We start from the raw sequence: 288,358 nt of genomic DNA, 5'->3' as shown, positions 1-288,358 counted from the left end.
GCAAACACTTTTCTGAAGATGACTCACCTAATGTGTTTTTTGATGAAGATGATTCATTTAATGTATTTTTGGATGTCACCGCAGACAGTTCAGAGTTATTTGAATCACCTACCGTTTCTGTCAATTGTGATTCTAACACACAAGAGTTGTTGAGGGGTTCAAGAAGTTGCAGGGCTCCGGCACGGTTCAGAGACTTTGTTCTTACTTAAAAAAAAAAGAAAAAAAGAAAAGGAGGGAGGTGTGTGGTATAATGTTATTGTTTGGAATGACGCGCGTGAATGCACGCGCGTCATCCACAAAGAATATGCGTGCTGGTATGGTTTAAATGTGTGTATGTCGCGTGTTGTGTTTCGCGTGCGATGTGTATGTAGATCTGCGTCTCATGTGTGTGTTGTCTTTTGAATGTGAGTGGTTTGTATAAATGGTATGACTGGCGGTTGACTGATATTCTTACTGGTGCGTTGCTGAACTTAACTTGCTAATAAAGCTCCGCTTACTTCATCTGTTGGATTCTGCCTATTTCTTCTTCTGGAAAGCTTTTCCTTGATTTTACAATGCCCATGATTAAGGAATATCTCCAAAACGTGTCAGGCGAACATGGTTGTGTAAGGTGCTCGCTGTTGTCTGATTGGCAAATTCTGACTCCGCTTGAGTGCACCCTCATTTGCTGGACAGCTTGTTTATGATGTTTTTCACGCTGGCTCTGTAAGTGGAGGGCTGCACCACCCTATAGATTTAAAAGGGGCCACGGGGCTCGAAATCATGTTGACGCCCTAATGTGAGGAGACAAGTCGTATGATGGCAGGCACAACAGACATCTCACTGCTTATTTGGAACTCATTGAACACAGTGAACTCAAGCCTATTGAGGTGAGATGCAGGCTACGGGACACTACATGTTCCAGCAGACACTGGGAATCTCATTGGAGTAGCCCATTGGAGGGCAATCATTTAAATAAAGGTGTCTATGGCAACGCAATACTTTGAGTCAAGCCTATGATTAAGGAATATCTCCGAAACGCGTCAGGTGAACACTGTTGTGTGAGGGGCTCGCTGTTGCCTGATTGACAAATTCTGCCTCCAGAGTGCACCCTCATTTGCTGAGCAGCTTGTTTTTGATATTTATATATATGTATATTCCGCGATTTGCATTTGACCCGGAAGGAGTTACGTGAGCTCAGCCCCCCGCATTGCAGCAATCAGGAAGTTTGTGGCCGCGCAGGAGAATGGAGAACCGTGAGTGGAAGCTGAGTGGTGTTCCAGGCGTCGGAGGACTCCGGGTGGGTCGATGTTCCTACTTGAGGTGAGTCGTTCTACATATGCGTGGGGAGCCGGAACGTTTGCTGAAAACGGCCGCAGGTGCGAAGATTTCAGGCATTGAAAGACCCGAACAGGACAACACTGTGTTTCACGTTTTAGGGTTTCCCGACATTTGAACTCTGCCATAATACGCTCCATATGAAACGCTATGGCGTCCGCAACAGACGTGCTAAGGAACCGCGAAGAAATAGCGGATGCTTTGTTTGATAATAAATCGGTGCCGGTGAGCACTGATAAGCAAAGTTCTGTCACTACCACCGAGAGTAAAGATGTTAAAAGTATGCTGAAACAACTAGTGAAATTACAGCGAAATGAGCTCACCAAGTGGTGGGAAAGGAAATCATTGGAAAAATACAAGGAGGGGGTAGAGTACCTAGGGGATTACGAGTACTCATAGCACCATCATTAGAGAACCCTAATCCCCTAATGTTACAAGAATGGGCCACCAACAATTTAGAGGCGGCGATGAACATGGTCTGCATTTTGATCAAATACACCAAAATTGATAGACATGATATCGTGACCCAGATTGATTTACTTAATCTAGAATTGGATGCCCTTGGGTTAAAAATCCTTGTGAATAAGGGAAGAGAGGACATTAAAAAACGCTTGGATAAACATGAGAATGTGATCATGAACCGCAAATTAACGAAGTTTGCACGCGATAAACGTGACTATGAAACAGGTCGCATATTTACTTTCGCAAAACACTTTGACAGAGTAAAGAAACAAGCTATGAATAGTAAAATCCAACAGGTGCAAGTAACCCCAAATCCAAGCACGATCGTGTCCACTGACTCGGATGTTAGCTCTATTGTCAGCAGTTTTGCATCAGATAACAGCGAGATGAAACAACAACAACACGTGCCACTGAACTATAGCCCTTCAGAGGATGTTGGGGTTTATCAGAGGACTGTCGGCAAACCTTAAGGCCGAGAATACCCCAAGCTCCAAATGTAGCAGGAGGAACCAACAGCGCAAACAGAGGCACAAAGCGCGGAGGCTACAACAAAAAGAAATGAGGAAGGGGGAATCAGAGTGTGGAGTAAACAGAATAGTGGCTCCGAACACTGTTATTAATATGACGAACTTGGAATTGACTGTTGCAGAACTATAACTGTTGTCATTGGGACTTTCATTCTGCCCAAGTCTGAGTTTAAATATTTTCAATCACGTGTTGATATTTTCAAGTTCATCAGAAAGCTAAAGCTTTTAAAATTCCACAAGCTTAAGAATGCAAACACAAGAGCACTGTCTATGAATTCTGATAATCAACCCAGTGTACAGTTTCAGGTATCTGATGTTCCTGTATTAAGAACTGTGAATGAGTTAGCAGATGTAAATGATATTGCACCTATTAATACACAAGAAGAACTTATGAGTTTGGGTATCAATTGTACTACTAAGGCAGCACTCACACATTTTCGCCCACAATCTACTTTCATCCCCGTGATGGCCAGGGATGCAATTGACATTTTTGGGGATTGTATTATTGAAGACAAAGGCAGTATGAAGAGCAGCGATATTCACGCCTGATGAAAAAAATTAGCAATGACAATAATATCATTGTAAATAAAGCAGACAAGGGCGGCAATATTGTCCTTTGGACACGACCAATGTACATGGAAGAGGATATGAAGCAGCTCAATGATGTATGTTGTTATAAAAAAGTAGCCTTCCCTGTACTTTTCGTGGTCAAAGACATGGTCTTTAAAGATCTGGCTCAGTGGAAACGTGATGGCCTAATTAGTAAAGAAGAACATCATTTTTTAAAGAATGACTTTCCAATAACACCAACTTTTTATTTACTTCCTAAAGTCCACAAAGAAATCACTCCAGTTCCTGGGTGTCCCATAATTTCTGCACAGGGGAGCTTATTGGAAAACATGTCCAAGTATGTGGACTTTTTTCTCCACGATTTTGTTGAAAATCTGCTCTCCTACATAAGAGATACTGGTCATTTTTTGGAAAAATTAAAAGAGATCAAGTGGGAGGATGGCTATTGCTTTTTAGTAATGGACATAAGCTCCCTCTATACCAGTAGCAACCATAAAGATGGTTTAAATGCTATCAGTCACTTTTTGTCGGAGAGGGATATTTGTTTTTACCAACACAACGGAACTCTGTGTTACTAATAAATGTTTCCCTTTTAATAAAGAGTTGTTTCAACAATTGAGGGGTGTGGCGATGGGGGCATGCTTCTTCCCCAGCTATGCATGCTTGCATGTAGGTTGGTGGAAGAAGCATGTCCTCATGCGCACCCATTTTGAAACTTTTTCTAAGCAGGTCAATAAATGGTGGAGATTTATTGACGATGTTTGTGTTGTTTGGAATGGTTCATGTGAATCCGCACTGACATTTGTGGCGGATATTAATGAGAATACCTTCAATCTTCAATTCACAGCAAAGGCCAGCAACTCAAAAGTGGAATTTCTAGATGTGGAAATCTATGTGGAGAATAACATCGTCCAAACCAGATTACATAGAAAGGCCACTGCTGGCAATTCTGTCTTACATGCCAGCAGTGCCCATCCTAGGCATCTAATCAAAAGTATCCCGTATGGGGAATTTTTACGTATAAAAAGGATTTGCAGCAAGAAAGAGGATTTGGACAAATGTTTGTCTGAATCCTTGGATAGATTCAAAGCTCGTGGCTACGATTTAGAGGACTTACAATCAGCATTGGTGAGAATACAGGAACATGGTGTTCAACTAAGTACCAGCATTACGATTGCTAACACCACTTATCAAGATGTAACTATAAAACCAGTGGTAAGGTTAATCCCCACATTCAGTAGCCAAGAAAAACGAGTGAGAAACATAGTCAACAAACATTGGCTAATTCTTAAAACTGATATGACATTGGCCCCAGAGTTTGAGTCACAACCAGTTATAACTTTTAGGAGAGCACCCTCAATGAGGGATGCTCTGGTAAGAACTAGCCCAGCAGAAAGCAACAAGGGCAATTGGCTGACAAACAGAAAAGGTTTTTTTAAATGCAGTTCGTGAAGATCCTGCAAGTTCGGGGTGAATAAACAAGAGTTTGAGGATGCCTTTTCCTCTGTGCCCTACAAAATACGAGGCCTTTATTCATGTAAAACAGACTTTGCAGTCTATGTACTTGAATGTACATGTCAACTGAAGTATGTTGGCAGTACTAAACTCCGTTTTTAACCGTATTTTACAGCACCTACGGGCGATTGTGAATTCAGACCCTGCATATCCACTTGCCCGTCATTTTAAATTGGTGCATCAGAAAAATCTTCAGGATCTTCGCTACTTTGTAATTGACGCTGTTCCCAAGTCCATCAGAGGAGGGAACAGAGAAAAGAAATTGCGTCAATTAGAAAGCAAGTATATTGTACGGTTAGATACCAAGATGCCAAATAAGCCTGAATAATAACACAGTATATTTGTGCTTCTAATATCAAATTTTTAATGCAAAATTGAGTGAGCCTTTGTTTTTCATGGATTAATCTTTAATGAAATATTCATCCTCTTTACTGCTGCTGCTATTAGGAAAAATTAATGAATTTATGGATATTTTAATTAACAATTAATTCTTTGATTGTTTTTTCTATAAGGATTTGATGTAATCTGTTTGAGTATTTATACATCTATTTATATATCTTTTTAGTGTGTATGGTTGGGTTATTCGTTCATTTTAACCACGCTTTTATTGTGATTTTTATTGGTTTAACTGGGTCCCTGGTTTTACTGGTTTTGGTCCGATGATGGTGTGGTTTAGTGTTTGTGAGGAATTTTTTACTTGCACACTATTTAAATGTATTTAACTCTGCTACTTTGCACATATTTTGCACTTTATGCTGGTTTTTCGCCATTTCTCAGATTTTTCTCAGTTGTCTGCAATTGAATAATACTTTTCGAATTTCTTAATAAGTCTATATTAAGAAAAATAATTGGAATCTGTTAGATTTATTGTCTTTTTGAATTATGTCGTATCTGCTAGGTTTTCTTTCCTAGGCAGGCATCTCATATTTGACACTGTTGGTGAAATGCTCCATTCTCCTCTGTTATCATGTAATGTTTGAATGTGTGATTGACTTTGATGATGAATAAGTCAGCACTTGCCCAGTTTATCCAAAATTTTTATAATTGTTTTAGATAATCATGAATGAATTTTACATTCATGTTCATCCTCTATATAGAGTTTAAAAGTTTTTTTCTGATATACAGTTTTTCAGAAAATAATTCTTCTTTTTTCTATGTTGGCTGCTATTGTGAACTGTTTTTCTTATATTATGAATTCCTTTGTACATGCATTAATCAAATTTGTGCCTTTGATATTTACATGTATTTGATGTAAGGCATTACGATGTATTTGAGCCAACTTGTATCCCTATAAGTCTTTCTTCACTCTCCATGAAACGTTATGGGAGGTAACATGGTGGAGTATGGGAGTATTTAAACTATGCGGGATTCCTGGCATGCCATGTGATCAAGACCGGGGTGACCCGGTCGAAACGCATCATGTTGGGAAAAAGGAGAAATAAAGCACTTTAATCTCACTTGATACCTGAGTGATGGTCCATTCCTGTCTTTACGTCTTGGCAAGTACTTCGAGGTGGACAGGATTTGGTGTTATATATATTCACTGAAAAAACCATAGGTTTCGCACCAGTTATAGTTAGCTGGAAAATTTACTGACATAAAACCATTGAAATTCCCACGTTATAGTTAGTTGGACTCACTATAACTTGCACGTGTAATGCACTGATGACACCATCCAGTGAATGTGTGTCTTTCAGATAAATAAATATGTTTTATATATGTATGTTAAGGTCGATGGAAGAATATTTGTTTAAATTATTGTCTTAATGGATGTTTTTTTTTTTTAAATGATTGGATATCTGCCTTATTAAGTGTATCTTAGTGAATACATATATTAGCGAGTGAAAGTAGGTCAGTCTCTCTGTCATCAGTGATGTCATGAGTTATGTCACTGACCATGTCATGAGTGATGTAATATGTGATGTCATCAGCAGTGCATTACACGTGCAAGTTATAGTGAGTCCAACTAACTATAACGTGGGAATTTCAATGGTTTTATGTCAGTAAAATTTCCAGCTAACTATAACTGGTGTGAAACCTATGGTTTTTTCAGTGAATTTGATAGGTTTTTTAAATGCTAATTCCTAACTATAACTGGTGTGAAGCCTATGGTTTTTTCAGTGAATTTCATAGGTTTTTTAAATGCTAATTCCTTTCTATATCGAGTTTCTAAACTTTTTTTTTTTACAATTTGCTGTTTTTTTGTAAGTATTCATTTTTTTTTATATAATTTTTTTCTTTTGCGCTCTGGGTGCGCGCTCCGGGAAGCTTTCAGCTAAGCTCTCCGGTAAGCTTTCCGGTGAGCTCACCTGAAAGCGCACCCAAAGCGCTACTGTCGTTCGTGAAAAAAAATATGAATGAAAAGTTAATAATAATGCAAAACATTTCGTACCATACAAATAAAATCAGTTTTTTTTAATAAGGAAAATGATTATGCATTTCTGTAAAAGTTTGATGACGTCACTTCGGCGCGCAACGTAAGTGCCCTCGGAAGCGCCTACGTTCGCGCCGCGTAAACGCACCCAGAAGCACCTACGATCGCGCCACGTTTGCGCCCCGGAAGCGCCTACGATCGCGCTGCGTAAACGCACCGGGAAGTGCTCCGGAGCGCGCAGCGTAAACGCGTCGGGTCATGTGACCCTAAAATAACACTTTTCATTGGTTGCTAACAGTTTTTTTTACAAAGAATGAAATCCCCACCCATTTCCTTCACTTCTTCTTTCACTTTTGTGACTGAATGACCTGTTTTTTGCTCCTGGATCTTTCTTGATTTACCATGGCTGCCAGAGAATCCAGCAGTGAGGATGAACCTGATTTCATCAATGAAGAGCCTCTTACCCCAAAGGTGAAGGAACATTTTATATGGAAATTTTTTAAGATTCCAGCTGACCAGAAGAAGGTGAATGCTCCAAAAGTGGAGTGCAGGATCTGCAAACAGGTCCTGTCACGGGGTGACCCCCCAAAAAAATACTCATTTGTGAACTTCACGATGATCCGGCATGTGGAGAGGAGGCACCCCCAGAATTATGCCCGGGAAAGTGTCAGGGCTCTGGCACAAGAGGTTCCCAGTGATAGGGCCTCTACATCAACCGGAGGAGCAACTTCTTCTGGGAGAGGGCAATCGCAGGAGCAGGTGCCAAACATTCAACCTGCTTTTAACCATGGTGTCCTCAGATGCAGATACTGCAATCAACTGCTTACCTTTGGAGAACAAAGTGTCCAGCTCATGGTTCGAGCATTAGAAAACCATCGCTGCCCTTTCCACCCCTAATTTTTTTTGTTCTTTTTGCTCGTGTTGAGCAGTTTCCATTCCCTGTTTTTGTTCCTGTTCAGTTATAAGAAGAAAACCAAAAGTTCTTTTCAGAACTACCTCCAATTCTCATCAAAGAGCTATATTCTTAAAAAAATGAAGAGTAAGTGAAATATAGTGCATTGATAATTGAAAGGAGAATGAGTAAGAAAGAACAGAAATGTATGAGAGGAAAAAAGAAGTGAAGTAGGAGGACTGAAAGAAGGTGAGTGTTAGAAAAGAAAGTTATGAGAAGAAGAGTGAATATGGGGAATGTTGATATTCAAAGAAAATGTTGAAAAGGAGGGGTGTGGAAGGGTAAGAAAAGATGCATTGCTGGAGTTGAAGGTAGAAGGCCTCATTTATGAAGCCATGCGTCACTTTAACGCCACCAAAGCATCACTTTTTGTGACACAACATTCCAATAAAAAATGCACCTTATTTATTCATATTTACAAAGTGGTGTTTCTTGGTAAATACATCACTTTGTAAACCCCTGTGCCACATTATTCCTACGTCAGGTGTAATGTATGCAAAAGGGACGTATTGACGCAAGAAAGGAGCGTAGAGGTGGCACAGTGAATAAACTGGAGGCCTCATTTCTGAAAAGTGACACATCGCTACGTGAAAACAGCGATGCGTCACTTTTCTGGACGCACTCCTTATGACATTCCAGATATGTCATATTTAATTTATGACTAATCAATTCGCAAGGAGTTACAGATATGTCAGTATTTCTGACGTATCTGTAAACACAAAAGTAACGCATTGCTGGAGTGCGTCACAAAAGTGACGCAACTCCAGTAATGTGTCCTTTCACATGGAAAAAGCACCATGTGAAAGGTCTGCTGTGAAGCAGGCGCAAGATTTTGACGCAACAGCATCCTAAAAGTGACGCAGTGAAATCTCAAAGATTTCACTGCGTCGCTATTACAAAGCTTTTTGCGGTAAATACGTCACTTTGTAAACCCCTGTGCCACATTATTCCTATGTCAGGTGTAATGTATGCAAAAGGGATGTATTGACGCAAGAAAGGGTCATAGAGGTGACACAGTGAATAAACTGGAGGCCTCATTTCTGAAAAGTGACGCATCGCTACGTGAAAACAGCGATGCATCACTTTTCTGGGCGCACTCCTTATGACATTCCAGATATGTCATATTTAATTTATGACTAATCAATTCACAAGGAGTTACAGATATGTCAGTATTTCTGACGTATCTGTAAACACAAAAGTAACGCATTGCTGGAGTGCGTCACAAAAGTGACGCAACTCCAGTAATGTGTCCTTTCACATGGAAAAAGCACCATGTGAAAGGTCTGCTGTGAAGCAGGCGCAAGATTTTGACGCAACAGCATCCTAAAAGTGACGCAGTAAAATCTCAAAGATTTCATTGCGTCGCTATTACAAAGCTTTTTGCGGGGGAACACCCCCTCTGCATGCATTATACCTGACGCAGATATAATGTGGCGCAGGATTTTAAAAAGTGACCCATCTACCTAGATGCGTCACTTTTTAAATATAGCGCAACGAGGCGCATTTTTTTACACCACTGGTGCGATGCGTCACTTTTCTGTGCGCACTCCTTATGACATTCCAGATATGTCATATTTAATGTATGAGGAATCATGTCGCAAGGAGTTACAGATATGTCAGTATTTCTGACGTATCTGTAAACACAAAACTAACGCATTGCTGGAGTGCGTCACAAAAGTGACACAACTCCAGTAATGTGTCCTTTCACATGGAAAAAGCACCATGTGAAAGGTCTTGCGTCAGTCTAACACCTGCTGTGAAGCAGGCGCAAGATTTTGACCCAACAGCATCCTAAAAGTGACGCAGTGAAATCTCATAGACGTAGATAATCTACCTAGATGCGTCACTTTTTAAATATAGCGCAATGAGGCGCATTTTTTTACACCGCTGGTGCGATGGTGCTTTCCCCTTGTGAAAGGACGCATTACTGGAGTTGCGTCACTTTTGTGACGCACTCCAGCAATGCGTCACTTTTATGTTTACTTTTAGTTAAAAAATACTGACGTATCTGTAACTCCTTGCGACATTATTCGTCTTACATTAAATATGTCACATCTAGAAGGTCGTAAGGAGTGCGCACAGAAAAGTGACGCATCGCACCAGCAGTGTAAAAAAATGCACCTTGTTGCGCTATTTTTAAAAAGTGACGCATCTAGGTACATGGGTCACTTTTTAAAACTCTGCGCCACATTATATCTGCGTCAGGTATAATGTATGCAGAGGGGGCATTCCCCCGCAAAAAGCTTGGTAATAACGACCTACTGAAATCTATGAGATTTCACTGCGTCACTTTTAGGATGCTGTTGCGTCAAAATCTTGCGCCTGCCTCGCATCACTTTTATGTTTACAGATATGTCAGAAATACTGACGTATCTGTAACTCCTTGCAACATGATTCATCATACATTAAATATGAGACATCTGGAATGTCATAAGGAGTGCGCACAGAAAAGTGACGCATCGCACCAGCAGTGTAAAAAAATGTGCCTCGTTGCGCTATATTTAAAAAGTGACGCATCTAGATAGATGCGTCACTTTTTAAATATAGCGTAACAAGGCACATTTTTTTACACCGCTGGTGCGTCACAAAAAGTGACGCACAGGCGGCGCAAAACTGGCAGCGCAAGGCCTTCATAAATATGGTCCTGGATTTTCCCTGTGCTTCGCTCCCCGGAGCGCGTACCAAGCGCTTCCCCCGCGCAAATCGAAAAAAAAAAAAAAAAAAAATGTAATGCCCCGCAGGACCATATTTTAGCCCCCACATCAAACCTAGGGGGTCAGAGGGGGTCTACTCTGCCCCCTTATGGTCATTTGCCCCTTTTTTTTTAAAACCCCTTGTGTCTCGATTTTACTGAGACACAAGATGGCGGCCGCTCCAGACTGTTTAGAATGTTTACAGACACCCAAGAGCCAATCAGCTTTCTGCGCGCAAGTCTCGTGTCACGCCTGGAGCGCTCTCCGGTGCGCGCAACGGAGAGCGCCTATAGATATATATATTTTTGGGAACCTAAATTACTCAAAATCCACTGGAGCACATATCTTGAGACATAGCAAAGGCACATCGGGCTACCAGTCCCTACAATGTTGCCAAGTTTGGTGTAAATCCATTCAGCCGTTCGGGCTAAAAGTGAAATCGACCGCCCTATGGAAATTAACATGGGGAAAACGCGTTTTGGGACCCCCATTTATCTCGGCCCCCACTTGACGTATCCCCCCTAAACTTTCAGGGAAGGACCGGAGCTCGACGAGGCCATTTTCGGGAAATTTTCAGGCAGATTCGTCAACCGGTGCCAAAGTTATTCCAAATAGAATTTTGAGATTTAACATTGAAAAAAATCCTAACTATAACTACCTACTGGCGACCGCCAGTAGGTAATATATATATATATATATATATATATATATATATATATATATATATATTCACAGAAGAAACCATAGGTTTCACACCAGTTATAGTTAGGAATTAGCATTTAAAAAACCTATTAAATTCACTAAAAAAACCATAGGTTTGACACCAGTTATAGTTAGCTGGAAATTTTACTGACATAAAACCATTGAAATTCCCACGTTATAGTTAGTTGGACTCACTATAACTTGCGCGCCTGCAATGCACTGCTATAAATAAAGTCTGCCTGAATTGTGTGGGTAAAATTGATACCTAGTCAATTTGAATAAGAATGTACTTATGTCTCGTCTATCATTTGGAAGAAATATCTAGTTATATGACAACAGGATACCGACATAACTTGAAGGAAATAAGAACGCCCTGAAGAAGTTCTGTTGTACAGAACGAAACGTTTAGGCTGGCTGTGGTACATAAACTTAAGGAAAATAAAAGCATTTGAATATACACCAAGATTCAGGACTCTAAGTGATATGATTTGATTGGACTTATTGTGCAAGTGGTGCTGTGCCAAACTTTGGAATATTCTCCACTACTCTCTACTACTTACTCTCTCCTACTCCACTACTCCCAAATACTCACTCTCTACTACTCATTCTCTACTACTCCACTACTCTCTCGACTACTCACTCCCTACTACTCACTATCTACTACTATCTACTACTCACTCTCTACTTCTCACTCTCTACTACTCTCTACTACTCACTCTCTACTACTCTCTCTCTACTACTCACTCTCTACTACTCACTCTACTACTCACTCTCTACTTACTCTCTACTACTCACTCTCTACTACTCTCTCTCTACTAGTCTCTACTACTCTCTCTACTACTCACTCGCTACTACTCTCTACTATTCTCTCTCTCTGCTACTCACTCTCTACTACCCACTCTCTACTACTCACTCTCTACTACTCTCTACTACTCACTCTTTACTACTCTCTACTACTCACTCTCTACTGCTCTCTACTACTCACTCTACTACTTACTCTCTACTACTCTCTACTACTGCTCTCTACTACTCACTCTACTACTTACTCTCTACTACTCTCTATTACTCACTCTCTACTCTCTACCTCTCTACCTCTCTCTACTTCTCTCTCTACTAGTCTCTACCTCTCTACTGCTACCTCTCTACCTCTACCTCTCTACCTCTACACCTCTACCTCTCTCTACACATATACATATGCATATATATGCATATGCATTTTTATATATGTATGTGTATGTATATATATATATATATATATATGTATATATATATATATATATATATATATATATATATATATATATATATATATATATACATACATATATAAACTTATATCATCTGTATATCTATATAAATACAAATATAAATGCATGCATACATATACATATATGCATACAGATGCATGTTATTTACATGAAAGTTTAAAAAACACTAATAAAAGCAAAGCTAAAAAGCCACCTCATTACAAACAGAATGGCTTTAACTTAAACGAGGGCGAGATCTATTGCATTTTCAATGCTTGTTTACTTTGGTTCCATCAAGAAGGCATTCAGATGTGTCACACATTTGCCATAAATTCTGAATGTTGGCACTCTAGTTGCTCATTAGATCACTTTAGTAAAGCTACTGCTCACCAGGGAAGTCTGCTACTGGTATTCAAAGTGCATGTTTCAGTCTGCATGTCAGAATTTTTTTAATGAAATAGAAGAGGATTTGAGAAGTCACTCAAAATGATCCCTAATTTTTCTTTCTGAAGCACTAATCATACTTTCTATGGCAACATGAACCCCCTCATTTTGTTCCTTTTTAAATTAAATGTTTTCAGACTTACCACTTCATTCCAATCAAGATGGCTTCTGGTGTGCCATACTTTTGTCATAAGTAAGACTGTTAGCGCTCTAGTTGTTCTTTAGAACACTCTGGGACATTCTGGGTGATATTTGGGCTACATTTAGGCTCTTTTGTCTCTGGTGGCCATCTTGGGAGACTGCATGTCAGAATGTTTTAATGAAATTGAAGAGGATTGAGAAGTCACTCAAAATGTGCCCTAATTTTTCTTTCTGCAGCACTAATCATACTTTCTATGGCAAAATATACCCCCTCATTTTGTTCCTTTTTAAATTAAATGTTTTAAGAGTTACCACTTTATTCCCATCACGATGGCTTCAGGTGTGTTATACCTTTGTAATAAGTAGGACTGTTAGCGCTCTAGTTGTTCTTTAGAACACTCTAGGAGGCTGCAGTAGAACACAAAGGAATCAACTGACAGTCTCTGTCCTTGTTGGATGTACATGTTTTATTGAGAATGTCAGACTTTATTCTCACATGACTGAGAAAGATAATGTGAATTTACAGAAAATATTCTTTCAGTTTAGCTTATAGATCCCCTTCCAAACCACTGTGGGAAAATCATGAGATATTAGTTTTCTTTCAAACATGATTCATGATATCACAGCAGAAGGCTTTTTCACATGGTAAAATCACCTTAGACCACACCACAATTCCTAAAATGAGTATGGTACCATCAACAAATGATTTATAATGTAACTAAAGTCCTAAAACCCTCTATTAACTACAATGCTTTTTAATGAGGTGCTATCATGTACATTGGTCCCAAGATGGCTGCCAACACTTCTTGGATGAAGTGCTGACAGCCAATCAGATCAGATGTGTGGTTAGACTCGGCCAGATATATATGTATTTGAACGTAAATTACTCAAAATCCACTGGAGCACATATCTTGAGACATAGCAAAGGCACATCGGGCTACCGGTCCCTACAATTTTGCCAAGTTTTGTGGAAATCCATTCAGCCGTTCGGGCTAAAAGTGAGTACAACCGCCCTATGGAAATTAGTGATGTAATATGTGACGTCATCAGCAGTGCATTGCAGGCGGGCAAGTTATAGTGAGTCCAACTAACTATAACGTGGGAATTTCAATGGTTTTATGTCAGTAAAATTTCCAGCTAACTATAACTGGTGTGAAACCTATTGTTTTTTCAGTGAATTTAATAGGTTTTTTAAATGTTAATTCCTAACCCTAACGGGTGTGAAACCTATAGTTTTTTCAGTGAATTTCATAGGTTTTTAAAATGCTAATTCCTAACTATAACTGGTGTGAAACCTATGGTTTTTTCAGTGAATTTCATAGGTTTTTTAAATGCTAATTCCTAACTATATATAAGGCCCCAAACCTATGTTTTTTTCAGTGAATTTCAAAGTTTTGTTAATAGCAAATGTCTATAGCTATGAAATGTAATATTTTTGAAAATGAATGAATCCTATATTATATTTGTATTTAAAACAATTTTTTGATGTATATATATATATAAGGGAAAGGGAAAGACCGGGGCCCACCACCAAGCCTGGAAGGATTTTGGGCGGAGTAGCAATCGGCTAGATTGCGCTGTGGGCGTGGAGGATCCCACTTTGCCCCCGTCTATTTGGTTTCCCGGATTTTGGAGGTGGCTGCGGACTGGGGAGCTGAGGAGGCAACTGATGTTCGGCAAAAACCCCCTGGGGGCACGAAAATTAGCTGAGACAAGACTTACCCCCGCAAGACACTGAGAAACGGACCAGGTATGGTGCATTCTGGGTCCTGTAGGCACCGCACTACATGCAGCCGGCAGGAAGTGTCACGCAATTGGTACTCACCTGAAGGGGAGGAGCCACGTGTCCAGCAGCAGGGAGAGGCAAAGACAATTTAAGTCGAACAGGAGCCTCAAACTGTGTTCATACCCATGGCGCTGAGGAAGGCGGACTTCAAGCCGAAATGCATTCGCCACTGTGGGTGTTGTGTCGAATAAAGAAACCTCCACTGTTTCCCCTTGTGTGGCCTCTCTTCTTCCTACGGAGGAGTTCTGGATGATATTTCAGCGCGTGTGCCAGATGTCGCGCTTCGAGAGGTCCCCGCAGCATTCAGTTGGCCCTGGCTACGCTGGTCTTCGCTTCTGCGAAATTCTGTTGTCCCTGGTAAGGGAAAGACCGGGGCCCACCACCAAGCCTGGAAGGATTTTGGGCGGAGTAGCAATCGGCTAGATTGCGCTGTGGGCGTGGAGGATCCCACTTTGCCCCCGTCTATTTGGTTTCCCGGATTTTGGAGGTGGCTGCGGACTGGGGAGCTGAGGAGGCAACTGATGTTCGGCAAAAACCCCCTGGGGGCACGAAAATTAGCTGAGACAAGACTTACCCCCGCAAGACACTGAGAAACGGACCAGGTATGGTGCATTCTGGGTCCTGTAGGCACCGCACTACATGCAGCCGGCAGGAAGTGTCACGCAATTGGTACTCACCTGAAGGGGAGGAGCCACGTGTCCAGCAGCAGGGAGAGGCAAAGACAATTTAAGTCGAACAGGAGCCTCAAACTGTGTTCATACCCATGGCGCTGAGGAAGGCGGACTTCAAGCCGAAATGCATTCGCCACTGTGGGTGTTGTGTCGAATAAAGAAACCTCCACTGTTTCCCCTTGTGTGGCCTCTCTTCTTCCTACGGAGGAGTTCTGGATGATATTTCAGCGCGTGTGCCAGATGTCGCGCTTCGAGAGGTCCCCGCAGCATTCAGTTGGCCCTGGCTACGCTGGTCTTCGCTTCTGCGAAATTCTGTTGTCCCTGGTAAGGGAAAGACCGGGGCCCACCACCAAGCCTGGAAGGATTTTGGGCGGAGTAGCAATCGGCTAGATTGCGCTGTGGGCGTGGAGGATCCCACTTTGCCCCCGTCTATTTGGTTTCCCGGATTTTGGAGGTGGCTGCGGACTGGGGAGCTGAGGAGGCAACTGATGTTCGGCAAAAACCCCCTGGGGGCACGAAAATTAGCTGAGACAAGACTTACCCCCGCAAGACACTGAGAAACGGACCAGGTATGGTGCATTCTGGGTCCTGTAGGCACCGCACTACATGCAGCCGGCAGGAAGTGTCACGCAATTGGTACTCACCTGAAGGGGAGGAGCCACGTGTCCAGCAGCAGGGAGAGGCAAAGACAATTTAAGTCGAACAGGAGCCTCAAACTGTGTTCATACCCATGGCGCTGAGGAAGGCGGACTTCAAGCCGAAATGCATTCGCCACTGTGGGTGTTGTGTCGAATAAAGAAACCTCCACTGTTTCCCCTTGTGTGGCCTCTCTTCTTCCTACGGAGGAGTTCTGGATGATATTTCAGCGCGTGTGCCAGATGTCGCGCTTCGAGAGGTCCCCGCAGCATTCAGTTGGCCCTGGCTACGCTGGTCTTCGCTTCTGCGAAATTCTGTTGTCCCTGGTAAGGGAAAGACCGGGGCCCACCACCAAGCCTGGAAGGATTTTGGGCGGAGTAGCAATCGGCTAGATTGCGCTGTGGGCGTGGAGGATCCCACTTTGCCCCCGTCTATTTGGTTTCCCGGATTTTGGAGGTGGCTGCGGACTGGGGAGCTGAGGAGGCAACTGATGTTCGGCAAAAACCCCCTGGGGGCACGAAAATTAGCTGAGACAAGACTTACCCCCGCAAGACACTGAGAAACGGACCAGGTATGGTGCATTCTGGGTCCTGTAGGCACCGCACTACATGCAGCCGGCAGGAAGTGTCACGCAATTGGTACTCACCTGAAGGGGAGGAGCCACGTGTCCAGCAGCAGGGAGAGGCAAAGACAATTTAAGTCGAACAGGAGCCTCAAACTGTTCATACCCATGGCGCTGAGGAAGGCGGACTTCAAGCCGAAATGCATTCGCCACTGTGGGTGTTGTGTCGAATAAAGAAACCTCCACTGTTTCCCCTTGTGTGGCCTCTCTTCTTCCTACGGAGGAGTTCTGGATGATATTTCAGCGCGTGTGCCAGATGTCGCGCTTCGAGAGGTCCCCGCAGCATTCAGTTGGCCCTGGCTACGCTGGTCTTCGCTTCTGCGAAATTCTGTTGTCCCTGGTAAGGGAAAGACCGGGGCCCACCACCAAGCCTGGAAGGATTTTGGGCGGAGTAGCAATCGGCTAGATTGCGCTGTGGGCGTGGAGGATCCCACTTTGCCTCCGTCTATTTGGTTTCCCGGATTTTGGAGGTGGCTGCGGACTGGGGAGCTGAGGAGGCAACTGATGTTCGGCAAAAACCCCCCGGGGGCACGAAAATTAGCTGAGACAAGACTTACCCCCGCAAGACACTGAGAAACGGACCAGGTATGGTGCATTCTGGGTCCTGTAGGCACCGCACTACATGCAGCCGGCAGGAAGTGTCACGCAATTGGTACTCACCTGAAGGGGAGGAGCCACGTGTCCAGCAGCAGGGAGAGGCAAAGACAATTTAAGTCGAACAGGAGCCTCAAACTGTGTTCATACCCATGGCGCTGAGGAAGGCGGACTTCAAGCCGAAATGCATTCGCCACTGTGGGTGTTGTGTCGAATAAAGAAACCTCCACTGTTTCCCCTTGTGTGGCCTCTCTTCTTCCTACGGAGGAGTTCTGGATGATATTTCAGCGCGTGTGCCAGATGTCGCGCTTCGAGAGGTCCCCGCAGCATTCAGTTGGCCCTGGCTACGCTGGTCTTCGCTTCTGCGAAATTCTGTTGTCCCTGGTAAGGGAAAGACCGGGGCCCACCACCAAGCCTGGAAGGATTTTGGGCGGAGTAGCAATCGGCTAGATTGCGCTGTGGGCGTGGAGGATCCCACTTTGCCCCCGTCTATTTGGTTTCCCGGATTTTGGAGGTGGCTGCGGACTGGGGAGCTGAGGAGGCAACTGATGTTCGGCAAAAAACCCCTGGGGGCACGAAAATTAGCTGAGACAAGACTTACCCCCGCAAGACACTGAGAAACGGACCAGGTATGGTGCATTCTGGGTCCTGTAGGCACCGCACTACATGCAACCGGCAGGAAGTGTCACGCAATTGGTACTCACCTGAAGGGGAGGAGCCACGTGTCCAGCAGCAGGGAGAGGCAAAGACAATTTAAGTCGAACAGGAGCCTCAAACTGTGTTCATACCCATGGCGCTGAGGAAGGCGGACTTCAAGCCGAAATGCATTCGCCACTGTGGGTGTTGTGTCAAATAAAGAAACCTCCACTGTTTCCCCTTGTGTGGCCTCTCTTCTTCCTACGGAGGAGTTCTGGATGATATATATATATATATATATATATATTTTGCCCTGGAGCGCTCCCGGGGCGCGCCCTGGTGAGCGCCCCAGAAAGCGTAGTCTTTTGAAGCGCCCCGGGTCGCGCACCGGGGAGCGTCCCGTTAGCGCCAATGCCGCGGCTGAAAACATCATTGTGACGTACCGCGTAGCCGCGTCCACGTGATACGCACGGCGTAAACGCACCCGGAAGCACTCGAGCGCATACGATCGCGCAACATAAGCATCCGACGCGCTTACGCGACGCACCCCCGGGCGCGCCCGGGGGCGCGTCGCGGAAGCGCGTCGGGTCATGTGACCTGAAAATAACACTTTTAATTGGTGCAGAACAGTTTTGGTTTCATAATGATGAAACCCCTGGTCTTGTGACCTGAAAATAACACTTCTCATTGGTTCAGGAATTTTTTTTTTCCAAATGATGAAAGCCCCCACCTTTTTTTTCTTATTCTGACTTTGTCCTTTGACTGAGGAAGACCTGTTTTGAAATCTTTGAGGTATATTTTGTACTTTGAAATGGCTACAGTAGCAGCATCAGCTGGAGCATCTCAACCACCACCACGAAGAGGAGGAGGAGGAAGAGGAGGAGGGGAGGAGGAGGTGGTGGCTGGAAGAACACAATACCCCATACCAACCCAAGCCACACATTGTATGGGAGTATTTTTCCATCCCTGAGGGAAAAAAGAAAGTGAATGCGGCATAGGTGACTTGCCTTATCTGTGACATGGAACTTTCAAGGGGTAACCCAAATAAAAAATATTCATTTGGGAATAATACCATGATTAGGCACATGCAGCGCAAGCATCCGAACAACTTTGCTGCCGCAGAGATGAGAGAACTGGCCAGCAAACCTCCCCAATCTACACCCAGCACCTCCAAACGAAAACAGCCCACTCCATTGGGACCAGAGACAAGGGAGACAATCCCTTGCATACAGCCACGGTTTGGAGAATTTAGGGTCACATGTATTTTTTGTGGTAAGACCATCTCCTATGGTGAGCGGAGCCTAAAGCTCATCCTCCTTGCTGGTGACAACCACAATTGCCCCAAAAAACCCTAATTTTTTCCTAATTTTTTTTTACTCCAGTTGAGCCGTTTTCAATTCCCTGTTTTTTGTTTCTTCCCATAAAAATAACAAAAAAATACAAAATAGTTCATAAAAGCCAAAAAAGTACAAAATGTTCAAAAAACATAAAAAAATATAAAACAACAAAAAGAAGAAAAAAACAGTTCTTTTTAGAACTACCTCCAAATTATAAAAAAAGGCAAAACATTTTTAAAACTCTATCATTCTTTTTTCCCCATGGAACGCTCCCTGCACCGCGGGGCTCTTTTATAGCCCTCACATCAAACCTAGGGGGTCAGGGGGGTCTACTCTGCCCCCTTATGGTCATTTCCCCCTTTGTTTTTGCCACCTCTTGTGTCTCGATCCTACCGAGACACAAGATGGCGGCCGCTCCGGACTGTTTCGAATGTTTACAGACACCCGAGAGCCAATCAGCATTCCGTGCGCACCTCGCGTGGCGCGCCCGGAGCGCGCCCCGGTGTGCGTACAGGGGCGCGGCTATAGATATATATATTTTTTTAACCTAAATTACTTAAAAACCACTGGAGCACATTTCTTGAGACATAGCAAAGGCACATCGGGCTACTAGTCCCTACAATTTTGCCAAGTTTGGTGGAAATCCATTCAGCCGTTCGGGCTAAAAGTGAGGTCGACCGCCCTATCGAAATTAACATGGGGAAAACACGTTTTGGGACCCCCCTTTTATCTCGGCCCCCGCTTGATGAATCCCCCCCAAACTTTCAAGGAAGGACTGGAGCTTTGCGAGGCAAATTTGAGGAAGTTTTCAGGCAGATTCGTCAACCGGCGCCAAAGTTATTCACAATAACATTTTGAGATTTTGCATTGAAAAAATCCTAACTATAACTACTTACTGGCGATCGCCAGTATCTATATATATATATATATATATATATATATATATATATATATATATATATATATATATATATATATATATATATATATACATATATTACCTACTGGCGGTCGCCAGTAGGTAGTTATAGTTAGGATTTTTTTCAATGTTAAATCTCAAAATTCTATTTGGAATAACTTTGGCACAGGTTGACGAATCTGCTTGAAAATTTCCTCAAAATGGCCTCGTCAAGCTCCGGTCCTTCCCTGAAAGTTTGGGGGGGATTCGTCAAGCGGGGGCCGAGATAAAAGGGGGGTCCCAAAACGCGTTTTCCCCATGTTAATTTTCATAGGGCGGTCGATTTCACTTTTAACCCGAACGGCTGAATGGATTTGCACGAAACTTGGCAAAATTGTAGGGACTGGTAGCCCGATGTGCCTTTGCTATGTCTCAAGATATGTGCTCCAGTGGATTTTGAGTAATTTAGGTTCAAAAAAATATATATATCTATAGCCGCGCCCCGGTACGCGCGCAGGGGAGCGCTCAAAGCGCGCCACGCGACTTGCGTACGGAAAGCTGATTGGCTCTCGGGTGTCTGTAAACATTCGAAACAGTCCGCAGCGGCCGCCATCTTGTACCTCGGTAGGATTGAGGTGGTAAAAATCAAAGGGGGAAATGAGCAAAAGGGGGCAGGGTACACCCCCCCTGACCCCCTAGGTTTGATGTGGGGGTCATAAAAAAGCCGTACGGGGCCCCCCAAAATTTTTTTTTTTAATTTGCGCCGAGGGAGCGCCTGGTACGCGCACCGGTGAGCGTACGATTGAGAAAAAGAATGACACTTTTTTTAAAAAAAAAAATAGCATTTTTTTATAAATTGGAGGTAGTTCTTAAAAGAACTTTTTTTTTGTTTTTGTTGTTTTATATTTTTTTTATACTTTTTGAAACGATTTTATATTTTTTTGGGTTTTTTTTCAGGGGAAAAACAAAAACAGGGATTCAGAAAATGCTCAACAGGAGCAAAAAAATGAGAAAATTTAGGGACGGGGAGAGCATTGGTGTTCCTGTTTCTTTATTGCAATGAGTTCAACGCTCTGCTCCCCGTAACAGAGTAGTTCGTCACAGTCCTTGCATAAAAATTTTATTCCTGCAAATACCGGCTGGATGTTAGGGACCATTCTTGCACGTGTTGAACCTGAAGGTGTTGCTCCACCAGTGGAGGTGCTGCTGCCATCTCTTCGTGCCTTCTCTGCCAGCTCCCTGACACTCTCCCTGGAGTAATTGTTGGGGTGTCTTCTTTTGACATGCCTAATTAAATTGGCATTTCCAAAGCTGTATTTTTTTAGAGGATTGCCTCTGGATAAAATACTTCCACATATTTTACAAGTTACTTTACTTGCATTAACTTTTTTTTGTCCTTCAGGGATGTCATAAAATTTCCAGATGAAGTGGTTCTTTGTTTTCTGGTGAGGAGGGTCCTCTTGCACAAATCCATCTGAATCACTGCTGGAGGACTCCCTTGCAGTCATTGTTGTAGATCAGGAAAGTATGAGTTCAAAATTCACAAAACACCTCTTGCTTTCTCCAAGTGCAAATCAATAGTGAGAGAAATGGGTGGGTTTCTCTAAATTTAGAAAAAAATAATTATTGAACCAATGAAAAGTGTTATTTACAGGTCACATGACCATGGGCTTCATCATTATGAAACCAAAACTGTTATGAACCAATGAAAAGTGTTATTTTCTGGTCACATGACCCGACGCGCTTACGCGACGCGCCGCGGGGCGCGGCCAGAGGCGCGCCGCGTAAGCGTGTCAGACGCCTACGTTGCACGATCGTATTCGCGCGAGTACTTCCGGGTGCGCTTACGCCGTGCGTATCACGCGGTCGCGGCTACGCGATACGTCACGATCATGTTTTCGTTTGCGATATTGGCGCTCACGGGACGCTCCCCGGAGCGCGCCAGGGGGCGCTTTTCAGAAATACGCTTTTCGGGGCGCACTCCGGGGCGCGCCCTGGGAGCGCTCCCCCCAAAAAAATTTGTTTTAAAAATGGGATAATTGTAGGGACAGGTAGCCCTATTCTGAAGTGGTTTGTAAAAAAATTAACTTTATAAAAATATGTATTGTGCTACATTGGGCTTAATATATGTTAGAGCCAAAATGTAGCCCAAATGTAGCCCAAAGTAGCCCAATGTAGCCCAAAGATGGCCACCAGAGACCAAAAATTGTAAATGTAGCCCAAATTTCAACTAGATGTAGCCCAACTGTAGCCCAATGACAGAATGTACCAGAGTGTTAAAAAGAACAACTAGAGTGCTAACAGTCTTATTTATAAAGTGAACAAAACAAGTGATGGACAGAATGTGGATCAATGTCAGGGTCAGAGCTGATTTGCATATCGCCATTGCCTAACCCAGGGTGGTGTGGAGTGCAAAAAAACGATGGATTTGGGCCCAGATCTTTTGACTGGGGGAGTGTGTGACATTGATCCACATTCAGTCCATCACTTGTTGTTTTTGCAATTATTTATAAAGTGAAACTTATAGTTAGGAATTAGCATTGACAAAACCTATGAAATTCACTGGAAAAAACCATAGGTTTCACACCAGTTATAGTTAGGAATTAGCATTTAAAAAACCTATGAAATTCACTGAAAAAACCATAGGTTTCACACCGGTTATAGTTAGGAATTAGCATTTAAAAAACCTATTAAATTCACTGAAAAAACCATAGGTTTCACACCAGTTATAGTTAGCTGGAAATTTTACTGATATAAAACCATTGAAATTCCCACGTTATAGTTAGTCGGACTCACTATAACTTGCGCGTGCAATGCACTGCTGATGACATCGCATATTACATCACTCATGACATGGTGAGTGACATCACTCATGACATCACTGATGACACCATCCAGTGAATATGTGTCTTTCTGAAAAATAAATATTAGTGAGTTATGTTTAAATATTTAAATACATATATTAGTGTTTCACTTTGTGTATAAGTGGCTACATGTGTTGATAAGTAGCTACATGCGTATGTATATGGGTTATTTGATATTTTTATTAGTATCAGTTTGAGTGTCTATATGGTTTGGTGGGGGTATTACTTAGCACATAGATGCATGAGTGACTGACTCTTTGTTTGTATGTGTTTTGAAGACAGCATATGTACAGGACTGTATGGGTGGATGAGTGTCTATATGTGTTTGTTAGTGAGTGAATGACTGTCTCACTAGTGTCTTTATCAGTAACTACATATGTTTTAATCTAGTATATATGAATATTGATGTATATAAGTGAGTATATGTGAGAGTAAGAGATTGTAAGAGTTCCTGTTTAAATAAGTATGTGTTTCTATAAGTGATTGTTTAAGAGAATAACTATGTGTAATTTTCAATAGAAGTAAGGTGGAAGTGTGTGTATAACTCTATATTCAAATAAATGGTTGTTCAATAGTTTATTTGCACGTGTGAATATGTGTGTGAGTAACTTTTGGATGAATGTCGGTGTGTAACAGGATGTATAGGTGTATCTCTTCATATGATGAGTGAGTATATGTATGAGTGACTATATAGAACTGTTGGTGAATGAGTGGATGTGTATATAGATAGTGGAAGTACAGAATTGCTTGTTGTAACTGATATAGGTATGTCCATTTTTTTAAAATTTCAGTTTCTATTTTTGAATATGTGTCTCAAGGGTTACTTTACACTGAGAGGAGGTCTGTCACTGTGTCACAAGGATGGTGTCATCAGTGATGTCATGAGTGATGTCACTCACCATGTCATGAGTGATGTAATATGTGATGTCATCAGCAGTGCATTGCACGCGCAAGTTATAGTGAGTCCGACTAACTATAACGTGGGAATTTCAATGGTTTTATATCAGTAAAATTTCCAGCTAACTATAACTGGTGTGAAACCTATGGTTTTTTCAGTGAATATATATATATATATATATATATATATATATATATATATATATATATATATATATATATATATATATATATATATATATATATATATATTCACTGAAAAAACCATATGTTTTAGGCCTTATATAGTTAGGAATTACCATATAAAAAACCATTGAAATTGCTCCTACATAGTAAGTTGGACTAACTATATTTGGCGCACCCGCAATCCACTGCTGATGATGTCACATATTCCATCATTCATGACATGGTCAGTGACATTACTGATGACATCACTGATGACATCTCAAATGACATCACTGATGACATCACTGATGACATCTCATTTGACATCACTGACAAAATCGTTCATAAAAGCCAAAAAAAGTACTAAATGTTCAAAAAACATAAAAAAATATAAAACAACAAAAAGAAGAAAAAACTGTTCTTTTTAGAACTACCTCCAAATTATAAAAAAAGGCAAAACATTTTTAAAACTCTATCATTCTTTTTTCCCCATGGAACGCTCCCTGCACCGCGGGGCTCTTTTATAGCCCTCACATCAAACCTAGGGGGTCAGGGGGGTCTACTCTGCCCCCTTATGGTCATTTCCCCCTTTGTTTTTGCCACCTCTTGTGTCTCGATCCTACCGAGACACAAGATGGCGGCCGCTCCGGACTGTTTCGAATGTTTACAGACACCCGAGAGCCAATCAGCTTTCCGTGCGCACCTCGCGTGGCGCGCCCGGAGCGCGCCCCGGTGTGCGTACCGGGGCGCGGCTATAGATATATATATTTTTTTAACCTAAATTACTTAAAAACCACTGGAGCACATTTCTTGAGACATAGCAAAGGCACATCGGGCTACTAGTCCCTACAATTTTGCCAAGTTTGGTGGAAATCCATTCAGCCGTTCGGGCTAAAAGTGAGGTCGACCGCCCTATCGAAATTAACATGGGGAAAACACGTTTTGGGACCCCCCTTTTATCTCGGCCCCCGCTTGACGAATCCCCCCCAAACTTTCAAGGAAGGACTGGAGCTTTGCGAGGCAAATTTGAGGAAGTTTTCAGGCAGATTCGTCAATCGGCGCCAAAGTTATTCACAATAAAATTTTGAGATTTTGCATTGAAAAAATCCTAACTATAACTACTTACTGGCGATCGCCAGTATATATATATATATATATATATATATATATATATATATATATATATATATATATATATATATATACATATATATATATATATATATATTCACTGAAAAAACCATAGGTTTTAGGCCTTATATAGTTAGGAATTACCATTTAAAAAACCTTGAAAATTCACTGAAAAAACCATAGGTTTCACGTCTTATATAGTTAGGAATTAACATATAAAAAACTATTGAAATTGCTCCTACATAGTAAGTTGGACTAACTATATTTGGCGCACCCGCAATCCACTGCTGATGATGTCACATATTCCATCATTCATGACATGGTCAGTGACATTACTGATGACATCACTGATGACATCTCAAATGACATCACTGATGACATCACTGATGACATCTCATTTGACATCACTGATGACATCTCATTTGACATCACTGATGACCTCATCCAGTGACTGTGTTTTTCTGTAAAGTTTAAATATGTTTTACACATTGAAGAATGAGTGGATGTATAAGTGTCTGGATGAAGGATTTAGTAGGTGCGTGACTGACTGTATGAGTGAGTGATTAAATGTGTCTTACTGAATGCATAGGTTAGTGACTAAACTGTTTGAATGTGCGCATTAGTATGTCTGTTGTTGTGTAAGCTGCTGCATGTGTTGATCAGTAGCTATATGAGTGGCTATATGGGTTATTGATTGGTTGCCCAAGTAATTGTATGGGAGACTGAGTGTGTGTGTGGCTGGCTGGGAGGTGTGTGACTCGGTGCAGATCAATGTGTACTTGTATCAGTGATTGTATAAGAGAGTAAGTATGTGTTAGTATATGTTTGAATAAGTAAGGTGTTGTGTGTATAACTATATAGATGAGGAAATGGAAGTGTGATTGATTCTTTACATGACTGACTAGGTGTGTGAGTAACTCCATGGATGAGTGGCAGTGTGTGAGTGTCTGCATAGGTGTATGAGTGCATATGATAGTGTTGCATTGATGAGTGACTGTATGTATGAGTGATTGTATGGGTGAATGAGTGGATGTGTGTGTAGACCTAGGAATCAGTAAGTGCCTATGTAGTAACTGCTATTGGTGTGTCAATGGTTTCAAGAATGGTAGTCTGTATTTAACACTGGGTGTATCAATGGTTATATTAGAGTGTGATTACATAAATGATGTAATCAGTGATGTCAAATGAGATGTCATCAGTGATGTCATCAGTGATGTCATTTGAGATGTCATCAGTGATGTCATCAGTGATGTCACTGACCATGTCATGAATGATGTAATATGTGACATCATCAGCAGTGGATTGCGGGTGCGTCAAATATAGTTAGTCCAACTAACTATATAGGAGCAATTTCAATGGTTTTTTATATGTTAATTCCTAACTATATAAGGCGTGAAACTTATGGTTTTTTCAGTGAATTTTGAAGGTCTTTTAATGCTAATTCCTAACTACATAAGGCCTAAAACCTATGGTTTTTTCAGTGAATTTCAAAGGTTTTTTAAATGCTAATTCCTAACTATATAAGGCCTGAAACCTATATTTTTTCAGTGAATTTGCAAGGTTTTTTAAAATGCTAATTCTATTAGCGGATAACGTTTAAATATGTTAATATCCTTGTGGGACCACCTGAGCAGCCCTAGGGATCCGATTTTTGGACCGGAGCAAGATGCTCTCTGATTGTGCCGTATTTCTTGCCTTCTGCCCCCCTGTTTGTGCCGTATTTCTTGCTTCTGCCCCCCTGATTGTGCCATATTTCTTGGCTTCTGCCCCCCTGATTGTGCCACTGTGGAGGGTGAAAGCCAAATGTGGATGACACTGAAACAAAAGTGATGAGTCAGAAGAGCTCTGACAGAAAGCCAATATGTGTTACATATATGTACGCATTTTTGTTAAGATTTTCTTCTGGAAAGCATGAGGTTGGTGAGGCAACTAAAGTTGTGTCTAAGCCAGACCTAATAATACTTGTACTACACACACTCGTACTGGACAAGTACGTGATTTCGTAGAATTTTCTACATAATAATGGATTTTTCACATTTGCCGAATAACCAATCATCAGCTGCATAATCTGCAGATTTTACCCAAAAATGTTTTATCTAGCTCTAAGGGGTCAAACGTTACTAAAATCACAGCAACCTGTGTTGCCGTGCAGTGGAAAGCCCTATGCACAGATTGACTAGTCATCTTTCAGTTGCTTATTACTTGTATTTGGATGTTAAACTGGTACTAATGAGGCGCAACCTTTGCACACACAATGTTAACATGTATAAAGTTGACAAAATATTAATATCCCACAATGTACCGCACTAGTGCCCATAATGTGTCTGTTCATGCTGCATAATTTAGTCAACAGTGCTGCATAATTTGGTCCTCCCCTGCCGCATAATTCCAGTGGCCCTTAATATCAAGGAAGCTTGTGCTGCTGCAGCTGGCCAGTACCTATTTGTGTTAGGAAAGTTTGCACTTCTCCTGTCCGTGGTGTACCTGTATTGTGGGGCATTAAAGCTTGGAAAAGCAATTTTCAAACAAGAGCCAAAACGATTGGCAATGCCAGTGCTTGTTTGTTTTCAGATTACAGGCATGTTTGGATGGTAATGTGCGGAAGGATGGTTGTGTAAACATGGTAGGTGAAGAAGCGAAAAACATGATGAAAACTAGCTCTTAAAGTCACTTTAAGACAAATCTTGAGTTGAACAAAAGTCTCAAAATAAATAATGTGCACATTTTTTAAACCAAGTATGTGACTCTATAATAGCCTATATATGATATTTTATTGTTTCCAAGAAACGAAACTGTATATGAATCAAAAAGTTTGAATTTCAGATAAGCATCATGATGTAGACTTCATCATATGCACAGTTGAACTTAGTCACAAAACGTTTAATAACATCTATTTACAGATGACTGTTTAGGATGTTGAATTCTAATAACTCCTTGGGGGCTTTAAAACGTTTGACCCTACGTTTACACAATAAATTGGCCTCAGTTATAGAAATGATCAACTTCGGTTGTTGTACATAGATATCTCAGCGCTTCAGTTCAGCAGCTATGGCCTTCTCTCTAAATGTTCTGTGTCATACTGCTCCATAGAAATAAACAAGCGCATGATGCTCGTCTTCTGCTCTGATTTTACATTGTACTTAAACGATTTGAAATGACCCCACATATACACACAGCCAGCCAATGGGAGAACTTTTAAAGGAGGGGGGACGGGTAGAATTATATCCTAATTTTGCTGGAATCAATACTTGACACATACTCTATTGTTTTCTATCAAAAGGATACAGTGAGCATTGGTAAAGGCATGAGAAAAAATTCTCCTTGTTGCCCAGCGAAGGGTCATTAATTCAACTTCTTCAACAAAGAACATTTGTTTTTTTTACCACGGGGGCCCCGCTGCCTCTCCGCCGGCAGCTGCGGGGCTCTCCCAACACCTCGGGGGCCCGCTGCGGGACGGGCGGCGTCTCCTGTTTTCCCGGGACTTCCTCAGTACACGGGAGCCCCGCACCAGCCCACACTTCTCCCTCGGGCTGGCAGCATCACCCGGTCTCCCCCTCGGCACGGGAGACCGGACGGGCACATCAAAGGCTTCCCCCAGGCAGGGGGAAGTGGAAATCACGTCCTCCCGGCCCCGCCCACAACCAGGCGGTGGCCATCTTGAGGCGGCTCAGGCCGCGGCGGTGATCTCGGGGGGCAAAACGAGGGGTGGGCACCCTTGATATTAAAATAAAGACATTAAAATAAAAGAGAGAAGCCCCCCAAGGTCCCCCCCCCCCAATGTTTTTTTCTGAAAAATCACGGGGTGCACGCACGGTGCGCGCTTACAGATATATAATTGTTTTCTCCTTTAATTTTCTCAGGAACTACTGGAGGGATTTATACTATTTAACCAAAAGCGTGATCTGCGTACCAGACTCTACCATTTTGACAAGTTTGGTGTAATTCCGTTCAGCGGTCCAAGCTGTAGCCGTGTCTAAAGGTCCTATGGAAATTAACATGGGGAAAACATGTTTTGGGACCCCCCTTTTTTCTCAGCCCCCACTTGACTAATCCCCCCAAAACTTTCAGGGAAGGAGAGGAGCGGAGCGGGCCATCTTCTTTGAGAAATTTGCGAAGATTCATCAACCAGCGCCAAAGTTATTCCCAATATAATGTTGCGGATTTCCTATGGAAACTAGGTCCTAACTATATATACCTACTGGCGACCGCCAGTAGGATATATATATATATATATATATATATATATATATATATATATATATATATATATATATATATATTACCTACTGGCGATAGCCAGTAGGTATATATAGTTAGGATTTTTTCTCTATGGAACTTTTGAAAATTCTATGCCTAATAACTTTGGCGTTTGTGGACGGAATTGGCTGAAATTTTCAGGAAAATGGCACATTTTGTTTCTGAGCAGCTCCTGGAAATTTGGGGGGGGTTCGTCAAGGGGGGGCCGAGAAAAAAGGGGGGTCCCAAAACGCGTTTTTCCAATGTTAATTTCCATAGGGCGGTTGGCCTCACTTTTAGCCCGAACGGCTGAATGGATTTCCACGAAACTTGGCAAAATTGTAGGGACTGTTAGCCCGATGTGCCTTTGCTAGGTCTCAATATATGTGCTTCAGTGGATTTTGAGAAATTAACGTTTAAAACAAGATATATATCTGTAACAGCGCTCCGGGTAGCGCTCCGGTTAGCGAACTTTTCGCGTATCGGAACTTTGCGAAGCGAAGCTGATTGGCTCTCCGGTGTCTGTCAACATTCTAAACAGTCCGGAGCGGCCGCCATCTTGTCTCTCGGTAGGATCGAGAGACAAGAGGAGGCCAAAACAAAGGGGGAAATGAAGGAAAGGGGGCAAGGTAGACCCCTTCTGACCCCCTAGGATTGATGAGGGGGATATTATAGAGCAACGCGGGGCCCCAAAAAAAAAAAAATCCGATTTTTTCGCCGTAGAGACGCGTCTTGGTACGCGAACCGGGCAGCTAACCGGGAAGCTAACTGGCAGTGTAACGGGAGTCTGAGGAGTAGCTGATTGGCTGTCAACATTGTAAACAGTCCGGAGCGGCCCCCATCTTGTCTCTCGGTAGGATCGAGAGACAAGAGGAGACCAAAACAAAGGGGGAAATGAAGGAAAGAGGGCAAGGTAGACCCCTTCTGACCCCATAGGATTGATGAGGGGGATATTATAAAGCCACGCGGGGCCAAAAAAAAAAAAAAAAAATCCGATTTTTTTGCCGTAGAGACGCGTCTTGGTACGCGAACCGGGCAGCTAACCGGGAAGCTAACCGGCAGTGTAACGGGAGTCTGAGGAGTAGCTGATTGGCTGTCAACATTGTAAACAGTCCGGAGCGACCGCCATCTTGTCTCTCGGTAGGATCGAGAGACAAGAGGTGGAAAAAAAAAGGTGTAAATGAATGAAAGGGGTAAGGCAGACCCCTCCTGAACCCCTAGGATTGATGAGGGGGCTATTAAAGTTCCCTGCGGGGCAAAAGAAAAAATAAATTGCGATTTTTCGCGGTAAAGGTGCTTCCTGGTACGTTAACCGGGCAGCTAACCGGCAGCGTAACGGGAGTCCGACATATTGTGTTTTTTGAACGTTTGTGATATGTGCACGTGTGGATTTTGTCTAATTAAGGTTAAAAAATATATATATATCTTTAAGCGTGTTCTGGCGCGCTTACGTTTTGGGTTTGGTTTGCGCTGCAGAGACGATACGTCACGGTTATGCGATGCATCATGAGGCGTCTCACGGGCTACGTGATACGTCACTTAATAAGAGCCCTTTCTGATTCTAAGGAGGACAAGCAGCTCACTTACTGTACCGAGCCAGAGGGCCTGAGTGGACACAGCGCCAACAGCGCCAGCAGCGCCAGAGGAAAGGACGCCAAACACCGCCACCAGCCGCGCCGCCGCCTCGGGACTCCAAATCCCAATAGGCTCAGCGGCGGCGCGTTCCCCGAAGCGTCATACGCGCCGGGAGGGGCTGCATAAAGCAGGTAGCCCTCGGTGGAGCGGGGGGAGCCCTTTCTGATTCTAAGGAGGACAAGCAGCTCACTTACTGTACCGAGCCAGAGGGCCTGAGTGGACACAGCGCCAACAGCGCCAGCAGCGCCAGAGGAAAGGACGCCAAACACCGCCACCAGCCGCGCCGCCGCCTCGGGACTCCAAATCCCGATAGGCTCAGCGGCGGCGCGTTCCCCGACGCGTCATACGCGCCGGGAGGGGCTGCATAAAGCAGGTAGCCCTCGGTGGAGCGGGGGGAGCCCTTTCTGATTCTAAGGAGGACAAGCAGCTCACTTACTGTACCGAGCCAGAGGGCCTGAGTGGACACAGCGCCAACAGCGCCAGCAGCGCCAGAGGAAAGGACGCCAAACACCGCCACCAGCCGCGCCGCCGCCTCGGGACTCCAAATCCCGATAGGCTCAGCGGCGGCGCGTTCCCCGACGCGTCATACGCGCCGGGAGGGGCTGCATAAAGCAGGTAGCCCTCGGTGGAGCGGGGGGAGCCCTTTCTGATTCTAAGGAGGACAAGCAGCTCACTTACTGTACCGAGCCAGAGGGCCTGAGTGGACACAGCGCCAACAGCGCCAGCAGCGCCAGAGGAAAGGACGCCAAACACCGCCACCAGCCGCGCCGCCGCCTCGGGACTCCAAATCCCGATAGGCTCAGCGGCGGCGCGTTCCCCGACGCGTCATACGCGCCGGGAGGGGCTGCATAAAGCAGGTAGCCCTCGGTGGAGCGGGGGGAGCCCTTTCTGATTCTAAGGAGGACAAGCAGCTCACTTACTGTACCGAGCCAGAGGGCCTGAGTGGACACAGCGCCAACAGCGCCAGCAGCGCCAGAGGAAAGGACGCCAAACACCGCCACCAGCCGCGCCGCCGCCTCGGGACTCCAAATCCCGATAGGCTCAGCGGCGGCGCGTTCCCCGACGCGTCATACGCGCCGGGAGGGGCTGCATAAAGCAGGTAGCCCTCGGTGGAGCGGGGGGAGCCCTTTCTGATTCTAAGGAGGACAAGCAGCTCACTTACTGTACCGAGCCAGAGGGCCTGAGTGGACACAGCGCCAACAGCGCCAGCAGCGCCAGAGGAAAGGACGCCAAACACCGCCACCAGCCGCGCCGCCGCCTCGGGACTCCAAATCCCGATAGGCTCAGCGGCGGCGCGTTCCCCGACGCGTCATACGCGCCGGGAGGGGCTGCATAAAGCAGGTAGCCCTCGGTGGAGCGGGGGGAGCCCTTTCTGATTCTAAGGAGGACAAGCAGCTCACTTACTGTACCGAGCCAGAGGGCCTGAGTGGACACAGCGCCAACAGCGCCAGCAGCGCCAGAGGAAAGGACGCCAAACACCGCCACCAGCCGCGCCGCCGCCTCGGGACTCCAAATCCCGATAGGCTCAGCGGCGGCGCGTTCCCCGACGCGTCATACGCGCCGGGAGGGGCTGCATAAAGCAGGTAGCCCTCAGCGTCGCGGGACGCGAGCGGGACGGCCTGGGCTAAGCCCGGGCAAAGGGCGGGCCCTCTACGGCCCTCCAAGGCCTGAATAGGCCGGGCCGGGACACCCCCCATAACCTTGTGTCCTATTCCTAAGACTTGTAACTATGGCCAATTCAGGATTCGAAGCTCCATGCATGGGAGAAGAGAGCTCAATTTCCGGCCCTTTGGATAAATATTTCACCAAAGTAAAACGCGACATTGATAGAGACCTCGCCTTGGCAGAGAGGCGCATGTTAAGACGCCAATCTATTGAGCTACTTAAAAACAATGTGCTCATACCACTTCCGACACCTATTCCCGAGCTCAGCCCACTTAATTCTACCATAAAAAACACGCTAGAGGATTTAATGAATACAGATAATGTGCCCTCGCTCTTCCAATCCTATTTCCCCCCAAACAATGGATCTCCGCCTCCATCCCCTCTAAAAACAGATAATTTTACTACTAAGGAGTCTGCTGACTTAATAGATTTGGTCACGCCAAACCTCCCAAAAACAGCGGAGTTTGTGGGGCCTGATATAATAGACATTCCTTCCTCCCAGGCTACTCCAAAGATCTCTATGTTTCACCCTTCCCCAGTGGTAGTAAAGTCTGCTAAAGTCTCTAAAGGGAAACATAAACCTAAGAAGAACCAGGTTATCATACGATCCCCACCAAATAAACGACGGAAAAAAATGCTAACAAAAAATAACACCAAGTCTCAACCCTTGGCTAAGGACACACTCACAAAAGAACTACTACAAATTGTAGAAGGATTACCAAAACCACCACGGGAAAAATTAACATCGTGCGTCCCTCCCACAATTAAAGACTTTGTGGATGCCATGGAACATCTTGTAAAAGCATTATTAACACCAATACTCGAGAGAGTGAAAAGAATAGCTACGGAATTGCACACTCTCTCTGAGACTCTGACCCAACCCCAAGAAATAAAGTCTAACCCTATGTTAAAAACTGGGGAAACATCTAAGCAAGAAGCAAAAACTAAAAAGAATACAGTAAATCACAATACCACCAAAACTGGGGGTGGGAAACCCACTGGTGAAAAATCAATCAAAGATCAGACCCCAAAGAAGCCAACTCCGGCACTAAATCAAAATAATGCCCAAATGTCAGGTCCCACAAAGAAGTCACTAACAATTCAAGGAACAGCCCCTTCTTCTAAAGCGCCTCCTCACACGCAGCCAAATGTGACACAAATTAATTCTCTTATTGCCTCAGCAAAAATGGGTAACACCACTCCTACTCGGGGAAAAACCCATTCTTTTGTGTCACAGGATAAATGGCCAGGTAAAAGACATGTCGATCTTCCTCCGGCTGCATCGCAAAATGTTATCATACTAACGGGGGTCGCACCACTATCAAGTACAGGAGGATATGAAAATCACCATAGCCTAAAAAATAAGGTGATTTTCTGGCTCAGGGAAAATAGGCCCCTACCCCCTCATATAAATGGGGATATAATCATGGTGAGAAGAACCAACTGGGTTGGCATCCGCCCGAAAGATATAGATGGGGATGTGGTCATTATCACCTTTAAAGATTCTAGGGTCATTCCCCATATTACAGATTGGTTCTCGGGTCTCCATAAGGGACCGATTTTGCCAAAATCCTTAGCTTACTTCTACCCAGAACCTTTAATGGCTTCGAGGACACACAAATCCTACAACTCTAAACACTCATTTGCACAGCATGGAAAAAACTACCCTATCCAGCAAGCAAGAAACCAGATATTTTTCCCCTCAAACGATCCTTTTTTACACCCTACTCCACAGTTCTTCCCACAGGGAAATGTCAATCGTCCCTCTTTTCTCCATTCAAATTGGAATTTACCCTGTTATAACTTCTTTGAGCCACTTTGTGGTATGGAGGATGTAGAATGACTCGCTCAAGAGAAGCAAGCAAAGGACGGCTGTAAGAGACCTGAGAGTATTATCGTTGACCCCAATCATACGCAGGTTAATTACCAAAGGGCTCTAAATAAAAATTCCCCTCCAAATTGGGTAATAAGTGGTTCTCAACCCACTGAAAGGGGCAAAAAGAAAAGTCCAACTTCTAGTCCCATCAGTATCAATCTCAATTCATATTTGAACAATAATGCAGACAGGAAAAAAACCTCTAACTTACAGTTCCTTTCTTGGAACCTAGCAGGACTCCATTCTAAAACTAGTTTACCGGATTGGATAAAGCTAGTAAATGAATTTTCAATCCTTTGTTTTCAGGAAACTTGGGCGACCTCTCCCATCCACCTTCAAGGGTTTAAGACTTTCCACTCACCGGCCGCACCGACCAAACAGGGCAGACACAAGGGGGGTTTATGTACCTATATTAGTACAGCAACCGGCCACAGGGTTAGAAAAATACTATTGAGAGATTCCTTCCAAATAATAGTACTGAACATCGCTCCGTCATTGTCATTGATAATTATCAATTTTTATAATAACCTGCCTGTAGATCAACTGGAGAAAGTTATGCAAAATTTACATCACGCTTTGCTTAGGTTCAAAGAAAACATGGGTGGAGAGTCTGCAATTCTTTTTGCGGGCGATCTAAACTGCCATATCTGCCCAAACACAGAAAGAGATGCCTGTGATATTTATGATACCGATGCATCAGACCCAGGACCTTCTACCTTTAGCCATTTCATGCATACAAAATCAGGAGATCTTATCAATACTTTCTTGACCTCTTTTAATCTACACCTGGTAAATGAGCTCCTCCAGACCCCATGCCTCCCTAAACCAACTTTTCATGGGAGAGGCAGGAACACAATCATAGACTTTTTATTCTTCTCAAAAGCACATGCGTTGCTAATACGAGATTGGAAAACACTTGACCATCTATATAGCGACCACTACCCCTTGACCATGATTATGGACCTATTGGGATCACCGGTGAGTCCCAACTCATACAAAGATACCTACGAACAACCAATCATGCTGGGAGCCAAAAACGGTTACTGTGTTAAATGGGATAAAATCAACCCAAAAAACCTCCTCAAGAATCTAGTCAACAAAAGGAGGGAGGAGATTGACACCTGTCTCTCAATTAAGGAGAATTCCGAAAAAGTCTGTAAAGCTTTTATCACAATTCAGGGCACCCTCAAAGAACTTTTAACAAGACAGTACAAAACAACTACTTTCGTTCAAAATGGGTGGTTTGATTCAAAGTGTACAAAGGCGTTGAATTCCTTAAAGAACTTGCTGCGTCTCCATCCCAAACCACTTCTAGAAGTACGCCAGGCAAGAAAACAATATCACCTAGCCATTAAACAAAGAAAAAGGGAATTGAGACAGGAAGCATGGCATAAATTGGTGGAAACATCAAAGTTAGGGGATATGTCAGCTTTTTGGAGATTCATTAATTCCCCTTTGCCATGGGTAAAAATGCCAGAAAGGAATCTGGACATGGCAATAGATGGAGAGATGTGGGCAGATCATTTTCAGAACCTTTACACTAAACCTGCATTTTTAAATAACTCTAACCTTGATCCATTTCCTATAATTTTAACTCAGGACATTCCGTCCCAAATCTGTTTCTCACTAGAGGAGGTGGAATCAGCTATTAAGGAAAGTCCCCCAGGGAAGGCTCCTGGACCAGATGCAATCCCTGCGGATGTGTATAGGGCAGAGTTGGAGTTCTGGGCCCCCCTGTTGACCACCGTACTTAACTCTATAAATACCACAAAGCTCCTGCCAACCTGGAGAGAGGCCATAGTAATACCTATCTTTAAGAAAGGAGATAGGAACCTGCCATCGTGCTATAGGCCTATATCCCTTCTCGACACCTTAATGAAAATTGTTGGTCGCATAATCCTCAAAAGATTAACAACCTGGATAGAGGACCAAGACGTACTTTCGAAACTACAATACGGCTTCCGGTCAGGCAGAGGTACAATTGAACAGGTCCTCAATTTACATCTAATCAAGACAAAATATATTGACATTAAAAGGAATAGTCTGTATATAACATATATAGATCTTACCTCTGCATTTGACTGTGTCATGCACGACCAACTATGGGACACTTTAACCCAGCTTGGGATGGATCCATCAATCCTTTTTTTCATTAAGGCCTTGTACCAGGAGGCAGGAGCTAGAGTGAGATACGGACTGAGGGGAGAGTGCTCGCCACGTTTCAATATTAATAGAGGGGTTAGACAGGGGTGCATTTTGGCCCCTCTGCTTTTTTCCCTCTATATAAACGCAATTGGCGAGCATCTCAAAACCTTTGAGTGCGACTTCCCCAAAATAGGGGGCCAACCAATTCCAATTCTGCTCTATGCAGATGATGCTGCAATTCTATCACAGACCAGAATGGGCCTACAAAAGGCAGTAACAGCCTTCACGACTTTTATGAAAGACAGGGGCCTTAGAGTGAACATAGCAAAATCGTACACTATGCTATGCAATAAAAGACAAAAAGCCCAATGCCCCATTTATATTGAGGACCAAAAACTGGGGACAGTAGAGGCTTTTACATATTTGGGAATCTGTCTACATAGAAAGTTAGCGTGGAAGGCTGCAAAAGAGAAGAGAAAACTGGCCTTTGTAAGAGCGACTGGAGCCCTCCGGGATTTTGCTGCCAAGATAGGGGGCAGACCTGTTAAACAACTACTAATCATATACAGAGCGAAATGTGTATCCACTGCTGTCTACGGGGCTGGCCTGTGGGGCGTGGATAAAAACATCTCATCAATACAAACTTTGGAAAACCAATTTCTAAGGTATCTCCTTGCTGCCTCAAAAGGAACCTCTGTATATAAAATGCACATCGAGCTAGATCTTCCGTATATAACAGACATCATCAAAACGGAACCCCTCCTTCTCTGGCACAAAATTTGGACTACTCATGAAACTGCCTTTAATAGAGAGGTGTTACAAGACATTTTTAAATTGGAAGGGGCTAAACATTTTAAACAAACTAATTGGCTGAACTATGTGAGAAACTTCTTTTTTGAAATCGGACGCCAAGAGTGGTTCATAAATCCACCTTTACTAGAAAACATCTCGCGAAAACATCTGAGAAAGATTTTAATGGACCACTTGGAAACAGTCAGATGGAACAAACAAAAAATTTCTGACATGATCCTGGCATACCAACGGGTGACACCTATCAAGGGGCTTCAATTATACCTATCATCAGACATTCCATGCTATTCAAGGATGTTACTCACGAGATTTAGAATGGGCTCCTTTTTTCGTTACGTAACATTCCCAAAATCTAATGATTGGTCACGGATCACTTGTCTTTGCCCCTGCGACCTTAGTTCACAACAGTCAAATATTCATACCATCCTGTTTTGCAAGTACTATGGAGCTTTGAGAAAAGCCCTTTTATTACCCTTACTAAAGAGATGGAATATTCGCACATGTAAAACTGCTTTTGAGCGTTTAAAGGAACTTGAGGATAAGGAGGTGATAGCCAAAATGGAACAGTTTTTAAAATTAGTGATAAAATTTAGGAAAACTTTGGATTGAGACTGGTGACATTGACCAACGCCTTCCTGCCTTTTAACTGTCTTGTCCAACGTACATGTTTTTTAATTCTCCCGGAAGTTTTCAATGGAATTTTAAACTGAAAGATTTTTAACTAATTCTTATATAAATGTACTCTTATTTTTTAATTATGTATATGAGGCATGCTTATATGATATTTTGTTTAAATATCGAATAAAGCTTATTTTGAACCTTTGAACCACTTAATAAAGAATATATTTTACAGCTATAGATATTAGCTTTTAAAAAACCAATGAAATTCACAGAAAAAACCATAGGTTATAGACCATATATAGTTAGGAATTTGCATTTACAAAACCTTGAAAATTCACTGAAAAAACCATAGGTTATAGACCATATATAGTTAGGGATTAGCATTTAAAAAACGTTATTTTATTTGCACAAAACCATTGAAATTCCATATATAGTTAGTTGCACTAACTATATATCGCGGACCCGCAATCCACTGCTAATGATGTCACATATTACATCATTCATGACATGGTCAGTGACATCACTGATGACATCACTGATGACATCTCAAATGACATCACTGATGACATCACTGATGACATCTCAAATGACATCACTGATGACATCACTGACATCTCATTTGACATTACTGATTACATCACTGATGATATCATTTATGTGATAATACATCTTCAGACTCTAATATAACCTTAGATACACTCAGTGTAAACAGGCACTCACAGACTGTCACACATCCATGGAGTTACTCACACACCTAGTCAGTCATGCAAAGAATCAATCACATCTCCATTTCCTCAACTATACAGTTATACACACCTTACTTATTCAAACATATAGTAACACATATTTACTCTCTTATACAATCCTTGATACAAGTTCACAATGATTCATACAGCCACTCACACATTCACTGGCTCTTATGTTCAGTTATTTATATATGTCAACTCTCACATGGAGTGTGTTTTACATATGTACTTACTTTGACATGTAGCACTGAGATATCCATTCACTCACCAATATACTCATGCACACAGTCAACTGTCCATACAGCTGTTTCTACATGCACTTTTGAACCCATACACCTAGGGAATCAACTGCTCACACATCTATGCACAGAGTTATACACCTCCCAGCCACCCACACACATACTCAGTCTCCCATACAAATACTTGGGCAACCATTCAATAACCCATATAGTTACTGATATAGCTACTGATTTAAACATGCAGCAGTTTACAGAACAACATAAATAATGATTGCCAAATTAAGACACTTTAATCACTAACCCATACACATCTATGCACAGAATCACACACCTCCCAGCCACCCACACACACACTTAGTCTCCCATTCAAATACTTGGGCAACCAATCAAAACCCATATAGCCACTCATATAGCTACTGATCAACACATGCAGCAGCTTACACAACAACAGACATACTGATGCACACATTCAGACAGTTTAGTCACTAACCCATGCATTTAGTAAGACACATTTAATCACTCACTCATACAGTCAGTCATGCACCTACTAAATCCTTCATCCAGACACTTATACATCCACTCATTCTTCAATATGTAAGACATATTTTAACTTTACAGAAACATACAGTCACTGGGTGTTGCCATCAGTGATGTCATCAGTGATGTCATCAGTGATGTCATTTGAGATGTCATCAGTGATGTCATCAGTGATGTCACTGACCATGTCATGAATGATGTAATATGTGACATCATTAGCAGTGGATTGCGGGTCCGCGATATATAGTTAGTGCAACTAACTATATATGGAATTTCAATGGTTTTGTGCAAATAAAATAACGTTTTTTAAATGCTAATCCCTAACTATATATGGTCTATAACCTATGGTTTTTTCAGTGAATATATATATATATATATATATATATATATATATATATATATATATATATATATATATATATATATATATATATATATACACACACACACACAGGTTCTCACGAACAGCGCCGTAGTCTCAGTATCACCGCAGCGCCGCCAAAGAACAGGAGACTCAGTATTTCTGTGAGTAAATAATTAATTTATTCTGCAACAAACAGACAGCATAACGTTTCGGTCTCCCAGAGGCCTTGGTCACATATATATATATATATATGTGTGATCAAGCCTCGTTTGGGAGGTGAAACGTGTTATGGCGGATGGCTGGTGTGATTGGAAAATAAATCACCGATGAACTTTGCACATATTCTGGGCTCACTCTCGTTATTCTTGAAGAACTGGTGAATGAATAGCGTTTTCGTAATATATATATATATATACCACGAATCTTCACTACCTCCGACCTTCGGCGAAATGAAGACACGGACCCCAGGCTGTCGGTAAGGTAGATTTTATTAACCTCTCCGGCGACGCGTTTCGAGCAACTAGTGCTCTTGTTCACACACCATACACCTGGTCAGCTGACTATTTAAATACATTTTTTTAGTAGTGATGCTCCACCTCTCTGATGAGTCACGTGTTGCCATAAACACAAACAAAATACTATTTGATACAATTCATGAATGCGGAGTGGGGTCAATAGGAGCACAAAAACAATATTACTGCATGAATTCATAATCTCATTATATCACAAACACAATGGAATAAAATGACCAGGAAATGAAAATTCATAATTGTAACCAATCTATAAATCAGATTGATCAAAACAATGTATATACAAATAAATATAGACCTATTTACACTAATTACATACAATATACCTATATACACAAGGCCAAGGACTTAATATTGAGCCTTAATGTGTATTAAACTATACCAGGTCAAAAATTAGAACATTCTATAAGTAGTTCTAATCCGTGTATATGATATATGCAGCCTAATTGCTGTCATTCATAATGTACTTTGTGTGCCCTAGTTACCCGCACAATAGTGATTTCCCTAGCCAATCAGTGCTCAAAATTCTGAAATAAGAAAAAATGTGAATGTACCTTCAAACAATCAAAGAAAAGAGAAGAAAAAACTTTGGAATAAATATAAACAATATTTACAAAATTATGTCTGGTTGCACAACAATAGCGGGTAAAGTGATTCAGCTGAAAGGTTCATAATAGTTGATTTCTCAAAACAACTTGTTCACCCGTGGTGTACCAGGGGCCAATCAGACTTCGAAATTCTTAATGAGATTCAGTTCTGGAAATCTCTAAATGATGAAAACATAAATTCATGCTTAACCAACCGATAGCAAAATACTGAAAACACATACATGAATGTACAAATGAAATAACTACAGAAAATGATGTAAATCTTCTGTGGTGTTAAGTCCATTCGGGTATTTGCTGTCTAGCTTCAACTATGTATTCAGTCTCCTTTTTTCTCAGTAATTTTTCTCTGTCTCCCCCTTGTTTGAGAGGTGCCACTACGTCAATGACAAAATATGTCAAATTGCTTAGATCATTTTTGTGAGTTGATCTAAAGTGGCGAGCTACGGGGTATGCACTATCATTGTTAACTATTGCACGAAGATGTAAAATCCTGACCTGCACCTGCAGCTTGGTACTACCTATGTACCGTAGGCCACAGGTGCACGTCAGAACATATACTGCAAAGTCACTGTGGCAGTTGTAATTCCCTCGGATAGCTCTACTGACTTGACTGAAAGGCGTGTTATAATGCGTAGTATTGATATCAAATTTACACGCCCTACAAGTTGAGCATTTGTAAAAACCATCTTTCTGTTTCAGCCAGGTGCTGCCACCACCTAGCTCTGGACTTGATTTCACCAAGCTGTTGTGCATGCTTCTGGATTTTTTATAGGTTATTGTTGGTGTAGCTGACAATGTGTCATTAAAGAACCCATCGGTCATAAGAATTGGCCAATGTCTCTTTACAATAGACCTGATTTGCCTTTCCTGTTTGCTAAAAGATAAAATCAAGCGAGGAGTATTACTATTATTGTCTATCTCTTGTGCTTCAGATTTCAGCAGAGACTCCCTAGATCTTTCTCGGCTACGTCTCAATGCACTTTCCAAAATCTTATCATCATATCCTCTAGCTTTAAGTCTGGTAATAGTGTTTTTGCCTCATTTTCAAAAACCTCTGGAGTGCTGCTAATTCTTTTTATGCGTAGCAACTCTCCGTAAGGAATATTGGCAATTACATGTTTAGGATGTGTACTACTAGCATGCAATATGCTATTTCCAGCCGTTGGTTTCCGGAAAAGCGATGTCGTCACCCTGTTAGTATCAATGGTGATGTGTACGTCTAAAAAATCTGCTTTTACTTTGCTTATATTGGAGGTGAAAAAGAGATTTTCCTGATTGTGGTTCAAAGCATCAACAAAATCTAAAGCACTTTGTTCATCACCTTTCCATATGCAGAACACGTCGTCTATAAATCGCATCCAGTGTTTAACATGATTAAATCTAGGTGTGTCGATGAGACCATGCCCCTCCCACCAGCCCACGTGTAAACATGCGTAGCTGGTGGAGAAGCATGATCCCATCGCCACACCCCTGATTTGTTTCCAAACTTCCTTAGCAAACATGAACAAATTATTGAGCAAGCACCAATGTATCAATTCACACAGCATCTTATTGTGACTGTAGTATTCACATGATCTTAAACCCAAGTACTGATGAATTGCTTCAATTCCCTTAGCATGGTCTATGGAGGTATATAAAGACTCGATGTCAAGAGTCACCAAACACCAATTGTCCTGCCATTGGATCGAGTCCAATTTATTTAAGAAATCACCTGTGTCTTTGAGGTAACTCGGTAAGCTTTTAACAATGTCTTGAAGAAAGAAATCAATGTAACGGGAGATGTTTTCCCCAATGCTATTGATGGCCGATATAATTGGTCGACCCGGTGTTGGAACTTTCTGTTTATGCACTTTAGGAATCAAGTACAGAATGGGCAATACAGGATGTTCCACGTGCAAAAAGTCAAATTCTGTTTGTGAGATGAAATTGTTTCTTTTGTATGTTAACAGCATCTTTTTGAGTTCATCTTTTGCTTTTTTATATGCCATTCCATTAGATCTCACATAACAATTGGCTTCATTCAATTGTCTCATCGCTTCAGTAATATAGTCTTTTCTCTGCCATAAAACAATATTTCCGCCTTTGTCGGATTTGTTCACCACTACTTTGTGATTTTGACTTAATTTGTTCATTAGCATTTTATATTGATTAAATACAACATTGTGCTTATGGTTTTGGGCCTGTGACGTGCTGTGTAGCTTTTTTAAGTCTTCAATAACACATTCATGATAGATATCTACAGCATCTTTAGGCATAACAGGCAAAACGTGCTTACCGGTTTAAATGGACTGTCACCGGCTCCCTTCTGACGAATATCCACATTGTAAAGTTCACGCTGTGTGCTCAAGGTTTCAGTATTTGTAGCATTAGTAGATGGGGTTCCAGAATCTCCTAAATCACAAAGACTTAATAACAGCCTGGCATCACAAGCTGCTGGTGTTGTGGGATTACAGATAGATCTTGCTGCTGGGTTAATGCTGCCTTCATTGTTTTTGGGCGTTGGTTTAGAAGAGAAAAACTTCTTTAATTTAAGATTAGGAATAAAACGGAAAACATCCGCTCTAGTTTTGGCATAGTTGAAGGGGCTCTCGGGACAATAATTTAAACCTAGAGCTAGCAATTGTTTCTCAGCTGCAGTCAGTACAACATCCGATAGGTTGGTTATAGTGCAATCTTTCATATATATATATATATATATATATATATATATATATATATATATATATATATATATATATAGATATAGATATAGATATATCTATACTACTATTATAAAGAGAGAACTGTGTCCTCTGAGCCAGGTAAACTCGAAAAGTACACCACCAATCAAAACACCCAAGACATCTTTGAAAACCTCAGGGCAAGCAGAAGGACATAGGCTATTAAAAGTAAAAAAATATACGTTGTTTAAAAAATTTAGAAATAAAAATAAAGTAGTCCCTGGCAAGTAGCGCCGGCCGCGACGTCTGCGTGATGACATCATTTGCGCTCCCAACACTTCCTGAACACTTCCTGAAATGGCGGTGAAGATCGCGACCTGCTGGGAGGACTGCTGCGGCCCTGCTTGCTGCTGGGCGAAGTGGTGGCCTGTGCCGGCGCGGCGCCTGGATCGGGACCAGCGGCTGAAGTAAGAATCAGGCTCTCCGGGACACGGGCAGGAGGGGGCCGGGCCGGGTGCAGGAGGGGGCCGGGCGGGGGCCGGGCCGGGAGTGCACACAAGCCTCAAATGCTGCCTTGCTGTCCCAGGCAACGCTGGGGCGGGCTGCTAATATATATATATATATATATAATATATATATATATATATATATATATATATATATATATATATATATATATATATATATATATATATATATATATTTATATTGGAAGGGGTTGGCAAAACTCTCACCACACAGGGTTCCTGATCGCCTACCAAGAAAAATCTCACCACGTGTGGGTTGGCCTATGATGGTAATTATAATCACCCAAATGTGAATCTGTGTGAAGTCCGTTATAGTGTCAGTGTGATGATTGCATATTGCCAATTTTGGCCCATTCATGCTCATGCAGTAGGGCCAACCCTCACTTAGGCTACCTTTCGTACTGGTAGACCTATGGGGATATTGAATAGTAGGACTGCTGCCATTTGCTTGAAGCTCTGGAGTTTTCTATCATGGTTTGGGGTGGGAAAATTGCAAAACATTTTACCAAAGTCATGTTTAACATTTTCTGCTGGCAAGGAAGTCGGGCTAAAGAAGGTCCGATTTAAAACCAATTACTTAGATTGTTCAGAATTAGAAAATGTACTTTTTGTTTTCTTTCTTTACATATAGTCCAGGGTTTGATATGTCCTATTATGAATAGTGCACTATAAACAGTGATCCTACTATGACTTTGTGATCTACACTACTATTGCATAATTGATTGTGCAGACTGCCTTGCTTGTGTGTAATCCCACATGTATTTGTTAGTGCCGGATTTCAAAATTTTTGGACACCATCTAAAAATCTGAAAATATCTTCACATGTTTAATTCTATTGTAAGGATGCACTGAAAAATGGATGCAGGGTTTGCATCAGTACATAACCCTGGATGTACCCAAAAAGTATAGTTGTATTGGTGCACAAATGTACCAAAGTCACGTGTTCTTGAACCACTCTGACATACAGGGGCACGGCTGGGGCACAAATACCCTGGCCCTAAATGGATTAAAGGGACTGATGGCCGTTACATCAATAAAATCAGAAAATCCTAAAATTGTAGTGAGCAACCTATTTCTCAAACTTCTATTAACCTCTGTGTACACAGTGAACTGGAAGAAGATTGGTCGATCCGTTGGCTAATGTAAATATTCATTATATCAAAACGAATTCTAGGACAGAGAAAAGTATAGCCTTAAACGCACTTCCTGGCATTGCACCAAGAAAATCAATTAAACCTTAAACTCCTGTGTGTTAAACAATTTTAATTCAACTTCTTCAACAAAGAACATTCTATAACATTTGTTTTTTTTACCACGGGGGCCCCGCTGCCTCTCCGCCGGCAGCTGCGGGGCTCTCCCAACACCACGGGGGCCCCGCTGCGGGACGGGAGGCGTCTCCTGTTTTCCCGGGGCTCCCTTAGTACATGGGAGCCCCGCATCAGCCCACACTTCTCACTCGGGCCAGCAGCATCACCCGGTCTCCCCCTCGGCACGGGAGACCGGACAGGCGCATCAAAGGCTTCCCCCAGGCAGGGGGAAGCAGAAACCACGTCCTCCCGGCCCCGCCCACAACCAGGCGGCGGCCATCTTGAGGCGGCTCGGGCCGCGGCGGTGATCTCGGGGGGCAAAACGAGGGGTGGGCACCCTCGATATTAAAATAAAGACATTAAAATAAAAGAGAGAAGCCCCCCAAGGGCCCCCCCCCCAATTTTTTTTTCTTAAAAATTGCGGGGTGCGTGCACGGTACGCACTTACAGTTATATCATTTTTTTCTCTTTTTTAATTTTCTCAGGAACTACTGGAGGGATTTACACTATTTAACCAAAAGCGTGATCTGCGTACCTGACTCTACCATTTTGACAAGTTTGGTGTAATTCCGTTCAGCGGTTCAAGCTGTAGCCGTGTCTAAAGGTCCTAAGGAAATTAACATGGGGAAAACACATTTTGGGACCCCCCTTTTTTCTCAGCCCCCACTTGACTAATCCCCCCAAAACTTTCAGGGAAGGAGAGGAGCGGAGCGGGCCATCTTCTTTGAGAAATTTGCGAAGATTCATCAACCAGCGCCAAAGTTATTCCCAATAGAATGTTGCGGATTTCCTATGGAAACTAGGTCCTAACTATATATACCTACTGGCGACCGCCAGTAGGTAATATATATATATATATATATATATATATCTATATGTATATATATATATATATATATATATATATATATATATATATATATAACTGCACACAGCTTGTGTACCAGCCACAACAAACTCCTGAACAGAGGGTGTGTCGTCGTTATGCTGGACCACCCAAGCTGGGTCCGCAATTATGTCCACTACTACTCCTCTTCAAAAAAGGACTGACAACCGCCATGTTGTGACAAATAATAGGTTTTATTTGTCGGAAGATTGAATATATATATATATATATACATATATATATTCAGTGAATATATATATATATATCTATATATATATATATATATATATATATATATATATATATATATATATATATATATATGTATATGTATATATATATATATATATATATATATATATATATATATATATAGATATAGATATAGATAGATAGATAGATAGATAGATAGATAGATAGATAGATAGATATATTCACTGAAAAAACCATGGGTTTGACACCAGTTATAGGTAGCTGGAAATTTTACTGACATAAAACCATTGAAATTCCCACGTTATAGTTAGTTGAACTCACTATAACTTGCGCGTGTAATGCACTGCTGATGACATCACATATTACATCACTCATGACATGGTCAGTGACATCACTCATGACATCACTGATGACACCATCCAGTGAATGTGTGTCTTTCTGAAAATCAATATGTTTTATATATGTATTTGTAAAGGTCAATGGACGAATAAATGTTTAAATAAGCGTGTTAATGGATGTTTTATTAAAAAAAAATTGATTGGTTAACTGGCTTATTAAGTGTATCTTAGTGAATACATATATTAGCGAATATTGTTTAAATATTTAAATGTTTGTATCAGTGTTTCACTTTGTGTATAAGTGGCTGCATGGGTTGGTGAGTAGCTACATGTGTATATATATGGGTTATTAGATGTTATTTTTAGTATCAGTATGAGTGTCGGTATGGTTTAGTGGGGGTATTACTTAGTACATAGATGCATCAATGACTGACTCACTGTCTGTATGTGTTTGGAAGACGGCATATGTGCAGGACTGTATGGATGGATGAGTGTGTATATGTGTGTGTTAGTGAGTGAATGACTGTCTCACTAGTGTCTTTATCAGTAACTACATATGTTTTAATCTAGTATATGTGAGTATTGATGTATATAAGTGAGTATATGTGAGAGTGAGAGATTGAAAGAGTTCCTGTTTAAATAAGTATGTGTTTCTATAAGTGATTGTTTAAGAGAGTAAGTATGTGTAAGTTTCCTTAGAAGTAAGGTGGTAGTGTGTGTATAGCTGTATATGCAAATAAATGGATGTTCAATAGTTTATTTGCATGTGTGAGTATGTGTGTGAGCAACTTTTGGAAGACTGTCGGTGTGTTACAGGATGTATAGGTGTATCACTACATATGATGAGAGAGTATATGTATCAGTGACTATATAGAACTGTTGGTGAATGAGTGGATGTGTATATAAATGGTGGAATTACTGAATTGGTTGTTGTAACTGGTATGGGTATCTCCACTTTTTTGAAAATGTTAGTTTCTATTTTTGAATATGTGTTTCAAGGGTTACTTTACAGTGAAAGGAGGTCTGTCACTCTGTCACAAGGATGGTGTCATCAGTGATGTCATGAGTGATGTCACTGACCATGTCATGAGTGATGTAATATGTGATGTCATCAGCAGTGCATTACACGCGCAAGTTATAGTGAGTCCAACTAACTATAACGTGGGAATGTCAATGGTTTTATGTCAGTAAAATTTCCAGCTAACTATAACTGGTGTCAAACCCATGTTTTTTCAGTGAATTTAATAGGTTTTTTAAATGCTAATTCCTAACTATAACTGGTGTGAAACCTATGGTTTTTTCAGTGAATTTCAATGGTTTTTTAATAGCATTTCTCTATAGGTATAAAAAGTAAAAATGTTTATAACAAATTTTATATTGTATAATTATGTAATATTTTTTAATTTTTTTTAATTTTTTGCCCCGGAGCGCTCCCTGGGCGCGCACCAGTAAACGCACGGGTAAGCGGCCCGTGGCGCGTACCAGTGAGCGTCCCGTTAGCGCTATTCTCGCGTACGAAAACAACATCGTGACCTTTCGCGTAACCGCGTGATGCATCATATGTCGCACTGCCTAAGCGCACCTGAGAGCACGCGAGCGCATACCATCGCGCAACGTCCTGACGCGCTTACGCTACGCGCCCCCGGGCGCGCTCCAGGGCGCGACTACGGGCCACCCCCGGAGCGCGGCCCGGGGCGCGTAGTGTAAGCGCGTCGGGTCATGTGACCTGAAAATAAAACTTTTTATTGGTTCATTTCACTTTTGGTTTCCTAATGATGTAAGGCCAGGTCATGTGACCTAAAAATAACACTTTTCATTGGTTCAGAACAGTTTTCTTTTCCAAATGATGAAAGACCCCACCTTTTTTTCTCATTCTACCTTTGTGCTTTGAGAGAGATAAACCTGCAGTTATTTCAGTACAAAATGGCTACATTAGCTGCAGCTGCTGGATCTTCTGGACCACCACCACCACCGCCACAAGGACCACCACAACTTCACAGTGGTGGAGATCAAGAAGAGGAGGTGGATGAGGAGGAGGAGGAGAGGAGATTCGTCCCAGAGGACAATATCACCTACAAACCTAAAGAGCACATCATCTAGCAATTTTTTTCAATCCCCAACGACAAAAAAAAGTAAATGCGCCTAAGGCAACCTGCTTAATATGTCATCAGGAGCTGTCAATGGGGAATCCCAAAAAAAAATACTCCTTTGGCAACCACACCATGATCAGGCATATGCAACGGAAGCATTCAAATAACTATGCTAGGGCAGAGGTCAGGGAACTGGCCAGAAACCCTGTCCAATCTTCTGCCAGCACCTCCCAAACTCATGTTTCCACCCCATCAGGACCGGAAGTTAGGGAGATGTGCTCCACCATACAAACAAAGTTTGCCAATTTTAAAATGGTTTGTATTTTTTGTGGACAAACAATATGCTATGGAGAGAAATGCATCACACTTATTAACCGTGCTTGGGATAACCACAAGTGCCCAAGGAAACATTAATTTTTTCCGCTTTTTTTTTTTTGCTCCTGTTGAGCCCTTTAGAATTCCCTGTTTTTTGTTTCTCCCCTTAAAAAATACAAAAAAAAAAATGTTCAGAAAACTCAAAAAAAGTAAACAAATTTCAAAAAAACAATAAAAAAATATAAAATAACAAAAAGAATAAAAACAACAGTTCTTTTTAGAACTACCTCTAATGTATAAAAAAGAGCAACTTTTTTGGAAAACTCTGTCATGCTTTTTTCTCCATGGTACGCTCCCCGGTACACGTACCGGGGCACGTACCGGTCGCTCCCCCCGCAAAAATCGTTTTTTTTTTTGTTTTCAGCGCCGGGGCCCTTTTATGTCCCCCACATCAAACCTAGTGGGTCAGGGGGGGTCGACCCTGCCCCCTTATGGTCAATTCCCCCTTTTTTTTGCCACCTCTTGTGTCTCTATCCTACCGAGACACAAGATGGCGGCCGCTCCGGACTGTTTCGAATGTTTACAGACACCCGAGAGCCAATCAGCTTTTCGTGCGCAAGTCCCGCGGCGCGCCCGGTGCGCTCCCCGGTGAGCGTACCGGGGCGCTGCCATAGATATATATATTTTTTTAACCTAAATTACTCAAAAACCACTGGAGCACATATCTTGAGACATAGCAAAGGCACATCGGGCTACCAGTCCCTAAAATCTTGCCAAGTTTGGTGGAAATCCATTCAGCCGTTCGGGCTAAAAGTGAGTTTGACCGCCCTATGGAAATTAACATGGGGGAAAACACGTTTTGGGACCCCCTTTTATCTCGGCCCCTGCTTGACGAATCCCCCCCACATTTTCAGGGAAGGAGCGGAGCGGAGCGGGCCACGAAGTTTGAGAAATTCGTGAAGATTCGTCAACCAGCGCCAAAGGTATTCCCAGTAGAACGTTGCGGATTTCCTATGGAAAGTAGATCCTAACTAGAACTACCTACTGGCGACCGCCAGTAGGTAATATATATATATATATATATATATATATATATATATATATATATATATATATATATATATAGTCAAGGTACAATTCTCTGTAGTATAGAACAGTACAGCTACACTTATATTGTCTTACCTTCATGATATTGTGGTGGTCGATATTTATGTTTTGATATTTAGGTAGAAAAACTCTAATGAGCATCTGTAAATGTCTATTCATGCTAGACAAATGCATGCAAGCTTTTAGGCTCCTTTGCACATGTATTGTACACTACTAAGAAATGTGTTAGTGTTAAGTAAATGGAAATGTCGGTGATATTTAGAAAAATAGAGTTTATTTACAAAGATAATATACAGGCACATCAAAGTTTACTATGTTTCACCCACCAGTTAATGAAGCCAACTACAAAAATTTCAGAAGCTTAAAAATACAGCAAACCATTCAGTGATAATCACTAGTAATCAAAATTTTCATACTGACAAGTATAGGCAAGCACAAAGAAACATTACGACCACCTGTTATTCACCCTATCTTCGTATTATCATTCCCTTTTGCTGTGGCTAGATGTTGTGAAAACCTTAAGTTTTCTTCCCTTTTTAGTAATGCATATCTTTCACAACTTTAATTGGACTCTCCCTGTTCACGCGTAACTTTAATAAAATAAGTCCTGATTGGTTTTGGGCAATTATTCTGTTTTGCCAAGTACTCTTGAAAGCTTGTAAAATAGGACCTCCTTATGTTGCTCACTTCACTGACTACAAACAGAGCGCGTGCTTATGACAGCGACGAATAGTGTAGTTAGAGTTAAGCATAACCAGCAATTAAGCTATTAACATTTCATGAATAATTTCTACACCTGAGTAAGGCTTATTAGAAGCTATCTTTATGTAATCAATAGAACAAATCTCAAACCTCCCGGTGGTTTCAGCACGTTTCTGGGTCCCCATCATTGTAAGGGGGATACTCTGTCTTCATACTATCACTGGTGCTTACATTATTATAAACTGCTGAAGAGTAGGAATTTTGCCTATCGTTAGTTACGTTGGACATATATTATATATTGCCCGTAAGGGTTTCTTGGCAGCATTGAGACTGCTGCAGAAAAGAGAAGAATGAAAAAGAAAGGGATTATATAGTAAAATATCTACACTTTCAGCAACTTCCTAAAATGAAGATGGTCAGAGATGGTTCTCAACTTGAGGGTGGAGGGGGGTTAGTTGAGTGGAGGGATTTGGATATTCCAGAGGGAATGGCCATGCACCAGAAAGGCTAAATCATTTTCTCTAAGGTAAACTAATGCACCATTATCAACAAGTGTAAACAAGTCATTGATAAAAAGTTCCTCACACTCTAACAGCGAAGCAAAACATCTTTTAAATAGCAATTTAAGATCTCTGATATCAGAAAGGCAGGCTTTGTGTACTACTTGTAGTCTGAATCTTCCAACATTTTTATTGAATGTTCCCTAACTTTAAAATGTTTCCATGATGATTTGTTGCTGTGAAAAACAATATTCCACTTTTGTTTAACTACATATATTTATTTATTTCCGTTCAAACACGATAGGCATTGTACTCAACACAGTGCTGACCAAGTAAAAAAAATATGATAAAAAAGAACTGAATATGTGAACATCTTGACAGGAACGGTAAATGTAATTGTCCAAAGCTGCAGGTTAAAACGTACGCTGCACTAGAAAGGCGGCAGGTTATTAAAAATATTGACATACAAAAATGTCAGGTAGGAGTATTCTGTGATGTCCTATCGTTAAGTTTATGTTTCTTTGTATAAAAAAAATACAAGGTGTGTCCAGCAGTAACAAAAAGGATAGAAATTATAACCAGCAATCCAAACTGTTGTGGCTGTGGGGCCATGATAACCATAATGAAATGAACAAGATCCATCAGGTAATTCAAAGAGCTCTGGACTCCGTTGACCACACCACGTTCAGATTCTGGAATGTTCTCCTGAAGAAGCTGTGTGACAGTCAAGTCAAAGGACCAGAGGCCTACGAGTAAATAGAAATTAGAAAAATATAAGTATGTTTTTCATTGTTTATATTGTCACCCTTTTCCATAGTTCGGAAATTAGTTTATGTAATCATTTACGCATTAGGGCAAAAATTCTGTTCCAAAGAGAAAGGCCAAAAACAAAGGCAAGTTAATTATGCTGTTCTTAAAGTTTGCTTTTAAACGAACACTACTATGAAGATAATGGAGGTGTCCGTCTTCATAGGAATCACATAAATGAGCATCTGATGTAGAAAACTAGACACTCTAGTCAGTGAATGAGTCTAACAACTTAGGAAGCATCCAATGTTGGGTAAAACACTTGTTGCCACTAGTCATCAGCTGCTCGAAGGCATTGATGTTTGCAAGTTTCTAAAACACGGAAAAACCTTTTTGCATCTTGCATCAAAGAGGCAAAGAATTCAATTGTTGTGCTCTGCAAGGAACTAATCATCATTGACCCAAATTCTACGAAAGACTGAAATAATATTCAGCATTTGAGGAGTCATCATTACATCTTTATTGCCAAACTTCTAGTCATCGAAATCATCATATTCCATTCTTAAAAATGCATTTAAGCCTTAATTTGATATAAATGTATTTGCACAAATTACCTATGGCGGAATAGGACCTAACTCAAAATGGTATAATATCTTTTGCCTTAATGGTAATCTAAACCTATTTCGCTATTGCTTACATGCACAGAGGAACGATGGATCAGTATATATCCGTAAATAAATCAAATCTATTTTTATAGATCTGACTTTACTTTGTTTGCACAGGCTCCCTACGTGTTTTCTATGTTTGCCAGATGAACATGAATGTCAGTGATAGCTGAGCAAGTTGCCATCATCGATTATCAACTTGACATGACCTAGAGCAACAAAGAGTCAATTGCAAGATGACATCACTGGAATAGAGTGACGTAGCATGTATAGTTACCAAAATGTACATTGCCATGCCATTAAATATACTTCACATCAATTTATCATTTTGCTTGACCAACTGATTAAGTATTATTATTAAAGCCTAGTATATTTCCCGGAGCTTGGAAATGGATAGGGTGCAGCTAGATCCCACTAACTCAAAACATCCAAGTGTTCAACTGTTTCCGAAAAGTATTCAGTGATGTACAACTTCTCAAGGTTTGCGGAAGGTCGTTCCAGAGCTTAAGGCCATGGTAGGATCATTGGATAGTTGGATAATTGAAGCTAATATGAAATTAAGCACACCACCTGGTGTCTCTCTGGGGAGGAGGCAACCTCTAACTCCAAACCTGGGGCTTTGTCTAACATTCTTATCGATTTCATATAGCCTTATAGCCCGCCGCTATACCGGCTATTAAAGGCCCGCTGAATCATTAAAGGCCCGAGCCGAAGGCGAAGGACTTTAACAAGACAGCGGGACTTTAACAACCGGTATAGCCCTGCTACGAAGGGCTATAAGGTTATTAGAACATTCTGCCACTAGAGGGCAGAATGTTCTAACAAATTAAACAAAGGGTTCTTGAAGCTCGAGGGGATATAAATCTCCTCGAGCTTCGAGAAGCCTTTGTAGAACTTTGGAATGTTGCTCTGCGGGCCTTTACCGGCCCGTAGAAGCAGGAGCACTCCATTGTCTGCAATGGACTTCCCAACATTCCAATGTTCTAATAAGTGTTATGTGTACAACAGAGGGGGACGAATGGGGGACGATATTTAGAGGGGTCCAGTGTACCTGTCCTAACAACATGTAACAAAAGAGTTGTACAAAGTTCCCCTGGGGGTCATCTTATAGAAGGATCTCTCTCTCTAGACTGACTGGTATGATCAATATTCAGGGAGCCAGTCAGGTCCCTTGTCGGAACTAAGAAACCTCACACAACTAATGGGCTGGATGACTTGTTTCATTTAGCCTTTGTGGTGTTGTATCATCATCGGCTTTCTGCTCCTACGTCAAGCTGGCGCTGCAATGCCTGACGGGTAACAACAAGTGTTACATTTTTGTGGAGATCTTTTGTTCCTAGCCGTGATTTGCAAGTGTGTGAGGGACTTAGCACAAAAGGGGGGTGGAAAGTAGTGAGCGTGAGGTGAGTTTAAAAAGGGTTGGTTAGTCCACTAAGTAACCTTTATTCATGTGGTAAGCCACCCTATTAAAAAATGCAATGAGGGGTATGGAGAACCAAAATAGGGGTTAGTTTGGTTTCAGTTCAGCCCTCAAGTGTGGTCGACATGTTTCATGCCCTAAGGGCAATTCATCAGGACCAAGTAGTGCTCATATACTAATCAGGGGCCCGGGATTGGGCGTTAATGTATACAGTATACAACCTGGAAGGTCTATTACAGGGGCAAGCTGGTAGTCCTGCGGTCCCGTCAGACCAATGTAAACCTTCAATGGGGCCACGCGGCTCGTTCCTGTGGGGCCTGCGCTTTGCGGTGGTTAAAAGATTATATGGGTCATGGGTCCAGTGGAGCCTGGAAACTTGAGGCGCGAGGCCACTGCCCGTCAGAACCTACCCCCACACTTCGGCGTGTGCTGGCACGCGGAACAGCCGACATTGGTCTGACGGGACCGCAGGTCTACCAGCTTGCCCCTGTAATAGACCTTCCAGGTTGTATACTGTATACATTAACACCCAATCCCGGGCCCCTGATTAGTATATGAGCACTACTTGGTCCTGATGAATTGCCCTTAGGGCATGAAACATGTCGACCACACTTGAGGGCTGAACTGAGACCAAACTAACCCCTATTTTGGTTCTCCATACCCCTCATTGCATTTTTCAATAGGGTGGCTTACCACATGAATAAAGGTTACTTAGTGGACTAACCAACCCTTTTTAAACTCACCTCACGCTCACTACTTTCCACCCCCCTTTTGTGCTAAGTCCCTCACACACTTGCAAATCACGGCTAGGAACAAAAGATCTCCACAAAAGTGTAACACTTGTTGTTACCCGTCAGGCATTGCAGCGCCAGCTTGACGTAGGAGCAGGAAGCCGATGATGATACAACACCACAAGGGCTAAATGAAACAAGTCATCCAGCCCATTAGTTGTGTGAGGTTTCTTAGTTCCGACAGGGGCCCTGACTGGCTCCCTGAATATTGATCATAGCAGTCAGTCTAGAGAGAGAGATCCTTCTATAAGATGACCCCCAGGGGAACTTTGTACAACTCTTTTGTTACATCTAATAAGTGTTATACCATGTTTGCTTCTCTTAATGACCACTGTAATGTACTTCTAATATATAGTTTTTACGCTTCTGTCGTATGAAATTCTCTAGAATGAAATCACTCAGCCACATTCCTATAGACATTGTCTATCACCCAAAAAAATCTACATAGATTTAAAGTTGTGTTTGTCAATCAGGCAACAACTAGGCTTGAGGTCAAATGCCAGGTTATGTCTTCTGAGAGAATGATTGCTTATTCTTTCAACATGGACAATGGTGTTTACTTTTCTTTCCTTGACTTCACGGTGAGACCAGTTTTTAAAGTGAACTATGTGACAATCTTGCTGGGGTACACGGAGTGTGAAAGGAAAGGCTGGAGGAGATAATGTTTGTGTAAAACACAACAAAATGTGAATAAATGTTAATGAAGTGTGAACATACTTCAGAATGTATCAGTAGTTAGGTAAGTAAAATTGGAGCACTTTTTTCGTAATTCTAAAGTGTGATGGATGTAAAGATTTTAATAGGATCAAAACACTTTTTTTGGTGATGCTCAAATGATTAACATTCACTGAAACCTGATTTACACAAAGATCATTTGTGTGCTATATAGTTTTATCAGTAAACCTCTATGTGCAAATTCAGTGGTAATTTCAATGGAAAATAGTCAAGTCAAGTCAGTATATTTATATAGCGCGCTACATACCCAGAGGGTCTCAAGGCGCTTGAAGAAGGGTGGTGAATTACTTGTCAAATATCCACGTTTTAAGTTGCTTTCTGAATGCTAGGTGGTTCTGAGTAAGGCAAAGGTGAGTGGGAAGTGAGTTCCAGGTTTTAGCTGCCAGGTAGGAGAAGGATCTACCTCCCATGGTGGTTTTGTTGATGCGAGGTACAGTGGCAAGGTGTGAGAAGTTGGCCTGGTATATAATGCTCACTAATTCTAGTGATCACTTTGTACCATGCCAAGCAACCCTTATGATGATGGTTGTAATTCAACCTTGTAGACCAGTTATCCTAGTGGTAACGTGGACAAAGCAGTCTTAGGCTAAACTCTGAAAGGCATGTGAAGCCAGCTGTTATACCATACACAACCCCCTTGAATACCAAATGAAAGGGACACCACACAGATATATATTGAAAATATATATTGATTTATTAACTATAAAATCCCCTGGACTCTTTATGAGCACAGAAGCACAAGCGTTAAATCACAAGACAGTTTAAAATACACAAAAGTTGCACAATATGGATGAGCCCTAGGGGCCACCTAAACCATATACTAAGAAAGTGGTATAAGAGATACCAAGAGGAAAGTGAAGAGGCCTAGGGCCTTGGGAATCGCTGGAGCTATTCGAGACTGGCAATGACTAAGTCGGGAAAGGCCCACGGGACTCGGGTGCAGTGTTCAAAGTGCACGCACTTTTCAATACAAAGTCTATGGTGCGTAAAAAGCACAAAGTTAGTTTAAGGGCACTTCCGCTGAACTTAGAGGAACAAAACTTAAGACACAGACCCTAGAGGTGTGTACCAGTGTAGGGACACCGGCTTTGCAATGTTACCTCACCCACAGGAAGTGGGTGCACAGGGTCGAAGTGGCGTTGGGTTTTGACACGCAGGTTCTTGGCGCTTGAAGCTGAAGATGCTGCAGGCGATGTGAAGGAGAAGTGTCCGGTGGATCCAAGGGTGGATCTGAAGTGGTGAAGACCTGAAAGCAGAGGGGACAATGTTCAAAGTCACTGACCAGTGACCACCGTGGAACCAGATTGGAACCAGGCAAAGTCGGGTGCAAACAGGTGATGAGGTGTTGCTTCTCTCTGCAGCCACGTGGACACGAAGAGGTCAAGGACGGCCAGGAGTCGATCACGAGCTGTCCCTCGAAGGCTCTAGCTGATGGCCGTGTCGGCAACTCGATTGAAGCAAACAAGCCTTGGCTAACGCAAGCCACGGGGAAAGTGAAAAAGGCCTATTACTCGGACCAGCAAGGTCAGAGCGGGTACTCCTTTCTACAGGAGCGAGGGCAGGTCTGGAGCAACCAGACCCACAGTGTAAATTGTAGGTTTCGTCGCCAAGATGGCCGCTGATCACGTGACAAGCGGCCGGGATGGCGAGTCGAGTGGCACAAAGCAAAAGGGCCCCACGCAAATTGTGGAGATGCTGGAGGGCTGATCTTTGGTGCAAATGCTGCTCGGTTGTGGGGCTTCCTAAACCCTAAAGCACAGAGTCGAGGGTGCCTCGGGTGCTGCGCAGTCAGCGTCTCGGGGGTCTTTCAAGATGTCCGCTCCCACGTCTCTCGGTGCCTCCACGGGTCCCTTCTTTGCAGGGACTGTGGATCGAGCTGGGAGAAGTCTGGGAAGCTGGGTCTTGTCAGGCTCTGCACTCGGGCTCCGGCGGGAGGCGGCGGCAAAGTAGATGTCGAGGTGCTGGGTGATGCCTGTGTTCACAGGGTGGCCCCTCCTAGGCCACTAGGGAGATTCTCTTCAGTCTTCTGTGCAGCAGAATGTCGAAGTCCAGTCTTCTTCTTGTTTAAAGTTGATTTCAGGATGATCTGCTGTGCAATGGCACTGCTCCCTCTCTTATTCCCATCTGAGGGGTGGATCTCCTGCTAGGTCCCTCCCCTATGGGTGGGACCAGGAAAGGGGGTGGTTACACCCCCTCTCCTTTGTCCAGCTCCTCGCCAGGACTGGGGCTGGAAAGCCCCAGAACCGGTTTGGGCTGGCTTATGCACAGGGACACCTTGTGTGCCCCAGGCATGTCTCAATCTATTCAGCCCTGTCCTACCCAATACACAAAACCCTGTCTGGGGTGGTGCTCGCACCTCCCCAGGCAGGAAACCCTTTGTCCAGGCCCTCCTCACTGGAAGGACTCCCAGCAGCAGGAGGTCAGACATGTGTCTGTGGTGGCAGCATCCATTTTGTGATGCTGAGGCTCTGGTTAACTTTAACCGGGGTTAAGGCTACACACATGTCGTGTCCCTCTAGAAGGGTGGAATGCTATCCCCGTCGCCAGAATTGGCGAGGGGATAGTATTCCAATTCGTATGACACCTTACTCGACATGTTTTGATAAAGCCAAACCAAAGATAGCATTTAACCGCGAGGATTATAATGCACTTAAGAGTATATGGTATGGAAATATCCCGGAACAGCTTAGGGAGTGGTTCCCGACAGCTGCAGACAGGCTCAGCTCATGCTAGAGCACCATCTCACATATTTCCAAGCACTCTGCCTCCAGGATTGATGAGGCCTTCCATAGGAGTGGCTGATAGGAACATATGTGTCCAGTTTAGGGTTAGGCACAGACATACTGTACCTAAGTAAGAGGTGATTACACCAACTTACCCCAGCTGAGTGATCAGCCAGTTGTGTCAAATATGGAGGCCAGGCCAGGGGTGGCACAATACATGCTGCAGCCCCTGGCAGGCCTTGGCTACACCTATGCCCTGGGTACCTATGGTACACTGTTACAGGGGCCTATAAGGTGAACCAATTCCAATTGTGTTATGCACCTAAGGTACATGGAGTCCATTTTTTAGGAGAGAGCAATCAGCCTGGGGCCCTGAATAGCAGGATCCCAGGCCAACTAAGTCAAAAACCAGCTAAACACCAGGCAAAAAGTTTGGGGGTAACCATAGTCAGATATCCACCTTCCTACATAACCCCCCCCCCCCAAACGAAAGGAGATAAGGCTATCCTTGACCAGGTAAGCCTATATTGCCTAAGTGGCCATATAAGGAAGTACCAGCTCTGGCTTGGTAACCCCCTGTCTCATGGTCCACTAAGCAATCCCTCACCCTAAGGGTATCGGAGGGTCTCCACCATAGGGAATCTCTACCTGTGGTGTGTCTTTGCAAAGTCAAAGGCTGGTGTTGAGATGGAGTACTGAAGTGAGTTTCCTCTGTAGGGCTCAGCTTCCTCCAATCACTCTCCACCATGTGTGCCTTTCTTTCTCTGACTGAGTTGCACTGTGCTCTCAGGGTCAACCTCTGGCTACCTAAAGCTGGAGGCTGGGTCCCTCTGTTTGGCTTACTGGAGGGACAGGTCAGGTTTGGGCCCTTAGGGTCCCAGGTTTGGCTGTGCCCAACAATATCCATCTGGGGGAGGTCCCTAACTACTTTTAAGGGGGATCCCTCAGGAGTTTTTAAAGCTTGCACCTCACTAGGGCTACTAGTTTTGGTGCCCCTAATCTGCTGATGGGGGTGCTTTATTTGACAGGGGGCCCTTTGGGTCTCACTGTCCTTCTTGTCCTCTGCAGCCCTGGGCTGAGTAAGGCAAGGTAGAGAGGGGCAGGTTACCTGCTCCAGACTGGGTCCCTCCTGAGAAGGGTCCACTGCCATCAGAGGCTCTGTCAGGCCAGGCCTAACAACATGGGGCAGTTCCTTCATCAGAGGTAAGATCAATTCCCTGAGGAGGCTGATCCTTTCCTAAAGTCTGGTGGGAGGGAGATTTCTCTTCCTCCTCAATGCTCTCTGTTTGGGTGGAGTGATCCATCATTTCAGGCTTCACTACCCATGTATCAGTTTGAGTTTGGGTTGTGGCCATCACAGCCCCGCCAACCTTTTCAGGAGGAGACTCAGTTTGGGTATGGGCTGTTACTAGTACAGTCCTGCTACTCTTTTCAGGAGGGAGGTTATCTAAAGATGGGGCTGAGGTTTGCTCAGCCCTCCCAACCTTTTCAGGAAGGACATCTTGGATTGGGGCTGTAGCCATCACAGCCCCACTAACCTTTCCATGGAGATTTACCATTCTAGAATGGGTTTGCTGTTCAACCTCAGCCCAGGCTGAGATTTCCAAATCATTACCCAGTAGGCAATCTACAGGCAAGTTTGCTGACACTGCCACTCTCTTTGGGCCAGTGACACCTCCCCAGCTAAGATTGATTACTGCCATGGGATGATTGGTTTCTATGCCATCAATGTTTGTCACCTGATATCTGGCATCAGGTAAAAGTTGCCTTGAGGGGACTAGACATTCAGCCACCATGGTGATGCTAGCCCCTGTGTCTCTGAAGGCCTCAACTTTCAAGCCATTGATGAGGGGCTCCTGTCTATACTTGCTCAAAGTGTTTGGGCAAGCTGTGAAATTGGCAAACCCCATGCCAGTCTCATAGACAAGAGTATCCGAGTTAGGGGACCTGGATAGGCCAGAGTCCACCTGTCCTCCAAAAGTAAACCCACCCAAATTCTTGGGGGTGCTCCCACCACCTGGGGGACCACTGCTAACAGTGACAGGAGGTGTTGGAGCCTTACCTGGAGGTATGATCTCCTTATTGCCATTCTTGGGACAACAGCTATCTGTTTTGTAATGCCCCACCTGTTTACAGGTATGACAATACGGCTTTTTCTGGGATGTAGAAGTGTCTTGGGACCCACCCCCATTCTTGGAGTTTTGGGGCCCTGGGGAAGTCTTTTCCTTACTTTTATCCCCACCCTTCTCTTGAGGCTTGGTAGTCTCTTTCTTTTGGTCACCACCTTGGTTCTTAAACCTGATCCTGGTTCTGACCCATTTGTCTGCCCTCCTACCCAATTCTTGTGGGGAGGTCAGATCAGAGTCAACCAGGTGCTGATGTAGAAGCTGATTTTGACAATTACTTAAGATTTGCTCTCTCATAATTAAATTATACAATCCTGTATAGTCAGTAACCTTACTTCCCAGCAACCAGCCCTCCAGAGCCTTAGTGGCACATTCAACAAATTCAGACCAGTCCTGAGTCTGTGTCTTCTGGGTATCTCTGAACATTAACCTGTACTGTTCAGTGGTTAAGCCTAACCCATCAATCAGAGCACTCTTCAGGACCATGTAGTTTCTAGAATCCTCATCACTAACTGTGAGGAGTCTGTCTCTGCCTCTACCTTCAAAGGAGAGCCACAAGATTGCTGCCCACTGCTCCTGAGGGATCTGCTGTACTCTGCAGGCTCTCTCAAGTGCAGTCATCCATTTGTGGATATCATCCCCAGCTTTGTAGGGGGGCACAATCTTACTCAGGTTTCTTGTATCAAAGGACCTGTCTTTATCCTTCTGGATATTGCTGCCACCAGTGGATCCTAATCCACTCTCTCTAGGCTGTCTTGCTCTAGCAAGTTTCTCTTGGGCCAGGGCAACTTCTAATTCTTGTCTCTGGATCCTCAATTCAGCCTCTCTCATCTTGGCCTCATGTTCCCTTCTCTGAGGGCTAGTCATCTCCTTCCTGGAGTGACCATGAGAGCCTCTAGAGACATGGGAGGTATTGGATTCACCTGAGTGATTCCTCCTCCTCCTATGCCCCTGGTTAAGCCCACCTGGGGGTCTGAATGGGTTGTTACCAGATTCATTCCCAAGTTGGCTTAAGTTAGCCTGGTTCAGTCTACTGACCAGCACCTGACTATTTCTGTCATCATCTGACTCACTGCTTTCCACCTCCTCCTCTTCCTCTTCCTCTTCATCTACCTGAGGAGCTCCAGTGGTGGAGGCTTCCTCATCTACCAGGATGATGATAGGGGCAGGGGTGTCTACAGTGTCATCCTCTGAAGGATGGCCTCCTTCAGCATTCCCTGTGGGGTTTGCCTTAGAGGGCTTTAGAGTCTCAGACTGGTCTAAGAGCTCTCTTAGGTGGTCTGTCGTAGGGGAAGGCCCTGTCTTCAGACCCCTTAAGACACAAAGCTGTCTTAATTCCTTAAAGGAAAAAATAGCAAATTTGGATGGTGCCCTTGGAGGGTCACTCTCAACAGGAGTAAGTCCACTGGACCCCTCTGCTCCAGACATTGCTCTAGTGTGGGTGGATGTGTTGCAATCTACCTACACTGGTGTTTACCTACTAAACCTATCTAGTAGTTGTAGCTAGGGTGTGCTACTCCCTTTGCTCTACAACAACTAAGTTCAGTAGAACTTAAGTATACTAGTCTTGTTTTATATGTACCTAGCAGGTACCTGTATGATCTTTCAAATGATAATCTCAAAGATTGTAATGGTAAAACAACAGCAAGCTCAGATCCCAATCCGCTGCTCACCAATGTGAGAAGTTGGCCTGGTATATAATGCTCACTAATTCTAGTGATCACTTTGTACCATGCCAAGCAACCCTTATGATGATGGTTGTAATTCAACCTTGTAGACCAGTTATCCTAGTGGTAACGTGGACAAAGCAGTCTTAGGCTAAACTCTGAAAGGCATGTGAAGCCAGCTGTTATACCATACACAACCCCCTTGAATACCAAATGAAAGGGACACCACACAGATATATATTGAAAATATATATTGATTTATTAACTATAAAATCCCCTGGACTCTTTATGAGCACAGAAGCACAAGCGTTAAATCACAAGACAGTTTAAAATACACAAAAGTTGCACAATATGGATGAGCCCTAGGGGCCACCTAAACCATATACTAAGAAAGTGGTATAAGAGATACCAAGAGGAAAGTGAAGAGGCCTAGGGCCTTGGGAATCGCTGGAGCTATTCGAGACTGGCAATGACTAAGTCGGGAAAGGCCCACGGGACTCGGGTGCAGTGTTCAAAGTGCACGCACTTTTCAATACAAAGTCTATGGTGCGTAAAAAGCACAAAGTTAGTTTAAGGGCACTTCCGCTGAACTTAGAGGAACAAAACTTAAGACACAGACCCTAGAGGTGTGTACCAGTGTAGGGACACCGGCTTTGCAATGTTACCTCACCCACAGGAAGTGGGTGCACAGGGTCGAAGTGGCGTTGGGTTTTGACACGCAGGTTCTTGGCGCTTGAAGCTGAAGATGCTGCAGGCGATGTGAAGGAGAAGTGTCCGGTGGATCCAAGGGTGGATCTGAAGTGGTGAAGACCTGAAAGCAGAGGGGACAATGTTCAAAGTCACTGACCAGTGACCACCGTGGAACCAGATTGGAACCAGGCAAAGTCGGGTGCAAACAGGTGATGAGGTGTTGCTTCTCTCTGCAGCCACGTGGACACGAAGAGGTCAAGGACGGCCAGGAGTCGATCACGAGCTGTCCCTCGAAAGCTCTAGCTGATGGCGGTGTCGGCAACTCGATTAAAGCAAACAAGCCTTGGCTAACGCAAGCCACGGGGAAAGTGAAAAAGGCTTATTACTCGGACCAGCAAGGTCAGAGCGGGTACTCCTTTCTACAGGAGCGAGGGCAGGTCTGGAGCAACCAGACCCACAGTGTAAATTGTAGGTTTCGTCGCCAAGATGGCCGCTGATCACGTGACAAGCGGCCGGGATGGCGAGTCGAGTGGCACAAAGCAAAAGGGCCCCACGCAAATTGTGGAGATGCTGGAGGGCTGATCTTTGGTGCAAATGCTGCTCGGTTGTGGGGCTTCCTAAACCCCAAAGCACAGAGTCGAGGGTGCCTCGGGTGCTGCGCAGTCAGCGTCTCGGGGGTCTTTCAAGATGTCCGCTCCCACGTCTCTCGGTGCCTCCACGGGTCCCTTCTTTGCAGGGACTGTGGATCGGGCTGGGAGAAGTCTGGGAAGCTGGGTCTTGTCAGGCTCTGCACTCGGGCTCCGGCGGGAGGCGGCGGCAAAGTAGATGTCGAGGTGCTGGGTGATGCCTGTGTTCACAGGGTGGCCCCTCCTAGGCCACTAGGGAGATTCTCTTCAGTCTTCTGTGCAGCAGAATGTCGAAGTCCAGTCTTCTTCTTGTTTAAAGTTGATTTCAGGATGATCTGCTGTGCAATGGCACTGCGCCCTCTCTTATTCCCATCTGAGGGGTGGATCTCCTGCTAGGTCCCTCCCCTATGGGTGGGACCAGGAAAGGGGGTGGTTACACCCCCTCTCCTTTGTCCAGCTCCTCGCCAGGACTGGGGCTGGAAAGCCCCAGAACCGGTTTGGGCTGGCTTATGCACAGGGACACCTTGTGTGCCCCAGGCATGTCTCAATCTATTCAGCCCTGTCCTACCCAATACACAAAACCCTGTCTGGGGTGGTGCTCGCACCTCCCCAGGCAGGAAACCCTTTGTCCAGGCCCTCCTCACTGGAAGGACTCCCAGCAGCAGGAGGTCAGACATGTGTCTGTGGTGGCAGCATCCATTTTGTGATGCTGAGGCTCTGGTTAACTTTAACCGGGGTTAAGGCTACACACATGTCGTGTCCCTCTAGAAGGGTGGAATGCTATCCCCGTCGCCAGAATTGGCGAGGGGATAGTATTCCAATTCGTATGACACCTTACTCGACATGTTTTGATAAAGCCAAACCAAAGATAGCATTTAACCGCGAGGATTATAATGCACTTAAGAGTATATGGTATGGAAATATCCCGGAACAGCTTAGGGAGTGGTTCCCGACAGCTGCAGACAGGCTCAGCTCATGCTAGAGCACCATCTCACATATTTCCAAGCACTCTGCCTCCAGGATTGATGAGGCCTTCCATAGGAGTGGCTGATAGGAACATATGTGTCCAGTTTAGGGTTAGGCACAGACATACTGTACCTAAGTAAGAGGTGATTACACCAACTTACCCCAGCTGAGTGATCAGCCAGTTGTGTCAAATATGGAGGCCAGGCCAGGGGTGGCACAATACATGCTGCAGCCCCTGGCAGGCCTTGGCTACACCTATGCCCTGGGTACCTATGGTACACTGTTACAGGGGCCTATAAGGTGAACCAATTCCAATTGTGTTATGCACCTAAGGTACATGGAGTCCATTTTTTAGGAGAGAGCAATCAGCCTGGGGCCCTGAATAGCAGGATCCCAGGCCAACTAAGTCAAAAACCAGCTAAACACCAGGCAAAAAGTTTGGGGGTAACCATAGTCAGATATCCACCTTCCTACATAACCCCCCCCCCCAAACGAAAGGAGATAAGGCTATCCTTGACCAGGTAAGCCTATATTGCCTAAGTGGCCATATAAGGAAGTACCAGCTCTGGCTTGGTAACCCCCTGTCTCATGGTCCACTAAGCAATCCCTCACCCTAAGGGTATCGGAGGGTCTCCACCATAGGGAATCTCTACCTGTGGTGTGTCTTTGCAAAGTCAAAGGCTGGTGTTGAGATGGAGTACTGAAGTGAGTTTCCTCTGTAGGGCTCAGCTTCCTCCAATCACTCTCCACCATGTGTGCCTTTCTTTCTCTGACTGAGTTGCACTGTGCTCTCAGGGTCAACCTCTGGCTACCTAAAGCTGGAGGCTGGGTCCCTCTGTTTGGCTTACTGGAGGGACAGGTCAGGTTTGGGCCCTTAGGGTCCCAGGTTTGGCTGTGCCCAACAATATCCATCTGGGGGAGGTCCCTAACTACTTTTAAGGGGGATCCCTCAGGAGTTTTTAAAGCTTGCACCTCACTAGGGCTACTAGTTTTGGTGCCCCTAATCTGCTGATGGGGGTGCTTTATTTGACAGGGGGCCCTTTGGGTCTCACTGTCCTTCTTGTCCTCTGCAGCCCTGGGCTGAGTAAGGCAAGGTAGAGAGGGGCAGGTTACCTGCTCCAGACTGGGTCCCTCCTGAGAAGGGTCCACTGCCATCAGAGACTCTGTCAGGCCAGGCCTAACAACATGGGGCAGTTCCTTCATCAGAGGTAAGATCAATTCCCTGAGGAGGCTGATCCTTTCCTAAAGTCTGGTGGGAGGGAGATTTCTCTTCCTCCTCAATGCTCTCTGTTTGGGTGGAGTGATCCATCATTTCAGGCTTCACTACCCATGTATCAGTTTGAGTTTGGGTTGTGGCCATCACAGCCCCGCCAACCTTTTCAGGAGGAGACTCAGTTTGGGTATGGGCTGTTACTAGTACAGTCCTGCTACTCTTTTCAGGAGGGAGGTTATCTAAAGATGGGGCTGAGGTTTGCTCAGCCCTCCCAACCTTTTCAGGAAGGACATCTTGGATTGGGGCTGTAGCCATCACAGCCCCACTAACCTTTCCATGGAGATTTACCATTCTAGAATGGGTTTGCTGTTCAACCTCAGCCCAGGCTGAGATTTCCAAATCATTACCCAGTAGGCAATCTACAGGCAAGTTTGCTGACACTGCCACTCTCTTTGGGCCAGTGACACCTCCCCAGCTAAGATTGATTACTGCCATGGGATGATTGGTTTCTATGCCATCAATGTTTGTCACCTGATATCTGGCATCAGGTAAAAGTTGCCTTGAGGGGACTAGACATTCAGCCACCATGGTGATGCTAGCCCCTGTGTCTCTGAAGGCCTCAACTTTCAAGCCATTGATGAGGGGCTCCTGTCTATACTTGCTCAAAGTGTTTGGGCAAGCTGTGAAATTGGCAAACCCCATGCCAGTCTCATAGACAAGAGTATCCGAGTTAGGGGACCTGGATAGGCCAGAGTCCACCTGTCCTCCAAAAGTAAACCCACCCAAATTCTTGGGGGTGCTCCCACCACCTGGGGGACCACTGCTAACAGTGACAGGAGGTGTTGGAGCCTTACCTGGAGGTATGATCTCCTTATTGCCATTCTTGGGACAACAGCTATCTGTTTTGTAATGCCCCACCTGTTTACAGGTATGACAATACGGCTTTTTCTGGGATGTAGAAGTGTCTTGGGACCCACCCCCATTCTTGGAGTTTTGGGGCCCTGGGGAAGTCTTTTCCTTACTTTTATCCCCACCCTTCTCTTGAGGCTTGGTAGTCTCTTTCTTTTGGTCACCACCTTGGTTCTTAAACCTGATCCTGGTTCTGACCCATTTGTCTGCCCTCCTACCCAATTCTTGTGGGGAGGTCAGATCAGAGTCAACCAGGTGCTGATGTAGAAGCTGATTTTGACAATTACTTAAGATTTGCTCTCTCATAATTAAATTATACAATCCTGTATAGTCAGTAACCTTACTTCCCAGCAACCAGCCCTCCAGAGCCTTAGTGGCACATTCAACAAATTCAGACCAGTCCTGAGTCTGTGTCTTCTGGGTATCTCTGAACATTAACCTGTACTGTTCAGTGGTTAAGCCTAACCCATCAATCAGAGCACTCTTCAGGACCATGTAGTTTCTAGAATCCTCATCACTAACTGTGAGGAGTCTGTCTCTGCCTCTACCTTCAAAGGAGAGCCACAAGATTGCTGCCCACTGCTCCTGAGGGATCTGCTGTACTCTGCAGGCTCTCTCAAGTGCAGTCATCCATTTGTGGATATCATCCCCAGCTTTGTAGGGGGGCACAATCTTACTCAGGTTTCTTGTATCAAAGGACCTGTCTTTATCCTTCTGGATATTGCTGCCACCAGTGGATCCTAATCCACTCTCTCTAGGCTGTCTTGCTCTAGCAAGTTTCTCTTGGGCCAGGGCAACTTCTAATTCTTGTCTCTGGATCCTCAATTCAGCCTCTCTCATCTTGGCCTCATGTTCCCTTCTCTGAGGGCTAGTCATCTCCTTCCTGGAGTGACCATGAGAGCCTCTAGAGACATGGGAGGTATTGGATTCACCTGAGTGATTCCTCCTCCTCCTATGCCCCTGGTTAAGCCCACCTGGGGGTCTGAATGGGTTGTTACCAGATTCATTCCCAAGTTGGCTTAAGTTAGCCTGGTTCAGTCTACTGACCAGCACCTGACTATTTCTGTCATCATCTGACTCACTGCTTTCCACCTCCTCCTCTTCCTCTTCCTCTTCATCTACCTGAGGAGCTCCAGTGGTGGAGGCTTCCTCATCTACCAGGATGATGATAGGGGCAGGGGTGTCTACAGTGTCATCCTCTGAAGGATGGCCTCCTTCAGCATTCCCTGTGGGGTTTGCCTTAGAGGGCTTTAGAGTCTCAGACTGGTCTAAGAGCTCTCTTAGGTGGTCTGTCGTAGGGGAAGGCCCTGTCTTCAGACCCCTTAAGACACAAAGCTGTCTTAATTCCTTAAAGGAAAAAATAGCAAATTTGGATGGTGCCCTTGGAGGGTCACTCTCAACAGGAGTAAGTCCACTGGACCCCTCTGCTCCAGACATTGCTCTAGTGTGGGTGGATGTGTTGCAATCTACCTACACTGGTGTTTACCTACTAAACCTATCTAGTAGTTGTAGCTAGGGTGTGCTACTCCCTTTGCTCTACAACAACTAAGTTCAGTAGAACTTAAGTATACTAGTCTTGTTTTATATGTACCTAGCAGGTACCTGTATGATCTTTCAAATGATAATCTCAAAGATTGTAATGGTAAAACAACAGCAAGCTCAGATCCCAATCCGCTGCTCACCAATGTGAGAAGTTGGCCTGGTATATAATGCTCACTAATTCTAGTGATCACTTTGTACCATGCCAAGCAACCCTTATGATGATGGTTGTAATTCAACCTTGTAGACCAGTTATCTTAGTGGTAACGTGGACAAAGCAGTCTTAGGCTAAACTCTGAAAGGCATGTGAAGCCAGCTGTTATACCATACACAACCCCCTTGAATACCAAATGAAAGGGACACCACACAGATATATATTGAAAATATATATTGATTTATTAACTATAAAATCCCCTGGACTCTTTATGAGCACAGAAGCACAAGCGTTAAATCACAAGACAGTTTAAAATACACAAAAGTTGCACAATATGGATGAGCCCTAGGGGCCACCTAAACCATATACTAAGAAAGTGGTATAAGAGATACCAAGAGGAAAGTGAAGAGGCCTAGGGCCTTGGGAATCGCTGGAGCTATTCGAGACTGGCAATGACTAAGTCGGGAAAGGCCCACGGGACTCGGGTGCAGTGTTCAAAGTGCACGCACTTTTCAATACAAAGTCTATGGTGCGTAAAAAGCACAAAGTTAGTTTAAGGGCACTTCCGCTGAACTTAGAGGAACAAAACTTAAGACACAGACCCTAGAGGTGTGTACCAGTGTAGGGACACCGGCTTTGCAATGTTACCTCACCCACAGGAAGTGGGTGCACAGGGTCGAAGTGGCGTTGGGTTTTGACACGCAGGTTCTTGGCGCTTGAAGCTGAAGATGCTGCAGGCGATGTGAAGGAGAAGTGTCCGGTGGATCCAAGGGTGGATCTGAAGTGGTGAAGACCTGAAAGCAGAGGGGACAATGTTCAAAGTCACTGACCAGTGACCACCGTGGAACCAGATTGGAACCAGGCAAAGTCGGGTGCAAACAGGTGATGAGGTGTTGCTTCTCTCTGCAGCCACGTGGACACGAAGAGGTCAAGGACGGCCAGGAGTCGATCACGAGCTGTCCCTCGAAGGCTCTAGCTGATGGCGGTGTCGGCAACTCGATTAAAGCAAACAAGCCTTGGCTAACGCAAGCCACGGGGAAAGTGAAAAAGGCTTATTACTCGGACCAGCAAGGTCAGAGCGGGTACTCCTTTCTACAGGAGCGAGGGCAGGTCTGGAGCAACCAGACCCACAGTGTAAATTGTAGGTTTCGTCGCCAAGATGGCCGCTGATCACGTGACAAGCGGCCGGGATGGCGAGTCGAGTGGCACAAAGCAAAAGGGCCCCACGCAAATTGTAGAGATGCTGGAGGGCTGATCTTTGGTGCAAATGCTGCTCGGTTGTGGGGCTTCCTAAACCCCAAAGCACAGAGTCGAGGGTGCCTCGGGTGCTGCGCAGTCAGCGTCTCGGGGGTCTTTCAAGATGTCCGCTCCCACGTCTCTCGGTGCCTCCACGGGTCCCTTCTTTGCAGGGACTGTGGATCGGGCTGGGAGAAGTCTGGGAAGCTGGGTCTTGTCAGGCTCTGCACTCGGGCTCCGGCGGGAGGCGGCGGCAAAGTAGATGTCGAGGTGCTGGGTGATGCCTGTGTTCACAGGGTGGCCCCTCCTAGGCCACTAGGGAGATTCTCTTCAGTCTTCTGTGCAGCAGAATGTCGAAGTCCAGTCTTCTTCTTGTTTAAAGTTGATTTCAGGATGATCTGCTGTGCAATGGCACTGCTCCCTCTCTTATTCCCATATGAGGGGTGGATCTCCTGCTAGGTCCCTCCCCTATGGGTGGGACCAGGAAAGGGGGTGGTTACACCCCCTCTCCTTTGTCCAGCTCCTCGCCAGGACTGGGGCTGGAAAGCCCCAGAACCGGTTTGGGCTGGCTTATGCACAGGGACACCTTGTGTGCCCCAGGCATGTCTCAATCTATTCAGCCCTGTCCTACCCAATACACAAAACCCTGTCTGGGGTGGTGCTCGCACCTCCCCAGGCAGGAAACCCTTTGTCCAGGCCCTCCTCACTGGAAGGACTCCCAGCAGCAGGAGGTCAGACATGTGTCTGTGGTGGCAGCATCCATTTTGTGATGCTGAGGCTCTGGTTAACTTTAACCGGGGTTAAGGCTACACACATGTCGTGTCCCTCTAGAAGGGTGGAATGCTATCCCCGTCGCCAGAATTGGCGAGGGGATAGTATTCCAATTCGTATGACACCTTACTCGACATGTTTTGATAAAGCCAAACCAAAGATAGCATTTAACCGCGAGGATTATAATGCACTTAAGAGTATATGGTATGGAAATATCCCGGAACAGCTTAGGGAGTGGTTCCCGACAGCTGCAGACAGGCTCAGCTCATGCTAGAGCACCATCTCACATATTTCCAAGCACTCTGCCTCCAGGATTGATGAGGCCTTCCATAGGAGTGGCTGATAGGAACATATGTGTCCAGTTTAGGGTTAGGCACAGACATACTGTACCTAAGTAAGAGGTGATTACACCAACTTACCCCAGCTGAGTGATCAGCCAGTTGTGTCAAATATGGAGGCCAGGCCAGGGGTGGCACAATACATGCTGCAGCCCCTGGCAGGCCTTGGCTACACCTATGCCCTGGGTACCTATGGTACACTGTTACAGGGGCCTATAAGGTGAACCAATTCCAATTGTGTTATGCACCTAAGGTACATGGAGTCCATTTTTTAGGAGAGAGCAATCAGCCTGGGGCCCTGAATAGCAGGATCCCAGGCCAACTAAGTCAAAAACCAGCTAAACACCAGGCAAAAAGTTTGGGGGTAACCATAGTCAGATATCCACCTTCCTACATAACCCCCCCCCCCAAACGAAAGGAGATAAGGCTATCCTTGACCAGGTAAGCCTATATTGCCTAAGTGGCCATATAAGGAAGTACCAGCTCTGGCTTGGTAACCCCCTGTCTCATGGTCCACTAAGCAATCCCTCACCCTAAGGGTATCGGAGGGTCTCCACCATAGGGAATCTCTACCTGTGGTGTGTCTTTGCAAAGTCAAAGGCTGGTGTTGAGATGGAGTACTGAAGTGAGTTTCCTCTGTAGGGCTCAGCTTCCTCCAATCACTCTCCACCATGTGTGCCTTTCTTTCTCTGACTGAGTTGCACTGTGCTCTCAGGGTCAACCTCTGGCTACCTAAAGCTGGAGGCTGGGTCCCTCTGTTTGGCTTACTGGAGGGACAGGTCAGGTTTGGGCCCTTAGGGTCCCAGGTTTGGCTGTGCCCAACAATATCCATCTGGGGGAGGTCCCTAACTACTTTTAAGGGGGATCCCTCAGGAGTTTTTAAAGCTTGCACCTCACTAGGGCTACTAGTTTTGGTGCCCCTAATCTGCTGATGGGGGTGCTTTATTTGACAGGGGGCCCTTTGGGTCTCACTGTCCTTCTTGTCCTCTGCAGCCCTGGGCTGAGTAAGGCAAGGTAGAGAGGGGCAGGTTACCTGCTCCAGACTGGGTCCCTCCTGAGAAGGGTCCACTGCCATCAGAGACTCTGTCAGGCCAGGCCTAACAACATGGGGCAGTTCCTTCATCAGAGGTAAGATCAATTCCCTGAGGAGGCTGATCCTTTCCTAAAGTCTGGTGGGAGGGAGATTTCTCTTCCTCCTCAATGCTCTCTGTTTGGGTGGAGTGATCCATCATTTCAGGCTTCACTACCCATGTATCAGTTTGAGTTTGGGTTGTGGCCATCACAGCCCCGCCAACCTTTTCAGGAGGAGACTCAGTTTGGGTATGGGCTGTTACTAGTACAGTCCTGCTACTCTTTTCAGGAGGGAGGTTATCTAAAGATGGGGCTGAGGTTTGCTCAGCCCTCCCAACCTTTTCAGGAAGGACATCTTGGATTGGGGCTGTAGCCATCACAGCCCCACTAACCTTTCCATGGAGATTTACCATTCTAGAATGGGTTTGCTGTTCAACCTCAGCCCAGGCTGAGATTTCCAAATCATTACCCAGTAGGCAATCTACAGGCAAGTTTGCTGACACTGCCACTCTCTTTGGGCCAGTGACACCTCCCCAGCTAAGATTGATTACTGCCATGGGATGATTGGTTTCTATGCCATCAATGTTTGTCACCTGATATCTGGCATCAGGTAAAAGTTGCCTTGAGGGGACTAGACATTCAGCCACCATGGTGATGCTAGCCCCTGTGTCTCTGAAGGCCTCAACTTTCAAGCCATTGATGAGGGGCTCCTGTCTATACTTGCTCAAAGTGTTTGGGCAAGCTGTGAAATTGGCAAACCCCATGCCAGTCTCATAGACAAGAGTATCCGAGTTAGGGGACCTGGATAGGCCAGAGTCCACCTGTCCTCCAAAAGTAAACCCACCCAAATTCTTGGGGGTGCTCCCACCACCTGGGGGACCACTGCTAACAGTGACAGGAGGTGTTGGAGCCTTACCTGGAGGTATGATCTCCTTATTGCCATTCTTGGGACAACAGCTATCTGTTTTGTAATGCCCCACCTGTTTACAGGTATGACAATACGGCTTTTTCTGGGATGTAGAAGTGTCTTGGGACCCACCCCCATTCTTGGAGTTTTGGGGCCCTGGGGAAGTCTTTTCCTTACTTTTATCCCCACCCTTCTCTTGAGGCTTGGTAGTCTCTTTCTTTTGGTCACCACCTTGGTTCTTAAACCTGATCCTGGTTCTGACCCATTTGTCTGCCCTCCTACCCAATTCTTGTGGGGAGGTCAGATCAGAGTCAACCAGGTGCTGATGTAGAAGCTGATTTTGACAATTACTTAAGATTTGCTCTCTCATAATTAAATTATACAATCCTGTATAGTCAGTAACCTTACTTCCCAGCAACCAGCCCTCCAGAGCCTTAGTGGCACATTCAACAAATTCAGACCAGTCCTGAGTCTGTGTCTTCTGGGTATCTCTGAACATTAACCTGTACTGTTCAGTGGTTAAGCCTAACCCATCAATCAGAGCACTCTTCAGGACCATGTAGTTTCTAGAATCCTCATCACTAACTGTGAGGAGTCTGTCTCTGCCTCTACCTTCAAAGGAGAGCCACAAGATTGCTGCCCACTGCTCCTGAGGGATCTGCTGTACTCTGCAGGCTCTCTCAAGTGCAGTCATCCATTTGTGGATATCATCCCCAGCTTTGTAGGGGGGCACAATCTTACTCAGGTTTCTTGTATCAAAGGACCTGTCTTTATCCTTCTGGATATTGCTGCCACCAGTGGATCCTAATCCACTCTCTCTAGGCTGTCTTGCTCTAGCAAGTTTCTCTTGGGCCAGGGCAACTTCTAATTCTTGTCTCTGGATCCTCAATTCAGCCTCTCTCATCTTGGCCTCATGTTCCCTTCTCTGAGGGCTAGTCATCTCCTTCCTGGAGTGACCATGAGAGCCTCTAGAGACATGGGAGGTATTGGATTCACCTGAGTGATTCCTCCTCCTCCTATGCCCCTGGTTAAGCCCACCTGGGGGTCTGAATGGGTTGTTACCAGATTCATTCCCAAGTTGGCTTAAGTTAGCCTGGTTCAGTCTACTGACCAGCACCTGACTATTTCTGTCATCATCTGACTCACTGCTTTCCACCTCCTCCTCTTCCTCTTCCTCTTCATCTACCTGAGGAGCTCCAGTGGTGGAGGCTTCCTCATCTACCAGGATGATGATAGGGGCAGGGGTGTCTACAGTGTCATCCTCTGAAGGATGGCCTCCTTCAGCATTCCCTGTGGGGTTTGCCTTAGAGGGCTTTAGAGTCTCAGACTGGTCTAAGAGCTCTCTTAGGTGGTCTGTCGTAGGGGAAGGCCCTGTCTTCAGACCCCTTAAGACACAAAGCTGTCTTAATTCCTTAAAGGAAAAAATAGCAAATTTGGATGGTGCCCTTGGAGGGTCACTCTCAACAGGAGTAAGTCCACTGGACCCCTCTGCTCCAGACATTGCTCTAGTGTGGGTGGATGTGTTGCAATCTACCTACACTGGTGTTTACCTACTAAACCTATCTAGTAGTTGTAGCTAGGGTGTGCTACTCCCTTTGCTCTACAACAACTAAGTTCAGTAGAACTTAAGTATACTAGTCTTGTTTTATATGTACCTAGCAGGTACCTGTATGATCTTTCAAATGATAATCTCAAAGATTGTAATGGTAAAACAACAGCAAGCTCAGATCCCAATCCGCTGCTCACCAATGTGAGAAGTTGGCCTGGTATATAATGCTCACTAATTCTAGTGATCACTTTGTACCATGCCAAGCAACCCTTATGATGATGGTTGTAATTCAACCTTGTAGACCAGTTATCTTAGTGGTAACGTGGACAAAGCAGTCTTAGGCTAAACTCTGAAAGGCATGTGAAGCCAGCTGTTATACCATACACAACCCCCTTGAATACCAAATGAAAGGGACACCACACAGATATATATTGAAAATATATATTGATTTATTAACTATAAAATCCCCTGGACTCTTTATGAGCACAGAAGCACAAGCGTTAAATCACAAGACAGTTTAAAATACACAAAAGTTGCACAATATGGATGAGCCCTAGGGGCCACCTAAACCATATACTAAGAAAGTGGTATAAGAGATACCAAGAGGAAAGTGAAGAGGCCTAGGGCCTTGGGAATCGCTGGAGCTATTCGAGACTGGCAATGACTAAGTCGGGAAAGGCCCACGGGACTCGGGTGCAGTGTTCAAAGTGCACGCACTTTTCAATACAAAGTCTATGGTGCGTAAAAAGCACAAAGTTAGTTTAAGGGCACTTCCGCTGAACTTAGAGGAACAAAACTTAAGACACAGACCCTAGAGGTGTGTACCAGTGTAGGGACACCGGCTTTGCAATGTTACCTCACCCACAGGAAGTGGGTGCACAGGGTCGAAGTGGCGTTGGGTTTTGACACGCAGGTTCTTGGCGCTTGAAGCTGAAGATGCTGCAGGCGATGTGAAGGAGAAGTGTCCGGTGGATCCAAGGGTGGATCTGAAGTGGTGAAGACCTGAAAGCAGAGGGGACAATGTTCAAAGTCACTGACCAGTGACCACCGTGGAACCAGATTGGAACCAGGCAAAGTCGGGTGCAAACAGGTGATGAGGTGTTGCTTCTCTCTGCAGCCACGTGGACACGAAGAGGTCAAGGACGGCCAGGAGTCGATCACGAGCTGTCCCTCGAAGGCTCTAGCTGATGGCGGTGTCGGCAACTCGATTAAAGCAAACAAGCCTTGGCTAACGCAAGCCACGGGGAAAGTGAAAAAGGCTTATTACTCGGACCAGCAAGGTCAGAGCGGGTACTCCTTTCTACAGGAGCGAGGGCAGGTCTGGAGCAACCAGACCCACAGTGTAAATTGTAGGTTTCGTCGCCAAGATGGCCGCTGATCACGTGACAAGCGGCCGGGATGGCGAGTCGAGTGGCACAAAGCAAAAGGGCCCCACGCAAATTGTAGAGATGCTGGAGGGCTGATCTTTGGTGCAAATGCTGCTCGGTTGTGGGGCTTCCTAAACCCCAAAGCACAGAGTCGAGGGTGCCTCGGGTGCTGCGCAGTCAGCGTCTCGGGGGTCTTTCAAGATGTCCGCTCCCACGTCTCTCGGTGCCTCCACGGGTCCCTTCTTTGCAGGGACTGTGGATCGGGCTGGGAGAAGTCTGGGAAGCTGGGTCTTGTCAGGCTCTGCACTCGGGCTCCGGCGGGAGGCGGCGGCAAAGTAGATGTCGAGGTGCTGGGTGATGCCTGTGTTCACAGGGTGGCCCCTCCTAGGCCACTAGGGAGATTCTCTTCAGTCTTCTGTGCAGCAGAATGTCGAAGTCCAGTCTTCTTCTTGTTTAAAGTTGATTTCAGGATGATCTGCTGTGCAATGGCACTGCTCCCTCTCTTATTCCCATATGAGGGGTGGATCTCCTGCTAGGTCCCTCCCCTATGGGTGGGACCAGGAAAGGGGGTGGTTACACCCCCTCTCCTTTGTCCAGCTCCTCGCCAGGACTGGGGCTGGAAAGCCCCAGAACCGGTTTGGGCTGGCTTATGCACAGGGACACCTTGTGTGCCCCAGGCATGTCTCAATCTATTCAGCCCTGTCCTACCCAATACACAAAACCCTGTCTGGGGTGGTGCTCGCACCTCCCCAGGCAGGAAACCCTTTGTCCAGGCCCTCCTCACTGGAAGGACTCCCAGCAGCAGGAGGTCAGACATGTGTCTGTGGTGGCAGCATCCATTTTGTGATGCTGAGGCTCTGGTTAACTTTAACCGGGGTTAAGGCTACACACATGTCGTGTCCCTCTAGAAGGGTGGAATGCTATCCCCGTCGCCAGAATTGGCGAGGGGATAGTATTCCAATTCGTATGACACCTTACTCGACATGTTTTGATAAAGCCAAACCAAAGATAGCATTTAACCGCGAGGATTATAATGCACTTAAGAGTATATGGTATGGAAATATCCCGGAACAGCTTAGGGAGTGGTTCCCGACAGCTGCAGACAGGCTCAGCTCATGCTAGAGCACCATCTCACATATTTCCAAGCACTCTGCCTCCAGGATTGATGAGGCCTTCCATAGGAGTGGCTGATAGGAACATATGTGTCCAGTTTAGGGTTAGGCACAGACATACTGTACCTAAGTAAGAGGTGATTACACCAACTTACCCCAGCTGAGTGATCAGCCAGTTGTGTCAAATATGGAGGCCAGGCCAGGGGTGGCACAATACATGCTGCAGCCCCTGGCAGGCCTTGGCTACACCTATGCCCTGGGTACCTATGGTACACTGTTACAGGGGCCTATAAGGTGAACCAATTCCAATTGTGTTATGCACCTAAGGTACATGGAGTCCATTTTTTAGGAGAGAGCAATCAGCCTGGGGCCCTGAATAGCAGGATCCCAGGCCAACTAAGTCAAAAACCAGCTAAACACCAGGCAAAAAGTTTGGGGGTAACCATAGTCAGATATCCACCTTCCTACACAAGGGCTTGGTTGGAGGATCGTAGCTGGCGGGAGGGGGTGTAGAAGGACAGTCGTGTGTTGAGGCATTCGGGTCCGATTTCGTAGAGTGCTTTGTGTGCGTGGGTTAGGAGCCGGAAAGTAATCCTCTTATTGACGGGGAGCCAGTGGAGGTTTTTCAGGTGACCAGAGATGTGTTCTTTACGCGGGATGTCTAATATGAGCCTGGCTGAAGCGTTCTGGATGCGTTGGAGTTTTTTCTGGAGTTTTGCGGTGGTACCGGCGTAGAGGGTGTTTCCGTAGTCCAGTCGGCTCGTTACCAGAGAGTGGGTGACTGTTTTTCTAGTTTCGGTGGGGATCCAGCGAAATGTTTTTTTGAGCATGCGAAGAATGTTGAAGCAAGATGAAGAAACGGCATTGACTTGTCTGTTCATCGAGAGTGAGGAATCCAGGATGACGCCCAGGTTCTGTGCGTGGTCCGTCGGGATGGGTGCTTTTCCAAGGGCCTCTGGCCACCAAGAGTCATCCCAGGCGGAGGGGGAGGTGCCTAGGATGAGGACTTCTGTTTTGTCTGAGTTCAGTTTCAGACGGCTGTGCTTCATCCATTCGGCTACTTCTTTCATTCCTTCATGCAGGTTGGTTTTGGCAGTGTTAGGGTCTCTGGTGAGTAATAGGATCAGTTGAGTGTCGTCGGCGTAGGAGATGATGTTGAGGTTGTGTTGGCGTGCGATGGCCGCGAGGGGGCTCATGTATACTTTGAAGAGGGTGGGGCTGAGTGAGGATCCTTGTGGTATGCCGCAGATGACTTCAGTGGCCTCTGACTTGAATGGTGGAAGGCGGACTCTCTGGGTTCTTCCGGTGAGGAACGAGGTGATCCATTCCAGTGCTTTTCCTTGGATTCCGACGTTTCTGAGGCGTTGTAAAAGGGTGCTATGACAGACCGTGTCGAAGGCTGCGGAGAGGTCGAGGAGGATGAGGGCGACTGTGTCTCCATTGTCCAGTAGAGTTCGAATGTCGTCTGTTGCTGCGATGAGGGCGATTTCAGTGCTGTGCTTGGCTCGGAAGCCGGATTGTGAGGAGTCGAGGGATTTGTTGGTTTCGAGGAATGCAGCGAGCTGGTTGTTGACCGCTTTCTCGATGACTTTGGCTGGGAATGGAAGGAGTGAGATAGGGCGGTAGTTTTTGAGTTCGGTGGGGTCAGCTGTGGGTTTCTTCAGGAGGGCGCTGAGTTCGGCATGTTTCCAGCTTTCCGGGAAGGTTGCGGAGTTGAGGGAGCAGTTGATGACGTCTCGGAGGTGCGGTGCTATAATGGAGTCTGCTTTGTTAAAGATGTGGTGAGGGCATGGGTCTGTGGGGGATCCTGAGTGGATAGAGTTCATCAGACGGATGGTGTCCTCAGTGGAGATTGGCTTCCAGTCATTGAGGATGTTCAGGGGGGTTGGGGGTCCTGCAGGGGGTTGGGTGGGTTGGTCTTCGGGTCGGTTGTCGAAGCTGTTGTGGATGTCTGCAATTTTGTTGTGGAAGAATGAGGCTAGGGAGTTGCAGAGGGCTTGAGAGGGGGTGATGTCGTTGGAGTTGGCCGAGGGGTTGGTAAATTCCTTGACGATGTTGAATAATTCCTTGCTGTTGTGGGCATTGTTATCTAGTCGGTCCTTGAAAGCAGCTTTCTTGGCATTCCGGATCAGTTGGTGGTGTAAGCGGGTGGCGTTTTTGAAGGCATCCTTGGTGCTGGTGGTTGGGTCTTTTTTCCAGGCCTTCTCAAGGGAGCGACAGAGTTTCTTGGATTTCTTAAGATCATCGTTGAACCAGGAGGCCTTCTTGCTGCCTAGTTTGATTTGTCGTTTTTTCAGTGGTGCTAGGATGTCGGCGCTGTTGGATAATCATTGGGTGAGGTTGGTGGCCGCTTGGTCTGGGTTTGAGGAGTGGGCTGGGGGGTTTTGAAGAAGCGATGAGGAGATCTGGTCGATGGTGATTTTGTTCCAGTTTCTTTGCAGAATGGGTTGGGGGTGGTTGTTGGATGTGGGCTTGTTGTAGGTAAAGTGAACGCAGCTGTGGTCAGTCCAAAGGAGAGCTGTGGTGTGGCTGAAGGAGACATGTTTGCTGGAGGTGAAGATAGGGTCGAGTGTGTGACCTGCGATGTGGGTGGGGGTAGTGACAAGTTGTTTAAGTCGGAGGTTGTCCAAAAGGGTGGTGGTGTTGCGGTCGTTGTTCTTTTCAAGGTGAAAGTTGAGGTCTCCCAAAAGGATGTAATCCTCGGAGGGGAGCGCGTGTGGAGTGATGAAGTCCGTGATGTCTTCACTAAATTGTGCGCGGGGTCCTGGTGGCCTGTATAGGAGGGTGCCTCTGAGTGTGGTCTTGGGGTCGATGTGGATCTGGAAGTGAAGGTGTTCAGAGTTGGCGAGATTGATGTCTGAGCTGGTTGAGATGGGGATGGATTTCTTATGGACGATAGCGATGCCTCCTCCTGTGTGGCCGGTACGGTCCTTGCGAATGATCTTAAAGCCTTCCGGGATGGCAATGGTGATGTCTGGGGCTGATGTGGCGTTCATCCATGTTTCTGTTAGGAAGGCGACGTCCGGAGAGATGGTGTCCAGTAGATTCCAGAGGTCAATGGCGTGCCTGTGGACCGAGCGGGTGTTGAGCAGGATGCATTGTAGGTGGTTGGGGTAGGATAACTGTTGTGTGTTCGTAGATGAGGAGTTGTTCTTGGTGCCGTCGAACTTGCAGGAGTTGCAGGAAAAGGGTCCGTGGGTGTGTCCTGGAGCGGCTTGGACGCAGTTGGGAGAATGGCCGGGGTTAAGGGCTAGAAGGGTGGTGGCATCGTAAGTAATGTGAGAGGGGTGGACCTTACGAGGACCAGGGGCTCTGGCACTGGGCGCGGTCCAGGCGCGGACGGGCGTAGACGGGCTTACCTTTGGCGCACCTTCGGCGCGGCCGTAGCGCATGGACGCTGCGCGTGGGCGCATCTGACATTAAAACACTTTGAGGGGGGGAGGGTCGTGGGAGGGGCAGCAGGGAGGCGGGAGCGGTGCGAGGAGGAAGGGCTCAGGGAAACAACAACAAACAAAATGGAGGTAGAGAAAAGTCGAGTGAGGCTGGGGCACAGATAAAAGTTCACAAGCGCTTTAAACATGCAGATTAATGTAAACAGGTAGAGCGCAGCTCCGTTTCCGTCGCGCTGATTAAATTGCATAAATTATGCTGCGCTGCAGAATACCTGAAACGCTGTAGCGTTATAAAGTGCCACAAACTGAGCGGAATGAGAAATCAACCACAAGCGCTAAAACAGATGCACAACCAGAAGCGCTAATGCAGATGCACAATTGAATTACAAGTACACAGATGGTCGGAGGTAAGAGCAACGATACCGCCCGGAGCCAGGGAGCGTGGGAGCGACCGTGTCTGACGAAGTCAGGGCGGTCACAGCTGTGTTTACTACGGGGTCTACAGTAAGGGTCAGTGGGTGGGAGGGGCAGCAGGGAGGCGGGAGCGGTGCGAGGAGGAAGGGCTCAGGGAAACAACAACAAACAAAATGGAGGTAGAGAAAAGTCGAGTGAGGCTGGGGCACAGATAAAAGTTCACAAGCGCTTTAAACATGCGGATTAATGTAAACAGGTAGAGCGCAGCTCCGTTTCCGTCGCGCTGATTAAATTGCATAAATTATGCTGCGCTGCAGAATACCTGAAACGCTGTAGCGTTATAAAGTGCCACAAACTGAGCGGAATGAGAAATCAACCACAAGCGCTAAAACAGATGCACAACCAGAAGCGCTAATGCAGATGCACAATTGAATTACAAGTACACAGATGGTCGGAGGTAAGAGTAACGATACCGCCAGGAGCCAGGGAGCGTGGGAGCGACCGTGTCTGAGAATGACAGTGCGCTACTGTACGATGCTTTAGTAATACATTAGTGACAGTGTGCTCCAAAATCCACCACCAGCTACATACTTCACATGTACATCTCTGCTGCCGAATACATTTGCTATACTTTGTGTGAAGCTAGGATTTTTAACAAACCTTATTACTTCAGTTATGTAACATTAATGTCAGCAGCCCCATCTGAATATTGTTCCAGCACCGTTGGCGCAAAGGTGCTGAACTATGTTTTTAAGTCCAGTTTTAAAACTAATCCTTGTAAGTATTCCAAAGCATGACTCTGGGTAAACCTTCCAATATTTTATTGCTATTTTTCGTACTTCACAAAACCATTTCAAAAGAGAATTTGCTCATTATACCTGATCATACACAATCATCCCACTTGAGTATGACTTTCATACATACATTGAGAAATGTGGATGTGGCCTAATGGCCAAAGGCTGCCATCGTTGGATCTATCTAACTAGGTCCAAGTCCCAGCACTGGATCTGGACAAATCACTTAACCTCCTGGGCGTAAAATAAAATGAATCTGACTTTATATAATGAAAGCTGGCGCTCATGTAAAGTGCTCCAATACACTTGGACAGTGTTTGTTCTATAATAAAAAATTGCATACTTTTTAATCCTATCAGCACCATGATTTTTCATAAGCCTTGAGATTTTAGTGAAAAGATGCAACAGGTCAGCATCTATTTTTATGTTATTTATTTATAGAGAGCAAAGTAATACCCAAAGGTTTCCAGGCGCTAGATGAAAACCTAATGTGATAGCCAGGTCATAGTATCTCACTTTGAAATGTGTTCCTGACCCAGTGCAGTTCACCATCTGCCACTTTTATGGGCAGACAAATATGTTGGCCGCAGTCCGATAAAGTCATATTGGAGGACGTGGTCAAAGTTGTGACAGCAACAAACAAGTGCTGCAACAATAGTAAAGAGTGTTATTTTTGTAATTCACAGCATTTGAAAGCAAGTTTAATATTACATTAAAAAATTGCCCTCTCTCATGTCCTTTAAAGCTAGGTAAGTTGCAAAAGTTTTCGTTCTAAAATTGGGTAGTGTCACTAAAAGGTTTGGGAAGCACTGTTCTAGGCGATGCTTTCTTGTCTTTAGAAGTACAGTTTTGAGAGTCCACCCATATCAAGATCAGCAACTCCTTATTTCTAGGACTTATTTTGATAAGATTGATTAGAAGTTAAGAAGAGAGAGGGTTCATAAAGCTCAACAGGGAACGCCTCATACCCTTACACTGGTAACAGCTGGCCCCAGGACTATTCTGTACATTTAATAGTGTGAGCCTTCTCTATGCATCATACATGTTCAGTTAAACAGTTACCAATCTAGTAATAAAGAACAAAGAAACATGGATTTCTCATTAAGGTTCCCATCAGAAAATAGGTGGGAGCATAGGCAAACAATCAATCCATCAATCAATCAGTGGGCTTAAAGCGCGCTACTCACTTGTGAGGGTCTCAAGGCGCTAGGGGTAGTGGAGATTCGCTGCTCCGTGTCACTTGAAGAGCCAGGTCTTGAGGTCTTTCCTGAAGGTTTCCAGGTTAGGGGAGCGTCTGATGCTCACAGGGAGCGTGTTCCATGTCTTCGCCGCGATGAAAAAGAAAGCCCTCCCGCCTGTTCTGGTTCTGCGGATGCGAGGGACTTCCTCCAGGGTAATGTTGTTTGACCGAAGGTTTCTTTCGGGCACGTGGAAGGAGAGTCGTTCCTTGAGGTATGTTGGACCAGCATTGTTTAGGCTCTTGTATGCGTGGGTGAGGAGCTTGAAAGTAATCCTATCTTCCACGGGCAGCCAGTGGAGTGTGCAGAGGTGTGGGGTCATGTGTTTGCGACGGTGCGCACCCAGCACTAGTCTGGCGGCGGCGTTCTGGATGGTTTGTAGTTTGTGGATAAGGTTTTGTTAGTCCCGGAGTAAAGTACGTTGCCGTACTCCATTCTGCTGGTGAAAAGTGCGTGGGTGACGGTCTTCCTGCAGTCTGCGGGGATCCACTTGAAAGTCTTCCGGAGGGTGCAAAGACAGTTGAAGGTGGTGGAGGCCACGAAGTTAATTTGACGATGCATGGAGAGGGAGGAGCCGAGGATGATGTCTAGGTTTCGAGTGTGGTCGGTGGGGGTGGGCGGAGTGCCGAGGGAGGCGGGCCACCAGGTGTGGTCCCAGGCTAACTGGTATGGTCCGAGGATGAGGATCTTGGTGTTGTCAGAGTTCAGTTTCAGGCAGTTGTCCTTCATCCATTCGCCACGTTCCTCATTCCATCTTGGAAATTGCATCTGGTGTCCTCGCGGTTATGTGTGAGGGAGAGGATAAGCTGTGTGTCTTCAGCGTAGGAGACAATGCTGAGTCCCTATATGTTGAAGAGGGTTGGGCTCAGAGATGACCCCAGGGGTACCCCGCAGATGACGTTGGTGGGTTTGTAGAGGAACAGTGGGAGTCTGATCCTTTGAGTTTGGCCCGTCAGGAAGGATCTGATCCAGTCGAGGGCGTTGTCCTGGACTCCGGCGTCGTAGAGTCTGGATGCCAGAGTGTGATGCGAGACAGTGTCGAAGGCCGCTGAGAGGGCCAGTAGGATGAGGGCTGAGTTGTGTCCCTGGTCCAATAGCCGGCGGATGTCATCGGTGGCGGTGAGGAGGGCGTTCTCGGTGCTGTGGTTCTTGCGGAAGCCGGACTGAGAGGCATCCAGGAACGAGTTTGCTTTGATGAAAGTGGTTAGTTGGGTGTTAACGAGTCTCTCTGTGACTTTGGCCCGGGAAAGGCAGGAGGGAGATGGGGCCATAGTTCTTCATATCTGAAGGGTCGGCTGTGGGCTTCTTGAGGAGGGGCTTTACCTCGGCTCTTTTCCAGATGCTGGGGAAGATGCCAGTTTCGAAGGAGGAGGTGATGGTCCGGTGTAGCTCGGGTGCTATGGTGGCGGCTGCCCTGTGGAATACATGGGGAGGGCAGGGGTTCGTAGGGGCTCCTGAGTGGGTTTTCCGCATGGTTGTAATGATGACTTCTGTGGTGGAGGGGTCCCAGGCCTTGATGGTACGGTTACCTGTGTTGACGGTGGGGGGCGTGATTGTATACGGCATCGGTTCACTGAAATTGTCGTAGATGTTCCAGATCTTCTGATGGAAGAATGTGCTCAGTTTGTTGCAGAGTTCCTGGGAGGGTGTGATGTCTGTGGACTCGCAGGGGGGCTTCGTGAATTTCTTTATGATGCTGAACAGTTCCTTGGTGTTTGAGGTGTTGCTAAGGACCTTTTCCCGGATGAAAGCCCGTTTGGTGTTTCTTATAAGCTGGTGGTAGGTCTTTAGGGCAGTTCTGTGGGCATCGAGGGTATCAGTGTTTTTCAAGCAGCGCCAGGCTTTTTCAAGATGTCTGCAGGTTCGCTTGGCTTCTTGTAGCTCCGTGGTGAACCAGGCGGCTTTCTGCTGGTGTGTTTGGTGGGGTGTCGGAGGGGTGCGAGTTTATCTGCGCAGCCAGTGATCCAGTGGTGGAGCTGTTCAGATGAGCCATTGGGGTTGGCAGAGCCCGAGGGAGGGGCTAGGAGGAGGGCAGCGGTTAACAGGTCTTCTGTGACTTTGCTCCAGTTTCTCCGCGGCGGGCAAGGTGGAGGCTTGGGTGTGGGGGAGGTCTGGTAGGTGAAATGGACGCAGTGGTGGTCCATCCAGGAGGGTTCAGTGGGGCGACTGAAGCTGATGTTGGTCCCTCCCGCAAAGACGGGGTCGAGGGTGTGTCCTGCTCTGTGGGTGGTGGTGCTGACCAGTTGCTACAGCCTGAGGTTGGCAAGGTTGTCGAGGAGGGCGATGGAGTCGTGTTCGTCCAGGTCGTCGAGGTGGAAGTTGAGGTCCCCGAGTAGGATGTAGTGTAGGGAGGCGATGGCTTGTGGCGCTGCGAGTTCGGTGATGGTCATGGCGGCGTGGGTCCGCGGTCCCGGTGGCTGGTATATGAGGGTGCCACGTAGGGTTTAGGTGGCGCTGGACTGGAGCTGGAAGTGGAGATGCTCTGTATTGGTGTCGGTGTCGTCGGAGCTGGAGGTGGTGAGTAGGAGGTGGGTCTTGTGAATGATGCCCCCCCCCCTCCACTCCCCCGGTTCTGAGCGGACAGTCTTTTCTCAAGATCTTGTATCCATCAGGGATGGCTGTGGCGAGTTCGGGGCCGGAGGACGGGTTGGTCCAGGTTTCAGTGAAGAAGGTGACGTCAGGTGAGACGATGTCGAGCAGGTCCCAGATTTCTAAGGCATGGTGGTGTATGGAGCGTACGTTTAGGAGGATGCTGGAGAGGAGCTCGGCGGTGCGTGCCTCTGGCGGGCTCTCGGTGGCAGAGGGGGGGTGATCCGTGATGAAGGATCTGTGGCACGGTCCACAGGAGAACGGCCCGTGTGTGGAGGTGGGTGAGGCCTGGCCACAGGTATCGAGACGTCCTGGGTTGAGCTCATGCAGTGTGGCCGAAGAGTACCGATGGGGGGCTGAAGATCCAGGGGTCCTGGCCTTGGCGGGCGCAGATGGGCTTGCCTTGGTGTGCCAGCGGTGCAACCGCGCAGCGGTCACCATTAAATAGGGGAAAAAAAGCAGGAAGGCGGTGGGAGGGGGGAGGGAAGTGGCGCTGTGAAGCAGAGGGCCCACGGGGTAGGGAACGCAGCGCTCCTAGGCACTGAGTGAGAAGAGGTACACGGATCAGTGGCGGTGCGTCCATTGGGGGCGTTGGGGCGGTGCCCCACTAGCCATGGACGACCGCACTGCCAAAATGAGCGTAATTACTTTTTTTTAAATAAAACTGAGCCGAGCGTGCAGGCACCCGAGCACTGCGCGCTACCGGCCCGGGACAAGCCCGACTGAATCGGGCATCCATTAAGGAAGTGGGCCGTGGGGGGCGGGGCTGAGGCAGAGAGTGACAGGCAGAGGCAGGCAGCACACAGTTACCGTACAGACAGCTGCCCGCTGACAGCGCATGTAAAATCCCGGAGTCTTTAATATTTTGACTGGCCCGCGCATGCGTAGACTGTAGCCCTCCTCCCCCCCCTCTCCCATCTTGCACTCAGAGACATAGGCAGGACCCGGGCCCCCGGTCTGATGTAGGGCAGATAGTACCCTGCTCTTAAGCCAATCCTGGCGCAGTGGCGCTGTTAACGCTGCGCCAGGATTGGCTGCTGCAGCAGGATGGTGCCACGTGGGTGTTGGCTGCTATCTATGCTGAGGGTCGCACACTATGGCCAATCACATATGGCTATGTCGCCATGTAGTTTGTGATTGGCCATTTGCCTACGCTGTGGGGACGTCACCGTGCGTGGCACACCAGTGCTGGAGACTCTTCGTCGTGACCGGCAGCAGTGAAGAAAAGTACTGTCACACCCTGTCCTCGTAGACTCTACGATGGCTTAACCTCTTTCAAATACACCAGATATATTGTCTCAGTTCCCGATATGCTAAAAAATCTTTAAATCTATCAGGATCAAAACGGGTGCAGATCTCCACTTTAGCTGCTTTCCTACGATGTTTCCTGCGTTCTGAAAAGACGTCCGGTGTTTGAACTAACTGGAAACCTTTTGAAAACCTCTTGAACCTGGAAGCCTGGCGCTGGCGCCTAGAATCAAGCAGCCACACACCAGGACAGAGTTACTCACCACTCACCGCTACCTGTCAGCTGTTCCGTAAATCAGAGGGATCGAGTGGCCGCGAGTCTTCTTGAGTATCTGGGAGCAACTGGGATCAACTGTGAGTAAGCACACACTGCACCCCACATCTGTGTATTTATTAACGTGCTAATATGCTGCTCACTGCGCTAGCAGCATTAACGGCGCGACTCAGACTCTGCCTCTCGATCGCGGCTGGGAACCCGCTCTCTGTCACTGCCTGCTATCGCCTGCTTCACTACTACTGGCCTCCGTTTTCCTTTTTTTTCTCACCTTCACCTCGGGCCTCTGCGCTTCAAAATCCGCCGTGGCCATCTACTGCCTTATTTCGCCGCTGCATTGCTTGCCTGTGAAGTCGTTGTTGCGTTGCCGTTTCAGAGTGCAGCCTGCGGCCTGCCTGGACCTTTGCTTGTGCAGCAGAGTAGGCAGTCACTAGCAGCAGAAGTAGTGTGCGTGCAGTCTGAGTTAGTGCCAGCCATCCGGTCCACCGTCCACCCTCCGTAAGTTAAACCGAAACTGGTTAGAGTTGTGTGTGTAAGAGCAGGCACAAGTTAACAGCACACCACTGTTCCAAAATCACGCAGCACCCATCGGCTGTGCGTCTGGTAACGCTGGGAAATGGTCTCAAAGCTGGGGCGGCCACATTCACAAGAAACAAGGCAATTAGTGTAAAACGTCCGATTTCGTGGCAAAACTCCTACCTAAAGAGAAGCGCTGACTCCTTGCAGAACTTTATCGTCTGATCCCCTGCATTTCCCCTCTCCCTGTCCCCGTGTGGGTGGGCAGCACAGCCTCGCCGTCAGCATCAGCATGCCAGCAGCTGCTCTCCAGCTGGCCGTGAGAATGATCAATTAATTTCACTACCAAAGAGGGTAAAGGCAAAGAAACAGGCGCCAATCAGTTCATTGCCTCACAGCAATAACCCCCAGCAAAAGTGGCATTTAAGTGAATTATGATATTTGTTTTGACGAAAAACACCAGTGTGCGGGCGGTGGAGGCAGCTGAGGGAACAGGGCCCTGCATTTCCAACTTGTTCTGCTGCCTGGAACCCCCTCTCCTGGTTTTCTTTGATGCACCCCAGCCTAAATATTTAATTTGACCCCAATTAATAATCAGCAATCTTCCACTCATTGTGCGAGCAAAAAACACGCCCGCCGTCTTTCCCCGGGCCGTCTCCTGCGTGCAGCTAGCTATATGTTATTGAATTAATTAAGCGCATTCTCACTAATCTAATGCCCATGACTGGGAACCAATTCTAGCCTACAACAAGAGAGCATTCTCTCTGCTGCCGAGGCAGCCACCTCAGAGATTTGACTCTTTAATAGTGTATGCAAATCCTGTTTGATTACTGCAATGCACAGGATTTGCTTCTCCCGCTATATGGTAAATAGTAATGAGGTAACCCAGGGCCAGAGCTGCTTCCTAGAAAAAGTACAATTAAATGTGCCTTTTATCTTACCAATTAATATTCTTGTCTAAATACATTAATCACAAAAATGCCTGCCCCTAAATGCGCTTTAAAGACTGGGAGAAGTTATAGGCCAAACTAACTTGTTGTACAGATACAATGAACATTTAACCCGTATTTACGCTTGTCACGTGGATGGGGTATAGTATAGGTAGTCTAAAAAAATGAAGGAACAGTTTTTTTAAAAGTTATATATAGCGCAAACTCGATCCAACCGAAGGTGTTGGACTCGGAGCGCTGTACACGAGCACCAATTGTATTATGCAAGGACACCTTTTTTGAGGCACAAGGATTGTAAAAGATTTGCCCAGAATCACAAGATGTTGAGCTGAAGTGCAGAGACTCGAACAGGGTTCCTCATTTCTTAAAGTCGGGGTCTCTGGCCTTCCCCCCCCATCCTCTCCTTTACCTTCAGAGGTCAAGTCAGCTAGCAACGTACAAGCATTGGTATTTATTTCATTTTCCATGGACCAAACGTGAGAAACAAAAAGAGAGGTTTCTCTCCCCGTCCTCATGGTTGGTCAGCTGATGTTGAACACATCTGCTATATCAAGAACTAACAAAGCAACCAAGAGGTTTGAATTTTGTGAACTGCTTGCATACAGAGGCAAAAACAGTACTGGGGCACATCCACACAAAAATGGAATGTTATCCACTGTAACACAGATATGCATTATGCACCCTAGCAATCGGTCCCATGAGTATACATATATCCAGGGCTTTACGTGGGCCAGGTCACTGTTCTCAGCCCCTGACCCGACTAGTAGCTTCCTGACCTTTGCTCTGCATTCTAAACTATGCTCAGCGCTCCATCTGGTACTTGTGCTGCCCATTTATAACGCGCTCCTTTTCAATTGTCCAAACCCTCTGTCTGGTTCTCATTGGTAAAGCTCTGCCATGCACATGAACTGGCTTCTCTTCCGAGCTGCAGGCCAGCAGCAGCACCTGAAGGAAAGGATGAAAGGCGGAGTCGACCCACTTGGATTTGAACCGTCCGTCGCTATGAGGTCGAGCTCAGCCTCAGATTCCTAAAGTGTATAATCAATAATTAATACTCTGCGCCATGGCGGCTGGTACATCCAACAAAGTTAATTTTGTTTGCAAAGCGCACACTGTTACTAGTTAAATTGCTTCTAGGAGGTGCTTTCGAGAGCAGCACCAGTACGTGTGAGAGAGGTTTGCACTCAGCGCTTGTGATTGTATGCTGCATTCATTGGTTGGTGCTGTCTTCCCTGCTGTGGTTACAGTTGTGGTCACTGCGTTGGTCTCTACCCTGATGGCACCTTTGATCACTACTGGAGTCCTGTTATATCTTTAGCTCTGTAGTACTTGCAGCCGTTGTTACTGTTGTTGCATCAGTTGTTGCTACAGTGGTGGTGGCAATTGTCGCATCGGTTGTGACTCAATCGGAGGCAACTGTTGACGCTATTGTACTCCACTGGTGTGGTTACTACTGTGGTCGCTGCTGTTGTCCCTGCAGTGCAGACAGCTGTTGTTGCTTGTATGGTCCTTGTCATGATGGAACCTGTGATTGCTTCATTGGTAACTGCTATGACAGCACATGTGTTACTGCTGTAAGGACAGCATTTGTTGCCGCTCTGGTCCCTTCTGTGGTGATAGATGTGGCTACTACTGTAGTCCCTGCTGTGATTGCTCACTCAAGTCACTGGGAGTACCAGGGGCAGAATGTGTGTCAGGAAAACTGCATAGTTCAGTCGCATAAAGGGACTGTTTTTCATTGCCCTTACGAATGAAAAACGCAATTCAAAATGTACAAGTGCTCAAAAAAGCCCAGAAATCCCCTGTTTATATTTTCCCAGGTATTCTCATGTTTGCTGTTAAATGAGATCTTGCCAACGCAAAATCTGTCTCTAGCAGACCTGATAAGATATAGCCAGGGGCCACGAAGGTAGAATGCAGTTTTCATTTTAAAGGGCCAGTAAAGCATTTTATCCCGCTCAGTACACTGTTCCTTTCTCTAGCTGTCAGTACCAAACAGAGTCGAGCTTTATCCCCATTCAGGGAAACATTCTGTTTACAAAGAATGGAAAAGCTGGTAGCCGAAGTGGAATATTTCCGTGTAGCGTATGTAAACACAATTCCCTTTTTCAAGTGCTACTGAATAGGTTTTCATATTATGGCAGGCCGTCATTAGCTCAACTCTAGCTTTTCATGATGTGTGGGTAGTGAGACAGACCGACCCTCTGTTATAATCCATGTCAATGTTGTTTGTAAGGCGCACACAACATAATTGAACTGCTTCTAGGTGCTTTTCTGAACAGAAACAGTATTAAGTGTGAGGGTGGTTTGCATAGAGGGGGTGTAAGACCTGGGGTCACCAGCTCTTAAGGGGGTAGCATGGCTCGAGCAGGAAGGCAGCCAGGGGCTTGTGTGTAAAGCAGCTACTTAATGCACACATCCAATGAAACACACAGTGGAGCAATAATGGAGACCACACCAGTAGTTGTATTTGAAAGAATCAAGATCTTTTATATAGGCTTTCAAATAGAGCGTTGCATTATTAATTCATCAGCATTTCATCAAGACATTTCATGAATCACGTTCAGGTTACATTTTTCTATGAATGGGTGAACATTTCATTAGAATATTAACCAGCTCATCTAGCAGTGAAACACTAGCTAACCCCGCTTGTCGTATCAACTCTCTGACAGGCAACGGGGTAACTGTATTAACCTGGAGGATCCTACAAGAAGTGACTATAGTAATGCCTTTAAATATCACATCAAACCTCTCAAGGACGCCTTTCCTTAAAGGTAATACAACATTGGGGGAAGAGAACACCTGCACCCTGGCATTGGTTAGCAATGGGAGGGTGCCCAGAGTCCTAAAGCCAACAAAAAGTAGGTGTGAAAAATGAGGCAAGGGCAAAAAAATACAGGGAAAGACCACCCAAGGGCTGACAGGTCTAACAGGGGGCTTGTGGGATTTTAAGGCAGGCAAGCATTGCTGGCTGAGTTAGGTGGATCAACTCTAGCTTTTCATGGTGTGTGACGAAGGGACTTCACTGCCCACAGGGCCACTGCTGTAGGGTTACTTGGCGATCTGCTTTGGGTCCAACACTTAGGGTTGAGCCTCTGGACATCAACAGCAAAAAAAGGGGTCTGGTTGTCAAAGGACAGTAGTCGCTGACTGCCCGGGCGCCCCTAAAAAGACAGGCACTACCGAGGTCTATTTGGTGCTGCTGACACTGCTGAGGCTGGGCTCATGGTAAGGGGGGTCGAACTATAGAGGTGAAGAACTGAATAGAATTGACTCAGTTGGAGCCCATGACCCCTCATTGCCATGGGACACCCTAAAACACTCCCCGCATTGCTCTGCCATAATTTGTGGCCCCAGGTCATGTTTATCCTACAGAGAGATCAGAGTTTTGTCTAATGGAGGTTTTGACTCATGGAAAGGTAGCAGAGAAGGTTAATATGCCTGCTGCAAGGAACATGTACCTGATCCAGATCACAAAATGCTGTAAAGAGGTCAGTGAGTCACGGCATTTGTCTGTTATGAAGCTCTGTTGTTATACTGAATAAGCAGCTACCTAGTATGTTATATGACAGCTCTTTAATAATGTAATACCTGCACTTTCACAATTGCTTTATTAACCTTCCTGCTTTCTCAAATTTGCTCGAAAATGCACCATTTTTCCACTATTTTTTCAAAATTTTCTCGGGGGGAATTCCCCCCGAACCCTCCTTGGGGGGTCCAGGCTCGCTCGCTACGCTCGCTCGCTACGGTGTAGTATCATTATCACTTTCCGCCCCACCACTTTCAAATGTCACCAGCCGCCACTGACACGGATTAACAGTACAAGATTCTAAATTACGATGAGAAAACACAATTCCGTAAATTATTGAAGAGATCACCAATAATACAGTTTTATTTCGGTAAGGTGCAAAAACCTATGGCAGGGTCGGGCGCGGGGCTTGAACCCTGCCTGAAGAGCCTTAGTAGACGGGCGCTTTGCTGGCGGAGCTGCAAGAGGAGTGCTGCCTGGACCGAGGTCTGGGCTTTACAGGTGCTCCCCCACAGCGGACGCCATTAAATAGGGGAGGGGGACAGGAGTAGCCGAGGCGGGACTGGGTCGGGGGGCGGGGCTGGAGAGCTCTGGGCTCGGAGGTCCCAGCAGGCTCGGGCGCTTTAGGGAGAGCACTATGGGGAAAGTGAGAGCAGCGGGGGGCAACCTGTAGGAAGGAAAAAGGCGGGAAGGAGGGGGAGGGAAGTGGCGCTGTGAGGCAGAGCGCCCACGGGGTAGGGAACACAGCGCTCCTAGGCGCTGAGTGAGCAGAGGTACACGGATTAACATTACAAGATTCAAAATTACGATGAGAAAACACAATTCCGTCAATTACTGAAGAGATCCACAATAATACAGTTTTATTTCGGTAAGGTGCAAAAACCTGTGGCAGGGTAGGGCGCGGGGCTCGAACCCTGCCTGAAGAGCCTTAGTAGACTGGCGCTTTGCTGGCGAAGCTGTGAGAGGAGTGCTGCCTGGACCGAGGTCTGGGCTTTACAGGCGCTCCCCCGCAGCGGTCGCCATTAAATAGGGGAGGGGGCGGGAGTAGCAGAGGCAGGACTGGAGAGCTCTGGGCACGGAGGTCCCAGCAGGCTCAGGCACTTTAGGGAGAGCGCTATGGGGAAAGTGAGAGCAGCGGGGGGCAACCTGTAAGAAGGAAAAAGGTGGGAAGGCGGGGGGAGGGAAGTGGTGCTGTGAGGCAGAGGGCCCACGGGGTAGGGAACACAGCGCTCCTAGCGCTGAGTGAGAAGAGGTACACGGATTAACAGTACAAGATTCTAAATTACGATGAGAAAACACAATTCCGTCAATTACTGAAGAGATCCACAATAATACAGTTTTATTTCGGTGCGGTGGAAAAACCTGTGGCAGGGTAGGGCGTGGGGCTCGAACCCTGCCTGAAGAGCCTTAGTAGACGGGCGCTTTGCTGGCAGAGCTGCATGAGGAGTGCTGCCTGGACAGAGATCTGGGCTTGCCTATTGTGTGATTACAATATTAGGTTTCCATTTATTTAATATTAGCAAGGACTTTGGCCCTGATTCAGAGCTAAGCAGGCAGGGTACTCTGTAAAAAATGTGACAGAAAACCTTGTCCACCAAGCCCTCGGTCCACCTGCTCAGTTATTTACGAGCCTAGTGGACTGTCAGTTCCTCACTGGGTCTGTTGTCAGAAAACTTACTTTGACCGCCCAATAGAGTGGGTGCCACTGGAGTAAGTCAACCCGCCTGATTAAGAGCAGAAGTTCTGATTCCCTTTTTTTCTGCCCATCACCACCACATAAAACTTAGCACAGGTAAAACCTGGCAGTCACAAACAGAATAAATAATGCCTGCTATAGTCTGAGAGTAACTTCCCAGGGTGCGGGGGACCAGTAGTTATTTTGTATTTTGATAACTAATTCCTGCTTTGGAAGTTCATTTCTGAAAAACAAAGTTTGGTGCATGGCTGCCTAAAAAATAGTAGCCATGTACCGAACTGTCAGTGCCTTTAGAGGAGATGTCATGGTTGCGGCTCCTATGAAAGCACAGAGATCACAGTAGGGCTGGCAGTGATCTCTTAATCTGGTGGGTGGCAGACAGGCCGGGGTGACAGAGGAGATTGCCACTGCCACCCTAATCAACGGCAGGCCACATGTCAAGGTCTAAATCAGGCCCCTTGTCTAGAAGCTGAATTGTAATGTAGCAATGAATACAGACAACTAATATGAGAAAAATAGACTCACCAACTCTTGCTAAAATGACTCCTGTGAACAGCAGGGCAATAGAAATGTAGGATTCGGGATTATCACCAGCACCTACATTTTCAAAAAGCAGGGTGTTGTTCGTCCAGTGGATCGAAGAGCGGTCTGACAGTATGGGTTGGTTGATGTTTCCTTGGGATGGGTAAAAATGCATCTGCTTCTGTTGCTGGGTATCGTTCTGCATGGACAAGTTCTTGCTTGTGAAAACAGAGAAAATGCCCAAGTCAAAAGGGCTTCCAGGGGCGAATACAGATAAAACACAAAGCATTAGACAGCTTACATGGAGGCAGCTGGATATGATTCCTGTGACTGCCAGTCCATAACGTCTCCTCAGCTTGGTGAAGAGAAACGTACCCACGAGTCCTGAGATGGCGGAAATGGCCATGAGGATGCTGAGAAGAGAGCCACTTATCCCCTGAGTGTAGGCATAACCTGTGGTAATGCAGTCAAAGCCAAGGACTGTTGTGTACAAGAATGCCAAGCCCAACCCGCACAGGAATACCGATTGCCTGTAGTATGCTTTCCAGCCATGTATGTACGTTCGAAGCATCCTGTGTCCATTCCGCAGGCAGACTGGAAGTTTACTATTAGCCTCTGGTTGCAGTTCGTTACAGGATCTATTTGGCTCCAATTGCATTTCCGGGTTGGAGGTCGGCTCCTTTGGTTTGTCGAAATGTCCGGAGATGTGGACAAATTCATCAACGGGTGACCCAATGGGAAGATCCCCTGCAATATTAAACAATAAAATGCTTTAGGGATGTTTAAAGACATCAGACCTTTCTTCTAAGTAACTTCAGTTTTTAAATTCAGGGACGAGGGCGTTTAACCACAGGTAACAGAATACAATTAAGGTTACAAAACAAACTAGGTGGTTGGCATGCCTCATCTAACTGACCCTTTACACCAGTCACTCCCTGTCCGGACCCATGGTATAATACTGCTGCTTTCTTAATACAGATATCTTCATTCTTCCACAAAACCTTGCAAAGAATAAAGAAATAATAAGAAATTGTAGAAATTCCCCTTCAAATTGAAGATACTTTCAGTTTATGCTTCAAACCCTTGAATGCCGCAAAGGTTAAAAGTTAATTCTAATTCAGCTATGGAAAAATGAATTGCATGGATTCTGACCTCACACGACATCACAGATAACTTCACAAGTGACACCACCTATGACATCACTGATGTTGTAACACATGGTATATACTTCAGAATTGTTTTTGACGACCATCCTAGATTCCTCTTCCAGCAGGTTTCTACAATTGCTGTCTGCCTTCATGACCTGTACCATTAACATATTTATTTATTATTTATTTAGTATTTTGTAGATCGCGCAGCTACCTCTGATGGAGGTGTCCCGGCGCTGAAGACATTATCTCAGGAGGGTCAAGGGAGTGTGAAAGGAAGATTAAGAATTAGATCTGGGAAAAAAACAGGTCTTTAGTTTTTTCCGGAATAGGGGTTCTGACGTCAGAAATCTTAACTCTGTGGGCAACTGATTCCAGGGTTTGGAAGTGGCAACTTCAAGGGCCCTTCCTCCCGAGCGTGCAAGACGAAAACGGGGGCATATCATGAGGCGAGATGGTTAGATCTGAGGTTTCGTGGTGCTTGTGAAAACCTCATTCTGCGACGTAGGTATGTAGGGCCTCGGTCATTGAGAGCTCTAAAAGCCAGAGTTAAGGCTTTAAATTGGATGCGCAGTCTTATTGGGAGCCAGTGAAGTTTGATCAGGTGGGGTGAAATGGAGCGACGATAAGGGATTTTGCAAATCAGCCTGGCCGCTGCATTCTGGACTCTCTGTAATGAGGTAATGAGGTTGATGAGGTAGGTAGGAGCACCTACATACAAGCTGTTAGCGTAGTCCAGGTGGTCGGTGATCAGGGCATGGACTACTGTTTTTCGAGAGTCTAGCGGTAGGTAGGGGATGATTTTTTTAACATTCGTAGCTTCCCGAAACAGGCTGAGGTGACTTTGTTGATTTGGGTTTTACAGGAGAGGGAGGTGTCAAATTGAAAGCCTAGGTTTCGGGCGGCTTGGACTGGTTCCGGAGGAGGGTTGAGTTCAGCCGGCCACCAGAGATTGGAAGGTAAGGGTGATTTCTGATTAAAAAATAAGACTTCTGTCTTATTAGAGACATATGCTGCTGGTATTGTCTCTGACCTATATTTAGGGCCTGTGTGTGTCACATACACTGCTTGTGCTCAGCACACTTTTCATTGTCATTCGCTGTATATAACTCTCGGGTGCACCTATCACTTTCCACGACCGTTGACTTCACACAATATTAATTCCATGTTAGGTACTCATGTGCAATTTGGCTATCCCTAGCACATTCTGCACGTGTCAGCTACTGTATGTATGTACTGCATACTTGGCATGCATTGTGTGCTCAGCCTACAACCGTCCACTGTGGGTACCACTCACATACACATACCACAACATATTACCTTTGACTGCAGAATCTATTTAGTGACTGTGGGTGGTGTGCAAGTCAGCTCCCGTTACCCAACTCTGTAGTGCAGCCATTGGTACACATTTACATTTCCGGTAACAATCCATGTAGCAGGTTATACATTTGGATAATTCTTCCATTGACACCCATCTCCAGTTTGCTTACTGCACCATTTAGTTCACAAAAACACTTTAACGGCCCATTACCAGTTTCTTTAATGTTTTAGTCAACACACATTTTTATTTTTCATAAGGCCCAAGTCCATCATACTAACAGTTTCCATAATTCCGAAGATAGCACACATTATCATTTTCCATAATAATCAGGTTAAATGAATTACAAGTTAACATTCTTTATCAGTGCCCCTAAACACCAGGTCCCAGGACTAACCGGACTTACTCTCACACAGCTGCCAAAGCACACTGCACTTCAATTAAGTCTCCAATGAGGACACTCCCCAGATGGGTCCCATTACTCACTCTGTCATTGAGGTCTAATATGGCATTTCAAACCCCTCTTCCTGGCACATCTCAGTCTCAGTCTCAGCATCCTCTACCAGACTCCCCATTGCCCAGTTCCACATCAGAATATCACTATTCTTTTTTCTCCATCACATCTACTGAGCCTCCTCCTTCTATGCCCATCATCCTCCATCAGGCCTTGCATGTGGCACCAAGTGCCCTCAGTATAAAAAATTGGATTAATATTTGGAGTGTGTGACTGCTCTATTCAAATACAAAAAGGGTATCCTCTCAACAAAAAGGGGAATAGTCAAAGGAAAAGGAAAAGGTTAATTCATACTTCCACCACACTCAGAGGTGGGAAGATAAAAAACCTCTTTTTTTTAAATTTGTTGAGAGAATACCCTTTTGTATTAGAAGTTTCCAGTGGGAGTATGTATCCCCTTGCCTTTCATATTGAAAGGATCTCTCTATCCTCCATAGGCCTTTGAGGTTTCCTCTGAGCCTACTTGTTAGAAGTATGTGACTGCACACCTCAAGAAATTAACACAAATCTTGTCAGGATGAACTCTCAAAGTTATTAAATTAACTTGACAACAACCTCCCGAGTAGCTATATCACAGGGCAGACAGGCTAAACTTAGGGCAATGTGTAAAGTATGTATGCAGTGCAAAAACTGCAATAAAGTCAAACACCAAGCAATAGAAATCCCAAATCAAACTGGAAAGATGGAGTAAAGTTTAATAAACAATATGACACTAACGTTAATAAACAATATGACACCAAAACAACAAAAATCCAGTAAGAGGAACTAGAGATGTGAAGTTTCAAAGAAGTACGTAGAAATGTTTAAAAGCTGTAAGTAGAAATAGCTCCATAATGCACAAAGTGCCAATGATATTCAATGGTCGCAGAAGACCAGGAACCAGGCACGATTTGAAGCCATCCAGGATGGAAGGCAGGTCGGAAACACTAACTAGGTTCACCCCCATTAAAGATTTTATCTTCAGACTTAGTCTTTTAATTCCCAAATCGTTGTTAATACACTTCTAAGGCCCTCAGGGGATGGCACTTAGAGGCTCTCAGGCCAATTGAAAAGTCCTGTCCAAGTCCATTGGCTGTCGGTCAGCTGGGGCACTTCAAGAAAAAGGTCTTTTTAACCTTGTTGTGTGTGTCTCTGTAGCCAAACAGGAGGTGTCAGGAGACAATGCTCCATCATATTCTGATACCCTTTTGGAATACCTCATGATATATTTTGATTCTACCTTTAGGGTCACAGTGGGAATATTGACATCCAAAAAAGAAATTAAGGATATTAACATATGTCCTTTGCCATACACTTTAGAACAACATTTATTGAAACAGCATGGACAGCACCTTGAACCAAATTTGCAATAGAAATACCTGAAAAAAATAAAATACCTTACTATATATTGTAAAGCTTTTTTTATATAGCAAATCCAGCACTTTGTGTTTTGTTTCCCTTATGATGTTTGATTTATCTGTGGGTGGGGCTTGGGGAGAACTAGACGAAGGTCTAATATACATTAATATATAAAACCACAAGAATCCTGAGAGTGCAGTTCCTTTTTCACTTCACTACATTTTTTTTCTTCAGTTTTAATAGTCTTTAATTCTTGATTACTTAAAATCATTGCAATCACAACTTCACATCTCAGTCTTAAAAACTAGATTAATCATTAAAAATAAATTACGAGCAAAACATCTTCCAGCACATAAAATAAGAAACTGTCCTATATAAAAATTTTAAAACGTATCAATAAAATCCAATCACATAAAATCAATAATTACAGAATAATATTGCACATTTTATATTTTAAAGTTGACCGCATGCACAGCATACTATTTCCTTATACATAATGGAAAGATATTCTAAGGAATAACCATTAATTTCAGCTGGAAAACTTTACACATGTTGTAATTCGAGGCACTAATGCTAAGATGCAAAATTACCTGAAACAAAAAGTTCCTAATGTACATTTCATGCACAAATTACATTTCAAGGTGCTACTGTGCAATTATTGCAGGTACTATCATATCAAAGCAATAATAAAGTGCGTCAATTTACTGTAAAGTGCTAATATGCGATAATTACAACGACCATCATATTAAAACAATAATAAAGTGCATCAATTTGCATTAGTAGTGACACGTCTGTTTTGACATGTCAAATTGTTACCCTTGTAGCATTATTACTAAGTAGTAAAGATTATAAGCCAGATAATACTATTAGTCAACACAGCCTGTTCCTTTTGATACCAGGCTGAAGATCGGAATTTAAAGGACTTTTTTCTGAGATGTTTTGGCAAGGAAAGCTCTGCCACTTCTACTTAGACCAACAGAGCTGTTACCTTCCTTGAGGTTTCTTGAATCTTTGACTCACAAGAAGATAATGTCAAGTTTACTGCAGGGACCTTGAAGAATGGTAGAATATGAACATGTTCTGTAGAAAGAGTGGACCCTGTGAATAGTAGCATATTGGTCTGGAAACAGTGCTCTGACTGTGAATCTCTGCTACATAGGGAGCCTTTGCAGACATCTGATGAAATGCATTGTTCTTGCATTTTAGACCCATAAGTAATCTGTTAGCAGCATTACATAGCCATTGTAAGACCATCATGAGGTAGCCTCAGATATAAAATGTTGGAATAAATTGATGTGGGTGTGAAAATGACTGAACCTACATGCACTCACTGAGACAAGTTCAGTCATTGGAGAACCTTCCTCAAAATACTCAAATTGTTGTCTTGATCACATTTGCCATTGGCAGCACCTTTGAGAATTGGGCGTTCATGACTACCCCATATTCGTGGATTATGACAAGTCGGGAACCTTTAGTGATATCAACAAAAATCTCGATTTTAGTTGGATAATTAAAAAATATATATTTCTTCCTTATTCTGTTACTGATCACCAAGACTTAGTTTGCAAATGTTACCTTTTTCGCTTCCTGCTACAACTCAGTTTCTCTGTGTAATACCTGCCAACTGTTAGAAACACTGTTGCTCATGAACTAGGTTTGGTATTTTCCCATTTTTTCTATTTTGTTGCCTTGTAAAGAGAGTATTGCTCCCACACCAATGCCAAATTCAGACAACCACAGAACCTCCCCTTTATTTTGAAAAGGCCCTACTCTCAGTGCTGTAGAGGCAAGCAGTTTTTCACCATTACTGAGCTTTCAATTTGTCAACTCTTATTTGGGGAGGGCAGGCCACATGGTATACAGGGCCTACTGGCCCTCAACTGAGCTGGTTGAGGTTTTTGCCGTTGGGGTCCTGGGGTCAATACGGCTTTGATTCCACTAATTGGGCAAGGTACAACCCTTTCCGCACTTAGCTGATGTCATAACTTATTAGGTAAATGTACTCGCTTAAGTGTCTGTGTGACTTGCACAGCAAAGGTTGGAGTTCTACCTGACTAAAGTGATTCCCACCAAGTGAGTAATCCTAATGGCTGTTATGCATAAATCTCTGTAGATATGAAGCCTTACTTCCATGGCAACAAGCCCTGGAAGTAAAATTGGTTATTGGGAACCGAGAGCCTAATAATAATAATAATAATATATCAGATCTATAAAACAAAGGTATTCTGAACTAATTGTAGTTTGCAATTTCCCCAAGGAAGGCCAAGTTCTCCTGACAATGTATGGAAGTGTACCATCTCATTAATTTGTCTTTTGTCCCTGAAACTTCTGATACCTTTTTGCTTTTTAAGCAACTGTAGAGTCCCTGATCCTGCTGGGACCAATAATCCTGCAAACCGTTGCTCCTCAAAGACACTCCCTTGTGTTTTTCCCTAAGAGGTATACCCTCTATTTGTCCTTGCACCCTGCTGTCTCAGGGACAGATCCCACATTGTCACCCTCTGCACAAGCCCTGGCTGCTAGCACCATATCCTACTTTTTGGTAAAGTAGCATTTCTAAGAAAACCACTGACTAAAGGCAAAAATGTTTTTGGTCTAAAAAATGCACTCATTGCCAAAGTACTCCCCGGAACTGAAGGCAACTACTTTTTGTGTGGATGTGCATGAAAAGGCAGCATGCTGTAACTCATAGTGAACTCAGCCTATGACTGGATACATTTACATACGGATTACCTGCGGACACTCACGAGCAAGGTGAGGCGATTTGCGGCCACACACTTTAAGGAGGGAACCAGGCAGACCATCGGCCGGCAACCCAGGAGCACAGCAACCGCTCCCTCCAGACGCGCCAGCCATACCGGGACTACATATCCCAGCAGGCTCAGCGGCGGCGCGTTCCCTGATGCGCAACACGCGCCAGGAGGGGCTAGAAAAGGACCAAGCCCTCGGGGGAGCGGGGGGACGCTGAATACATTTGCATACGGATTACCTGCGGACACTCACGAGCAAGGTGAGGCGATTTGCGGCCACACACTTTAAGGAGGGAACCAGGCAGACCATCGGCCGGCAACCCAGGAGCACAGCAACCGCTCCCTCCAGACGCGCCAGCCATACCGGGACTACATATCCCGGCAGGCTCAGCGGCGGCGCGTTCCCTGACGCGCAACACGCGCCAGGAGGGGCTAGAAAAGGACCAAGCCCCCAGCGTCGCGGGACGCCCGGGGCGAAGCCCGGGCAAAGGGCGGGCCCTCTGTGGCCCTCAGAGGCCTGAGGAGGCCGGGCTGGGCCATAAATCTTGGCTGGGCATATATAGCTCCCATCCGTCATTCCATCTAGAATACACGGGTTATGTCCTGCCGTGAAACTAGAAGCATGGCCGCTGCAGGAGTTAAAAAGCTTACAGGGACCTTGGACGATTTCATCACCCGTACACACGCATTAATCGATGAAGGGATAATACTTATGGACAGGAGAGTGTCTCAAGACCTGGCCATGGCCAAGCGTTCCTCCCTTGGCCTCATTGCTCAGGCTCAGACACCAAAAACTGATCCCCGGTCAGATATACAGGTCTTGGTACATAATCCCGGAGGTAACGGGGATTTGGATGCCTCAAATATTGTTCAGGATCTGGAGGCTTCACCCAATCTCAACATCTTGACTGAGAGTGGAACGCAATGTAGTGAGTCAAACATCGGTAACTCTACAGCCACCATAAAAGAAAGGGGCCGGCTAGAAGGGGCAATCCCCAAGCAAAAACGTAAAGCCAACAAATCATCTATTCTGAAAGGAAAGAAGGCCATTACTTTGCCTAATCTCCTTAACACTGAAAAACCTCTAGTCGCTCCACCTACTTCCACAGAGGGCTCACTTCCCAACAAGCCTGGTTTACTTCTGAGTCTCCCAGATGATACCATAATCGACCAAAGTCTGGAAGAAATTTTGGAACTTAGTGGAGCCATAGGTAATTCATTAATAACACCACCACAGGATGAGTCCGGTTCAAACATAAATAACACCGTAATTTTCAACATGCTAAAAGTATTATTAGAACCCATAGAGGTAAGATTACGCTGCTTGGAAACGGTCTTAAAAAATATACATAAGGACATAAGTGCCCCCAGCTTCACTTTAAATAATAAACCCACCCAGGTCACTAATCCAACTAAATCCGCTAAGACCCCGTGGTTGCCAATAAAGTGTTGGAGTCTAATAAAATGACGGCTAAGAAACCCAGTAACACCTCAAATCAGGCTGGCTCTAAATCTAAACCCCCTGTAGCAGATCAAACTAAGAAAACAGACACAACACTGATTCCATCCAAAAATATTTCAACCCCCCAGCCCACATCCAGTGATGGTTTATCACAGGCCCCAAAACTTGATACACACGATAAAGCTAAGGGTTTGGTTCGTAGAAATATTCACCTCCCCCCGGATGCCGCGCCCTACGTGGTCATCCTCACTGGAGTCACTGAAATTCGCTCATCAGAAGAAGAATCATACCAGGCTCTCAAAAATAAAGTATGCCACTGGCTAGCTAACAATTATCCCCTTCTGCCAAACATACCAACTAACATCTTAATGATAGAGAGGGCTCCTTGGGTAGGAGGCAACAGAAAAAATCTGCCAGGGGATTGTGTGGTGGTTACTTTCGAGAATCCGGAGGTTGTAGACTTTATCTGCAATAGTGGGGCCCCAAGATATCAGGCGAGTACGGTGACTGCTAGACCTCTCTCGTACTTTTATCTCCCCCACAATCAAGCGGACAATCGCTGGAGCTGGCTTAAAGGTTCACATGACCGCATACCCAGACAGAGACTCAACTTCCCCTGGGACACACAACCCCCTGCCAGGGAGGAGGGCTGGGATGGGGGATGGAACTTGGTGAGGAGTAGAGGAGGTAGACCACGGCAAGGCGGCCCCCTTTACTGTCCCCATCTCATCCAACCCTATCAATACCATCAGCCGTTAAATGGCCCACCTAACCCCTTGCACTTCCCTATAGCGAATCGTTTTGATTGTTTGTCAATCACAGATTGGGTGGACTGACATACTCAGGGCTCCCTGGGGGGACGGAGCACCTGGACTAGTCCAACCTCTCCTCGCAAGGTTGCTGCTACGGCGGACTTGACCATAGTTAATGCATCTTTTACACCCGGAAACAGCTCGGTGGTGAGTGAGAGTCGGGGCGTGGTTATGCCCATTTCCCCTAACACAGACCTAGTACTATGTAAAGTCATCACCTGGAATGTGGCGGGATTAAACGCAAAGGCTTTAGACCCAATATGGCAAGGATTCACTAAACAACATCATATTCTAGGAATCCAAGAAACATGGGATACCACATGTAGTTTCTCTTTGGATGGTTTTTGTAGCTTTTCCATGCCTGCAGTACCAGGAGCAAGAGGGAGAGCAAAGGGCGGTTTACTCACATTGTGTTCCCTGGAACTGGCAGGGGTTTTAAAAAAATTAGATACCGCACCAATTAACACGCTTGCGGTGGAGTGGACCCTACCTGATTCAAAGACTTTCTTACTGATTAATTTTTATAATTCCAAGGAGTCCTCCACCGCGAACGAACATGTGACCTCTTTGTTAAATTTTTTGTCAGTCTATAGGCTTGATTGCACTACCGTCCCAGAGCTGGTCATTCTGGGGGATTTTAACATTCACCCCTGTGAGGGTGGTTGTTTTAACGATAGATATGGGGGCACACCGACTGAAGCCATTCCTCACTTCGAGCACACAAATGAGGGCGAGTATCTTGAGTCCCTCCTAGCTAATCTAAACCTCTATGAATTTGACCAAAGTATCAATGATCCTAGAGCCCCAACCTTTGTCGGGAGAGACGCTAACACCGTTATAGACTACATTTTTGTCTCAAACGGGGCCCTGGCAAAGGCACGTGAGTACAGGGTGGTCACTGTTACTTCCAGTGATCATTATCCTGTCCTCCTGACCTTGGATCTAGGCTGTTTCCTGGCTGGCAGTCCGACAGGCGTGGCAGCTCCAAAGGACCTGAAGTCTAAAGATCAGGGAAGGCGCCTAAAACGGGAGATGATTGTCCCTGATGAATTCTTTCATTCACTTGCCCAAGAATCTGAGGCCAATATGGCAGTGTGTTTGGATTCAACCGCCCGGGGCCCCGAGGTCTTGGCCGCATATGAGGAGATCTGTTTATGGATCTGCAAGAACCTGGAGCGAAGGACAGTCGGGCAAAGGAACACGAAGATCTATAAATGGTTTAATAGTGAATGCTCGAAAAAACATAGTGCCCTGATGAAAGCCATAAAACAAAAACCCAGAGATAGGCTATTAGTGGCCAATTTAAGGAAGGAATATAAAACTGTAGTCCTTAATCGTAAAACCCAAATCAAGGAGGAAGCTTGGGATAGCCTTTTATCTGTGGATGTGCTGAGAGACAGCAAAAAGTTTTGGGCCATTGTAAATCAGCCTTTTTTTCTGAAAACGGGAAATCGGATTTAGACTGTGTCATAGAGGACAATAGATGGCTAGCCCATTTTGAAAAAATCTATGAATCTACAGTCCCTGCTTCACCTGCCAATGTCCATGATCCATCCAAATTGGTTATGGAGTTTAACACCATGGAGGTTGAAAGGGCGATAAGAGACATTAGCAAACACAAGGCCCCGGGACCCTATGGGGTTCCTGCAGATCTCTACATCCAGTACCCACAATTTTGGTCAAAGATTTTAACCAAAGTTTTTAATGCGATTCCCATAGCTGGCTTCCCATCTTCTTGGTCCACCTCCATAATTGTGCCCATATTTAAGAAAGGGAACAGGGGGGACCCGGCCTGCTATAGACCAATCTCCCTGCTGGACTCTGCCGTTAAGATCTTAGGCAGAGTCATCTTGCAAAGACTGGGGGATTGGCTGGAGGAGAGCGGGATCCTTTCAGACTTACAGTATGGCTTCAGAGCACATAGAGGGATGATGGATCAATGTTTAAACCTTCATCTTATCATTAGCAAATACACCGTGGTGAAGGGGGGGCTTCTTTATTTGGGGTTTATGGATTTATCTTCCGCCTTTGATTTGGTCAATCGCTCAAAACTGTGGACTATTTTGCAAAACCTGGGATTGGACACCACCTTGGTTAATTTTCTGCATGACCTTCATTTAAATTTGTTTGCGTCTGTTAGGGTAACGAGGGACGGAAGGTGTACAGCAAAGTTCAGATCAGGGAGAGGGGTCAGACAAGGCTGCATCCTGGCCCCTCTCCTCTTTACACTGTACATCAATGCCTTGGGAAATCCTTGAACTCAGCCACCTTGGATACGCCGTGTATGGGGGGGTTACCTATTCCGGTCCTCCTATACGCGGATGACGCTGTTCTTATAGCTCGGACTGGCACAGGCCTGCAAAGACTTTTGGACCATTTTGGCCTCTTCATGGAAGCCCTCGACCTAAAGATTAACACCGCTAAATCCCACGTCATGGTCGTAGGCTCACGAAAGAAACATATGAAGATTAGATCCTTCAGCTGTAACAACTCGCCAATTTCGAGGGTCCCTTTCTTTTGTTACCTGGGCGTCACTTTTGACGAGAGAGGAACTTGGAAGGCACAAATGAAACTGAAGGAGAATGGAGTAATTAGATCCACTACAGCACTTCTGAGTTTCTCCAAAAGACTGGGCTCGAGACCTATGGAAGCCATGACCAGGATCTACAGAGCCAAATGCGTGGCAATCGCATCCTATGGGGCAGACATATGGGGCTACGTTTCAACCCCAGGTATACAAATTGCTGAAAACAATTTTATACGGGCCCTGTTGTCACTCCCGAAATCTTCTCCCACACATTCAATCCACAATGAAATAGGCATGGGATATGTCTCTGATCTCCTAAAAATGTCCCCAGTGTTATGCTGGATTAAAACCTGGACAAACGAGGAAATCAGTTTGAATCATTGCATCCTTAAAGATTGTATGTCTCTGGACAAAGCTCATAATATACCGTGGCTGGCGTATGTTAGAGCGGCATGCGCGAGGCTAGGGCGCCCGGAAATGTACTCTCTTCCACAAAACCTTAAAAAAGAGGATGTAAAGTGGGTGAAGCAGCACTTTCGAACTTTGATGGAATGTGAAAGGGAAACGGTTGAACTTTGTAAGCCTACGGTGAGATCACTTTTCCAACTTTCCACATCTACAGCTATGGAACCCTATTTAAAATATGTCACAAAGCCTTATCATCGCTTCCTGCTCACAAGGTTCAGATTCAACCTGATCCACCTTGTCCTTGGCTCGCATACAGAATGGGGCACTCCAGAAAATGTTCCCCCTTGTACCTGTGATTGTTTCTCCACACAGGACACTTTGCACCTGGTCATGTTCTGTGAGCACTACCTGGTGCCTCGGAAAAAATTTCCCATCTTGAAACACTTGAATTTTGTCCAGGTACGGCCAGCCTTATTATATCTCCAGATGTTGAACTCGGTGCAGGTCACATACGGTGTAGCTTGTTTTTTGGTAGCAGCCGCCAGACAAAACAAACTAAGAGCTGCCGCATTACCTAATCACCAAATCTGACTCTCATATAAACCTTGGTGAGAATGTTTCTAACATGTCGATATAGGCGTTCCCCACATCTATTGTTTCCTTTTAAAGAAAGAACGTGTCTTTTTGTGTTTTATGAAGGAGTAGCAATCAATTCTTTACACCTGTTTAATAGTATTTTTTAACCTGATTTTATGTATCATGTACTGCTTTTATGGTTTTAACTAACCGAATAAAGTTTTTTGACTGACTGACTGACTGAAGTGGGCTGACACATTGCCCTTTGATGCATGCTTGAGTAGAATGGAGAAAAATGTGAATGACACAACCACAGACAAATGGATGAAGTGTGGCTTAAAACCCAATGAGTAACTATATTGTACATATAGTTTTGATTAACTCAAAAAATCTTGCTAATACAAACCTTAAAAAGCCAATCTTTCTGCCATTGGCTGTCAACCTCTTTATGGAAACAAAGAAACAAAGAAAGGTAAGAAGACAAGGAAGGAAGGAAGATGGAATGTAAGAAAGAAGTCAAGAAAGTAAGTAGGAATGAAAGAAGAAAGAAAGAGAATGAAAGAAAGACCAAAAGAAAGTGAGAAAGACAGAAGAAAGGAAAGAGAGAAAGAAAAAGAAAGCAAGGAAGGAAACAAAAAAGAAAGAATGAGAGAAATGAAAGAAAGGAAAGAAAGTAGGAAAGAAAAAAGGCAGGAAAGAAAGAAGGAAAGTAAGAAAGAGGAACAGAAAGAAGGTAAAAGTAAGAATAAAGAAAGAAAATGAAAAGGAAGGCAGGAAAGAAGGCAAGAGAGATATAAAGTGGGAAGGAAACAAAGAAAGATGGAAATAATAAAATATATATTTTTAAAGTGTTACAAATTATACACAATAAAGGCTGGTTTTCTTCCGGGGCAAAGTTTATTAAAGAACCATTTCTGAAATTGAGTCAAGAATAAACATGCTATGAAGAATTTTCCGCTAATTAATTCACATGTATAATATTGAAGCTTTCGGTTTGTGTACTGCATGAATAGTAACAGTTTCAATGAACCACCAACAGTCAAATACACAATGGACACTGTGAAAGGACTTTGCAAAATCATGAGGCCTGTGCTCACATCTGCTATAAAGCATCTTGCTTTCACCTCAGGCTCTAAACACAAATGCAACACTAAAGTAATTATAAAGTAAAAACAAAAACATTGGCACTGAAGGGAACCACTTCTGTGCAGATGTGCTTATTGTGAGCGACCCATTACAGTCTTTCAAAGTGAAGTTAACCAGTGGCTGAGCAGGCTGGTCCATTTCCCTATGCTGTATGCTGTAGCGGGTGATAGCAACATGTGAAGAGTGGTGGCTGAAAGTACATTTAATTAAGTATAGTATACATATAATTTAGTTAAAATTAAGAACATTTTTTTTTAAATGACTTCAAAATAAAGGAGGCCGGTGTAAGGATTGGGAATCAATAAATAAAAACAAAAAACGATTAATTGGAAACAATATGATATAATAATCAATGTAAGCAACTGGGGTGTGGTTAACTGTGAGTTATGCTCCCTCCCAGCCAAGCAGCAATTAAGCAAGATCAAATAAAATATTTTGTCTCGAGACAGTAAAAAAGTATGAATGAATGAGAAAGAGGAAGCCTTTGCAGTTGACTGATGATGGAGCAAGGTTCGGGAAGGGTTGAATTTTTTTTCCTGTCAAAAGTTTACCTTAGGACTTAGAAACTTTGCTGGAGGTTTAAAATCTTCAAAGAGGTAAAGCTGGAGGCTGTAGCCAAACAGCACTCCACAAGATCAAGTGCATGTTTTTCACGGTCCCATAGTAGCCTGATACTTAATGGACAAATGTGTGGGTATGAAAACTTAGAAAATGCAGTCGGTAAGTTACATCTTTTAGGAAAGAAACCTTTGCAATTTATCCAAGTCCTCTAGGAATTAAAAGTTTCTAAGCTTTAACTTTTAGTATAAGCTCTGGAACTTCTTCCCTGGTACTCCAACAGTCTCCATATTCCCATTAAAATGTTCCTAGGCATAAGTCCAGAGGTCCAGGTTGTGGGAAAGTTCTCTTTCTTTCCCACTCAAGTTCAAAGCAAAATGCCCCATTACAACTAGTTCCTAAGGTTTCTTTTACTCCATCTGCAGGGCCTTCTCCATTCCAGAGCAGGGCCTTTTCCACTCCTCAGAAGAAGCAAAAGTATTCTACATGTGCTACGAGATGGTGCATTTCGACTAGTCTACTGGTTCTCTTTTTGATAGGCAAAACTTCTTCTGTACACAGGATCTACTTTACTCGCCCACCTCATCAGGAGAGTCTGTTCTAAACAGGTCATTGATCACTTTTCCTACATCTGTCAGCAAGAGGCTATCTATCTTAGCTGATAAAGCATCTTGGAGTTCCTAAGGTGCAAGATAAACCTAGACACAGTTCTCTACACAAGTTTCTCAGGCAGCTGAAAAGTCTTCTTTATTTCTCCTGCTCCAGTTATTTTTTTTTCTTGAAAAAGTCTATGCAGCTGTTCATAATAGACAAACTAAATTTCTGATTGGCAACACACTCATAGCAAATCAACCTAACGTTCTTGCCGTATCTCTGCGTAATTTTACCTCAATGTGGCCAGGATCTCATAAGCAATGCCTAATTTGTGCAGGAAGGAGTGTCAATCAAGCTCTGCTCAAAAGTCTGCGGCCGGTGTAATTAAGCGTTGGTACACGGAATACCCCAGCTGGGAGACTTTGTTCTACTACCTAACCCTCCTTGACCCCTTTTTTCACTCTTGCAGGTTCCTGCTTTCTGTTTGTGACTGGTTTGCCATCATTTTCCCTCTCTCTTTCCGATCTGTGTGTTTTTCCTTCTCTTGCACCCAAAAATAAGTGCTGTTGCCCCCCAACAGCATCCACCCGCTCAAGGTAAGCACTGCCTATATGCAAACAGTGCTTTGCTGCTAAGGTTTGTTTGAATGATGGCTTCTATTGCAAGATGGCAACCCCATATGTTCTCCAAACGTATATCCTTCTCCCCCCAAAACCCACTTAAGGATAGCCTACTGTTGTCTCAAAAGATAAAGACAATCCCTGCCCCTCTAGGACACACCTAGTCCCTACACCATGGGAGGAAAGCCTCCACTGTGGCTTGGAGGTACCTTCTAAACTTAAGAAACAAATGTCACAGTTGCTAATTACGGAGATTTGACCTAGGTTTGTGGTCTTACTTTCCCGGAGTCCATTCTACTGCACATGTGGTTATTGACCACAAGGCTCCAGTGATAATGAAGTGTAAAGTAGGAAAATTAGGTCCAAGCTCTGGTGGGGGGGGTCTGCCAAGGAAACAGGATCTGCCTTTTGTTAACATTAGATAACGTTCAGGGAGGTATTAATATTAAATACAAACAAGGCGTATAGGCAATCAAAACCAAATGTATTCAGTGACTTTGTCCTACCTTTACATCTACTTGCTACTAGTGATTATTAGTGGGTAAAGTATCTCCTTAGTACTTGCATTTCCGATTTAAATACTACGCAGTTGCGCAAACCGGGTTCACTTAAAGCTGACTCATCACAGTCTGAAATCTGATAATTTAATTACAAATAACATTTCATTTTTGTTTGAACACAATCTTACATCCTGTTGAATCAACATGTGCTATTATGCGTGCTACATTAATATCTAAAACAGTGTTGAAAAACATCTCTTTCGAGCTTACTTATGATATTTGATCCTTGTGCAGCTGGTGCAAAATTTGGTGCACATTTTACAACTAACTTACTAAATATTACACTCCTGTCTCTGAATTGGGCACACGTCAGCAAGCAGGACCTGGCCATTTCCGAGTTACTGATCAGAAAGTGGAGACAGCCAGGCATCAGTTCCCTGCCAAAGGCAGTCAGATAGAGAGCATCCTCCTGCGTTCCTGCAGCAGGTTGCCTGATGCCACAGTACAGGCCCTCTAGGGATCTCACTTACCAAGTGTCAGGGGCCTTTCACTTGGGGGTGTCTCTGTTCTTCTTGACTGGCTTTTGCTGGTTGGAAGCCTGACGTCACCTACCTTGCACTGCTGGTTCTGAAAATTGGGGTATCTTCTCCTTGGTCTGCCTTTCACCAAATAGTTTTTTTTACTGTAAATTATTTTTCTAACCAATGAAATTAAGTTTCTTTTCCAATTTGCTTTCATAGCACTTCTGTTCCAGCGGCCATGCTGTTCTCAGAAATGGAAAAGGAGAACAGCAGACCCTTTCTTCACGCAAAGAAATTCCTGCCTACATCATCAAGGAGACTCCCTTGACGCCAGAGGGTCTAATACGCCAGGTAATGTATAGGCCCCGGCTGCTCAGAAATTAAAATACTAGTTGTCCAGAAGTCAAAAACATCAGAAGACTGACAACAAAATGAGAGATTGCCAACAATAATGCATAACTTAGGTGGGCAAATAACTTTGTGGATCTGGCCATGAATGAGCAGTAGCATAGAACAACTTCTTGACCTCTAACAATATTGTCATGCCACCCAAAGCAAAGTTGGAAAACACTTTCAGTTGTATGATACTTTAATTTCCTATCAAACACGCCTTACCTTGCATATTGATGTGTTCCAGCTGCCTTTCTATATAATGCTCCCCTATAGAGTGTGAAGCCTTTACAGCCAACTGAGGAACCATTTGATAGACTCTGGCCAAAAATATAAACTCCACCAGAAGAGAGACCACATTCCATCCTAGGATGAAACCACAACCAATGACATTGGACGCCCAGGTCATGACCTGGCCGACAGAAAGAGGTGCAAAGATATTGATGACTTGGTCCATTCTTCTTACAGTTGCATTCATTCCTAGGAGGTAAAGACAAAAATGTCTTAAACAAGCTATGTCGATAATATTAACCAGCTAAAAATGACAATCCTATACCCTGGGTAAACCATGCTGTTGGGATTCCCTGTTTGTCCGATTTATTTCTGGTAAATTAAGTATAGTTATTTGCATTATTGATCATCATGTTCTACCTCTGGTAATTATGACATTCTATTGTATTAAATTGTAATTACATTTATGTAACTTATGAGGTCATGACAATGTTAGAAAGTGGCATCATGTTTACAACATTACAATGTATTATGTGGCAAAAGTATTTCGCCAACATTTTAACCTTACTATACAGTACGCACAAAGGTTATCTTACAAACTAGTCTAATATGAGCCTAACGCTGTAACTTGTGATTATCGATGTTACCATAAACAGCTAGGGCCGGAATGAAGATAAAATAGAGTTTATGTCACTCTATCTGTTGATAACTGCAGAACATTCCTCCATTTCACATTTTATTTTGCCTTGCTTACTTCTCACATTGTCATTGTATACTCCAGTATATAATGTACTTGACACATTGTTACAGGTGTGATGTAAGTTTATACGATTTTACTTTTGTCGCACTATATCTCTCCTCCCATTTCTCTTCTATTGTTCTATTAACAGTATAGATTTAATATAATATAATTACATCATGGGAGAGTATGTAGCGTTACAGCCAGAGTTGCCAACTTTGGAACTACTGAACCAGGCTCTAGTCTCAACGGCAGCAGCACAACATCCTGTGATTCTGGACAAATCACTTAATCTACCTGTGCCTAAAAAATAAATAAATGTGTCCTTGAGTAATGTAACTGGTGCTCATGTACAGCATTCCAGTATATTCAGGACAAGTTTACGCTACATAAAAGCTGCAAAACAAAAACCCCACACATTAACTACATTCCCCAGCTATCTGTGCACCTCCATATAATGTAGATGTTCGAATAGAAGTATGAACACGTGCAATATCCCATTCCTGTAGGGCAGTGTACTACCTTGTATAGTCATGAGAGTTATTATTTAACTTTTGAATCATTTAATTTCCTTTTAATTTGGATGATTTGTGCATGGTCTGTTATTTGCCTGTAATTTAGCGAAACTGATTGTACCGGATTTAGTTTTCTGTTTGTTCACTACAAGTGAAATAGATTATTTGCATCATTACAATTAGGAATTATGAATTTTACTAATAACTTATTTGAACTTTAAGAATTTGACTTCTTTAGTATGATAATTTAAGTTATTTTTTGCATTAAGACTTATTCTGAAATCAATTGGTAAAATTATTTTAATGAGCATTCTTATTTCACAAAATCATACATGGTGTGTTCTGCCTGTCATTACCTTATTTACTCACACTTACATTTTACCAATATGGCAGAGCTCCAGGGTGAGGGATATGTAAAAAGGTGGTGAACAGCAAAAATGTTGTGACTATAAATACATTTATTGCAAGTAGTGTTCCACCCTAAAATGGTTTGGAGATTTGTTCCTGTCAAGTGCACGAATAAATCAATTTTTGGGGCCGGGAAGTAGCTAACCCACCCCCAAAATTGGTTTGAGTGAAAGGGAAATGGTAGATACACTAATTTCTGGAAGACGATGGTGATCAAATGCTCTGTATCTTTCATCAAACAAAAATTGTTGTACTCTGCTGACACAACTTGGCAACAAGAATTGAGGGAAAAATATGTAGTTAGTTTGGGGGGGCATTAAAATTTACATCAAGTATACAACTATAACACCTCAATTTAGATACAAATGTAATTGTGTGCATTCAACGTTCACATAACAATCAGACTGACATGAAGGTGTCTGACCCTCAGTAACATCCTGTTCTGGAAGTGAGTGATTGTGCCACCAGGTTCATCATACCAAACAGGCTTCCTTTTGTAGTAGTGCGGAATTCAAGAAAAGCAGTGTGTAATGCTAGTGACTTACCAGCCAGTTGTCCTCTGTTGTCCCCAGTGATAACCACAATCCAGTCTTTCTGAATGGTAATTGTCAGTGCGGTACTTGCAAGATTAGCCATATTTGCCAAAATAATCACAACTCCATAGCAGAACACCTTGTGGGAAGACAGTAATAACAAAAGATCCGATTGGTAACATTTTAAAGCACTTAAACTTGAGTCCACCTTCAGTTTATCAGAAATATAAACATGATGTGATTCTCAGTAAATCGGTGGGCTATTAAAGTGAGACCTGATACAATTTTGGGAGGTAAATGGAGCCCTACTGCAGTGACACAAGCTTATTTCTGGTGCCATGAATAATCACCTCTATGTTAAAATCAGGAAAATTATTTAGAAATGCTCAATCAGGATGCACCTTTTGGGCTTAAACTAACCATTATGCTATAACTGGCTGGACAAGGGTGGAAAACTAGAAACTACTGCAGGGTGAATATAATTTGAATCACAGTTTGGCACAAGGAAGCATTAGCCAGTGGCAACAGGCGATGGGTATTATCTTTCTGTTGGAAAGTGCATTATTTGTAGTGATAAGTAGTGACTTACTACTAGTAATAAGGCCACAAACACAATAAAAGGGTCAGTCAAGGTCTCAATAAACTATTTACTTGCTCCACCCTAGTGTTGTAATCGACCATGGCCGTGTTAGCGCTTAGCTGAACTGCACGTTTTCCCGCTTAACTTGGCTATACACGAAAACACCATTTTGGATGTTACGGCGGCCATCTTAGGCCATAAGCGGCCTCGTGGCTAGCGTGCCCGTTAGTCCGTTGTCCGTACCACTGACCACTTGAGTTTGCCCAGCAACAGGCTATTTTTAGCACTGGTCAAGCCTGTACATGCGCAGTCCCCACTGACCAGTCACCCCTTAGGAATGTGCCGCCAAACTGACCAGCGGGGTTGTAACCCTCCAATAAGCTGGCTGTGTTCCAGAAAATGACCATATATGTACATAATGCCTTGTAACTTTGTGCCGCCTATCTTTTATTACCTGTAAATTGTATAAAAGACCGAGTCACACCGATGTTCGGTGTGATACTTCTTGCATTACCGAAGGGTGCTGTAGGAATGTACCACCACCCCATGGGGTCCTAATAAACTTGTTCTATGAATTTTACAGTTTCCGTGCCAACAGTTCTTGAATGTAAGTGGGTTATCTACGGAGCATGTAGGCCTTGGGAACCCCAATACTACAAATTGGCGACCACGAAGGGACTCATCGGCGACTCGGATGCCCGAAGGAGAGGTCGTGACGAAGGTCTGGAAACTCGCCATGGACGCGTACGCTGCCACCGAGTGACCCGAGTCTTGGCACCCCCGGTGTTTCTTCCTTTCCTTCTGATCTGACCTTCCAGGTGGCGCCGGTCTCCGACTGAGTTTTCGATCATCTGCGTTGCTGGGAAAGTGCCGTTTGGCTGATTCGATTACAAGACCTTGGCAGTTGGAATCTGGACATTTGAGATTTTGGGTAAGATTTGTGATCGGTAAGGTAGTCTGTGGACGCTTACTGAAGTCCTATGATTTGTGATCGGTAAGGTAGTCTTCGGACGCTTGCCGGAGTTCTATGATCTATGATTTTGATTTGAGTTAGCTAACGTTTGTGAATTTGTGACCTTTGAATCTATATGTGTAGTGCACTTCACATAGGCAGGCATGTAGAGATGTTTCTCTAATTTTGTTTCTTTCCTTCGAGCGGCACATTTGTGTGAAGTACTGTAAGTGCCATTTTATACGGTGTCACGCTTTCGTGATACTTTTTGAACATGCCTGTTTTAAGCACACTCCGAGGGATGTGCTGTCTTGGAAATGGTACCACAATTAGGTTAGCGGAAGCACAGCCGGCTCCCCCAGAAGGAACACCAAATCGTGATATGTACATTAAATTTGGCCTTCCCCTATAATGTACAGTAAATTATGGCATAAGTATACAAAGTCAGATCCTGAATTGCAATGGCCTCTACATGGGTCGTTCGATTTACGTAAAGTCCAGTTTGTGGAGCAATGTTTGTTTCAACGAAGGTCTAGACAAAACATGTTTGATTGTGTGCGAATGTGGGAGAAAGCGGTGCGCGAACGAATGAAACGTGAAGTTGCCTTGGCGGACAAAGAGCAGCGCAAGGCTGCTCGGGATAAGGCTTTACAGCTTGAGGAAAAGGAGGCACAGGAGAAGAGAGAGAGAGAGGAGCGGGAACGTAAATTGCAAACGACTGGTCAATTCCCTATTCGTCGACCGCTTTATCCTGTCCTTAATAATGAAATTGATGATTTTTCATTGCTAGATCGGTCGCCGCCTCCGTACGTTTCGCCTACGGCTCCAGCTGCAGATTCGGAGAATGAAGGACAGGATAAGCCGGGAAAGAAGGGTGTATCTGGTCTCAGGTTTTCTGCGGAGAGATCCGCACATTTACGTAGTTGGGCTCGTAAAGTGAATACGAATTTTGATTCTCAATCTGACGTTGTTGCGGAAAGGGGTAATTGGACAGATCAAGAATTATTGTATTTTCTGGCTAATTTGGCAGATGAAGTTGTTACCGCATATCGTCAGTTTTCAGATACGTTAGAAGATAAAGCTGTGTCAGTTCACCGTGAGAATCTGGATAAAGGTTTATTTGATCTTGCAGATGTTGATGCCCTTTACAAGCAACTGATCCAGCTGCGAGATGAGACTACCAGATTGCGGGACGAGCGGAAAAAGAATAAGGAGTCCGGGCCGGAGTCTAATGGGCAGTCTAAGGAGTGTTCTCTCCGGGGTTCAGATAAGAGTTCTGCATTGCATGTTATGCCTATGCGTGAAGCCGCACCCTTGTATGTTCCACCTAAAGGGGAAGGTACAGATGATGATAAATTGTCGAAGGATGCCAAGGGATATTTTGTATATAATTGGGTATATACGCCTTGGAACAGAGCAGATGTTATGGCATTGAAAAATTCTTTACCTGATCTTCGTAAAAATCCAGCGGCATTCTATGAAGGGGTGGAAGGGGCTATTTCGTCTTGTGTGATGACTCTTGTTGACATAGATCTGTTTTTTGGGTTAATTCTTCCGCCAGATATGTGGAGACAGATTCGTAAAAATAATGATGAAACGATACTTGGGGGAACTTGGAAAGAAATAACGGCAGTCGATTTAGACAGGGAACCGGCATGTAAGCCTTGCCAGTTGATCTTGGATCTCCCGGCGGCTATTTTAAATAAATTAAAAACGCTTGTGCCTTCTAAAAAGATCAATTGGACTATGTTAGCTTCGTGCAAACAAAAGCCAGATGAAACGGTTTCAGATTTCTTTACGCGCTTCGAAGAGGCGTTTCATGATTACAGTGGTCAATCTTTGACGGAGGATACAGGTAGACATTTGTTTGTAGATAAGTATGTAGCTAATCTCCTACCGGAGATTGCAAAGCGATTGAAAGCGAGTGAAAGTTCCTGGGCCACGGTGACCCCTGCGTCTTTGTTAACTATGGCTCAGTATTATGAGCGGCAGGAGTTGGAGACTAAAGAAAGTATTGATAAAAAGGCGAAAGAATTGAAAACGAAGGTGATGTTGGTGCAGGTTCGGGGAACACAGGGTAGAGGGAGTGATAGAGGTAGGCGAGGTGGAGGAAACACGTCGTACGGTCATACGGATATAGCGGAGGATCAATGTGCGTACTGTAAAGAGTTTGGGCATTGGGCTGATGATTGTCCGGTACTTCGTGAACAACGTAGTCAGCGTGGTCGTGGAGGTGGTAGGTCGAGAGGAAGTTATACGGGAGTAAGAGGTGGTGGAAGTGATCGTGGAAGGGCTGAGGAGAGGGGCCGTGGCCAGGATGAACGAAATACTTTTGATAGACGAAACCAATACCAGATATCGGAGGGTGAGCATGCGGAGCACCAGGATTATGTGCATGCATAGGACTGCGTAGGATGGGGTGCGGAATCAATTGAAGTGCCGGTAGATCAGAAGAGTCCATATGTAACAGCGGGCATTTTGGGTTCTACTGATCAATTTCTAGTCGACACAGGAGCTACTCATAGCGCTTTGTCAAAAAACTTGGTTCCGAGGACTCCCCTGTCTGGCGAAATGATAACATGTGTAGGGTTCGATGGCACACCCTCCCCTAGCCCATTGTCAAAACCCCTTGCACTTTGTATTGACAAATTTTTTAGTTTTGGCCAATTTTTGTTATCGCCCCATACACCAGATAATATCCTGGATATTGATTTGCTTAAATATTTTCGAGCAACGATACGGTGCGCTCCTGAGGGAGTGCGGGTCATCCTGAATGACAATGATCCTGACTCAGACAGATTTTGCACTATACTAGACATTCCAGCTATGGCCTCTCTCCCACACACGTTATGGGCGACCTCGGATACGGATGTCGGAGAGATGCGTATTCCACCTATTCATATTACTGTTAAGGAGGGGGCCTCTCTGCCACGGGTACCACAGTATAAGATTTCGAGGGAAGGTGAAATTGCCCTGACACATATTGTCCAAGATTTGATAACTGCAGGAGTGGTGGAGGAGGTTCCTTATAATGTTTGTAACAGCCCTATTCTTCCGATCCTTAAGAGAGATACTGACGACAAAGTCTATCGGTTTATTATTGACTTGAGAGAGATTAACAAAATTGTCATTCCTCAATACCCGGTGGTGTCCGACATTACGACCTTGCTTACATTGGTGCCACCAACGGCCATGACCTTTAGTGTAATTGATTTGAAAAACGCGTTCTTTTCCATCCCTGTCCATCCTGATAGCAGATATTTGTTTGGCTTCACGTTAAATAATAAATCGTATAGATTTTGTCGTGTTCCTCAAGGTTACACTGAGAGCCCAAGTATCTACAGCCAGGCTCTGAAAAGACAGCTTGATTCCTTTGAGTTACAGTCTGGGGTTGTCCTTATCCAATACGTGGATGACCTTCTGCTTGCTGCAGATTCTTATGCACAATGTGAGGAGAGTACGATTGCGTTGCTTTCTTTTCTGGCACAGAATAATCACAAGGTTTCTAAGAAAAAGCTCCAATACTGTAGACCCAAGGTGACCTACCTCGGTCATCTTTTGTCTAAGGAGGGGCGTGCATTAACATCAGATCGAATTCAGGCGATTTTAGATACACCAGTCCCCCGCACACAGAGAGATGTACGCGCCTTCATAGGGTTAACGTCCTTTTGTAGGCAGTGGATCATGGGGTTTTCGCACATAATAAAACCCTTGCTAGCATTACTGTCCAAAGCTACACCAATGCCCCTTGAATGGACAGATGAATGTCAAAATGCTTTTGAACAATTGAGACAGGCCCTCTGCTCTGCCCCCGTATTAGGTACACCAGATTACACGAAGATTTTCACATTGTAAGTGCACGAGAAAGATGGGTGCGCGTTGTCAGTGCTGGTGCAAGCACACGGGGATAAGCAGAGGCCCTGTGCGTATTTCTCTGCCATTCTTGATCCTGTAGCACGAGGGTTACCTGGGTGTTTTCGAGCAGTTGCAGCAACAGCAGTAGCCATACGGCAGAGTGAGGGAATAGTGTTATCGCACAAATTGTTGGTGCTGGTTCCCCATGCAGTGGATGCTCTGTTAAATCAAACAAAGACCCAATATCTCACGAGTGCTCGTTTGACAGGATATGAGCTTGCACTTTTGGCGCAACATATCACACTGAAAAGATGTGCTACCCTGAACCCTGCCACTTTATTGCCCTATCCGGTCGAGGAGGGCCAGGAAGAAAAACATCATGACTGTGTTTTCCTGACCGAGGAACAGACAAAGGGTCGTGTCGACTTACAGGATATGCCACTTCCAGATGTGGATGGGGAACTGTGGGTTGATGGATCGTGTTTGAGGCTGCCAGATGGTACGACTTCCGCAGCCTATGCGATCACGACACTTAAAACGGTGGTAGAAACAGCACGGATACCCCAGAAATCGGCTCAGGCAGCAGAGCTGATAGCTTTAACAAGAGCCTGCGAGTTGAGTGCTGGCCTATGTGTGAACATATACACGGACAGCCGGTACGCCTTCGGAGTAGCACATGACTTCGGGCTACTCTGGAGAGAGCGTGGGTTTTTGACTTCTCACGGAGTACACATTATGCACGGAGAATTAGTGCGTGATCTCCTAAACGCGTTGCTTTGTCCAAAGAAAGTAGCGATAATAAAATGTAGCGCCCATAAAAAGGTCATTGATAAGGTGGGTCAGGGAAATGCCTTCGCAGACAGCATAGCGAGACAAACGGCTATGTCTCGAACTGACTCCCCCATGTATGTGACACAATCACAGGCTGAGCGATGGAGCGATGCTAGAGCAGAAATTTTAGACATTCAGAAATCAGCTACTGAATCAGAACTTGCGGAATGGGCAGCAGATGGAGTGCTAGATGATGAAGGTTGTTGGAGAAGCAAGGACATGGAGAAATGGAAATTGCCTGCAGCTTACTTGCAAGCGATGGTTCAGATGGCACATGGGTTGGCGCATGTGGGAGCTCTTGCAATCACTCGACTGCTAACACGAGTTTGGGAACATTCCGAGATTGCTAATACTGCCAAGAGAGTAGTGCAGACCTGCCTGGTATGTTTGCAACACAATCCTGGAAAGGGGACCCATACTCCGAAAAGAGGGTTCGTTCCACCTTCCGCACCATTCGAGGTACTCCAAATGGATTATATCCAGCTTGAGCGTTGCAACAATCTGAAGTACGTCTTAGTGGTGGTATGTGCTTTTAGCAAATGGGTTGAGGCCTTCCCCACGAAAGACAATACAGCTCTAACAACGGCTAAGGTGTTGCTTAAGGAGTTTTTCCCTCGCTTTGGAGTTTGCAAATTTTTGTGGAGCGATAATGAGCCTCATTTTGTTGGGAAGATTGTGGAGTATGTACTGAAGGGGTTAGGGATTCAGCAGAAGTTTCATGCTGTGTTCCACCCTCAGTCGGCAGGTCTAGTTGAGCGGTACAATGCTACGTTGAAACTCAAATTTGCTAAAATAATGCCTTGTAACTTTGTGCCGCCTATCTTTTATTACCTGTAAATTGTATAAAAGACCGAGTCACACCGATGTTCGGTGTGATACTTCTTGCATTACCGAAGGGTGCTGTAGGAATGTACCACCACCTCATGGGGTCTTAATAAACTTGTTCTTTGAATTTTACAGTTTCCGTGCCAATAGTTCTTGAATGTAAGTGGGTTATCTACGGAGCATGTAGGCCTTGGGAACCCCAATACTACACTAGGTAGCTGTCAACGAGGAGGCAGGCATAACTTAGGAGACAGGAGTGTAAAGCATTTAAAAACACAAATACATTACATAAGAAAGACACAACACACAATAAAAATCCAACTCCAATTTATAAAAATAGATTATATTTTTATGAACAAAAAGATACCATATAACAAAAGTCCAATGTAGGGAGCCAGAGATACCATGTTTTAAAGAACAAAACCTTTGTAGTGCTTAAAAACATATAGCCCCACTTTGAGACATCTGGTCGCACTTGACCATGACAAAGTCAAAGATTGAGGCAGACTGCGATAAACCCCTGGTTGGAAACACTAAGCGGGAGGCCTCGGTTAAAATTTACCTTCGGACTTAGAAGCTGTTCTGGAGGATTTTCTCTCAACATCCAGCGATGCCCTTCAGCTGGCATTCCTATGTAACATCGTTACGGACACCAATCATATCCTGCTCCAGAGCTTTCAGCAGTAGGAACCTTAAATCCAGGTCTTGTCGCTGTTAAAGATAGCCTGCATGACTATGGATGTCAAATCAGTCACCTTATGGAGCTTCTTTCCAGAAGTTGCTCCAAACGTCTGGAATGTCTTCCTGAAGCTCCTCGTGAGGGTTCAAAGAATCCAAAACCCAAATCCAAGAGCCTAGAACCTCCTATATGGTTCATGGAATGTCTGGACTACAATTCCCACAATATACCTGGCTAAATCCTTAAAGATCCACTGGACGCACTCCAGGTTGAGGACTCTTGGTAGAGATGATGCAGGTGGGCTCTGTTAACCTGCAGCTTGCAGGGAGTCCACTCCTTGATCCTTCTTATAGCAAGGCAAAGTCTTCAGGGCAATAGTACCAGCTTGTGCAGCAGGGGCAGTCCTTCAGAGTGCAGTCCTTTGGGTGCAAATCAGGATTCCAGCAGGACAGTCCTTTTTTTCCTTGTAGTTTCAGGCAGTAGATCTGAGGAGCTATGCAGTTCTTTCATATTTATCTAGTATTTCTGGGCGTCAAGCAGGGGGTCAACCCTGACTAATGGGATGGAGGGTGCCACCCAGGTGTATGGCCACTTCCTCCAAAGTGTGGCATATTCTTGTCCTAGAAAGCACTATTCTCTCAAAATACAAAATGGAGAAAGTCTCTCCAGAGGAGCTGGATCAGGCCAAACCAACCTACTAATGTGGCTAATTTTCCTAAACACTCCCTTCCCAACCCTCTCCCTAATCTAATTACAGAGGCTCCTCTGTGGTTTGGTGACAGGATCTCCCGTGCAGTCCTAAAGTGTCATTCTCCCTTTGAAGACTAGTTTGGCTACCCCTCACCTGGTACCTGACATCTGCCTTGCATCTTGTACTTCTGCACCCACAGGAAACCCATTGTTTCGCTAGCAGGACTTTTCACACCTCATTAGAGCAACATGGGCAGAGTTTGGCCAATCAGGAGAGAGCAGCTAAAACGCTGGATTTTTGCTCACAGAAAAGAAAGTTTAACAACATATTTGTTGTCATAGTTATTATAAATCTAACAGTGGCAAGTTTTTGGATTCATCTTATGTATTAATTAGATACCTAGAAGTATATTTTTAGGTGGCTCCTGTCAATATTTATACTAAAATAAAATATTGCAATGTTAGCCTATGTGGCTGTTCTCTATATTGGAGAAAATGTAATTGGTCAGTTTTTCCCTTACCGGGGCTTATAAACATCTTTTATAATGTCCCTGCTTATAGTGGCAAAGCACCCTACCCCTGGAGCACCCCGGGGAGACCTAAGGGATGTCATATGTGAAGATAAAATAGATTAATATTTGGGGAGTACCTTTAAATCCAAAGTCAAATTTGTATATAATTTCAATTTAAAAGCAGCCTGCAAGGCACCACAGTAGTGCACACTCCAGTGTAGGACATCTATCTACTGGGACTCTAAACCTCCCGGTCTTATTATATACTAAGGACTTATAGGTATTTTGAATCCCCCTGCCCTATTATATTCTAGGGACTTACAGGGTATGTCATTGCCAACTGTATTTATACCAAAAAACCATGTACTTTTTTAATGAAGCATAGGTCCTGGGTCTCGTTAGCAAAGCCCAGGGCACAGTCTGATTCAGAAAACCAGCACCTTGTAGTCAAAATGGAGGCAAAAAGTGGGGGGTGGGGGGAGGGGGGGGGGACATTGCAAACAGGTCCTGATATCTCACACCTTCCAGTACCCCCTTGTTAGTCTCTGACAATTTCCGCATTCTACATTAACCATTCTTTGGTTATTAAGCTGACTGATTAAAAGTGTGAAGTTGGCCACCACTGCCATTTTATCTTGAACACACTAAAGAGGCTGCAACAACTCATTTCTTTCTGATTTTCAACAACGTAGACATTGCTTTGAATTTGCAATGAACTCTAAACACATAAATACACAAACATATTTAAAATACACATACAACTATTACATGGGGTAGGTTTATAAGATAAAAATGCCTGTTTTTATCCTAGCAAAGAAAGTGCATTTTCACAATAAAACAGTCAATAATAAATTCCTATAAAAAAGACCTGGAAGTATAATTGATAAAACACACAGATTACATTTTTTGTAATTTTAAATTATATTTTGAAAAACATAAGAAATTCAGGGAAATATGGTGAGTAGTACTTTAGTTTGGATAGAAGGGTTACACAGAACCATGCACAGAGGCATTGGTGGAATGGATTTAGATTGTTTAGTATTACTTGTTAGTTCCCAGACATGCTAATGTGCTAATTGACTGTAATGCACATTTATTTATATAAGTATCACAATTGTTTAAAAGAAACGTAATTGCACAAAGTGCCTTTCTTAAATGTAAGTTTTAGTTAGCTTACCTTTGCCAAATTGATTTAGTTGTCTTACAATGTACACTTAGAGAAAAAACGATGTAATACGAAGTTATTTTGTGAAAGGAAACAGGGTTTACCAGTAAATAAAATGTAAGCGTATGTCAATTTTTTCAATTGGCAGTCTCAGTTGCATGATCCGTCTGCGGAATTCTTTTCCTTCGTTTCAGGAGAGTCCAATCTTCTCCTTTCAAATTCAGAACAATCCTCGAGACTTGGCTGCTGTAAAGCATCTTTGGTGTCTCGGTCCTATGATTAATTATTTCCTCCTTCACTAAGAAGCCGATGCATCAGTGCTCTCTACAAATATACATTAACATTATCATACCCTGTTACTTCCTTGTCCAATGAACACCTTTCCTGGAGAGCAGCGGAGGTGGGCAGTGCACGTGCTAAACCCCGAGCCTTGCGAAGGACTTTTAACATGTTACGAAGGACCTCAATAAGGAGACATTTTAAAGCACAGGTGTTCAAGGTAGATCCAAAAAAGCAGGATACACGCCGCATTTTCAGGCTGACTGACTGTGTTAATTCATGTATGCTCATTGATTGTAAATGAACAACGCAACCACCGCTGGGAAAACCTTTCTTCAAATGCAGTTCAAATTGCATGTTAAAAATATTTTAAAAATGTAGTGCAGTGATCTTTCAAGTATAAACTGCAAAGCCTCTTTTGGTGGTGAAATATGATATCCATCAAGCAAAAGCCACTTTCAGCACTAAAATATGCAAACTTTCGAAGCATTTTGGGTAACTGTCAAGCATGCTTAATTCCACTCACAAAAAAATCCAAGCAATTACAAGAACTCCACATCCCGCTTGTCATGTGACACTGATCACATGATTTGACAAAATACACGAAACTTGTTTTCTTAATTACATTGTAAAAATGGCTTTTTAATGTACTTAGAAAATACATTGTATTCCTTGTTACCACTTAAAGCCAGTAGATGTCACCCAATGGCCATGAGAAATCTTAAGAATTTTAACAAAGCGCATGACCTGTAAAAATCCTTAAGTTAATGCTCGCAAATATTAAGGGCCCGATTGTGAGTTTAATTGCTATTTATCGCACCTGACACATTACAATACCATGAGATACGTTATCTATCGGGTTCGATAAATAACACCTATTACGAGTTATACAAGTCAAGGCGTTATTTATTTCCCCTTATAAATAACAATACCACGGGGTACGTTATTTATCGAGTACTATAAATAGCACCTATCATGAGTCCGAGGGAAATAACTTGCTGATTTTGGTGTTTAATGCACCAAAATCCACGTGGTAAGGTAAATACCGTACAATTTCCCCTGTTAAATTTCAGCGTGTTTGGCCGGCCGAAGTATAACGACAGGTATTTAACGTATCGGATAATTATTGGCAGGGCCGGTCCTAGGATTTTTGAGGCCCTGGGCAAAAGGGAATGTGCGAGGCCCCTGAAATTTACATAAGTGACACCTTCTGATCTCGGGAAGCTGCTTTGTGCAGACTCCATCTGGGCCCCAGATCCTCCTCTAAGCCACCCCAAACACCTCTTGTCAGGGCCGGCGCTAGGCAAGGGCAGTGTGTGCAGCTGCCCAGGGCCTCGCGCTCGGCTGCAAGACAGGGGGCCACCACCGCTTCACTGTGAAAGGCCACACTTTCACAGATTGCCCATCTGCTCCTGCTGGGCCCCCTCCCCGCACAATCACAATACAATACACATGGTCTGGAGTCGACCTTGCTGATCACGGCGTGTTGGCATTCCTGGGGGTGCAGGGGTGGGGGGAAGGCAGAGCAGCCAGCCAGCATCACAGTGTCAGGGGCGGAGCAGCACCTCTGTTAAGTACCGGCCATTCCCTGTCTGCATTTTGTTGCCAGGTTACAGAAGGCCCCCTTTGTTTTCAGGACCAGCCGGACTCAGGTAAGGGAGGTGGGTGAGGGGAGGAGGAGCAGCCAGATCAACTGGCTTTTGTTAACTTAATGTATGTAGAACTGCCAGTGCTAGGGCAATGTTTTACGAATTGACTCACTGCTTCAAAGGCCCAGGGGAGGGGGGCCCCTTTCCCTGTGCCTCTAAGCACCATAGAAAGCTGCAAGGTACAGATGTGGGGGCCCCCTTTCTCTGGGCCTCTAAGCACTATAGAAAGCTGCAAGGTCCAGGTGTGGGGGCCCCCTTTCCCTGGGCCTCTAAGCACTATAGAAAGCTGCAAGGTCCAGATGTGGGGGCCCCCTTTCCCTGGGCCTCTAAGCACTATAGAAAGCTGCAAGGTCCAGGTGTGGGGGCCCCCTTTCCCTGGGCCTCTAAGCACTATAGAAAGCTGCAAGGTCCAGATGTGGGGGCCCCCTTTCCCTGGGCCTCTAAGCACTATAGAAAGCTGCAAGGTCCAGGTGTGGGGGCCCCTTTCCCTGGGCCTTGTAGCCAGTACTACTTTATTTGTTCTCAAGTGAAATGAATCCAAAAAATAAAAACAGTTGCTGGAAAGGTCGTCTTTTTTTCTGACATTTTTCTCTTCCAACCTGCAGCATTGGGATGGAGAGAAATAAAAGGTTCAAAATGTAAGTTTCTCCCAGTGGGGCAGTATGGTGTTCAGTGAGGGAGAGGATGTGGCACTATGGTCAGAGCGGCCAAATTTGGAACTGGGGAACCAGGTTCAACCTTCATGACCAGTCCACCAGACCACTCTCCCAAGAGAGCACATTTAGTAGGCCCCGAAAGACTTTAGAAGAATGGTGTCTGAGCACCAGCAGGTGGACCATAGCGGTGGCAAGTGTGGGTTAAACTTGAAGGCCTGTCCATTACAACCCTTATTGAAGCTCAACTTGAGTCTTTTGGGCAGGCCTTCGAAGCAGCACACCCTAGTGACTGGCATTGAGGTCATAGGACCCTTGAGCAGGAAGGCTCTAGGGCGGTTCGACCTATGAGATCGCACTGAGTGCTGACTTCGGGTGGGGGAGTCATGTTTGTGAGTATATTATGTTTCTAAAAGCACTTGTTGCCTTCTTCCTGGCCTTCAACAATTTTGGCCACAATAAAATTGTCATGAATACTCCGATGATTAACGTTCTTCCTAGAGAGAGATGGAGTTTTGTCAAGTGGAAGTTTTGACTTCTTTAAAAGGTAGCGCAGAGGGTTAATGTGCCTGCTGCAAAGAAAATGTACCATGCAGATCACTAACAGCCTGATTCATGATCGGGCCGTTTTGCGAGGCTCAAATAACGAATCATAAGGAATCGCTATTTGAGACTTGCAAAACGGTAATCATGTAGGAATCGCAATATTAATTGCGATTCCCACTGATTCCTTATTTGCGAGTAGCAAATTGCTAATCGCAAATAAGGAATAACTCCCCATGCATTCCTATGGGCCAAAAGGCCCATAGGAATGCATGGGGAGTATTCCTTATTTGCGATTAGCAATTTGCTACTCGCAAATAAGATAGCGATTTAAAGGGTGCCAGGGGTGTCCAAAGGACACCCTGTAGCACCCCTTAAATGCAAATTGAAACAGGTGTTGCGCACACACATGTCCAAAGGACATGTGTGTGTGCAACATGCAACTTAGAAAAATGCTTTTAAAAGCATTTTTCTAAGTTTTTGCTATTTATCGAGAGGTCTGCCCTCTCGGTAAATAGCGGCCCAAAATTGCATTTTCGCAATTTTCAAATGCTTTATGAATTGCATTTAAGGAATCTCAAATAGAGATTCCTTAAATGTAATTCCTCGCAATTTAGCGATTTTGCAATTACCGATTTTTGCATTTGGGATGCTGAATCCCAAATGCAAAAATCGCACTCGCAAAGGGCCGGATTCTCAGAATCCGGCCCTTTGAGAGCCGATTTAGCCTTCATGAATAAGGCTGTATATCCACATAATTTAAATAGGCCAATGGGTTACTGCTTTTGTCAGAGAGATGCTATTGTTACTTGCAGTTTATAAGTCAAAATCCTAACATTGAACAATGAGCTATTAACTGTCATAAGAGCTGCATGCAAACTACAAGGTATAAATTACAGCGTTATGGTTTTTTCCCCAGTCTTTGAGTATCCCAATGTTGCAAAAAGACAGAAATCAATTCTAGTTATTAAATAGAACCCTGAACCATGGTAGTACATTCTAAATTCAGAGTTTGTGTTTTTCCTGATCAATCACGAATGCACCATACTGCCTACTAGTATGATTGTAATGTGACTCCTAGTCCTTTGTCTTATGTAACATTACCTATTGTGATTTACACACGTAGGATTGATTGTCTCCATGTAATGTGTGATATAAAGTTCTCTGAAACCCTACACTGGTATCAGCGGCTCTGTAAATTAAATTAAATGTATCTGAGAGAGAGTGTGGTTATGGAGACTTGAGTGGCACTGTTAAAGGGTGGCAATGTTAAAGGGTGGTAGTGAGGCAATCCATGGCAGAGTCATTGAGGGTCACCAACATTGTCGCACAGGGCTCCACCAGCGCTAAAGGCGGCCACTTCTACTTCCTACAGTTCTACCACCAAATCAAAAACGTTGATTTGACAACCCCTTGAATCTGAAGCTTACCTTCAAGTCAATGTATGATTTAGCAGTGGTCTTGGTTGTTTCAAGTCTTTTTTTATTTATGTACAATCATTATTTGTTTGCAATGGTGTCTTGTAATTTTGTACTAGGCGTTGTGTTTTTGCACTTAACACAATTCTGGCGAGTAAAGATCCCACACACAAAAAAGATTGTCCTACACCTCTTAGCATGTGTATGCGGGATACTGGTGAGAGGATTTATGTTAAAACAAATTAAGAAGTATTAATGTCATCCTAAGGTAGCACAATAATGGCACAGAAAGATAAGGGAGCCTTTTCAAATTTGCAATTATTTCCATGGTGTGAGAGATTTTCTCTTGTGTCATTTTATATTTTGAATGATCCCGCCCCTCATTACCTCAACAGGATCTCCCCCCTTTATGAGGCAGAACTGGAAATTGAATCTTGCACTCATCTGGAAACAATCAGTTAACGAGGAGTAAATAATATACATTTTTGTGAGAACTGCACCTAGCTTTTCCATCCAATGTGACAAATGTAATCCATTTAATACAGTTTTAAAATATATGGACTTATTTTATATGTATATTGATCTTTTTGTCCATGTTACTGGTATCCAAGTTAGGTCTCTTCGGGATGCCAAATAAGATCAATTGTGCTGAGATGCCAATTTCAGTGATGTCACTTCTTGTGATGTTACCAAGGGCGGCTCCTCCACTCGGGCGGAGGAGTGTCGCCCTACTGCTTTCTCACAGTGCGAGAAGCAGAAACACAAAATTCTAAAACTCCCATTTTATGTTTCTGCTTCTCGCACTGCAAGAAAGCAGAAGTGTTTGGTTGGGGGTGGGCGGGTCTGCTTTAGGGCAGGGGAGGAGTCCCTTGCCCACTGCTAAGGGCGCTGACTGTTTGGTCGGCCCTCTGGGCCGACCAAACCAGTCATGGGCACTGCACCCTACATGGAGAAAAAGGCCTCCCATAGGCGCCTGGCTGGTCGGCGTATCGACCAATCACAATGCTGCCATTGCAGCCTTGTGATTGGCTTAGGGAAAGGAGGCTGCCTGCTTCCTGTTCCTGCCAGAGGCAGGAAAGCAGGAGAGCAGAACAGGAGCTGAGACGACTACGAGACCTGGGGAGGTAAGTTTATTTATTTTTTTAATTACCCCCCGCGCCGAACCCCTATGAGACCCCCCACCCGTGCAGCATGCCGGCCGCGACTGGATGTTACATAGAAATTAGGGGGGCCTCACATCTTCCCTTTCGCCCGGGGCCCCAGAAGTTCTAGGACCAGCCCTGCCTCTTGTACAGCCCATTTCAGACTGAAGGTGTGAGAATTGCTTGGGGGCTGAGTTAAAACTATATGGGTTAAAGTGCCGACAATGGGCACCCTGCGGAGTCTCTGAATGGGCAGCCCGAGAGGTGTCTCCCTCCCCTAGGCCTTCCCACGCCATCCCTTAGAGGCTCCAGGAGGGGGGCACCCTTCCATGAGCCCAATTGTAAAGAGACATATTTCTTTCACTTTGATCAGCAGGGGTACACAAGGACTGGTGGGGTGTTGCCATTGTGTGGGGCCCCATCCTGGTAGGCAGAGTGCGAGTTACAGCCTGAGTTGGAAGTGACGATGATCCTAAATTTGTGACAGTCAGTTATTCATTCATGCCATTTAGCAACACTAGGGCTATTTAATGGCTGTCATGTTATTCCCTCTGCCCGCAACTGCTGGGCTGGCGGCGGGGCCCCCCTGAGCACGAGGCCCTGGGCAGCTGCCCATACCGCCCATGGCTAGGACTGGCCCTGATTATTGGATGCGTTAAATACAGCCAAACTCAAAATTCGGGCCTCTTGTATAAACAGGGGTTTACACATGAGTCGGAATTTACCGGTCTATTCGTAATCAGGACCTAAATTTCGACAGGTTTGATCTGGCGAAATTTAACGAAGCTTGAGTTATTCAACGCATCTGATACCTTCAAACTCGTAATTCCCACCTGTGTGGAAACAGTATTTTCTTTACACATGCGGCAGAATATTACTAGCAGATCGTAATCCGGCCCATAGTAGGGAATAACATGCCGATTTTCGTGTTTAATGAACCAAATCCCCATAATATGATAAATACCACATGTTTTTCCCCCATCTAATTTTGGCAGGTTTGACCTGCTGAAATGTAATCAACATTGAGGTATTTAACACTTCAAGTGGCGTAGCTGGGTGGAGTGGGGGGATGTTGGTCTGCCCGGGCGGCACTGTTTTTGGGGGCGGCGAGAGTCATGTCTGTCGACTACCACCATCCTCCCGCCCGAGAACAAGTCGTCCGTCGCCACCCTACTTCCCCCCAGAACAAGTCGTCCATCAGACACCACCCCACCTGCTCATACCTCCAAACGGTCGGCAAACTTAGGGGCTGCTCTGGGTGGCAGCACGTCTACCTACGCCACTGAACACATCCAATAATTATTGGATGTGTTAAACACCTATCAACTCTTAACTTTGACCCATGAGTAAACAGTAGGGGTGGGCAAAATATTCTGTCCTACCTACAGAATTGGTGGAATTTAGGCAAGTTCACATTACTTTTTAATGTGAAGTTCTGGCCAAATTCTGAAAGCAGTCGCAGTTTAAGAGAGCTGCAGTTCAAATAGATTTCCTACTCGGGCAGCAGCAAAATCAACTTGAATGGTCATGCGCCCTTGCGCTACGCATGGTGCCATTCACGCTGATTTTCAGCACTACTCGCGATACCGGTGCTAAATTCCAGGGCGAGCTGAATATTTTCTGCCTGTTGGCAAAATTCAGCAGAATCCTGCAAAATTTTACTGTAACTCAATGAATTCTGCCCACCCCTAGTAAACCGGAGTTTACGCTAGGAGATAAATTCCACTCTGCCAGCAGAGTTCACAGAGTTTTGCCAACTCCACGCGCTTGTAAATTGAGAGTGAGCAGCTCGACGTACTGATTTCCGCCCGCTCGCGAAACTCCACTGATTTTCATTGAGTTTTTATGTGACCACAGAATTCCACAGAGTGAAACTCCGGAATACACCAACCAACTTGTAATCAGGCCCTCATTCTATTTGCACTTTTGCAGTGCAATGGAGGAAGTTCTTTTGTAATTGACATTAAGACGTCTAAACCTTTGGCATGATAGATTTGTCACTACTCTTGTTGTAAACCATTTTAGGACACTATTGTAAATTTCCCGATTCATGCCCTTATATAGGTATAAATCACTATGTCCTTATATAGGCATAAGAATCATAACCATATTTAGACTGAGATGCCCCCCGCGCCTAGTGGAGGGGGCCTTTAGTGGCATTATGGGCGAGAGGCGGCGCGAAAGAGGCTGGGCCAGCAGTAGACATGTGGTCAAGGGGAGTGGGAGGGGTTAGCAGGAAATGCAAGGAGGTATGACGAGCTCGCAGGCGATCCCTCCCCAGGGAAAGGGATAAGAACAGTGACCACGAGGGAGACGCCCTCTTTGTCCTCTTGCCTCAGGCGCCGCGGGTCACAGCTAGAAGGAAGTTGAAAGTTGCGGCGGGCACCGGGGTTGAGGGGGCCTCACAGCGTAGCAAAACCGACAAGTTTGGTATTTAGGGCCGTTTATCCTCGCTTTCGTAATTTATTTTGATGATGGGGTATTGAGCGCTAGGGGCGCGCTGGTTTTGGGGGCCGTTCCCGGCGTGGCTCGCTGTACCTGGCGTGGCTCACCGGGTAAGAGCAGGCAGTGTTTCTTTGTTGATCGTGGGGATCGAGGCCAGGGTCTGACCTTCTTCAAATGATTTTAGGAATTGGTTATAGAGGGTCCCTTGGAGTTTCCCTGGTAGAGCGTGATGATTTCCTGGCCTTGTCCAAGTGTGTAGTGTCACGTTGTGAGTGCACTATATATATGATGTGCTGAAAGATTTTGTAATATCATTTGCATTGATTGTATTGCCGGATTCTTTTACCCCTTCGTGTCGCTCTCAAGACCACAAAAGACAGTTTCTTAGTCAAGGTGCAATATCCTTTACTCTGTGCGTGGAATGATGATGAAATGTTGGTCCTATACACTTTGCAGAAAGTAATTACTCGCTTGATGCCCTTAAAGGCATTGCGCTTTTCATGCGGCTGAAATGCAGCGCTCTTGGGAATATTCTGAACCGTTACATCAAGGCGTGATACGCTGCAAACCTGCGCCTAACCGTGTTACAGGAATATTGTTGCTTATAGATGCTTTTGAAACGCTATGCAAGTACGGGCCTAGTATCAATGTAACGGAAAGTTTGTGCCACAAAAGAGAGTCCTATGCATATTGCTCACAGGCCACATCCTGTACACAGTACTTAAAAGCAGGATATCCCCATACAGACAACAAGCTACATCCCGTTAGGTCATTGGTAGGCCTGCAGGGCCAGAGCGGTGTCACCCTTATCGGATGGTTTAATTTCCGTGTCGTGGTAGGAGAATTATAGGGGACTCGTTTGGAGTCGGTAGATTCTGCACTCCTTAGGGTTTCGGTGTGCACGGGATGGCATCGGAGGGATTAATGCATGCATCTGCCCCTCCTGCTGATTCTGCTGCATTCATAACAACGTTGTAAGTGGATATTAAGGGCATGCATAGTTATGGCAGATTAATACTTGGTAAACAGATAAACAGTGTCTCCTTTGTAGTAAACAGATACACAGTGTCTCCTTTGTACATTCCTGGGCACTTTCTACTTTACATTACGGTAATATTAGATTCTGGGTAGATTCTGAGGCTGCATAAAAACGTTTACCAGCAGTTACAGCATCACCAGATTATGAAAATCGGTGGATATGGGCCCAAGATTTTACATTACGGCAATATTATATAAAGGGCAGTATTTTGAGAGAATGAAATGTTCGATCTGTCGCGTAACTGGAGATGGAAAGGTATACGGTTCACCAAATATTAAGAGCAAAAGAGCCTCAATATGTCTAATACGCTGTGCTCTGAAACGGTACGGTGTGCATTTAAATACAGGCCTAACAATAATGAGTATCTCTTTTGCCATTTATTTAGTAATTTGCTCATAAAAATATTCTGCGATAGAAACATTGCTAAGGGGGCAGTGAAATGTCAACACACTAGCACCGAATAAAGCTATTCTTGAACTTGATCATTGGAATAACCTGAACCCCAGCGGCCACTCTACTGGCCGCTGGGGTTCAGGTTTTTCCAATGTTCAAGTTCAAGAATAGCTTTATTCGACTGTTAAAAAAGCCATCATAAAAGCATACATATTAAAAAGTAATCATACTTCAATTGATTTTACAGTGTCATCAAGTTAAAAAGTGGGGAAAATGGAATATAAAAACATAAACAACAATTCAGAAATGGAGAATTTCCATTCAAGGCCACCACACTATACATACAGTGCTCTACATGATCATAGACTTTCCGTGATATACCACTTTTTTCAGGAAGACTAGTTATTAGAACCCCTCGTTCATTATCCAAGTATTGTATACTTAGCAAGGCCGGGCAACATTGGCGCAAACCCATCTGTCTCAAAAAGGGCAGTAAGATCCCGCGCCTGATAAATGCATAAAATTTACAAAATAGGAAACATGCATGGTGCTTTGGGGCGGCACATCATCACAGGGACAAGGCTGCAAATCACGCGACTAGTCATTTACAGTTGGGAAGCTAGCCAATCTATGAAAGATTCCCAACCTGAAGCGGGATAATAAGAATCTATCATAGTTACCAGGAACACAAACCAAATAGGGTTGAATATTAAAAACAGTTAATATCAGTTGATGTTGCAGGACAGTTGGTTGTAAGATCTCCGTTGTTATTCTTACAGTGTCCAACAGACTCAAGCCCTCTCTCCTCAGATCCTTTCTAGAAATGGCTGAGATAGTAAGAGGATTTAAAAAGTATTCAGGTTTGCCAAGGTCCTTGAAAAACCTGAACACGTAGCTCAGCCATGGAATCCTCATAGCTCCCTCAAGTTTTAAAATATCTGTCATGATATCCCTATTCAGCTTGGCTTCATCTTTGGTCCACAGCCTGTGCCATAAAAGCACAGGCTCAAGCTTAATCAAATCGGATATAAATGTAAGGCCTAATTCTGTTTGGCAGATATAACTTGAGGTACCATTAGGTACAGCAAGTATTTATTTCAGGAAAGAGTTTTCAACTACCTGGATGGGAATCGGGTTTGTGAAACCCCACACCCGCTCCCATAAATTGCAGAAGATACACATTTAGCTTTGAAGATCTTAATTAACTCAACAGGTGGTCTTATACCCAGCTTTTTGGCAAAAGATTTAAGGGCCGCAGTAGAACCTACAATCGCCAATTTCTTGGCTGCTACTGCTTGCCCACATGACTCATTCTGAGCAAATAAAATACCTAAATATGAGAATTGCTTAGATACCTCAAGCTTCTGTCCTGCAATAAAAATGGCCCTTTTTGTCTTAATATTCTTACCACAGCGCATGATGAATGTTTTAGAGGAGTTTACCCTTAACCCCAGATCTTTCATGAAAAGGGTACAACTATCCACTGTGCGCTGAAGACCCACTTGAGTACGAGACATTAACACGGCATCATCTGCGTACAAAAGGGCCGGAATTGTACGGCCATCTACGCATGGGGAATCTGGGCTATCTCTGCACAAAACTCCCTCCAAACCATTTATATACAAGTTAAAAAGGAATGGAGCCAGTACACAATCCTGCCTGACTCCACTCCTAATTAGGATTTTGGCAGTGCATTCCCCCGTCAGGCCGTAACGAACGCGAGCTGATGCGTCATTATAAAAACGTTTAAGAAAATAAATAATATTTTCATCAACACCTATTTGTCCCAGTAAGGACCACAATTTAGAAGGAATCACATGCGGCAGAGAGATCCACAAAGGCCAGGAAGAAATTTCCTTTCTTGGCCCTTGTGTACTTCCCCTACAACATCAGAAGGTTTAGGCCCTGCTCTACTGTTCCCAGACGAGACCGGAAACCATATTGCAAATCTGATAGAATAGAATTATCAGCAGCCCAGTCCAGAAGGTGGTCCAAAATTATCCGTCCAGCTACCTGTGTAAAAGAATCCAACAGGGAGATAGGTCTATAACAACCTGGGTCGTGTCTATCCCCTTTTTATATAAATGGGCACAATTATAGACTCCACCCAGGTAGACAAGAAACCTGTTGTTCAGCTTGCATTCAGCACCTGGACCAGGAGGGGAGCCCACAGAGGTATAATAGACTTAAAAATATCTATGGGACACCGTCCGGGCCAGGAGCCTTACCACCCTGACTGGCATGATGAGCTTTTTCCACCTCGTCCATAGTGAACACCAGATTCCTTGAGCTGGAGTAGGGTATAGGTGTACAGAGGGAAGGCGATGTTTCCTCTCCCTCATATACCTTAGAGAAATGCCCAACCCAGTCTGCCTCTGGGATTGCTATCTCTATTTTTGGACCGGTTTCATCCACTAAGAATGGGGTTCTAATAATCTTCCAGAAGCCGGTACTATCATTATTTACCAAAGCTTCGTGCAAAGCTTCCCATGCCTCTCCTTTTAATGCATTCTTCCTATCTTTAACAGCTAGCTTATATTCCTTCCTAAGTCTCCTCACCTCCGTGATACTTCTTGGGTTTTTATGCAATTCGTTCTTTAAAAGGGCATAAGCTTTAGTACAATTAGAATTGAACCATCCTCCCTGATCTCTATTAGTTTTTCGCTGTCTCAAAAGAGAGTTCCTTATTACATTAGTGATGGTTGAAAAGGATGCAAGAAGCGTATCAGGAGTGGAATCTTCGCCCAAGCATATCGCAAGCTCAGGCTTACATTGGCCAATTACTGTATTAAGAATTTCTGTTTGATTGGCCATAGCCCATCATAGCGAGTACCCATTCATTCTACCAATAGATAAAGTTTCTAAGGCTCTGGCTTTTCTAAAGTTACTCTTAGAGATGTTCTTTGTGGGCAATAGAATAGCCAGACAGAGTGGGAAGTGATCACTTAGTGCATTATCTGAGACTTTAAAGGAATTCATTCTATGGGCGTGATTGTTAGTTGTGAGAACATAATCAAGCGTGAAGCAACAACCTCTTACCATGAAATGTTGGAGGCAGGGAAAATGGCGATGCACGTATTTAATTTGCAAAACCAAGATCAAAATTACACAGTACATCATTGAGTTGGTCACCCAAAGGAGAGTGGGTAAAATGGGATAGACACGACCCCTCCTCCCATACCTCACCACATCTGTTATCTTCTGCCGTCTTACATAAAATGCAGTTAAAATCTCCTACCCAGAGGACCATCGTATTTTTCCGATTGCTTACAACCTGAGAGGACAATACTTCAGCCAAATTATTAATAACAGTTGATACTTCACCCTGGGGAATATTATTATAAAAATTAATCAGGGCAATCGAAGCATCAGAATCCAATAGAAGTAACAACAACTGGAAATAAGTGTCTTTGATGGGCTCTAAGACCTCCTTTAAATTCAGCTTATTTGAGAGATAGACACTCAGCCCTCCCTTGGCTCTCCTGTGCATGACCTCAACAGCCGGAGTATGATAGGTCTTGTACCCATTCAAATGGACCGCTTCCCTGCTCCAAGTTTCCTGGAGACAGATCAGATCTTGATGCTGGATAAAGTCCTGCCAAAGTGGATTATCGATTTTTGATTTAATTCCTGCGATATTCCAAGATATAATATTACATATCGGAAATTCAACAGTAATCAAAGCAGGGGATATAGGCCTGACACCTTCCTGCAAGAACCCAGTCCCATTTGGGTGCTCTAACTGTAGATGAACCTCCAAGGCCACCTTACCCTCATTAGTGGCCTCAATCCCAGTATTACATACATTCTCTATCCGATCATTAATGATATCCTCCTGGTTTGGTAAGGAGTTGTAGTGGACTGCTCCCCCAGATAGATTGGTAATAGGCGTCGTTTGCAGTCAGTTATTACTCTCTAAACCACTTAAAGCCTCAAAGGATTTGAAGTCGGAACACAATATCTTACTTGGTTTGGTCCCAAGTGATTTTCTACTAAGGAATAGGGTTCTGGAAGCCTTCCAGGATACGTTGGGTGATAAAAGAAACCCAAAGGTAGAATGTTAATGAGTTGAGTATTAACTACCCCATTAAAGGCCCCCTCAATGATGTAAGATTACACAATCTCCGTTAAGAGATTTGGTAGAGGTACCTATCCAGCTCACTCTTCTGGCCATTTTGAATTCGGAGAACAAGACATTTTTTAATCCCGTCCTTGAAGTTAAAAAATGAAGGGATTTGTTCCTCAGGGTCGACCAGGGTTTAAACACATTGGGAGGTAAAGCTGGGACATTAGCTAACACGACCGTGTATGGTGTAGCTTCTGGTGGCAAGTTTAAAGTAGGTAATGAATTGAATATGTTGTCCTTTTGACCATCCTGGTCACTTCCTGTATGACAGTTGGTGTTGCCGTTATCATTAGTTCGATTATTTAGGGCTATTTGTTCTACTACACTGTTTACAGTGTTACCCCCTGAGCTTGTAGATTCTGATCTATCATTAACCACCCTAATTTTATGCTGTGCTGGGTTGGTCGAGCCCCTAGGTAGTCCTTTAGGGTTTCATCTTAAAGTAGCTACAGAAGAAGGCGCTAGTGTCTTAGTGTAGGTTGTCTGAATGGGTTGGAGGGTTTTAGTTATCTGCACCTCTATATTACCTACCCTGGTTTCAATGTTGGTAATTTTTTAACTAATAGGCCCTAGGAGTGTTGATAACAGGGTCTCCATTCTTCCCCAGAAGCTTTCATCACCATCCTTACTCACGCTAGTTTCGGCATCAACATTATCTATCTGACCCTTACCCTTTTTCCCTTTCCGTCCGTTTGAGTTTGAAACCGCTTTACGTTGGTTGCGGCTACCCTTCCCTTTGGATTTATTTATAGGCAAATATTCTTTATTAGTATGATTTTGTATACTTTTAGCTTTTTGCCCTCTGGTAGTTACATGTGGGCTTTCGTTATTTGACCTGTCCATTAATACAGGATCAGGAGTTAAAGGGATATCGCTCCCCTCCTGCCCTACAGAATCATCAATTGAGAGAGGGGACTCAACATTTGCATTCAACAGCAGCATTGTGGGTGTTTAAGATAGTCTACTGGGCAAGGGAGATGGGTCAGGGGACAGATTGTGTTGTATAGAGGGAATCTCGTGATTCTGAGCACGTGGAAGCCCGACATACAATGTCATTAGCATTGAATCTGAAGAGTAAACCATAGCCGAAGATACATTTACAGATTGCAAGGGGGGAGCATACCAGTAGGAAGTGAGAGACGCCTCTCTGTGTTTTCTATGGCTGATGCAACTACCCCTATAGTTTTTTGCAACATTTTATCTATAGCGGTTAAGCTCGGGAGAGGAGTAGTTATAGCTACTTTTTGCCTGGTGCTGGGACGAGACTGCTTAGGGATATTTTTACCCATATTCCTCAATACAGGATTCTGTAAGTACCTTTGTTGACAAGCTATTCAATGTGTCAGTCCCCACAATAGTTAAAATATACAATTAATACCGAAATCGATGTATCACTGTACACTAAAGTTCAAATGTCCAAGTAAGGTGTCACTTTAGAACCACACTGAAATTTTTATGGATAAAAGTTACCGCTAGTTGATAAATCTCAAAGGTCTGTGTCCAAGCATCCAACCAAGGGGGGTGGCCCAGCCCGGCCTCCTCCGGCCCCGGACGGCCACAGATGGCCCGCCCTTTGCGGGGGCTTCGCCCGGCTTGTCCCGCGCGTGTCCCGCGACGCGGAGGGCTTGTGTGGGCTGTATGCGCCTCCTGGCACTGCCTTCCCACGTCGTCTGAGAGCGACGCGCCGCTACGGCTGCCGGGAATTGCAGTCCCGGGGTGGCGACAGCTCTGTTGGTGGTGTCCTTGACTCTTGGCGGTGGTGGCAGCAATGGTAAGTCCTCCCTCAGCGTTTTCCTGCACTCGTTATGACTCTTGGCGGTGTCGGAAGTATGAGCCCTCCTTGCTCCACCGAGGGTTTGTGTGGGCTATATGCGCATCCTGGCGCTGCCTTCCCACGTCGTCTGAGGGCGCCGCGCCGCTGGGGCTGCTGGGAACTGCAGTCCCGGGGAGGCGACGGCGCTGTTGGTGGCGTCCTTGACTCTTGGCGGTGGCGGCAGCAATGGTAAGTCCTCCCTCAGCGTTTTCCTACACTCGTTATAACTCTTGCCGGTGCCGGCTGTATGAGCACTCCCCCGCTCCACCGAGGGCTTGTGTGGGCTATATGCGCCTCCTGGCGCTGCTTTCCCACATCGTCTGAGCGCGCCGCGCCGCTGGGGCTGCCTGGAATTGCAGTCCTGGGGAGACGACGGCGCAGTTGGTGGCGTCCTTGACTCTTGGCGGTGGTGGCAGCAATGGCAAGTCCTCCCTCAGCGTTTTCCTGCACTCTTTATGACTCTTGGCGGTGTCGGCAGTATGAGCACGCCGTCGCTCCACCAAGGGCTTGTGTGGGCTATATGCGACTCCTGGCGCTGCCTTCCCACGTCGTCTGAGTGCACCACGCCGCTGGGGCTGCCCGGAATTGCAGTCCCGGGGCGGCAACGGCGCTGTTGGTGGCGTCCTTGACTCTTGGCGGTGGTGGCAGCAATGGTAAGTCCTCCCTCAGCGTTTTCCTGCACTCTTTATGATTCTTGGCGGTGTCGGCAGTATGAGCACGCCACCGCTCCACTGAGGGCTTGTGTGGGCTATATGCGCCTCCTGGCGCTGCCTTCCCACGTCGTCTGAGTGCGCTGCGCCTGCCCGGAATTGTAGTCCCGGGGGCAACGGTGCTGTTGGTGGCGTCCTTGACTCTTGGCGGCTGCAATGGTAAGCCCTCCCTCAGCGTTTTCCTGCACTCGTTATGACTCTTGGCGGTGTCGGCAGTATGAGCACTCCCCCGCTCCACCGAAGGCTTGTGTGGGCTATATGCGCATCATGGCGCTGCCTTCCCACGTCGTCTGAGCACGCCGCGCCGCTAGGGCTGCCGGGAATTGCAGTCCCAGGGCGGCGACGGCGCTGTTGGTGGCGTCCTTGACTCTTGGCGGTGGTGGCAGCAATGGTAAGTCCTCCCTCAGTATCTTCCTGCACTCGTTATGACTCTTGGCGGTGTCGGCAGTATGAGCACTCCCCATTCCAATGTGTTTTGCGCTTTCTAAATTCTATCATTTCGGCAAATAAATGCACCAAACATGTAGTCATTTAGTCTACAATTTACGGTAGACGGGAATGGCTAAATAATCTGGAACTCGGGCTCTTGTTTATAAGATGTATGAATTTATGCATCAAATAAAAGTAAAAACATTTCCAGATGTACTAACAAACGATAATTTATCAATTGGTTTAATTATTGACTGGTTCTGTTGTCAGGCCTGGTAGATTAGTGGATTAACATACCATTGCAGGGACTGGTGTTTGGCCTCATGGTCACAGGTGCCATTCCAGGCGGGTACACTTAGCCTTGCATCTTGGGGGAGGTAGAAAAGTTAAGCAGCATTCAAATCTGTGATTCAACGCCAACATGCCCCCCCCCCCCCGATTTTTGAGGGGAGAGGGGGGGTGAATGTGCATGGTACACATACGAGTCATGCTACATGTCAAAATTTAATGGGAGGTGGAAACCTGGTGGTAACCCTTTGCTAGTTGAGATGGGGGTTTCAACGGGGTTGCACCCTGAGGCACAACAACTCCTTGCTGATATGTTCAGGGTTTCCCATTCACAGATTGACCGTTTGGTATGATTCATTTATTGGAAAATGTGCGATTGATTTTCTTTCATTACAAACACCCTATTGTGCTGGTAGGCAATCTGCATGTTATACGGTGCCAGTATTTAGGCTACTATGGGGGAAAAATGCTACACCCTTCGCTACTGCTCCTCATAGCGCTATTATATGTCATTTGCCGTAAGATTAGTCGCAGTCTATTGGGGACTGTCAGAGGTTAGTAGGGCAATCTATATTAAGCAACTAAAATAGGTAGGCGGTACAGTAGGTTTGAACTGTTCACATAAGCATTTGTCACATATCTTTATGCCCAGAATACAAGGATAGAACTCATGCCAATCCTTAATTGTGGTTACCTATGTTTCGAGTTAACCAATGGTTAGTGGCACAGGGGGTCCCTGCTTTAGAGTGCGGCATTAGGAAGTTCATGCACTTGGCTCTCTGTTGCACTTACCATCTGCGGGCTTAAATAAATTATAATTACAGTTACCTATGGTGCGGAGGTAGCCAACGGTTGGTGGCACAGGGGCATCCCCGTTTTGGTGTTGGGCATTAAAGGAGCTAGCCAATGACTGGATCATCTCCCCAGGATACACTGCCAAATACCTGTGCATTTCATGGCCCCATGAAGGTAGTAAGGAGGTTACGACTTCATGTTAAAAGTTCATCCCAACAACGTGTAGGAATATATTGATGACATGATCCCTAGGCTTCATTTGTGACATAATCCGCAGGCAATGTGGGGAATTGTGCCAGTAGTCCTTATTGAGGACTGAGGGTGTGCAACAAAATTTGCATGGAGTGAACCTTGGGAAGGAACTCCATTTTAAAGCTCATCCTAATAAAATTTGGAGAATCATTGGGTCTTGCCAAATATTTCTATGCAGAACTTCTCTTTCCTTTCAAGGAGCTCCATTTTAAAAGCTCATCCCAATAAAATGTGGCGATTCATTGGGTCTTGCCTAATTACCAAATACCAAATAATTCAATGCAAGAGCCTCTCTTTTCCTTTCATCCACAGCAGTCTTTCGTATGGGACTATGATGTACAATACAATTCACAAAGAGTGGGCCTTGGGAATTAAAAGCATTTTAAAACTCATCCCAGTAACAGGTAGCAATTTATTTGTGATGTAATCCACAGGTAATGTGGGGAATTGTGTCAGCAGACCAGAGTGAGGAATTATGGTGTACAACACAGTTAACGGAGTGGACTGGGGGAAGGAAATACTGCATGGGCAAATATTTATATGCAGAGTTTTGCATTTCTTTTTAAGCATCAGCATTCCTTGGGGAAGACTGGTGGTGTGCATCACAATTATCATGGAGTAGGTCCTGGCAATTTTAAAAGAGCATCCCAATAATGGGTGGCGATTTATTTGTGACATAATCCCCGGGCAATGTGAATTGCTACCAAATCAACCATCATTAGGGTTGCTTTACTCGATGGCCACAGTTTTCCTTTCCTTTTATGTGTCAACAGTTTTAGTGAGGACTAATGGTGTGCAACACAATTAACATGCATAGTGCTGAAGTACAGGCCAGTAAAAGTCCTGCACAAGAGGGTCTTTTGAAGGACATGAAATATGCAGCATAGCTGAGTCCTTTCTACTCACAAGGGTGTGCCAGGTTGTTAAGGGGACTATGGCTGATGTCAGCAGGTAAGGGTATTGGGAGCCTGGGGGCTAGCTGATGGAAAAGTGGATTGTCATATGGGTGGCATCAGCAGGTTAGATTTAGGGCCACTGGCAGTTCTGGAGCTAAAAATAAATAAATATGTAAATAAATAAATAGCTGCTATACAGGAGGCACCATTATTGCAGGGGTAAAGGCATGCTAAACATGCAGGGCGAGGTCTTCAAAGGTGTGATTTAAGCACGGGTGTGGGTGATGCAGAAGGTGCTTACATAGCTCACGCTGGGGGAAGAGCAGCTTCAGAGTGTACTAGAACTACAGCTTGCTTGCCGAGGAGCTGCTCATGGGTTTATATAAATGTACTATCTACTATATATTTATAAGTGCACCTTCAAAAGGGTGGATCTCCAAACGCTAACTGTTTGTTTTCCTTTTCTCCACATGCTGGTGGGAAGCACATGGCGCTGACATGGCGGTAACATGATCTCCGGATGGCAACTGGCAGAACCTTCAGGATAGTGAGCATTCAGTACCGGCACACAAGGGTGGAGGACTTCGTGTTCGGTGCAGCAGTGCTTTAACAGTTGTTATGTGTCCTGTCATGGGTTAGGCTATAGCGCAGTTCACCATCCTAAGGGAGCAAAAGAACAAAGGGTAGCGCTTACCATCAAGGGCGTAAGGAATGTTGCAAGGTAATAACTCGGGCCATAGCCACATGTAGGTAGAATTTGATGGATACGGGACGAAAGTGGAAGCGTTCCCTGGGGCGCTGACACAGTAACAGTTTTGTGCGGGCGATACTGGGGGAGGAATCCGCCTGGGGCTCAGAGAGGGGAGCAGGCTCAGTTAGCCTGGTGTTGGGATTTACCACGGATAGAGCAGGTACCAGTCCTACTTGCACTTCACTGGCAATTTCTACCTGGTTTAAGCAGTGCTACCTATACTGAAGTGTTAATGGTTCAACTGGGCTGCATTCATGGTGCATGTGGGCGCAGGATGTGGCATAGACTAGGTATTCTGTCCTGCAGGCCAGATTAAGTTTATTCAGCACCAATTTCCAGCAAAGGTTAGGCAGTAGTACAGTGGGCAGAAAGCGCCGTACAGGGGGCTGATATGGTCCGGATCAATTTCACACATGTTACCTGGTTGCACAATTTTCTAGGAGGTGTGATGTCACTGCTTAGTTTAATGGGCGAAAAGGTCGCCTATTAGCAGCAGGGGGCAGTTTGGGGGTGGGTGCCTCCATCAAGGGATATAAAACATATGCATTGGGTTGCAGCAGGATTGCATTCCCCATAAATAAGCCAACGATAACAGATTGGGGCGAGTACCAAAATGGTTATATGAAGGGTCTCCTGTGATAAGGAATGCAGGGTTGGCATCATCCATCCACACTTAATTGAGGGCCTTAGCGCCAGATCTGGAAAGGAAGCAGCTTCTGGGGGGGGGAGGGCGAGAGCGCCAGTTGGCTCCTCGCCCTGTGGCGGGGTCCCGACCAAGAAAAAGGTTGGGGACTCCTTGTTTGGCGGGGACTGGCTCATCCTGGAACAAGGAGGGCAGTCAATGGGGCTCCGGGCTGGCAGGAGAGGGGGACGTCCTGCTGGTGGTCCTGGACTCTCCGGCCCTACCCGAGATGCAGGTGCTTGGAAGAAGCAATTCGGGGAAAGCTGGGGCGCAAGGAAAGGCGCAATGCAGTACCAGGTGGCCGCGTCTAGGGGGTAGACGACGGGTAGTTACCTGGAATGGAATGGAAGCAATAGAGATGGGTTGTGGCCTGCTGGTACAACCCACATCCAAGGTGGATCTGTAGATCCTGAATTGTAAATACAATTGTAGCCTGTGGTGCAAACGAATACTGCACAACCCTATGTTTATCAATGTGTGTTGGATTATTTTAATAAAGTTGGTCTAATGTTGACAATGCATCAACAAATAAAGAGGGCGTTATCTGTGAGAAATTATAAAGACTATGCAGTGAAGAACAGCCACTTTGTATCGTGCCTTTTGTGGGGGGTAAAAGGGTGGCAAAGTATGGGGGAGACGAATTGCACGTTATATGCCGGATTGGTGTCAGTACAACGCGGATTTTTACAACGGATTCCGTTACAACGGAATTTTTACAACGCAGGATCCATTACATCGGATGCCATTACAACGCATGGCATTACATAGCAGATGCTATTACAACGCATGGCATTACATCGTAAGTATAGGTAAGTATACCTTTTTAAAAAAATGTTATTAAGTTAATTTAATTAATTTAATTTAATTAATTTAATTAAAATACATTTTAAAATAGCCATTAATTTAATTTAATAAAATAATATCTATTTAATAAATGTAATTTTAATAAAAAATGGAAATAATTTAATTAAATTAAAATAATGAAATTAATTTAATGTACATATTTTTATAATTGAAATTAAATTAAATTAATTGAAATAATTTATTTAATTTAATTAATTTAATTTAAAAATGTAATTAATGTAATAAAATTAATTTTATTAAATATATTTTAATTAATTTAAAAATGGTAAATATAATTTAATTATCCCAAAACACAAACCTACCCCTGAACCCTACAATACCCCTGTACCCCAAAACCCAAACCCTGCCCTAAAACCTAAAAACACCTCTGTACCCCAAAACCCAAACCCTGCCCTAAAACCTAAAAACACCCCTGTACCCCAAAACACAAACCCTGCCCTAAAACCTAAAAACATCCCTGTACCCCAAAACCCAAACCCTGCCCTAAAACCTAAAAACACCCCTGTACCCCAAAACCCAACCCCTACCCTAAAACCTAAAAACACCCCTGTACCCCAAAACCCAAACCCTACCCTAAAACCTAAAAACACCCCTCTACCCCAAAACACAAACCCTACCCTAAAACCTAAAAACACCCCTGTACCCCAAAACCCAAACCCTGCCCTAAAACCTAAAAACACCCCTGTACCCCAAAACCCAAACCCTGCCCTAAAACCTAAAAACACCCCTGTACCCCAAAACCCAAACCCTGCCCTAAAACCTAAAAACACCCCTGTACCCCAAAACCCAAACCCTGCCCTAAAACCTAAAAACACCCATGTACCCCAAAACCCAAACCCTGCCCTAAAACCTAAAAACACCCCTGTACCCCAAAACCCAAACCCTGCCCTAAAACCTAAAAATACCCAAACACCCCAAAACATATACCTCAGTACCCCAAAACATATACTCCTATACTCATACTTATTAAAAAAATTACTTAAATTAATATATTTAATTTATAATATTTAAAAACATAAATACATATTTTTATTTATAATTAATAATAATTAAATCAATTATATAATATTAAATAAAAAAAAATTATATACTTACCAATACTTACGATGTAATGGTATGCGTTGTAATAGCATCTGCTATGTAATGCCATGCGTTGTAATGGCATCCGATGTAATGGATCCTGCGTTGTAATAGCTGCGTTGTAACAGCATTACGACGTAAAAGTTGCGTTGTAAGTGTAACATACCTATATGCCTACTAATAGCTCATGCAGTCCAAATATGGCGGGGCTACTTCCACTATTTCCTGAAAATCTACAACCATTTCTTGGAAAACTCGGCTTCAGCAGTTAGGGACTTTCCCTTGCTCGAGAACTGACTTGTCCAAGAACTCATGGGGTTTTCAAAGAACTGAGACTCTTTGATGACGTTATTATGTCCACCTTTACGTCAAACTCTGCAACTTCAAGGTATAAATATGCCCACACTTGCCTTAGCAAACACACAGGGGTTTGGAGCAGTTCGACTATCTACTTGCCCAACGCATCCTGCTACAGCAAGTGCCGAAGGAAGCCGACCCTCCAGCAGACGCACTGAGAACGACGCTGTCTTTTCTCCTGCTGAGAAATCCAGCTCCAGTGTTTCCAAGCTACCCTTGCGGGTTATTGGGAAATCAAGTCCTGGGACTGACCTTCTCAATTCTAAACTAATGTACAGAGCTGGTTGGACCCCAAGAGAAAGCTTGGACAGACTCTTGGCAAAAGAATGCTACATTCATGCTACATCTCACTTACTTCTTCCCTTGTACTAAGCTTAGGTTAGGTACACCGGGGTAAGCGTATTTTAGAAGCACCAGTTGAGCACTTTTAGCCTCTGTTATTTATGTATGTATTTATCTATGGTTTAGGAACCATACAATGCTCTTACAGTATTATTTTATTCTACTTTTTATACTGTATGCGTTATATTTTACAACCAATTTTACGATTGTAGCAGTTAATTTCTTATGCTTGAGGAAGAAGACTGTTCAATAAATACCTTTTATTGAAAACTCCCGTCTCTCTATTTCTCTGCACCTCTGGTGAAACAAAGCATGCACGATTGACTGAGTGAAATATCTATCTATTGTTTCCACGACTCTGAAGATCAGTTTTATCCTGGGGAAAGAAAGTTGTCATGTTTATGCAGTTGTCAGAAACTAATCCCTTCTTGTTTATTCGCGAACTTTTCTAGTGACCTCTGAGCTAGCTGGCACTCACAATTAAGTCTAGTATATATTCGATAGAGACCTAGTCGACCTAAGTCCCACGTCTAATCTATAGGATATATTATTCCAATGCGCAGAGCCCATTGGGAATATAGGAACTACACTACACTCTGGTCTAAAAATATTCATGTTGACTGACCACCAGGCTTGATGCTCCACTTTGCTTGTTGGTTCATTTATTTTTTCCATTGGTATGAAGCAAACTGCTTTAGAGACATTTTCTTAAATGGCGGCAAGTAGCCAACAACATCCTGTGATTCTGGGCAAATTACCTAATTTACCTGCAGCTTTAAATGAATCTCACCTTGTGTAATGTAATTGGTGCTCATGTTAAGCACTAAAATGCTCCTGGGTCGAGCTATATAAAACTGCTAAAGAAAAATATCAAAATAAATAAATTCATCCCTTTCTGATATATAAGGATACGACCCCCATCCCTTCTGTGATGTACCGTTAGAATTGTTCGCCCACCTTAGCCAACTAGGAACTGCTGTCATGTACTTTGTGCTTTCTTACTTTTCCACAATAGCTCTTCTTGGAACCAATCCCACCCTTTCATTCCGGGCAACCCCTACCTCGATGACTGCTTAATAAGGGATATACATCGGTCCGGAATGAGTTTACGAAAGGACGCATCCAAAGCATATGTATGGGGCCTGCCTCCGCCACTCCACATCTAGGATACTCGTTTAGTTAGCATTGTGTGAAATGTTTTGTGCATGCATCTTGGTATTTGATATGTCTAGAGTAACACTTTATTTTGCATCAATTTAAATCTGGCATTCTATGATGCTCTTTTTAGGTACCAATTACAGGAAATCATTGTATATCCTTTAATTCTGCCCCCACATCTACTGACCATTTAGCCAGCTATGCCTTCAGGTCAATATTCCACATCCTTAATAATGCTGAATACTTCAGTGCTACCACTCTCCTCCTCTCTCCCAAGATTAGCAGTGTCAACAGCATGTCTAAGAGAATCCTGTAGAGAAATCCCATGTCTTTTTAAATATACATGCCAGCAAGCTGAATACCGAAAAGTGACTGGCGGGGATCGGGTAAATCCATCAAAGACTATGAATTGTGTATAACACCTCACCTATGGTCCGATCTCTCAGTGTTACTACTCCCATCTGTGTCTATACCTCCATGTTGTCCTGTTGCTTATGTTTCTAATTGTTGGCATTGCCCTGAGGATTAGATATGACCCACACAGCATTTGTGTGTCTGTACACAACATAATCTTAAGCCCGCCACATCTAACCACCTTTTATACAAATATGGAGCTTCAGGTGTAGTTAGGCAGCTGATCTAACGACCACTGTGGTTTCCAGCCTCATGTATTTATACAGCGATTCTCAATTTTTAGACCCAATTAGCAACCATGCCACCTATTGTAACTGGTTTGGCAGAAAGTACAATTCCATATCTGGGGCACTCAACCCACCTTTAGAGATAGAGAGCTGCAGCTTTCACAGCAAGATCTTACATTTCACTCCTCCCCCAAGAAATATTTATTTCACTTTATGAAACTCAACAAGAAAGCTTCAAGGCAACCGCAGCAGGGGGTTGCAAAAATTAAGTAAGCGTGACAAAGCCAACATTTTGATCTGAGCCACCACCGACAGCAATAGTCACTTTCAGAACCTCGCCAACATCCTAATGCTTGCCACCTCTCTAGACAGATTGCCCAACATGAAATCAGCTTCATAGTGGTAAGGCTCATCTACGTGTATTGGTGATAAAGGAATCAAAAAGATTTTTCCCATAAATGTATGTTTCAATAACTCAGTGATGAACACGAACATGGTATTGTGCCCTCTAGGAAAATGCAGTGTTGCTTTTTTGTGCTTTGCCTGCTTTAGGCCTACAGTACATGCTCATTTTCTTACAGCTGTTAACAGGATTTCTCTTAGAGTGTAAGGACCTGATTTAGAGTTCGACAGATACAAACGTGACAGATACCTCGTCCTCCATATTACAAATGACGTAGGATATAATGTTGTACTGTGGATAGGATATCCATCACATTTCTGCTGAACTTTAAATCAGGCCCTTAGTCTAGAGAGCGGTCTAGTTGTTTTTTGGATGAAGGAGGGGCTATAAAAAGAGAAAGCTGGTGCGACCGGCCCTCACTTGCCGGTAATGCTGCACAAATTTCACCTTTTGCACTGCTGAACATGGGAGAAATCTTTTTTTTGATAAATACATTTTTTTAATAACAAACCTTTTTTTTAAGTGTGTTGACAAATGTATTTTTAGTGTGGCAATAGGAAAAAGTAATACACCGAAGGGATTGGTAGTTGTTAGATTTTAGAGCCACTTGATAGCCGCCATTACCGCCATTATTGTCGTAAGTTATATAGAAAGGAAGCTGGCACAACTGCGCATTTTGGTGCACCAAAGGTAAGCCCATCTGCGCCCATCCATGCACCAACCTTGCCCAGCACCGACCCTGCTGCCGGTTTGGATACACAGGGGCTGAGCCAACCAGAAAGAGTCAACTCCTCAAGTAAGGAAAGTATTGAGCGAGAAACATGAACTACGTGAACCATCATGCAAGAGGTAATTACGTTGGGGCGTGTCTGGCGCGCTCCCACCCCCCTTATAGTCCTCAAGTAAGGAGCTACAAAAACGTAGGGCACCAGTAATTAAGGAAAGGAGTAGGGTAGGAAATCTGGAAGACAAGGAGGACACCACAACAACTCATAATAATATGAAGACAGGAGGGAAGGCGATCAGGTCTGGTTTGCTAAACGCTCATTCGTTGATAAAAACACATACTTGAGATAAGTATCCTCCTGAAATCCAATGCATAGGATATTCTCTTTCTCACAGAGACATGGCTACCCCAGACTCCGATGTCGATCTGTAAATAACCTGCCACCCATTTTTAAAGCTATTCAACAACCAAGAGTAGGGAAAGAGTGTAAGTGATTATTTTTAAAGAAAAATGGGAGTCAGCAATTATACAAACTGACAAAATACTAGGGGTGGTACTGTTGGGCTTCTCCCTGGAAGTTAAAAGTGGGAAAGCCATTTCAGGAGTCCTATGCTATTGGTCGCCACAGGCAATAAATAGTGTTATACAGCCATTCCTGAAAATGATTATAACTCTCGCACTAACGCGCTCAATCTTCTTTGTGCTAGGGCGTTTTAATATATGGGCAGAAGATAGTACACTCACTCAGTGTAGAGAACTCTTAGGTTTGTGTGATATTATAGGACTGGAACAGCTCGTAAGTGGCCAAACTCATCAAGGGGCCTACCCTTTATTTGATATTTGCCTAAAAAGACCACCTCTCAGTAAGAGACATGATCCCAGTAAGCTGGTCAGATCATGTACTGCTAGTTTTCGAAATACAAAGGCCCAAAGAAACTGAGGAAGAGGAACTAGCCAAGAAAGCAGTTCTGGGTAGAGTGTGGGATGAATTAAAGTAGTGTAAAGAAGAAAAGATATTTGAAACCACAGCGTGCTACCAGGGAGAGAATACAATCGATGAAAATTATGAATATCTACAGGGCTCAATCAATCAAAGGAACCCTAGATAAAATAGTACCTATAAAAAATGTAAAATAGTGGTGCAAACCTTCAGCACCTTGATACATGGAGAATCTAAAATAGATTACAACTAAATGTAAGAAACGTAAGAGGCAGTGTTGGAAGGCATACAAAATTATAGGATGCAACTAAAATATGCACTGAATAATTATAAAAATGAAATTAGAAAAGCCAAAGAAAATAACTACACTAAAACAATGACAGAGGCTACAAATAGGTCCAGGAAAATATTCAGCATGGTAAGGGATCTAGCAAACCCAGACTGTATGAAACAAACAATAAAACCCTTGCAAGAACTATGCGACAATCTGTTTGAATTCTTTCGTAAGAAAGTTGAGCTAATCTTAGAAGACATTTACACATATACATTGGTGAAAGACCCACTCTGAGAAGAGGAGACCACTAAAATGATACTAACAGAGGCGGTTAGCACAAAACTGGGAAATATGGAGATAATGAAACAGGAGGAATGTAAATCCCTGGCCCTGACGATCTCCTCTGACTCCCTACTGAACCCAATAACACCTAACATGTTGAAAGAATGGGCGGATGAATTATATCCGAGCCTACTACAGATCTGCAATCAATCCCTGGTAACAGGCATAGTACCACAAGCCTTGAAGAAAGATTTAAGCTACTAAAAAAGCCAACAGCAGACTTAAACCCAATCTCACAACTCCACTGTCCAATAAAATTAGTGGAGAAATAGGTTAGCAAAACATTAGCATGCTACCTCGAAAACCACAACATCCTGGAGAATGTACAAACAGCCTTAAGACCAGCACATGGAGGCAGCAGTGGGAGGAAGATGGCGGCCGGCTAGAAGCTCCGGTCGGGAGCTCCATGAACATCTCCAAGACTAAAGACTAAATATAACCCTATCTGCCGGGTTGTGTTCCTAATGGAGATTATATCACTACAGTAAACACATAGAAGAAACCGGGACAAGAGAGGCACTCACGAGCGGCATTGGCGTTGTCAGTTTCTGCACTGAAAACGGCGTCAGCGGTTCACCAAGGTTTTGCGACTTCAGAATTCCTGGTGGTGTATGGGGATGAAAGACGGTGATCGGCAGACCCGTATAGACCTCGCAAACAGCGCTGCATCAGCGTACGTCCCCCACAGATGGGCAGCAGCTTCAGGTGCACAACGAGCCTGCCGGAGAGTGCAAGGGAGGGTGCGCTTCCTCTTCCGGGGCAAGAGCGGCTGCCCGAGGGCTCGAGGATCCCAGCCTGATCAGGAAGTGTACAGACAGGACGGTTCCCGGGGGAAACTGGGAAGTGCTAGCGAGCAAAGAAACGGAGAGTATCAAGGAAAAAGTGTAACTCTGCTCCTGACCAGCATTTAGCATTTTTGCTCCGAAATAAGACAGAACAAGCTGGGGAGCCTGAGTGACACGAGTAACACGAGTATTGAGGTTCCGTGACGATTTGAACCCGTGTTTTCAAGTTTGTCGGAAATACATAATATTGGTATCAGCGAACCGCAAATGATCCATTTAGTATATCCTGGTGTTTTCGCTATGCTACGAGCAAGAGCACTCTTTTTTTTAAACACATTTCTGACCTACCCACGACATCCATCTTAGATCATGGCCGCCATTTTGTGTTTCTTGCCCTCACATACGCAATAGCCTCTGATCACTTCATTTCGATTAAGGACACGTAACCTTAGCCGGAGATTCACCTCTTTCTTGAACACGTGCACCTTAAACCAGATCACGCTGTAGCTGCATGACTCGACAAAGGCTACCTCCTCTGCCCGAGGCCAGTCCTGCCAAACTGGTCTTCGTGTCCATTGTCCTGATCATGATTAGGCGGCCGAAGCCGGTAGCCTTGCCCATTTACAACCCACAAACATCCCTTATCCCACTTTTCTATCTTCCACACCTGGCTCTGTTTCTTTCTTTCTGAATCTTTATTAGGGGGAGGTAACGAACTTTACGATGAGGCGGTCCGGGTCCTGAATGCAATATTGACAGGGAATTGTGACAAACTAGTGGGAACCCCTCTCTTCGCAATGTTTGGCCTCAGATATTATCGACGATTCCTGTGTAACACCAAATATTTATTGTTTTAGACACAAAGGTTTTGGGAATGTATTACATGTAAAGAATTCGCCCCCAGCTTAAAATTTAGTATATAAGGAGCAACCCGCTTTGTACAAATTGAACAGGCTCCTGGTTACTGCCCGTGTGTAGTATCTGTGACTTCTGTGTCCCTGCAGTAATAAACCTTTGGTCTTTGACGCCACCATCGAGAAGCCCGTGTTTCTGTTCATTTGTGCACCAAGGCAGGTGGAACTCCGGGGTCTTTGGGTGTTGTTCCCTGACACCTCTGGACGGAACCAAAAAGTCCAGAACTCCAATTGGCGCCCACCGTGGGGCGACGTCATTCGGTACCGGTCCAAAAGCCTGAAGAGTTCGAGAAGCTTCGTGTGAAGATTCCTGAGGGAGGCACCCCACTTCATCGATCCCGGCATATCGCAAAAGTGGCCCGAAGTTCTCTTCCACGAGGGTTTCCCGTTCAAGACGGCTGCAGTGGGCCGTTGCCTTGACCGTCGCCCTGTCTTGGACCCGAGGTGCAGTCCTTAGTACGGCGAAACGTGACGGGTTTCTCCTTGGTGACGTCTTCAGTGACTCAGTTAAGTATTTAGTGATAGCTAGCTGGTTACTTTGTGAGGATTGTTAAAATCCTTGATCGGTTCTTGGTTTGGTTTGGTTTTGTCAGATTATCGCTGGTTGTTCTAGGTTACGATAATCTATTTGGTTTAGTTTGGGTATCGATACATCAGTTCGTTTTGGTAGGCCTAAGTTCTTGGTTCGAGTGCACATATTTGTTTCGTGTTTTGTTTGTTTAGTGTTCCGGACTGAAAATGGTAAGTCGGAAAATGTTGTCTTGTTTTGGTTGCAACCGTGACTCACGATTGGAGGACTCTTGTCTGGTTCCTCCGATTGGGACTCCCCTATATGATTTATATTGTAAGCATGGCGTGGGTCCTATATCTTATAATGAGGTATGGGTCCGTTATTGTAAGAAGGATGGTGTCCTTAGTTGGCCACTGCATGGTAGTTTTGAACGAGAGATTCTCGACAACTTAGAAGCGAAATTGTTCAAGAAGAAAGCCCGGCCGGCAATGTTTGATTCTTTCCGTTACTGGCGAAAAGAATCCAAACAGAGAGAAATGAAAAGGTTGAAGAAAGAACAGAAAGAACAAGAAGAGTTAACTCTAGAGCAAGCGGCTAAACAGTTGCAGGCTAACGAGTGTGAGAAGGCCATAGATGTAGCCATTAGAGAGCATAACCTAGCGATTGACAAGTGCTATCCTGCCTTGCCATCGAAAATGGCTAAGATACTGGAGGATTCTGAAAACGATCCTCTGCTATCTTATCTGTTAAGGTCACCTCCACCGTATGCACAAGGTGCTACGGCTCCACTTGTCCCGAATGTTCAATTGCCGGTTGCTGGACAACCTGGTGTTCCTGCTCCTGTCCCTCAGAATCAAGTTCCCGTACCTCCTGTGATGAATGTGAATGTTCCTACAGCTCCTCCTCTTCCTGCACTGCCAGCTTCCATACCTACCTCTGTACCTACTGCTCCAGAAACTATTTTCCTCGATACTCCTACTGTTCCGTTATCTATTCCTACCTCTACTGCGTTCTCTACGTCTGCGAGTGTGCTAACTCCACTTTCTGTTCGTCGAAGAATCACTGATTCTGTTACTAATATGCTGTCTCCTTTATATAAAACTCTAATTAAGACTCCTACTCCTGACTCTGTTCAGAGACGTAGTCAGCTTCCAAGTACTGAGGAACGGGGAATTTTGGATTCCACGGCTCTCAGATGGATTTCGAAGAGTAGAAGATATAGTACGAGAGATGTGCTAGACACATTTATGCAGTGGGGGGAACCAACGCAACGGTACGTCTTTGAAGAGATGTGCTCATTGTTACGTGAAGAAATAGAAGAAGATGATGTCGAATCAGATTTGGAAGATTTAATTAGAGTTCAAAAAGAGTTTGCTGCTGGAATGATAGTGGGTGAGAATATAAAAGAAGCGATGGAACTTATTTTAAGTTTTAGGAATGATCCATCCCTTCGTTCACCGAGAGACTTAGAAAAAGGTAAAATGAAGCTAAGTCGCCAATATCCTATGAGGGAGGTTCCTCCAATCTGGCGCGAAGCAATACAACGTGATGATAATGCAGGAATTGCAGCTGCTCCAGCACAGTTCCAACGAGTGTGGATACACATTCCATGGAAGCGAGCTGAAGTGTTAGCGGTGAAACAGGCCTTGCCAGATCCACGTAAGAATCCAGCTGGATATTACAAGGAATTAACACAGACAGTTGAGGCTTGTATAATGAACCTAGCCGACATCGATATGTTGTTTGGTAACGTAGTTCCGCAACCAGTGTGGGCTAAAATTCGTAGAGAGGATCATCAAGCTGCCTTAGGTGGTGATTGGGCAGCTATCACTGCAGCAGATGGTCAGCAAATAGGTGGTGCAAAACCCGAACCTCTAATTGCTAATCTTCCAGGTAGAATAATTGATCTAATGAAGACTCTGATGCCAGCATTGCGTGTAAATTGGGACAAGCTGTCAGCATGCAGGCAGAAGAAAGACGAAAGTGTCTCCGACTTCTTCACGAGGTTTGAAGAGACTTTTGTAGATCATAGTGGTCAGGACATGAGTACAGAAGGAGGGCAAAGACTGTTTGTAGATAAATTTGTGCATAATTTGTTACCTGAATTATGCAATAAATTAAAGGATTCAGAAAGTGCGTGGGCTGTATCTACGACAGCGCAAATACTTGCGACTGCACAGTACTACGAAAATAGGGATAAAGAGGAAAAGGAAAAATCAGAGAAGAAAACGAAAGATTTAAAAACTAAAGTTCTTTTGCAGCAGGCGTATCCGCCTCGCACGAATCAGACTAATACGCAGCAAGGTTCGTACCAAAGGACAGATTATGGCTCATCCAGACCTCAATACCAGTGGAATCAGTGTGCGTACTGTAAGAAAGAGGGTCACTATAAAAATGAATGTCCGATCTTAGCGCAAAATAATGCAGCAGCAGCTCAGAGAGGTCGTGGTGGTTTTGTGCAGAATTCTAGAGGACGAGGACGAGGTGCTATGCCTCCACAAACGAATGATCGTCCCTCCAATCACTTTGATCAACGAAATGGACAATCTGCTCAGCAAAATAGATCTCAACAGTATCTTGTTGAGGACTATAATGAAGTAGATGAGGGTTTTCAGCAGCAAAATGGGTACTAGGACAGCCATGGACAGAGAGAGGGAGTAGTATCAGTTCCAGTGGATCAGAGTGGGCCTTATGTCGCAGTAGCAACATCAGGTGTAGTCGAACCGTTTCTGTTGGATACTGGTGCCGCAAAAAGTTCTATCATTCATGCGAAACTCCCTGGCGCACCTTTGTCCGGCTCAACAAATGTTTCCGTAGGTTTTTCAGGCGCCCCTGTTTACAACCCGATATCTGGTCCTTTGTCTATTTCTGTTGGACCATACCAATTGAAAGCACCCCTGATTTTGACGACAGGTTGTAATGAAAATCTGCTTGGTTTAGATTTGTTAAAACGACTATATGCGACATTGTACTGTTCTCCGGAAGGAGTACAGCTTACATTGGGTAAAAATATCACCTCTCCGATGTACTTGTCAATGGATGCACTCCCGCCGGAGCTACATTCACTCCCTGATTCTCTTTGGGCGACTGGTCCTAATGATGTAGGTCTCCTAGAAATTCCACCGTATGTGGTAACTTTGAAAGCGAATGTGAAATTTCCAAGAATTCCCCAATATAAAATATCGAGTGAAGGAGAGCGTGCACTTTTATTGATTGTGCAAGATTTGATTAAGAAAGGTGTGGTTGAAGAAAGTAGAGGAAATGTCTGGAACAGTCCTGTATTACCGATTCTGAAACGAACTGATCCTACAAAACCTCCAGTGTACAGGTTTGTTATAGACCTTAGAGAAGTTAATAAGATTGTAGTCCCGCAGTTTCCTGTAGTGCCAGACATTACTGCCTTGTTAACATTGATTCCTGCCACAGCTACATGGTTCTCAGTTATTGACTTAAAGAATGCCTTTTTCAGCATTCCGATAGCCGAAGAAAGTAGGGATATTTTCGGCTTCTGTCTAGGAGGTCGCAGTTTCAGATTTAAACGCGCACCACAAGGCTATTGTGAAAGTCCATCCATTTACAGTCAAGCATTAAAAAGCCAGTTAGATTCTTTTGTCCGTCCTCCAGGTTCTGCCCTAGTACAGTACGTAGACGATCTTTTAGTGGCTGCCGATGACAAGGAAACTTGCAAAGCAGCTACAATTTCCTTATTGCATCATTTGTCTAATTTGAATCACAAGGTGTCTCCTTCCAAAATGCAATACTGCTGCCAAGAAGTGACCTACCTAGGTCATCTCTTGTCAAAGGAGGGAAGGAAGTTGACCCCAGAGAGAATAAAAGCAATTACGCAGATGAGTGTTCCACGCACACAGAGAGAAGTACGTGCCTTTCTAGGTATTACCTCTTACTGTAGGCAGTGGATTCCAAATTTTTCTCTTTTAGCGAAACCATTGGTAGCTTTGACTGGGAAAAATGTTCCGAGTCCGGTGCCATGGTCTGATGAATCTCAAGAGAGTTTTACTGAATTACGAAAAGCATTGTGTTCAGCTCCTGTATTGGGTACACCTGATTACAGTAAACCATTCACGCTCTACGTTCACGAAAGAGAAGGTTGCGCGTTGAGTGTTCTGACACAGAAGTTTGGTGATAAACAACGCCCTTGTGCGTATTTTTCATCAACATTAGATCCGGTAGCCAGAGCGTTGCCTAGTTGTTTGAGAGCTACAGCGGCAGCTGCGGCTTCCATTCGACAATCTGCTGGTTTGGTGATGAATAACATGCTAGTGGTCATGGTTCCTCATGCTGTGGATACACTCATGAACCGAACGAAGACACAACACCTTACTAGTGCGAGATTATCTGGTTACGAGCTGACATTACTAGCGAGTCATATTCAGATCAAAAGATGCAATGTATTGAATCCAGCAACATTGTTGCCGACTGATCAAGAGTCGAGTGATTCCGAGCCACATGATTGCTATTTCAAAACGGAGGAAGAGACAAAAGGACGCATTGATTTAAAAGATACTCCACTATCAGATCCGGATGGTACGCTGTATGTGGACGGGTCATGTTTTAAATTGGAGAATGGTGATGTGACTGCTGCTTACGCAGTAACGACTTTGAAGACGATTGTGGAGACTGCAAGAGTGAGTCAGAATTCTGCCCAAGCTGCAGAATTGATAGCTCTAACGAGAGCGTGTGTTTTAGCTGAGGGAAAGAGAGTGAATGTGTTTACAGATAGTCAGTACGCATTTGGCGTGGCCCATAGTTTTGGCCGGTTGTGGAGAGAAAGAGGTTTCATTACGTCCCATGGGACTAAGATCCAACATGGTCAGCTAGTTAACGACTTGTTGGAATCTCTAACCTTGCCGACTGAAGTTGCAATTGTGAAGTGCAGTGCTCATAAAGCAATCACGGATGATGTTGGTCGTGGGAATGCTTTTGCTGACGAAATTGCTAAACAGACAGCTAGAGACACGATGAGCAGAATGTATGTTGCTACGTCTGCAAGATGGATTGCTGAGTCTGGAATGTGTGAGGATACTATGGAAAGTGTGAAAGAGATTCAGAAAGAAGCAACTGAGGAAGAGAAACGTGTATGGAGAGAAAGTACGGGCAAGTTGGACTCGAATGGATGTTGGATTGATTTGACAGAACAGCAGCGTTGGATGTTGCCCGATGCGTATGTGCTTGCAGTAGTGACGATGGCGCATGGAGTAGCGCATATAAGTTCTAAAGGGATATGTAAGATGTTAGCTCCGGTCTGGAAGAATGAGGGAATCAGTAAGTGTGCAGAGAGAGTGGTGAAAAATTGTATGGTGTGTTTGATGCATAATCCTGGCAAGGGAACTCCAACTCCAGCTGGTCATTTCGCTCCTCCTTCCTGCCCCTTTGAAGTGATTCAGTTAGATTTCATTCACATGGAGCGCTGCAATAATTTGAAGTATGTCCTGGTGGTAGTTTGTGCTTTTTCCAGGTGGATAGAAGCATACCCACTAAAGGACAATACTGCCCTATCAACTGCCAAAATTCTTCTCAAAGAATTTTTCCCTAGATATGGAATGCCACGGATTGTATGGTCAGATAACGGAAGTGAGTTTATAGGGAAAGTTATGCAGAGTGTGTGTGCCGGCCTAGGATTGAAACAGAAATTTCACAGTGCAAACCATCCCCAGTCTGCTGGTTTAGTCGAGGGTTACAATGGCACCCTCAAGCTGAAAATAGCCAAAATACAAGCATCCACAGGTTTAGCCTGGCCAGACGCACTTCCCTTGGCCTTGTTATCAACGAGAGCAACAGTACATTCTAGAATAGGGCTTAGTCCTTACGAGATAGTCTTTGGTCGCCCGGCAAATATCTGGGGTGTACCAAGGCCTAAAGAATTTTGCTCCATAGAATATCCTATGTTGATAGACTACCTTTACGACTTGACTGCTAAATTGAGTCTTATTCATCAACAGGTTTTCGATGCTTTGCCAAAACCTCCGGAGAGTCCAGGGCATCAGCTGAAACCAGGAGATCTGGTTGTCATCAAGAACTTCGCGAGGACGAAGAACCTTCAGCCGAGATTTGTGGGGCCTTTTCAGATCTTACTGACAACGAGGACAGCAGTTCGTGTAGCTGGCCGTAAGCACTGGATACACGCCTCTCATGTTAAGCGTGTTCCTTTGCCGCTCCCTTACGACGACTGGGTGAAAAAGGGAATTGGTGCCTCCGAATCTGAAATCACACCGAAGTTCATCTCTTTCAGCGATGCCGAATTGATTACTGACACTTCAAAACCTGACTCTCCTCCTGAAAAGACTCCTTTGAACATTGAACATTTGTCTCCAGCATCGGAAGAAACTTTGCTATCTGCGAACTTAAACTCTGCAACAGCTGCTAGTGATACACTATTTTCCGATCAGACAGTACCAGCGAAGCAGAGATACAACCTAAGAAGCCGTAAAATGGACAAATAAAGCAGGCAACTGCATATTGTGATTTTGATATATTGAACTTTTGCCTTCAGCCAGGAAGTTTGCTATTGTTTATTGTTTTTAAAATTGCCTTGCCGTCTGGGTAGCCGTAGGGTCGTGGCTGTGTGCCTAGTTTGAATTTGCAGGGGTCTGACACAAGGTCGATCTTTCTGTTGGTTCTGGGAACTCCCAGGGCTGATAGAGGCATTTTCATCTACGTACACATCATCAGTGGTCGCGAGCGGATTGTAGAAGATGGAGCTTCCTGCGCTGCAACGAGAAAATGTGATTTATGTTCGCAGAAACAGACTTAATAGAATTCTTCATAGCAAATGCTTTTTGATGCAATGTGCCATTACATTTTTGATTGTTTTAGCAACATTGGTGGGTGGAATCGTCTTTAGTATAAATTTGATTTTTGTGCCAGTTTCTACAGTACCTCCCCTTGATCCTGCTATTTCTACTGTTTCTTCTATACACTCTTTTCACTCGTTTCCAGAACATGAGCAAGCCCGATGCTCAGAGTTCACCAACAACACTTTTGTACAGCTCTTACACCAACACCAACTGGTAGTTAACACTACAGACTGCTGGGTGTGTGGTTTGATACCCCACACTATGGATAAAGGTATTCCCTATCTGGTTTTGCCTTACAGCTATAATGGATCATTTCAGGCCTTCCAAACCATCTTTGCTTATGCCCTTGAAACCTATCCTCCACGTCCACCGCGTTCCACTAAATATAACTCTGCCAACAAAGCCTTAGTCCAGGGAATTATTGACATGGTCAAGGACGTCAATAATACTCCATCTTACCCTAGAGACGAATTGCGAGTATATTTAAGTTGGAATACTTCAGAGTATCGCCTTAGTTTAGGAGAAAGCAAGCGTAAAAGCTCAACTCCAATCTGGGTCGTACCTCACCGAGGTCAGGTCTGTTTGCAAGGTAACGGGAGAAATCCGAGAGCTCAGCTAGGGAGGAGTGAGTGCGTAGAGACTTATGTGTTTCCGGCTAACTCTTCCCCTGCCTTTCTTACTGCTAGGGGTACCTACTTCATTTGTCGAGACAGAGCTTATACATGGTTGCCTGCCGACTTTTCAGGATCATGTTACATTGCTCGATTGTTGCCTCCGACATACACTGCTTCATCTGATTACCACAGAACCAGAATAGCGAGAGGTGTCTTCAGCAAGGAAGATACCGCTGGTCAGGAAGCTGGAGACTTCTTCAAAGGCTTCCTTCCGTTCTGGGGACCTATGGCCAATAGTAGAAACATACGTCAGCTAACACGGGTAGTTGAATCTACTATCACCGAAACTGCTGGTGCCCTTAGCAATTTGACAGCTGAGCTTCAGGCGGATAGGCTCATGACGTTGCAGAACCGTATGGTTCTAGACGTTATACTTGCAGATCGAGGTGGGGTATGCAGAATGATCCAATCGAGCTGCTGTGTCTTTATTCCTAATAATGTTCCAACAGTCTATGAGGCGATCTCTAAGTTGCACAAGATTTCAGACTCCATACATGTAGACAAGGGAAACTGGTCCTTCATGGAGTGGTTTTGGACTCTGATCTCAGCGTGGGGATGGAAGGTTCTGATGGTCATTGGTGTCATCTTAGTATTCCTATTCTCATGTTGTCTGATTATCCAGTGTGGTCCTGCTCTGTGTAGTCTTTGTGCTGCAACTTGTCTCAGAAAACCACCTGCGTTTGGAGAAAAGACACGAGAAAGGATGATGATACAACAGCATGTCACTGACCTGATGAGCATAGAACTAGATTCTGACATAGACTGAGTAATTGCCTATGTAAGGGCAAAAGGAGGGTCTGAGGTTCCGTGACGATTTGAACCCGTGTTTTCAAGTTTGTCGGAAATACATAATATTGGTATCAGCGAACCGCAAATGATCCATTTAGTATATCCTGGTGTTTTCGCTATGCTACGAGCAAGAGCACTCTTTTTTTTAAACACATTTCTGACCTACCCACGACATCCATCTTAGATCATGGCCACCATTTTGTGTTTCTTGCCCTCACATACGCAATAGCCTCTGATCACTTCATTTCGATTAAGGACACGTAACCTTAGCCGGAGATTCACCTCTTTCTTGAACACGTGCACCTTAAACCAGATCACGCTGTAGCTGCATGACTCGACAAAGGCTACCTCCTCTGCCCGAGGCCAGTCCTGCCAAACTGGTCTTCGTGTCCATTGTCCTGATCATGATTAGGCGGCCGAAGCCGGTAGCCTTGCCCATTTACAACCCACAAACATCCCTTATCCCACTTTTCTATCTTCCACACCTGGCTCTGTTTCTTTCTTTCTGAATCTTTATTAGGGGGAGGTAACGAACTTTACGATGAGGCGGTCCGGGTCCTGAATGCAATATTGACAGGGAATTGTGACAAACTAGTGGGAACCCCTCTCTTCGCAATGTTTGGCCTCAGATATTATCGACGATTCCTGTGTAACACCAAATATTTATTGTTTTAGACACAAAGGTTTTGGGAATGTATTACATGTAAAGAATTCGCCCCCAGCTTAAAATTTAGTATATAAGGAGCAACCCGCTTTGTACAAATTGAACAGGCTCCTGGTTACTGCCCGTGTGTAGTATCTGTGACTTCTGTGTCCCTGCAGTAATAAACCTTTGGTCTTTGACGCCACCATCGAGAAGCCCGTGTTTCTGTTCATTTGTGCACCAAGGCAGGTGGAACTCCGGGCTCTTTGGGTGTTGTTCCCTGACACCTCTGGACGGAACCAAAAAGTCCAGAACTCCAGTATCACGAGGACTATTAGAGACAAAAGAAAAAGGGCGGAGATAAGCCCCTGTTGCAACCCCATGAGCCAGGTACGAGGGGAGGAAAAAAGTCAGGGGGGAATTGCTCTTGAGTTAATTGAGGGGTGTGGGTGAACAAGGAGGTGCTCAAAACCCAGAACCAGAAGTAAAAAAAGCTGGATGCATAGGGGAAAGTGGTTCAGAGGCGATAGACTTCTTTTCAAAAAGGACAAGAAGCAAGGCAGAAGGGAAAGAACAAACGGGAAGATTAGAACCTGAGGAAGGGGGCAGGATAAAGTCGAGTTACTGCCTTAGAAACAGGCAATTCCCCAAACAAAGTTTTTCACAACCTTCTAAACAAGTGAATCTGCCAATACAAACAAGAATAAGAAAGGTACCACTAAGAGAGAGCGTCAGTCTAAACCCAGATCAGAGAAGGTAGGTGCCCCCCCTGTTCATAAACTTAAAATCACTCCCTCGCTGAGATCCTTTTTTAAAGTACAACAACCCCAGCAAGCAGCAGGAAAAAGTCCTCCTACTCTTCGATCTCATACTGAGGAACTACCAGAAAGTCAGTTAAAAAAAAAAACGAAAATGAGCACAGAAACATCAAGCAGCGTAGGCCCGCAGAGTGAGAGTGCGGAGGCCCCCGAGAGCCCACCACAGTTATCCGCAGATGAACCGGATATAAGTGCCTCAAACAGTCCTCCTTCACAAACCTTCCTTGAGCAAACAGGAAAAATTATGGAAAACCTCATAGAGAAGGTATTGGGGGAGATGAGAGAGAAATTTTTGGTATCAGCGTCCAATCAGGCCAAGATCCAAGAAGTCTGCGAGACCTTGGATCAAAAGTTGAACGCTTTAGGAGACAGGGTGTCTGCGGTGGAATCAGAGGTGGTGACCCTCAACCAAAAAGTAGACTCTAATCAATCCGAAATCAGGAAATTAAGAGACTCGGATAGAGTCATTAAGGAAAAATTAGAGTCACTTGAAAACCAAGCAAGGAAAAACAATCTTAGGATTCTAAATGTGCCAGAAAATCTGGAAGGGCAAGACATAAAGAAATTTACCATCTCCCTGCTTGAAGAATACTTCCCCTGGACCAAAGACACAAATTTGAGCGATGATATTCAAAGAGTACATCGAGACCCATTCAGAAAAAGCAGAGACAGGAAGACGCCAAGAAGGATTTTAATAAATTTCAAAACATATACATTAAAAGAAAGAATTTTAAGTGAAGGTTTAAAGAGCAGCGCACTAAAGAAAGACAACTGGACCTTCAGGATTCGCTCAGATATGTCAAAAGCCACCCAGGACAGACAGTGGGAACTAGGACAATACATGGCCGACTTAAAATCCTTAGGAGCCACAGTCCAGATGAGATTCCCCGCCGCACTGAGAATCATGTGGCAGAACAAAATGCACAATATCAGAGAACCAAGCGAAGTGGAAAATCTCATACTACAGATAAAGGAACAGCTACGGACAACATCTTAAACTTAAGATAGGAAACGTAACAAAACATGAATCATGGAGCTCGAAGGGGCGAACAATACCGCCCAAAGGAAAGAAAGGAGGCTTCCTCGGGGAGGGGAAAGATAAACACAGAAAAAATATATAGCCAAATAAAAAAGACACCGTGGGTGGGGAGCAAACTAGGGAAAAAATGAAAAATGTATCCTCTATAGCGAAATAAGACGGAGTGCACGAGAACGACAGGAAAAAATGGAGTTGGAACTAAATAACCAACTAAAAAAGAAAAAAAAAATCATGAATAAAACTACGAAAGAATTTAAATTTTTATCATGGAACGTAAATGGACTCAGAACACCTAGCAGGCGTAGGAGAATTTTGGAATATTTAAAGTTAGCGGACAATGAAGTGATCATTCTTCAAGAGACTCATCTCCTAGACGTCGAATGGGAACAAATAATAAAATCCTTGAATTGGGTGGATACCTAAGTTTGCACTAACCAAAATTGCAACATTAAGGGTATCGCAATACTCTTTAAAAAATCGCTTAATGTTAAAGTCATACATAAAGTAGTGGACAACAAGGGCAGATGGGCCTTAGCAAGAGTAAAAATATATGACAACAACCTTAATATAGCTGGCTACTATGGACCAAATATTGATGATGCAAATCCCTTACAAAAGTTATATACAGAACTTTTAACTACATCTGACCCAATACTTATGGGAGGCGATTTTAACATCATTATGGACCCTAATTTAGATAGATCCCCCCCAGGAAGACAACCCAACTTACCAAAAATGAGAGAATGGCTAAGTATTTATAAAAATGACCTAGAACTGATCGATATGTGGAGAGAGAAAGGAAAGAAGGAACACCCCTTTACTCTACATAATAAAAGATTAGGCCATAAGTCCAGAATAGACTATTTTCTGATTAGTAAAAATCTCCACAATACCATCAAAGCCCTAGACCATATGCCAGAACATTTGTCCGACCATTCGGCGGTACAATTAACCATACAATCAGAAATAAATAAACCTCAACCTAGATGGACAGTCGATCGCACTCTCTTTTTGGACCCAAAAATAAGAGAAGAACTGGGCATAACTTCAGCCAACTTTTTTGAAGATAATAAAGTAGGCACCTCAGTTCAAACAACCTGGGATACATACAAAGCATTCATCAGAGGTAAACTCATAAGTCTGGGGGCTCATAGAGCAAAACTCATTAAACCAGAAATTAGAGATAGGGAAGAAACTATAAAACAATTAAATGTGCAGATTAACACAGAACAAAACCTGGGAAAAAGAAATACATTGGAGATGGAGAGAAAAGAACTCAAAGGAAAACTGACAGATTATCTAGAAGGCAGAGTGAAAGCGAAGTGGGAGGCCTGCAAACTAGCCAGTCATGAGAATGGAGAGGGATGTGGAAAATTACTGGCTTGGAAAACTAAAACGGAACAGACCAGAAATAAAGTAGCCAATATACAATTGAGCAATCAAACAGATGTAACCTCAGATGAATCTGAAATCAAGCAGGAATTTGAAAATTTCTTCTCTAAACTATACATGGAAGACTCCTCCTCCTCCTCAGATCAAATAGGAAAGTATCTTGATTCTTTAAATTTACCAAAATTATCGGAATTAGAAAATGAAGATCTAAACGCAGAGATAACAACGGAAGAAGTAAAAACGGCCTTGAAATCCTTGAGAAAAGGGAAAGCAGCCGGACCTGACGCCCTACCAAACGAACTTTATCTAGCTCTAAGGGAAATTGTAGCCCCCCCTTTAACGAGATTACTAAACAGAATTTAGGGAAAATGGTAAAACCCCAGATTCCTGGAATGACGCTATTATCATTCTTATTTTAAAACCAGGGAAAAACCCCGCAGTTTGTGAGTCATATAGACCCATATCCCTGCTAAACTGTGATTACAAAATCTTCACACAAATAATAGCAGGGAGACTGGCTCTTGTAATGCCAAAGTTGATACACACGGATCAAAAGGGTTTCATAAAAGGGAGGCAAATATCTGAAATTACGCATGAACTTTTCGCGGCAGTTGATATACCAATTAGTGAAAAAATCCCCCTTACAATAGTAACTTTCGATGCTGCCAAAGCATTTGACCGGGTCAACTGGTCTTTTCTAAACGGAGTCATCAACAAATATAACCTTGGTCAAAATTTTAATCATCTGATAATTGAAACTTACAGAAACCCAAGAGCAAAGATCTTAATTAATGGAAGCCTAACCAACAACTTCACGATACAAAGGGGAACAAGACAAGGGTGCCCTCTCTCCCCCCTGCTATTTAATTTGTACATTGATCCTCTGGCAGACACAATTAGGAAAAACGAATCAATAACCCCCTTTAAACATCAGGAGTGGGTCAAAAAGGTGGCGCTTTATGCGGATGACTTAATGATCTTTACAGAAAATTACCAAAGTTCTGCCCCAGCAATAAACAATACAATCACAGAATTTGGGAAGGTATCCGGGTACTTGACCAATGAAACTAAAACTGAGTCAATGAGTTGGAATCCACAACAGAGTACCCCATACACAAAGGATAAAATAAAATATCTGGGTATAACCATAGTGAAAGATCTTGAAAAAATCCTTCAATTAAATCTCAATAGGATTTCACTTGACACCAAAAAACTTCTCAAGGTATGGGACAAGTTACCCCTAAACATGATAGGAAGATCAAATTTGGTAAAAATGTCGATCCTTCCAAAATGTACCTACCTTTTTAATGTTATACCACTGGAGTTTAAAAGAGACTATCTGAAGAAAATTCAGGGAGACATTACGAACTTTATTTGGGCTTCAAAATGTTCAAGGATTGCCTGGAATAAAATAAGAAGAAAAAAACAACTTGGTGGAATAGCCAGTCCAGACATAGTGGAATATTGTAGAGCCTTCCAATTCAAGAATGTGAGACCGCTTGTGAAAATGCATGAACTTTACCCCCAATTTCTCCAAATATTAACAAACAAAACTGATCATTTCCTGTTCAAATTCGGACATCCCAAATTCTTTAAAAAGATAAAACTAAAGGTTTTAAAAAATGCGGTAAAAATCTGGTATCAAATGAAAAGTTCCATAAATATTCCTTACTACAGCTCCCTGGCTCCGATATGGGACTCTCCAGGCACCCCTCAGTGCTTAAAAGACGCCCTAGCAATCCCATTAAGAACGGCAGGAATTGATAAATGGGGCCAACTGATGACAGAAAACTCAATAGTGCCCTGGGAACATCTGACAGAAATTCCTAACGGAACACTGTCAAAATTTAAATATTATCAACTCACAAGCTGGGCAGGTTCCCTGTCGGAGAAAAGAACAGGAAACACAGAAATAGAGAAAGAGATTACCAAAAACTCCCCCTTAAAGAAGGAAATTTCAAAATGGTACTGGGCTCTAATTAGTACGGGAGATGATAATGATTCGATATCGGAATCAGTCTGGAGTAAAGACATCACAGATCCGGAACTTCAAAGTTTATGGCAGAAATCATGTGAAAAATGTTGGACTATTATTAAACCAGCACGTCTAAAGAGAAATCATTTGTTTACACTGCATAGGGCATACTGGACTCCCAAAAGACTCTCAAAATTCAAAGGAGCAAGTATAAAATCCTGCCCTAAGTGTGGGCTTGAAAAAGCAGAGGATATACACATGTTTCAAAGATGCCCGCGACTGGAACTCTTCTGGCAAGAAGTAGGTAACACGCTATGTCGGATACTGGGAATTAACCTAAAAGTAAGTACAACATTAATTATTTTTGGGATGTGTACCGAGTTTAATGTAAGTAACGAAAGGTTAACCAGAAAACAAGTAAATTTAATATTTATATTGATACTTCTTGCTAGACGAGAGATATGCCTGAACTGGGTAAAACCAATACCACCTCTTCATGAGGACTGGGTAAACTCCATAATAACGACTCATAAACTAGATAGGAAGGGAAAACTCTCTAGAAAATGTGACTTCTGGGAAATTTGGGGAAACTATTACACTAGTAGCATGTAAGGTAAATTTGACAATACTCCAATATGTCCGATGATTAATGCGGTGACAATAATTCAGACGGGAATGAGTTCCTATCGAGTGGTCAAGATGGCTAGCTCTCACCGTTTTGCTATGAATTATTGAATATGGTAAAGGATATAAGAGGACTAAATACGACAGATCCACCAAAGGGATACTCTACGCAGATGGCAAAGTAAAGAACAAGAGTGAAGGAACAAAAGTGGAAGTCTTAAAGCTCTCCTCTGTACTCCTTATACATTCATGCGCAAAATGAGGAATGAAAAAAAAGAAGACCAGCACATGGCACAGAATCAGCGTGGATTCTGGCCTTGGATGAGCTAAGGATGACGGTGGATGTACGGCAAACAGCAGTTCTGATATTATTAGATCTATCAGCTGCGTTTGACATGGTCAACCACCAAATAATGATTTCCAGACTGAGAGAAACGGTGGAAGGAGCACTATTGGAGTGGATTGAATTCTATTTATCAAACAGGTCCCAAGCAATCTCCTTCCCTCCATTATGCTCAGAGTTTAAGAAAACAGAATAAGGTGTACTCCAGGGATCAGCAGTGAGCCCTATCCTCTTCAATATATATTTGCACCAACTGCTGACCCTCATTAGATCATATGGGATCATTTTAGTAAACTATGATACACATTTAATTTTGTCCCTGGATAACAATAAAGGACACTAGAAGGTATGAACAGGGCCTAAGGGATTTTAAAGACCAAGACACATTCCCTAACTACATGTAAAAAACCAAAAGAGTGTCAGAGGGTCTATCCAAACTATGTAAGGGTCATTAAACTAACAGAGCAGTGTCAACTCATCTCACCAAAACAAACAAAACTGTTGGATACCCGTGATCACTTGCAGGATATCCATCAGTCACCACACGGAACCGCCCTTCATCATTTGGCATTCCTGTAGCTCACAAAGATTGGTACGTCACTGGCTCAGAAGCGGTAAGGTCAGATGGTATAACCTCCCAGGAGCCAAGTGGCGGCCAAACAGTGGTAGAGTGTCACAAACTACCCATCAATTCGTTTGGTGGGTGACTGATTTGCAGTGCTGTGAAAAAGGGTGTGTAGAGAAGTGGGTGAGAAATATCTAAAATTGGGTGAGTGAGCAGAAATAAGAAAACTTTATTAGGTTCTGTGCTCGCTCCGCCAATATTAAAAAGCAGCATAAGTAGGTTTAACAAATATCTACTCTGATTTTACATTGGTCAACATGTTTCAGCAATCTTCCAGGGACTAACGAGTCCATTGCTTTCATCAGGACCGTTAAATGTTTAAATGCTACTGCAAAAAGTGAAGTGAAGTGAGAAAAACTAAATATAGTGACTCAATATTAACAATTCTTACAACATGAAAAAAGATCACCTGATATATGAGGTGTATTCTTCTTTTTGTAGAAAATATGTTCGTCACTGTGAGGGGGAGAAGAAAAAGACACAACCTGGTACTAGAACAATGACCATATACACCTGGACAAAGCATAATGTTGTGTTACATATTCAGCTTTAGAACAACTATTCTTGATTTGTTAACACATTGGTCTCGTTGGTAATACTAATATGGACATTTGGATATGTCATTCAATTACTCCATCTTACCATACTGGTGGGAGTAAAAGGCTCCACCCCGCCTGGCAACGGCTCAGGGCATGAGGGAAGCACCGCACTATTATAGGAAGCAAAAAACAAACAAACAGAGTATGTTTAATGCTTCTAGGTCTCTTAGAAAATAAAACACAATGGCAGGCATCATCGAGCTTAGTTGGAAGTTAATCTGCAGCATAGTATTAATTGCCCTGTTAGAATGGCAATCTACCTCGCTAATCAGAACCTTCAGAAATACTGCTGTTTTGTTATTATACGAGGTAATATGCGAGCAGATAAGTTAACATAAAAGTAGCAAGTGCGACAGCGTGCTGAATATTATATGGCGCTGAACGCTTTTGATGAATAAGTACCGGTTTGATGAAACTCGTCACCCGCGGGTGCAACGGGCGTGCGTTGAAAAGGAAAGCGCCAGCGTAATCGAGTGAAGTGGCCACAGTTACAAGGTCAATCTAGACCCTTACGAACAGCTTACCTCTCCATCGGTACTCCTAATCCTCCATCTGAGCCAGTTGGGGAGGTATCGGAGCCGACGCGAGGAGACTATCTACCTGCAGACCTCCGGAACTAGCATGGGGAGCATTTTTGCTCCCAGCTTGGCAAATTTGTATGTACATAACTTCGAGCAAGAGCATGTCCTCACTGATACTAATCCATTTGGTGCCTGCATAAGGTTATGGAAACGGTATATCGATGATATACTAGTGGTGTGGCGAGGAACTCATGACACTCTCATGTCCTTTCTGGATTGGTTAAACAACAGGAACAACTTCCTCCGTTTCACTATAGAGGCAAGTAAAACTGAGATAGCCTTTCTGGACTTAAGGATCTTTTCTACACCTGAAGGCTTGCAGTCAGAATTATACAGAAAACCAATGGCGAAAAACTCTCTGCTATGCTACGATAGCCACCACCCCAAGTCCCTCAGACAGAATCTACCGTATGGGCAATTCCTGAGGGTACAGAGAAATTGTTCCACCAAAGAATGTTATGCTAAACATGCTAAGACTTTACAACAACAACTACATGATAGGAAATATCCTCCGAGACTGGTAAAACAATCTATGAAACGGGCTAGCAATAATAACAGACAAGCCCTGTTAGAACCTAGAGCACCAAAACCTGCATCTAACAGATTGACCTGTGTTACAACATTTGGGACACTATCAAACAAAATACAAAAAATAGTGAATAAACACTGGTCCATACTGAACTCTGGACAAAAAGAAATTGAACCTCCTTTGTTCTCTTTTAAACGGGGGACAAATTTGCGAGATCGCATTGTCCATACCAGACCCTAGATAAAAGCGCCTAGGGCTCTAGGGACTATCTGGGATCTTCCACCAGTAGTGGGACATCACCCATGTGGATCATGTCAGGCCTGCCCACAAACCACTAGATCAACCGAAATTGACATTGGCACTGGTAGACCGTGGAGACAGGTTAGATTTACCAATTGCAATAGTGAGAGATTGGTTTATCTGATTACCTGCCCATGCGGCCTGCGATACGTAGGTATGACAACCCGTAAAATCAAACTACGTATTTCAGAGCACAAAAGTACAATCCGATGCAGGAGACAGGCCACTAAACTAACTACACATTTTTGGATAAAAAACACGACCCTACAGCTTTTACCTGGACAGTACTTGAACAACCTTACATTCCTCCCCATGTGACAGACTACACCAATTTCCTACTTCGTAAAGAACAAAAATGGGTGTTCAAACTTCAGACCAATAAGAACGGTTTGAATGACGATATTCCTTGGTTCAGTCTGTAATACCCCCCCTTTTTGCACCCAAAGAATGGGGGAATACACATGAGTCTGAACCTTTTAAGGCATACGCTTCCCTTTTCTGCATTCAAATAATGGGGTTATACATAAGAGCATGCTCCTTATAAAGGTACTCGTAAGTAGTGACTGTGAATATATAGTTTATGGAGTCTGGGGTTTAACATCATTACACCTTCCCGTCTCGAATGTCTGCCTAAAGGCATCCGGAGGCTTTTGTTTAAAAATAGGACAGTGTCCTTTTTCCAAACCATCGTAACTCTTTTCCATCAAAGTGTCCAGTATCAACTTAATGAAATAACTGCACAAACTGGTTACGTGCATATTTTACTGGGGCATGTAAAGCGCAAGTAACTCCTGCTGCTCTGTTGCCTAGCAGCCTTACTAACGACATGATGCTCCAATAGGAAATTAGAACACTAATTACAGGTTACTAGTCCGCCTATCAGCATGGCGGAGTGAACATAAACACAGCGATGTTGTCTTTAACCTGTTCTGATTGGACGAACCAATCAGGTGATCGCGCTCGTCCAATCTTGCTGACACCTCAAAACTTCCTCTCGCGTCGGCTCCGATACCTCCCCAACTGGCTCAGATGGAGGATTAGGAGTACCGACGGAGAGGTAAGCTGTTTGTAAGCGTCTAGATTGACCTTGTAACTGTGGCCACTTCACTCGATTACGCTGGCGCTTTCCTTTTCAACGCACGCCCGTTGCACCTGCGGGTGACGAGTTTCATCAAACCGGTACTTATTCGTCAAAAGTGTTCAGCGCCATATAACATTCAGCACGCTGTCGCACTTGCTACTTTTATGTTAACTTATCTGCTCGCATATTACCTCGTATAATAACGAAACAGCAGTATTTCTGAAGGTTCTGATTAGCGAGGTAGATTGCCATTCTAACAGGGCAATTAATACTATGCTGCAGATTAACTTCCAACTAAGCTCGATGATGCCTGCCATTGTGTTTTATTTTCTAAGAGACCTAGAAGCATTAAACATACTCTGTTTGTTTGTTTTTTGCTTCCTATAATAGTGCGGTGCTTCCCTCATGCCCTGAGCCGTTGCCAGGCAGGGTGGAGCCTTTTTCTCCCACCAGTATGGTAAGATGGAGTAATTGAATGACATATCCAAATGTCCATATTTGTATTACCAACGAGACCAATGTGTTAACAAATCAAGAATAGTTGTTCTAAAGCTGAATATGAAACACAATATTATGCTTTGTCCACGTGTATATGGTCATTGTTCTAGTACCAGGTTGTGTCTTTTTCTTCTCCCCCTCACAGTGACGAACATATTTTCTACAAAAAGAAGAATACACCTCATATATCAGGTGATCTTTTTTCATGTTGTAAGAATTGTTAATATTGAGTCACTATATTTAGTTTTTCTCACTTCACTTCACGCAGTAGCATTTAAACATTTAACGGTCCTGATGAAAGCAATGGACTCGTTAGTCCCTGGAAGATTGCTGAAACATGTTGACCAATGTAAAATCAGAGTAGATATTTGTTAAATCTACTTATGCTGCTTTTTAATATTGGCGGAGCGAGCACAGAACCTAATAAAGTTTTCTTATTTCTGCTCACTCACCCAATTTTAGATATTTCTCACCCACTTCTCTACACACCCTTTTTCACCGCACTGCAAATCAGTCACCCACCAAACGAATTGATGGGTAGTTTGTGACACTCTACCACTGTTTGGCCGCCACTTGGCTCCTGGGAAGTTATAGCATCTGACCTTACCGCTTCTGAGCCAGTGACGTACCAATCTTTGTGAGCTACAGGAATGCCAAATGATGAAGGGCGGTTCCGTGTGGTGACTGATGGATATCCTGCAAGTGATCACGGGTATCCAACAGTTTTGTTTGTTTTGGTGAGATGAGTTGACACTGCTCTGTTAGTTTAATGACCCTTACATAGCCTGGATAACAATAGTCATTCCCCAGTAGAAGGGTTTCACACATGCTTACAAGAGATAGCAAGCTAAAGTTCAATGGAGGAAAAACTGAATTTCCATGTAGCTCACACTCCAAAGAGTCTTTTTCAATCCCAAATAACTTCTGGCCATGGACCAGTACTGATAATCTTAAGATATCTCAAGACGTATGAAACCTAGGGGTGTATATGGATGATAAGTTTTTCATGGAGACACATATTAATAAAACTGCCACCACATGCTTCAGATTACTCCGGAACCTCAGAAAAATTGTTCTACTATGGTCCCAGCCATCAAGAAAGCTAACGATCTAGTGTACTGTTTGTAGTAGAATTGACTACTGTCATTCACTGTTACTGGGTGCACCAGATTACCTAATTAAAAGACTATATAGAATGCAAACAATGGCAGCAAACCTCACACTGGATAAATCCAGATACGACTCCTCTTCAAGCTCCCTGAGGGAGCTACACTGGCTTCCAGTAAAAGAGAGAATAGTTTTTAAATAAATAAGCGTGGTCTACAATACTCTAAATAGAACAGGACCTTAGCTGTTACAAAGAAAAATCAGATATTACAGGCCACAGAGGTGCCTGCGGTCCTCCTCAGCTAACTTAGGGGCTGAATATGATGACAGACAGACTGGAGTCCGTCCGCCATCGTGGTGGGAACCAGAACCGTCTGAAATACATGCAGCGGTCTCACACACCCGATTTGGATGTGACCGCCACCATGGTGGTCGGATCTTGCATTTAACATTGCGGCGCACCCGCCGTGAAATTAAAATGACATGATGTGCGTTTCACTGCACTAAGTGGCAAGTACCACATGCTGTCTGCCACTTGCTGCAGTGAAATGAAGGTGGGTACCATGGGTACCCCCAGTGCACCCACACCTCCCCCCAAACAAAAATGGGGCCAGCAGAGGGCCCTCAAACCCAATCTCCACCAGCCTTTCAATGGCAGTTTACCCGCCACGGAAAGGCTGGCTGGAGACAGCATTGTGATCTGGCGGACCGTGCCTGCTAGGCACTGCCACCATTTAATGGATGCAAACCGCTCTGCCAGGCAATTGCAACGATTGCCTATGGCGGTTCCGTGGCGGGCGGTCTTTGCGTCTGACGCAGTCTGAGCGTAATTCCCTCCGCCTTTGTAATGTGGCGGGGGAAAATCGCGGTCCGATTGCCGAAGGACCGCCACCGCATGGCTGTCCGTGATGGGCCTTCCGCAATCGTAATCGCCCCCTTGGTCTGTGTTGCGATATTCAGGAAAATGAGGTCTGGGGGTCGGACCTTCCAGATAAGAGTAGCTCAATTGTGGAATAAGCTCCCAGGTCTCCTCAGAGCCAGTGCAAATCTCACCTATTTGAAGAAAAACTTAAGACCTGGCTCTTTCCGAAAGAGTAGCAAGGGTTATAGCTATAACTGGTCAGGAAATATGACGCAGAAGTAAATGTATTTGTGGTTGAGGATCTGGCAAGGTTGTCATAGCGCCAAGATACCTGCAAGGTGACCACTGTGCTTTATAAATATTTGTTATTTACTTAGTCTCTGCATTTAGACAGGCATTTTACAGTGGTTAAACAGCTACGGGGAAGGGGAGATGGTGATGTAAATCCATGTCAACCCCAGATTAACAATTTTTTACTAATGATTGGGATAATGGAGAGGCCATCAATGTACCAGACAGAGAACTTAATCTACTGTAGTCAATGTAGAACACCATTAGAGAGGAGTGGTGGTACAAAGAACACACATTCTTTCCTGGTGGTTGAGCTGTATACCAGGGGATGAAACTAAGCCTCAGGGCTGCTAATATATTATAAATTGAAGGAAGGGTTTAAACTGAATCCAGAATATGCCCCATAGAGTGACTGTTTGTTTTGAATTTCTCAGTATTTTATACTTCATAGGGTTATTGTTCTACTTTTATCTAAAATCAACTGCTGTTATCAGTGTATTGTGATCTCAGTTTATTGTAAAGCGCACTGATGTGTTATTGTGCAGGAGTACCACATACACCCAAAACATATTAAATATACGAATAAATAGTAAAAAACGATGTGGGTATTATGTTAATGCTGGAGTCATTATGACAGGCCAGTGACTCCAAGAACTTGCTTCCTTTCATGGTATGGTTTTGTTTGCCAATGCAGACTCTTTTCAATGCAAGAACAGAATCTAACCATGATCCCTATTGAAGACAGATCATTCAAAAGCAGAAACAAAAGAGTTAAGGTTGTTTGCACATTGCCAACTAATGCAATCATGAATTTGATTTCTTCCCACCAATAAACATGTGGATAACTTGTATTTTCTTGCCTGCTTCTACAGCAAGTACAGTTGTCTTTGAGTTATAACCTGAAGAGCTTTGCAGACATGCAGTAACTTTTTGAAACAATTTTTTGTTGGATTAGCAAGAGCTGCAGATTAGGGCTGAGTTTTAATAGGAGCCATCATACCCTTTCCGGACAAAAGGCTTGTAATACTGAGGAGCATTAGGAGACACTGAAGAATTTGTGTGCCCTAATGGCTATAGAATTTGACTTTAAAACTGGGGAACCAGGTTCAAGTCCCATTATCGGCTCAACATCCTGTGATTCTGGGCAAATTACTTAGGGCCCGATTACGAGTTTGGCGGTCCGTGATGATGGTCCCTGGACCATCAGACTGGCGGTCCACCCGCCGTATTACGAATACGGCAGTGGAACCACCACAGGACCCTTGTTACCGCCGGTATCCTTGATCCCGTGACGGTGATGCAGCTGCTGCACCATAAAACAGTTTTTATGGCGGTGAGCCCGAAATGAAAACTGTGGTGAAGAGAAAAGGGCCCCCTAGTACTTCAGGGTCATGGGGATGCATGCAGGGGGGCACATGATGTGCCCCCTTGTCTGCATGCATGCCCATTTGCTGCACAGCTGGGACTTAGCATTCCCTACCATGCAGGAACTTGCTTTGGCATTCCCATTGCAGTATCTTTCTAAGGGTCACTGTCTGGGACAGCCAAAGCACTGCACACCAGACCAGGAGAAAACTCCTAATCTAGCGGGTGGTGTCAGTACCACTTTGGCAGGGAGGGAGCAGGGCAGTGGCGTGTTGGCCCGCTCCCACACCACCAAGGTCATAATTAGGCCCTTAATCTCTCCATGCCCCAAAAAATGACCTTGTGTAATGTGACCTGGTGCACTCTAATGCAAGTAATGCAAGTTTGTGCTATATAAAAAGCAGTCAATTCCTCTTTCTGTTCATTGGCAGTCTGCAGCAGATTATGCCACAAGGAGCTTTGGAGTAATTAGCCACATATTCACATATAATCACACAATGGAGTTAAGAACGGTTTCAAAATAAAATAGTTCTAAAGATCCCCCTTTTGAAGGTTAAATGTTGTATGCAGTGTGTCAAATGTTGGATACTATTTAGCCAGCATTCCACAATAGACTGATGTAGTTACTAACCAAGCTATTCCAATGTTTTAAAAAAATAGATGTTCTATGTAGCTTAATGTGTGGATTGTGCCAGATGGGTGCTGAATCATGAAGAAAAAAATCACATTCTTTGTGTTTTTTTATATTCTCCAGCAAACTTGGTTAGTGATGCTAATAGTGGTATGCAAAACATTTGTGGGATTATCTTTGAGGATAAAAAGAGTTGAGAGCTTGATCTGAGACAGAGTGAATTTGCTGTATGTGAAACCACTGGAGAGATTCTTCATGTGCATCTAGATTCAAATACCAGGATTGGTATTGAATAAAATGTCATGGTATTTTCGATTCTGTTCAGAGAGATAGGCCAAATCACGTTAGGACTACTTTTTGTAACCTCACTCTAAAGGAAATTCCCAGATGCACTAGGTAAACGTTAATCCATTTATAATGCCACATATCGAAAATATATTTGTCAGTCTCTGTTGAGTTGCAGTGGTTTTTTATATTGACTAATGCACTGTATATGGAGAAAAATTTCCAACATTGATTGCGAGTGGGAACCCTGAGTTTGGAGATTACATTAGCATAAAGGAAAACATGATAGAATTTCCAAATTCCAATTCCTTTCATGTGATTGTTCTTTCAAAGTTCTAACATTAAAGGTCTCGATGCCAATGCATTCCATTGATGCATTGAATCACTGGACTAGGTTTGCAAAACTGTACAAATAATCTTTGGACTTCAGCAAGCATCTCACCGCCACAGTGTTCAGACGCCTACCTGCTTATCCTGCCACCAGCGCCCTCGGTAGAGTGCACTCCCGCCTCCCGCTGCCTGACTCCTCTGCCATCTAGGAGTCCCCGCAGCTGAGTAGAGCGTGGGACGGGGGGGAACAAAAACCACAACCCCCAGCATCCCGAGCGGCGCACTCCGCATCACCAGCGCGCCAGGAGGCGCTGAAATAGCGCGTCACCCCAGTTGAGAGGGGGAATCTTTGGACTTCAGCAAGCATCTCACCGCCACAGTGTTCAGACGCCTACCTGCTTATCCTGCCACCAGCGCCCTCGGTAGAGTGCACTCCCGCCTCCCGCTGCCTGACTCCTCTGCCATCTAGGAGTCCCCGCAGCTGAGTAGAGCGTGGGACGGGGGGGAACAAAAACCACAACCCCCAGCATCCCGAGCGGCGCACTCCGCATCACCAGCGCGCCAGGAGGCGCTGAAATAGCGCGTCACCCCAGTTGAGAGGGGGAATCTTTGGACTTCAGCAAGCATCTCACCGCCACAGTGTTCAGACGCCTACCTGCTTATCCTGCCACCAGCGCCCTCGGTAGAGTGCACTCCCGCCTCCCGCTGCCTGACTCCTCTGCCATCTAGGAGTCCCCGCAGCTGAGTAGAGCGTGGGACGGGGGGGAACGAAAACCACAACCCCCAGCATCCCGAGCGGCGCACTCCGCATCACCAGCGCGCCAGGAGGCGCTGAAATAGCGCGTCACCCCCGTCTCGCGGGACGCCGTGCGAAGCCCGGGCCAAGGGCGGGCCCGTTTTAGCCCGTTCTAGACCGGGTAAGACTGGACTGGGCCACCCCACTAACATTTTTCCATATCTGTTACTGTACACCCAGGACTTTTGAATCTCACTTTATTGTTTCTGGTTGTGCATCTGTTTTTACTGCATTGTTTAAGCATGTCTCCCAGAATCACCCGAAACAGTAAAGCTGCGCACGCTGCCCAGATCATAGGTCCCATAGATCAATTCATTGCAAAAGCTCATGACGCTATTAACCAAGGTGTGCTATTATTAGAGAGAAGGGTTTCACAAGATCTCGCTATGGCCAGGCGCTCTTCATTGGGCTTACTGGCCTCTGCCATAACACCACAACGTCCCTTGGTGCCTGACTCTCAATACGAAACTCCGTCAGTACCAGGGACGGTGGATTTATCAGTATCTATTGACCTTTCTGTAACACAAACATCCCAGCTTTCTGCTCCTCACCCCTCAAGATCACTTGAGAGAACTCCTATTCTTTTTTCCAACTTGGAGGTGAATCCTCCATCCCCGAACACCAGGGGTCAACGGGAAGGTGCAATCCCGAAAAACAGAAAGAAAAAAAAAGATAACCACCCTACCCCGAACTCCACTGACTTGCAACAGGTTCTTCAGCCCCAATTTAATGATGATCCACATTTATCAACTCACCCTTTACCACTACCGGAAATTTTAAATCAGCCTAACATCTTAACACTGCCAGAAACAATTGATCTTTCATCTGACAATCGTAGCATTGTTCCGGAAGGTACTACAGGCAAAGGGCGAACCTCTTTGCCGCAAGATATGCCTATTTTAGCCTCTATAGAGGCTCTAATTAAATTTCATCTTAACCCCATTAAATTGGTTCTATCTAAGATCGAGAAATCATTAGCCACATTGACAACTGAATTAAAAACTAACACTACGACCACCAAGCCTGCAGCTCCAGTGACTCGGCAACCTAATTCAATACCCATTCCAAAACCGGCAAAATCAGGGGCCACTCTCCCCAAACAAACTTTACAACTTCCTAAAGTGATGACCACCACAGCGGTGGTCCACCAAAAATCTGCCCCCATAACCAGTCTCAACCCTCAGCAAACCTCATCAAATTCAGCCACAAAACAACCTGTTATTCCTTCTGTGCCCGACCCTCCTGTACAAAAGGCCACTTCATCCGGTCCACCACCTGCACGCCTCGCAGCTAAAACATCAGTCAATAAAAATGCGGCCTATAATACAAGGCGCAATGTCCCTCGCTCAGCTCATCTCCCTCCAGAAGCTACACCGTATGTAGCTATCATGACCGGGGTTCCAGCGTTGCATGTCAACTCTGAAGAACCCGGTTGGTCCTTAAAAAATAAGGTTCTCCATTGGTTGTCGTTGAATCGACCACTTCCCCCATTTGTCAACAACGGCATTGTCTCAGTCCGTAGAGTTCCCTGGGTAGGGAAGGAGAAAAAAACCATCCCAGGTGATTGCATCATAATAACTTTTGAAGACCCCCAAATCATAGAATATATCTGCCCATGGGGCGCCCAAACCTCCTCGGAAGGAATTGGCACGAAAAGGTTAGCTTTCTTCTACCCCCCAGCCAACCTCCCTCCACCGGCCCCTGAGTGGAACTGGACTCAGGTAGGGAACCGGCATAGAAACACGGATTGGATAAACTGGCAGGGACAAGGAGGCAGAAACATCATGCCTTCTTTGGATTGGAGAGGAGTCTCCACGTCTAACAGGTTTGACTGTTTGGAGATGGTGGACTGACCACCAACAGCCAAAGTCCTGGCCGACGGTAACCCCTCTACTTTAGAGCCCCTACTCTTGACGCCAGTAATTTCCTCTGTCATTCAAAAACCGTCGCCCATACTTACGTCCCCATCATCACCAGCCAAGTTAACTGTTTCAGAGGATGTTCGTACCTCCCAATATGTTGGTTCTCAGCCTTATCTTCATTCCAACAACCTGTGTGTTAATCATCATGAAAGTCTGCTCCGATCTCCCAGCACCGTGACGACTTCAACACAAGGCAAACAACCCCATAATGGACTGGTAGCAACAGCCAACGGACCACCAGCGACCACCTCACTGCCGATATTATTCTGGAACGTAGCTGGTCTGCGACCCAGGATGCTATCGGCATCATGGTTGGCTTTTGCTACCTCTCACACGATAATGTGCTTTCAAGAGACATGGATAGCTGATCCACTGCACATTCAAGGTTACGTAACATTCCACTCTCCCGCTAGTCCCTCAATACACGGCAGACCAAAGGGGGGTCTTGCGGTATATGTATCCAATAAGCTTGAAGTTAAGAAAATTTCCCTGCAGTGTACTTCTTTGTATTACCAGATTCTTTTGATTACTTTTAAAAATGGTATTTCATATTGTTTTATTAATTTTTATAATAACCTTTTACCTGTAGAATGTGTTAAAATTGTTTCCGAAATTTCACTTTATGTAGGCGATCTACGTGCAAGGTTTGCGTCAACTACATGTAATGTAATCTGGGGAGGGGATTTCAACGCACAATTGTGTTCCCACTATATGAATTCTGATTGTGGCCTCCTAGATGAAAACGATTGCCCTATGACACATTTTACTCACTCCTCTGTAGGAGATTCTTTTAATGGTAGTCTAATGTCATTGGAATTGACTTTTGCTAATGAACTTACTGACCCCCCCGTGGAATTTAATCCCACTTTTCACGGAAGGGGCTGTTTTAGCACCATAGATTTTATATTATGTTCTTATTCATTAAAGGGTACTGTTTCACAGTTTAGTACAGGATCAGAAATCTCAGGAGACCACTTCCCCAACACAATGGTACTATCTCTAATTTTGAGTGCGCCTCAACCTTTTAAGAAAAGCCTTCTGGCCCAAGAAACATTGTCCATGGCCAAAAATAATGGGTACTGTGTGAAATGGTCAAGAATCGAACCAGTAGAAACATCAACCACTGTGATCTCAAATGCACTCCCTTGGATTAATACATGCTTAAATGAGACATCCTCCCCAGCGCAAATTATCACCAGTTTTGGGGAAATTCTGAAAGTAATTCAGAAGGCCCTCTTTCGAACTCGCAAGCAGGGCCGTTGCAAGGAGCCAGGCTGGTTCAATACGGCTTGTAGAAAAGCTTTAAACGCCTTAAAAAAAGAGCTACATAATCCAATTAGGGACCGAGTAAAAATAGCTAAACTAAGACAGGAATATAAGCAGGCTCAGCATAACTGTAGGAGAGACCATAAGAACGACTTATGGGCCCAGTTACACGAGAGTTGTAATAGAAAAGACAGCATTCTATTCTGGCAAACGGTAAAATCTCCCTTCCTGAGCGAGGGTAGCTCTCATCAATATTTGGATGTAGCTGTGTCTGCGGACGAGTGGGTGTCCCACTTTTCAAAAATCTTTAGTGACCCCATCGCAGAAAGTGTCGCTCAACCAAATTTTGTACCCGAGCCCATTGAGAAAGGGGAATATCCTATTGACCTTAACTTCTCTCTTGATGAAGTTATAAGCGCACTATCTTCTTCAAAAGCCGGAAAAGCCCCTGGCCCTGATGGTGCACCACTAGATATATTTCTTTTTAACATCGAGTTGTGGTCGCCTATAATCACCCAGCTAATCGCTGCTGTACTAAAAGAAGGACTTTTGGCCTCTTGGTCTTCCTCCATATTGCTCCCAATCTTTAAAAAAGGCGAGAGAAATAACCCTACGTGCTACAGGCCCATATCCCTCCTGGATTCACTGGGTAAAGTCGCGGGCCGCTTAATCTTGGACCGCCTCCAGGACTGGGCGACAGAAAAAAACATCTTAACAGACCTCCAGTACGGTTTCCGGGAGGGACTGGGCACTGTTGAACAAGCACTAAATCTAACACTTCTAATAGGGAAATATGCTGGAGTTAAACGGGGAAACCTTTTCATGGTCTACGTCGACCTCAGTGCGGCGTTTGATTGTGTAATCCATGCCAAGCTTTGGTCCATCTTGGACAAGTTGGGTGTTGACCCACCTCTTCTCAAATTTCTGCGGGAGCTCTATACTGGCGCATCGGCTCGCGTAAGATTTGGTACAGGCGGTGAGTTGACCCCATCTTTTCCAATAAACCGTGGAGTAAGACAAGGCTGCGTCCTCGCCCCCTTTTTATTTAATTTATATACCAACGGCTTGGAAGCGGCCATGCTGGAGGGGAGCCGGGATCTACCCACCATCAATAAGCGCCCGATACCAGCACTCCTCTACGCGGACGACTCCGTAATATTTGCTAGGACCCTAGTGCAACTTCAGAAACAGCTAGATAAATATTGCACTTTTATGCTCTCCCTTGGGCTAAAGGTCAATAAGACCAAGACCTTTGTCATGCAATCAGGCCCCAAGGTAAAAAGCTCGAAACATCTTTGCATAGACGAATCAAAACTGGAACGCGTCACGGAAAACCCCTACTTGGGTATCCTCGTAGACGATAAATTATCATGGAAAAGGGCGATGGTAAATAGAAGATTGCTCTACCAACGTGCAACTTCTGCCCTCGTTTCCTTTTCCAGAAAAATGGGAAAACCATCTCCCCCAGTATTGCTTAAAATCCATCAAGCAAAATGCCTGAGCATTGCCACGTACGGAGCCGGGGTCTGGGGCTACGTAAAAACAGATGAACTACAAAAAATACAAAATGGCTTTGTAAAATATCTCCTGGCTCTCCCGCAGAGCGCCCCCTCTTTCGGATGCCATACAGAGCTTGGGATAGATTATCTAACAGATTATATTAGGTGTCAACCAATGCTACTATGGCACTGCATATGGACAAAGCCCCAGTGCCATCTTACACGTGCCCTGATCTCAGATTGTCTCGAGATGTCGGCCTGGAAAAACATCCCATGGCTGTCTTTCGTGGTCAATTTCCTGAAAGACCTTGACTTTACTCAGTACATCATCGAGCCTTCAGCCATTACTGAGATGAGTAGAAAAACCCTGAAAGCACACTGTCTTACTCATCTAAGGGAACTCCGTATGTCCAGTGAAGTATCTAAACAATCCAATGCCCATATTCTGATGGTTCAGACGTCCCCAGGCACCCAACCATATTTATCATATCACATATCCAACCATGAAAAGTACCTATTACCGAGGTTTCGGTTTAATTTGTTTTTCCGTTTAGTTACCTTTCCTAAAATGTCTACCTGGTCACACGATTTGGATAAATGTCCATGCGACAAGGTCTCCCCCCAAACAACAATGCACGTGGTACTGTTTTGCCACTACTACGCAGTACCACGCAGGCGCTGGGTCTTACCTTTGTTACGACAAATGGGGTTGAGGACCTGTCGCCCGGCGTTTTTAGCCTTGCAACAGCTTGACTCGCAATATGTGGCAAAGAATTTAGCTGTGTTTTTGAAAACTTGTATAGCCATCCGTAAAACTCTGGAAATGAACTTTGTTTGATTATCAGTACTAGTGCTGTAAATGAACATAAACTGTATTCCTAAAATGTATTAATAACAATTGTGATTTTATAATGTACTGTTTTATTATGATGTACTTTTTATGATTGACCAAAACGGTTAATCGAATAAAAGAATTGAATTGAATTGAGTTGCAGTGGTTTTTTATATTGACTAATGCACTGTATATGGAGAAAAATTTCCAACATTGATTGCGAGTGGGAACCCTGAGTTTGGAGATTACATTAGCATAAAGGAAAACATGATAGAATTTCCAAATTCCAATTCCTTTCATGTGATTGTTCTTTCAAAGTTCTAACATTAAAGGTCTCGATGCCAATGCATTCCATTGATGCATTGAATCACTGGACTAGGTTTGCAAAACTGTACAAATATTATTGGCTAAGTTTGCTTTTTAAAATACACACAAGAGAATGTTTCATTGGACACTGTCAAACTACCTACACTGTACATCTCATCTGTTTTTGCTCCATTATACTTCCTGCCTTAATCAATCTGAATGCTGTCAATTAGCCGCTGAACATTATTATATTTGTATCTCCTTGGATAATTCCTACTTGCTCTTAGTCTACTAGCCCAATGGTAAACTTCCGAAAATTTCTGGCTGTTCTTTGGTTAGTCTCTTATATACCCCATTCGGTAAATATACTAGTCAATCTTTTGCACATTATAATGTATCTTTGCCCAATTTATGCATTACAATGGGGCCAGATTGTTTCATATTCTACAAGAAAATTCTTGAAATACACAACTACCACAGAGGTTGAGAAAGTTTGTTGCAATAGCAATAGACAACATATATATGTAAGGCCTTCAGACTCCGGAGTCTTAACCATCTGAAGTGATTGATTCACTTGTTCTATTTGAATTTGAGTGCAAACTCCATTGAGAAACTGACTCTCATCTGAGTTCGTGGGTGCCTACAGATTTTGTAAGACAGCTTTGTTGTTTGATACGTACTGAGTAAAATATAAAAGTTTCCCTAAAAAGTTGAAAACAATCCACATTTCTTTCTTTACTTTGATAGAATTAATAAATTAATTAGTTTATTTGTGAGATTACTTAAAATCATTACAAAAGGCGTTAAAAACTGGGAGACAATCAGATTTAAAAACAGCTTTGAATGTAAAAGTTCTTTAAAAGCCTTATCCTCAGTTTGAGCGTGATGCTTGGTGCTTCATCAAGTTTTTTGATGGAGTTGAAACTAAGCAGTTGGCTCCTATTATTAGGAGATCTTCAAATAAAGTGCCAGTGCATTTATTTATATATATATTTTTATCCCCGCATGCCCAGTGTCAGTTCTGCCGTACATGGAAAGTGTAGGGGCCAGGGTCAAACTTATCAGCTTGCCCATGGTGGCTTAGGGCCCTAGCTGAGGTGAGCTGTTCATGTGAAAGGAGAGCCCCTAATGGCCTAGGCCTCGTCTGGCTGTTGGTTGCTAACTGCGTCAGTCGTTGTACCTTTCAGAAGGGATCACGTATATTGAACAAATTTGCCAAAGCTGGCCATGTCTTTGACAGTGTCCAAAGTGTTGAGCTGGAAAACGGCTTCCTTTGTTGAACGAGTGCTCAGTTTGAGGAGGATAGGCCATAGATAGATTTGGCGGGCCTATCGCAGAGCTGGGCAGCATGAAAGGATGTGTGCCAGCGATTTCCTTTTGAATTTACACAGCCTGCACTCTATAGAGTGACCAAGCAGCTACCAGGTTGCATTTAACTCTCATAGGGGAAGCGGATGCAGCCTTGCTGCTAAAATCTGATTGAGGGCTCGTCTCTCCACGACTAAGCCTGGGCGTAGTTCGCGAAGTAGCGCTACGCATAGCTACGCGTAGCACTACGCAAAATGGGTAGTGCGTTGTTCGCGATGATTGCACAGTGCCGGATGCTTGTCCGAACTGTGCAATCATTGAAACCGGCATCTTGACCAGAGTGAGCTGTGATTTTCTGCCGCCCGACTAGATTTTTACTCGAGCGGCAACTTTCTCAACGCAAACTGGTAGTTTCTCATTGCGAGCGGTCACGAGCATATGCAACCACTCGCAATGAGAACCCTGACCTCCCCGCGTTGAGAATCTCACCGGGAGGTCTATTTTCCACGCTTGTGATTGGCAACTTGATGTTACTGATTGCGAACGAGGAAAATGTCTCACCGGGATGTCATTTTGCTTGCTCCCGGTCGCCAACTTTACGTTGAGAACCGCGAGCAAGCAAAAAATGACCGCTACGCTATGCGTTTTTGCACTGTGCTACGTGCAATTCACGCAGTGCGAAGTAGGGCAAACTACGCGAGCGTAGCGTAGTGTTTGCCCAGGGTTATCCACAACCTTGTTAAGGTGCTGCTTTGATGCAGGAAGACATTGTTGCAATTTCATGGTTTCATGGAAGTCCCTTGCCTGGAGGGATTCGAAATCTAAAGTACGAGACAGAAGGCTCTGATCTTTTGACCGTTGAATAGTCAATGATGTTTGAGTCCCAGTTCTCTGTGGCCAAATGCAAGAATTCCTTTGCTACGGTAAGGTATGTAAACCAGAGGTTATTTAGTATGCTAAAAATTATTTTTATGAGAGCCTTCATGTAATTGTCTGGGGCCGCTGTTGCCAGGTAGAAGTATTTTGACAAGGTAGCCAGCCCTTCCAACTTTTGTTGGGTAAGGTTAAATTCTAGGCGGACCAGAATGTTTCATGTGCAGGAAGGAAGATAGAATAATTTCTTGTAGGCTGTGCATTGGATTTTTTCCAGGTCTGCTGCTAGCATGCCGGGGAATGCCTGCTGCACATAGTTAACCCATGGTAGGAGTTTGGCCCGTAATACCCTTCGTATTGCTGTGGTTGTGGGACTGTCGAGGGCTGTGTGTAACTTGCAGATGGTGTGCATGACCATCTTCCCTTTCTGCCTCATTTTTTTGTAGGCGAAACCAAGGTTGGCCTGTTTCGCACAGCCAAGCATCCAGATAGTTGTAGTTTTGGACGCAGTATAGGCTAAGTGTACCCAGCTGCCATTTCAAGAGCCGTTTTCTTGGGTGGCTGCCAAAAATCTCTATTTTTGATTTTTTTTTGTGTTGGCAACCAGCTCATTCTGGAGGCTGTATTTAGAAAGTGCATTGAGTGCTTTTTGAAGGCCTATTTTTGTGAGATCTAAGTCATTGACTTATTGCATCAGATGGATTTTTTTCATTCTCATTCTTTGCATGGCAAGGGAGGATCCACTTAGTGCAGAGCCTAGATTTGCAGTATATATATTGAATAATAATGGAGCCAGCACGTACCCATACTTTAATCCTCTGTCAATGGCAATTTTTTCAGTGGCTGACTCCCTGATAAGTTTGACCCTGGCCCAGGTTTCGGAGTATAGTACTTGATGACTCGCAGTAGTTTCGGGCAGATGTTCTACCCCTCCAGTTTCTGTCAAATACTTTTACGGACTACCCCCTTTTAGAGTTGATGAAACAGGTGAAGACTTTGGGGGGAGGACGGGTGACAGCTTATTGGCAAAGGTGTGAGAGGACAGTGATGTTGTCGACTGTCAAGCCCCCTGTGCGAAATCCTGTCTGGTAGAATGGTAGGAAGCCCTTGCTGTTTGCCCAAGCCTCTAGTTCCAGCAGAGGGGTGCTGGCATAAGCCGTCCCCTTGATGTCAAATAGGGCGATCATGCAATAGTTTTTTTGGTCGATGGTTGCCCCTTTCCAGAAAATAGGCTGTAACAAAGAGCCCCTCCATGAGTCTGGTACTTCTTCTGGTAGTCTGCATTCTGCTTACAATGGTCTAATGGTTGCTGCCCAGAAACTTGTGTCCGCTCTGAATATGGGCACCATCTGTTTGGATCTTTTTTAGAACGGTGCGCAATGTTGCTTTGCTTGGTCCAGCATGTGACTCAGTTCCCATATCTTTAGATGTTCTCTGTGGTCGTTGTTCCTTTAGGCCTGTGTTTTCCTAATTTCTGACATAGAGTGCCTTTCTTTTGATGGGTAGTTACAAGTTTAATATTTTTGCTTCTGTCGATAATTTTATTACTAATCAACTGTTTCAGCTTAAGCACTTGGTGTTTTCCTTTTCTCCAAACTCCTTCCTAATGCTTTTGGTCCACCATGATGGTAGCATCTTTGGCTTTTATTGAATCTATTAAGTTAAGGGTGTATTCACAAACATCTTAAATGTAGATTCAGCTCTAAATCTCTCCACTTTCTTTCATTCCCTGTTTCAATCTCCCCCGTTCTTTCACTCGATCTCTCTCTCTCTCTCTCTCTCTCTCTCTCTCTCTCTCTCTCTATCTCTCTCTCTATCCAAAGCATTATATTTTTACTGAAAAAACAAAAGTTGAAGTGAATTATGGTTGGCTTTAGTTATAGCATCTCAACATATTTTTAAACAATCTCAGTAAGGCAACTAAAAAAAACACAGTTAAAGTGTAGAAATGGCTAAGAATTAAAACCAAAGAACACTGAATTTCACAAATTATGGTTAACAGCACAAACCACAACGTGCACAACAGCCATACAACTAATACCAAATGCACAAAATGCAGCCAACTACTGCATGTTGAGTCACAGAGTCTAGCCATTTGCCGGGCCCAGCACCCAACATTTGGCGAGCAGCCAACCCCTGCTACGCACAGTCTTGCTCCAACCTCGTCGTGTTCAGCCAACCCCCATTGGCCAAGTGCAGAATTAGTGAACTGAATAGATTTTTTACATCATTCACAAGGCTTGATATGGGCCTCCTGAGGCTCATGAAAATAAAAGTAGATGTACTTATGTTGTTTTGAAAATGTCATACAGATTCATCGAGCAGCACCAAAATTATTAAGAAAACAAAACAAAAATGTTCAAGGAAAAGTCTTAGATAGTGCTACCTCTGTGCTATATATTAAATCACATAAACCAAAGGTTGAAGTGAATTTATGGTTAGCTTTAGTTATAACACATCACCATATTTAAATAAACCTAAAAAAATCACTGAAACATACTCAGTTGAAGTGGAGTTATGGTTGTGAACTAAAACCGAAAATCCATTAAAATTCACTAATTATGGGTAGGAATGCACATAATTCACAAAACAGACATGCATACTATAACTTGCAATTCATTAAAAATATGTATCAATTGAAAGTATGACTTAATCACAACAATTGCCACTTCCATAACATAGAATGGACATAAACCAAAGGTAAAAGTGAAGTTATGGTTATCTTTTTTTGATAAGATGCGATTATATGTTTACAAAAGAAATAGAAATTCACAAAAAAAATAGTTAATGTGGATCTATTGTTACAAATTAAAACCAAAAACAACAGAATTTCACAAATTAATTGTTAGGACCACAATCCACACAGCAGACATGCAAACCACAGTTGACACTTTATTAAATTGTGCATTTATCGCACTAAACACTTCTGTCATTTTTGGGCCATTTTTCCATGCCTCTGGGTGCCCCTCAGCACTCACCTGTGTCAGGCACCTCTCATGGCGCTCCCCCTTTACTCTGGAAATGTATATCCAGTGCCAAATTGCAAATGTCAAATAACCAGAATAAACTGAATCGTCATTATCAACTAATCACATTTGATTAAAACAATTCTAAGTGATTGACAAGATTTGTGATTTTTCCATATCAAAGTTTTAAATGGGACAGATATATATGTGTTAAACATTTAAAGCCCACTTTCTACTTTTTTATACACTTATCTCTCAAAAACTACTGAACATATTTACATCAAACCAATTAAAGCAAATTTTCTGAATTAAGTTCTATTTTCATGTCAAGTTTTGTATAAATCTATTCAACGGTTTGCACTGTCTGCATAATCAAAAGTCCCTATGAGAGCTAAAATGTGGGGGGGGGAATGCTGCCCCTATTTTATTTCCATAAATGTAACATACTGACCCTATGATGACTATGCCAAGTGAATGCCAGCTTTGCAGCAAACCCGTCAATGGGGTGAAAAATTATAGGCAAATCAAAAAGTGCATTATCAATGGTAAGTGCATCTGAACCATACCTACAAAGCAGTGGCTGGTAATGTGTAATATTATATGTATGTCACTTTAAAGTAATTGATCTTATTAACATATTGTTACTTCATTGACACTGAGATTTCAATTCTCAATAGTTGAATGTAACATTAAGGACAGGCTCAAGCAAATATGATATAATATGTGGCACTTTGATTTAGGCCCTGTCTCCTTTTGTGAATTTACCGTTTTTTATTATGAATGTCGTTGTCATATTGCCAAAGATGGAATTTGTGAAACAACCCATTTTAAAAAATCTATGTTCTTCATCTTATGTGGCCACAGGTCAAAGTGATATAACTTATTTGAGTGGAACTCTGTACAAGTAATTAGAGGGCAAAAAGGTAATCAAAAATACAGTAGTGATTGTGTACTCAATAAATAATGTATTTGCCACTTTAGTAATTCATTTTATTATTAGTTTGTTACTACAACATCATATGCCATTGTATTGAAGATCGGTTATGGTACATGCCACTTTAAAGCAATGAATGCCATTATCTTATCGGTACTCAAGAATAGAGGAATCAATGATTAGTCCCTGTAATAACAGAAAAGGTTTGCACAAATACTGGCTCACATGTGACACTCAGATTGAGAACTATTGTTTTTTGTAATTGTTTTGATTCTAAATGCAATATACGTGAGTTTGTTGTCATCAAATTGTCATCATTATCAGAATTAAGAAACACCTTTAAGAACATGGGTCTAATCCTCATGTTGTTATGAGGATGAAAAACAAAGGAACTATTAAAATGTATTTCAATTTTGAGTTGGACAATTTGCGCAATATAAATGAGGTTTTTGTGAAGTACATATAAGTTAAAATGTGATGGCAGGAATGCAAAACAGAAAGTGTCCACGCCGGAGGGGATTGTCATCATTAACAATAAGAGGGAATTGAAAATAGCAGAACTTGAACATTTTCATCAAACATGTTTGAATTGAATGAATTTACATATCAAATAATGAAATGCTGGTAGCATTAAGTATAGCTGCAATGAAATAATGAAGACGATGGTCACACAACTGGTGGGCTAAACAGCCCTGGTCTAGTTTCTAATGTAAGGAATGACTCTTTTTAAGGAAAGAAACTTGTGTGTCTTGTGGTTCAATGGAAGGCAGTCATGCCAAATCCGTCTGCCATTTTTCCATGCTTCCAGTCATTTTAAAATATATATTTTGTGATGACAAGGATGTTAAATAAAGTTTATTCTTTTTTTGTACCCCAGAGTGCTATAGACCTTAATTCACCAAAATGCCTGGGGTAGCTGAAGTGACACTTATCGAATTTGTGCTGTGTTGGTCTTGTTTTGTTTAAAAAATATAATCTATTTTTCTAAACTGGTGTGAAGTCTTTTTGTGGTGTTTTCACTGTGTCACTGTTTGAAGTGTTGTACAAATACTTTACACGTTGCCTCTTAAATTAAGCCTGCCTGATCTGGCCTCGCTACGAGAGGGTGAGCACAGCTTAATGTATGGTGTGTATCTGACTGCCAATCAGAAACCCAATTTCTAACAATTTATGTAGAGCATTCTGACATCGACAGTGGTGTTGAATTCACTATATAAAACTTGAAGAACAAATAAGTCAGAGTCAATCAGGGCCTGATTCACAAAGATGAACTTCCACTTTTGTGTAATGTTATGATTTTTTTGGGAATTCATAAAGGAATTTTACAAGTAGTATCTTTACAACTGCCTATGTTTTTGTGTCTGGAATCTCCGCCACTAGAGCGAACACTCCTCAGTCATAAAGGTGCTACTCATAAAATTCCTTTGGAAATCCCTAAAAATCATAAACTTACACAAAAGTGTAAGTTTACGTTTGTGAATGGGGCCCCCAATCTACACAGAAAGAAGTACAAGACACATCTCTATGTACGGCACACAGGAGAGGTGTGTTAAAACGTTACTTATTCCAGACACTAATATAGCTATGGGCATATAGAGGAAGACCTGTGGCCACGTCCTTATATTGCATGCACAAGGATTGGCCTTCTATATTGGCTTTGTGAAGTACGCACAGGTACCTCTGGTGCTTCAGCATATAGCATGTTGAGGGCATATGTTGGCACAATCTAACCCTTCAAACTGAAAAATTATTAATTAGCCCCCAGACTGCAGTTGAAATATATGAGCCTTGAGGAAGCCTTGTGTGGACGAAACAAGTATTGACTGTTGTAGGATCATACATGTTGTGGAAATACAGAAAGGTTTAGTATATGCTGTGAAGACTGCAGACTGAATCATAGTGTGTGCTGCCTCAAAAGGAGTCTAATTTAATGTTTAATTTCAGTGAAAATCTACTCCAATAGTTTCTTTGTATCCCCAAAACATGAAGGTAAAAATTGTATGTATATATTGACAGTTCGCTTCATGGATTTCTAATTTGAACTGACCAAGTAGTTGGCAAGACCAGGTTCAGTTTCAGTTGTCATGTTGGTTACAGAACAGGATGAACATCCAGGTCCAACGGAGGACCAGGATACACCCCAAAGTGTGGCAAATGCGCCTAAATATCAAAACGAATATTGATTTTTTTATATAAAGGTTTCCCAAACCAGTTTTTGAAGCACAGTTCTCCGATTGTGGACCAAACGCTTAAATAGTTTGTCTCCCTATCATACTTTAGGGGTCCTGAAAAATGGTATGCCTATTTAAACATTTGTAGGTTTTGGCTAACCACAGTTAAGGCCTGCAAAACAGAATAAAACTAACAAAAGATACGATAATGTAGATATATTAGGCACTGGGCATTAGCCAAATAATCCACATGGTATAGATGATGTACATGGCTTATTACATGCCATTGTGGTATTGTAAGAATAGTTACTTTACAGAACATGTTTCTTAATGACAATCGCTGTGCATGCAAGGTGCGCCTTCAAGCCATTCCATGTCTCTACTGCATGGGTACTGGACACGTAATATCACGCGCAGGCTATGACTCTGGATAACTATTATTGGTCTTTTTGGTCAAAGTAAATGCATGTCTTAATGTGTGGTCATGTGCTGTCTGTACATCACAGGTCCAACACCATTTGCAACTGACCTTGTTTAATGGGCATTCAGGACATCCAGTGTACCATTCAGATCCTTTGAAAATGTATGACTGCCACTGACTGTGTCCTGGGATTAGTGCATTTGTGTGTGGAGTACATTGCCATTACTAGCCACTGAGCCAAGTGGTTTCAAGAAACACTGGCCAAGGCCTTTGAATGTGGAATGGGTTTACTGCACATGTGTACAATATAAATTACATACTCAGATTTGAAAAAACAGATGTCAGCACAACATTGACTCAAATATTTAAAGGAATATGAACTCACAGTCAGCCAGCCTTGCCATATTTGTTCAATCTCACTTTTGTATGAGAATACCAGCATCAACACAATGCAGCAGGCAGTAACGGATGAGTTCTGAATGAAGAGCGATGCGTGAGCCACTGTAAAATAAGGCATAGATATTTGAATAAGATTAAGTGATATCTATATATATATATATATATATTTCACCACTTGCGCTCCTGCTGCTTCACCAGCTATCAATCATCAGCCAACTTTGAACAAGAACACGGAAGACCCAGAGTGCAGGTGAGTTTTTTATTTTATCGCACACCACGGCAGGATAACGTTTCGCCCTACACAGAGGGCTTGGTCACAATATATATATATATATATATATAATCTCCATACAAAGTCTGTTTATACATTTCATTGTAGTCTTAGTTTATAAGTCATTTAATACCACTCATTATCGTTCTGGTTCACTACATTTAAAATTCTCCAATTAATTTTCACCTCAGGCCAAACAACTTTGAAATCAAATAATTGTATTCATATAACCCCACTGATGGGACTCAATTATCAGTCCTTTCACTGCCATTAAAGTAACTTAGATGATTGTCTTTGGTACAGTATTACTGGATCCATCATAGAACACTAAGCTGGATTTTAAAGTTTCTAGAACTTCCCCCAGAAGTGACAGCAGTGTCTGGCTGGATCCATTGTAGAACATAAAGGTATATTGTAACATTTATAGACCTCCCCCATGAAGTGACAGCAATGTCTTTGGGACCGTCTTACTGGATCCATACTAAAATATTAAGGTGGATTTTAAAGTTTCAAGACTTCCCCCAAGAAGTTACAGCAGCATTGGCTCTTGGAGGGTACATGTTAAATTATAGCAAAGGTGCTGATTTACAGTTTACCCAAATACTACTGTGTGCAATTGAAAAGTGTACGATCTACAGCCACAGAGATTTTATTGAATCAGCCTTGATATTCCACTCTCTGCAGCTCTTTGTACTCTCCAATGGATGCCTATTGTCCAGAGGACCTAGAAATATTAGGTGTTCTAATATGCCCTCGCCTTTTTAACAAACTTGTTCCAACATTGTTGCCCAATACAAAACCTGTGTCCCACTGCTGTAATAGCCTATTGCGAAATGTACCTTAAAACAGAAATGTCTAGACAAGAGGGAATTATGGTAATATCTGTGGACACAATTGTGGAATTTAAAATTGAGAAGCACTTCTCATCTACCATAACTTTTGGAAACATTGCATTTTCTGCAGACCAATCAACAGAACTGTTCTAAAGCACTGAGCCTTCATAAGGTACTCAAAGCACCAAGACGATTGTTTTGTCACTTTAAACCTAGTTAACGTAACATTACATACAATAACCTAAGGGCGGACAAATTAAACTACCCATGTGAAGTTGAGCAACATAGTGAAACTTTGTCCTTTGCTAAGACGGAACTTCACTATGCAGGGTACTGTTTTCCCCTCGGTCACAATGAATTTCCCTTCACCTTGAGAAGCAGCAGGGAAACACAAGAGCCACTACAACAGCGACTCTGCAGCCACTATTTCCCATTCCCTAGGACTTCTGGAAGCAACCAGTGGGATGCTTGTTGCTGAGGATGAATGGGCAAAGATAAGTGTCTGCTGATTGATACTCTTGCACTCCTGGTTTGCAGCAGAAACCCCCCACTGTCATGCATGGTCCCATAATCCTTCCCTTGAATTTTTATGGTCTGGCTCAACAGTGCAGCTGTCACCAGATAATTATATAAGAACCACCAGGAAAGGGGCTTTGGGTCCGGAAACATGTTGGGAGCCAGGAGTACATGCTTTGATTAAGAAGAACTTGTGTGCTTCCATAAAAGTGTGCTTGCGCTCAACACAGCTGTGTTCATTTTGTTTATTTTTCCAGCTGCTGTAGTGAGGCCTGGCTCTGGTTTGCGCACATTGTTATGTTAGCATAGACTTATTAGAAGTTTAAACCGCATTTTACCTTTTGCTGCTTTTTGCACACAACACTACATATAGCTGTTTTTGTAAGTTAGGCTGGGTAAATAGCTTCACATGAGTAAGGCTTGTTTTCGGCATCCATTGACTTACACCGTGACCTTAGTCTGTACAGTGAGTGTTAAAGCCTCCAAGGTTATCATAACAAGGTAGCTGAAGTGCGGACTGATTGGCTCACGTTTTAGACATAACATACATGCAGCTGCAAGCCAACGGAGATTCTGGCGCCTTTAATATTGCACCGTAGGCATGATTTCACACACTTGGAAGAATCCCGTTTCCAGAGAGACAGAGAGCATTTGCAGATCCTGATTTGATTCACTCTTGAGGATCTTAGAGGTATGGCGTCCCCCACACAAGCCTAAGAGGCCTTCTATATTTTATAAAAACATAGTTCTAAGCTAGGGAGGGTGATATAACTAGGCGCTATAAGGCCTGCTCTCACCATCATTGTAAAATGATTTCTCCTGCTGTGTTTTATGGGATTGTAACAATGCTGATCATATTATTTCTAATCATATGTTTGCTTATGTTAGCAAAAATACTGCATCTGAGAGCACGTCGTTAAAATAAATATTTTAACGTTTCCTGTGTCTCTTTTTTACTCCTGTTGTGGACTGGTATGAGAATAACAAACAAAAGAGTGTTCTTGCTTCCCACCATTCCTTAGTATAACCTAAGTTGCATGTTCTGGGTTGTCTAATCATTGGTTCCTTTGCTATAGGACAAAGAGCTAATGTCACACCAATGCTAGCTGGTTAGGGTTTCTAGGTACTGAGGTGAGTTTTTTGGTCCACCACAATTCACTGAGGTCCTGGGTCTCTGTGCACAGTTCTGTGTAGGAGCAGAATCCTTGCAACATGGCGCACCCAACTTAGTGGTCTTATTTTGAAGCTCTCGAGTAGTGCTTATATCAGTCCACGACCCCCTCACTATTGTTTCCGGTTGACAGTGGTGAAGGATAAACCTACCTATAGTTAAAAGGTCTTTTCAAGCTTGATAATTTAAAACGGTTTCTATTGAGTTGCAACCCAGTTGTGCTACTATCCTTTGTATAGTCTTTTTCTCTACTCTGTCATTATGGGTGATGTTGACATACCCCAGCATAGTAGGATGGTGGTCCGCAACCATTTGCAGACTTAGAACGTCCCCTTAGAGGGCATGGCAGTTGTATTTGGGTGAGTGCAGAGCGCGGTATACCCGTTTGAGATTTTCTACTCATTGGTTACGTTTTCTGCAGTGAATGCGGATAGCAATACGTTTCATGTTTACAATCCCATTGCCGCGGCTCTGGAGTACACTCCATATAGGACACAGGAGATTCTGATTTCTGCTGGGCAGCACCGAACTTGGTTTAATGGCACCCTCCGCCACTCTTTAACAACGGTTCGGTTAGGTCCTTTGTCATCCCTAGCGCTTCTTTGCCTGTTTTAGCTGGTTTTACCCCTCTCCCCTGTGCTGGGAGGGTTCCCGTTGATGGATTGAGGCCCCTTTATACCTCTGCTGTAGGGGTTATAAGGGCCTTGGTGCAATACATAACCCGCAACTTCCAGGGCGGGCCCCCGACCTGCGGCGCATCCAGTTGGGCCGAGCGGGTTGAAGCTTAGTCCACTTATGGTTAATGTGGTTATGGGCAAGAGTCCCCAGGATAAGAATGATATGCCTTTTTGGCTTGCTGAGAAATTTGACCAATTGGAGACAGCAATTCCTAATACAACTCCTGTGGAGAAACACAGGATTCTTACCATTAGTTTGCAGAAAGACTTGGGGCCATATGTATCAACATCCTGATTTGCGATTCTCAAATAGCGATTTTTTAGAAATCACTATTTGAGAATTGCAAATAGGGATGTATATAAAAAATCGCAATTATTTTGCGATTTCTTAATATTCCTTAATTGTGATTAGCAAATTGCGAATCGCAATTAAGGAATACTTTCCCATTCATTTCTATGGACCAGGAGGTCCATAGGAATCAATGAGAAGTTATTCTGAATTTGCGATTCCCAAATTGAGAATAATTTCAAGCGTGCAGGGGTGTCAAAAATACACCCTGATCCACCCCTGAAATAAGCATGGGTGCACATGTGGCGCAAATACTGCTTCACTTTGCAGTTTGAAAAATACAAAAAAGTGCATTTTTCATAGAAATCGCAAATTACCACCAACTTGAAGGCCAAATTGCACTTTTTGGGTGCTTTTTACATTGCATTTAAGGAATCGCAAAATTTGCGATTCCTTAAATGCAATTGCAAAATAAAGAATCGCAAATTTTGCGATTCCTTATTTTGCCTTAATACATCCCATTTGGCAAAATTGTATTCGCAAACAACAAAATTCTGCAAATTTTGGCGTTTGCCAATGCAATTTTGCCATATGGCCCTTAGTGCCGGAAGTGACTGATTGTGCCACATGGGGTATGATTTTTGCGGCAGTCTATGCTAAGTGCTTCGGCACTCCGTCCATGGCTGTCCTTACCTCCGTCATTAAGTGTGTTCAGGATTAGCATGGGCCGGAGGCGGCTGTTGAATTAGAAATATGACACGTCAGTGTGTTTGACTTAGTTTCCGATCTCGTCCTTTCTAATGTTAAGGGAGATGCAGTAAGCTTCCAGGTGTCTAATGATTTACGCGATGTCCCCGATGCCGAGAAACCCCTTCAGTTACCAAAGATTATTACGGCGGCTTACAAGACTATTGGCCGAAATAGTTTAGGTGTTAAGCCTTTTGCTAAAACAACGCAAAAGCAAACTCAGGTGGCGCAGTCTGTCAAAGATGATCGCCCCATTGTTCCAAAACAGAAATGGAATAAGAACAAAAAACAGGGTAAACAGCAACAGAAGCAGGGCTCCCGTCCCGCTTCACCAATACCTGCGTCTACTGAGCGCAGTTATGAATTGTGCGACCGCTCAACTATTAAGTCACCTGATCGTTTTCAAGTTCCTGATCAACGTTCTCCTCGCTCTTTGCAGGAAACATCGGTCTCACCCACAGGTGGAGGAGAAGGCGGCAGAGGACGGGGTGCAAAACAAGAGCAACACCGCAAGACAGACGGTAAAGGCAAGCAGAACGACTCTACACGTCAAAGACCCCAGTTTCAGAAAAAGAAAGTTGCTGCTTTACAGCGAGATATACCACAGATAGTGAGAACACAATTTCGGAACCTGACGTGGCCGCTGACGCTACTAGACAGCGCAGCGGAAATTACCATAGTGCGGGAAGCATTGCGCCCACTTCTGAAGGTGACAGCAAGTGACACATTTGTTGTTGTTGAGACAGCTGATACTAGAGTGGCTCCCCCAAAAGACTTTTTGAAATTGTCCTTTTAATTGAAAAATTACATAGAACGTACTATAAAAGGGGTATTTTGGGAGAATCTGACTACTAGCTATGACATTATGTTGGCGGAGGTCGACTGGCCTCCACCTTTTGTTTTAGCCGCTCTGCAAGGGGAGGAGGTAATCCTCCCTAGTTACGCGCACACTGCGCTGAAAGAGCAGGCACTGCATTTCTCAGAAGATTGGGCTAAAGTGCTTGCACCGGCATTGTACCATACACACTGTGGTTGGGACAAATTTTCCCCCTGACATGAGATACCATAGCGTTCTATGCCACAGCCTCAACTACATTACCCCATGCGACGTGAAGTAAAAGCTCCTGTGGCAGAGATCTTTGAACAATTGGAATATCAAGGTGTGATTGAAACGTGTGTGTCTCCGATGAATAACCCTCTTTTTACTGTGACTAAGCCTGATGGATCGTACCGTTTGGTATTGGATTACCGGCACTTAAACTCTCATTGTCGTACGTGCGGGGTACAAAACACTCACAGTTCTGCCCTTGTGGATAGTCTTGTGCGCAAAAGGTTTAAGACCACATTTGATATATCCAATGGCTTTTTCCCCCACAACCTGTCCTCTATTAGTAGTCAATGGACAGCTTATACCAGTGGTGGCAAACAACGCCAATTCAGAAGATTGGCTATGGGCTAGAAGAACAGTCCTGGAGTCTTTGCCGCCCGCATAGTCTCTCTTTTGGAGGGGCTCGACCGAGATGCATGTTCGTATGTGGATGACATTTATCTCACAGATGATGAATTATGGCCACATCTGTGTTGCGTTGACCGCATAATTTGCCATTTTGTGGACTTTGGCTATAAATGTAACTTTGCAAAGTCACACATCACAGAGTACACAGTGTTGTTCCTGGGCAATGAACTCAACAATGAAAGTCGAGGTTTAGCACCTCACTTCCTGGAGAAATGTGCACAGCTGCGTGCTCCTACAACACTGAAGAAACTACAATCTTTACTGGGCTTTTAGAATTTTGGGCGTACTTACATTCCCGAATAAGTCCAGCGTATCAAGCCTCTTTACACTTTGGTACAACCTACTTTTTCCATATCATGCAGGCTGCCAGCTCATACAGCCATCTTGCAATCTTTGAAGACTGATCCGCTAGAATCAAAATTCTTACTGACTCGTGATAACCATACTAACCTGGTGATAAGAATCGTACCTGGGGTGGTGGGTTTCACGTACCTGACTTTTAATGAGGGTGACACAGTCCCTTTCGCTTACAAGTCACACTTGTACACTTAGGCTGAGCTGCAGTTTTCCACTGTGGAAAAAGTTTTGACAGCAGTGCAGATGGCGATTCTCAAAGAACGTGCACTGTCGCATGGAAAACGCATTTTGGTTGTTACTCCATATCCTGCCTTGGAGGCAGTGACAAAAGCCAGTGTACCAAATTCCAAAGCTTTGCACCCAAGGTGGATACAATGGGCTACGTCCTTGACTTCTCCAGATGTCACGTTCATTTTCTATTCCTCTTTGTAGACTCAGGAGTTTTTGCAGTATGAATTTGTTCATCCGGCTCCTCTGACCATGCGCCTTCTGGAGGATTTCCATTGTATAATTTACACTGATGGTTCGGCGCAACCGGCGACAGGTTCAAATCATGCATATTCTTCAGCCTGCGCAATTATGGTTGGTACCATTGTGAATGGTGAGTTCAAGTCTGATGTCGTGCATACATAGACGTTCAGGGACTGTACCGCCCAATTGGCTGAGCTTCATGCTCTGATGCTTGCATTGGAGTAAGCGGATCCTAGTGTGACTACTCTTATCGTAAGTGACTCTTACTACTGTTCCAAAGATAGCATAATAAAACAGAAGATGATCTGGGTTCGAGTGGCCGAGCTCAACGAATGACTGCTGCTCGTGTTTGTGATTCATACTCTTGGTCACCAGCGTGTTGGTGTTCACGTGTTGGCAATAGTCTTGCTGATAAAACAGTGAAGGCAGCAGTAGCGACATATGTGATTGCAGCAGTTACACGTTCCAAAAGTAAGATTGATGATGACATCTTGGCAGCTATTGTCGCAACAGAGAAGGGAAGTAATTACCCTAGAGGTTTCCCTTCCAAGTACTCTTATCGTTTAAGTCCTGATAAAGTTCCTTATGTGAGAATTAACAATGTTGGTGACAGGTTGATTCCCAACGCAGACCACAGGTCAACACTGATTACAGCCGCTTATGAGGGTATGGCATCCGCCCATGCCGGCGTCTCTGCGACTGTATCACTTTTACGAGAGCGTTACTGGTGGTGAGGATTGTATAAGCAAAGGCGTGATTATGTCCTTCCTTGTGACATTTGCCAGCAGATTAAGCCTTCTACTGCTGCACCCCCACCCCAGACACAGTTGTATATATCTAATAAACCACTTGGTTGTGTTTACTTAGATGACTGCGGTCCTTTCTCCTCTGAAACTGCATGTAAGTACATCTTAGTTGCAGTGCTTTGTGTGGGTGTGGCCCCAAAGGAGTGCAGATTCTCGTGTCTTTGTGGGAATTTTTGCATGTGGTACCTTCCACTCGGACCAGGGTCCAGCGTTTGCCTCTAGGGCATAAAAGGATGCCATGCATTCATTTGGGGTCCAAGTCAAATTTTCGTCTCCATACCGGCCTGAGGGCAATAGTGGTGTGTAGCGGATGAACCCAACCGTGATTTAAAGCAATCCTTGACAGCTAGGGTTTTAGGTACAGGCCAGAACTGGCTAGCCCACGTCAATAGCATTCAGCGTGCACTTAATAATCTCCCTGGAAGGTCTCTGGGTGGGCGGACCCCATACGAGATGCTCTTTGCTATCAAAATGTTTGTTTCGGACCTTGAGGGTCTAGACCTGGTGGCGTCTGCCGCTCCCTTTGACATAGATGAACATTGTACTGTTTTCCAAAATCTACAAAAGACCCGTGACAGTCTTGCAAAGGAACACTTGCCCTCCACATCTGATGCTGCGTTGCAGATTCTGGTAGTTTCGCTGACTACCCCGAGTTGGTGAATTGGTCCGAGAGAAGGTGGCGAACAAGAAGGAGTTTGGCCCCTCATATCATGCTCCAGTTCCTGTGCTTCGCGAGCAGGGAACAAGAACAGTTTTTTTACCTCCACTTCCTGGTAGAAAGGAAAACAAGTATATCTCCTTTGACAATGTCAAACTACACAGAGTGTCCGATTCTTCTTAGTATGACACCTGCTGTCTCTTGTCCAGCGATGCTGCGAAACTCTGTTTTGTATCCGGCACCTACCACCAAGCCTGATGCTGCCATTGAGATGAACACAGTTACGAATCCTTTATTGAATCCACTGGCTGATTCTCCTCTTAATGATACTGAGTACACTTATCTCACAGACTTATCTATGCCCAAATTAGAGACCTATGTCGCTAGTCAATCACGTTTTTCATTTACTCTGACTTTACCACATCAAAGTCCCCCTCAAAAGTTTCGATTTTTGCTGTTTGGTTTAAAAAAAATGTTATTCCCCCTTGGACTTACATTTGGCTGGTGCTTTTTTCAATTTTATTGTTTATGTGCATTGGATTTGTGGTGGATTTTTTCCATCTTGTGAATGGACACTATGTTAAAGAAAGAATTACAATAAGACTAATTGATGGAACTTTGGCACCCCACTCCTCATCACACAGAATGAAGTTGGACCAGACTTTTGTGAATATCACTGCTTGGCCTATCCTAGATTGGATTGTAAGGGATGCTGCAAAATTTCAAATACACGGACCCACAGAGGTTATTAATGTCCCTAATGTAATTAGTGTTTCAATGGAGGATGTGGTTAAACAAAATATTTTCTTTTATTATATTTCGTAGTTTGTTTAGCTTATCACATGAGCTCTATGTACATGGGGTTTAGGGTGGTCTTTTCAATGGGTGTCACTTTCATGATTTTTTACAAATAGATGAAGTGTTTTATGTATTGGATATGTTTCTGTTATCAACAATGTATACAGCAAATGTCATAATGGTTGTATAGACTACTATGAGAAGTGATGGAATCTTATAGGACAAATAACTCTAGGGCATGTGCTTTTTTGAATTGACAAAGTATTGTTAAATTAATATGATGAAATAAATTTCCTTAGCGAGATGGAAACAAAGCTTTAGGACAAGAATTGTAACATCTCTCCACTATCTTTTTGTGTTTTTGTCCAGGTAGATTCCCCAATATTCACCTATGACATATCGACACGCATTTGTCAAATAATTATTTGTAGTACAGGCCCTGAAGAAGATGGATATTAATTACTAGATTCATCGAAACGTACGTCGGCCAAGAGTGTTTGAAACCCCAGACTTCAGCACAATACAAGAGGAAGGCAATTACCACCTCTTGATCTGTTCATCTATGCATGTAGTGGGTTCTGGGGGTTTGATTGATGAGATTGTGTGGTATGACTGTGAATGGGTTATGTTATGTTTGAAGGGGATTGTATTTGTTGCATGAGACTGACTCATTGTAAGCATTAAAAAACAGATGTTGTAAAGAATAATGCTTAAGAGGATGAGATGATAAGATGTCATGTTTTGATTACACCAACTGAGAATTGTACAACTATGCAATAATGCATTTGAAAATATTTATATAAATATTGTAATGTTGAAAGAGATAAAAATATATTTTTGCAACTAATATATATAAATAAATTTAAAAAAAGGAAAAATATTTAAAATGTGTTGCGAGAATTCTTGATTGCGGCCCTTAACTCTTCCAGTACTAGTGATAGTATATTAGTAAAGAGATAAAGGTCGGGTGGGAGTTTGTCCTTTGTGACTAAATCCAACTTTGGCACCCCACTGCTCATCACACAGAATGAAGACGGACCAGACTTTTGTGAATATTACTGCTTGGCCTGTCTTAGATGGGATTGTATGGGATGCTGTAAAATTTCAAATACACGGACACACAGAGGTTATTAATGTCCCTTATGTACTTCATGTTTCAATGGGGGATGTGGTTAAACAAAATATACGCTCTGATGATTGGGATGTCCAAGCCGTAGAGGCTCTGTTTTCTGATAAGAAATATTATGCTACCTTTGATGCTGAAGATTTGTACTTAGTTTCCGCAAATTATGCTGATTTGTTTTGTTACCAACATTATGGCAATCACTTTCTGCACAAAGCAAACACATTTAGAAAAGTGGTTAACTACACACAATGGGAACATTGACCTGCTCCTGTTGAAGGCAGCTCAAAGACTCTTTTGAAAACGTTTTCTTACTTTACTGATTTTAATCAATCCAATCCTGATGCATTTTATTTTAAGAAGACTTACCCACACAAAATTATTGTATTCGAAGTCCTTTATCGACCAATTATCTGTAGGGTGCTATGAGTTGTGGAAAGATACTATTGATCTTAAATCTGTTTGGGGTTCTAAAAATTGTCAAGTGCAAGGCACTGAGGCTTTGCATCTTGCATCTCTCATCCGAAGCCATATGTTGTTTCTGAGTTCGACCATTTTACAAACCCCCTGCTTTTGATTGGACTACCTAGTCTGTAGGCAAGCTATGTCAGAACTGGCTCAAACACTCTACCTTAGCGTCAGTTAAACTCCATTTGTCTAAATTGACTGACGACATTGATTTGAATGACTTTGTGAAAGGTCCTGCAACTGGCAGATCCAAAAGATGGATATATGCTGTTTACAATGAAGTTTGGAAACTGTCCCAAATCAAAGCTGCTTATGGTTAAGGGCTATTGATCTCATTAATTTAGAAAAAGTGATTGCAATTGTTGATAATAGCATTAACACACTTTTTTCCCGTATTTACACATTAGATATATTGTTTCTTCTGTTGCTGATATTGTGCAAGATGATGTCTCAGTTCTGTACCATGGTCAAATCAATTGCGTTCTATTATGCAGTTTGCATAGACTTTGCAAACGTTGAAGGCTGGGAAAGTGGTAAACAACAATTCATGTCAATGAAAGATGCTACATTTTCACTTTTGCATATTAAAAAGTTGGAACCGTTACCATTTTCTGTTGCCGAAACGAATTCTGCTGTTTGGCTTATTCATGCTTTAATTACGTTACCTTTTTCATTGTTTAAATTTGAAGCTTGCATCAAATCTAGATCCCTTGTTTACCAATCTGCCGGGGACTAAAATTACCTCCATCTTGCCGGTGGAATGGACAGACCACTTCTTGGTGTCTATCCTTTGCCCTGTCTCAGCCACCCCTTCCATCTCCTCGGCTAGACGGGTTCAGAAGAGGGCCTGGAAGAAACTTAGGTTAGAAGACTTCCATCGTCTTCTACTAGAGGAGCCGCTGGGTCCTTTGACGGATGTAGAAAAGGGGTATGACCTCTTCTGTTCCTGGATTACTAGGGCCTTGGACTCTCTGATACCCATTGTATCGACTAAAATCAACTCTAGAGAGTCGAGTCCCTGGTACGATGGCGCCCTTCGGGCTCTGAAGGGTGCCTGTAGACGGGCTGAGAGGGCCTGGAGGAAGACCTATGGGGCTGATTTAAAAGCTGCATATGCCAGGTCCGTCAAGCTCTACCATCGGGCTATTTGTCAAGCTCGAGCGGCTTTCTATGCCGCAGAATTCCGGAACAGTACTAATCCGTCGAAAGCCATTTTCAAGGCCGTAAAAGATCTCATGGCAAAGCGGCCTACCTCTACGACCGTAAGCTCTCTTTCCCACTGTGAATCCCTTGCCTCGTATTTCCTGGGGAAAGTCCAAGCCATCTATTGGACATTCCCTAGCATGGGGTCCGGTTGGGAAAGCACCAGTGGGACCCACCATCAGACTACTCTGCTTGTCTTCCCCCCCCTCACCTTGGACGGGTTTGACAAACTTGCGTTGCAAGTCAAATCTGGATCTCCATCCGATCCAGTAAGGCCTGCTCTCTTTCGAGATCAGGCTTTTATGGGACGTGCAGCTGTATCTTCCCTTGTCAACCTTTCCTTGGAAACGGGAGTGGTTCCAGCTAAGTGGAAGCAAGCTGTGGTGTCCCCAATTATCAAAAAGCCCTCCCTGGACCCGTCCAAGCCCGAAAGTTATCGCCCCATCTCGTTGCTACCCTGGCCAGCCAAGATTACAGAGGCCCATGTCAATCTGGCCCTGTCTGAACATCTTGTACGGACCAATGCCCTCGATCCCACACAAAACGGATTTCGTGCCGGTCACAGCACAGAGACCGCGTTACTTGTGATGATGGAACATCTCCATGCAAGGTTGGATGCTGGTCAAACGGCGGCGCTTATATTATTAGACCTTAGCGCCGCCTTTGACACGGTAGACCACAGCATCCTCCTGCATCGGCTCGAGGAGACTGGCATTGGCGGCCAGGTATTGCAATGGTTCCGCTCCTTTCTAGATGACCGCTCCTTCTGTGTTGCCATCCCTCCCTTCAAGTCCAATTTCCAACCGCTGGCCATGGGGTTTCCGCAAGGGTCCTCGCTGAGTCCCACGTTGTTCAACCTTTACGTGAGACCGCTGGCTGATGTCGCTAGGCAGTGGGGCCTAACTCTGGTCTCATATGCCGACGACACACAGCTGGCGGTTACTCTCAGCGGGGATGCGGAGATCGAGGCCCCCAGGTTTCAGTCTGGACTGAAGGCGGTGGCTAGCTGGTTGACAGGCAACTGTCTCCAGCTAAATGCCACAAAAACGGAGGTGATGGTTGTCGGTAAGGGAGTGGAGTTGTGGGGTGACCAATGGTGGCCCTCACAGCTGGGACCCACTCCGACCCCGGTATCGGAGGTAAAAAACCTGGGGGTTTGGCTGGATGCGGGCCTCTCCTTTGTGGGGCACACCAAAAAAACTGCGGCCTGTTGTTTCGGACTGCTTAGGGGCTTGAGACCTGTTCTCAAGTTCTTTGACGCCCCGACCAGGCAGCTGGTGATCCAGGCAACTATCATCTCTGTGAGAAGTTGGCCCGATATGCAACGTTCGCTATTCTAGCGACCGCTATGTATCGTTCCAACGACCCTTATGGTGTTTGGTTGTAAGTCAACCTATAGACCAGCTATCCTAGTAGCGTGGATACGAGCAGTCTAAGGCTAAAGACTCGAGAGGGCGCGTTAAGCTAGCTGTTTACCACACATGTACCCCTTGAACACCCAGTGAAAGGACACCACACAAGTGTTATGAAAATAAACAGTATATTTATTAAGAATCACAACAGCCCTGTACTCTTTATGAGGACAGGGTACTAAGCACAACCAAATCTCTTTAGCAAATACTTCAAGTGCACGTTTAAACAAGTGTCCGAGGACACGGAAAGGTTAAGGCAAGTCGGAAGCGAGGGACTCGGGACCCTAGAGTAAGGAGGCTATGCAGGCACCGAAATGCCGAGTTACCTAGCCACGAGGGCTGCGGCTGCACAAGTCTTACAGGCGTCGGGGTCTTCGCTGACGAGCCAGGAGCCGGAAGAAAAGGAGTTGCTGGCCGGCGACCAGTGATGAATAGTTCGTAGGGATCCAAGCCTGGATCGGAGATTGATGAAACCTGAAAGCAGAGGGGACCAAGTTCGTACTACTAGCCAGTAGTCAGAGGATACCAGGAAGGCACCGGTTGGCCGTCACCTCGACCAGGTGAGTGGGCGACGCTAGGCTCTGCAGTCTCACGGACCAGGAGGCGTTGTCGGCGACCACGGTGGAGGTGCGAGCTGTCCCACGAAGGATGATGCTGTCGGCGTCGCTGGGCCCAGGATGGGGCAACAAGCCTTGGCAGATCTCAGGGCCACGTGGTGGGCCTAAGATGGCGTCTTGAGTGGACCAGGAGGGTCCGGGGTGCTTCTCGCAAAGATGGAAGCAAGGGCCAGTCTGGAGCAACCAGACCAGCAGTGATGATTCTCGGATGTCGTCACAGAAGGGCACAAGCCAGCGGCTAGTGACCAGACAACGTGCTGAGCAGCGAGCAGAAGGGCCCCACGCAGATCGTGGAGATGCTGGGAGACTGCACTTCGGTGCTGGAGCGGCTCAGGGTCGGGGCTTCTCGGACCCCAGAGCACTCACCAGAGAGTTACCTCGATGGTCGTGCTGGTTTTAAGAGCGTGCAGGTTCTGATGATGGCCGGTCCCTCGAGGTCTCGTCGCACCCACAGATCACAGCTGAGCTGATGACGTGGGTAGAGGTCAGAGGTGCCAGGGAAGCCGGTTCTCGTCGAGCTGGGCTGTCGGATTCCTTGAGGAAGGACTTACAGCAAACCACAGAGTTCTTAGATGGTGCCCGCTGATGCAGGGTGACTACTCCTTAGCCACAAGGGAGAAATCTTGAGAAGAGTCTTGAAGTCCTTTCGTAGAAAGTATTCTTGATTCAAAGATGATCTAATTTGGAAGGGTCCCCGCTCCGGCCTTTATCCTAAAGAAAGGGGCGGGTACATGACTAGGTCCTGCCCTAAGGGTGGGACCAGGAAGGGGGGTAGTTACACCCCTCTCCCCTGCCGGACTTTCCCCAGGCCAGGGCTGTCGCCCCTGGAACTGGTTCTAACCGGCAGATGCGTAGTGAGCACCGGGGTGCCACTCCGCAGTCACCTTCTTGCAAAAGCCCTACCTACCCAGAATACACAAACCCTGTCTGGGACGGTGCGAACACCGCCCTCGACAGGAAACCCTTTGTCCAAGCGCTCCTCGCTGGAAGGACTCCCAGCAGCAGGAGGTCAGACTCGTGTCTGTGGTGGCAGCATCCATTTTGTGGAGCTGAGGCTTTCGTTAACTTTAACCGGGGTTCACAGTTACGTACATGTCGTGTCCCTCTAGAAGGGCGGGATGCTAACCTCGTCGCCAGGGTTGGTGAGAGGGCAGCACCCCGATTCGTATGACACCTTACTCGACATGTCTTGATAACGCGACACCGAAGTTACCGATGTGGTACGCGTTATCATGGAACAGCCATTGGGTCTTTTCTCCGCAAGCTGCAACCGGCTCGGCTCGGGCCAGAACACAGTTCACACGAGCCCATGCACTCTGCCTTCAGGATTGTCAAGGCCTGCCATAGGAGTGACTGATAGGAACTCGGGTGTCCATTGTATGGTTAGATATAGGGCTACTATATCTAAAGCAAAGGGTGATTACACGACTTCGCCCCAGCTGTCATGCAGCCAGTTGTGTCAAATTTAGGTGGCCAGCCAAGGGTGGCATAATACATGCTGCAGCCCCTGGCAGGCCCTGGGTACACCTATGCCCTGAGTTACAGGGTCTGATAAGGTGGCCCAGTACCAATTGGTAAATGCACCTAGGGTACATATCGTAATTTAGAAAGAGAACAGCCAGGCTGTGGGTCTGATTGGCAGGCCCACAGCCAGAGAAAGTCGTAAACCAGTGAAACAAAAGCAAAAAATCTGGGTGATCATAGGATTGCAGACCCTACTCTCCTACATGACCCCCCCCCAAACGTCGGAACAACTAGCTAACCTTGACCAGGTGAGTCTTCTTGTTCTAAGTGGAAATATCTGGAGAGCCCATCGGCATTGCCATGATCAGTACCAGGTCTATGTTCCACTGTGAAGTCCATCCCCTGTAGGGAAATGGACCACCTAAGCAGTTTGGGGTTTTCACCCTTCATCTGATTTAGCCACAAGAGGGGCTTATGGTCGGTCTGAATCTTGAAGTGAGTGCCAAACAAGTATGGCCTCAGCTTCTTCAGGGCCCAAACCACAGCAAAGGCCTCCCTCTCAATAGCTGACCAATTCTTCTCTCTAGGGGTCAGCCTTCTGCTTATAAAAGCAATGGGCTGGTCTTGACCATCAAAATTCAGTTGAGAAAGAACAGCTCCCACACCCAACTCAGAAGCATCTGTTTGGACAATGAATGGTTTGGAGTAGTCCGGACTCTTGAGGATAGGCGCCGTGCACATGGCCTGCTTTAGGTCATCGAATGCTTTTTGACAGCTCGCTGTCCACTGAACCTTTTTTGGCATTTTCTTACTTGTCAGTTCGTTTAATGGTGTCACGATGGAACCATAGTTCCTGACAAACTTCCTATAGTAACCAGTCAGGCCCAAGAAAGCTCGAACCTGAGTCTGGGTGGTTGGAGGAGCCCAGTCCCTGATTGACTGTATCTTGCTCTCCAGTGGCTGAACCTGGCCTCCACCTACAAGGTGGCCCAGGTATACAACCTGTGTCTGCCCTATCTGGCACTTGGTGGCCTTGATAGTGAGGCCTGCTGCTTGCAGCGCCTCTAACGTCTTCCGCAGGTGGACCAGGTGATCCTCCCAGGTGGAGCTAAAGACAGCAATATCGTCAAGATACGCCACACAGAAGTCATCCAGCCCAGTAAGGACGTGATTCACCAACCGTTGGAAGGTGGCAGGTGCATTTTTCAGACCAAAGGGCATCACCACGAACTGATAATGCCCACCAGGGGTTGAAAATGCGGTTTTAGGCTTGGCGTCCTCAGCTAACCTGATTTGCCAATACCCAGCTGTCAGGTCAAACGTACTTAAGTAGTTGGCCGAAGCCAATCTATCGATAAGCTCGTCTGCCCTTGGTATTGGGTGGGCGTCAGTCTTAGTGACTGCATTGAGACCCCTGTAGTCTACGCAAAACCTCATCTCTCTCTTACCACCCTGGGTGTGAGGCTTCGGCACTAGAACTACGGGACTAGCCCAAGGGCTATCCGAGGGTTCAATGACTCCCAGCTCCAACATTTTCTGCACTTCACTTTTGATGCAGTCTCTAACGTGATCAGGCTGCCTGTAGATTTTACTCTTTACGGGCAAGCTGTCACCAGTGTCGACCTCATGGGTGCACCAATCGGTCTGACTGGGTGTCAGAGAAAACAGATGTCGGAACGACTGAAGAACCTGTTTACAGTCGCTCTGTTGATGTTCAGAGAGGCTGCCACAAAAGACAACACCGTCTACCGAGCCATCGTCAGGATTCTGAGTGAGCAGGTCGGGGAGAGGGTCACTCTCCTCTTCCTGTCCCTCATCTAGGGCCATGAGCAAACTCATGTCCTTCCTGTCGACATATGCTTTTAGCCTGTTGACATGAAGCACCCTGTGGGGGCTCCGGGGAGTTCCCAGGTCGACCAGGTAGGTGACCTCTCCCTTTTTCTCCAGGATGGTGTGGGGCCCGGACCATTTGTCCTTGAGTGCTGCTGGGGCCACTGGCTCCAACACCCACACCTTCTGTCCGGGCTGATAAACAGTCAAGACAGCCTTTTGGTCATGCCAAGCTTTTTGGAGTTCTTGGCTGGCCTTAAGGTTTTCAGATGCCTTTTCCATGTACTCAGCCATCCGCGAGCGGAGGCCAAGCACATAGTCCACTATGTTGGCTGCAGGCTTTTTGAGAGGTCTCTCCCATCCTTCCTTCACCAAACACAGGGGTCCTCTTACAGGATGCCCGTACAAAAGTTCAAAAGGGCTGTAGCCAACCCCCTTCTGTGGGACTTCTCTGTAGGCGAACAAGAGGCAGGGGATCAGGACGTCCCATCTACGCCGAAGCTTTTCCGGTAGTCCATGAATCATCCCTTTTAGGGTCCTGTTGAATCTCTCAACAAGCCCATTGCATTGTGGATGATAGGGTGTAGTGAACTTGTAGTTGACACCACATTCCTTCCACATAGCAGTTAAGTAGCTCGACATAAAGTTTGCACCTCTGTCGGAGACGACCTCCTTAGGGAAGCCCACTCTGGAGAATACTCCAACTAGGGCTCTTGCCACAACAGGTGCTGTAGTGGTCCTAAGGGGAATAGCTTCAGGATACCTGGTGGCATGATCCACTACCACCAGTATAAACTTGTGCCCTGATGCTGTCGGTGGTTCCATGGGACCGACGATGTCGATCCCCACCCGTTCAAAGGGCACCCCCACCACAGGCATTGGTATAAGGGGGGCCTTTGTCGTGCCACCTGACTTACCACTGGCTTGGCAAGTGACACAGGAGCGGCAAAACTCCTTGGTATCTTCGTTCATGTGAGGCCAGTGAAAGTGTGAGACAAGCCTGTCCCACGTTTTCGTCTGGCCTAAGTGACCTGCTAAGGGAATCTCGTGGGCCAAGGTAAGGAGGAAACCACGCTGAGACAAGGGGACGACCAGCCTCCTGGTCATGCCAGGCTTGGGGTCTCTTGACTCAGTGTACAGGAGTCCATCTTCCCAGTATACCTTGTGGGTACCTGTGGCGTTCCCAGCAGCCTCAGCAGCAGCCTGCTGTCTGAGGGGTTCAAGAGAAGGGCAGTCTAACTGGTCCTTCCCCAGGTCTTCCCTTGAGGGTCCCCCTGAGCCCAATAATTCAACTTGATCAAGTTCGAACTCCCTAGGCTCAGTTTCCCTCAATTCCTGTAGGTCAGCCTCCTCTGAGACTTGATCCACGACCTGAGGCAAGGGGGAAGGCGCAGCCTTAACCCTACTGCTCTTTTTCTTGGGAGGTGTCTGGTCCGTTGTTCCAGAATCCAGCACCTGTTCAGTGGGGCATTTCCTGACCTGTGACCTAGTCACAGCGAACACATGTGCTGGCAAACCTAACATTTCCATGTGAGTCCGGTGCTCCACTTCTGACCATTGTGACGACTCCAAATCATTGCCCAACAAACAATCCACTGGGAGGTCTGGACTAACTACAACCTTCTTTTGGCCAGTTACCCCTCCCCAGGAGAAAGCTACAATTGCCATACTGTGATTGGTAGTGACATTGCTTGCATTGGTCACCAGGAATTCTGTACCTGGCATGATCTGTCCAGGGTCCACAAAGTTAGGCGTCACCATGGTGACGCTGGCACCAGTGTCCCTATAGGCCTGAGCCATCTTTCCATTTATGAAAGGCGTCTGTCGGTATTTGCCCAAAGTATTGGGGCTTACGTCAGGGGACACGTCTACGTCCCCTGTACTGACAAGGACAGCCTGAGTGAGTGTGCCAACTAAGTTGTCACGCCCCTCAGAACCCAGGGTTAACCCTACTAAACCCTTGGGAGGCGCACTACCACTGCTGACTGTACTAGGGGGAACAGGTGCCTTAGGGGCTGCAGTGGCAGGAGTCTGCCCTCCTCCTTTCTTGGTGCACTCACTAAACCAGTGAGATTTACTTTTACAGTACTGGCACCATCTTTTGGATTGGCCTTCTTTCTTCTTTTGGGGAGCCTGACCCCCACCCTCTTTGGGTTGTTGGGGACCTGTCGAAGACTTCTGGTCATTTTGTTCCCCCTTAGAATCTTTACCCTTTTGGTCTGCTTTCTTCTGACCACCTTGATTCTGGCCCTGGTTCTGTTTAACTCTCGTACGAACCCATCTGTCTGCCTTCTTTCCCAATTCTTGGGGAGAGGTCAGATCCGAGTCGACAAGATGCTGATGCAACAACTGGTTCTGACAATTGTTTAAAATTTGTTCTCTCATCATCAAATTATACAATCCTGCGTAATCAGTAACCTTACTGCCCAGCAACCAGCCCTCAAAAGCCTTAGTGGCACAATCGACAAAATCAGACCAATCTTGAGACTGCGTTTTCTGGGTATCCCTGAACAGCACCCTGTACTGCTCAGTGGTTAGGCCGAACCCTTCAACGAGTGTATTCTTCAAGACCTGGTAATTATTAGCGTCCTCTACCCTTGTGGTGAGGAGCTTGTCTCTTCCTTTTCCTTCAAAGGAGAGCCACAAGATAGCTGCCCACTGACTCTGGGGAACACCCTGCACAGTGCAGGCCCTCTCCAAAGCAGTAATCCATTTGTGGATGTCGTCCCCTTGTTTAAAGGGGGGCACTATCTTCCCAAGGTGTTTCGTATCGAAACTCTTTTCCCTATTACTAGGTACCTTGCTGCCACCAGTGGGGACTACCCCACTTAACTGTTGCTCTCTAGCAAAAGCAAGCTTTTCCTTGGCCAGGGCAAGTTCTTCCCTTTCGATCCTCAGATTAGCTGCCTTTTCCTTCGCTTCGTACACTCTCCTCTGAGGGGACGTCATCCCTCTTTGAGAAGAGTTGTGAGAGCCATTGGTATGAAGGGATCTGCCAGAGCCTCTTGACAGAGATCTGGCTCGTCCATTCCCCATGTTAAGCGGACCTGACAGTAGCGCCGGGGTTCCCCCAGTACCACTATCATGTTTGCTTAAGTTGGACCGTGTTAGTCTGACGACTTCTACCTGTCCCTTATCTGCCTCATCCCCAGAGAGATCCTCATCCTCATCCTCCTCCCCATCTTCGTTCTCAGTTGCGAGGTGGATGAGGTCAGGATCGTCCCGGGTTCCCTCGAGGGGAGGCATGTCTCCTTCTGGATTAGAAGAGCTACGAAGTTTCTCAGCTCTCCTGGCATCATAAGTCTCCAAGAGACCAATCAGAAAGGACGTTGTGGGGTTAGACCCCTGCTGAATCTTCCTGGAGTGACACAGTCGTCTTAACTCCTTGAAGCTCAGCACAGTATATCCTGAAGGGATGACCTGTGGAGGGTCAACTGACACAAGGGGAGACTCAGAGTTTCCTCCTTGGCCCGACATACTGCTTCTAGTGTGGTGTAAGTGATGCACCTACCTACACTATGTGTTTTCCTACTGTTCCCTTGCTAAGAGTTGTAGCCAAGGTGTGCTAAGCCTTGAGGAGCTACAACAGCTGGTTCAGTAGAACTCAGAGTATTCTAAGCTTTTAGTTATATGTACTAACAGTACTTGTGCGATCTTTCAACAAGATATTCTTAGGATACGTGTGGTAAAACAACAGCAAGCTCAAATCCCACCCGCTGCTCACCAATGTGAGAAGTTGGCCCGATATGCAACGTTCGCTATTCTAGCGACTGCTATGTATCGTTCCAACGACCCTTATGGTGTTTGGTTGTAAGTCAACCTATAGACCAGCTATCCTAGTAGCGTGGATACGAGCAGTCTAAGGCTAAAGACTCGAGAGGGCGCGTTAAGCTAGCTGTTTACCACACATGTACCCCTTGAACACCCAGTGAAAGGACACCACACAAGTGTTATGAAAATAAACAGTATATTTATTAAGAATCACAACAGCCCTGTACTCTTTATGAGGACAGGGTACTAAGCACAACCAAATCTCTTTAGCAAATACTTCAAGTGCACGTTTAAACAAGTATCCGAGGACACGGAAAGGTTAAGGCAAGTCGGAAGCGAGGGACTCGGGACCCTAGAGTAAGGAGGCTATGCAGGCACCGAAATGCCGAGTTACCTAGCCACGAGGGCTGCGGCTGCACAAGTCTTACAGGCGTCGGGGTCTTCGCTGACGAGCCAGGAGCCGGAAGAAAAGGAGTTGCTGGCCGGCGACCAGTGATGAATAGTTCGTAGGGATCCAAGCCTGGATCGGAGATTGATGAAACCTGAAAGCAGAGGGGACCAAGTTCGTACTACTAGCCAGTAGTCAGAGGATACCAGGAAGGCACCGGTTGGCCGTCACCTCGACCAGGTGAGTGGGCGACGCTAGGCTCTGCAGTCTCACGGACCAGGAGGCGTTGTCAGCGACCACGGTGGAGGTGCGAGCTGTCCCACGAAGGATGATGCTGTCGGCGTCGCTGGGCCCAGGATGGGGCAACAAGCCTTGGCAGATCTCAGGGCCACGTGGTGGGCCTAAGATGGCGTCTTGAGTGGACCAGGAGGGTCCGGGGTGCTTCTCGCAAAAATGGAAGCAAGGGCCAGTCTGGAGCAACCAGACCAGCAGTGATGATTCTCGGATGTCGTCACAGAAGGGCACAAGCCAGCGGCTAGTGACCAGACAACGTGCTGAGCAGCGAGCAGAAGGGCCCCACGCAGATCGTGGAGATACTGGGAGACTGCACTTCGGTGCTGGAGCGGCTCAGGGTCGGGGCTTCTCGGACCCCAGAGCACTCACCAGAGAGTTACCTCGATGGTCGTGCTGGTTTTAAGAGCGTGCAGGTTCTGATGATGGCCGGCCCCTCGAGGTCTCGTCGCACCCACAGATCACAGCTGAGCTGATGACGTGGGTAGAGGTCAGAGGTGCCAGGGAAGCCGGTTCTCGTCGAGCTGGGCCGTCGGATTCCTTGAGGAAGGACTTACAGCAAACCGCAGAGTTCTTAGATGGTGCCCGCTGATGCAGGGTGACTACTCCTTAGCCACAAGGGAGAAATCTTGAGAAGAGTCTTGAAGTCCTTTCGTAGAAAGTATTCTTGATTCAAAGATGATCTAATTTGGAAGGGTCCCCGCTCCGGCCTTTATCCTAAAGAAAGGGGCGGGTACATGACTAGGTCCTGCCCTAAGGGTGGGACCAGGAAGGGGGGTAGTTACACCCCTCTCCCCTGCCGGACTTTCCCCAGGCCAGGGCTGTCGCCCCTGGAACTGGTTCTAACCGGCAGATGCGTAGTGAGCACCGGGGTGCCACTCCGCAGTCACCTTCTTGCAAAAGCCCTACCTACCCAGAATACACAAACCCTGTCTGGGACGGTGCGAACACCGCCCTCGACAGGAAACCCTTTGTCCAAGCGCTCCTCGCTGGAAGGACTCCCAGCAGCAGGAGGTCAGACTCGTGTCTGTGGTGGCAGCATCCATTTTGTGGAGCTGAGGCTTTCGTTAACTTTAACCGGGGTTCACAGTTACGTACATGTCGTGTCCCTCTAGAAGGGCGGGATGCTAACCTCGTCGCCAGGGCTGGTGAGAGGGCAGCACCCCGATTCGTATGACACCTTACTCGACATGTCTTGATAACGCGACACCGAAGTTACCGATGTGGTACGCGTTATCATGGAACAGCCATTGGGTCTTTTCTCCGCAAGCTGCAACCGGCTCGGCTCGGGCCAGAACACAGTTCACACGAGCCCATGCACTCTGCCTTCAGGATTGTCAAGGCCTGCCATAGGAGTGACTGATAGGAACTCGGGTGTCCATTGTATGGTTAGATATAGGGCTACTATATCTAAAGCAAAGGGTGATTACACAACTTCGCCCCAGCTGTCATGCAGCCAGTTGTGTCAAATTTAGGTGGCCAGCCAAGGGTGGCATAATACATGCTGCAGCCCCTGGCAGGCCCTGGGTACACCTATGCCCTGAGTTACAGGGTCTGATAAGGTGGCCCAGTACCAATTGGTAAATGCACCTAGGGTACATATCGTAATTTAGAAAGAGAACAGCCAGGCTGTGGGTCTGATTGGCAGGCCCACAGCCAGAGAAAGTCGTAAACCAGTGAAACAAAAGCAAAAAATCTGGGTGATCATAGGATTGCAGACCCTACTCTCCTACAATCTCCCGCCTGGATTACGCCAGCTCTCCTCTGGCCGGGGCCAACCAGGCCGAGTTAACCCGTCTGCAGCGGGTTCAGAATGCTGCGGCGAGGGCGATTGTCGGACTGCCCAGATTCAGCTCGGTGGCAGGTGTCCTTCGTTCCCTACATTGGCTCCCTGTAAGGAAGCGCATCCTTTTTAAGGTTCTGTGCCTTGCCTTTAAGATTCTGAGAGGTATAGGCCCGGAAATCTTTTTTTTTTTTTTTTTTTAAACCTTTATTTGTTGCGGACAACAGAGATACATGGCAGTAACAGCATTAGCAATCCAATACAGTGTAATATTTGTGGTACATACAATCAAACTCCGTACATATGCATGGGCTGGCCTATCGCGACATGTCTAAACAGCAATACATCCCCCAGTAGTCTGCAGGGTTAAGGCATCAGGAGTCGGGTTCAGTATCCCCCAGTTCTCGAGTTATAGATAGCGGGACAGTTGCTATACCCTCTCGATCCCTTACAGAGCGCATAATGAAGGGCGGGCATCCTCCTGCACACAGAGTGTAGCCAACTCATCCCCCGCCAGGCCATCGTCAGTTCCCCTATGAGTTCTAGCGTATTATGTATGCTGTGACCAGTGTGGGCCGTCCCTCCGCCCGTGTGTGCACGTTAAGAATGGGTAATCTGAGTGATGGCCATCATGAGGCGGTACTTGGTGTCTATCCCCGGACAGGCCGTCCCTACATGCGTCCAGTTGCGATTCCCAGTGTGTATGCAGAACCTCATCTCGACTACATTATCGAGATATCGGAAGGGCCATTGCCACTTGCGCAGTGTGTTGTAGTGTGTGATAGACATGGGTCACATAGTCCCTAGTTCCGTTCCTATAATGTACACCCCACACCCTCTTAAGCAAGGAAGCTTCGATATAGACCGTTTGGAGCGCCGCGCTAGTATATGTGCATCAGGCACCATCCTATCGTTCAGGGACCAGTTGGCTGACCCTCATCTTCAGAGGCATCGCTGTGAGCTACCTGGGACAACAAGTACATCTGTAACGGAGACCAGATATCTCGAGGTCTACAGCGAGCAGGCATCAAGTCCGCATAGACGCTATGTTGGTCTTGACAATACGTGAGATCGTCCAACCACTCTTTAAACTTAGGTGCCCTGCCTCTACCCCACCTGCAAGCCACTCTCCTCTTGGCGAGGAGCAGCGCAATGTCTACAAACCGTCGCTCCGATTTGGGTATGTCTTTGGTATAACCCAGAAGCATCAATACCGGGTCTAGTGGAAGGGGGCCTGCAATCATGACTTGGAGCGCAGCATGCACCTGCGCCCAATATTCCTGTACCACTCTACACTCCCAGGCCAGATGAAGGAAACCCGCACCCTCCGAGTGGCACCTTGCGCACCTGTCATCTTCTGAGAGGCGAAAACGTAGCTTCCTGACTGGCGTGTAATAATATCTTTGTAAAAACTTATAGTGAATAATTTTCAATCGACAGCTGGGTGAGATGTTAGCCGTGAGCGAGCAGCAATACAACCATTGCCCGTCAGTAAGTGCTGTAGATAGATCTAAGTTCCAGTCATTCCGTGCTTTAGGCACAACAGGTGGACGCTGCGTTCGGATGGCAGTATACAGTTTCGATACCAGATGCCTCCCATCAGACACCAACAACACATGCAGGGGTAGCACCGTCCCCGGTTCATCCGGGAAGTTGGGGAGTATGTCACGCATACCCTGACGAAGTCTGATATAGTAGAACACCTCCATCGGCGTCGGGGGACCTGCCCGAAATATCTGGTCCTTGGTGCGAAAGGTGCCATCTTGAAACAAGTCACCCCATGTGCTAATTTGGACGCGCCGACACATAGACCGGAATCCATTCTCCAGTAACAGCGATAGCTTTGGGTGGTATGTAAGGGGCAGTGCAGGGGAATAGAGCATGGGAGCGCCAAGTAGTCTTGTCATCCTCCTCCAGGCATCCATAGTACAGGTAACCGTGGTGGCGGGCGTCTCAATATCACCAACCGCTCCCATGAGCATGCCACTGAGCGGAAGCGGGTGTGTAATCCAATCCTCAGCTGCAACCTGTGGCATAAAGGGAGTGGGGCAAACCCAGTGGTAGGCGTGTTGCGCCTGAGCCCCGAGATAATACGCCTCAAGATCCGGCACATCGAATCCTCCCTTCTCATATGGTTGTGTCAATACAGCCCAACTCAGTCGCGACTGTTTACCTCCCCAGAAGAGGCGAAGAAGCTCAGTCCGCAATGTCTTAAAGAAATAGGATCCCGGGTAGTACGGAATGTTCTGGAATAGGTACAGGAATCGCGGGAGGATGATCATCTTGATCAGGGATGCTCTGCCTGCCATCGATAGTGGGAGGGACAGCCACCGAGTCACATTATCTGTTAGTTGTGAGATAGCCACTCCGTAATTCAGCCGGATAGTGTCCTCCTTATTGAGTGATATCTCAATGCCCAGGTATCTGAGTTCTGAACTGCACCACTCCAGGGGGTAGTCTAAGGGGAATTGGTCAACCGAGGCAGTGAGGGGAAAGAATTGCGATTTTGTCCAATTAATGTGTACTCCGGAAATGCCACCAAAAACAATAAATTCTCTGAGGAGCGGGTTAAGGTTTTGTTGTGGGTGTCGCACGTAAAGCGTGACGTCATCTGCATATAAGGAAATCCCTATCTGCCGTTGATTGCAGTTAAAGGCGCTAGCCTTATGTAGTTGCCGGACCCTGCATGCCAACGGCTCGATTGCCAAGGCAAACAGCAGGGGCGACAGGGGGCAGCCCTGTCTGGTCCCTCTTGTGATCGGCATTTGCGCGGAGAGCACTCCATTCACGACGACCCTGGCAACAGGGGAAGTATAGAGAAGCTTCACCCATGATATGAAAATCCGAGGGAACCCCATTCTAACCAAAATAGCCATGAGGTAGTCCCATTCCACAGAATCGAACGCTTTAGTGGCGTCCAGGAACACAGCGGCGACAGGCAGCTCAGGCGCAATGGTGGGTATAAGGGAGAACAGCGTGCGGAGATTGTGCGATGTAGCTCGACCCGGCACAAAGCCGGACTGATCTGGTAGCACCAGGGTGGACATGAGTAGTGATAGCCTAGTCGCCAATACTTTAGCAAGTATTTTTGCATCGCAATTGAGCAGTGAGAGGGGTCTATAGGAGTTGGTATCTAATGGGTCTTTCCCCGGCTTCAGAAGTGAGGTGATTGCCACCTCTCTCATTGAGCCCGGTAGTATCCCTATCTCCAGCGACTCTTCAAAGACTTCCTTCAGTACCGGTGCCATGATGTCAATGTAGCACTTATAGAATTCGGCTGGAAGGCCGTCCAGTCCCGCAGCCTTGCCATTACTGAGGGACATGATAGCCTCCCTAATCTCGTCGAGTTCAAGAGGGCTCCCAAGAAAGGCCCTGTCGCTGTCAGCCAGCCAACACAGCGCTATGTCGTCGAGGAAGTTCCCGAAGTCCACTTCGCCCGTCTGCTGCGTGGAATACAACCGTTTGTAGTGCTGCAGGAAGGTGTCCTGTATCCTCTTTGTGTCTTGATAGGTCTCACCCTCACTATTAGTGATTCCCAGTACATGGGTGGCATAGCGCTGACGCCTCGTGAGCGCCGCGAGCACCTTTCCCGGCCGGTCTCCCTCACAGTATCGTCTGGCCGTCCAGTACTTGCCCCGAAACTTCACCTCCCGTGCTGCCTCCTCCTCAAAGGACGTGAGTTTGGACCGAAATTCACCCGCCAGCTCAGGGCGAGGGTTCCTGACCATCTCCGCCTCCAGATCTTTAAGTTCCAGTTCGAGCTTAGTAAGCGTTCGCACTATGTCCCTCAATATACCGCAACTCTTAGCAATCGTGACACCCCGTATAGTAACCTTGAACGCTTCCCAAATCGTTTCTACGCTATCGACTGACCCCTTATTTCTCGGGAAGAAGGCCTCTATCTCCTCCCCAAGTTCATGTTTAAAGACAGGATCTAGTAGGGCAGAGGGAAAGAGCCGCCACGGCGGGCGCGTCCTGACAAGACCAGGCATCTCGAGCACAGCCAATACTGGGCAGTGGTCAGAATAGGTTCTAGGCAGATGCTGTACTTTAGCGACACCTCCCGACAGGCCCCGCGAGATGAAGCAATAGTCTATCCTCGCCCATGTGCGTGCATGTGTAGTGAAGTGCGTGCCTTCTCTAGTCCCAGGGTGCGAGTGCCTCCAACTGTCTATTAGCCCCGCCTCAGTCAGTATGCCCTGCAGTGTATCACGAGCTTTTGTGTTGTACTGGCTACTCCCATCAGACCTATCTACTCCAGGAATCAGCGCAAGGTTGAAGTCCCCCCCCCAGATAATATGTGTGGCATCAATCTCCAATACATGTCCCCACAATGTCAGGAAGAACCCGGGCGTATCAATATTGGGTGCATAACAATTCACAATGACAATCACATCAGTGCCCAGCCTGCCCCACAGAATCACATACCTCCCTTCGGTGTCAACCTTCGCTCCTAACCTTTGGAACGGCAGTACTTTATTAATCAGGATGGCCGTGCCTCTCGAGTAAGTGGAATAAGAGGAAAATTCCCTCACCAGTGCCCATCTACATGCAAATTTAGGGTCGCTACGAGGTTTCAAGTGGGTCTCCTGAATCAACGCTATCTGCACATGATGCCTATCTAAATATGTAAGTACATTTCTGCATTTCCTGGGGTCGTTAAGGCCTCGCACATTCCATGACAGTATTGAGATGTTACGTAAAGCGTTATCATCCATGACCACCATCACGTTTCTGACAGCACATTACGGCCAGCCCGCAAGCCACCTCTCGTAGTGTACCAAGTTCAATTCCCTCCGCTGTTCGGGACAGTAGCACCTTCCACACTGAAACACTCTCAGGCACTCCAGCTACACCACATGCATACAGGCCATGAATACCTCCCGCAAAACTGCCTTCAGGCACCACAAACCAAACCTCAACAAACTCACACCCCCCCGCCCCCCACATGTAGCAACTTAACTCCTTCGTTCCCAGTCCCCCCCCCACCCACTGAAGCAACCCAATCTTGCCAGTACTACATCCCCTCCCCCCTCCCCAGACCCCATATCCAAAAACCATAGAAAAACTGTTTGGGGAATCCCCTTCTGGGGGCATCAGAGGAACACACAAATACACCCCGGTACCCTCCTCCCGCTCCGCATACGCCATACGGGAACAGTCAGAGTTGGGGGGGTGTTGCCTGGTATACATTACCCCTGAAGAATAGACCCTGTCCATCACAGCATAGTGTCACATGTCTTCCTCTCCAGGCGGAGAAGGTAGTAGTCAGTGCAGGGGAGCCCGACCAATTGGCAGCCGCTGCACACGTCCCCTCCACGGTTTCCACCAGTCTGCTCACATCAAGCATAACCCCTTCCTCCAATCACATTGTATGCCCCATCCGCCAGGCCACTCCTTGAGCATGTATCAATGAGACTGCAACCCGGTTCGTCAACCAGGTCTAGCTAGGGCTCGGCCAGGGCGCAGAATCCAAATCGAACTTCAGAGCATCAACAAGAGGTCATCCAGTTCAGAACTAATTGGCAGTTTCAGTGTGCATCCTGCTCCAGAGGCTCCTCGTCCGCGTCGACATTCTCCTCGTTTCGCCTGTCCCTTCTAGTAGCGCGGAGTCGTTTGATATAGTCATCTACCTGCTGCGGATTTGTGAAGAAAAATTGTTTGCCCTGATGGGTCACCCTGAGTCGTGCCGGGTACAGGAGCGCATAGTCCACCTGCATGTCTCTTAGCTTTTTCTTCACTTCCAGAAACTTCTTCCGCTGCTCCTGCACCATAGGCGTGAAGTCCGGGTACACTGAAAAACGCACACCATCACAAGCCAGGTTATGATTTGTCCGCGCCGCCCGCAGTGCCGCGTCGCGGTCGCGGTAGTTAAGCAATCGGGCGATAATAGGCCGTGGCGCCGCTCCTGGCTTCGGTTGTGGGCCCAAAGAGCGGTGCGCCCTTTCAACAATAAATTGGCTGGAGAAGGCTTCCTTACCCACTGCAGTGATGAGGATCTTCTCAACATATTCCTCCATACGGCCCGTGTTGGTGGATTCCGGCACCCCTACGACGCGGATGTTATTGCGTCTACTCCTCGCCTCCAACTCCTCATTCTTCGCCGCTATCACCCGCAGGATGTTGTCCATTCTGGAGAGGCGGGCATCATGGGATGTCGATGCGTCCTCCGACGCCGAGATACGCCGCTCCGCTTCTGTCAAGCGTTCCTCGTGGACCTCCAGTTTCTGTGCAACCCCATCCATCCTTGAGGACAGGCGGTCCACCTTGTCCACTATTGTGGCGAAGCCTTGCCTCATCTCCTCCATCATTGCCTGCAGCTCTGTAGTCACAGGCGGGGAAGGGGCCTCACTGCTCGTCGGTTCCTGGGCACCACCAGCGCCATGCGTGCTCTTCTGCTGTTTCTTAGTGGTAGCAGGTTCGAATGACAACTTAGGCTGTTTATTGTCATTTTTACCCATTGTGCGTCGCTTGAAGGGGCCCAAAGTGCCCGGTTCGAGTCGGTTGGGGCGGTCCTCACTGCCCAGCGCCAGGTTTCTTCGCATCCGGGGTCACTAGCACTGTGTTTGCGGCCGTGGTAGCGCCGTCCGTGCAGGGAGCAGGCCAGTTGCGCCCTAATGACCTTCGCTTCCCAGCACACTCCAATCTCCACTGCCCAAGGCTAGCTGTGACTGCTCGTGAGGGGGCAGAGGCACCATGTGGCCACGCGGCTCAAGCGGCGGGCAGTGGCATGCTGAGTAGGTGTAGCCAGCCCTTAGTCTCCACTATGCAGGAAGGGCGCGGGGAGGGGGGGGGGGAGGGACAGGCCCACCGATCCACCGGCAGGTAGCAGCCCACGTGGCACGATCACAGGCAGCGGCCCCCCAGGAGGTCCCCAGCACTTCCTCACCCCCAGCCCCCAGTTGCAGTGAGCTCGCGGAAGGCACACGGGCTCCTCCGGCAGTCCGCCGTCTAAGGCCGGGGTCCCGTCCTACCACTGTCCGGTTCTGGCGGTAGCCAATGTCTTGTGCTCGCGCTCCTAGCGGAGCTTAGAACTGCCGCTGAGCGTCTCCGCAATCCGCCGTGGCCGACAGCAGAAAGGGGGAGGGGGGGGGGGACTCACCGCCGCTGATGACCGCTGTATCCCGGCAGGTCCCTCCGGCCCCGGACAGGCCGCTCCGCCCTCAAGGCCTGTCCCCCTCGTGGCGAGCCCCGGCCTCGAGTGATGTCGCAACCAGGCTCCCTCGTCGCCCTCCGCTGTAGCGTAAGCCGGTCAGAATGTTCAGACGGCTAAGTCTGGCGCCGAGCCTCGGAACGGGCTCAAACTTGGACAGGATCAGCTGGGCCCCCAGCTTCGGACTCGCTGAAAGTTTCAGGCGTCCATCTGCAGGTTTTCAGGATAAGAGTAGGATATTCCTGACCAGGCAGCCAGAGCCTCACTGAAGTGCGGCCATTAGCTCGTGCGCCCTCTAGCGCCATTCTAGGCCCGGAAATCTTATCTAGCTGTCTCTCCTTCTACGTTCCCACCCGTACCCTCCGTTCCCAGGGCTTGGCCCTTGCTGTGGTCCCCAAATTCAGGCTCAGTCGCATGGGAGGCCGCTCGTTCAGTGTAAAGGCCGCGGCAGCATGGAACTCCCTTCCTGTTGAAATCCGTCTGATGGAGGATCTCTTGACTTTCCGGAGGGCTATAAAAACATTCCTGTTTTAGCTGCTTTTATGTTTTTCACTCTCCTGTTGTGTTATGGTCTACCTTGTCTCTGCGCCGGGACGCTGCTTGGCTGGAGTATCTGTGCGCATAATAAATCAATATAACATAACATAACATAACAGCATGGCATAATGCTTCATGCCATAGGCAGGCATGAAGCATTATGCCATAGGCAGATATGAACCATTAGGTAGGGCATATCTCCATGAAGTTTGGTATCTGCCGTTCACCTATAGGTGCCTGATGGAGGGTAAAGAGTTTTATTTAAAAGGTGAAGATTACACTTCCACACCCCATCACTCATTGGTCTGTAGAAATATACAATTGCACGGCTTGTGTAATTCCGAAGCACCGAATTTGGCCTCTATTTTAAAAGGTACACCCGCCCCGGCTATTACACCGACTTTAACGTTGTTAGCAAACGGAAGTTATTTACTTTTAAATAATGAAGATTGCTGTGGTATGCTGGCAGGGTTTCCATACATAGTGACTGTCTCCCGACGTGTTGTCTGTTGTAAGAATGTCCCGTTTCCTCCTCCGCATGGGAAGCTCGATGTATCCATCTGGCCTTTTATTCCGACCTTGAAAGCATAGTCGAATAAGGGCTTTTTTGTCTCAAAAAGAAGTCGCCCTTATATCTGCCTGTGAAACATTCATCCTTCACGTGGCTAACACTCGTACCGAGGTACATGCCTTATTAAATACTGATCTCCCTCTGCATTTTGGAGCGTTGATTCATACTATATTCAATGCCTCTTCGACCACAGGTATGGCGCACTTTTTTAAAATAGTTAGTTCTGGCCTTGTGACTTCATTCCAAACTATATTTGGTGTGATACCGGCATTTTTTCATTCTATTTTTTCCATCCTCTTCGTGGTTTACCTGAAATTCTCGCCTTGGCTGACGGTGTTCTGTTATTAATTTGCCTGCTCAAAAATGGTTGCACATTCTGTGCCCCACGACAACCTGCCCCGGCTGCTCCAACTTCGTAATTGGATGCTTGAATGCTATGGATTGCTGCCTCTGGCTGCTTTGAGTGTGGCGTTTATCCTTCCGGTTTTCGTACTTTACGTACAGGCAGCCAGTTTTCCACTGCCTGGATTGTGATGTGAATGTTAATGTTAATGTTAATGTTAATGTTAATGTTAAAATATTTATATAGCGCAACGTACACCGGATTGGTTTCTTGGCGCTTCTGGGATAGGGCTCTATGGAATTGAGGCTCAGGAGGAGTAGGCTTGCTGGAATAGCCACGTTTTAAGCAGCTTTCTGAAATGAAGATGCGAAGCAATAGAACTGATTGAGAGAGGGAGGGAATTCCATATTTGGGGGGAAAGCGTGGAGAAGCGGGTGCCGCCGTATTTTAGGCGCTTAAATCTGGGAGTGATAAGTAGGTGTTGTCCAGCGGAACGAAGGGTACGAGAGGGAGTGTATTTTTTGATCCGATTTGAGAGGAACCTAGGGCCTTTGTCTGAGAGGGCTCTATGTGTAATACAGCAGAGCTTGAAAGTGCTTCGCTGTTCCACAGGAAGCCAATGCAATTTTTTTAACAAAGGTTTTGTATGATGGCGGGCCGGGAGTTGGAAGATCAGTCTGGCCGCCTGATTCTGTATCAATTGCAGCCTGTGTATCTGGTAAGCTGGAATACCAGCATACAGTGCGTTGGCATAATCCAGCCGAGAGACAATGAGGGCAAGGACGACCAGAGTGAGGGCTTCTATGGACAAAAATCTTTTTATTTTTTTTATTTTCCGTAACATAAGAAAGCAAGCTGATACCACAGAACTAATCTGTGGAGTCATTGAAAGATCACTGCTGATTTTTACGCCTAGGCTGTTTGCGGAAAGAACTGGGGTGGGTGGGGGGCCCAGAGCGGGAGGCCAGAAGCTGGTATTCCAGGGGTTAGAGGGCGTGAGTGTCAAGACCAACTCTGTCTTGTCAGGATTAAGCTTCAATTGGTTGGTGTTCATCCAAGAGCTGATGTAAGTCATGATCGACTGTAGATTGATTTCAGAGAGTCTCGTAGGTTGAATGTTAAAGATGAGTTGCAGGTCGTCTGCATAGTTATAGACCAGGGCTCCCATTTCCCTCAGGGCTGATATTAGAGGTTGCATGTATAGGTTGAATAAAAGGGGGGATAATGAGGAGCCCTGTGGGACTCCGCAGGAGAGCCGTCCTTTTTTTGAGCAGATATTGCCCAGTCTGACAGATTGAAGTCTGTTTGTCAGGAAGGATCGTATCCACCTCAGGGCCTGTCCTCCAACCCCAGCGCTGTGGACACGGTCGATCAGGATGTTATGATCGACCGTGTCGAACGCAGCCGAAAGATCAAGGAGGATCAGGGCCTGGGGGGAGTTGAGGTCCGCCCCCATGCGTAGCTCATCCATGACCGTTACGAGGACTGCCTCGGTCGAGTGGGCAGGCCTAAAGCCAGCTTGGTGAGGGTCGAGATAATGAGACTCCTCAATGACAGAGCTCAAACATTCCGTCACATGTGTCTCCAGTATTTTACTAAGGTACGGTAAGAGAGATATAGGACGATAGTTACTCAGCACTTGAGGGTCCGCCCCGGGTTTCTTGAGGATGGGGAGGATCTCTGCACTTTTGAACGAGTCAGGGACTGTTCCACTGCCAAGGGAGGTGTTGAGCAGGGATATGGGTGGATCAGGGCATGCGCTGAAGGCTTTGCGAAGTATGTGGGGGGGACCACTGTTGAGAGGGGAACCAGATTTGACCCTGTTCGTCAGTTTGGAAATGGAATCCGAGTTTATAAAGGGGAAATGGTCCAGTAAAGGGGGATGAATTTCACCAGGCAAGGCAGAAGGACTGGGGGTACTGGATAAGGGGATACTGGATTTTATTGTATCAATTTTTTCGAAAAAGTAATTATTTAGCCTGTCGCATAGATCTTGAGAGTGCACGGGTTGTGCGGACACTCTCTCCATCCCTGTCAATTCGTCGACTATCGAAAAGATCTCTCTGGTTTTATTTGCCGAGTTCAAGATTTTACTTGTAATGAACTCGGTTTTACAGTTTAATACAGCGGCTTTATAATCTTTGAAGAGAGATAGGTAACTGGTTTTTAGTTCAGGGTCTTATTTCCTACGCCACTTTCGCTCGGCCTGTCTGAGGTTACGTTTTTGAAGCTTCAGAGCGGGAGAAAACCATTTTTGGGCATCGTGAGGCCTGCGTGCTTATATGTGTTTTTGAGGGGCAACCTTGTTCCTAGCTTGTTCAAGCCATATGGCTAGGTTTTCCGCCTGAGTTGTGAGAGAGGTGTCTTGGATCGGCGGGGCAGTGTTGATGAGGATAGTTTTGAAGGACTCGATGCTGGCTTGGCCCCAATTCCTCGCCTTCATGCTGCTAGGTCTAGTCGTGGGAGGTGCAGCCGGCCCGGCAAGTGTGCATCTAATTAGACAGTGGTCTGACCAGGTGCAGGGAAGGACATCAAGTTGGGTGATGTCTAAGTTAAAAGACCAGACTTGGTCTAGGGTATGACCTTTATTATGCGTGGGGGTGTGAATATGTTGAGTACAATTGAGATTGATCAATAGATCTGTGAAGTCTCGGGAAAGGGGGGGTTTGTTTGTGTCGCCTGGCCAGTAGTTAAAATCACCCACGATCAACACTCTGGTATGATTGATAACCAGATGGCCAATTAAGTCAGCGAACTCCAATGGGTAAGATGGCATATGCAATGGAGGGCGATATGCAACAACGCATGCCAGCGAAGAAAGGTGAGTTTCCAATTTGATAAGTGTTTCCGTCTGGAAAATTTGAATGGTTGAGAGTGCTGTGAACTGGTGTTTTTTGTGGATGATTGCAGCCACGCCGCCACCCTTTTTTTCCGTGTCTCTGTCTACATGGAGGATGTAGTAGGGAGCGGGAATGGCTGCTAGGATGTCCGGGGAGGAGGCATCATGCAGCCAAGTTTCAGACAGGAATAAAATATCCGGCTCAATCAGCTCTATCAGGGAGAGTATCTCTAGGTGGTGCTTGGCGATGGAACGAGTATTGAGATAGTATATTGTTAATGCGTCGCTTTTATTCTTGGGGATAGCAGAAGTCGGGTCTAGGGCGATCTCGCAATTCTGGGCAGTGAGGGCAGATGATATCCTCCTTGGACGAGCGATATCAGAGACAACTGAGGCGGGCACTGGGGTCAAAAGGCCGTGGCGTTCTAGTAGATGTTGCTGGGTAGTGCTTAGCTCGTAGTTACTGCGAAGCGCTAATAGTTGGTTGGGTGTGTAAGATAAAGTTCGAGCATAATGACCTGCCCCCTGACCCGGCCTGGCGCGGACGGGCTTGCCTTAGGCGCGCCCGCTGCGCACATCCACTGCGCGACGGCCAGCACATCCGTTTTATGGGAAGAGGAGCGTGTTGGCACTAGACCGCTCACCCGTGTCCCAGCCGGAAGTGTAGGGAAAGTGAAAAATAGCAAGCCGCCTCCCTCCACAACAATCGAGCAAGCTCGTGGTGGACCGGGGAGGTAAGGAGAAAGTGAAAGGATATGTTAGGCAATTATCAAATCAATGTCCTAATTTCCTCAGTGCCAAATAAGCAAAGTAAAATACAGGCAATTTACTGTTTAGCAGCATCAAACGTAATTTAAAAAAAAGATAAAAACGAGCTGCACTAACGCCTAAATCGCGTTAGCCTACTCCTAGGAAGCCTGCCAGAAGGGTAGAGCACGTCCGCTGCGCGACGGCCAGCACATCCGTTTTATGGAACGAGGAGCGTGTTGGCACTAGACCGCTCACCCGAGTCCCAGCCGGAAGTGTAGGGAAAGTGAAAAATAGCAAGCCGCCTCCCTCCACAACAATCGAGCAAGCTCGTGGTGGACCGGGGAGGTAAGGAGAAAGTGAAAGGATATGTTAGGCAATTATCAAATCAATGTCCTAATTTCATCAGTGCCAAATAAGCAAAGTAAAATACAGGCAATTTACCGTTTAGCAGCATCAAACGTACTTTTTAAAAAAAGATAAAAACGAGCTGCACTAACGCCTAAATCGCGTTAGCCTACTCCTAGGAAGCCTGCCAGAAGGGTAGAGCACGTCCGCTGCGCGACAGCCAGCACATCCGTTTTATGGGAAGAGGAGCGTGTTGGCACTAGACCGCTCACCCGTGTCCCAGCCGGAAGTGTAGGGAAAGTGAAAAATAGCAAGCCGCCTCCCTCCACAACAATCGGGCAAGCTCGTGGTGGACCGGGGAGGTAAGGAGAAAGTGAAAGGATATGTTAGGCAATTATCAAATCAATGTCCTAATTTCCTCAGTGCCAAATAAGCAAAGTAAAATACAGGCAATTTACCGTTTAGCAGCATCAAACGTAATTTAAAAAAAAAGATAAAAACGAGCTGCACTAACGCCTAAATTGCGTTAGCCTATTCCTAGGAAGCCTGCCAGAAGGGTAGAGCACGTGAATGGGCTCTGGATTTGTGGCTCTGCAACACAGTGTCTCGTAACCCGGATTATGATCTACTTATGAGTCCCTTAGTTGCTCATGAACTAGACTGTTCTGGTGTTGGGATTATGGCCTGGCCAGAGGCTCATGGAGTCCTCGGCAATTGGAATATATGGACTGCAGCCCTTGACTTTCTGGCATGCAGTTATCTCAAAGAACATCTGAGTTGTCCTCTGATGATGCTAGAGGCTCCGGCTGTTGAGAAACATGTGTGTTCTTTTCCATTACTGAATTGGATGGCTGAAATGTTCACTGACAAAAACAACAACTTCCTATTGGAGGCGGTTGCAACGTTCTGTGCCTATACGCTGTTGGATTGAAGTGACAATTTTTTTCCTACTTCATAGACAAGTACTGGACCATGAATTTTTCATTCATTTTTCTCTATGCTTTACATGTATTTTGATATTTTGCCCCCCTGTTGGGTTTTATAGGTTTTATGGTTACTAATTCGTATTTTACTCCCAATTATCCAGTTTGGCAAATTTTTAACTTGCTTCTGTCTCATTCGAACTTGAACTCTGCGTTCTAAAAATTGCCCCTCCCCCCCTTATTGTGCGTTCTCTGCTCAAGGGAGGGTGTAGTGAGGGCTGGGCCTGGTTTGCGCACATTGCTATGTTAGCATAGGCTTAATAGAAGTTTAAACGCCATTTTACCTTTTGCTGCTTTTTGCACACAGCAGTGCATATAGCTGTTTTTGTAAGTTAGGCTGTGTGAATATCTTCACATGAGAAAGGCTTGTTTTCGGCATCCCTAGACCCACATCGCAACCCTAGTCTGTACAGTGAGTGCTAAAGACTTCAAGGTTATCATAACAAGGTAGCTGTTGTTCGGACTGATTGTTTAATGTTTTAGACATAACATATATGCAGCTGCAAGCCAACGGAGATTCTGGCACCTTTAATATTGCACCGTAGGCATGATTTCACACACTTGGAAGAATCCCGTTTCCAGAGAGACAGAGAGTGTTTGCAGATCCTGATGTGTTTCACTCTTGGTGATCTTAGCGGTAAGGGGTCCCCCACACAAGCTTTAGAGACCTTCTATATTTTATAAATCACAGGGGCATATTATCAACAAATAGCAATATTTATCGCTAAGTAGGGTTAGCGTTAATTTTTTTATCGCAGCTCATCACAGGATTTTATCACTGAGATAACGTGCTATTAGCAACGTTTATCTCAAAAGCTGTAAAATTTCCGGCGATAGCGGCAAAATCCATGAATATCGCTGAGAATACAGCGATATTCACGCATTATCTCTAACAGGGTCTTAGCCATTATATCCACCTGCCATTGGATATAATGGCTAATAGCTGGTCTGAGCAGGTGTTAGTTTTTGGAGATATTCAAGCTTAGCGTGAATATTTCCATCGCTACGCCTGTGTTGCTAATATGCGATAGCGATGTTAGTGACTGCTTTCAGTCGCTAACAGGTTGGGTACGCCCACTTTACATGTCATTAGCGATAAATATCGCTGACATGCAAAGCTGGTCCCAAACCACTCGCTATCGCCTACAAGCTGTCGCTAACTGCTGTTAGCGACAGCTTGCTAATAGGGCAATAGGCAATTTCTGATGCTTTAGTGGCCATTTTTGGTCGCTAATCGCCGATAATACTATCTCCCCCCTTGATAATATGCCTGCAGTACCTAGCTAGGGAGGGTGATATAAATAAGCGCTATAAGACCTGTTTTCACCATCATTGTAATATGATTTCTCCTTTTTTGTTTTATGGGATTGTAACCATACTGATCATATTATTTCTAATCATATGTCTGCTTAAGTTAGCAAAAATACTGCATCTGAGACCACGTCGTTAAAATAAATATTTTAACCTTTCCAGTGTCTCTTTTTTACACCTCTTGTGGACTGGTATGAGAATAACAAATGAAGGAGTGTTTTTGCTTCCCACCATTCCTGAGTATAACATAAGTCGCATGTTCTGGGTTGTCTAATCATTGGTTCCTTTGCTATAGGGTGAAGAGATATTGTGACACTGATGCTAGCTGGTTAGGGTTTCTAGATACTGAGGTGAGTTTTTTTGTCGTCCAAAATTCACTGAGGTCCTGGGTCTCTGTGCACAGTTCTGTGTAGGAGCAGAATCCTTGCAACACTGCCTGCGCTTGAACTTTCAGGGGCACACACATGATATTAAAGTATATTAGATTACTATTAATTGATGTTGTTTTTTTCTGACAGCAGCACAGATGGGAGAAGGTCATTAACCTACATGGATTAGATCTGGCTTGACAGTGCATATGTCACCTGACCAGTTAACCTGGACCAATATTATTCCACATTTATTTGCTTCCACATACATGCATATCCATTCTCATTCTCTATTTAATTGTAGTCCTTCCCATTACCATACCACATTCCGATAAGACCAGGCCTATTCGTTTTGCCAGGCCTATTCGTTTTGCCAATGCTTGTTTCTTGAAGTTTCTGAGCTAAGTATTTTAAGATGATTACAAAGTTTCTAAATACAATTACACACAATTTTGAATTGTTTAGCATCACATCTTCACACATCCCTAAAATACATAGCATCACACATTTACATTGTACATTTGGAGTAAGATGATTATAGGAGACTGATTAAGAAAATCAAATCTAATTTTCAAACTGGCAGCTTATAGGTGGGCAAATGTGTTACATGTCAACAAGTAAGTTCACACCTCCTGCTCTGGAAATATGTATTTTGCATTCAATGAGTAACACACAATTGATAATTACATGTGTTATGTTTCCATATAGGGGTTCTTGATCTTTTTAGGTAATAATACATCGTTGAATCTCACAAAGAAAATAAATGAGTAGAAATTAACTGAATATCAGTTAGTTCAATTAACTTTTTTTCTGCTGTAGCTCGTAGATACAGTCCATTGCAACTGTGTGCCACAGTACAATCAAAGGTACCTGTATTTCTTGGTTTCCTGTCAATCCAGTCACCAATTAATGGCCCAAACACCAACACGGATCCAGCTACCACGAGACCAAACACAGCGGTCAAAAGTAGGTTGTGTCCATATAACTCAATCAGGAACACAGATATGGCAAAATGCCACATTCGATCTCCCTGCAAAGCAGAACAACGAAATGACTTTATTCCTACATAAAATAATCAAAGTGCATGATACATCTACTGAGTCTACTAACAATGTACATGGTAGGTTAAAGTAATGCGAGCTAATAAATGAGTATATTTCTTTTTATGGTTTATGTTAATACACTTATTAACAACAAAAGGAATTTTAGAAGGGTTTTCTCTGTGGTGATTTAAATCAATATATTGTCTTACTAGACTAGGTTAGGTTTGTGCATCAAGCCTACAAAAAGACCACACACACTTCACATTGTTACAGATTGTTTACATTAGTATACCGTGCCACAGTTTACTGTCTTTCTCCACCGACCTGATATTTAGCATCTCAAAGCAACACCAATATTTGCAACGGTCACAGTCTGTGTGGTGAGGTAAAATCCCTGTTTAATTGCAGCATGTCAGTGCCTCATCCTATAGAATAGTATGTATAGTACATGTATGCACGGAACGTCAATTGGTAACTCATAAATACCTTTGCAAACTGAAGGGTCAGTAGTTCTACATAAACATGCTTAATAGTCCACTGAGGCCCATATGTACAAAGGGATTGTGCATTTCTTAACAATCGAATCACTATTTCGGTTCGTTAAAAACTAACACTGACTTTCGGTATGTATGAAAAATAATTTGAAACATCAGAAAGGCCATTAATTGTCGCACAGACTGAAGTAACCCACCTCATTTAAACACATTTTATATAACTTCAAACAAGGAATAAATAGAGCACACATCACAAGAGCAGTGATAGATAGCTTGTCAAATTAATCTCCAGCCCTTTTGTATGGCTGCCTCCACCTTGCAAATTTAATCCTAAACAAGTACAGAAAGTTCTTTCATGAAATATGGATACTTTCCATCAGTAACAAATAGCAAGGTCGAACGATGAACACCAAGAAGTCTATGGAGAAGTCTATTCTCCTTTAAAGCGGAGCCAACTGGTATTCAATCAATCAATCAATCAATCATGACATTTGTATAGCGCGCTACTCACCCGGAAGGGTCTCAAGGCGCTGGGGGAGAGGGTCCGTTCCTGCTCGAAAAGCCAGGTCTTGAGTTGCTTCCTGGAGGAGAGGAGGTCCTGGGTTAGCCGAAGGTGGATGGGGAGGGAGTTCCATGTCTTGGCTGCCAGGTAGGAGAAGGATCTTCCTCCGGCGGTGGCTCTGCGGATGCGTGGAACGGCGTTGAGGGCGAAGCTGGTCGACCGTAGCTGGCGGGTGGGCGTGTAGAAGGTCAGGCGGTTGCTGAGGTACTTGGGGGCCAGGTCGTGGAGAGCCTTGCGTGCGTGGGTGAGGAGTCTGAACGTGATCCTCTTGCTGACGGGGAGCCAGTGCAGGTCTCTCAGGTGGCCGGAGATGTGGCTGTGTCGGGGGATGTCCAGGACGAGTTGTGCGGAGGCGCTCTGGATGCATTGGAGTCTTTTCTGAAGTTTGGCTGTGGTTCCGGCATAGAAGGTGTTTCCGTAGTCCAGTCGGCTGGTGACGAGTGCCTGAGTGACCGTCTTCCTGGTTTCGGTGGGGATCCATCGGAAGATCTTTCGGAGCATGCGCAGGGTGTTGAAGCACGATGATGAGTCCAGGATAAAGCCCAGGTTACGTGCTTGGTCCGTTGGCTTGGGAGTGGTGCCTAGGGCAGGGGGCCACCAGGAGTAGTCCCAGGCGGAGGGCGATGACCCTAGGATGAGGACCTCCATCTTGTCTGAGTTCAGTTTTAGGCGGCTTTTCTTCATCCACTCGGCGACGTCTCTCATCCCTTCGTGTAGGCTGGTTCTGGCGGTGGCGGGGTCGTTGGTGAGGGAGAGGATCAGCTGGGTGTCGTTGGCGTAGGAGATGATGTTGAGGTTGTGTTGGCGTGCGATGGCTGCGAGGGGGCTCATGTAGACGTTGAAGAGGGTGGGGCTGAGCGATGATCCCTGTGGTACGCCGCAGATGACTTCAGTGGCCTCAGATCTGAACGGGGGGAGGCGGACTCTCTGGGTTATTCCTGCGAGGAACAAGATGATCCATTTCAGTGCCTTCTCTTGGATTCCGATGTTGCTGAGGCGCTGCACTAGGGTGCGGTGGCAGACAGTGTCGAACGCTGCGGAGAGGTCCAGGAGGATGAGGACCGCTGTTTCCCCGTTGTCGAGCAGGGATCTGATGTCACCAGTGGCTGCGATGAGGGCGGTCTCGGTGCTGTGGTTGGCTCGGAAGCCGGACTGCGAGTGGTCGAATGATCCGTTTGTCTCGAGGAAGGCGGCAAGCTGTTTGTTGACGGTCTTCTCGATGACTTTGGCAGTAAAAGGGAGGAGCGAGATGGGGAGGAAGTTCTTGAGGTCGGTGGGGTCTGCTGTTGGTTTTTCAGGAGGGCGCTGAGCTCGGCGTGCTTCCAGCTTTCCGGGAAGGTGGCGGTGTTGAAGGAGGCGTTGATGATGTCCCGGAGTTGGGGTGCGATGATGGAGTCGGCCTTGTTGAAGACGTGGTGGGGGCAGGGGTCGTTTGGGGATCCGGAGTGGATGGTGTTCATCGTGCGGGTGGTGTCTTCGGTGCTGACCGGGGTCCAGGCGCAGAGGGTGGTGGTGGGGCATTGGTTCAGTGGTTGGGTGCGTGGTTGGTGCGCCGAAGCTGTTGTGTATTTTGGCGATCTTGCGGTGGTAGAACAAGGCAAGTGAGTCGCAGAGGTCTTGCGAGGGAGTGATGTCATTGTTTCCGGCGCTGGGGTTGGAGAGCTCTTTGACGATGCTGAAGAGTTCCTTGCTTTTGTGGGCGTTGTTGTCCAGTCGTTCTTTGAATGCTGTCTTCTTGGTGGTGCGGATCATCTTGTGGTGTTTGCGGGTGGCGTGCTTGAGGGCTGTCATGTTGTCTGTGGTCTGGTCATTGCGTCAGGCTTTCTCGAGGGTGCGGCAGTTCTTCTTGGAGTTCTTAAGTTCATTGGTGAACCAAGAGGCTTTCTTGCTGCCGTGTCTGCTGGGAGGGGTCTTCAGTGGTGCGAGGTCGCCTGCGCAGTTGGTGATCCACTGTGTGAGGTTGCTGGCTGCTTCATTGGAGTCCATTGTGCTGGCGGGAGGGTTCTGGCTGAGGAAGGTGGTGAGCTGGTCGGCGGTGATCTTGTTCCAGTTCCTGCGAGGAACCTGCTGCGGGTGGTGGTGGGTCGTGGTTCTTCTGAAGCTGAAGTGGGCGCAGCTGTGGTCAGTCCAATAAAGTCCGGTGGAGTGGCTGAAGGAGATGTACTTGCTGGGGGAGAAGACTGGGTCAAGCGTGTGGCCGGCATAGTGTGTGGGGGTGTTCACCAGTTGCTTGAGACCGAGGTTGGCGAGGTTGTCCAGCAGTGTTGTGGTGTTGCTGTCCTTGTTGTTCTCCAGGTGGAAGTTGAGGTCCCCTAGGAGGATGTAGTCAGCGGAGGGGAGGGCGTGCGGACTGCTGAAGTCTGTGTCTTCGCTGAATTGTGTGCGTGGTCCTGGGGGTCTGTAGATGAGGGTGCCTCTGAGTGTGGTCTTGGGGTCAGTGTGTATCTGGAAGTGGAGGTGTTCGGCGACGGTGAAGTTGTCGTCGGAGCTGGTCGTGATGCGGATGGTGTTCTTGTGTACGCTGGCGATGCATCCTCCAGGATGGTTGACGCAGTCCCTCCTTGTGATTTTGTATCCGTCCGGGATGGCGATGGCGATGTCGGGCGCTGAGGAGGCGTTCATCCAGGTTTCCGTGAGGAAGGCGACGTCTGGTGATGTTGTGTCGAGCAGGTTCCAGAGTTCGACAGCGTGTCTGTGGACGGAGCCAGTGTTGAGCAGGATGCACTTGAGGTGGTTGCTGCTGGTGCTCGGCTTGGCGGGTGTGGTGCAGGTGAATTTGCAGGCTTGGCAGGTGAAGGGTCCGTGGGTGCGTTTCGGAGTGGCTCGGTAGCAGGTGGGGGTTTGGCCGGCGTTGAGTGCATTGAGGGTGGCGGCGTCGTAGGTCCATCGTGTGGTCTGGTGTCGACAGGGGCCAGGGGTCCTGGCACTGGGCGCGGTCCAAGCGCGGACGGGCGCAGACGGGCTTGCCTTTGGCATGCCTTCGGCGCACAATCGGCGCACCCGCTGCACGGTCGCTCTGGGGGCATCATAAATCAGGAGCTGGGAGGGAGGAGCAGCAGGGTGGCGGGAGCGGGTGGCGAGTGGGCTGGAGGGGGGCGGGGCCGCAGGGAGGCAGCGGCGGGAAGGTCCGGAGGTCAGGCGACTCAGCGGCGGCTGGGTCGCCAGGAAGCGAGGCAGCAGTGCTTGGGGGCGACCTAGCCTGGTAAGAGGCTCAGTGGTCGCTCCCTGGCACAGGTACAAGGTCCCCTTAAATCAGGAGCCGGGAGGGAGGAGCAGCAGGGTGGCGGGAGCGGGGTGGCGAATGGGCTGTCCATCGCAGCCACAGGGTGCTAGCACTTGACCTCTACTGCACCCTATGGGCATGGTTAGCAGGAGGTGAAAAAGATTCATGCGAAACCTCGCCAATAGAAACCCCTCATGTGTGGATAAAGACCCCAGGAGATAAGGCTTGGTAGAAGGAGTTGTTTTGAGCATTAAAAAGGTGCGAACACTCGGTTTCTGAAGTTCCTGCTCATCCCTTTCCAGTTTCCTTACAAAAGAGGTCTTCAAACTTTTGGATGCCGAGACCCCCCTGTCAGCATTTTCAGGCGTAAGGACCCCCTCCTGACAAAAATTTCTAAACCTGTAGGCAGGGCTACTGGAATTATGAGGCAGGTGAGGACCAAATTTTGCGACAGGCTTGACTAAATTGTGTGGGTAGAAAATTTAAATAATGTTAAGTGATGTGTATTTTGGGATAGCATCGCTTTATTACTTTGAAATGTTTACAACATAGTAACACTGAGGAAATATTTCACCCCATCAGTACCAGTTTATAACCAAAATACAGCAATTAACATCAGAAAGATGTCTAGTCAACCTTTGTGACAGGCCTCCCACTCCGCAGGAATATGCGCTGCTGCTTTAGAAGCTCACCTGGCCCTGGCCCGGAGTAGCAAGGGTCCCTTCAAACCCTGGCCGTCTTGTGCAGAGTTAAGCATTTTACCCATGCACCTTTCCTCTCATCCCTCTCTTCTCTCCTCTCCCAACCCCGGATCCTTCTCTCACATTGCAAGCCATTTTCTTTCATCCCTTTTTACAATTTCTGAACTCCCCCGATTCAAACTCTCATTTCACCTTTAATCACCTCTTGCCATTCTGTCTTTTCACTGCCCTCATCTCCAACAGTCTTTCGCATTTATCTCATGGCCTCTCTGGCCCCGTCACATCCCCTGCACCTCAGCACTTCTCATTCACCTCAAGTCTCTCCATTCAAATTTTTGTCTATTTGTATCTTACACCTCTCCAGTCCCCCCATTCATCTTTCGCATCACCCCTTTGTCTTTCACACCTTCTTGAACCAACGTCCCTCTCCCCTGTTGCCTCAGCACCAGTGACTAATTTGAGCAGGTTGTTTCCTGTGCTCCGCACTGGCACCTAATTATGCACACTGGCACTATGACAGACTTCCAGATGGTGCCTCTGTCTGTGTAATTTAGAGATGAGCAGAACTGCTGTTTATTAATTCAATATACACTAAAAATGATAACCTCCTGACACCCATGCCATTCTTTATAGCTTTGGGGACTTGAAATAGTCTGAATAGTCACACTTGTACAAGTGTTATGGTTGGTGGTTGCATAGGTATTGCCATTGGCCGCACAGGCCAGGCAATGGTTGGTGGTTAAAGTTGCAGTGGCCTACTGATGAGGGCCCTGGCATATTTTTTTTTTTTTTTAAAACATTTATTGCAACATTATGAAAATACAAGTATGGGCCTACAACCACAGGGGCCGGCCGCTAGTCGAAAACGTTCCCAAACATATCACGGTTCAACACAGCTCATCAGCCGACAACCCTGAGGTCTGGCAGAGATTCAGGATAAGGTGTATCGTGGAGCGTATAAGTAAGGTACAGAATATAATAAAGCTTTTCATTTTATAATATAGAAATAGACGGATCAGGTGCAATATAATCAAGCTAAAGGAGACGGGGGACAAACCAAGAAACAGGATATACGTCAGAAACAACAATATGGGGGACCCTAGCGCCAATACCTATACAGCGATGTGAGCAACAATACAGGAGACAGTTCCATGAGCGCTAGGTCCCAGATCCCGCCCCCCGGGAATGTCGATTAACCTAAAAAGCACTAAATTCCAGAACACAGTATAATCAGAATAGTACACAGACGATACTGACCCGAAAGGAAAGAAAGGGAAGAAGGAAAAAGGCCATAGAAAATAATAAAGGCAAAATAAACCCCCCCCGTCCAACCCCCCACCTGCACCCCTGCCGATGGCTATAGCCTAACCCCACTAGCAGCGTGCCTGTCACCCTAAAAACTAGAACCCCTAAAAGAAGGGAAAGAAGAAGAAAGAATGGAGGAGGGCATAGTAGTACATTACCCCCAGCCCCTTACTCCACCCCGCCAGAAACAGGCACCCCCTACCACAGAGATACGGATGTTATGCGAACCTTATGAAAGTAAATTGGGGGAACCATTACACATCGCCCAGCCTCTGAACTCAAATCCTCATAGATCAAACAGTCCCATCAGCATTTCAATCCACCCCGAGTCAAGTAATCTCACACTTGACCCTTCCGAACCAGCACAGAAACCCTCCCCAACGATACCCGATGGCATAGAAGCAAGTCATAGAGGAGAGGGAAGACACCAAAAGTCAATCCATTACCGCTTGCAGCAATTGAGTCTACAGGAGCTCCATGTACAGAAAGCCTCCCTTCCCCAACAAAACAATCTCAATGTTTCTTGCCCCGGGGCCGCAACAGTTCCAAAATGGGGGGGAGACGATCAACAGACGAAGAAAGGTCACCAACACAATTCTCCGGGGGTAGGAAGCCCTTCAATTCCTCGATAGTCAATAACAGCGGAAGGTGCAGTGGCACTCTCACGACCTCCAGGACACCATCTTCCAGGGCTACGTCCGGTGATTCCAATGCTCGCATCCCCGTAGGGTCCTCGCAGTGAGGCAAAATGGCCCCTGGTGGAATGGCCACCGATGGTAGTTCAAACAGTGGGGCAGGGTCCGGTACAGTATGCAGAATTCCCGACAGGCTTGCATCCATTTTATTCATGGAGAGTGTCATTTGCAAACGAAGCGCCCAGAGTTCCGCCAATAATGGCCTTAGCGATGGCTCGGATACTGTCCGATCCATGGTCTCACACCCGGGACCGACCACAATCTCCCACCGGATGAATTAGTGTCGCCAGGGGGGACTGACAGGGATCACCCGAAAGCAGGCGTAGATGGCAGCCCGTTGTTCTCCACAGCCGCGGTCATCCGGCCTCTCGCCGCAGGCCGGGGCCCGACCCGCCGAGCCCCAGAGGGAGCCGGCACCGGGTCCGCTAGACGGGAACCCCTGCCCGCCGTCTGTAACAAGCAAGGACACCGCTCCATCAGTGCCGAGCAAAGAGAGCAGTCATTGCCAATTCCGGGCGCCAAAGAAGCCTCCACTACAACCGACCAGACCCTGCCTGGGTCTCTCAGCCGTTGTTGTTGCACTACCACTCGGTCACGCAGATACTCGAGGCCCCGGCTTCGATGCTGAAGTAGGCCACAATCTTCATCACAGTGTATCTCCGTGAAATCGGACGGTAAAAGTCCCCGCATTTCACTTTCGGAATGAGGAACTATTCATGTACGCAGAGGCTGGGCGTAAAGTCAGGATATGATGCAGGATCTTGCGGCGGGATACGGAGGTCGGCGGAGCCGAGAGCCTAAGCAGCCATCTTGGGCTCCGTCGTAGCTCCTCCCCCCGCCCTGGCATATTTTGTATTACAAATTATTCACTGCTCAGCACACACCCCAATACTCCCTTTCTTCCCCTATCACTGCTGTCCCTCACCCATGTCACATCAAATTATCTTTTTAGGTCACAGATCATCTCTCAGCTATCTTATCTTACAGTTTAACAGTAGGCCTCATCTTTTGCTCACACTCACTTCTTGTGTGTCCGCGCTTCGCTTTAGAACTTCCCATTTCATCTCATCCCTAACCTCTTCAATCGAATTCTCCCACTCCCTTGCTGTTCTCTCATCTCTCCTCGTGGAGCATACGGGTCGGACTCGTATGCTCCTGTTGCCCTGTGCCACTCTGCTTATTGTTCCCTAATTCAGGAAGGCATGAATTGTCTGTCTCGCTGTTTTGGTGCAGGCCGCGCAGTTATGGAACTTGTACCCTCCTTTGCTTCGCTTCACCAAGAATGTATTATCCTTTAGGAATATATATAAACCTGGCTCTGTGCTCTGTAGGGCACACCAATAGGCTGGTTCTCCTTCCCCTTCTGTGTGTTTCCGTTTGCCTTCAGGCAGCAGATGGTTATTAGCCCCAAGACACCTTTTGGTAATAGTAGCGCACTACAAATGTAAATAATAATAGGCAGAAGCAGGGGATCCACTAGACTCAAACTTTGGGGGGGGCCTAGTACTGGTCGCACACTGTGCAACAGTCTTTCCCCCTTCTCCATGAATTCCCTCACTACCACTCACCAGTAATACACCTATTTTCTCTATAGCACCTTTCTGACAAACATTTCATTTTTTTAGAGTGCTACTTCTAGTTTACTCACACTCAGTTCAGTGATGTGCATGGTACATGTTCTTTTTACCAGGCACTTTAACCTTCTGCACTGTGTGGGTGACAAGAGAGCCCATGTGACTGCACGGTGAGCGATGCAACAGTGTGAGAGTAGGGTAAAAGGAGTGACTGTAGGGTGAGTGAGGTGACCATATGAATTTGGGTTCGGCTGTAAGTGCAGAGTGGGACGAATTAATGCATGGTTAGTGATGGCCTTGTTTGAGTGCACAACAGATTGAGCAGTGAGGGGGGACAGGTGAGTGAAGTGTCACATGAGTGCAGGGCGAGTAGTGTGCTCGTGTGACTGCAGGGTGAGGTTCATGGTGAACATTGCAAGCGCATTGTTAGTGCAGCGTGATCAGTGTGAGTGCAGGGTGAGCGGGTGAGTGTTGTGAGTGCATGGTGATCAGTGTGAGTGCATTGTGATCACTGTGAGTGCATTGTGATCACTGTGAGTGCAGGGTGAGCGGGTGAATGTTGTGAGTGCATGGTGATCAGTGTGAGTGCATTGTGATCAGTGTGACTGCATTGTGATCACTGTGAGTGCAGGGTGAGTGGGTGAATGGTGTGAGTGCATGGTGATCAGCGTGAGTGCATTGTAATCACTGTGAGTGCATGGTGAGCTTGTGAATGGTGTGCGTGCATGGTGATCAGTGTGAGTGCATGGTGATCAGTGTGAGTGCATTGTGATCAGTGTGAGTGCATTGTGATCAGTGTGAGTGCATTGTGATCAGTGTGAGTGCATGACAACTTCTGTGAGTGCATGGAGATCAGTGTGAGTGCATTGTGATCGCTGTGAGTGCAGGGTGAGTGTGAAAGTGAAGGAGAGTGCATTTATTTGTAAAAATCAGTAAAAACGAAAAACAGGGAGCCTTAATATTATACCGGCATTCAATCTCATAGAGATGGGCTTTACAGGGAGGGGTGCAGAAGGAGGGATCCCAGCGTACATCTAAGTACCTCAAATATCAACATGAATATCGTCAAAAGTAGAACAGGGGCATTTTCCCATGCCCAAGCACCCCCACAGCCCATTTCATTTGGGGAAAATCCTCATAATACCTCAGTAGACATCTGGTATAATGCTACCTCTTATAGGAAAACTAGGCTATCAAGCCGTCAGAGATAGGAGCAACTTTGAAGAAGCAGAAAGTATTGCTAAAACAGAACCCTCCGCACCAAGCACATCAACTAATAAACCTACTATCCACACTCAAAATGCACCTAACCCATTTTCCAGACAAGAAGAGCTAAGAGTATAGAAATTATGTTAGTGACATCAGTGAACCTCCGATCTGGACTTTGAAGTCCTCCTAATGCATTACATCCTGCCAAAATGAACATGAAGCTTCATGGGACACAGCCAAATACGGCCCTGTGGAAGAGTCATAGTTTAGGTGATCTAGACACCACCAAACTAAATGGGGAAAATATGTCTAATCAAGGAATAGAGCGGGACAGGGGACAGATCAATGTTATACCTGCAGTTCAGTAGATGTTGGCTTTTAAGAGAGTACAGATGGTGGAGGAGAATGCTTGGCAAGTGGAAAATGGCAACTATAAGGCACATCATTGTTTAAAAGTCAAGCTTGATGCATGACCTATGAACAAAGAATGATGTGTATCGTTGCCATCTCATGCAAGCCAGCAAATCCCCAGAAAGGAAAAGCATGGGTTCTAATTACTATCAAGTTTTGGGAAGCAATGAACAACTCTTTTCGATGATAGAAGAATCTGACAGAGTGTAATGTAAAGCAATTCTGACAGTAAGGACTAGTAAAACCCTCAGTGTGGTCATTGTAAGACTGCTGATAAAGAGAATCTTGACGTAGAGAAAGAAGCGGGAAGCAACCAGGGGTATAAAGATCTAGTTTGAGATCCTATTACTGACTATAGTACTCTCAGAGAAGAATGGAAAGAGCTCAGGAATATTCAAGAAGAAGGTGATTTGCCAATACTGTCCAAAACAGTACAACTCATCAATCTCCATTGGAGAAAAAAGTGCTGATTTTGTAGAAATAACCAGATTTCACAGCTGCAATCCTCACTACATAATATAAATCAGCACCTTCGGAAAATGTGTGTATTCATCAGAGAAATCAAGGAGCGATGTCCATGGTGGAAGCTAGGCAGTTGTGTATTTTGCTATTAGCTCTAAACAGTGTATGTAGTCGGTCAGTGAATAAAAATAGGAAGCAAATTAGGTCAGGAAGTGTGTTAATGCATTTTCTGAAACTTATTTGGATTACGGTCCAGGTTTTGGAATACCTAAACCCTCTGGTAATGCAGACTAAGTGAATATACCAGGTTAACTTTAACCAACAAGCTACCTGAGCGTTACATGAGGATGCTATGCATTCTGGGCAACAATCAGTCTTGCAAGATTCACAGTAGTATTTATTAGTAGGTTCCAAACCTCCTTTCACCATGAAGACACACTCAATAGTAACTAAGAATATTTTGATGACTATTTTATAAAATCCCATTCAAGTGCATATAATGTGTATAGCTGCGATTATAAACTGAACTGAATATTGGGATAGTGGCAATAATAGCAGCTAATACGCAGCATAGGGAAAAGAATTGCATAAAAACATTATTACAGTAATTTAGGATTTCCCTGCAATTGCTCTCCGATTCTCCCTTCTTACCTCTAGCTAAATTATTTTAGCACCAAAAGGAACCTCTATGAGTTTTTTAGGCGGCCTTGTCTTTCACCCACATACCATGACAGAATAACTGAGAGCTAGTGTCCCAGCTAGGCGATAAGGTTTACCTGGCTGCCCTGGGTCTCTACATGTGACTCTTCTCTGTGTGGGCCCAATCAGTCATCTCTCAGCTTCCTCAAGGTGTTACGATTCCTTTTCCCATATTACTTTATTGTATTAACGTTGTTGCCAAAAGAATCCAGTGCCTGACTGAATTATTTCTGTGAAGTCAAGGTTTCTTTTAGATCATCGCCAAAACAAACAGAAACATGAAAGTGGTGTTGAAAACATAGAGTGGTGAAGAAAAAGCTCATTAAAGAAATGTAACACTGTCAACTCAATGTATCACACAGCCAGTAATTTCACTTCTCACATTACAGCCATACTACATATCCCTTATATTAGGCTTTCATATAAATAAATTCCACTTTGTGGCATTTATTACAGGCAAACCTACAAACATTCTCATTTGAGCAGGCAGTCAACCGCGGGCAAAATACAAGTTATTAACACTACCACAATAACAGGGGGATTGGGTGCACCAGATTTTCAACTATACGCGCTCTGTGCACAGGCAAACTTTTTACATTACTGGATCATGCCACACCGTGTCAACCACACATTGCGATTGAGACCGATAGAGCTTCTCCTTGGCCAGAAGCCACAGCTCTGTTTCTCCCATACAAACCGCCTGCCCCCGACATAGACACTATCCAATTTATGCGCTGGGCATGGGAGGGACTCGGAAGGTGCGCAGGCACACTACACAGCTCTAAGCTCCATCAGTTCCAGTAGCTAATCACCACTCGTTACCTCCTCTACAAGATAAAGGTGCAATCAGCCATGCAAAGAGGTTACATATGCTTACATTTGCAGACCTGTATGCAGGCGACCAATTCCTTGACCCCTGGGGGCGCCCGGCATGGCTCCATGGGCGCCACTATATGCTCTCTTCTATTTCCAATTACGGGCAACATGTCGCGCACTACATGACACCATTCCAGGTCCTTCAAGGACACTGCAGGTCCTGGAGCGCATTTACACAACTCCCTTGCAGCGCAAGATGATTACTACTCTTTACCATTGCATGAAACAGACCGCGCCAGTGACTATTCCAAAGACAAGCGAGACCTGGAATGCAGACCTTACACTCATTCTGACGGATGAACAATGGTCATATTGCTGCAGTCAGCTGGAGATGCTGTCTCCCAACTACCATTTGCCCTTGATTCATTTAAAATTTTTACATAGGCTATACCGCAAACCGACACAAATATTTCAGATGGGGTTGCTTTCCAATTCCCATTGTCTGCGCTGTCATGCACCGCAGCCTGATTTCATGCACCTTGCGTGGTGCTGGCCTGCAATTGCCGAGTACTGGGGTGAGTTTTTTAACATATTGGGAGACATTATAGGTATATCAGTCACATTCTCTCCACTACTGGGCCTACTGGGATATGTTGAGGACACCCCCCCAGGAGGTACGCAAGCTGGTTGCACTCCTGCTCCTCATTGCAAAATGACAGGTAGCAATGCATTGGGGAGATCATGAGCCCTTAGAACTAAAGAGTGGCTCATAGATGTTGCCTACTGCCATGAACAATTGTATGCCTATTGGGACTTGATGCCACAGGGGAACCGCCCCCATAATATATGGGAGGCATTCATCTCCTATCTTTGACACCACAACATCTCCTCCGATGTACTGACTGTGGACACCTCATCCTCCTGATGGGATATGGCATTGTTTACCTAACCCCACCCTGCCATCTTGCACGTGGCCTTTAATGCATGTAGATCACAGTAAGCACAATCTTGGGGCATGAAGGACATTGTGCTGCTATAAGATGTATACGATGGTGGGGGGAGGACATGGGCTTAAGTATTACTTATATGTGTAATGTCAATGTAATGAGAAAATCAAAAGTGCATCAGAATCCACTGTTCATAGATGTGATGATTTTTTGCAAGTGGCCAATAGTTTTACTAATAAAATGTAATTTTACAAAACAAAAAACCTACAAACATTTTAATCCTGTATGACTGAATCAGTAAAATGGTAACCAACATTGTAAAGATATCACTGGACACCTTTAGTGAGAAACATTCTTTCATTGAGATGCAGTGTCTTTATGTGAATTTGTTTCCTAAAAATATCCCTTCATTTCCAATATAATAGTATGGGAAAACAGAAAAGATTATCTCAAAAAGCGGACAAATTCCCGTCCCCTCTGCTATCCACTGGTCCTGGTCTTCCCTTAGAAGAAGAAAAGGCGGTGGTGAGGGTAATTTGGCAGCCGGCACGCTGAACGCAACATCAGGATCACTGTAGCTCTTGTGAGAGTCCATCTCCCAATGCTGTCCCTACCTCCTTTGCAATGTCAGAATCTTGCTTCCCCTGCTTGAGTGGTTGCCGCTGCCCTGGAGATCGCTGCTGGGACTGCGTCTCTCCGTTTGTGTCAGCTGGCTTTATCTGCTGCCTCACACTGCTGCGTACTGCGTTGCCGCTTGGGCCACAGCAGGAGGGCTTCAGATACTGAGGGAGTGCAGTGGATGCCGGAGGGTGTTGCGGCAACCATGCTGCTCCTGCAGCTTTGGTTTGACAGTGAGGCTGCAGTGGATACTGGAAGGTACTGTGATCCATGCCTGGTTCTCTAATGGTCGCATGCAGTGGGGACTGGAGGAGTAGGCGTAGTGGCGCAGGGTGGTTTTGGCAGGGCTCAAAACTTTGGGAAACTCCCTGGCTTGCTGAGTTGTTTCTGCAGAACAAGCTGGATTGATATGACTGATGAAATTTGTTTATCATACCTACCTCAATCCATCAGGGCCATCTAAGGCTGGAAACAGGTCTCGCACAATAATTGTTTTTTTGCGAACTATAACATCAAGGAAAGGATTCTTTCAATTGACAGGGAATGCAGAAGATTCACCACATCAGATGGTTGTTCTTTTTCTATTTTTCAGGATCTAGCCTGGTGAGATAGCAACTAGGATGCGGGAAAGGCGGGTCCTTATACCTAAGTTTAAACCATTCCATTTTCACTTATAGAGGAGTCTTCAGTAAAAATTAATTGGAAGAGCTCCTTTGAAATATTCTCAGAACTGGAGAGGCCAGAAACTTAAATGGTTTGAAAGGGGGTAAGAAGAAGGTTAAGATATTTTCATACCCTTGCAATATGAAACCAGATATCTTAGTCTTTCAAGAAACACATCTTACAAAAAAGAGGCTGGTATTTGGTATATATCTACATGCTGCCAAGGCTATACCGCTCTTATAAAATACGACCGAATAAATTCCGGATATTGTTTTGTCCAACGGTGAGTCTCCATTATCTTCTTTAATGAGAATCTACGGGCCCTACGACACGAAATGGATCGGAGGGTAGTTGGGTGTCGTGAGACTGAAGAGGAACAGCAGAATGAAATGCCTTGCTCTCCGTAGGACACCGTAACTGACATACTGTCAGTCCACACGCAGGCTTTGGAGGACTCCTTTAATTCCTAACTCAGTGCCCACGAGGAGGAGCCCTGTGGGGTGTGCCCGATGAAGTTTGCTACGTCAGCCCTATCACAAGAGACCAACGTAACCTGGGAGGTGAGAGAGGCGTTAGAGAGAGAGGAAGGGGCGGCAAGGAACGCAGAAGAGGAGGAGGAGAAGCCCACGCCAACCCCTGGAACAAGACACCAGACGTTGGAAGAAGATGAGGCCAGGACCCCCGTCCTAGATGACAATGAGACGCCAGGAACCCAACGAGACCGCACAGTGTCCCGCCACTCTCCTGGAGGAGTGTTGCTAGACATGGTATGGTCAAGGCTACAGAGCTTCTCAGGACACATGGAAGGGAATGTTGTAAAGGGAGGGCACCGTAATTCAATAACGATGTTGAACATGGTGCTGGAAACCGGTGATACTCTCTCACATCCCATACCCTGAGGTCTAAGAAGGTTTTCCAGTCCTTCCTATTGACCTTGGTCTTGTTTTGTTTTTCTTTATTCCTCATGCCACGGGACAGCGGTGGAAGTCAGTGAACACGGCGTACCTCTTGGGGATCCTCTGTGAATTTAGGAGTGCTCCCTTAATCTGGATTTAAAGGTTACCTTAACTGACTGCTGTTACATTGTTTACCCAGAATAAAAAGACAAAGAGAAAAGGTAAAGAAACTGGTTTCTATAGCATCCTTTGCCTTCGCTTTACATGTACTCAGAGAGGTCCCGGACAGTGGGCTAGAGTTGAGATATTAGATTAACTAAGCAAAAGCATTTTGTTTTGTTAAATGTGTATGCACTGAACAATCAAGCCCCCGACTTTTCCACTAATATGAATATGTCCATCTACCTATCGTTATAATTTGTGATTTTAACTGTATTCTGAACCCAGAACTAAACACAACGAGCACCTCACATATAGCCCATCCAGGCAGGACTAGAACAAGTATTTCAGATATGATGGTCAGTCTGAACTTGTTTGATACATGGAGGGAGAAAAATCCTGATATTCGGAATTGCACATTTTTCTCCAGACCCCACAGGCTATACTCACGTATTAATTTTTGTTTGGTCAATGCCTCAATATATCCATATAGCAACGGCTGATATAGTACATCTACTTCATTCGGACTACTCTGCTATCGAACTAAAATGGGCAGGTAACCTCTGTTCAAATTTCAACCCACACTGCTCTTTCTTCCCTAAATAAATGCTAGATAGATCTGATTATATCAATTATGCCTCTTTGTGAAGGAATTTCTCTTGTTAAATCAAGGAACAGCTCAATCCTTTGTGGTTTGGGATACAATGAAGGCCTATATTAGGGGGATCTCTCAATCATTTATTACACACATTTTTAAAGTAGAAGGTGAAGTGGAGAAGGTTCTTAGAGGCCAGCTGAATAGCTTAATTCAAATTGATATGTTGCACGTCCCAGTCCGTTCAGCAGCCGCCCAAAGGACACACCTGCAAATTATGGGCATGCAAGGCGATATATCTGCTCTCATTCTGGCACGTATAAATAAAAAAAGCCTTTCATGCTCACACTAGGATTTGTGAAATGGGAGAGAAATCAGTGGTGGCCTGCTTGTGTCAGATTGGCATAACTAGAACTGTGATTAAACAAATTCAGGATCTTACTGGCAAAGTCTGCACCCATCCCTCAGAGATCTCCTCTGTCTTTATGGCATAATAATCTAAGCTGTATCAGGAGGAGCTGGACAGCAGTATTGCTGATATTAGGGACTATCTCACTCCTCTGGATCTACCTACACTAGATACTAGTGATACAGATATGCTGGATATGGAGTTTTCAGTTTATGAGCTTAGACAGGTGATCTCAAGCCCACCCTCAGGGAAAGCACCAGGACGGGAGAACATTCCCTCGGAAGTAAAGCAAATCTTACTGCCTGTAATCCTTTTATTCCTTTTGGAAGTGCTAAAGTTCCTTCTTCCTGGAATGAAGCTGTGATTACAATATTTCTTAAAAAGAATGAGGACTTTACAGATTGTGGCTCGTACCGGCCGATTTTGCTTCTTAACGCCAATTCTGAAATATTCACCAAGCTTTTGGCTAATTAGGTTTATAAGATCATACTTCAGCTTTTAGCCCCCGAGCATCATGACTTTATCACAGGGAAGGATATCACTTCTCACATTAACTTAGTTACGCTTTAGTCAAACGTGCTGAGGCTTTCCAGGAACCCCTGAACACTATATTACATCATGCTGAGAAAGCATTTGATGAGGTTTCTTGCAAGTTTCACTAGGAATTGCTGGTTCAATGCAATTTTAGTTCCAGGTTTATTAATATGATCAAGGCTATTTATAAGACTACTTAAGCCCAAATAAGTATAAATCAGGAAAATAACATGTTCTATTTCTATCTTGTGTGGCACTAGGCAAGGCTGCCGACTCTCTCCTGTTTTTTATTCATTATATAGGGAGTCCCATATTAGACTTTAGCGTAGAAGCATTCTTAGCAATTCATACCCGATGCTTGCTTTCCCCTTGGCAGTCTATGTAGACGATATTTTAGATATGATGGTCAGTCTGAACTTACAATTCATTGTGTGAAACACTTAGTACCGGAGTTTGGCCAGCTGTCAAGGTACAGACTAAATATCCATAAAACACAACTTATTCTTGCAGGTGGAGCAAGTAGTCGCAATTGGAGGCTGACATCTCAGGTGTATTATATTGCCACCTACCATCAAACAATGTAATGGACTTAGTTATACTAAGCACCTACAACAGATTAGGCTACTGCTGGAGAAATATATGTATCTACCTACCTCCTTAATAGGCCATATTAACGTAATTAAAATTATTATTCTGCCTAAAATACTTTTTTCTTTCATCCATTACCTCTTTATGTTCCCGATAGGTTTTTTAAAATGCTATATTCTGTAGTCTCCAAATTCATATGAAAGGGGAAGAAAGAGCAAAGATCTTTGAAAAGCTTAAAACTGCCAATAGGCGAAGGAGGATGGGCACTTCCCGACTTACGCTTCTATTACTGGGCCAGTATGACCAATCATATTCTGATGATGTATGAATCATACCCGAAAAGCTGGCTCCATACTATTTCATTTCTGAAAGATCCTAGTTTTAGCCATTTTAAATTTCAAAGCAGAGACTTCTTCAACAAAGTAAGACGGAAGAACCACTTCTATCTTTGATAAAATCTGAAGCAATGTGAGATGTTTTAAAATCCCCTTCCTACCTTATTTTACTCCTCTGCTGGATAAACCAAACCTACCTGAGTGCTTCGCTGCTGTGTTTCTTGGTACATGGAAAAACTTGGGTATTTAGTGTTTGGTGGATCTGACATATGAGTTTGGGATTAAACATTTTTTAAATATACAGGCTAAATTTACTATGCTGGGGGTGACTTACGGGTTCGAACATTTCTACTGAGCAGGGACACTACCATCAAGTTTCCTTTGGCCCAATCCGATATTGCAGAATGATGTTTGGCAAAAACGTATACAGCATTCTCGATAAATATTGTTGTCTAATGTAATCTATCCCAAATGATCTTGGGCCAGATGTAGGTAGGAATCATTTACCGATTTTTAATTACCAAATTTTACCGATTCAGTAATTAAGAATCGGTAAATATGAAGGGGGGACATGTAGGTCCATCCAGATGGTTTTTTTACCGAATCGGTAAAAATCTGTATTTACCGATTCTGTAACTACCGACCGGTAATGGCCATTCAATCCTATGGGCTTTGAAGCCCATAGGAAAGAATGGGCATTACCGATTCGGTATTTACCGAATCGGTAAATACCGAATTCCACACGGGTGCAGGGGGTGTCACTTTGACACCCTCTAGCACCCCCAAAACATGTTCGGGTGCCATGTGGCAGGCATACCTGCCCTAAGGGCAGGTCTGCCTGTCATATGGCACAGGTGTGCATGCACATATGTGCATGCACACCGGAATCGGTATTTTACCATCAAATAGATTTGATGGTAAAAAAACGATTTTGTAAGGCTTGTGGGACTCAGAAAAGTCCCACCTACATCTCATAATTACCGAATCGGTAAAAATACCGATTCGGTATTTTACAGATTCCGTAAATTTACCGATCAGAAAATTTACCGAATCTGTAAAATTCTGGGCCCTACATACCAATTCTGATTTACCGGTCGGTAACGGCCGAAAATACCGATTTTCGGTCGTTACCGACCGACCTACATCTGGCCCCTTGGAACATGGGCTGATAGGTGGACTCACAGCCTTATAGAGGAGGTTATGAAACAAGAGCTAATCTGCAATTTAGGCCATTTCTGTAAGGTCATCGGTCCTACTAGGCTGAGAGGGCCTATTATCGTACATTTTCGATTTTTATGTAATTCCTGCCAAGCTGAGTAAATGGTACAACAGTTGCTATAGCAGCCCTCGCTGCTGCGCGAATGCAGCGGATACTGTGCATATGCTTCTCACCTATTTTAAACTGGCATCATGTTAGTCCTGGTAGAGCAGCAAATAATGTGGGTTGAAACTTCTCAAGTGATAAACTTTCTGAAGATGGTGCTGCTGGACATAGATATTACCAATTAGATCTCTTATTTTTTTCACTGGCTAGGCTAATTATTGCAAGAAATTGGAAATATGCTCTACCACCAACATTTGGTGAGTGATGGAAAGAGGTTATGACAGCATACAAATTAGAATGTGGGATGGAGGAGGTTAGAGGATATAAGGTGAACCACTATTGTGTCTGAGGGGATTTAGGAGACTATATAGGGCAACTGTAGAGACTATTGTATACTCTGCTTATGTAGACACCTGGCTGTTTAATGATTTGATGAATTTTCTTTGTGCACTTTGCTGATGTGGATATTGAATGAGCTTAATTATATATCTGAATGCTTTTACTGCCCCTTTTTCTTTTGGTCATTATGATTTTATGTTCTCCGGGCTTATTTAATATGCAATATTTAATATGATATGTAATCTTTTAAATACTTCCAAGAATGATATTCTAGATGCTGTAAATGTATTGTTTGCACTCTAAATAAAAAAAATGTGGCACCTACGATGTTACACTGTAGAGTGGTGTTATCTCTCTTTCAACTCCCATATTCTATTTGCATATTGAATTTGTATGTTTAATAAAGAATTGTTCTGAACAAGCAGCTCATAGCAATAAATACTTCCCAAATTTCCACCTAAAACAAAAAAGTAGAGAAGGAGAGAAGGCAGCCGTTAAGACTCCTTGTGGTATTCTAGACCTTTTTTTATTTAGCTTCTGTACCTGTCATCCCTCACATTCCTGAGAGTCTCATCAAAAAAGTCACTGGATTGCGAAGTAAAAAGACAGCAGTTAGCATACCTTTATGTACTCCAGACCTGTTCTGCTACCTGATCTGAGGACTGCCTATATAGGGAATCTGAGAGGTAGTATATTTCATAAGCCTTCCTCCCTTCTTCTGATTTGTTCTTCGTGTATGAAGTGTGCTTTAAAGGTACCTTGGAATATTTGTGTTGGTGAAGGATTCCCTTAAACCTTTCTGGTGGTTGGCAAGCATCTTGCCTAACCTTGCTCTTTCCCCTTGTCAATTCCTCTCTATTTCATCTGTCTTCATAAACCCCTTGTAAGAGGCTGACTCATGACACTGGGAATTGGACCTACCACTGAAGAAGATTCTGCAGTAGTGTGTGAGAGTAAGCCATGTCTTAGCAACCACAGACACTAGCTGTACCCACAGCCCTTCTGTATGTATTGTGTTGCACCTGTTTACTGCTGTGATGCTAGAGGTAAAAAGGTGTAGTAGTCAGGCAACAGATCCAGTAAAAGGGTTAGAAGCAAAGATGCAGATCACAGAAAGAGCAGCCTTGTGCCTTTAAACACCATAAATTGTCTTGTGTTGGACAGTAAGCTTGAGCTCTGTGCTGACAGAAGGACTGACACCTGACAAGCCTTACTTTTGGTATTCAGGTCACAAGGAAGGTCCAAGCTGCAGTGGCAAATTCCAGATTTTTAATGATGCATTTAAGAATGCACAACAAAGATGTTTCCAAGTCAGTTCTTTTTCTGGCTATGCAACTATCATTGATAAAGGGTTTTAGTGGCTTGAGAAGTTTGAAGGTCTGAATTCTCCGTGAGAGTTATCCAGAGTATTTGATTTCAAAGAGCTAACATTTTTATAAAGGAGAGAGGTGTGCAGGTGATGCACTGGGTGTTTCAAATGTCTGTATGTTCTTCACGATGTAATTAAGGGAAATTGGCTCAATTACTGCTAAGAACTGCTCTTTTTCTCTTTGAGTGCTTGCATTTAAAAGATTCAACTTTTTCCTGCTAGAGTACTTCATATTAAAGATCCAATAGTTGCTGCATACTAGAACTCCTACAGTACTTTGTAAGTACTCTTACAATTATTAGACCTTTTACAGTACTTGTGAGTTCTCTTACAACACTTTGTGAGTACTCATACAATTACTAGAACTCTGACAATACTTTGTGAATACTCATGTCACAACTACCGTCATGTGCCCTCTGTGCACTGGGTCTCGTGTTCAGGGCTCATGTTATGCTACCCCAATGGGCCTTATTTTGTCCTTATGGCACGCTATGATTCCATGCCCAAGTTTCCCCCCATGCCCCTAATTCCATTACGCCTGAGCATGCAGCATTCCCTGAACATGTGCCTGCCTTATTCCAAATCAGTAGGGGCTAGTGACTTTTGAAAGTGGCGGGGCATAAAAGCCATCTTTGACTGTCACCGAATGAAAAAAAGCAAGTGACATCAACTGACCGAAGGGGGTTTCAGGCCAAACGACATTGTCTTTGCATTCACTACACAGACAATTGTTTGCAGATGAGCTTTACATTAGCGTAATCCCAAAACATAACTTTGAAGGGATGGGTATGCAAATTGCAATTACTATGTTAAAGAACTTAAGTAAATGATGGATAACATTTAGTGGCACATGCATCAAGGTAGGATTTTGCGAGTCTTTAATTGCGATAATTAAGGAATCGCAATTAAGGACTCGCAAAAGCCTATGCATTTAGGAATCGCGGTAAAAAGAGCGATTCCTACACATTCCTTATTTGCGATTTGCAAATTGCGAGTCGCAAATAAGGAATGGCTTCTCATTCATTTCTATGGGCCTACAGGCCCATAAAAATGAATGGGAAATTGCATGCGCAATTTGACAGTACCAATAGGTCCTCGCAAAATGCACATGCAATTTCAGGGTGCAAGGGTGTCAAAAGGACACACTGTTACACCCCTGAAATTGATCTCTGCACATATGTTGCGCACACATGCCCTAAGGGCATGTATGTGCACAACTTGAAACTTTGAAAAATGCACAAAAGCGCATTTTTCAAAGTTGTAGCAAAGTACCATGAAGTTCAACTTTAAGCCACAATCAGCAAAATCGCTCATTTTTTTACTTGAATGCATTGCATTTAAGGAATCTCAATTTGCGATTCCTTAAATGCAATTGCAATTTAAGTAATTGCAATTTAGAGATTACTTAAATAGCGATTTATGCATTTGGATGATGCATCCCAAATGCAAAAATACCGGTCGCAAAGTGGCAGATTCTGAGAATCTGCCCGTTTGCGACTGGTTTTTCTTTTGATGCATGTGCCTGTTAGCCTTTTGTCATAATTTACCCAACTGTGCCCTTACACTTGTGCATCGTTGCATAACAGCTTGCCACTGTGCGCCTGCCCAGTACTGTGGCTTCAGGCGCCTTACTTGTCTGCAGTATAACCTTAAAGAAGGAAGGCAAGCAAAGCCTGCACATGTGTTCAGAACTGCAGACACACACACACACAGGGGCTCCCACTGCAAAGAAACTTATTTATACATTTGGTATTGTATAAGGAGCTTTGCAATTCAACCACCCTTGGTCCCTCTAATTGTGAAATAACACAGCACATTATGACAGCTTTCCTTATATGCCCATTTCTCATTGTAATCCATGACCACATTTTTCCCGGCACTATTTCCGAGGCACGCCTATTTGATATGATTTGTTTAATTGGGAACTTACAAATGTGTTTATTCCTAACTCAGATAATGCTTCAATTACTTACTGGTAATTGCATTACTCTGAGTCCTACTCCCTCGCTTCCCTTACTTACACAATGAGGCATCCCTGCCTCACCAGACACCCATACCCACGTGATTTATCACATGAGGGCTATAAATAGTCCCCAGCCCCCACACACCTCCTGTAATACCACATAGAACGAAACCACACCAAAAGGTTGGCCTGGACCATCAAGGAGGGAGGGAGGGATGTAAGTAAGGGAAGCGAGGGAGTAGGATTCAGAGTAATGCAATTACCATTAAGTACTTGAAGCATTACCTCATCGTCCCTCCCTCACTTCCCTTCCTTACACAATGAGATGTACAAAGCCAAACAGGACAACCAAAGAAGGTATGCAAAAAACATGTTTATTAAAAAACACAGAAAACAAGGGGAAAACCACTATTCAGAAATCATAGTGGAAAGAACCCTGTGTCGAAAGACATCCGCACAGTCAACCTCCTGGCCAATCCTGTAATGAGAGGCAAAGGTCAACGGTGAAGCCCAGGTAGCAGCCCGGCAAATCTCAGAAATGGAAGCCCCTTGGGCCTCCGCACAGGAAGCAGCCATGGAGCGAGTGGAACAACCCTGAACCCCCAAAGGAGAAAGGTGCCCCCCCCCCGCCTTGTATGCCAAAGAAATCAGGGAACGAACCCAACGACTCAAGGAAGGAGTAGAAGGATGTAAACCCCGATTCACAGGCCCAAAATTAACAAAAAGGGAATCCGAGAGATGGAAAGTAGCGACCTGCTCCAAATAGACCAGGAGAGCCCTCCTAACATCCAAAGAGTGCAGCCGCGCCTCAGACTTCTAGTTCGGGGAATTAAAAAAGGAAGGAAGGAACAACTCCTGATCCCTGTGGAACTGAGAGTCCACCTTAGGATGAAAGGAAAGAATCGGCCGCAACACGATCCTGTCCTCAAAACCCGACAAAAAGGGTGTTTGGAAGAAAGAGCACCCAGTTCACCCGGCGGCAAGCAGAGGAAATGGCCACCAAAAAGAAAGTCTTGAAGGACAACAGGCGCAGATCGACAGAAGGCAAGGGCTCAAAGGTAGAGGACATCAAAGCGTCCAAGACGAGAGACAGATCCCAGGTCGGAAAATGCCTCCGAGGGGTAGGAAGAACATTACCCAAACCCTTAAAAAGGCGACTAACCCCACCACTCCAAGCCCAAGGCAGCACCCTCCTGAAGAAACAGCATCACCTAAAACAAAGAAGAGGAAGTAGGGTCCAAACCATTGACAAGACACCTCCGACTGAAAGAACGCCAGTGCCGCAGGTCGACGCGCGCCTAGCCGCCTGCAGTGTAGAGGTCAAACCAGCCGGAACCCCTTGATGCAGAAAACCTAAGCATTCAACCTCCAAGCCGCCAAGCGCATCCAGGCCAGAACATCCTGTTGCAATGCTGGGAAGATCAAAGGGGCGGAGACAGAGGCAGTAACCACTCCACCTCCGACCTCATCTCCACCTGGAGAGAAAACCAGGAGGCACGAGGCCAAGCCGGAGCCACCAGAATCACAGAAGCCCCAGAGGAGCGGACCTGCAGCAGGAAGCAGGGAAGAAGGGGGAAAGGAGGAAAGGCATACAGAAGCCCGCAGGGCCAAGGGCAGGAGAGAGCATCCACCACCCAGGCCGACCCCTCCCGACTGCGGGAGGCAAACCAGGTCACCATGGCATTGCCCACATTCACAAAGAGGTCCACCACCGGAACACCCCAACATATTGTCAGATCCACAAACAACTCCTGACGAAGCTAGAAATCCACAGAGGACAAAATGGCCCTGCTGAGGGCATCTGCCAGGGAATTGGACACCCCCTGAATATGGATCGCCGAGAGCGCCAACAGATGAGACTCCACCCAAAAAAACAACCGCCTCGCCACTAGGGCCAGAGAAGAGGACCTGGTCCCCCCTTGTCTGTTCACGTAAGCCATGGCAGTGATGTTGTCCGTCCTGATCAGGACAACGGAGCCCTGCAGAAACCGGGAGAAGGCCAACAGAGCCAAACGGACCGCCTCCAACTCCCTCCAGTTCGATGACATCCTGCTCTGAGAAGGAGACCAGAAGGCCCTGGACCGATGAACCCCCAGCCAGGCCCCCCACCCCGAGATGCTGGCATCCGTGGTCACCACAACCGGAGCCGGAGGAGAGAGAGAGACAACCTTCAGCAGATGACCTCGAACCAGCCACCAACCCAGAGCCGTCTTGATCTGAGGGGAAACCGGGATCGGAGAAGAGAGGGGAAGGCAATGGGGAGACCAATGCGCCAGAACATGAGCCATCAGTGTGTGTAAATGAAACCTGGCCCATGGAACCAGAAAAACTGTGGCCGCCATATCCCCCTGAACCTGGAGCCAACGAGCTGCCACCTGCACCGGTTCGGACAGAAGAGATAGGATGTGAGAATAAATCTTGGCCACCCGAGCCTCGGGCAGAGTGACCACCCCTAAATCTGTCCGAAACCGAGCCCCAATGAAGAGACGATCTTGGGACGGAACAAGGAACGACTTTCCAAGATTGACAAGAAAGCTGTGCTTCCTCAAAACGGATAGAACCACCTCTGTGTGATCGAGAGTCAACTGGAAAGAGGGAGCATGAATTAACCAATTGTCCAGATAAGGATGAAGAAATATCCCTTGACAGTAACAGTGGACCAGGGCCACCAAAGGAGCCAAAAGCTTGGTGAAGACCCGTGGAGCGGACTTCAGCCCGAATGGCAAAACCGCAAACTGGAAGTGAAAGTTGCCAATCGCAAAACGAAGAAACTGCTGAGGAGTCTGAGCCACTGGAACGTGAAGGTAGGCGTCCTATAAATCGATAGATGCCATGAAGTCCCGGACCCCCACCAACGGGATGATGGACTGCAAGGTCACCATTTTGAAGTGATTGGTCCGAACCCAACCATTCACCCTTTTTAGGTCCAGAACCGGCCGGAATGCCCCTGACACCTTCTGGACTAGAAACAAAATGGAATAACATCCCTGCCCTCGGCTGTGCCAGAGGGACCGGAACGATCGCCTTCTTTGACAGAAGATCCCAAACCCCCTCCAGAAGAGCTTCCCTCTTGGCCGGAGACCTGGGGATAGGAGTAAGGATGGTGCCCCAGCCGGGTGGAATGGCGACAAAGTCGATAAGATAACCTCTCCTGATAATAGTCAATGCCCAGAGATCCCTAACATCCAGCCGCCAAGCTTACAGGAAAGACAACAGCCTCCTGCCCACAGGACTTGCGGCTGAAACACAGTCGACGTCGGGACTTCCTCTTGAAGGCATCCGCCGGAGTCTTGGGACCAGCCAAGGCAGAAGACTTCTTGGGCCGGAGCTGGCGCTGACGAGCAGAAAAGTTTTTAGAGGACTGCCGGGAAGACTGAAATTATGAAGAGGAGGCCGGAACCAGATTCCAGAAACGGCGAGAACCAGAGGCAGACGCCTTGCTCTTGTAAGGCAAAGCATGCTTACAATTCTTGAAAGCCTTAGTGATCATACTATCCAGCTGGTCACCAAAGAGCATCTTGCCATCAAAGGGGATCTTAAGGAGCGAGGACTTCTCCGAAGAATCAGCTTTCCAGTCACGCATCCACAAATTCCGACGAGCCAAAACCAAGGAGCCAGAGGCCATGGCCGAAGACCGAAGCACATCGGAAGAGACGTCAGCCAAGAGCTTAGCCTGTTGTTCCATGTGGATAAGCAAGCCAGAGCAGTCCGTCTCCTCCTTAATAGTCGTGGCCAGCTTCCCAAAGTCAGACACCAAGGATTGCGCCGCAAACGCAGAGTAAACGCCAGCTTGCAAAGACAAATTCCCAGCGGAAAATGCCTTCTTCAGTGCACCATCCACCTTCTTATCCGTGGCATCAGTCGGAGAACAATCTTCTGGATTGATAGACGTACGATCAATCAGAGTGGGCAACATAAATAAAGTTTCTGCAAAAAGCGAGGAACTGAGGAGCGCTCCAGGTCCCGCCACTCCCCCAAAATCAAGTCCTTGATGCGTCCATGAAAGGGCATAGCGAGCGCCGGAGGCTTAATATATTGCGGAAAGATGTCATCGGACCCCACGGGAGCAGAAAAAGGAGAAAACCCCAAGTTCTCCCTAATGTGTTGGAGAATTGCAGGCACCTCATCCCTACGTACAAACTTCCCCGAAGAGGTAGAAGGCTTGGCAGAGTCCGAAAAAGAAGAGTCCTCAGAGGGAGAGTCCACCGGACCCACCGCAGCACGAGAAGACCTGCGCTTCGAAGGTACCCTTGATTCCAGAGCACGAGTCACAGCAGCCTCAATCATGGCCTGCACCTCAGAAGCAGACAGGAGGGCTGAAGAATCCTCCAGACCCTGGGACCTGGTCCGACGAGCCGGGATAGGCATCTCATCATCAGAAGAGGAGGACAAAACACGTAAGCGCTTGGAGGTCCGCTTAGCCATAATGAAAATGGTCAGAGAAGCACTCAGTGACAAGCCTTAAATAAGGAGTATCCCAGAAACCGACCAATAAATACAAAATACCGGGAAGTAACCAATGAAGTAGCAAGAAAACGAAAAACCAATCAGTAAATGACAAAAAAGAAATAAAAACAACCTCTTACGAGGCCCCTACTGTAATGGAGCATCAGAAACAGCCAGCCGAGGATCATCAGCACATCCGACAGCCACCGACTCCCATTCCGGCCCCCAGAACCGGAACTACAGCCCCAGCCACTCAGGGCCGGTGACTCCGTCACCCGGAACCTGTCCGCCTAGCCGCCGAAGAGTGCACCGCTACTCCTGCAACGCGGTGAGGATGTAGTGTAGTTCCTATTTTCCCAATAGGCCCTGCGCATTGGAATAACATAAACAGTAGTATCGACGTAGAAGTGTGGATCTTCCAGGCCTCCACTGACTATGTTAAACTTAATTGGGGTTGTTACCAACTAGCTCAGAGGTCACTGGAAACTTTCTTGACTGAAATAGGAAGTGATCAGCTTCCCTGGCACAGCCAAGAAGGGATTCAGTTTTCCAACAACCGTGCAACATGACAACTTTGCTCCTCAGATCAAGAGTCAATCTCTAGGGTCGTGTGAAACAATAGACAGTTATTTTACTCAGTCAGTGGTTGTGCAGTTTACTTTCACAATATGTAGAGAATAGAGAGACGGGCGTTGTCAATAAAGGGTAACATTTATTGAACAGTCTTTCTTCTCGTACAAGAGAAATGAATTGCCACAATTGCAAGACTTGTTATTATAAAAAGTACGTACAGTAAGATAAGTATTGCGAAATAATACTGTAAAAGCATTGATATGGTTTCTTAGCCATACAATGGTTTAAAATGAATAAAACATATATACATTCATATATACATTAGGCTAAAATACTCAACTGGTGCTTCTAACTACGCCTACCCCAGTGTACCTGATCTAAGCCTAATACTTGGGAGGGGAGTAAGTAAGTAGCTTTAGTTTAAGTTGGTTTTGCCAAGATTTGCTTCAAGAATTCTCTCTAAGGGTTAAGTCAACACCATACCTCTGGAATAGAATGATGGAGGTCTGGTATCTCCTTCAGGGGGTCGATATCCCAGTCACCTGCAAGGGTAGACTAGAAACGCCGGAGCTGGAGTTCTCTGCAGGAGAAAGACAGCGTCTCTTCTCAGCGCGTCGAGGAGGAGGAGGAGGGGCAGCGTCCGCGGGCAGCTTGCATCTGCTGGGCTCTTGCAGGGGACGGCTGTTCAGCTCCTAAGTTCACCACACCATCGTTCGCTAGTTAGCAGCGATAGCATTAGCGATAGCAGCTATGGTATCATCAGCATGACAGCTTCTTCAGCAGCAGCGAGATAGCTGGCACCATCAGCTTCAGCAACACAACAGCAAACAGCAGACAGGGATGGCATTGAGGCAGCGTTTGCTTAAGGCAACGTTGGTAATATTTATACCTGAAAGGTGCCTTGTTTGACGTAAGTTTTTGGACATAAGACGTCAATAAAGATGTCACTAGGAAGTGATCGTCTATCAGTGCTCATTAGAGTTCTATTACTAATCAAAACACAGCAAGCGGGGATTTCCAGGTTGCTGAGTTTTTATCTTGTTGAAGAACTCGGAGTGTTAATCTAGGAATCTCAGATAGTAACTTCTGCTATGTCATTGCACTAATTGGTTGCAAAGGAAGTGGCAGAGAAAGCTATTCTGGAATGTGGCTCTGTTCGTGTGAGGCGAGAGACGAGTTTCTGAATGTTGCACTTGAACGGTTATGCCAATATAGGGAATAAATGGATTTATAGCCGAATAGGGGCATAAGGTCACAGTATCGATCAGGGTCCTAGATTAGAACGCAACACCCACTCCACAAATTCATGTCCATCAAATTACTACAACTAGAGCAATAAGATGCATGTGTAACATTGCCCACCCCAAAATACATATATGCATTTGAAATAGGCGTATTTGTAATACGTGAAAATTTAGGTACTGTACGTTCTGAAGCATAGAAATCATTCAAAAATTATAGCATATGAAATCAATGAACGATTATGCAAAAAGAATTACACATGAAATATCTCTGAAACAGAAGAAGGGCGAGATAATTTCATCACATATAAATGCATTGCAATAAAAATGTGCTAGAGGCTGGTGTAAAGTTATAATGTCTCTAGATGTGTTTAGAAATAGAAGTTGAAGCTTCTGTTCTCTATGAATAGTTTTACTTTAAGCAAAGAATTTTTCGTGCCAGAAAAAGGGTGAATGTTAAAAAGTGTTCAATTCAAAAGAATTATTGCTTGAACGGGGAAAATAGAGTTCCAACGCTTTTAGCAGTTTTTGTTGTTCAAAACTGAAGGCCGAATTCAGAGTTCATGGGAACGCTGTGTGTCGGAATGCTTCTCTAAAGTTATTGTTTCTGTTCGGGTGAGAACATCATATCAGACAGGCTCTCAAGGAATTGGTCTACAAAATCAGGTGACAGTTCGACCAAATTCGATAGTGCTGTAACTTGGCAGGTGTGAGAATGATTGCTGTCATCAAAGTCGGGATCAGCAATGCTCACAGAAGGTCGTACCTGGGTGATGTTGCTTTTGTCACTCGCTCCACTGTTACCACCTAGTCGTAGCACAGGAGTCTCAACGAATGCCGTCATCAGGATTGGTAGCCGCTGGGGACAACACAATGCGTGAGCCGTTATCGGACTTAGCAAAGTATCGATATCCATTGGTACTGCTGATGGAAGTGAAAGACAGATGTCCAACACGCACTCATCCCCGCATAGCATACATCGTAGTACAGGTAAGATGCAATTTTGCCATATCGGTCTGAATGAAAGGAACCAGGTCATGTTTTGATCTCTCAGCCTGGCCAATCCAAGGACTCTAGTTATTCTGTCCCGGTAGCGGATTGCTAGGATTGTCTCTCCCATTCCCACAGAAGTCATGTCTGAGCTGTGGCTTACCATAACGAAGCAGGAGGGTCAAAAATAAAATCCCTGCTACAAGTCTCAAAAATAGGGGTATGCCGCCAAAAACAGAGTGGACAAAATTTGGAACGATTCCCAGAATTGCTTGAAATGGTGTTAGCAGTCCCATAAAAATCGTCTTAAATATGCCTGGGATGCCTGTGGCACTAGACATGTTAAGGAGTTGGCTCAACATTTCTACGAAATGCACGGGGCAATTTGTTGATAAAAGGTCATGAACCTCCGTAGCTGTCCTTGCAACTAGGAGATCATACGTCTCTTTTGATGACGTTATGGGCACTGTTGTCTGCAAAAGCACAGACTTCATTTTGCTTAAAGTATCAATTCGTATAGAAGAGAAATGCAGACGAGGCCAGATGGGAGTCTCTATGTCTCCAGGCCCGCTCGGGAACAATGCTTGCATACAGCATTTGACCATGGAAGTTACGCTTACGAGATAACTTTTCCCTGGCACAAGGCCACAACATCTGTGATCCGTTCTTAGAATGTAACTCCCATTTGCGAGTTGCATAAAGAAGGGCTCTATCTGCGTTGCAGGTGTGACAAGCTGGTGGCATGAAAGGTTGTTAGAATTACCTTCACAGGCTCTGTGTAAATTAATACCCTGAGACAAAAGTATACCGCTTAGTGAACGTTTACAGTTTTCCCCACTAAGAAATACATTTTTGTCGCTGTCACTATAGCATGAATGTGTGTATGGTAATTTCCATGCTGACTTAACATATCCTTTACCCAATCGTTCATACTGGCCAGTAGGTATGTATTCAAGGCACTTTTTAAATCGGAAAGTTGTTATCGGAATAGTGATAATTCCGTGTATTATCCATTCAATGACAGGACTTTCTGACATTGTCAATGGTAATCTCTCAAGTTTTTCGATTCTCAGGATTGTATAGTCTGCTCCTTTCTGTGCCAAACTGATTTGTTTATCAGTAAGGTTAAAAATGGAAAACAATGACGTTGTGTTGATTAAACGCCAAGGCACATAGCCTGAACGAAGATTTTGCAGCGTCCAGCCTAATTGTACAATAGAACGTAATTGTGACTGGCCATGCTGTAACATTAGCAATTCTCTGTCTATTATGTCAAAGGCAGAAGATACAATATTGTCCAACGAATATATTCTGGAGGACAGAGTCATTAACCCATTGTCCACTACAGAAAGTGATTTTTCCAAATTAATACGATCAATTTCTCGTATTTTTTCTGCTGTTTCAATTTGTGTGACTTTCCAAGCCTTGTTGTATGCAGCATAGATGCTGGCCGCTATGAAACGTTTTTGACGCTGTTTGCGTGGTCCAAGAATGAAATCGCGCAAATCAGCACCATCTTTTAGTAAAGACAAGTGTTGCTTAATTTCAGCCAGTGTGGATGATCCTAGCCATTCGAGGCAGAGTTTCCCTACACTGTATGTTGTTACAATCCCTGGATGTTGTCTCTGGGAGTATCTAGGGTCTTGTCTGGTCATTTTTAACCCCTGTGTTTTGTTCAGGAATCTATCTTGACAGTTGTTTGTGTCAGTAGGCCAGATTAACCACTTTTTCCAATCAGGATGTGTTCTGTTAAAATGTAAAATTTTAGTTACGTCTATCTCAATATCTGTTGTTGCATTATCAGGTATTGGCTTCGGAATAGACGGTTTGTTAAGGTCTTTGATCTTAGCTAGGCCAAGACAAGATGTTTGGTGAATTGTGTCATTTAAAAACATCATTTGTTCTGGTATCATACAGGTTCTGAATAGTGCTTCAAGGCCTTGTACCTGCCAATCTTTTGTACCCCAAATGGTTTTTGTTTCAATGTTATTTTTCAAATAATCAAAACCAAATGTCATCATTTTTTTCATAAAATGCTTCTGAATATATTAATTTAGTGTTTGTCAGCATTGTTTTCATTCCTGTTTTATCTAACAGTTTGTAATAAAACGTTTCTGCATTACTGGTGTTAAACCCTGAGAAGTACTTGAATTTCTCAAAGAATGTTTTAGAACTGCTTTTAGGTGGTGTAGCACAATGTTCCCATGGATTATACTTAAAAACATTTCTAGGCTGTGCAGATTTATGCAAATAATGATCGCCATAATGTGTAAAACAGAATAACTGTTCATAACTAGACGAACCTTGTAAATAATCATGTTCTGTGAATCTAGCTGACATTACTAAATCAGGCATCATGTCATTAATACTGTTAAAGTCCCAATCATCAGAGAATGTACTAGGTTTTACAAAGTCACTTAAGGAAACCTTCAGTTGATGAGGATACTTCAGGATCTCGACCGGACCATAGATCTCATAGTCAGTTTTCTCCCATACTACCCCACCGGGTATTGGAATGGAGGTGACATTTACTGTTGATAGTTCTCTTTTCTTCACGTGGGATGATCTGTGTGGTTTGAGGACTAGGTTGATGTTCTGACTTGCTGTGTCCATTCGATTGTAATAAACTTTCCTAAAATTAAAACTAAAATTAGGCATAGTAGGAGTATGAGTACCCCTGAAATAATCCAATGCTCAATCAACGGTGTATCCAGATATAATTCTTTGATTTGTTGAAGGAGTCCCATTGTATTTTCTTTAAAAGTCATTTTTGTTTCTGGCATCACTTCGGGGTTACTTTGATCCTCGGAAAAGTTGTCGAAGTCGATGAAATAACCAGAGGCAGTTCTGTCAATTGTTGGGATTGTTCTTTCAATCTGTCTTTCGGTAGCATTTTCTGATGCCACATTATTGTAGACTGGTGTTTCTTGACGAACTGTTTCAATCTGTGTCTCAAGAGGCACGAGTTCCATGGCATTATTGCATAGTCCTTCTCTGTGCACTGCAGGCGGATCGAATGTGATTAGTCTTTCAGTTTGAACCTCTTGGATTGTTGCAAGTTTGGGTATTCTGTTGTTTCTCGGGAGTCCACTGGGCCTACTGTTGATTATAGGCCACATGCTTGTGGTTTTACCAGGTCGATAGATACAACTCTGTTCTCCTTTTTACCAGCAAGGGGCGGTAGTACTACTGATCTTGTTCCGGTGACTGCCAAGACAGGTACTGCTTTTCTGTAAGAAGGCCCAAATTTCTTCTTCATCGCGATGATTTCTCTGACTAGATCCCCAATCTTTGGAATCCAGACAGGCCTTGCTGGGGCTGTTGCTTGTGGTGCCTCGTCAGTGGTATCTGGCTGTTGCTTTAACTTTATTTTGCTTAAGAATGTTCTTGTTTCATTCAGTTCCAGTAAAACAGCCAAACGATCTTTGATGTCAAAGTCTGTTTTCTTATCTTGTACCACTGATACCTGACTATCTAAGTCCTGAATTGTCATTCTAATTCCGAACAATAGTTTGTATGGGCTGAAACCTTTTAGAGATTTTCTTGGCAAATTGTTAAGACTGGTCTGGACACTTAATAAATGTTTGACCCACCCAGCGCCTGAACCTAATACCTTCGCTGTTATAGATCGCTTTATGTCCCGGTTTTTTCTTTCTACCACACTATTCCCTTCGGGGTGCGACGGACAAGAACACCGCAACCCAATTCCCATGCTGGCCATGGCCTCCCTGTAAGCTCGAGAGCTGAAAGCAGGACCCTGGTCAGAATGGAACGTGGTAATTGCGTATGTGCCGATAAAGACTCGCAGATCTTTTATAACCGTTCTAGCGTCAGCCGAGCGCTGGGGCCACATTTTTTAAGTGTGTTTAGCCTTAAGGAAGTACAATGGGACACGCTTCTCTTCTTTGATTGCGCAGATAGACCGCCTTATGCTGTCTATCAGGGTTCCTGACACTATACTGGCCGGTTCTCCACTGCGATCTCTGTTGCAGTTTTCACAATTTTTAGCAAAACATTGAATATCTATGCTCATTCCCGGCCACCAGTACTCTGATTGTAATTCTTTCAGAGAATCCTTAATTGTTTGATGTCTTAGACCCAACCCCATGTGTGCTTCCAGTAAGAGGAAGCCCCTCCTGCTCCTGTTTGGAATCACTCTATCCCCCACTCCAGGGATTCGAGCAAAAGGAACGGAGTTTGCATCGATTACGTATGCATAATTGAGTGGATAGTTCACGGGTAATGCTGCACAGTCGCCTTTTACGGTCGTTTTTACTGCCAGCATGGTTTACCCGTCTATGTATTTTTCTGCACACTTTTTTGTGGCTACGGAAGCCGGTTTAGTTGCTTCCGCTGTGGCTGTATTAGCCAATGAATTCCCTGCAACGTGAACGCCATCACGTTGAAGACTCTGTGCGTGTATCACGTGAGTCTTTTGTAGTTCTTTCTGTAAAAGAGCTACCTGTTTCCAGAGCAATTTATGCTTTATTGTGGCACCTGTGTCATCTTTGTAATCGTTTTCAATCCAACTCTGCAGTTTATTATTGTAAGAGTTGACGCATAAATGAGAATCGCACACGATAAGTGTCGGGAATTCACGTTCTGCATTTTCAAGCGCTATCTTTAAAGATCTGATTTCAGCTCTGTGAGCCGAACAGTTTCTTACTGATTCAGTTTTTGTTACTTTCGGTCTGAATTTACTGCACAGCCAACGACCTTTAACAATCGCACAGGCTGCATCGTAGGATTTGCTCTCTACGTTAAAATGCTGTACAAATCTATCTGTATAGATTATACAGGCGTACTGTGGGAGAGGCAGAAGTTCGTTTGGCAGAGGATATTCTTCTTCATATTCTAAATCATTCAGTTCTTCGAATTACGGGGCGAAATAGTATTTCACATCATCCGCTCCTAGAGAATCTACACACTGTATCCATTTTGGATCCAGTGACACTGTAGGCAGGTTTACTGGGCTGAATAGCGCCTCGAAGGCGGATTCCGCTGTGAGGATATTAATCCGTTTGCAGTGTGCTAGTTCTCTTTCTTTTGCTAATGCAATTTGCACTGCTTTCACAGTTCTTTCTGTGGGACTGAATGTTTTTTCTGCTTGTGTGTACAAGTGAGATTTGTAAGCTATTGGTACCTTTTCTCCCTCATTAGAGGTTAAGTACGTGAATCCGCATCTTCCTGGGATGACTCGGATTACAAGATCGCGTGTATTGTCACGTGTGTCTAATTTTGTTTTTGCTAACATGTCTGTTTGCAGTGACCTCAAAATTTCTGTGTGTTTTTGAGTCCAATTGATTTGTTTAAAATCAGGTTTAATTAGTTCGTAAAGAGGTTTAACCCTCTCTGCGTAATTTAGAATGTAAGTTCTTCCGAAATTCAGAAAAACTAGTATGGATTGTAAATTCTTCAGCGTTTTTGGAGCTAGGAGTACAGCGCACTTCTCTAAGAAGTTGTCCGCTAGGCTTTTCCCTTCACTTGATAATTCGTATCCCAAAAATAATACTGTCAGATGGGCAATTCGAGACTTTTTAAAGTTGAATTTGTAACCCTCTGCTGCGAACCCAAGTATAATGGTGTTCACTCTTTTCAAGTGAGTATCCAAGTCGTCGTCTGTGAGATAGATATCATCTACGTAAGATAATGCCTCATCATCATATATTTGTAGTAACTCTGTTACCCTAGCTGAGAATAGTCCTGGGCTGTTCTTGAACCCCTGTGGGAGTCGACAGAAATTTTTCTGCGACCCAGATGCTGAGAAAGCGGTCAAATATCTGCTTTCTGCTGCAATGTTTTGACAAAAGAAACCATTAGATATGTCTAATGTCGTTTTATATTTTTTCCTAACTAGTTTATTCATTAGGGCTGCACTATGCGAGTTTTGTACTGCAAATGTTTTGCAACATGCATTAAGGTGTCTGTAGTGCAAAACTAGACGATATGAATTGTCTGGTTTGGAGACAGGAAACAAAGGATTGTTCATTTGAGAGGTGCATGTTTCAATCACCCCCTGGTATTCAAGTTGATCTAAGATCTCCCTGACTTGTTTTTTAGCTTCTTGCTTTATGGGATACTGCCGTTGGGCAATTGGTTCACTTTTTAACTGGATTTTGTGGGGAGGAGAGTCCTCATCCCATCCTACATGATTTTTATATAATGCCGGTGCCTGGGCTACTGCCCATTTCCTTGCATAAGTATATTTTTTGTGAATCGGAATGTGATTCGAGAAGGCAGGCATAATCATTTCTTCGCCACAAGGGCACTCCCTGACAAACTCTGGGGGCCAATCTTTTTCAGCTAACAGAATATCATAGCCTTTTGAGAGTTTATCCCAAAATAGACCCTTTATTTTCCTAGTCTTATCACCCTCTATACGCAATGTTATTTCGTATATTTTATGGGGCTCGCTAAGTCTGGTGTCGGCAGTTTCAACCTGAATGTATTCATTCGTGTCCACTGTCTCCAGATGACTCATCAAGATCTTGCGGGCTATACTGATTTCTGCTGCACTGTCTAACATTGTCTGTGCCCACTCCCCGTTTTTCAACTGTGTCCTCAGTATTCTCGGCATGGTTGATTACTCTAATACTGGCTACCTTCTTTTTTGGAATTTGAGATTTTTTACTCTGAGCAGGTTCCTTGTCTTCGGACTTGGTGTGCTCTCCTGGGTCTGACCGTCCTCTTCTTTCCGATTTCTGCGAAAAAGATCGAGAGGGACGTGTATCAATACTTTGATATCTATCAGGCTTTTTCAAATTATCCCTATTTCTAAGGTTATATCTTTTCTCAGAGGGCTCCCTCTGGGGAGACTGGTGTTCTCGAGTCAGAGTTCTTTCCCTCCGTCGAGGAGACCTTCCTCTGGACTGGAAAACTTTTTCCTTGGGAGTGGATTGTTTATTTCCATCCCAGCTCTTTTTAGGAGTGTTTGAATTATTTTTAATAAATAATTTTTTAGGATTTTCGAGCAGTTGGGGCTTAACTGGTTTTCCACCCAAGCAGTCTCTACCTAATTCTTCATAGCATTTCTCTATGATTCTGGCAAGCTCAACTGGCTGATCTGTTATATCTGTTTCCTTCAACTTCTGGCGGATCACCACAGATGCTGCTTCTCCCTTTATGTTGGCTAATAATATAGCCGAGACCTGCTTGAAATCTTTCAGTAATTTCATACCAAGAGTTAAAGCAGGCTCTGGACCGTATTCATTTTGAATCTGTTTTAGCACATCCGGTATTACCACCATAGACGGAACACCATGTGTTTTTGTGTAAATGGAAGCAAAGACTGTACCCCAAGTGTCGCAGTCATCCACGTGTGGTGCGATTCCCATAGGAAGGCAGATGGTCAAGATTCTGTGTTTCTCAATAGGGGGAGTATCCGGAAATACTGCCTCTATTTGAGTGATTTTCTGTACTAACCAGAAAGGAATTTGTTCCCGTTTTACGGGTGTTATTCCAAGACATGACTGTATGTTCTGTGGTGTAATTTTATTAGTGTTCCCCTGATGAGGGGTCAGCTGTGGTACATTAACAGCTGGTTGGACTGTTGCAGTCCGCATTACATATTGGACTAATTGCCTATGTATTTTAATTAATGTTTTTAGCTGTACTAACAGCTCTTCTCTAGACATATTTGCAATGTCCGGGTGTGGTGTGTAGCTGGCTAGAACCGGCCACGTTGCTCCTGGTCTACCTAGTGGACCGAGCCTGGTAATATGATCATTATGTTTTAGGGCGCCATTAAACCAGAGCAGGTGCTCTTGGAATTTTAGTGGGATTTCAGTCTCCTCGAAAGGAGCGTACTCTTCCGGTGGTTTCTCTATTTTGTAATAGTGAAACTCTTTTGTTCTAGCGTTTGCCGCTGGAAAGTTTATCCATGAATAGAATACCTCTGTCTGCCGATATTCGTGTGCCTCTATCACGAAAATTACTGTACCACCTTGTGGTGTCAGTCCGTTTTCTATAAGTTTTAACGTTATAGATTTTCTTAAATGTGCCGGGATGATTATTGCACCCGGTACCGTGTCGTCGGGACCCTGCTGAGTCGCATCTGCTGCAGCCTCAGTGGTTCCATTTTCTCCTGGCATTGTATAAATGCAAGGTTTGCAGAGTAGGTCTCCAAGGAGACAAAGATTAGGTGCACAATATTTTGGAACACTGTATCCTTCAACGTTGAATAAACCAGAGCTTTACATAGGAATCTCTTCCTACTGAGTTCGGGCGGATTTTAACCTTTCACCCACTCCAGACGTCTATTGGAGTATTTACGGGAGAAAGGGGTCCGTGTGAAATATGCACGACTGAGTTACTCTAACGTCTTGCGTTAGTTTATCGCCTTACCAAACGTTGGGCGCCATGTAGTGTAGTTCCTATTTTCCCAATAGGCCCTGCGCATTAGAATAACATAAACAGTAGTATCCACGTAGAAGTGCGGATCTTCCAGGCCTCCACTGACTATGTTAAACTTAATTGGGGTTGTTACCAACTAGCTCAGAGGTCACTGGAAACTTTCTTGACTGAAATAGGAAGTGATCAGCTTCCCTGGCACAGCCAAGAAGGGATTCAGTTTTCCAACAACCGTGCAATATGACAACTTTGCTCCTCAGATCAAGAGTCAATCTCTAGGGTCATGTGAAACAATAGACAGTTATTTTACTCAGTCAGTGGTTGTGCAGTTTACTTTCACAATATGTAGAGAATAGAGAGACGGGCGTTGTCAATAAAGGGTAACATTTATTGAACAGTCTTTCTTCTCGTACAAGAGAAATGAATTGCCACAATTGCAAGACTTGTTATTATAAAAAGTACATACAGTAAGATAAGTATTGCGAAATAATACTGTAAAAGCATTGATATGGTTTCTTAGCCATACAATGGTTTAAAATGAATAAAACATATATACATTCATATATACATTAGGCTAAAATACTCAACTGGTGCTTCTAACTACGCCTACCCCAGTGTACCTGACCTAAGCCTAATACTTGGGAGGGGAGTAAGTAAGTAGCTTTAGTTTAAGTTGGTTTTGCCAAGATTTGCTTCAAGAATTCTCTCTAAGGGTTTAGTCAACACCATACCTCTGGAATAGAATGATGGAGGTCTGGTATCTCCTTCAGGGGGTCGATATCCCAGTCACCCGCAAGGGTAGACTAGAAACGCCGGAGCTGGATTTATCTGCAGGAGAAAGACAGCGTCTCTTCTCAGCGCGTCGAGGAGGAGGAGGAGGGGCAGCGTCCGCGGGCAGCTTGCATCTGCTGGGCTCTTGCAGGGGACGGCTGTCCAGCTCCTAAGTTCACCACACCATCGTTCGCTAGTTAGCAGCGATAGCATTAGCGATAGCAGCTATGGTATCATCAGCATGACAGCTTCTTCAGCAGCAACGAGATAGCTGGCAGCATCAGCTTCAGCAACACAGCAGCAAACAGCAGACAGCGATGGCATTGAGGCAGCGTTTGCTTAAGGCAACGTTGGTAATATTTATACCTGAAAGGTGCCTTGTTTGACGTAAGTTTTTGGACATAAGACGTCGATAAAGATGTCACTAGGAAGTGATCGTCTATCAGTGCTCATTAGAGTTCTATTACTAATCAAAACACAGCAAGCGGGGATTTCCAGGTTGCTGAGTTTTTATCTTGTTGAAGAACTCGGAGTGTTAATCTAGGAATCTCAGATAGTAACTTCTGCTATGTCATTGCACTAATTGGTTGCAAAGGAAGTGGCAGAGAAAGCTATTCTGGAATGTGGCTCTGTTCGTGTCAGGCCAGAGACGAGTTTCTGAATATTGCACTTGAACGGTTATGCCAATATAGGGAATAAATGGATTTATAGCCGAATAGGGGCATAAGGTCACAGTATCAATCAGGGTCCTAGATTAGAACGCAACAAGGAAGGCTCGCGTACTCCAGGCCGGCAACGCCAGACCCAGCAGGCAGCATAAAGCGAGGGCGAAGCCCTCAGAACGTGAAGAATGAACGCAGCTCCGCAGAAACGGCCAGCGCGTGGGACGCGCGTCTCACAATGGTGAGACAAGAAAAAACAGCAGGAGGTGTATGGGGACTGGGGACTATTTATAGTTCTCACGTGATAAATCACTTGGGTATGGGTGTCTGGTGAGGCAAGGATGCCTCATTGTGTAAGGAAGGGAAGCGAGGGAGGTACGATGAGGTAATGAATATATGTGATATAAGAAGGCAATTAGTAGACAGTAGCAATGCGTAGCGTGATCAGAAAATGCAATTTGAACTCTTTCCCATTTTTTTAATATGCAACGGAGCGGTAACTGTTTTTACGAAGAAAAGTCTGAAATATATGCCTCTTTTTAAAGACAATGGTATTGGATAAAAGGACACCTGCCAATGTGGACACAATTGCCAACTTACAGTTATTTATGTATTTATGTATTCAGTTTTTATATAGCGCGACTCAACCTAAAGGTACTAGAGCGCTTGACATGAGAACCAGTTGCATTAGACAAGGTCACATTCCTTATTATTATCTTTTTTTTTAGGTACGGGAGGATTCATGATTTACACAGAATCACAGAATGTTGAGCTGACACTGATACTCAAACCTTGTTCTTCCACTTCAAAGTAAGCAGCTCTGACCTTGAGGCCACATCCTCTTTCAGGTTGGGACAGACTAACCCCTCCGCCAAACTCTAAATGCAAATTTGGACCATTTCGGATTCTGCTATTCGTATTAGTTTGCTCACCAAACCGAGCTTTGCTACACGGTAGCAAGGCTTCATCTATTCACATTTCCGGCTGTGGAAAGGCAATTGAAACTATGTATCTCGTTATGCACGAAACAATTAAGCAAAGACAGAGGAGGCAGATTCAAAATGTCACGATCGGCTCGAGTACTCTGGTTGGGGGGTTTATTAGCCGAGACAGGAGTTCGCTGCATGCTCAGAAGTCTTCTAAAAGATGCTGCGCGTAGATAGATGTTTGTCGGATCGGCCGAGCTCCTCTGCCTGAAGCCCCTGCTGCCGCTCCCTTCTTCTTCTATTAAGTTGCAAAGTTGTTACTTTAAGGCACCGAGGAGGGGAAGGGTCTGAGGGAGTTTAGGCAGCATGCTTCCTACCACCCGTCATGTTTTTCAGTGGGTTTTGGGAATTATATATAAAAACACACAGACTTTATGTAAACAGCCATACTAAACTGATGTTTTAGTGATAAGTTAGAAAAATAGAAAAGACGAAAAATGTATTATAATCTATTTCCATGAATCAACTGGAGCTTTTACCAGGATCCAAAAATAAAGCACCCATTGCTCCCATTTTTGCTTTCTATCTATAGCCCTGAGGTGACGTACCATCCTGATGTGGTATGCTGTAGAATATCTGCCGTAGGGTTTGTTAACAAGTTTCACAACCCTAAACTTCTTGTGAGATGAGCACAGGGTGATTGAGGTTTGCTCTAGATACAATTACTGGAGTTCTCAGTGACAGTTTTGGTCAGCTCAATCAACAGTGAGGTTAGATGACCATCGATCCTCCTCTCAGGCACTCAGTGGGCAGCTCAATCAACAGGGAGGTAGATGGCCATGGGTCCACTTCAAAGGCACTGCGTGGGCAGCTCAACCAACAGGGAGGTAGATGGCCATGGCTCCTCCTCTCAGGCACTCTGTGGGCAGCTCAACCAACAGGGAGGTAGAGGGCCATGGGTCCACTTCAAAGGCACTGCGTGGGCAGCTCAACCAACAGGGAGGTAGATGGCCATGGCTCCTCCTCTCAGGCACTCCGTGGGCAGCTCAACCAACAGGGAGGTAGAGGGCCATGGCTCCTCCTCTCAGGCACTCCGTGGGCAGCTCAACCAACAGGGAGGTAGAGGGCCATGGGTCCACTTCAAAGGCACTGCGTGGGCAGCTCAACCAACAGGGAGGTGGAGGGCCATGGGTCCACTTCAAAGGCACTGCGTGGGCAGCTCAACCAACAGGGAGGTAGATGGCCATGGATCCTCCTCTCAGGCACTCCGTGGGCAGCTCAACCAACAGTGAGGTAGAGGGCCCTGGGTCCACTTCAAAGGCACTGCGTGGGCAGCTCAACCAACAGGGAGGTGGATGGCCATGGCTCCTCCTCTCAGGCACTCCGTGGGCAGCTCAACCAACAGGTAGGAAGATTGCCATGGGTCCTCCTCTCAGGTACTGCGTGTTCACGAAATGTGGAGCACTAGCTCAAACCAGGCTATTGTGTGATGCGCTCACCTTGCTTGTACCATCCCGCTGCACTAGCTACTTCAGCCGATAATGGAAGTCAGCACCACAGGTGGCCAAGTATTTTGACTATTCTTTTTCCTACAATGTTTGGTTGGCAAATAGTCACATCATCTAGAATCCTCGTTATCTATTCGCTGTAATACAGGCATGCTTACACCTCCTGATGTTAACCTATTCAACACTCATTGAATTATTTGCTTTTGAATAATTCCGGGCTTCACACAAGTGAAATGTATTAGGCAAGCTTTTTGTTCAAACATTCTGCACTCTGAAATATGGGCCACCTTGATCTAAACAACAACATATCTTCCAAGGCATTTTTTAAGATCCATTTTTCATTGATATGACCAAGTTCTGATTATTCACATGGTTTGCCATGAAGGCACAACTGTCGGTAAGACGTAATAATTAGCAATTCATTAACTTTTTCATAGAGTGGGCTTTGACTCCACCCAAAGCAATATTTCTCTCTCACCTAATGCTATTTGCAGTTTGGCATCTCATTCCTTCTCCTAAGGAGACCATGCATTACAATGTATGAGGGACTATTTTGCATCTGAAAAGGTCACTGAATCATCACAAGTTACATTCTTTTTCTCCTACATGTGCTGTATGCAGAAAATAATTCTTTTTTTGTTTTTCACTACAGCAGATGGCACAAGTACTGCACATACAAAAGCAATGCAAGCTTTCTTCACACACAAAGACATACACGGTGCAAGTGTAGCACAGGCAAAGGCAGTTAATGTTTACACAAACACATAGTAAGTCAACAGTGGAAGCATAACACAGCAAGCAACCAGGCAAGTGGGCCACTGATTGTGCAGCCAAACCAGCATTTCCGTAAGGTAGACTGTGTGTTCCTATTTAGTACCTAGAGTGTTTAGTGGTCTCATATAATGATTTTCGGGACATACAAACCAGGCAGTTCTGATGTATGTTGAGTTTTACATTATGGTGGGCTGAACCTGTACTGTGCTTTATCCATTCTGTGCCAGTCAGCATCAACTCAATATGTTATGTTGTGTTGTTATGTTAATCTATATTTGTATAGCGCACAGCTACTCCCAGGAGTGTCCCGGCGCTAGAGCAAAACGCGTAGACCACATACCATCAAACCATGCACAACCACAACTCTAAACTTCACAGCTGGAAGAGCCACGTTTTCAGACTTTTTCTGAAAATGAGGAGGTTGGGGCTCTGTCCGATGGCGAAAGGTAGGCTATTCAACAACCTAGAGGCCACAGCATGAAAAGATCTGTCCCTACCCAGAAAATTGAACCTTCGGGACGGTAATCAGCAGTTGGGAAGAAGATCTCAGAGTGCGCAGGGGAAGATAGGGTTGAAATCTGTCCCTAGGGTAGGGTGCTCCAATCTTGTGGAAAGCTTTAAAAACCAGGACCAGGGCCTTGAAGTGTATTCTTTTCCGCACCGGTAGCCAGTGCAGTGAGGGCAGAAGCTGAGAGGTATGGGATCTGGACCCAATCTGGCCGCTGCATTCTGAATCACTTGAAGTCGGCCCAGGAGAAAGTCCGGGAGGCCGAGATACAAGGAATTCACATAATCCAGTTTGGAGACTACTAAGGCCTGGACAACAGTTTTCCTATAAGGGATGGAAAGCAAGGGAAGAAAATTGTGCAGCATTCTTAATAGTCCAAAACAGACCCCAGCTACAGTCTGAACTTGAGCTTTCATAGAGAGGGTTGCATCTAACTTGATTCTTAGGTTTTTTACGGTGGAGACAGATGACACCAGGGGGACATGTCTTGTGGCCACCATGTATGCCAAGCTTCAGGGGGACGTGGCCCGAAAAAGATAATCTGAGATTTCTCAGAGTTGCATTTTAAATGATTGTGACTAAACCAGGAGAAAACTTTTGAAAGACAGGAATTGATAAGAGTGCCATTGAAATCAGCGCCCTTCTCACATGTGAACAATAACTGGGTGTCATCAATGTAAGACACTATTTTGACCCCAGATTCCTCGGCAAGAGGGGCAAGTGGGGCTGTGTACAAATTAAATAGTGTAGGGCTCAATATGGAGCCCCGAGGGACACCCACATTCAAAGGAGGGATCTCTGAAGCAAAAGGAGAAGACCAGATGGTTTGGGAGTGGTTGGCCAGAAAGAATGTAAACCATCTCAATACTGTGCCACCAATACCGCTCTCCCTGAGTCTTTACAGTAATCTATTGTGGGGTACCGTATCAAACGCTGCAGAGAGATCCAATAAAACCAGGACTGCATTACCACCTCTGTCCAGGGTAGCTTGGATTGTTTCAGCCACCTATAGCAAAGCTGTTTCAGTGCTAAAATTAGCTCTGAAACCTGACTGGCTAGGGTGCAACAAATGATTGGTTTCCAGAAAATTAGTTAAAACTCCATTAGCATATTTCCCTGCCACCTTAGAAAAGAAAGGTAGGAGTGAGATAGGCCGGAAGTTACTGGCTACCTCAGGGTCAGCTGAAGGTTTCTTTAGTAGCGGAAGGATTTTGACATGTTTCCATGCTTGTGGCATTGACCCTTCCCACAGGGCAGTGTTCAAAATTGGGTTCACTATGGGATTAATCACGTCCGCTAAAGCAGACAGGACTTTGGCGGGCAAGGGTCAGAGGGCGGGGGGGGGGGGGTCCAGATTTCAAAGATTTCAGAAGCACCAGGGATTGCTCCTGGGAAATCACAGGGAACTCGGTAAGTGAAATGGTAGGGTGGGGATGCACATCTAAGAGAGATTCTCCGACATCCTCCTGGTTAGGCAGCAGGACTGAGAAAGTATCCTGGATGATTTAAAAAATGTTATAAAAAGAAACAGGCCATACGCTCAGTCCAATCGCTTGAAGGAACAAACGGGCGACAGGGGGAGGAGAAACTTTTTACAATGTTAAAAAGGGATTTACTTTTGTTGGGTGCAGAGTCAATTTTTGTCACTAGAAAAATGTTAATTTCCTCGCAAACTTTTTTATAGTGTTTTTTTCAGAGCCAGTTTATAGAGTGATTTGTCAGAGGAACTGTAGTTCCTCCGCCACTCTCTTTCAAGATGTTTACAGGTACTCTTGCTGACCCTTAGGGCTTCCGTGTACCAAGGAGCAGAATCACAGGTGGTCTTAGCAGTCCTAAGGGAGGGGGGTCAGTTCTGATGCCTGGCAACAAAGCCAACCTTCTAAGGTCTGAACATCATGTTCCAAGTTGCCATTTAAAGGAATTGGATGGTGCCTCAAGGCACACTGAATCCCCTCCGTGGTCATCAGATGGAATGGCCTGGAACTGTGGCTCGTCCTAGCTTTCTCTAAACATTGGGATCTAACATTGACGCAACTGATTTTAAATACGATCAAATGATGATAGGACCAAGTTAAGGCACGGGGGTGTCAACATAAATCGGGTTAGAAGAAAAGACCTGATCCAGAAGGTGCCTTCTATCATGGGTGGGGAGATGAACATAGGGAGTAAAATTCAGAATGTCGAATGATTTGCGTAGTCTCGTGGAATCAGGATCAAGTGGCTTATCCATATGGATATTAAAGTCCCTGAGAACCACGCAGTGGCTGTATTTAGCCGCAATAGGGGAAGTAATAGGGCTGATGGAATCTAGAAACCTCTTTGCTGGTCCGGGGGGACGATAAATACCAATTCCTGTCATGGATTGATGTGCAGAGATCGTTAGGAGGAAACCCAGGCTCTCAGCCCTCTCTATTTCGAGTTATCTAAAGGAATACCGCACATGGAACTCGTATATATTACGGCTAATCCACCACCTCTCCCCACAGGGCGATCTTTCCACATCATCTGGTAACCTTGGGGAACTGCATTGGCTATAGTGGAATTAGAGGTGTCCGTTAGCCAAGTTTCTGTAAGGAACACCAAGTCTGGGGAAGAATCAGCTAACAAATCATAAATTTCAAATTCATGTTTCTTTAAGGAACGAACATTCAGTAAAAAAGCCTTCAGGCAAGTCTCTGAGACCTCTGAACTAAAGCTGGAGGAATTTGGATCCTTGATAACAATATGCTCACAGAGAGAAGGGCAGACAGTCCAGTTACAGTCTTTACATCTCTGGTGAAGATTATTCCCCGTCACAGCGAGGTAAGGTTTGCGGACCAAGTGTTTGTTAATGTCTAACAGAAAGTTCCTGCCATAACTAATCGTTTTAAGAGGCTCCATGTCAAAACCGGCAGCATGCTCGGTCCCGGCCCCCTCAGGGGACGCTGACGGGCGCACAAGAAATCTACTCAGGATGGTGCATTATTGCAAAATTGGTCTTAAAAAACCATGTTGTTATTGGAAAGAGGGTCACCAAATGCTAGATATAATTTACCTACGGACAATGACTGTCCACGTACCACCAGCATTTCAAAGCCTATATGCTGGCTTTAATGTGCAAACACATGCAAATAGTATTTGTGCATACCTGTGTTTGCATGTGTACGAATGTTAAAGCCAGATATATTGCCTTTGCTAATGGTTCTTTTTAATGTAGGCATTTTGGGAGTCTTTTTTACATGTTAGGTTATAATGTAATTTGCTGAAAATACATAATTCAAAGCTATTGTAGTGACATAGTGACTATTGTGAACACCCCAGCGCTCCTCAAATGTGTTTCACGTGATCTCAAACCCATAATTATTAAAAGAAAGTACTATAGCTCAAGAACAATACTCACCCATATAGAAAGTGCACAGCTTACATATACCAGAAATCTTGGACCCATGAGATAGTTTATAGCTGGTCCTGAAACATAAAGACAAATAGGTTTCAGATTAATCAGAAGTATAGAAAGGAAGAGCGGCCAAGAGGTTTAACAAATGGTGATTTCATAGCATAGGGTCAAGCACTATGCTGAGTGGCGAATGGGATCTCTTCAACTTCCTATATTACTGTGGTAAACTTATACAGCGATGCAGCAGATAACCAATTGTACCAAACACTAACAACATTCAGTGAGAGGAGAATTTAGATAGAATATCAGAAAACAGAAATATTATGAACCAAAATATCATATCAAGCATATCGAGGACACATATGCTATATATATCTTCAAGGTGCATAGACAGTGGAGTTGAGAATAGTAAATCTATACTTACCTTTTTGCACTTACCTCATAGAGATTTTGGCCCTCAATATATTTAACACAATATTATGTCCACACAATATTTCTGCTTCTAATATTCTGTCAGTGATCTGTAAAAGGAGTAATCCGTGTAGAACTATATAACTCTTGGCTGAACCATTTTGGGAAAACCCCAATGGTCCAGAATTTTTGGGTCATTTGAGAGTTGAAATTTGCAGTTTGTGTGGAAATTATATTGCACTTACAGGGCATACCAAAGTACCAAATCAGATGTCACCTAAAGCGTGGAACTATGTTTACGATAGTGTTAAATTGTACAAGCTTCCTAAAACAGTGTGCATACACTAAGCCCACAAGGGTCTCTGCTGCCCACAGACAATTTAACCACTTCTTGTTAAGACTATATGAAGCTACCAAATTAACAACCTTTCCAATGGGAAAAACATTGCCAACGCCCATAGGTCTTGCATTATTTTGTTTTTTGTAAAACTTTACAGTTGGGGATCTGCTTGACCTTCACCGTTATAAAAATATAATCATTGGCTAAAAACACAAGTATTCTTTGGTCTCAAAAAGATTACATTGTAATAGTAGTCCCTGGCTCTGAATGGAACTGGGGGTGAAAGTGCTCCATGTGAAAGCGCAAAATGCTGTAACTCACAGTGGATTTAGCCAGTGGCTGTAGCGGTCTCACCCAGTGCCCTCTACTGTATATTGTGGTGGGCAGAAGAAAAATTAGAACGACACAACAACAGACTAATAGATAAAGAGGAGTGTCTGGAACCTCTATTAATATCAATAGGATTTAGCTAACGGTAGCCCTAAAAATTAATTCTGTCACCTCTTTATTCTCTGGAAATGTGCTACTAATTATAAATTAAATAGCAAACAGCTATCACGTCTGCATCGTCTGCAATGGCAAAACCCAATTTATCTTAAACATTAGGGATTTACTATTCATCGCAAATGATTCCTGGAGAATAACTACTGTGTCTGCACTATGAAAGCAGCGTTATTCTGAAAAGAATTTTCTATTTTCTCATAGCTGATTAAGTTGTCCTGCTTGAGTCTCCAGGAGAATGAGTACAAGTCAGACATGACAATCCCTGTTAGAGAATTAGCTGCAATCTCGCGAGGGCCCAGGCGATTCCAAGAGCCACCTACGATTTCCTGAAGCAAAGCAGAGGACCAGTTGATCTCTTGCATCCTGAAATCATATTTTTTGACACTTTGTGTATACAAGTTTCCATCGTTAGCAAATTCAACACAATTCCATTTTGGGTGAGTAGGCGAATTTTATAGAAGCAAGTTAACTGGTGGTAGACAGCATTTAGGGCCAGATGTAGGTAAAAGCAGTTTTGCGAATCCTTAATAGCGATTTTTAGGGAATCGCTATTAAGGACTCGCAAAGTGCATTGTAGGTAGGAATCACAATTTTTTTTGTGATTCCTTAATATTCCTTAATTGCAAATTGCAAATTGCGATTCACAATCAAGGAATACCTTCCCATTCATTCCTATGGTCCTTGAGGCGCATAGAAATTAATAGGAATTGCGCACGCAATTTGCGAGTACCCAATAGGTACTCGCAAATTGCGTGTGCAATTTCAAGGGTGCAAGGGTTCCAGAGGGACACCCTGTTGAACCTCAGAAATGTCCATTGTGCTTATCTGGCCCACATACATGCCCTAAGGGCATGAATGTGTGCCACATGGCACTTTTAAGAAAGCAAAAAAGTGTTTTTTTAAGGGAAATCGCAAATTATCACCAACTTGAAGTTGGTGGTAATTTGCGATTCCTTAAGGCCAAATCGCACTTTCTTATGTGCTTCTTATATTGCATTTACGGAATCACAATTTGAGATTCCTTAAATCCAATCGCAAAATGGGAATCTTAAATTTTGCGATTCCTTATTTTGCAAGGGGGTTTTTGTGTGCTGTATTGCACACTACTAATTTGCAATCGCAAAGACTGAAATTCTGCGAATTTCAGCATTTGCGATCGCAAATTGGCTTCGTACATCTGGCCCTTAATTCCCAATCTAGAGTTCGATGAAGTGATGGTTCTGACAGCGATGTGAATCATTCTTGATGGCAAAAGTGAACAAGGCCGTTCAGCATGTATTTAGTGCGATGGGTCTCTTGTAGCCTGCTGTTGTGCCTCTGAAGGTATAAAGAAGTCTTCTCCCAGTCCTTGATGGTAACCTCAAGCCATTTCAGTTTATGACAGTATGGCTGCAATACCCAAAATACCATGAACAAAGGCGCGATGGAGTGAGTGTTGCCTGTCTCAGCATAAATGCGGTTATGTATCGACAGAGAGTTCCCAGAGGAAAGAGAGGAGCAGGTGATCATTTTCAGAGGCACGAAAATTACATTTCTGAGAACAGCATTATGTATTTAGTGACCATGCAAGACATATGCATCACGCATAGGCAGGAAATGGGGAGACCAGCAAGCCTTGCAGTGTTCTGGGATTTGTGTAGCCACCTCACCTGAAGCTCAGAAGGACTAGGAAAGTCCTCCATTAGTAATCCCATCATGGTATTCTGACGCTGACACTTTGACAAATGCATCTCCTTCTAAATTCTCTCCTGTACCATTTTTGCTGGTGCCTTAGAATGCCATTCTGCTCTCTCTTTGTCTATTTGGTTCCAGTCTCCATTCTCTGTCTCCCTCAGTAGTTGCTTGCATAGCAGCAAGACGTTTGTGTGACGATGCTCAGTGTTCTTTTTCATCGATGCCTGACCTCCTGGTCTTCTGGTATTGCGATATCAAGGGTCAAAGGAGTTTCACTGACCACAGATGCACACTAGCCCCTTACCCCTGAACACTTCCCACCTCAACTTGTGTTCTAATGACAATTCCCTTCCAATTTGCAAACTCCTAGTTACTAGAGACAGACACTTAAGCATATAGTCTGGTGTTCCCCATTGGTAGTTATCTGAACATGGAGGTTCCTAGAGCAAGTTTTCCTAGAGCTGCAATAAAAGCCTCCTGGTTGCAGCCAAACAGCCAAGCTGCATCTCATGTCCGATAGTTCTACTTGCTAGAACCCCCACTCTGAAACTCACTTCCATGATCAGTCTCAGAAAGCACTAAAGGAATATTTCCTGCTACTTGAAGACAAAGAATGATGAATGCCACACATGGCCCTAAAACTCTGCATGTGTGTACATTGTGTGCTACTTTCCTTTTTGAAATCAATAAAGTAATAATGATCAATCCCTCCTTCAACCTATATTAGTGCAAATTAATTTAGATCTATGTTAATCATCTGTGTCCTTATTTTCCTATGCACCATTAACTTCCTCTTGTATGGTGTTTCTACTGGAAAGACTTTAGACGAAACTGACAATTGCTCTACTTAAGGGAGAACGCTTCTCATCAGGAATGCATGTCTGTGGAACTAAGATGTTCTAACGTCATCCTGACGGTTATGAAGTTAAATTACCCACCTATTTAAACTAGTTTCTGGATTAAAATACAATCATCAAATATAGAGAATAACCCCATGACAACATTTCCATCTTTGTGAAAGTCTCACCACAGCAGGTGGCTCTTGTAAGGTTAGAAGAAAGTTACCCAGCTATGCACAATTGTCTGGGACCTCCATGGGCAATTGCGCTGCTCCGGTCTACGCAAATGCATTTATGAGATACTTTGAGGAGACTCATATCTTGAATCAGACACCTTGGGCACAACATGCCATGTCGTTCTTGAGATATATAGATGACATTTTCGTACTATGGAAAGGTGACCATGAATCCTTAACGAAAGCGTTAGAAGATCTAAATCACATCAGCGATCGAATACAATTCACTCATGAAATCAGCCTGAACACCATTACATTTCTTGATGTACGAATAACAAGAATGCGAGATCACCTGGAGACGGACCTACACAGGAAAGATACTGATAAGAATAACACTCTTCATTATCACTCATATCATCAAAGATCACTCAAAAACCATCTTCCATATTCACAACTATTACGGGTAAAAAGGATTGCATCTGACAGTTGTAAATACGAAGAACAAGCCTCTGAGATGTTGAAACGATTTGCCAAAAGGGGATACCCTGAACCTATCTTGACTCACGCCAAAGAACGATGTGACAAAATCAAACGAGAGGAAGCGTTAGCTACTCAAAAAAAGAGCCAAAATACAAGACCTGTCATCGTATCCAAATTTTCAGAGGCATCAAGAGCTTACAAATCTTCTATTCTAAAACATTGGGCAATTGTCAGCAAAGAACAAGACTTCAATGGCATCTTTAGCGAACAACCCCTGTTTGCTTACAAAAGGGGCAACAACTTAAAGGAACTCATAAAAAACCCAAAAACCATACAAAATGTCAACTACAAAGGTAACCAACCTTGTTTGAATTGTCAGAATTGTAATAACCTGATCAAGGGCCCTACATTGAAACATCCCATGAAAGGCACAGATGTGAAACTCAGATTGAACGCCACCTGTGACACTGAAAATGTCATATACATCATCAAATGTCCGTGCGGACTGATGTATACCGGAAAAACTACACGCAAGCTCAAAGTAAGAATCAATGAGCATAAGAGCAATATAAGGACAGCGAATATCAAATCCAATCTAGCAGTACACTTCAAAGAACACAGACACAATATCAGTCAATTGAGGTTCGCTGCAGTAGAAGTGGTGAATAGGCGAGACGACAGAGACAACAACAATTTTCTGTTACAACGTGAAAATCACTGGATCAAATTTCTTCAGACCATGAAACCATCTGGTCTGAATGATCGGATGGAGTTTCAATGTTATTTGTAGTGCAACTGCTTTAACTGATGTGATACTTATCATTCACCTGTGAACTATTTGTTATTATTTTTGTGTTGTTCATTTGTTTGTTTATGTCTATTTGACATTTAATGATTTGTGCTTTTTCACATTTATTTGATTAACTCTGGGTATGTCTATATGTTTTCTCACAAACCCGCTATTTTTTGAGGCTAGCGTCCTATTTGACCACTTTAACATGGCCGCCACACCTTTGGTCCTTTTTTTATGTTCACCCGGCATCTTCGTTATACTTCCGCCTTCACCAAACACCACGCTTCTCAGCTGATGGCGAAGAGCGCAAACGGCAGGACGCGCGTTCTTGCCTGCAGTTTTCCGTAAGTGCACGTTTAACCGGTTTAACGCTCACGCTAGTAGGGCTAGCTCAGCTCTTTCACTCTGGGGTGATTTTGACTCGTTACTTATGTTTTTGCATGACGTTAGTACATTTGCGAGTAGCTATTTGTGTACACATTATGTTTCCCGAGCACTCTCATTCTAAAGCGTTTATCTTTCATTTTTTATGCATGAACACGCTGGTTTCTGGTGTCTTTTCGTCACTGCTTCATTCACGTTTTCGCGCACCTTTTCAACTAGGCTTCTTTTACAGCCATTATCTTCTTTAATTTATCTTTTGGCATTTAAATGTTTGTACACATTATTCCACCGTCGAGGATCATACTGAGTTCATTTATTTTGCTTTTAGGATTCCCCTGATGAAGGATCTAGTATCCGAAATGCATTGGGAAACAACATGCATTCATACTTTGTGATATCGGATACATGCATGACATGTTTATCTCATTGATTTGAAACAAATTATACATGTGAAATTAAACATGGATGATCAATGATGAACTTGATTTAATCTTTGACTACAACATGGAATTATTCATTTAAGAAACTCATCGGTTTCAATCAAGGTTGTGCGCTGAGAGTTGGCATCTACACTAGGTGCCACCAACCATAATCAATTTTCCACACCTTCTTGTCGGGGGGTGATATCTCCGCAGCACACCACAGAATATCAAATTTGATACATCGAGGAGTGCGTGACCCACACCTTTCTCAACTTATTTTCAAGAAGAACCATCTTTAAGATTACAAACTCTATTTTGTACTTTATTTTTTAGCAACAGTCATCTCTAATGTTAAAAACTTTATTGCACATTTTGCTGCTGTGAAGAAAAAAGTGTATTATATTGTGTGGTTGTGCGACCTCACCATGTAATAAATATGTAATAAATTCCATATCAGGTTCAGTCCGGTCCATTTGTAAAATATTAGCTGAGTCCAGGGTAGCTTCATCAAAGAGAAAAGCGCAAAGCATTAGAAGCACAAAAACAGTCAAATAAGAAGAAAACACAACACAATAAAAATCCAACACCAATTTATAAAACAAGGTTGTATTTTATCTTTAAACAGACATTTCAATGACAAAAATCCAACTGAGGGTTCCAAAGATATTAATTTTAAAAGAAACTATAAATCACAAATTTTCACTTAGCACAATAAATCATTGTAATCTACTGCAACCTGCGGTTTAGGGTTGGCCACAGCATTTGACTGAGAAATGGCTATAAGGTCACTCTTGTGGCGACCAACTCTGGCAGGTCACCAGTCACATGGACCAACAAGGTCCACATGAAAAGTTGCCACACAGTTAAAGCAGTCTTTGGTCAAGTTCCAGGTTCCATGGGAGAACTTCCATAGAGGTCAATAAAAAGGTCCTAATGCAAGGGATGCAGGATGCTGAAGTTGCTCTAGGATCCTGAGGATGCAGAGCCAGGTTTGGGGGTCTACTTATGGCCACCCTTCAGTCCACGAACCAGATGAGGTGACTTTATTCAGAGGTAAATGTCCCTCAAAGTCCTGTTGAAGTCCAGCCAAAAACCAGTTGCTTTACTCTATTTGTCTCCGGTTACAGTGAAACTAGTGGATTCCTTTGACTTACAGTAACTTCCATGCTGGGTGACCAAACTGTACTCTGACAACTCTCCTGGGTCCACTAGACTCGGGTGGAACTTTTGAGGTTTGGAACTTGGTCTCCCAGGCTACACTTCACTAGTCAGTAGAGATCAGGTGTTCCTGGCTGCCAACTGTCTAAGTGAGAATTATTCCATTTTATTGGCCCTGTGACTGTAACAGGGAGTGTGCCAACTGAATCTTGGAGTCACTTTCTCTGTCTGGGGCTCAGGGACAACTTTTTCTGGAGCAGGACACCACAGGGACAGTCCTTTGTTTACTAGCCCAAGGTGCGTCGGGTGCAGTTCAATCTTTGGTGTAGCCTCTCTTTGCTGGTACAGGGAACAGAAAGGCAGTCCGTCTTTGGCCCTCGCTCCAGGACAGGCATTATCTCAGATCCAGGTGCCAGAGTGCCACATTTATGGCAATTTATTGAACTTGGGGAATGCATCAACTATTATCCAATGTGCTACAAGGTCCTCTTCCACCTTGTGATGATTTTCAGTGAAGTGCGGCATCTTACCAGTCCACAATGCACCATTCTGACCACTCTCAACATGACAGAACCCTTCTTTTTCTGTGTAGAGCTCCCTAACTCATCCCAGAAGTGTGGCTACCTCCGGACTACATGCCCACGTAAAAACTATCTGTCCGAGATTCCAGCCTGTCTGCTGCAACAAAACAGCAGCCCATATCGTGTGTGACTACTACCATTTGCCCTTCAAAAGCGACTTCCCTTTTGAAGCATGCCTTTTGTGCTCACTGTGTTGGCCTTTCTGCCAGGTGGAGGTCACACCACTTGCCTAGGCAGTTCTGTTGTGTTATTTTGCTGAGAATAAATCACACTTCCTCCCAGGAGAGCAAAAGGTTGACTTGAGGAGAGCAGCTTGTGTGCAACTGTACA

The 288,358-nt window shown here is 44.9% G+C and overlaps 1 protein-coding gene across 1 annotated transcript; it reads right to left on the bottom strand.

Moving 5' to 3' along the window:
- Positions 1 to 52,312: 52,312 nt before the first annotated feature.
- Positions 52,313 to 283,030, bottom strand: LOC147688866 (ferroportin-like). The gene is made up of 8 exons (XM_086939832.1): positions 282,961 to 283,030; positions 280,270 to 280,337; positions 233,080 to 233,239; positions 193,536 to 193,651; positions 113,943 to 114,069; positions 111,730 to 111,984; positions 94,326 to 95,069; positions 52,313 to 52,584 (listed from the first exon to the last, which is right to left on the bottom strand). The coding sequence occupies exons 1-8, from the start codon at positions 283,028 to 283,030 to the stop codon at positions 52,313 to 52,315; spliced, it is 1,812 nt and encodes a 603-aa protein (XP_086795958.1).
- Between the last annotated feature and the right edge of the window lie 5,328 nt (positions 283,031 to 288,358).

Source organism: Lissotriton vulgaris, chromosome 10 (assembly GCF_964263255.1).
Source record: "Lissotriton vulgaris chromosome 10, aLisVul1.2, whole genome shotgun sequence".
Taxonomy (NCBI): domain Eukaryota; kingdom Metazoa; phylum Chordata; class Amphibia; order Caudata; family Salamandridae; genus Lissotriton; species Lissotriton vulgaris.
This window is presented reverse-complemented; position numbering and strand designations above follow the sequence as displayed.

Coding starts and splice junctions, on each gene's coding strand:
- LOC147688866 (XM_086939832.1), bottom strand. CDS start 283,030: ATGATCACCTGCTCCTCTCTTTCCTCTGGGAACTCTCTGTCGATACAT. Junction 193,652..233,079: donor CAGGAAACCAAGAAATACAG/GTACCTTTGATT, acceptor CTTATTTTACAG/TGGCTCACGCATCGCTCTTC. Junction 52,585..94,325: donor AGTCATTTTAGCAAGAGTTG/GTGAGTCTATTT, acceptor ATTTACTCGTAG/GCCTCTGGTCCTTTGACTTG.